General features: G+C 46.2%; 4 protein-coding genes across 11 annotated transcripts; 2 read left to right on the top strand and 2 right to left on the bottom strand.

Annotated features, from left to right (window-relative positions):
- The first annotated feature begins 81925 nt into the window (after positions 1–81925).
- Positions 81926–90645, top strand: CIMIP1 (ciliary microtubule inner protein 1). Of its 2 annotated transcripts, none has more exons than XM_084887233.1 (4): positions 81926–82056; positions 85204–85285; positions 87209–87310; positions 90270–90645. In XM_084887233.1, the coding sequence occupies exons 1-4, from the start codon at positions 81989–81991 to the stop codon at positions 90429–90431; spliced, it is 414 nt and encodes a 137-aa protein (XP_084743359.1). In that variant the 5' UTR covers positions 81926–81988; the 3' UTR covers positions 90432–90645. The 2 variants fall into 2 exon arrangements, with proteins under 2 accessions (XP_084743359.1, XP_084743360.1); XM_084887234.1 differs by lacking the exon at positions 90270–90645 and adding an exon at positions 89370–90102 and having other exon boundaries at positions 81930–82056.
- Positions 90646–133534: 42889 nt separating this feature from the next.
- Positions 133535–141897, bottom strand: ANKRD60 (ankyrin repeat domain 60). The gene is made up of 4 exons (XM_084888967.1): positions 141798–141897; positions 137377–137507; positions 135857–136022; positions 133535–133907 (listed from the first exon to the last, which is right to left on the bottom strand). The coding sequence occupies exons 1-4, from the start codon at positions 141880–141882 to the stop codon at positions 133672–133674; spliced, it is 618 nt and encodes a 205-aa protein (XP_084745093.1). The 5' UTR covers positions 141883–141897; the 3' UTR covers positions 133535–133671.
- A 1919-nt stretch (positions 141898–143816) lies between these two features.
- LOC311624261 (serine/threonine-protein phosphatase 4 regulatory subunit 1-like) lies at positions 143817–227712 on the bottom strand. Of its 7 annotated transcripts, none has more exons than XM_084887246.1 (20): positions 227691–227712; positions 227507–227551; positions 202361–202493; positions 190561–190667; positions 189170–189312; positions 177787–177933; positions 167176–167283; positions 166336–166401; positions 163843–164001; positions 163160–163341; positions 161669–162111; positions 159319–159512; positions 156230–156325; positions 155194–155379; positions 154835–154996; positions 153871–153971; positions 151570–151690; positions 150648–150782; positions 146158–146299; positions 143817–145542 (listed from the first exon to the last, which is right to left on the bottom strand). In XM_084887246.1, the coding sequence occupies exons 1-20, from the start codon at positions 227695–227697 to the stop codon at positions 145385–145387; spliced, it is 2835 nt and encodes a 944-aa protein (XP_084743372.1). In that variant the 5' UTR covers positions 227698–227712; the 3' UTR covers positions 143817–145384. The 7 variants fall into 7 exon arrangements, with proteins under 7 accessions (XP_084743372.1, XP_084743378.1, XP_084743375.1 ...); XM_084887252.1 differs by having other exon boundaries at positions 161669–161823; XM_084887249.1 differs by lacking the exon at positions 166336–166401.
- Positions 227713–227863: 151 nt separating this feature from the next.
- On the top strand, positions 227864–282702 carry RAB22A (RAB22A, member RAS oncogene family). Its single transcript, XM_084887277.1, has 7 exons — positions 227864–228168; positions 228994–229073; positions 260121–260202; positions 269066–269137; positions 269225–269331; positions 269900–270009; positions 275829–282702. The coding sequence occupies exons 1-7, from the start codon at positions 228133–228135 to the stop codon at positions 275924–275926; spliced, it is 585 nt and encodes a 194-aa protein (XP_084743403.1). The 5' UTR covers positions 227864–228132; the 3' UTR covers positions 275927–282702.
- The last annotated feature ends 5656 nt before the right edge of the window (positions 282703–288358 follow it).

Raw genomic sequence — 288358 nt, 5'->3', positions numbered from 1 at the left:
CTGGTGGGGGACATGCCTGTGGGGATCCGCCCGCTGTGGAAGAAGCCGCTCATCCCGGTCAAGCAGAGTGGTTGTGGACCCGCCCTCTGAGCAGCTGCCCTGCTCTGGGAGCGCACTGACCACCAGGGGGTAGCTCCTACATTCAGCGTCTGCCCCTGGTGATCAGTGCACGTCATAGCAACTGGTCAAGTGGTCGTTCTGGTCATTCCACCATTCAGTCACTGGGCTTTTATTAGATAGGATTATCATGGAGACAGTAAAACTTCATTGCTAAAGTTTTAGTTACTAAGTCTGATGAAACTGGTTCAGCCCAGATCCACCTCTTACTAATCTTAGGTACGTCTCTCAGCCCATCTGAGCCTCAGTTTGCTCATCCATAAAGTGGGAACATTATCCAACTACCGCTCAGAGTTGCTGGGAATGAAATGGACTCACAAATAGATACTCAACAAGTATAGGCTATTTTTATTGGTAAAGTCAGGGTGTTGGATAAATGGCCAGCAGCCTCTTTGAGGACTCCTCTCTGAAGTTTTACCTCTTCTCTGGCCACCCTCCCTCCGCAGTGGACTGTCACAGGCCCACCTCTGTGGTTGATAGAGACTTTTATCTCTCACCCAAGGCCCGTGCCCTTCTCCTCCTGTTTAAATACCAAGGACAGTGCAGACCTGGAAGCCAAGTGCTTTTTAACTTGAAATCGTGTCTTGAAGGAAATGATTGTCTCTCCAATATACCCACTGGCGTCACCGGTAATGACCCTGAACCACGTTACCCACGCTGAGTGCCTTCCACTGGAGGTCAGGTTAATGAGCTTGCCACTATTAACTACCCCACGAGGCACTGACCCTGCCGTTCCACACACAGCCAGGAGGCAGTGCCTCACCCATCTGTTCCTGGACTTTCCTCCTCTTACAGCTCTACTCTCTGCTACGTCCCACATTGGCCAAAACTTCAGGTTCCCCAAGGGACAAAAGCACGTCACCTGCACTTTCTGAGCTTGCCTGAGTGGCTGTGAGTGGCATAGATATCTTCCCAGTTTCATAGACATTGTACCCAGGAGTGCCCTTCAGCTGGGATCTGAGGCTTCACAGAATGGCTGGGACATGGGAGCCACAGCAGGGAGGGACGGTGCTCCTGAGGGTCCTCTTCTGGATGAAAAGCTGGTGGTGGGCTCTCTTTGCCCCTCCATGACCTTCACACCCCATAAGCACCCACTTTTGCTGAGGAATAAATCATGGTGCCGGGGAGTGACATGGTCCACTCAAGTTTTCACAGCAAGCAAGTGCTGGAAGGGGACTTGAACCCATCTATGTGATGGGATGTGTTCTTTCCCCAGCACAGGTCTGGCCACACTCAGCTCGTACAAATGCTTGAGGACCATGGCAGAGCCAAACCCTGGGGTATTACCCATGCAGCTTCTTTAATGCCTACATGGCAGTCAAGGTTCTGTAAAATCCCAATGCCATCCGAGTTGATGGTCTAATGACCTAATGGTACACCCAATCACCAATCAGGCATTCTTATTTTTGCTGATCAGAGCTCCATATTAATCTTCTTACATAAACCACTTTATATTTATTCTCTAGAACTGCTGGTTTCCAATAAGTGAAAGTGGAGTAAAAACCTAAAGAACATTTGCAGAGATTCTGAATGTAGAATCCTTCATTTCCCGTGAACTTTTTAATCCTTGCAGTAGCCTCTCCAATACCTAATTCTTCAGCAAAACTTTTAGCATCTTATATTTATCAAGTTTTTCCAAAACATTTAATGTATTTTTCATAAAAACAATTATTCCTTTTCTTTTCACACTCATAGGTCTTCATTTTCTATCTTAATTCAATTGAAGTATGAAATTAAAATTACAAGTGTAACTGGCATAAACAGATTCTGGAACAAATCTATCTGATTCGGTAACCAACTTATTAGATGGGGGCAGAAGTAAGGAGAGCTCCTGGGTGTGGCTGACCATGCTCAGACATCCGGGAGTGCTTCAGGCATCCGTAAGATGCTCACAGTGACAGTGGAGAGGAACAGACAGCCCAGTGCCTTGGTGATGTACAGACAGGTACAGACAGTGTTTACCCTGTTTCCCCAAAAATAAGACAGTGTCTTATATTAATTTTTTCTCCCAAAGTTGCGCTAGGTCTTATTTTCAGGGGATGTCTTATCTTTCTATGCACTAGGTCTTATTTTCGGAGGATGTCTTATTTTTGAGGAAACACAGTAGCTCTAGTATCTTGACAGTGATAATAGGAGCAGAGACAGCAGCAGTAATTTCTACATATTTACTGTGACTTCCATGTCTGTCCTCACAACACTTTGGAGGTATCATATTTGCAGTCTACAGATTAGCTATTGCATCAGAAGTCAATTTGACCAGGAAACTTTTCTGAAAAATATTAACTCCTACCCTAAGTCTTCTTAGAGAAGTGCCTAGCAACCTGAAGCACTGGGTTGGAGGTGCCTCTTCTGGCCTTTTTGTGACCTTCCCACCTAAATGCTAGTGGGGAGGGGCAGGAGAAGAAGAGGGCATGTTGCTGAGACTTACTCCGTTCAGTGGCCAATGGTAGACTTGATGGTGTCATTCATACAAGGAGGTACCTGATGGACAGAAATGAATCTTTTTTGTTGGTTTGTTTTTCTTTTGCTATTTATGCTTTTGGTGCCCTAAGAAACCATTGCCTAGTGTAAGGTCATGAATAGTTTACACCTATGTACTCTTCTAAGAGTTTTGTAGTTTTAGCTCTTACACTAAGGCCTAGGGTCTATTTTTGCACATAGTATAGGATAGAGGTCAACTTCTTACTTTTGCATGTAGAAAGTGAAGTTGACTTGATCAAAGTCACCTAGCTTCTAATTAAAAGAGCTGCGATTTCACCTCTATCTCTGATTCCAAATCCTGCTTATTTTGCCATTGAGTCGGGTTGGGTTAAAATGGGTTAGGCGGTGATAGGTCAAACTGGGCTGAGTGATGTTGGATCAAGCTTGGTGGGATTGGACTGAGCTGAGTTGAACTGAGTTGGTTTGAGTTCAGTAGGGTTAGATTGGGTTGGGTTGAGTTGTTGGGTTGTGCATGTTGCGTTGGGTTGGGCTGGGCTAGATTGGGTTGAGCTGGGGTGGGTTAGGTTACATTAGGCTGAATTGGCATGGGGTGCATTACCTAACTCAGAGTCACACCTTTGCTGGGTACTCTTGTTATTATAAGAAAGACATAAAACATCTCCTCTGTGGACTTTCAGCTCCTTAAGGGCAGAAACACTAATGAATACAAAAGAAACAAACCAGAATCAGGGCATGACTGATGGTTACATTATGGTGGAATTAGCAAGGTAGTCACACTTCTCTCCTGGCAAGCCCACAGGCTATACAGCACCCCTATGGTGTGGTTGATGGGGAGAAAGCACCTCTGTCACACTGTTCAGAAGAGCTGGATCTAAATATCCTCCTGGTCATGGTCACAGAAGTCCTAGTACCAATCCTCTCTTTGCAAATCACACACCAGGTAAGCTCGGCAAATGTTAGTAGAGAGAATGACCTTTGATTGAGCACCCGCTATGTGCAAGAGGCTATTCATGCCGAAACCAGTTTGGCTCAGCGGTAGAGTGTAGGTCTGCGGACTGAAAGGTCCCGGGTTCGATTCTGGTCAAGGACATGTACATTGGTTGCAGGCACATCCCCGGTAGGGGGTGTGCAAGAGGCAGCTGGTCGATGTTCCTCTCTCATCGATGTTTCTAGCTCTCTATCTCTCTCCCTTCCTCTCTGTAAAAAATCAATAAAATATATTTTTTTTAAAAAAAAGAGAGAGGCTATTCATATACCCTCGCTATCTCAAAACTCCACATCAACTTCCTTCAGAAAATATAACCGTAACTGTTCTTGCCCAAAGGAACTGAGGCTGTGTGACTCATGTAGGTGCATGCAGCCCTTGGCTGGCTGGAGCGATGACCACTATTATTTAAGGCAGGAAACACCGTGGAATCTGGGGGGGAAAAAAAAAAAAAAAAAAAAAAAAAAAGGGCACAGAGCAGTAGAGGATGTTCTTGACCTACTCCTTCTCAAATATTATGTTCTGTACAAAAATATCCTTCAAAGTCATGGCCAAACCCCCATGGCTGGGAATACACTCCCTATGGAGGAAAAATACCCTCAGACAATACACGGCATTGTGAAATGCAGCCTGCTACAGACAGGTGTGTGGCATAAGCATAGTTAACCATCCATGGCCAAATCTGAGAGGCACGGAGCTGGGTGTCCACTGCACAATGCCTTCAATGTTTTTGTGCTTTTGAAAAGTTTTATAATAAGATGTTGGGGGAGGGAAGGCAGCCTGCCCCAGGCCTCCAGGAGAGAGTGGGTTAAAGCATCATCTCCTTGTATTTCTTTTAGTTTCTTAGAACCTTTTGCTCATAACCTCACAGTTGATAAATGTTTGGACAATTATTGCTGTCAGGTGCACAAACAAAGCCCCCACACAGCAGTGGATTGTTCCACAGATGGAAATGTCTGCGGATTAGATTATTTTTTGAACCTGGGGCGAGGAGGCTGCGAGGGGGGTGTGTGTAGATAAAGGATGTCTGAGTCTAGGCTGGAACAATCACTTGAGAAGATCTGGCTTTTCAGCGACTTCCCCTGGAGCCGCCTTTGTTTACCAGGACACAGGTTAACTCTTTCCAAACCAAAGGCTTCTTGGCAGTGGGCACAATAGCCCTGATCTTTTGTGTTGCTGTTTTTTTGTTTATGTGTTTTGTTTTGTTTTGTTTTTCAATTGAAATGGTTGACCCACACCAAAGACCCACTCCAACCTAGCTCTGGGACCTTAACATGCAACAATGGAGAGCTCAGGGTGAGGGCTCAGCCTCTGGTCAGACTGCCTGGGTTTGCATCGCTAGCTTAGCGACTGGCCTCTCTGTGCCTCAATTTCCTCATCTGTAAAATGGGAAATGCCACTGTTTGGTTGTTGGAGGATTAATAGAGGCGTTACCCACAAAGACCTGAGAATGGCTGAGGCCAGCGCATAGTCAATAACAAATCATGATTCCCCAATATTAGTAATTGCTGGGTGACCTTTCTGAGCCTCTGTTTCCTTATCTATAAAGTACAATGAGATTATGCTTATGTTACTGTGATGATAACTGGGCCCCCTTCTAGGGCTGCTCTTAAGGGGAAAATGACATTGCTGGTGCAGGGAAATTGCTTAATAGAATGTCCTGGCTCCAGAAAGGATTGCTACTTAAAGGGCTTCATTGAAGATGTATAATGGGACAGTTGTCCTTGCCTCTGTGACAGGAAAGCCACGCTTGAGGCCGATGATGCGAGCACCACGGTGAAACGTGTTAAGAGAAAGTGCTGCAGGAAGAAGCCAGCCTGTCTGCTTCTCACGTGCCTAGGCCTTGTTAGGCTCCCAGACGGCCGTGACCTCAATACGGTATGTGTGCCATCAGCGGGCCTGACCCCCCTGCTTGTGACCGTGCCTCACTGGGATGACCTACATTTCCACAGTGGCGGCCAGAGCAGACATTCCAGGGTAATTAACACACACACACACACACACACACACACACACAGCCAGGCCCAGCCTGACAGTGGCTGGCACGCTTGCTCACTGTCTAGACAGAGCTGGGAGCTGAATGGCCCCCTGCCGTGGGAGGTGGCAGCTTGGGACTGCAGCTGGGGCAGCCCATGGCTCCTCCCCACCACGTCCCTTCTAGGGAAAGTGTCCTGAGGAATCATCAGCCAAGACAGTCAAGGTCCAGCTGCAAGAAAGCTCAAAGCACTGTTGCTTATAATCATGCAAAACAGAATGACCTCCTGGACAGGAGCGCGTTAGACACAGACAGGACAGTCTTAAGCAGGAGCTGGAGGCAGCACTGACATGGTCTGACAGCATGTGGTGGCTGCCAGAAAATATTAAGTTTAAAAACAAAAACAAAAAACGGATTCAGGGATGTCAACTGTTTCCTTAACCATGCACCAGAGACCGGTGCTGCCCACAGGCCGCTAGGGCCCAAGCACTCGTCCATGCACAGTTGGCATGCCAATGAAATAAGTGCTGCCACCTGCATCCCAGTGCCGGCGCTGCGTTCCCCGGACCACTGGTCATGCGAGAACCGTCTTCCTGACTTTGCTCACCGGCACCACCGTTACTTAGAACCATTCTTTAAATTGATGCAACCTTTGCACAAAAGCAAATGTGTTATTAAGTAAAGCCTGATCACAACTGTGGGTAAACAACAACAGAAGGGGACTGTGAAGATAAACACCTCATTATTAAAAATGTCAAAATTGCTTCCGTACCACTGTGAGGCCTGTGCCCAGAGCTGGCCAAACACTGCCTTCCATCAACCATCTCGTTGGCAAGCTGAAGACCCACGTGCAGAAGGCATGGTTTCCTCAGATCATTGGGAGCCAGGAACCCGGGATTCTAATTCCAACTCTGCTTCACCTGCACCTGGCCTGATTCTGATTGTCCCGCCCCAAGCAGAACCCTGGGAGGATGGCAGGCTTGTCTCCATGGAGACAGGAGCTGCCCACCTCCGGGGGCTCCGGACTCATCCTGCGCCCCCAGGCACCTGGCTTCCGGCAAAGGTCCCACTCTGCCCTGCCCCCACCCCCCTCTGGGACACGCGCTGCGTGTTTCTCAAATGCTATAAGTAGAACACCAACATGAGCTTCATATGAACTTACATTTCATTTCATGGGCTCAGTTTCACAGTCAATTGATTCCATTTTAAAGGTCCCATCACTCTCTGTCACCCTCTCTTTTTCTTTATTGGATGGCTCTGGTGATTTGCTGGCACCAATAGGGATTCTGAGTTTAGTTTTTTAATCGTGTGTAAACTTGTGGCTTGTCTGGTCTTCTTTGTCCATCTTTTCCATTCTGATCACGCTGGCCAAGGCTGGACAGACATAAGGAACAGGCCTGGCAGGAAATGGGAGCCAGAGTGGCACTTCCGGACCCAGGGCAGATGCCTGGGCTACGCGAGGAGAGAACCCCTCCCCTCTTGCAAGGCTCTTCTTTCTCTGGGAGGTTGGACATGTGACCCAAGCTGACCAATCGGAATAGACCATACCCTGGAACAGCATGAAAGGTCAAGGAGCAGTCACATGATCCACGCAGGACCAATCAGAGTCCTCGGGAATGAAAAGAATAGGGTAGGAGTTCGTATCCTCTTGGGGTTTGCTGGCTGTAGGGTGATGGGAGCCCCAAATTGCTGGAGGCCATCCTGCCCAATGAAGAAGCCAACTAGAAACAAGCAAAACCCAGAGACCCCACAGGAGAGTGAAGCTGTTGTCAGATGAGCCCCTAGAAACCCCTGTGCCTGAAGGCCACCAAACTGCCCAACTTGGAAGGCACACGTTAGCAAATGTCCCGTTATTTTATATTTTATTTTTTGTTAAACTAGTATGTTTCCTTCCTTATTCAAGTCACAGCCCAGGAACATCCCTGTGGATGTCCTGAGGACCTGTTTCCCTTCCCCTTTCTGCCCTGCCTTGCCTGGGCGTAGACTAGATGGTAAAGGTGACAGGGGCAGAGGAGCCCTGATGGGACAGTTGGTCCTTTAAGACTCAGATCAGGCATCGCCTCCTCCAGGAAGCCCTCCCTGGGGCCCTAGCATTCCCATCTCTGCCACCCGCAGCCTTCTGTGCAGACAGCACGTGGTAAAGAGCTGGACTGGACTCTTAGACATCCCCAGGGAGAACCTAGCTGTCTCTCACCTGCTGAGTGACCTTGAGCAAGGGGTAGCCTCTGTTCTTTGGTCTCATCATCGGTACCTGCAGCACAGGTGTGCTGTGAGCTCGCCCAGTGAGTCCATGTGGCTGACCGAGACCGTGGTGCCCAGACCCGTACGTGGTGCCCAGCCACCATTTTCACGGTCTCTATTGGCCTTTCTGCCTTTTACTTGTTTGCCTCAACCCCCTGCTTTTCTCGTCCCTTTTATTTAAATACCTCTGCTCCCTGGGGCCTCGTGGAGTGGGCATGAAAGGGTGTTGGCAGACCAGTGCGTGCCGCCCAAAGTAGCAGGCAAGCCCACGACGTCTGCCCTTCCTCTCCCTGTCAGGAAAGCTCTGATTAGGTTGGTTCTGGTTCTTGCCTTGTTAATAGGATCAGTGCGTGACAGGGAGGGCGCAGAAGTAGAGACAGCAGAGAGGGGCGGGGGTGGAGAGCACCCAGTGGGTGTGGAGGGGAGATGGGAGGTTCTCTCACAGCTTGGGATTGCCTGGGAGTCTCAGCAGACACCCCACCCGCCGCCAGGCTCTCTGACCTGCCGGTGTGGCGGGCCCAGCACCAGGCTGAGGCCTCTGGGACAGAGGGTGTTACAGCTTCCACGTGTGATAAGAATGGGGGCTCCTTGCCTGCGCCTAAGAGATTTCAGCCAGGATTGAAATTGCTTTCAATTATCTCTGACCCTCAGCCGATGGTCTATTCGATGTGACCTGGCTCTCAGACAGGGTACCACGACGACCTGGCTTTATCTGGCACCAGTGAACGAAGGCGGAGGAGGCTCCGCTCCCAACACTCCCACCGGCATCACAGACCAACGCGGCGAGGGGGGCAGGCTGCTCCGGCCCGGGCCCACAGGGAAGCAGGCTCCTCCCGGCAGACCGTGCCGGTTTGGTGCCGTTTCCTCTTGCCGAGAGGACCTAGTACAGGCGACAGGGGCTCCGTGGCTGCCAAGGCTCACGTGGAGAGATTAGGCGCGATGGCCAAAGTCTTGACTAGCAGCAGGCAGCCAGCTAGACAGATGGCCAGACAGATGATTCCACAGGAACTGCCTTGCCGGAGACCCTCCGAGATGCTGTCTGAAACCAAGCCAGTCATCGGAGCTGCCGAAGGCGCCTTCCTTCCTCCTTCTCTCCCGGTTCCTCTCCTCTTCTCTCTCCCGCCTCTTCTTCAGGACAGAGACCCGGAGTGTCACACGGTCGTCTCAGGGAGAAGCTCCAGGGCTGGAGGCCATGGTGGGAAATGTTGCCCTTCATCTACCCACCCCTCGGGGTTCCACTGTCCAGCCTCTCCTCTGGGGGGCCACATAGGCCCCTCCTTTGTAGCAGCAGCTTGGATCCCCGGATGGTCCTCCACCCCAGAGGCTCTCACAGTCCCCACACAGCAACCTCTCCTGGAGGGTGTGTTACAGGGCACGCCACGGGGGAGGCCACGGGTGGTGGGGGGGAGACCCACCGGGGAGGCCCAGAGTAAGGCCCCAGGTTCTTACCTCTGGTCCCAGGACTGCGTCTGAGAACTGCTACCTAAAGCTCTGCCCCCCTACTCTGAGCCTCGCGGTGCTGTTAGAAAGGCAGGCTGCGGCCCTGCCCTGGGCGCTCCAAATCGCGTCAAGGGGAACAGGGAGTGCCGTGGGTCTTGTAACGGGATGGTCCCTGGTGGCTCTGATTTCAGGCTTCAATGTCCTCGGCGGCCCCGGTACCCGCAGCTCTAGCTCCTCTGCACTGGGGACGGCCTCCCGCCTCTCGCCCCTCCGGGAGGAGAGATGGCTTCCCAGAGCAGTCCGCCATGTCTTGAGACTTGCCTCCAGCGGAAGCGAAGGTCAGGGCTCACCTCAGGAGACAATGGATGGATCAGGTCATGCCAACCAGTCACAGTGGCAATGAAGGCTGATGGCTGGCCAAGCCTGGTCACATGGCACCCCTGGAGAGGGGACAGAGCTGGGCCCCGGCACACACAAGGAGTGCAAGGGAAGGCTGGGTCCTGATGGCAGCTGGGAGTTTTCAGCCAGAAGAAAAGGCACGTAGGAGGTGGTGGGTAGCCCGGGAAGACCACATGACCTGCCCAGTTCCGGAAGGCGATTTCTGCCTGTTCTCCCAACTTCTCAAACACAAGGTGCCCCACTTCGTCTCCATCCCCATTGCCCCACTCAGGGCAGCCTTGCTCACACTAGGAAGGGGCCCCTCACCCACCTCATGGCTCCAGGCTCCCCGCACACCCTCCTCCACAGCCGAGGTCTTTGAACAGACATGGCAGTTGAGGGGTCTACTATTTGGGGAGATTCGATCCACATACACACTACCTTAGAGTAGTTAGGAATAGAGACGTGGCACCTGGCTCTCCCACAGATTAGCAAATTACGCTTTGTGCCTCTATTTCTCATCTGTATAATGGGTATAATATGGGGACCTTTCTTAGAGGGTTATTGGGAAGATTAAGTGAAATGATATAGACAAAGTCCTCATAAATGTGAGCTGTAATCAAAACATCTCTAGCTTGTCCACTTCGCTCCATTGCACTGCCTCCACTTGTCTGAGCCTCCATCTCCGCCGCCCTCCACCCCGCCCCAGGCAATGCCCCAGCCTCCGATGCTGGCCTCGCCTCCGCCTTGCCTTCTGACCCGTACTCCACAGAGCAGCCGCCATGCTACTGCTGCACAGACTACAGGATGCCTGGCCGAATGCGAATTTCAAGTTAAAAACAATAATTTTCTGCATAAGTACATCCCATGCAATATTTGGGACACACTATGCTAAAAAAATTTATGCATTGTTTATTTGAAACTGAAAATTAAAAGCACACCCTGTATTTTGGTTTGCTAAACCTGGCAGCCCTAAACCAAGGAGACTTTTGTAAAGCAGACAATAGACTGTTTGCTTCTTGCTTAAAACCTTCAGTGGTTTTTCATTACAATTAGAATAGAACCACGCTGGCCTGCCTGACACTGCTCTGACTGCATGTGTGACTGTTATTAATTGTTTGAGCAGCATCCGGGGCCAGGCAGCACCCCTATGGGGTCCCCCAAGCCAGCCCCTCACAGGGGTTCCATCATCATTTGTGGAGCTGGATCCTCAGGAGGGAGCTCGGTCCTGCTGACACCTAGATGGCAGACTTCCGGCCTCCAGGAAAATGAGAAGCTGCATTGCTATTGTTTTAAGCCACACGTGTGTGGGGATTTGAATGTCAGTCTTGGAAACCAGCACGAGGTTTCAGAGTCCTCGGCTGAGATCTGCAGCAGGAGCAGCTGTCGCCCTGGTCCCTGGGGCAGGATGTTGGAGTCAAGGCAGTGACAGAGGCAGAGGGAAAGTGGGGCGACAGAGATGTTTCAATTATAATAAAGACCAGCACTCTGCTTCCTCCCCTCCCCCAGCACCACGTCCTAACAGCCGTGTGCACATCGTATTCAATCCTGAGTTAAACCTGGTGTTGGTTATCTTCACTGTCTCTGTTTTGTAACAATGGGACCAAAGGAACAGAGAGGTTAACCAACATGCCTACGATTACACAGTTAGAAGCGTCGGGGCACGGATTCCAGCCAGGTGCTGTGATCACAGTCACAGCAATGGCACTTGCTGGCTTGGAGATGGGTGGGTGATGAGGGAGGAAAGGGAATGAGTGGCTCTTCATTAATTACTAATTAATAAGGAAGGACCTGTGGGTGGCACTGATTACAGAGAGTCGGGGCCTGGGACGCAGGCAGGTCGGAGCCTGTGGGAGGCTTTGAGGTGGGGAACCCGTCTGTCTCCAGGAGGAAATGGCCATTTTGCTCCCGGGAAGCCCAACGGGAGCAGAAGACTCCACAGCTCAGGGTCCTCCCTTCCCGCCACGCCCAGGGCCCAGAACACGAGCCCCTGCACTCCTGGGCATGATGGGAAGGCCAGCACAGGCCTCCACTGACCCGTTGGCACCATGAAGCCCGTTTTCGGAAAGTGGGTTTTGGCCACGTGTCGCGGTGCCAGTTTTCTCAGCGTGAGGTTGGATCCCTTCTACTCCCAGACCGGGCTGTGCTTTGCTGGAAAGCCAGGGCGTTCTTGTCCCAGCGCCCTGCAAATGCTGGTCTCCAGACCCACGTGGAGAAAAGAGCTCCACTCTTTGAAATAATACTAGGGTTCCCATGCCGACTGATGAACGGTTGGGCACCTCGGCCACCCTGTCCTCAACCAGCTTGGTTCGTGACTAGAAAACTTTGGGCTGAGCACAGGAATTTTGTGGGTGAAGTTCATCTTCCTCGTTTGGAAACGTTCAAGGCTCTGCTCTGACAGATGAAGCTGGTGCACCGGAAGCACTAAGGAACCAAGGCCTGGTTTTATTACACTAGAGGGCCTGGCCGGCGATTGGGGCCCATCAGGGCTGATTGGGGCAGGCCAGCCTGGGGGAGGGACTGTTGGAGGTGCCCTGCAAGGGGCAGACGCTCCTGCATTGAGTGTCTGCCCCCTGGTGGTCCATGTGTCGTCACAGTGATTGATCCACCAGTCGTTTGGTCAACTGGTCCTAATGATTGCTTAGGCTTTTATATATATGGACTAGAGGCCTTATGAACAAAATTCGTGGAAGAGTAGGCCCTCAGAGTCTCAGCTGCCTCAGCCCTTGCAGCCCCATCTTCATTCGGAAGGTCATCCGAAAGGTTGTCAGGAAGGACATCTGGACCTTCGTTCCAATGTTCAGCCGTTCGGTTGATTTGCCTATTACACTTTTATTACTATAGATTGACTGCTGTCACCAAGCACATCAGCTGTAGGTTCTAGCCCTGAAAACAGCATCTGTTCATCAAGTGGAAGCAGCGCTTTCTGGGGTAATTGAGCTGAGCTGAAGAAGGAAGAGGAAATGTCTCAGACCCTGTTTGGGGTGGGGGGGTGGGGGGATTCCCATCTTTTCACAGAAATAGGGCTGCCAAGAGTGGCTGCCACTCAGTAACCATCCGGTGAGAATCCAACAACAGAGCCGGCACTCGGCACAGACTGGGCGCCAAATACACCGAGTTCTGTGCACATCCCAGAGGAGTGTGGAAGGTGCTAGAAGGTGGGAAGGAGGAAAGGAGAGGGGAGGGGGGTGGGGAAGGGGCAGGGAAGGGCGGGTTGAGGAGGGGAGGGTTGGGGAGGGGAGCGGAGGGCCCCTCTCTCAGAAAGCGCTTCCTCCGGTCGTACCACCAACAAGGATTTTGGAGCTGCGCTTCCAAGGCCGTTACTGCTCGGAGTGAACGCTAACTTCTCTTGCAGCTTGCTCCCTGAGCACTGGTTGGGCACTCACCCCCAGCACAGAGAGGCACCGTGACCCTAAGGAAAAGGGACTCAGGCCAGGGGCTGCGGCCCTCGGGAGGCCTTGGGCCGCCCACCCCAGCCCCATGGACAATGTCAGCAGAGCAGACAAATCCTGGGAGCCGCCTGGTGGACAGGTCAGGTGGGAGGAGAGGGCAGGAGGTTTTGGTGGCCGGAAGAGGGTCTCGCACCTGTGGGGGTGGGGCGGGCACCCCGGTGTGGATGTGCTGTGGCCACAGGCCAAGCCAGCCTGCACCTGAAGCTCCCACAGACGGAGAGGACGGAGCTGTGCCCAGCAGGGGCCTGCGCTCTGGGGCTCTCCGGCGGAGGGACAATGGAGGCATTCTTGCCACTTCCCCGTCCCCGCGACTGTCCCAGTTATTCATCAAGGACGCTGGCCTGTCCAGCCCAGAACACTGCGTGCTTGTCCCCTGATTAACTGGCAGATATTCTCAGACCGCGGTCCTGTGGGAGGGGCCATGAGTTCATCTCTTGGCCATTCAGACAGCCAACCAGCCTGGAGGGCAGAAGACGGGTCCATGGGAGGGCATGCCGGGTGGTCGCCTCCAGAGACCACCCCCAGAGGGACACAAACTCCTCTCCCCCGGGGGTGCCACCGAGTCAGATGGGAGAGGGCAGCTCTTTGTCTTCCTGGGGCAAGACTGACCTTGGGGCCCACGGGTGTGGGCAGCTGCCTGCCGCCCCGGCCGGGCTGGCTGTGTCTCCACGGCAATGGGGCTTCCTCCAGAACAAGCTGTGCTTTCTGTGAAATAATGTTGCGTCTCTCCCGTGATTGAACCCCGAGAGCTCCCCACTGCGCTCAGAATAAACCAAGGCTCCTTACGCAGCCCTCGGGACTGGACCCCCAACTCTCCCCCCGACCTGCCCCCACCCTGGCTCACTGTGCTTTCCTCGGACCCAGGGCACACTGGCCCGTTCTCCCTCGGGCCTTTCCCTGGACAGGTCTCTGCCCTCTGGGTGGCTGGTGCTCACCACGGTACCCCTGACACCTGGAACAGTGTGTGCCCACAGGGGGGTAGGGGACACCCTAGTGCCAGCACACGGCTGGGCACACAGAGGTGCTCAGGAATGCGGGAGGGCGGGGCTACGGAGAAGGGGAAAGGTGGAGGGAATTGCAGCAGGACTGAGGCTTTGAGACAGAGGAGGAAGTGAGTGACACGGTAAGGTGCCTCCTAGGCTCCCTTTGGGGGCTGCCAGCTTCCCTGTGGCTCGTCACCTCTACCCGCCCCCCCCCCCCCCCACACACACACACACACACTCCAAAGGCATTCCAGAGAGGGGGCTCCACTGCGCTGAGTGGGAGGCACTGCACCCCGGAGCCTCGGGCAGGATCCCCTGAACCTCACGTTCACCTCTCCTTCCTGCTCCAGGATCAGTGTCCTCCCACGGGACCAACAGGGAGGCCTCCGCCCGAGCCACGGCAGGAAGGCCACCAGCAGGCCCGTGACGATGGCTGATGCCCGTGCCCCTTTCCTCGGAAAGGTACTCGGCGCCATCGGTGGGATTTTCCCAAGGACGACAGGTGACAGAACCGCAGCTGACGGCCACGCGCGGAGGGGGACGCAGGACCTTCGGGGGAGAAGGCGGTGGCCCCGGGAGAAGGCTCCCCGGAGAGCCCACACGTCCGTTTTCCCATCGGCCGATCTGAAACAAACGCGCAGGGCGTTCCCTGAGGAACGTCCTTTTGTTCGGCCCACGGGCGGAAAGCGAGGGGGAGTGGCGGGTGGCCTTCAGCTCCAAGACTGTGGGAAGCCCGTGGACACGCCAGACAGTAACGTGAGTGTCAGGGGAGGCTGCCTGTCCGTGGCCATCGGAGACCTCCCTGGAACTCAGGCTGCCTGAGCGACGCCCTGCCCAGAGCCACGTGGGGACACAGCCTTCACGGAGACTGACGCCACGGCCACGTGGACGAGGAGCCCGTTAGAGACCCAGCGATGGACAGAGGCCACCACAGCTCATCCCTCACGCGGTGTCTGCGGTGTCCGCCTCCCTGGCCAGCGTAACCTGAATTCCATCCCCGGAGAAAGGTCTGAGGCTTGTTCGCTCCGCAAGCCCCTCGGAAGGCTCAGAGTCCCTTCCCAGTGCCCGGCACCAGCCTGCCCCGCCCTGCGCCCGGAGCAGCTCATTGTGCCCAGCTCTGCCCTCCGCCCCCGCCCCTTCCACTCTCAGCTTGCAGGGCCATTAAGCTGTTGACTGGCGGCCACAACAAGAGCTTCAGTCAGGAACTTGGCAGCCTCCAGGCTTGAACCCCAAACAAAGGGGACGGATGCCAGGGCCCTGGGAAGAGGAGGGTGGGCCAGGACGCCTGCGTGGTCTGCCTCTAAAGCCCCACTCGTCTCATCAGCTCTGCACTTGAGCTGCAGGAAGTTCACGGCCCGTCCATCAGCCCCGTGTAACAAGTAACCATTAATGGCGTATTTCTGAGAGCCGCCAGGGCTCGGGCCCCTGCCCACATCAGCCTGCTGGTCGGGCGGGGGTCACTCTGCAAAGAAAGGCCACTGTTGGGGATGCCAAAGAGCTGCCACCCCCATGCCGAGCCTTGGCACTCAGCAGCCCTCGTTGGGCAGGAAAACCACTGGCAGGTCCTGGCTGGCGTGGGCAGGCCGTTGTCTGCCTCTGAGGCCATAATGGGGGCATGAAGGAGGTCACCCAGGCACCAAGCCTGGGACGGGTCAAGAGCAGTCCCGAAACAATAGCTGCCGTTGAGGATGCCGAGTGCCAGGCTGGCTCACGTGGTCGCTCAGTCCTGCACATAAAGCAGTGCTGCCTGGGCTGCGCTGGGATCCAGGTCAGAGCCAGCAGGGGGCGACTGAGTGGCATTCCCACATTGGCCGCAACTCCTGCCCCTACACCTCTGGCTTCTTCCAGATCCTCAGTGAGAGCTGTCAACTGAAACCCAGCCCTGAGCATGCCCTGGAGCTCCATATCCTTCAGTGGCTGCCCGTGCTCTGGGGGAGAAAGTTCAACATGTGAATTTGGGGGGACACAGGTATTGAGGCCACAGTGCTAATGTTAAACCACCTACTGGCTGTGCTGCAGGGTCCTCAGACTCTGAGGGCACAAGAGTCACCAGCCTGCCCTAACCGGTTTGGCTCACTGGATAGAGCATCGGCCTGCAGGTTCAATGCCAGTACTTTGGTTGTGGGCACATGCCTGGTGGGGGGTGTGCAAGAGGCAGCTGATTGATTTTTTTTTTTCTTTCTCTCATTGATGTTTCTGACTCTCTATTCCTCTCCCTTCCTCTCTGTAAAAAATCAATAAAATATATTTAAAAAATAAAAAGAGTCACCAGCCTGGGGACCTCTGAGGATGCAGATGGCTGGGCCCTCCCTCTGCTGGGATTCAGGAGGCCTGGGTGGGAGCCCTCCAATCACCCCAATTAATGCGAGCGGTCCACGCAGCCTACTTTGAAAACCACTGTCGAGGGTGTCGGAGCTTCAGTTCTAGTGCACCTCTAGCTGTCGTTTCCTTGAACTCAAAAGCACTCAGCAACATGTGAAGAGCCGCATAAATAAAAAGGTTCGGTGTCAGCGCCTCCCAGACACTGTTACTATTCACCCATGGATGACTAACATCCCGAAAGGTGAGAACAGCTCTGTATTCTAGGTTGGGAAGCTGAGGCTCAGAAAGGGACCGTTCCTGGCCCAGGACCACACACATGCAATACCAGAACTGGAACCTGAGTCCACAATGCATACCCACAATGCAACGCATACCCCCCAAGGTGCTCATACCCCCAACACATCAGGTCTCTTCTGGTTCATGACCCCTGTGGGTCCAGAGCAAAGGTCAAGTCAGGGCGGGCCACCAGAAATGGGACTCCGGATTCCTCTGGGCCCAGGTGGGCTGTGGACATGAACTGTGCTGACTGTGGGCAAGGGGCACATCTCGACCTCAGAGTCCTTGTCTATGAAATAGGAGCCAATATCACGCCACAGTCCGTGGGGCTGTCTGAGGGATGCAGCCTGTGTGCTCAGTAAGCTGCACTCCTCAGGATGGTGTCTGATGTGCTGTCCACCCCGACATCTGTGGGCGTCGAGAGGCCTGAGCGAGGTGGCGGTACTGATGCAGATGTGGGGCCTCCTAAGCTTTTAAAAGGCTATTGGAAACATTTTGAAATTAACTAGCAAGATAAATTTATTTCCAGTTAATTTGCAAGTCACCCAATTATTAGTTTTCAATCTGGTAGTTTTTACAACCCACCCTCTGCTCATCCTATGACTTCTAATTTTATCCAGGGCTTCTTAATTTCCCCATTGTACAATTCTGTGAATGTTATTATGTGGCTGTGCGAAGTGTTACTGAATATGTCTGGAATGAAAGTCACTTGGCAAACAAAAATGAAGTTGACACGTATCGCATCTAAATCTCCAGTCGGGGCTGAAGGGGACGGGGGAGAAGCATGCGTAGATGAACTTGGGTCTGGGCTTGGAAAAACCTCTCTCGTTCTGCCTGGCTGGCCAGGACGACATTACTAAAAGGAATCTCCCGGGAAGGAAAACAGTGCTGCGACGTTTATGATGTAAATTGAAAATGAAAAGATAACATGAGAGCCGAGTCCTGGCATCTGCTCTGCTCCTCCAGGGGCTGCTGCTGGTGGAGAGGCTGTGGCCGAGCCAGCCCTGTTGTCCAGAGAGAGTTGGGGCGGAGGATAGCAGCTGATGGATTTGAAAACAAGCAGGGGTGCCCCTAATTAAAGGCACACACCGCTTGGTGTCAACTCTTTGGGCCAGGGCAGCCACATGTGTTTGGGAAGGGTTTGCTCACGTCTCTCCACTGGGATATCCAGGCAGCTGCTAGGCCAGATGGTGCCCTTGTGCAAAGCTGAAAACATGTTCCCTTAGAGCAGTGTTTCCCAAAGTGTGGTACGCGTACCCCCAGGGGTATGGGAAGAGTTTGGTGGGGGTACTCATTGCACCGGAGTTTGGTGGGGATATGCACTGCACCGTGCTTAGCTGCGCCTAATTCTACGTTCTCATGAGTACGAGGGGTACTCAGCGTTACGGAAATTATAGAAGGGGTGCACATATGTCAAAAGTTTGGGAAACACTGCCTTAGAAGGAGGCTACTACCCAAAGCGTTCAGCTGAAAGAGGGGCGCCGAGGCTGGACGTTCACTCTCTGCTCAGCCCGATGGAGGCAGAGAGAAGCCCATCGTGTGTGCCCTGACCCCATCCAAGGAAGGACTGCCTCGCCATGGGACCATCCTCTGAGGTCACACCTTCCCTGGGCTGCTGGCATCGGACACAGGGAGCTGGCTCCTCGGGCTCAAGGCAAGGCGCTGTGCCGAGCATGCCTGCTGGCTGAGCACTGACTGCGTGGAATCCTCCCTCTGCCCAGCCCTGCGTCCCCCACCTCTGACTTACCCCAACAGGTGGACCCAGCATCCGTGTGAGGAGATCACAGCACATGCTCAGTAAACAGCGGTCATTGTGATGGTGGCTGTGGTGTCCGTCCCCAACATCTGTGGGCAAGGAGAGGTCCTACCAAGGCAGCATTACTGATGCAGGTGTGGGATTCCTTTAAGTTTTTCAAGTACTTAATTGGCAACCAATGACCAGTGCTGGTGAGGATGGGGAGGAAAGGGAGCCCTCGTGCACTGCTGGTGGGAATGCAGACTGGTGCAGCCGCTGTGGAGAACAGTGTGGAGTTTCCTCAAAAAACTGAAAATGGAACTGCCATTTGACCCAGTGATCCCACTTCTAGGAATATATCCCAAGAAAACAGAAACACCAATCAGAAAGGATATATACACCCCTATGTTCATATCAGCTCCATTCACAATAGGTAAAATTTGGAAACAGCCTAAGTGCCCATCAGCAGATGAGTGAATTAAAAAACTGGTACATCTACACCACGCATGTCAAATTCATGGCCCATAGGCTGCATGCAGTTCACAAGAAATATTTCTGCGGTTCAGCCAATATAACGGTATGTAAGAAACATTTTAATAAAAATGTCATTACTTAATTTGTACAATATCCTGTTATACATAATTATTATTAACCAAGTACAACATTTGCTAATGACTGATTACTCTAATAGTGTTGCATTCATTTCCCTTCTATGCCCTACGCGCAGGCGCACCACTTCTCTCCACTAATACTAGCAGAGAATATTTTAGCAGCTGATTGCCATGTCTTGGACTGACTCATTTGGTGTGCACAACAGGAAATATTTCACTTTTAGAGAACAAGAAAAATAGGTTTATTTACATGACGCTTATTAATTTGTGCAGTTATTCAGTGTCTGGTAAGTTAATGTTCAAGAAAAAATATTAATTTTTATTAAAATGTTCTATTATTTTATGTTAACAATTACTCATTTATTTCAGCCCTTTGTATTCAGCATGTCTCTATCAAAATAAATCTACGTTTTTATGAAAATTGAAGCTTTTGTTTTTTTGTGGCCCACATAAACTTAAACCTTGTTTATTTGGCCCATGTTAGCCTTTGAGTTTGACATGCTTGATCTGCACAATGGAATACTATGCTGCTGTGAAAAGGGAAGAACTCTTACCATTCACAACAGCATGGGTGGACCTGGAGAGCATTATGCTAAGCGAAATAAGCCAGCCAGAGAAAGATAAATATCATGTGATCTCACTCATTTGTGGAATATAATGAACAACATAAACTGATGAACAAAAACAGATCCAGAGACAGAGAAGCATCTTTCAGACCGTCAAACCTCAGAGGGAAGGCAGGGGGTGAGGGGGTAAGAGATCAACCAAAGGACTTGTACCCATGCATATGACATGACCAATGGACACAGACAGTAGGGGGTTGGGAGCATGGGCTGGCGGACAGGAGCGGGCGGGAAGAGGTATATGGGGAAAAAAGGAAACATAGGTAAAACTTCCAACAATAAGGAATTTTACAAAATAAAGTAGTTAATTGGCAGGGCCTGGCATTGCAGGATGGGCCCTGCCCTCGGCCCAGTTGGGGAAACACATGTTGATGAAGGAATGGAGGACATACACTAAAATGGAGGCTGGGATCTCTGACTACCAGGGAGCTGCCCCAGCCCAGGGGAGCAGGAGGGGAGCAGGGCTGGGGATCAGGGCTGGAAGGGGCCCTGGTGGGGATGAAATCTGAGGGGTTGGTGGGGCTGTCAATAGCAGGGGCCAGCACAGGCCGGGGGGGGGGGGGGACAGGGCAGGGGCAGAGAGAAGAAGGGGGGACAAAATTCAGCAGGACTGGACCACACAGGGCCTGGCAGGCAGAAGTAGGAGTTGGCCTTTATCCTAAGACTGATGTGCTTAAACCTGGGCCCACCTGATCAGATTTGCCCTGTAAAGGTCGCTCAGGCTGCTGGGAGGGGGAAGGCCGCTTGAGGCTGGGAGGGGACTGGAGTGTCTGGGCAACAAGGAACCACAGTCCTTCCTGTGGGGAACAGCATGTGTCAGGTGTGCCGCTGAGGGCGGGGTGCAGAGGGCTGCACGGTGTCACACGGCTGTCGTGGTGGCCTCTGGCTGACGTGGCCGCCCGCTGTATGCCCTGCCCACCGAGGGAGAGTGGGGGTCAGCCCCGGGGCCTCACAGGTCAGCTCAACACTGACCTCCTGCCTACAGGCCACCTGCCCAGAGGGACTCCGAGCTAGAGTTTGGGAGCTCAGAGTCAAAGCCGTGCGTGTCATCAACTTTCCCAGGCCCATGGGATTTCAGGGGTGAGGTGGTGGTGGTGGGGGTAGGCAGCAGTGAAGCCGTGTAGGTGAAGGAAGAGGCGTGACTCCGTCATGGCAGTTCTGGATCCTTATTGGACAGTCATAACTCGGACGGCCAGGGAGCAGGGCAGGGCGGGGAGCGCCCTGCAGAAGTCACAGGTCCTAAGCCGGAGGGACTGGGTGGGCTTTGTTCCATCTGGAACATGACAAGCATCGCCAACACGGAAGGTGACCACAGCGTTGTCAATTGTGGGGAATGTTGACCAAGTTGCATGTGAAAACAAGAGGCGACCTACGCTGGCCCCTCTTCCGGGCCCACCGGTCCACACGACCATCCGAATGGACTGTTAGGCTGCCCATCAGCAGGAGGGAAAGGACGTCCCAGGAGGTACAGATGGACTTGGCCTCATAGCTGGTGTTTCTCCCACATCCGGGCTGTGGTGCCCCCCGAAGCACTTGCTACCCTGAGGGGCCTGGGCAGAGTTTGTGCAGGCGTGTGCAGGCGAACTCTGAGCAGCAGTGGGTGCTGGGCATGGGACCGACATTGCTGCTGGTAAGAAGGCGCCATGTGCACGGAGCAGTCCCATTTCCCAAGTGCGGGCTCCTCGCACCCTCAGGAAGGGGGACAGAGATCTTAGATAATGACGTGCACAGACACACTCTTCCTGTTCCCTCTGTTGAGTCCCCCGAGGCCTGGGCACAGGTGTCAGACAGACGGCCAAACCCGAGAGAAGGAAAGCTCCAGGGGACATAGTGCCACAGTCAGTCCCTGCCAGGGCGCAGGGGGCAGGGTGGGTCCGAAGGGCAGACATCCTCCTGGCGGTTCCTTCTTGCCCCCCCACCCCCCACTCCGAGATGGAGGGAGTGACTACAACCAACAGGAACAATGGAAATAACAGAGGAGCCGGTGGGAGCAGTGTCCCTCCGGTGGTGATGTGATGGGTGCCAGGTATTGATGCTTTGAGGAGACAAAGGCAGACAAGCTCACTTCACATTTTAGCACTTGCTTATGAAACAGCAGAGGCCAGGCAGGGGGACCAGCGGGGGATGGATGGGCATCTGGCATCAATTGGGACTCGGCCTGAATAATGAATGCATCAGGGCCTGGAGGGAGGGTAACAGAGCCTGGAGAGCTGGCCTCCCACAGATCAGACTCCCCCGGGATGCGCCTGCCAGGTGTCTGCAACAGGAAACAAAGTGGGGGAATGTCCCTGAGTCTTGAAGGCGGGTCCCAGGCTGAGTGATGGGGGTCAGGCTCAGGCTTCCTCAGGGGCCCTAGGCCATCGTGGATGAGTCAAAGGCTGCCTCCTGGGCTTTGCACCCGGTAAGAGAGGCACAGGACCCGGGGGCCAGGGCTTTGCAAGCTGAAAGCAGGAAGTAGTGTGAGCAGCCGGGCCTCCATCCTCTCTGCTTTCTAACTTCCTCCAGCGTTTGCTAAAGTACCGATTTGATGGCAGGTGACTGGCTGGGAAACAGGACACGGTTCTAAATAAGGCCACTGTGCCGCTGCCCCACACCCAGGAGAAGGGCTCCCCAAATCCTTCTCACTGTACGTCGGTCCAGCACCTCCTCTGTGCCCCTCACGGGGTTGGCTGCAGATCAAGCCCATTTGGCAGAAGAGAAAAGGGAGACCAAGCATAGCTGTGCTCTGTCGCTAGAGCTGGGACCGCTTTGTTCCACCCTGTGTCCAGTGCTGGCCACATGCCTCCTGGCCCTCAGTGCAGCTCCCCGGGAAAGGGTTAGGTCCCCCAGTAGGAGATGAACTCCTGGCTCATTGCTGTGTCTCAGTCATAACCTGGCACAGTCCCGGGCACCACTGAATGATGGTGCGGAATCTAGAACTAGAGACCCGGTGCACAAAATTCATTCATGGGTGGGGGGTCTCCTCAACCCAGCCTGCACCCTCTCCAATCCGGGACCCCTCAGGGGATCAGGCCTAAACTGGCAGTCAGATATCCCTCTCACAATCCTAAACCTCTGGCTTCTCATTGCTCATCTGCCTGCCTGCCTGCCTGCCTACCTGCCTGGTCACCCCCAACTGCCCCCTCCTTGCTGGCCTGGTCACTTCTAACTGCCGACCTACTAGCCTGGTCACACCTTACTGCCCCCCCCCTTGACAGCCTGATTGCCCCCAACTGCACCCACCACTGGCCTGGTTGCCTATTACAGCCCTTCCCCCCGCCCCCCCCGCTGGCCTGGTTGCCCCCAACTCCCCCCTCGCTAGCCTGGTCACAGCCCCTTTTCCCCCTCTGGCCTGGTCACCCCACGCAGACTTCTGTTCAGTTGTTTGGTCGTCCCTCACTAACCCTTCTGCCGACCTAGTCATAGGCAGCCATCTTGTGAGGGTGTGAGGGTCAATTTGCATATTACCTCTTTATTCTATAGGATAGTTTAAACACCCTAAAAAATGTCCCTGTGCTCCATCTATTAATCCCTATCCCCTCCCCATGAACCTCTGGCAACCACTAATCTTTGCTATCTTTATAGTTTTGCTTTTTCCCAAATGTTATATAGTTGGAATCATACAGTATGTAGCCTTTTCACATTGGCTTCCTCAACCAGAAATCTTGATTTGGTCTACTTCCCAGGACATAACCAGGAATTAGTTCTACTACTTCTTCTCTTGCCAATTGGCTAACACATGGTCACATGCCCACTCACAGCTGCAAAGTCTTCTGGGAAATGTAGTCTTATTCTGGGTGGCCATGTAACCAGCTAGCATTCTGGCAATGACAGAAGGACAAGATATGTGTGCGGATGCAGTGAGGGTTGGTGGTAGGGCAAGTGACTGTCCCTGACACAACCTGCTCTGAGTGATTGAATAATGAGGATTAATTAGGATGCAGTTGGTTTACAGACTGATTCAGAGGAAACTCTGCCCAGGCCAAGAAAATTGAAAAGAGTAATTGGTTTATAGCCAAGCCATTAGTAGAAAGAATATGATTGAACTGACTTTCCTGCTGAAAATATGCTTTAAGTAGTTAGATTGATCTCAAAGTTAGAATAACAATAGAAATAATAATGTCATCATGTGTTTCTTATGTGTCAGTCCTCAAAAGAACTCTAGGAGGAAAGTACTATTATTATTCCGTGTTTCAGAGGAGGAAACTGAGGTTCAGAGAGCTTAAAAGACTTGTTTAAGGCCACTCTGCCATGTAGGTGGCACAATCACATTCAAACCCAGCACCAGCTGTTGGCAAAGCCTGTGTTCTTGGCTTCCTCACAAGGATCCCAATCAGCAGGCCAGCCTAGTGATTCCAGGATTGGATTCCAACACCACAGTGAAGGTCGGCATTCTCCCAGAGGTGCCTGGCTCAATCCTGACAGCCATGCACCCATATCCATGCAGGTTCTGCACTTGTGACTCTGCATTCACTCATTTTCTGGGGAAAAAAATTTTTTTAAGGTGAAACAAGCAAAAAATAACAACCAAAGTGATGATGATGATGATGATGATGATGATGATGATGATGGTGTTACTTCTATATCTTTGTAACTCTCCATGTGGTGCTCAGACCTCTGGGTCAGACTTCTTGAACAAGAAGCCCAGGCTCCCAGTGCATATTGCAGTCCATCTTTTGCAGAGCAGAAGTTTATTATTGTAATGCTGTCTAGCCAATTGATTTTTCCTTTTATGTGTTGTGCCTTTGGTGTTGTCTCCAAAAAGTCATCATTTCCCTCAAGGCCACTTAGGTTTTCTCCAATGTTATGTTCTAAGCGATCTATAGTTTTTTAGACCTAAACATTTGTGTTTAGCTCTGTGACCCAATTTGAGTTAATTTTTATAACAGGTATATGGTCTGTGTGTAGATTTTTTTGTTGTTGTTGCATGTGGATGTCTCCTTGTTCCAGCACCATTTGTTGAAGAGCTTATTTTTGCTCTATAGTATTACTTTAGCTGTTTTGTCAAAGACCAGCTGACTATACTTATGGAAAGTCTATTCCTGGGCTTTCTAGTCTGATCCAATTTTCTGTTCTTTCACCAATACCACACTGCCTTAATTACTGTAGCTTTATAGTGGGTCTTAAAGTCAGGTAGTGTCAGTCCTTCAACTTTGTTCTTCTCCTTCAGTATTGTGTTGGCTACTCTGGGTCTTTTGCCTCTCCATATAAACTTTAGATATAAAATATCCATAAAATAACTTGCTGGTATCTTGATTCGGATTGCATTGAACCTATGGATCAAGTTGGCAAGAACTGATTATCTTGACAATATTGAGTTTTCCTAACCATCAACATGCAATATCTCTCATTTAATTTTTTATCAGAGTTTTGTAGTTTTCTTTATATAGATCTTGTACCTATTTTGTTAAATTTATACCTAAGTATTTCCCTTTGAGGGTCCAAATATAAATTGTATTGTGTTGTAATGTTAAATTCTACTTGTTTATTTCTGGTAGATGGGAAAGGTATTGACTTTTGTGTATTTTTTTAAAAATATATTTTATTGAGTTTTTACAGAAAGGAAGGGAGAGGGATAGACAGCTAGAAACAACGATCAACTGCCTCCTGCACACCCGCCACTGGGGATGCACCCGCAACCAAAGCACATGTCTTTGACCGGAATCGAACCCAGGACCCCTCAGTCCGCAGGCGGACGCTTCATCCACTGAGCCAAACAGGCCTCGGCGACTTTTGTGTATTGATCTTGTGTCCAGCAATCTTGCTATAATCACTATTAATTCCAAAAATTTTTAATCAATTTTCTCAGATTTTCTACTTAGGCAATCATGTCATTTATGATAAAGATAGGGTATTTTCTTCTTTCCCAATCTGTATATCTTTTATTTCATTTTCCTGTCTTATTGCATTAGCTAGGACTCCTAATCTTTGATACTTAAAAAAAAAGCTTTCTAAATTCTATATCCAATTCTATGCTTGTTTAATTGAAAATTTTATACTTTTTGAAAAATATTTTTTAGTGTTTTCCTCATATTCTAACAAATTTTTTGTAACTGACATAATAATTTTTTAAAATCTATCTAAAAATGCTGTTCTTTTACTGTGCAATAACTCACGTCTTTTTATAGCTGGCTACTGTTACAAGTACAGATCCTAGTAAAAAATCATTTTAAAGATTTTATTGGACATTTAATTTTGATTCTAATTGTCTTATTTGATTGATTATTTTTCAACCATTGGGAGACTATTTCTTATCAAATTTATTATGACTTTGATAGAAGTGTCAGTTACTATTCATTCTATTATCTTTCACCCAAGACACACACAAAAAAAAACTCTTTTTGTTCTTTTTCTGCTAATTGTAACTACCTTTCACCATGGAAATGGTGATGCTTTTGGTTTTCTTTATGATTCTGCATATCTACTTGATTTTGCACAGTAGAATTCCTCCACTTTAAATTTTAAAATGTGTCTATATTTATTTTTAAACTACAAAAATAACTTAATTATATTAAAATAATAAATATTTCCATTTAGCCAGGACCGGTTTGGCTCAGTGGATAGAGCGTCGGCCTGCGGACTGAAAGGTCCCGGGTTCGATTCCGGGCAAGGGCATGTACCTTGGTTGTGGGCACATCCCCGGTAGGGGGTGTGCAGGAGGCAGCTGATCGATGATTCTCTCTCATCGATGTTTCTAGCTCTCTATCCCTCTCTCTTCCTCTCTGTAAAAAAATCAATAAAATATATTTAAAATATATATATATATATATATATATATATATATATATATATATATTTCCATTTAAATACATAGATATTTAAATTGATAACTTGTACCATCTGTATACAATATTCAAATAAACTCATTACAATGTTGCATTAGTGCATAGAGGTATAGTCATCCTTACTGGGTCACACCATTGATACCAATGAGATGGGTGATATGTTTATGAGTAATAGTAGAAAGAGCACACTTGTCCAATACAGCAAGTGTATAAGCAATACAATAACAAACTTCTGCTCTGCAAAAGAAGGATGCAGTGTGGTGGCCAGAATAATGGTGCCCCCGATGTGTTCACGTTCGGAACCCTGGAACCTATCAACTTGTCACCTTGCATGGCAAAAGGGAACTAAGGTTGCAGACCCAGTGAAGGTTACTAATCAGCTGACCTTGAGATGAGATGATTCCAGGTGATAGGGTGGGCCCAACGAAGTTATAACAGCCCTTACAAGGGGAGGACCTTTTTTGGCTGTGGTCAGAGGGAGCTATGACAAAGGAAGAACAGCTGGAGGGATTCAACATCACTGCCTTGGAAGAAGGGGAAGACGGAGCCAGAAATGTGGGCACTCCTGGAAGCTGGAAAAGGCAGGGGAACGGATTCTCCCCTGGACTCTTGGAGGATCCCAGCTCAGCTGACACCGTGATGTTTGCCCAGCGACATGTCAGACTCCTGACTCCCAGGGCTCTGAGATAAAAAGGTTGTATTGTCTGAAGCTGAACAGCCTCTGGTAATTTATCATGAACTAAGTAACACAGTAGTTCTATCAGGGAACGAAAACAGTAGTTCAACCAAATGATAAGTCTTACTGAAGAGTATTTTACAATTCCGTTCTAATGTTAAAGTGTATTAAACGCAAATAAAATAAATCCAGTCCCCCGGCTGCACCATGCACATTCCAGTGCTCCGTAACCACATGTTCCTAATGGCTCGGGGACCAGACAGTCTGGGTCTGGCTCACTTCCCCCTTCGTGGTTGGAAGTTGTGAGCCTGGAGCCTTGGGGCAGGGGCGGGCAGGCCAGATTCCCCGTTGCTGGTAAACTCTTGGGGCCATCTGACCTGTGTCTTGACCGCACAAGTTTTGAAAATGTGATTTAAATTTCAAGTTCTGCATCAGGATTGTTTTTCAAGGTCCCTGTATGTGGAAACGATGTGCTGGCCGGAGAGGGCAGGAGAGCATTAAGAGAAGATGACATCTTTATTTGTTGAGAACTCAGACACAAGATACAGCTTGTGGTTGCTGACGAAGCATTTGATCCCAGGATTTCCCACGGACTCTTCCAGGGCAGACTCCGCTCCCAGCAGGATGCCAGGAAGGGCCAGTGGACCACATTATTTATCGATTGGTGTTGATTTCCATCTCTTCTCAGGGCGTAACTGGCTAGAAATGAACCCCGTCTCCAGCCCCCAGAGTGCGAGCTCCAGCCTGGGGTGGAGTTTGGGGGAGGTTCTGAGTTGAGACAGCTGCAGACCTCATAAAAACAAGGATTGCCAAAATGAGCAAAGAGAAGCTTCAGGACAGGGGAGAGGGAATGAGTCAGTCCCAGCTGTGGGGCTTGTTCCATGGTTTCTGTGATCAAAGAAAACACCCAAGGGCCTCCCTCACAGCCTGCCCTTGAGGGGATGGGGTCAAGGTTAGGGAGGGGCGGGGATGGACAAGGGCTCTTGGAAGTTTGTGGAAGAAACATGACTCCAGTGAGCTTTTTGAAGTTTTTCCCCAGAAAGAGCTCAGCATCAAGGCAATATTTTCCTTCTTCTCCCTTTCCCTCCCCTCTGTCCCCTCCCTCTTCTCCCCTCTGCTCCCCATCTTCCCTCTCTCTGCTTTTCTCTCCTTCTTTCATCTTTCCCCATTTCCACTCCCTCCCTCTCTCTTGTCTTTCTGACCCTGGCCTTTGCCACACGGTAAAATGGTACCAAACTTAACGGGAGGAGTAACTCCACTCACTTCCTTCTACTTTCTGCTTAAATGTTAACTTGTCTATTTTCACCACTAAGTAGCATATGCTTATTAAAAACACCTGAGGAATTAAGTAAAGCATAAAGAAAAGTCACTCGATATTGTTCTTATTAGAAAAAATGCTATGAAAAGTATGGTAAAGTATGATGTATTTCTTTGAAGTTTTGTGTGTGTGTGTGTGTGTGTGTGTGTGTGTGTGTGAGAGAGAGAGAGAGAGAGAGAGAGAGAGAGAGAGAGAGAGAGAGAGAGAGAGAGATTGGCTACAAAGATGGAAGTTTGAGGGTAGTTTTATATCCCCTTTTCAGCCTGTGAGATTGTATCTTAGGCAATCCCTCACGTTAATAGGAGTTTTTCAAAAACTATATTGCTAATGGCTGGGTAGTTTTCTATCGATGGGCATACATACTATCTTTTACTTGTTTATATGTTTCTAGTTTTTTCCCCACAGAGGTTGCTAATTGTCTAACCAAAATCCATCTTCATTCTTCTTTAATGAAAGAACACTGATTTTTATCATGAGTGGCAATGTGCTTATGTAAAAGACTACATTTCTCACAAACAGCAGTGTAGTGGTGGCCAGAGAGAATGGGATGGGGAGTGAAGGAGGTTAATATATGGTGATGGGAGAATATTTGGCCTTTGGGTGGTGGGCACACAGTGCAATATACAGATCTTGTAGCATAGAAGCCCACTTCTGAAACTTATATGATCATATTAACCAAAGTCACACCAATAAACATAATAAAAGTAAAAATAATCTACACTAGTAAAAGAGAAAGATGAAAATTGACCATACCTTCGCAATACCCACCAGCCAATCAGGAGTGAGTATGCAAATTAACCCAACAAAGATGTAGGGTTAATTTGCATAAGTAGTGCTGAACTGCTAGGGGCAGGGCCGAACACTTGCGACATTGCCGTGGTGATGACACAGGTGTTCTGCACCACTCCAGCAGCTCTGGGCCTCTGGGCAGCGTGGGAAGGTGAAAAAGTAGGCTGGATCCAAGGCAGAAAGGTGGCTCTAGCTGGAGTGAAGGAGGTGCCAGCAGCCAGGGGAAGGAAGGCCCATTCTTTCACAAATCTTCGTGCATCTAGTAATAAATAAAAGACTACATTTCCCAACCTCTGCAGCCAGGGGTTGCCATTGAGATAAAATCAATTTGTTCTCCTGGGAACACACAGTTTGAGGGCCTTTCCTTCCCCTGCGTGGATTGCAGATGATGTGGCTGGAGCCCGAGCAGCCATCTTGGGCATAAGAGGGCCTTGAGGAAGGAAGCTGTGCACTGAGGACAGGGGACTGGGCACCTGGATCCCAGAAACCTTCAGGCAGTCACCAACCCAGCCCTGGATCATCTCCCTCAGGATTTCTTTCATGTGAAGGAGAAATAAACTCCTGTATCACTAGTATCTGAATGTGATTCCTATAAGAGATTAATTCATTCTATATTCAAACACAATGGTAGTTTATAGAATGACTTCTACGTACCAGTGATCAATGATATGAAGACATACCAGTGAACAAAACTGAAGAGTCCCTGCCTCACAGAGCTGACATCTAGTGGGGAGAGACTATTTTCCAAATAGTAAACAAGTGAAGTATGAGGTATGTTGGGCCATACACTAAGGAGAAAAAATAAAGGAGGGCCAGGGCATGTGTTATGTTTTGGGGCTTGAGGTGATGTTGAAATTCTGGGTAACTCAGGGCAAGTCAAGATAATATAACTACGCTCTCCCCCAAAGAAGTCAAAATGGCATCTTTTTTTTCATCATGAGGCACTTCTCACATTTTTTAATGCTTAGAAATTAGTGGCTATGGGGTTTGTAGAAGAACTGGTGACTAGGCTCTCCTTACGAGGACTGTCTGGGGTGTTAAGAGAACTGAGCTTCTTCCTGTAGCTGGTGGAAGAAACAGCTTAAGCAGGCTGAATGGAACAAGGGAGCATCAGGACTCACAAAATTAAGATATTCAGGGGTGGTCCAGGCACAGCTGAATCCAGGCATTCAGAGATGCCGCCAGGAACCTGTCCTCCCATTTTCCTGTCCAGCTTCCCTCAGTGTTGGCACTACCCCCAGCCCCTCACACTGCCCACCTCGAGAGGGAGGTTGGGCTCTTGCTGTTGCAGATCGAGGTTCCAGCAGCCAGGGTGCCTATTTCGCAGGAGTTTCATCAAACATCCCAGGGCTCACTCTCATTGGATGGGGTGGGGTCACATGCCCATTCCTGAACAAATCCCTGGCCCACTTGACTCAGACCAGTGATTGGCGGGACTTGTGTCACAGGGCTCTTTTGAAGCTGGAAGGCTGGGCTGGGAGTGCTTGCTTGTGAGCAAAACCCAGGAGTTCTTCCTGGAGGAGGGGAGGGAGGGCACTGAGCAGACACTTCCCTTGGCCTCGTGCTTCACCCTCAGGGCTCCGTGGGCCTTGGGAAAAGTCAAATCCATTTCTTCTTCAGCTTTCCTTTTGCCTACTGATTTTCTCCTGTCTTACAAATGAACAACCAAATGCATCAAGACCATAAATTATAAACAAGCTGTTCAAATGAGGCAAGTGATGGCAATAAGTAAAATCTAATTAAGCAATTTGAAATCTAAGTGATATTGTTATTAAAGTGGCGTGTTAACAAAGCGTTTGATCAGCTCTCTAATCTGTTATGTGCGTCGGAGGAGGCGAGCTCCATGCTGATTGACAGAGAGATCCTTTCATTCTGTAAGAAGAGAGAGAGGAATTTGGTCAAGGGAGGGGATTCAGGAGGAGGTTCCGCCCTTGGTAACTGCCCTCCTGGCCCTGCGGACCTGCCCCTCCCACAGCCATCCATAGCCCCTGGGCTGGAGAATTGGGGAGTGCCACTTTAACAACTATGACCACCTGTTTGGGAAGGTCTCCTGGCCGGCCCCCTCAGAGCTTAGCTCATTGTTCTCATTTGAGCTGTTTATCCCTCTGGCACTGAAGCGCCTACCTAAAGAGAGCTTCTTGTGAAGAGGCACCTGGGCCTGACTGGAGGGTCACCAGCAGCCAGGCGTGGATGAGACAGGTGGGAGTGCCCATCTAGGGGGAGGGGGTGCACTGCTGGGTTTCTATAGGTTGGGGCTGTTGGGTAATTACACATTAGGAATTACATTTTGGCAGAGGAGGAGGGCTGAGCAGCATGCCCTAGGCCTCGGGGCAGAAGGTGATGGGCCCCAGTGAGACCCCAGGCTGGCCGGGTCCACAGTCCAGGGTGGTCAGCACCAGACCAATCCCTGCCAGGCTGTCCTGAGATGGATGAGAGACTGGGGCACACCAGAGGGACTTAACCCCACCCCCAGGTCAAATGTGAGGTCATGTCTCTCCAAAGGGCACTGTGTCTCCACTCAGCACATGTGATCCAGCTGGGCCTCAGCCCTATGAGTGTGGTGAAGGACAGACCCAGGAAGGAAGGAAGGAAGGAAGGAAGGAAGGAAGGAAGGAAGGAAGGAAGGAAGGAAGGAAGGAAGGAAGGAAGGAAGGAAGGAAGGAAGGAAAGGAGGGAGGAAGGGAAGAAGAGAGGGAGGGAGGGAGGGAGGGAGGGAGGGAGGGAGGGAGGGAGGGAGGAAGGAAGGAAGGAAGGAAGGAAGGAAGGAAGGAAGGAAGGAAGGAAGGGAGAGAGGGAGGGAAGAAGAGAGGGAGGGAGGGAGGGAGGGAGGAAAGAAGGAAGGAAAGAAAGGGGTCCTGAAAAACTCAGAAATCTGTCCATCTTGCTGCCCACCCACCCCCTAACCTCCTCTGACTCCTCCTGCCGAGTGGTTCCCTTCCTTCCCAGCTAGGCAAAGACATCTTCCCTTCTTCCCTTCGTCTCAGTCTCTGAACCACCCAGCGTGGCCTGGGCCCGAGCAGCGGCACGGGAGGTATGGAGACGAAAGGGCTGCCTCCCGGGGCATAAGGCGCAGGGGACCTGGCAAACGTTTGTCCCATGATGGGCACTGTCCCCGAAGGTCTTCCATTTCCAGCCGCCATGCCCAGGACCCCTGAAACACAGGCCCAGCACCATGGGAGCACTCCCTGGGAGGCCTCGTGCTGAAGGCGCCCTCTGAAGGAAGCAGTTCATTCATTCCTGTGCATTCATTGATTCACTGGGTGCTTTCTGAGCTCCTCCCAGACCGAGAGGAGGAGTCGCAGAACTGCATGCCCCCTGGTGCTCCCTGCCCAGGCAGCCTGAGGCTCCAGCCCGCCCGCTATTCGAGTGGCAAGGTCCCCGTAAGAGGGATGGTCACTCCCACCTTCCTGGGAAGGGCAGGACTCGGGCACTGGGGTCACAGCCCTCAGGCCCCAGTGGCACATCTATATTTTAATTAATTTATATAATGTTTGTGCCCCTGCCTAGCACCTAAAGGAGGGAGGCCTCACAGTAAAAGGCACAGAAACAGCAACACCCTGAACAAGCAGAGAAGTCAGGAGACAGATGAACCTGGTTGACCATAAACCTGACTCCCATCTGTCTCCTGACTTCTAGGCAGAGGATGCCGGGGGGGAGGGCCAGGCTGCCCTGGGCCAGTTCCCAATCCCTCCGCGCTGCTGGGAGCCTGGCTGCCAAGGACACAGTGATCGCCTTCATGGGAGAGGCAGCAGGGCCGTGCTTAAAAGGATGCCTGCGCGTTGGAGGGCGGGAAATGGCGTGGAGTGAGCCAGACAGAGCAGTCACCCAGGGGCTGTGCCCTGTGAGGTGCCACAGGCCTCCCGGGGCCACTGGGAAAGGCCCCGGTCCAGCAGGGGTCCGGGCCGTGGTGCTGAGCGTGCGGCCGTGTCACGGTGTGCTGGCTGCTGGGGCAGCGATGGCTCCTCTGGGAGAACCTCTCCCCCCAGGTCAGGGGCAGCGCGGCCCTGGAGCATGGGGTGGGCCTGCCCAGCGCCCAGCGCCCACTCCTGCTATTTTGTCTTGAGCGCCGATTGGCCTGCGCTCTGGGACGGAAGGACTGCAGAGCATCAGGAGGCAAGGAGACCAGCCCTGGGACCTTCAGTGAGGGTGCGGGGAAGAGGGGCCGGAGGAGGAGGGAGCTGGAGGGGGCATCTGTGTTTCAGAGAAAGCAGACAGCTGCTCTGAAATCACTGAAACCTTTACATTTTCACCACAAGCCCATCAGTCAGGGGCCGCTGCCAAGGAATATTACTAATTTTCTCCTTCTGAATGGCAGCAACCTGTTTCAGCGGATTTGTCCCTGAACAGTGCAGACCAGCAGGCCCTGCTCATCGAGTCCCAGCCCCAGAGACATGAAACCTCACAGGCCCGGTCCACCCTGGCTCACGCTGGCACTCAGAAAGAGACATGTCCGTGCTCCCAATCCATGCCACCTGCCATCCCTGTGGATAACGGCCAGGCGGGCCAGTCTGCCTGCCGGGGCCCGGTCAGCCTGAGGATGCTCTGGGGAAGGGCGGCCTCTTGATCCAGAGCCGCCTCACTGGCCTGGAACGAAGTTGGTGCTTTTTCTAATGGAACTGACTCCCAGGGTCCCTGTGTGCAGACGCACTGGCTCCCAGGAGAAGCACTGCTGAGCAGTGACATCACAGCCAAGCTCACACTCGGCAAGTTCAAATGCAGCCTGGCCTCCCCGAACCACTCAGACAGCGAGCTCCCGGGCTTTCAGCCCCCAGGGAGGTGGCAGGGACACAGAGAAGGCTGAGGACCAGCCCCTGGTCACCTCGCCCCTACCCACCGCCCGCCCGCCCCCTCCCCTCCCCCCCATTCTCCTGATGGAGAGACCAGGACAGTAAGAGGCTTAGGAAGTCCCTGTGGTTTCAGGTTCCAGAGCCCCCGAAAGGTCCTCAGTGTGCAAGGAGCAGAGGCTGACCACCAAGGGGATGCATGAGAAGGATTGGGGCTCCCCCTCCGGGCAAAGCACTGCACTGGACTTAGTCCCCGTTCCACAGGCCTGGATGGAGAGTCCGGTTGGGCCAGCAAGGGGCAGGTAGACATCCTGTCCGTAAGCTGAAACCAAGGGGTGGGGACTCGGAGACTCCCACAGGTGTGGCGGGTAGGGGCGGCGGCAGTCCTCTGAGAGCAGCAGCACCTCCTGGGCTACTCCAGTCCAACACCCCAGAGTCAGCCCCGCATGTGGGCTCCGCCTCCCTCGGGGCTGGCTGGAAGGTTGGCTCCAGCTGGCTCGCCCTCTGTTTTTCTGTGTACCTAAACCTGCTCTGAAACAATTAAGCCTTCACTTTTAAAAATCAAACTTTTGAATCCCTACACCTCTCAAAGGAGACTTTCAGCTAGAAATGAGGAAGTAGGATTCTATGACACCGATGATGCTTCACTATAGTCAATCAAAGTTCAGATTTCCTGGAACTATAAAACAAGACAGATGTTTTTCTTAATAATCAGTCCCATTGTGTGACGCACCTAAAATATTGGCATTCGGTTTTTTGGAGTAGACTCTGCAAATTGTCATGGAAACGGCAGCTGAAACCATTTCGTATTGACCAACAAATGCTGTGAAGCCCACCAGTGTATAGACGTGCTGAGGGACCACGGGGATCTCAGGATCCTCTGCCCTTTGCTCTTTGGTTGAGTCCTGAAAGGGTTTTACAAAGATTCTGTGGTATTAACTCCAGCTCAGGATTTCTAAGACTCCGAAGATATACTTGCCAAATACTCAATAATCGAAGACAGGAAAATGGGAGTTTTGCTTCAAGTTTCCTCACTGTCATCACCCAACTTACAAAAGCGCTAAAGTGGCAGTTCCAAGGGGCGGGGGTGGGGGGCAGTGTCATCAGTGACCTAGCTGGACAGGTGCGAGAATTGATGTGGAAACTGAAGCCTTTCCTAACACAATCAGTAACAAAGACTTCATGTTTTTCCGACATGAATCAAAATGCAGAAGATGTTCGCGCGATTGGCAGCTGTCAGCATTTTGTAACAATTTACATAAATTGTTTTCTAAACCTGGAAAACACTGTGTAGGACAGTCTGGAGCTAGCTGCCTCCCGCATCGGTGCCGCCTCCATAGCGCTCATGCTCATAACACTGAGCAAGGGAACAGTTTAAAACTGGTACATGCGTGCCCTGGCTGGTTTTGCTCAGTGGATAGAGCATTAGCCTGAGGACTGAAGCGTCCCAGGGTGGATTCCAGTCGAGGGCACGTGTCTGGGTTGCGGGCTCATCCCCAGTAGGGGATGTGCAACGGGGAGCTGATCAATGATTCTCTTTCATCATTGATGTTTCTATCTCTCTCTTCCTCTCTGAAATCAATATATATATATATATATATATATATATATATTTTATTTTATTTTATTTTTTTTTTTTAAATCACATCTGAAAAAGATACACTGGGTTTGCCCATGGGATGTAAACATTAAAGAAAAATGACTCGTGCACAATTCAGTTATTAGAGAACTATCAGGATGTTTGGGACAACTTAGATGCGGGGATCTACTTTTCCAACAGAAAACTTTACAGACCAGTTCTTTCTGATGAAAACCCAGCAGCTAAATTGACACATGCTGCAAGTATACAGCACACACGCTAGATTGAAAAGATTTAAAACACAGAGGCATGTAAAATATCTCATCAATCACCTTTATATTTATTACGTGTTGAAATGACAATTTGGGGGTATAGGAGATATATTTTAATTTCTTTTCATCTGTTTCTAATATTTTACCAGAAAATGTAAAACTGCACATGTGGCCCTCGTTATTTTCCCACTGACGCAACAGCTGAACTTTCTTTCCGGAGAAGCCAGCGGACGGTCCCAAAATGTCCTGTCCCTTTGGCTCCCGGTTTCAAATTACGGGCCTAAGTCCATTATAACAAAGGTTGCCAAATGGTGGCTAACCCCAGTCAGCACAATTGATTTGGTCCATGTCATGTATCAAAAGAAAATAAAAGAAAAGAAAAGAAAAGGAAAGGAAAGGAAAGGAAAGGAAAGGAAAGGAAAGAAAAGAAAAGAAAAGAAAAGAAAAGAAAAGAAAAGAAAAGAAAAGCAAAGAAAAGAAAAAGGAAGGTTACACTTACACACAAGCATTTGGTTCTTGGCCTTCTTTGAAAAGCCAGGTCAGTCTGAGCCCATATTTCCAAGGGGTGGTACCTGGAGCTGAACCTGGGCAAGCAGCCTCCCCAAGCAGCCTGTCCATTTGTGAGACAATTTATTGAAGTTGGCCAGCCTCAATAAATTGGGAAGATTTTGCTCGTTTTTAATGGTCTGATAAAGTTTAAATATAATTGCCTCTTCTAACCTTGAACCCACGTAATGTCAAAATCATTTAAAGTATGTAGTATGATAGATCTTTGACAAATTTTAAAATTTCTTCTATTATTGTTTTAAATTTCTTCTATAGTTTTTCTACATGGGATTCTTTTTTTTTTTTAAGGCTTCTTGAGTCAACTTTCCATATTTCTATTATTCAAGAAAGTCATCTAGCATTTCACTAGATTTTTAGATATTCTCTTACTAGTGGCCCAGTGCATGAAATTCATGCAAGAGCAGCCCTTCCTTCACCTGGCTGCCAGCACCAGCTTCCCTCTGGCACCCAGGACCCAGGCTTCCCTTGCAGCCCTGGCTTTATCTGGAAGGTTGTCCAGAAGAACATCCAGTCTAATTAGCATATTACGCTTTTATTATTACAGATTAGTGGCCCAGTGCATGAAATTCATGCATAGGGGTGGGGTTCCCTCAGCCCAGCCTGTACCCTCTTCAATCGGGGACCTGTTGGGGATGTCTGACTCTGCTGGTTTAGGCCAGATCACAGGGATCAAGATCAAGCCTAAACCAGTGGTCAGATATCCCTCTCGAAATCTGGGACCTCTGGCTTCTAACCACTCACCTGCCTGCTTGCTTGATCACCCATAACTGCCTCCTGCCTCCTGCCTGCCTGATTGCCTGATTGCCCCTAACCTCTCTGCCTGCCTGCCTGCCTGCCTGCCTGATCACCACTAACTGCCTCTGCCTGCCTGCCTGATTGACCCTAACTGCCCTCCCCTGAGTGCCTGGTTGTCCTAACTGCCCTCCCCTGCCGGCCTGATCTCGCCCCCAATTGCCCTCCCCTGCTGGCCTGATCACCCCTAACTGCTCTCTCCTGCCAGCCTGATCTTACAACTCAACTGCCCTCCCCTGATGACCTGGTTGCCCCCAACTGCCCTCCCCTGCTGGCCTGATCCCCCCCTCCCCCCCCTCCTCCCCCCTCCCCCGTCAATGGCACTCCCTGCTGGCCTGATCTCACCCCCAACTGCCCTCCCCTGCCAGCCTTATCTCACCTCCAACTGCCCTCCCCTGCCTCCAACTGCCCTCCCCTGCCAGCCTGATTGTCCCTAACGACCTCTGCCTTGGCCCCCACCACCATGGCTTTGTCTGGAAGAAAGTCAGACATCTGGAAGATAGCCAGTCAAGCTGGTCTAATTAGCATATTACCCTTTTAGTAGTATAGATATATTATATAGGATAGGATTGCTTAAATGGGGGGGGGGGGAGCCTTTTTTATCATGAGGAGATGCTCTTGGCAGACAGAAATACATAATCCTGATATCTGAACTGATAGCCAGCCATATGCACTACACTACCAAACTGGTCATTAAAAAATTGAACCACTTTCTTACAACTTACACCCAATAGTTATTGCCCTTTAAATCCCTTCTCAGGATTGCCCCCACCTTAGGTTCTGATTGGTTGGTTTCAATGCCAGTCAGCATCAAAAGTTCCACCTGCTGGGCAGCCATTGGCTCCTCACACTTCACACAGACTTGGTTCTGATTGGTCAGTTTCTATGCCAGTCAGTCTCAAAAGCTCTGCCTCCTAGGCAGCCATCAGCTCCTCACACTACACCCAGATTTGATTCTGATTGGTTGGTTTCTATGCCAGTCAGCATCTCCAGGCCTATCAACAGGCCTGATCCGAGGGGCGGGCCTGATCAGCAACCCTAGCAGAGGCCCAAGAGAAAGAAAGGTGCAGCTACTGGCTAGGCCTGGAGCAAAAGAGAGATGCAAGTGCTGATCAACAGCTGCCACAAAAGCTATGGATCAAACCCTGCTTCTCTCTTCCGGCTTGATCTGCAGCCCCCACAGTAGTGGCAGTCAGTGCTGGGTCACCACGGCAACCTGGCACTGACTTCCAATTGGTTGAGCCTTTGGTTGTTTTGGATGTTACAGACCCTGGGTTTTTACATATTAGGATAATTCAGGTGTGGGTCTGAGTTCCCCAAACTCATGAACCCAGGTGACCTGGCTCCTCCTCTCTCCCTCTGCTCCCACCTCACTAGCCTTCTCCATCTTCCTGCAACACAATAGGACTTCTTCCCACCCATCTTCCTGCTTGCTGTTCCCTTTTACTGGACCATCTTTGTGGGACTGATAACTCACCCCCATCCCCAACTCCCCATCTCAGCCAGACCCACCAGCCCCACCCCCAGCACCTGCCCCACCCAATCTGGCTCATGTAGCCCCGCCCACCTCAGCAAGCTTCATCAGCCTGTCTCATTTTCTTCCCAGCCACCTTGGCTAGCTGCAGTTGTCTTGTGCATTAATCTGATTTTGTCTGCTCGTCCCCTCCCTTCCCTCAACTAGAACATATGGCCTTTAGGGGTGGAGGTTCCTCACACCTGCTTTCCCGGGCCCAGAGTAGAGCTTGGGACATAGTACATGCCCAATAAATGCTTGACCCTTCCATGATTCTTCAAGTGTAGAGAAATATAAAAAAAAATCATCTGGTATAGGATTGTAAACTTCAGCACAAAACGAGCTACATTATGTCATTTAAACTTGTCCTATGCCATATTTGGGTCATATTTATATTTCAAAGAATGCATTGTTTATCTGAAATGCAAACTTAATGGAGCATCCTGTACTTTTTCTGGCACTCCTAATCTAATAGGACTATCATTTTATGCTAAGGCAGTCAGTTCCAAACCCGGCTGGGAAGCATCCTAGAAATATCGACCCAGGGCTGCACCCAGACATTGATCGGGCCCTGGGCTGGGCGCAGCTGCTCATGGTTCTGACAGCCCTCAGGTCTGGGGGGCGTGGTCTGCTAGGCTGGTCCCCCAGCTCTGAGCAGCGGGGAGCTCACTGCTGCCCTGGGAGCTCTGACTTTTGGGGGAAACTGCCCCTGTTCTCACTTCTCTGGATAAAGGGAAAGCAGCCCACTCCTCCCTCCAGGCCCAACACTGCTCCACACAGTCGCCTTGGCTCCAGGCAATGACAGAAAGGGGGTGAGGGCAGAGACAGAGACTAGAGGAGGCTCCATCCCGAGACAAGGTCCCTAACTCATTAGGTCCCTGGAGAGGGTCTGCCAGGCAAAAAAGGAAGGGCCCCCACCCTCTCCACCCCAGCATCAGATGCCCTCCTCTAGCAGCAGGGTGGGGGCAAGAGAATCCCTCCCCTCCACCCTCCCCTTGGTAACGGAAAGCCACACCCAGCACTTAGCAGTCCTGTGGGATTAAGGGGGAAGAAGAGGGAGAGAGGGCAGAGGGCAGGCCATTTTCCTCCCTCCAGTCTGGTAGACAAACACAATGAGGCACCTAGCTCTCCCATGGATGGGGCAGAAGACCACCTAGGCCCTGTGGGGGCTCTGGGAATCAGGGTTGTTCTCTTAGGAGAAAGTCAGAAGAGGCCATGGAGAAGCTGGCATCTGAGCGAGTGGCAGGGTCATCACAACAAGGTGCTCCCCACAACAAGCAAATCAAGGAAACAGCCAGTCCCACAGCAGGAGCCCGAGTCAGTGGGAAGGGCATCAGGCAGGAGGCAGTCCCCACTCTAGGCTGCCTGAGTCTAAGAACTGAAGTCCTCCCCCTTCGCCTGGAGCCCCTCAGTCCTGCAGAACCAAGACTGTGGCCACCCTCCCTCATGACTGGTCTCAGAGTCAGGTCAGTAAGTGGGAACAGAGAGGGAGAACAGTGAGACTTCACCAGCATGCGCTCTGGGGCCAGGTTGCCTGTGAACAAAGCCCAGCTGAATCAGGTCCAAGCCGTGAGATCCAGGACAAACCAGCTGGTAGCTCAGCCTCAGTTTCTTCACCAGCAAAATGGGTGTGAGAATGTTCTGATCTCAGAGAATTGCTTCTGGAATCAACTGACTTAATAATATGAGGCATTTAGAATAGTGACTGGCCCATGGCAAGTGACACATTGGCTATTTTATTACACAACTAGAGGCCTGGTGAATGAGATTTATGCACTTGGGCGGCGGAGGGGGGGTGGTCCCTCAGCCCGACCTGCACCCTCTCACAGAACAGGAGTTGTCGCTAGGACATCCTCAGCGCTGCCTTGGAGGTGGGAGAGGCTCCCCACCACCGCCGCTGTGCTCACCAGCTATGAGCCCAGCTTGTGGCTGAGCAGCACGCTCCCTGTGGGAGTGCATTAACCACCAGGGAGCAGCTCCTGCATTGAATGTCTGCCCCCTGGTGGTCAGTGCATGTCATAGTGACCGGTCATTCGGCCTTTAGGTCAATTTGCATATTAGCCTTTTTTATATAGGATTAAGTCTTTATTTAAATAGTCACCTGAATGGCCAGCACTGTCATTTTGACTGTATGAAGATTAAAGGACATTTGAAGTCATTTGAACTCATTGGGTTCAAAAAGGGCATCTGCTACTGCGCTGCTTAGAGACACACCCGAAATCAACTCCCCAAAACTAAAATATAAGGAGCTATACAAAGATGCACATATATAAATGGAAATTACATATCTCTCTCTCTCTCCAAAGCAGCAACCACAAAAAGGACTGTTGGGAATACTAAGCAATAGAATGCAAGGCATGACAGAGGTTGATTTTGTATATAGATAGATAGATAGATAGATAGATAGATAGATATATCTATATAGATATATAGATATATATAGATAGATATATATATATAGTCCCCAAAATGTATACACACACTTGGAATAATTACCGTGTTTCCCCGAAAATAAGACATCCTCCAAAAATAAGACCTACTTACAGGTTTCCCTCTGAGTGAAATAGAAGGCATCCCCCGAAAATAAGGCCCCCCTAGGCTAAACATGAGAGATTTGGTCCACTGATTCTGAAAGAAATTCACCAGGAAATTCAGGAATTGGATTGTTATAATGATGTTCCAGAAGATGATGACATGATTGTCTTTGAATAAATGAGTAAATTCTTGATACTGTAGGATTCACAGTTTGTCTGGTTTGTGTTGACAACTACCGTAATACCGTACCGTATACAGGTAATAAATTTCCTATATTTTCATTTAACAATAAACGTGTACCGTATTCTTCTTCATGGAAAAATAAGACATCCCCTGTAAATAAGACCTAGCACATCTTTGGGAGCAAAAATTAATATAAGACACTGTCTTATTTTCGGGGAAACAGGGTATAAAGGCAGGAGGCAGTGTTTATTAAAATACATTTTACTTTCAAAATTGTGCTATCAGCTGTTAAGGTGTGTGTACATTCTGGGGGCAACCTGTATAAAGCCCACAGTGATGATGAGAAGCCATGAAGCTTTATGCATCACGTAACACGTAACACAGCACTAACATACAGGGAGCCAACAGATTTGAGAGGCCATTGAGCTTCCATTGTCTTCCTACAGAGAACCTACCTGGTGCCTCAGGGCCTCTGCTGGACACTTTCCGCCTCACAACACTGTTGGTCAGGGTGTGTCGTTAACTACCTAACGCCCCTCCCCCACTCACTAGCCGCCAAGCCCTGGGGGTCTCAGACAATGTCTGTCACCTTGATTTTCAGTTGCTTCAAGGCTCAGCCTAATAAATACACATTCAATTCTGCATCCCCAAGAGAGCACACATTTTTCTCAAATGTTCATGGATGCCTATAAAAATCTGTTGTGTGCAGTTGGCCAAAAGAAACTGTAATACATTTCAAGATGCAGAACTGTACTGACTGTCTCTGACCCTATAGCTAAAGAAAAAGCAAACAAAAATTCAACCTGCCAGCAATGAACATTCATGTTGTAAAATGACCCCAATCAAAGAAGAAATCAAAACTGAAATTAGGAGTTATTTATAAAATATGAAGAGCAAAAATTTCACATAAAAATGTATGGGACCCAGCCAAGTCTACACACAAAGAAAAAAACTGAGAAGTTGAAATGTTTTCACATTTGAATAAGAAATAACTACAGTAAGTGAAGAAAGCAGTAACAGCAAGGTACTAAAAGAAGAACAAAATACAGTAGGTCCTCGTGTTACATTGGAGATCCATTCCTTAAGCGTGATATAACGTGAGTTTTGATTTTCGCCATCAGTCGGAACCCACCTACATAAGCACCTACGTCACTCACATGGAGCACACACACAGCAGTGAAACAGTAAAAAAATTAAAAGAAAGATAACAATTCCTGACCTTTACTTGTGGTAAGTAAATAATAAAAAACATAAAGCACATATGTACATACGTCGAAATGACGGAACTTTATTTTTTTTATAAATAAATGGGAGATGGCGATGTAACCACAAAAGCACGTACATCGAATCCAATGTAACCGAGGATGCCTGTAAACTGGAGGAGAGTAGGAGGGGGGAATTAATAAAGATAAAATAAAAAGTAAGAAATTAGGAAACAAAACAAAACCATTTATAAACATATTTCAGAATATGTTCTTTGAAAGGCAAATAAACCTGCATATGGAAAATTTAACATACAGACATGTAAATATAGCCTTTTCACACTTGGTGTCATTTAAAAAAAAAAAAAACTTTAAAATCTTTAGGAGTAAACTAAGGAATAACTGCGAAATCTATAGGAAGAAAACCACAACTTCTTACTAAAGAACATTCAATAAGACCTAAATACATAGAGAGTGAAGCAGCACTCGGGGAAGAAGATTTAATATCTGCAACCCTGCCCGCCCTTCTGAATTAATAACTAAATTTAATATAATTCCAATCACAAAGAGGTTTAGGAGTCAAAGAGAGGCAGGTTTTGACAAATGGGCATAAAATTTTTCTAGAAAAACAAGGGGAGTTTTGAAAAAGAAAATAGTGAGGGAAGCTGGTGAATGAATGGAGGGCACGGGAGTGGGGACGGAGGCGGCAGCAGACAGGGGCTCATGGTGTCCGTCCCCTCACACTCTGTCCCTCACTCACCCTCCCAGGCGCCCTCGGCCAGTCCAGCCCCAGCCAGGACTCCCACACACGCTTTCGCCTCCCACAGCCCTTCGCCAGGGGCCGGCCTCTTCCCTGCCCGCATCGCACTTGGAATTATCCCAAAGACTTGACCTTTGGAACAGATGTCTAAGTCTTCACTCAAGGTATAACTTGTGCTATGGGCCAAAGAGGAGAAAGAGAATGATTAACCTAAGTTGGGGCAGACCCAAAGTAGTAAAAGGTGGTATGACCCTCGCAAAATCAACCAACTTAAGGAACAAACGTAAACACCGGGACATTGCTCAAGGCATTGGCATCAATGCAAATGAGGAGGCGGGTGGTACCCCCAGAACATCACGCCGTGTGCTCACCAGAAGGCGTGCCCATTGGCCCGATGTAGGAATCCAGGGTGCTTGGAGGGAAAAGAAACGTGCTGGTGTCCAGCTCTGGAGAAAAGAGATATTTCCTCCCATCGGGCCCTGCAGGAGTCCCGGTCTGAGCTCCTTGGCCAGAGCCTGCCGCAGTGGGTGAGGGCCTGGAGTCACCAATGGGGTTAGCCCGGGGACTGCCATCCATGCAGATGGGAGTTGCCAACCTCGCCCGGGCCTCAGGGACCTTAGAGAGATTCAGGTGAGTCTGGGGCAGACACGCACACAGGTGTGAATTAAGGGAGGAAACGCCCAGCACTTCCCCCAGGAGAGAAGTGCACGCTGCGACCTCAGGCCTTGGGACCGGGCGTCTTTCCCCTGGCATTCCCTGAAGAGAACAGTTTGGGCAACGCTGCTCCAATGACCCATCTAATGCTGTTCCAATGAACCCCTCAATGCTGCTCCAATGACCCCCCTCAATGTTCCAATGAACCCCTCAATGCTGCTCCAATGACCCCCCTCAATGTTCCAATGGCCCCCTCAATGCTCCAATGACCCACCTCAATACTGTTCCAATGACCCCCCTCAATGTTCCAATGACCCACCTCACGGCGGGGGTCCTACTATGGAGGCAGCCCCTGCCCACATTCCTCACCTGGGCAGCCCACGTGGACAGTGGCAGGGCCCACCTGGGAGGCCCCGTCTCCTGCCTGGCCAGGGAAGCAGCAGCCGCCCTCCCCACCAAGGATGTTCACAGACCCCCTGCCAATGCTACGGCCGCTCAAGAGCAGCGCTGGCACTGCCAGGCGTGAAGCTATTCTTCAGGCCCCACGGGGCTGTTTCTGAGCCCGAGGCGGAAGCACAGCACCCAGCTGGGGCTGCATCTGGACAGGGACAAACGGTTCTCACCCCCAGAAGGTGGCAGAGGACACCTCAACCTGCTGCCAAAACCTGGCTGTGAGGGACTCCATCTGAATTCGTTAGCTGGGGGTTCCATCCACTGGCATTCAGATGAGCAGGATTTCGCCGGAACAAAGCTAATGCTCAGGGAGCCGTGCACGCGGGTCTTTGGGACAGGAGTCAGCAAGAACAGGGCCTCACATGGGCCTCCCTCAGGGCAGGGCACTTGGCCTGTGTGGGGGCAAATCTGTGTTCCCGCCAGTTTGTTGCCCATAAGAAAATAAGCCCATTTGGTTCCCCATGGAATTACTCTAGTGACCAACACAGATTCGCTCAACGAATCAATTTGTGGAAGAAAGGGAGAGAGGGAGGAAGGGAGGGAGGGAGGGAGGGAGGGAGGGAGGGAGGGAGCGGAGGGAAGGAATCAGGGAGGGCACTTACAGACGCATGCTTGCTGAGCCACACAGGCAGCCTCCCCACACCAGGTCACCTGCATGCCCCCCACAGCCCTGCTGTGGCTGGATGGGGATCCTGCTTCCTCTCATCTTCCTGAGAATAACCTTGGGCCAGCTGGCTTCCTGGCTTCCTCCTAAGAAGGTGCGTCTAGCAGCAGCTGGTAGAGCAATGAGCAAGCCTCCCGGGAGCCAGGTGCCCTGAGCAACTTCCTGAGCCGCCATTCTCCGCCCACGAGCTGGCATGTGGCCACCGCTGGTGCCCTCCTCACAGTCACGATGGAGGAGTAACCAATCATTCATTCTGAAGCACCAAAAAAAAAAGGGGGGGGGATTAACAGTGCACCTGCCCTGGAGGGGACCGCCGATGGAGGGGCACCCGCTGACCGGAAAGGCTGTCACACAGACTGGCCGCCCAGGTGCAGAGGCAGGGGCTGCCTCCCTCCAAAGAGCCCTGGACCGTGGACAGCACGTCTGCTTCTGCTCGTCCATTTTCCCTCCGGTGAGACTCCTGGTCTCCCTGGTGGGAGGGTGACTCACCCCCACCTGTGCAGGTGAATCTTATGTGTCCACTTGAGTGGGCCAGGGGGTGCCCAGAGGCGGTCATCTGATCTGGGCCTGTCCGAGGGGATGTTTCTGGATGGGACTTGCCTTTGAGTCCTCAGACCGCATGGAGCAGATGGCCCTCCCAGGTGGGCAGTGCCCATCTGTCAGGGGCTTGAATAGAACAGAAGCATGGAGAGAGGTGGAGCTGTTCTCGCCAGCTGTTTGGGAGGGTGTAGAGCTTCCTCTGCCCTCGGTGCTCCTGCTCTCTGACTTCAGACAGACCGGAATCTACACCAGCGGCTCCCTGGCTCCCAGGCCTTCCAGTACAGCCTGGCTCTCCTGGGTGCCCAGATGGCACAAGGCACTTCATGGGCCCTCTCAGCCAGAGCCAACGCCTTGTGATACATCTCTTTACATTCTATACCACTATGTCCTGGGCCCTACACAGAGACGCTCTGTAAACATCTGGGCGGTATGCAAATATCTCCAGAAACCACTTTTTGTCACATGAAGAGAGCTTGTGGCCATGTACCCTGCACTCCCGGAGCTCCCTTTCCTATCGTCACTGCTCCCCATTCCCTCTCCGCCCCCAGGGTCAGCCTTGGTCAGGAAGGTGCAGCTTCTGCCCATGCAGAAGGGCTGCGTTAACATCCTTTAGAGATAAAGGAGGATGGCGTTTTCTTAGAATTTCCCCAGTGTTTTTTGCCACCATCTGTCCTTTTTTCTCTTGCTTTTAATCCGGAGAGAAAAGCGGCCACGTTAGGAGACTTAGAGCCCAAGCTGGACCCCGGGTACGATTTCAAAGCAAGCATCAGCCCTCAGCCTCCTTTGGGCTGGAAACGGAAGCATCTAACTCTCCAAGACAAGCCCCCAAGGCGGCAGGGTCCCTCTGCTAAGAAAAATGACAGATGACTGATTGTACTCTGAGTGCCGGACACACTGAGGGCCCGGACTGGCCAGGCATCTGGGTGTTACCGCAGGAAGGTTATGATTCTGGCAGAAGCAGGCTGAGGGCTTGATTGACGTAAAATCCCTAGGAGGAGAGGGGAAATGGTTCCTAAGCTTTACCCCCAGCTGCCTTTTTTTCTGACCCTTCTCCCATGAAAGTAAAATAGACCCTAGGATCTGAGATGGGGGTTGACGTTTACAATGACCCCCTAAGAGATTAATGTCTCAGGAGCGAAAAGTCCAGGCAGAGATTTCTTCTTCTAGGGTTGGGTAAGTCCAAGTTAAGAAACAAAACACGGTCTGTTGCAAACTCAGATGCCACGGCAGGTAGGGCTGTGATGTCACAGTCAGTGCTGGACAGAATGGGGACAATGATGGGGAGCCGGGGAGCCCAGGCCCCACCTCACATGGCGTTCTCCACGCAGCTCCACACAATGTAGCTCTGTGGGAACCCAGCCCAGCACAGCCAGAGGTCAAATACCTATATTTTAAACTCAAGCCCCCCAATCACGAGACCGATCCACTTATTATTTTAAGAAGCCATGGGCAGGTGCCTGGCCCAGGGGGTCTCAGGCTGAATTCTGCCCTCAGGCCGGATGTTCAACAGAAGAGCTTGATCCAGGAGATGAGGCGTGTGTCCAGAGGGATGATGGCGCTGTTGTGAGTGTGGTTCCTTCTGTTTCTGGTTAATTCCAGGTGGCAAGCCAGAGCTCCCCGACTTGTGGGAAATATCTATTTGAACAAACACTAGAGTGACCAACTCTTCCTCCTTTGTCTGGGATTTTCACATGGAAATTCCTGCACCCCACGGACCACTTGAATCCCAGGAAAACTAGACTAGTTGGTCACCCTAACAAAGAGATTGGGGCGGGGGGCGGGGGGTGTTGTGAGCACATGGCTGTGTCAACTGGGGGCTCGTTAGCTTGAAAAGGAAGTAGACCCTTTGGGGAATAGCAGTGCCAGCAATGCGGACCCTGCCACTCAGACTCAGGGTCAAACATCGCTTCTTCTGACCTTCACCTGCGGAACCTCAGCTGAGCAAAGCTGTGCCTTCAGACAGAGCCTGCCTACCTCCCAGGCTTCTACAAAGATTCCTGTGAGAGCCTGGGTCCCTGAGTGACAGCTGGAGCAGCCTCCGCCTTCCCATTTCCCCCTCCGATCCCCCCTATACTCCCCACACCCCACACCCCCCGCCACTGGGCTGTGCCACAATGAGGACAAATACGGATTATGTGAGATTTGTGGGTGGTTTGTCCCGGCATTTGGCCCCCTCAGCTGACACACCACAGGACCCTCCCTTCCTGGCCAGCAGCACCTGCACAGGGTGAATGCCCTACCCCAGTGAGACCCACCAATTTCCTCCTGAGGCGTTTGGGTTTGGTGCTCAGGGGCCTAAATGGTCTCTCCTGGCTGCTTGAAGGTTAATGTGAGCAGGAGCCATGGGCTGGCCAGGTGCTCAGGGGCAAGGAGAAAGTTGGTGTTAGGGGGCTGAGTTGTATCTTCCCACCCGCACCCCCCCATCCCCTAAATTTATAAACTGAAATCCTGACCTGCAGTATCTCCCAGTGTGGCTGTGTCGGAGAGGGTCTTACAGAGGGGATTCAGACAGAAGAGGTCATTAGGGCCGGCCCTGGCCCAATATGACCAGTGTCCTTAGCAGAAGAGGACATAGCATATACCCAAGAGGAGAGAACATGTGGACACAGGGAGAAGGTGGCCATCTCCTCACCAAGAAGGGAGGCCTCAGGAGGAGCCAACCCCGCTGACCCCTGGGTCCAGAACGTCTAGCCTCCAGAAGTGAGAGAAAATTGATGTGTCTGGCTACAGCCTCCCAGCCTGTGGTCCTTTCTTGGTGGCCCGTGCTGACTATTATTAGTGGTCAGCTGGGGAGAGGAGCATGAAGGTCGCAGAGATGGGAGTCATGTCCTGAGAGAGAGGGGAGCTCCCTGCCTAGGGGAGCCTCTGGTTCCTGGTTCTGAGCTTTCAGAGGATCTGACTCTACTTGCTATTGTTCAGAACTTAGGAATAACAAACGCCCCTCTCCTGCGAAAACGAGTCACGTGAGTTTCTGTTACCTGCAACTAAACAAAGCCAGAACCACAGGGCTTGGTCTCATGGTTCCAACCGTCACCAGAGGCCTTATTCCTATGAATGTCCTCAGCCCTCCAGAGAAGGGAAACTTAATTCAAAACAACTTTATGATAGAATAGGGGCCTTCTAAAAGTGTCCACATCTACCACACAAAACCTATGACTAGGCTACCTTATTCGGCCCAAGGGTCTTGGAGACGTGATTAAGGTAAGGATCTTGAGATGGCGGGGTTATCCTGAATTGTTCTGATTATCCAGCTAAGCCCAATGGACATGATCACAAAGGTATTCTAAGAGAAGGAGGGAGAAAGAAGAGTCTGAGAGGGAGGGACTGGAAGATGCCGGGATACAGGCTTTAAAGATGGAAAAAGGGCCCGCGAGCCGATGGCCACAGGCACCTTAGCAGCTAGAAAGCCAGGACACAGAATGTCCCTGGAGCTGCCTGGGCAGCTCTGCCCACATCTTGACTGTGACCTCCACACTGTAGTCATCTTACTGTCTGAAGCCACTAAGTTTGGATTGATTCATTAGCGCGGAAACAGAAATTAACACAACGTTGAATCGTGTATTCTTCATAAGTTGCGGCCCTAAACTTGCTTAATTCTTATTTCTTGCCCCTAAATAAAGTATTCATACTGAAGATGGGCCAAAGAACGCACCCAAGTCTGGAATTCTGGTTGAATCCTAATAAAAAGTAATTAACAGAAAGAACAAAGCCTCACTATCAGGTGGGTCTTCAAAAGCGAATTCCCCATCCTCTCTCTGCTGTCCCGCACTCTGATGGTTCATTTGATGGAGCGCGTGGTGAGCAAAGCATTAGGGATGTTGGAGAAAAGCAGCGGCTCTGCCTTGACGGTCCCACCCGCTCTAAGGCTGTCCAGGACACCCACTGCAGCAGGAGCAGAACACATCAAGGGACCCTGGGCCTGAGCCTCTCCTCCCAGCCCCACCTCCACTTTAAGTGACGTTGTGGCTAGCGGCCTGGAGTGCTGGGAGATGTGGTTTGGCCAACGTGGGTGCTATGGGTGCAGCCACAAACCCTCAGACTGGAAAAAGCAGACAGCTGCGCCCGGCAGCTCACGTGCCTGCTCCATCTGCTCCGTCACTAAAATGGGGCTTGGCAGAGGCTGCAGAGAACACATTTTCTCTCCTAGGAATGAGGAAGAGTGAACTTTCCTGCCTTCCTCATAAGTCCCTGCCATCTTTTTCATGTGCAACGTGCCCCGTACAAAGGCGGAAACTGCTACACAGGCCGGGGGGCTGAGACTAAGTTCTCTTCCAATTATATGAGATGTTAAATTCTAGTTCACCAGCCCTGGTGGCTTACCTGTCATTCCACAGTACAAGGTCCTCACGCTCTGAGGCTCGGCCATCTGCCTCTCTTGCTCACACATGTCCAGGGGTCACACCCCACGTGGTGGGCTCCAGTCATTCAGAGAAAGCCCACTGGCTGGGAAGAGAGGTGTGATGCATGCGGCCCTGAGGTCACCAGGAAAAGAGGGACTGAGTCTATGGAATCTGAAAAACGGGGGTGTCCCAGCTTCGGAATCCAGAGAAAAGCCTTTATATCCATCCTTTTAATGTGATAGAGAAACTGTTCCAGGCTTCAGATCCCAATACCAACCATATTCCTAGCTCAACTGCACTCTGCCCCGAAGTGGAACTGACTGGAGCCATTCAGACAGCTCCAACACCCAACTCCGCCACTCAGTAAGAAAGTGACTGAGCTTCTGGCTGCTCATCTGTTCAATGGGCATAGCGAGAGGAGTACCTCCTTAGACTGGCGGAGAGAAGTGAGGGAGGCACTGCATGCCAAGGGCTCAGAATGCTGCCTGTCTCTGAATACTTCCTGTTGTCAGCATCATTATTTCTCATTGACCGTTACATTAGATACTTTCTAAGCTACATGCCCCCAGCAAGTGCAGCCTCTGCCCTCATTCTGAGCCTGCATTTGTCTGAGGGGCATCGGGCAGACTTCAGTCCTGTGCCAATCATGCCTGATCCTGTTCTTGTACACAGTTGACCTAAATATCAATTTTTACATTTTAAAAAATATATTTTAATTCATTTCAGAGAGGAAGGGAGAGAGATAGGAACATCAATGATGAGAGAGAATCCTTGCCGCTTTTGCACACCCCACTCTGGAGATGGAGCCCACAACCTGAGCATGTGCCTTTGACCAAAATCAAAACAAGAACACCACATTCTGCAGGCCCATGTTCTAGACACTGCGCCAAACAGAACACCCTTCCTTGAGAACAGAGACCTTCTTGCTGGCATAGAGTCTGGACCTCAGAAAGGTTGGGCTTTTGCGTTAACTTGTGACCCCCGTCCTCATTCACAGGGCCCAAGGCCTTATCCACTTGACCACTTCCAGCTGTTGACCTGGCCAAAACCCATTCTTCACATCACCACTTCCAACTGATCACCTGCCCTCACCCACTTGTTTATGTCACTGCTACCTGCTATTCACCTGTCTCTACCCACCATTTTTCTCCTGATTACCTCACCAAATCGTGCTGTTACCTTGGCCCCTCCCCATCGTTGAAATGACCACTTCCAGCTGTTCACCTGAGCCATACAACTTGTTGACATGACCAATTTCAGCTATTCCACTAAGTCTTTCGCATTGTTCCAGAAACCCTGCCCCCTCGTTCATCTGACCAATGAGAGGCACTGGCCAGGCTGCATCACTCCTCACCCAGAGGGGTGACTTCCTAATCTCTGGAAGTGGTGTCAGGTGCCTCAAACACCGACAGCAGATCTCCTTCTGCTCACAGGCTTCCTACCCAGGAGCGAGGTTCACAACAATGGGGAGACCAGCCCCCATTTAAGACAGCCATGGGTTTCCAAGAGCCCAGGGACCCCCATGATCCCCCATCGTGAGGCATCGCACAATGGAGTGTCCTGCGACCCTGACAGCCCCTCTATGGGCTTTGAAATCGGGGAGAGAGCTGTGTAAAGTCCCCGAAAACACTTTCCATTCTGGGAGTTCTGTCATGTCCCTCCAGAGTTACTTACTGGTCGCTGGGCCTTGAGGGCCGGCTTTGTGCCTCATTGATGGGGAACTTTCTTCCTTGAAAACACGCACCATCTTGCTGGCATCCAGTCTTGACCACATGAAGGTGGGGCTTTTGTGCGCGCTTGTGACCCCCGTCCTCATTCACAGGGCCCCGTGGCCTTATCCACTTGAGCACTTTCAGCTGTTGACCTGGCCCAAACTCTTTATTCACAGGACCACTTTCAGGTGGACCACCTGGGCCCCCCACCTTGTTTCTGTCACAGCTACCAGGCTTTCACCTGTGCCTACCCACCAGCCTTTCTCCTACTTCACCAATTCCAGCTGTTCCCCTGCCCCTCCCACTCCTTGACTTGACCACTTTCAGTTGTTCACCTGGGTCCTGGCCTCCATGTTGCTGAAGCCCCGCCCCCTGTTTAATCTGACCAATGAGAGGCACCGGCCAGGCTCCATCTCTCCTCACCCAGAGGGGTGATTGCCTAATCTCTGGAAGTGGTGTCAGGTGCCTCAAACCCCCCACAGCAGATCACCTTTGCTCACAGGTGGCTTCCTACCCAGGGGCGAGGTCCACAACAATGGGGAGACCAGCCCCCCTTTAAGGCAGCCATGGGTTTCCAAGATCCCAGGGACCCCATCATCCCCTACCGTGGGGCATCGCACAAAGGAGTGTCGGTCATCCCTCACACCCAGTCTATGGGCTTTGGAATCGGGGAGGGAGCTGTGTAAAGTCCCCGAAAACACTTTCCATTCTGGGAATACTGTCCTACTCCCTCCAGAGTTACTTACGGGTCGCTGGGCCCTCAGGGCCGGCTTTGTGCCTCATTGATGGGGAACGCCCTTCCTTGAGGACATGCACCTTCTTGCTGGCATCCAGTCTGGACCACAGGAAGCTGGGGGTTTTTTGAGCGCCATTGTGACCCCCGTCCTCATTCACAGGGTCCTGTGGCCTTATCCACTTGACCACTTCCAGTTTTTAACCTGGCCCAAACCCTTTGTTCAGGGGACCGCTTTCGGGCAGACCACCTAGCCCCACCCCCTTTTTTCTATCAAGGTTCCAGACCTTTCCCCTGTTTCTACCAACCAGCCTTTCTCCTGCTTACTTCACCACTTCCGGCTGTTCCCCTATCCCCTCCCCCTGGTTGACTTGACCACTTTCAGCTGTTCACCTGGGCCCTGGCCTCCATTTTGTGGAAGCCCCGCCCCCTCGTTCATCTGACCAATGGGAGGCACCAGCTAGGCTGCATCGCTCCTTATCCAGGGGGTGACTTCCTAATCTCTGGAAGTGGTGTCAGGTGCCCCAAACACCCCAGAGCAGATCACCTTCTGCTCACAGGTGGATTCCTACCCAGGGGCGAGGTCCACAACAATGGGGAGACCAGCCCCCCTTTAAGACAGCCGAGGCCTCTAAGAGCCCAGGGACCCCCATCATCCCCCACCATAGGGCATCGCCCAATGGAGTGTCCTTCTACCCTCACAGACCCCTCTAGGCGCTTTGAAATCGGGGAGAGAGCTGTGTAAAGTCCCCGAAAACACTTTCCATTCTGGGAGTACTGTCCTGCCCCCTCCAGTGTTACTTACGAGTAGCCGGGACCTGAGGGCCGGCTTTGTGCCTCATTCATGGGGAGCGCCCTTCCTTGAGGACAAGGACTTTCTCACTGGCATCCAGTCTGGACCACAGGAAGGTGGGGCTTTTGCGTGCCCTTGTGACCCCCGTCCTCTTTCACAGGGCCACGTGACCTTATCCACTTGAGCACTTTCAGCTGTTGACCTGGCCCAAACCCTTTGTTCACAGGACGTTTTTGGACAAACCACCTTGCCCTGGCCCCTTGTTTACCGTGTTTTCCAGCATATAAGACAACCGCCTAGTTTTACAGTTAAAACATAGGTTTAGGCCTATATTCGCTGTATAAGACTACCCCCCACTTCCGAGGCAATACCAGTTCTTTTTTTAATAGACCGCCTCTCTGACTCTGGCCAATCTGAGCAGGCTTTTTACTAGAACACAGTGTAGCTTCGGGTACAGAACATGTACACTACACAGTGTAGCTTCGGGTACAGAACATGTACACTACACAGTGTAGCTTCGGGTACAGAACATGTACACTACACAGTGTAGCTTCGGGTACAGAACATGTACACTGTGTTCTAGTAAAAAGCCTGCTCAGATTGGCCAGAGTCAGAGAGGCGGTCTATTAAAAAAAGAACTGGTGTTGCCTCGGAAGTGGGGGGTAGTCTTATACAGCGAATATAGGCCTAAACCTATGTTTTAACTGTAAAACTAGGGGGTTGTCTTATATGCTGGAAAATATGGTAAGTCACGCTCCCAGCCTTTCCCCTGTGCCGACCCACCAGCCTTCCTCCTGCTTACGTCACCACTTCTGGCTGTTCCCCTGGTGCCTCCCCCTCGTTGACTTGACCACTTTCAGCTGTTCACCTGGGCCCTGGCCATCATGTTGCTGAAGCCCCGCCCCCTCGTTCATCTGACCAATGGGAGTTTCCAGCCAGGCTGCATCACTCCTCACCCAGAGGGGTGACTTCCTAATCTCTGGAAGTGCTGTCAGGTGCTTCAAACCCCCCACCCAAATCACTTTCTGCTCACAGATGGCTTCCTACCCAGGGGCGAGGTCCACAGCAATGGGGAGACCAGCCCCCCACTAAGACAGCTGTGGGCCTCCAAGAGCCCAGGGACCCCCATCATCCCCCATCCTAGGGCATCGCCCAATGGAGTGTCCTGCGACCCTCACAGCCTCCTCTATGCACTTTGAAATCGGGGAGAGAGCTGTGTAAAGTCCCCAAAAACACTTTCCATTCTGGGAGTGAGAGGGCATGGCGGGGTGAGGATGAGCTCCCAACTCCACTGCGGGGCAGGGTGGAGTTATCCCTAGCCCTCATCCAACCAATCAGGGTTAGCCAAAGCAGTGACCTCACCACTGACCAGAGTAAAACCCCTGGACTCGGCGAAACATATGGGGGCTCGTCCAGGATCCCCAGCCAGGACCATGAGGGACCCCGATCCGGAGAGCCTGACTGGCCGCAGTAGGTGTGTGTGTGCTCTGGAGGGACATAAAACCTCTCATGGAATTGGTGCCCGAATACGCCTGGTGAATGCACCATGAAGGCCACGGGCAGGAGGTCAGAAGATGTTCTGACCTCCCGGGAGGGCCCTAGAGGGAACCTCATGTGGGGAGAGGAATTGAAGCCTCTCCCAGGACGAGGTGAGTGGCGTGAGCCATTGCCTCACCTGCGGGAACCTTTCCCAGGTCTGAGTTTGGTATCTGCGGGCGACATGGTGCCCCAGGATGGAGCCGGCGAAGTGTGGCCGGCGTGGCAGTGCGGGGCCCCCTGGCGGCGTTGGGTCAGAGTGGGGGCTCCCTCGGGGCTCAGTCTGCGCGTCGGAGCGTGGCTGGGCAGTGGTGGTCTCGCTCGGGGAGCAGGCACCTGGGTTAATTTGCTGGCTGCCTGGAGAAGGGGAGGCGGAGCCGGGAAGCCACTGGGGGCAACCCGCACTTCCTCCTCGTGGGGCCGCCTGAGTAGCGTGGCTGGGGCGGCGGCGGCAGCAGCCTCGCTCCTGGGGCCTGGGCCCGGGGGAAGGGCGGGGGGGGGGGGGGCTCGGTACAGGAGAAGAGCTCAAGGGCGAATCTCTGTGCTCAGTAAAGGGAAAAGGCCAGTTCAAAACGAGTGCGCATAGTTTTGGGCTGTGCTTAAAACTCTTTTCTGGGTACAGAATAAGTTTTAAAAATGGTGGAGATTAACTGGGAGATAAATTAAAACTGGTTTCCCAAGTCATTGTAAGCAGCTTTTGATTGACCTATGAACAAAATTTATTTTTTCTGACATTGTCTTAAATCTTAGTAAACTGCCTCTGGTGCGGAGAGGTTTAGGGGAGGCCGGAGAGCGCAAGACTATTAGCTCTCCTGCAAAGAGATTATTCAGTGCTTTGTTTGAACTTCAGAAAAAAATTTGAGATCTGAAAAAATGTGTGACCAGATCTGTTGCTGAAACTTTACCCTAAGTAAGCAGGATGTATTAGAAATGTAATGTTATTAATCTAAAAAATGCCAAATATATTTGACTTGCCAGCTTTAAAAGTTCAAAGTATAAATTGAATTAGGAAAAGTTAATTGCAGTAACTAAATGCCTAGAATATGGCAGGCTAAACTGTATAACATGTGTTAAGAATAAGCAGTAATGATCAAAGATCTCAAGGATTGATTTATTCTCATTTGTCAGATGAGGAATCTATATGATGCTTGAGCCCTATCCAGGTTGTTTCATACAGACCTAAGTAAATTTGTTGGGAATTTATAGTGTGCCTCTTGTGAAGAAGTAGGCCAAGTCATATATTTTTCTCTTAATGTAGAAAAATTGATAGCCATATTAATTTGTTTTGTTTTGCTTTTCTCATATGCCATTGATGTTATCATTTGTAATCACATTGTAAGCTTGAATTTGGGCTTGTATTTTGTACATTCGGTTATTCAAACTTTGGGAATCATTTTTGGTTTCAGTGATGTGTGTCTACTTTATAGATTTAAGTAAACTTCTTTACAAAGGTTTATAATTTATTTAGAATTGTGTTAAAACAATTATTTGTATGATTTAACCCCCCGAGACTGCTTGGACAATTTTCACCGATATAGTAGTCAAGGGGAGCAGAAGGGGGCTTAGAAATGCAGATAAATCTGTATCTATAGGAAAAATGTGGCATTTTAAATTTCAAGCGGCTGGAGGCCTGGGAACAGGTACTGGTCCTGCTCCCTCCTCCCTTGCCTTTTCTTTAAAATTTGAGGCATGGTTATATATTTTTGGAAGATAAGATTTTTATAAAAGTTATAAAGAGAATGTCCTGACAGGTTAGCTAGGAGAGGCAAGCCTGTTAGTTTCCTGATGGGCATTGGGGCAGTCTATTTAGTCTTGAGAGAGCCAATAGGACCCATACATCAGCCCAGGAAGCCACCGGACAAACTGCCTGTTTTCCTTGGACATCAAGAAGGACTGTGGTCCTCAGAAGGAACACGTACTGGGGGAATGCAGCTGTTGAACTGGTCCAAAGTGGAACAACGGGCCTTTGAGGAGCAACAGAAGGCTCTCATCTCAGCAGCTGCCATAGCCTCGCCAGATGTCGCGAAGCCTTTCCACCTCTACGTGAGTGAGGTAAGAGGCATTGCCAAAGGGGTTCTCACTCAGACTCTAGCTCCCTGGAAGAGACCTGTTGCCTATCTGTCTAAGAGACTGGACCCTTTGGCAGCAGGGTGGCCAGCGTGCTTCCAGGCAGTGGCCATCACAGCATTGCTGGTGAAGGAGGCAGATAAGCAGACTCTGGGCCAGGAGCTAACCTGGATGGGCCAGCCTTTTCTCCTGGACCAGTCCTGTGTCTGGTTTCACAAGACTGTGACCATCAACCCTGCCAGCCTGCTTCCAGATGATGATGAAGGAACCCATTCATGACTGCACAGAGGTAACAGACAACAAGGTACTGTTCACGGATGGGAGCAGTTACATTCAGGATGGGACCTGATATGCAGGGGCAGTGGTAGTCACCCTGGACCAAACCATTTGGGCACAGTTCCAGAACTTTTGGCCTTAATCCAGGCCCTTTGATGGAGACACTGTGCCATCCACAGAGAAAAGAGGGTTACCAACTGCAGTCGGAAGGAATCGGCTGATCAGAAGCAAGCCCCTAACAAACCAGATGATTGGTGGACCCTCCAGATGACAAGACTGTTGGTCCCAGAGGCTCTAGATCAGAGTGCCCAGTGACACCAGGTTATCCACTTAAGTGTCACCAAAACTTCTGAACTTCTGTGAGGCAGAGTTGCTAGAAGTACTATCTGTGCACAGAAAAATGCTAAGCAAGGTAAGGGGGTCCCCCTGGGAATTCGGGTCCCAGGGAACTTCCCCAGGAGAGCATTGGTAGGTGGATTTCAGAAATTAAACCACCAGCATTAAGGTCTAGTTTCTGTAGACACTTTAGATTAGGTTGAAATATACCCCACTAAGACAGAAACTGCCTCTATAGTAGTCAAGAGATTACTCCAGGAGATTATACCTAGATTCAGGCTGCCAGTATCAGATAACAGCCCCACCTTGGTAGCTAAGGTATCTCAGAGTATAGCTCTAGCCTTAGGACAGGTAAGTGAGACTCTGGAAAAAGGGGTTTAACTAAATGTGTCCTAGAATCGGTGAAAATTGGACCAACCCCCTATCCTTTGCCCTCTTGAGGGCCAGGTGTACCCCTTACTGGGACAAGTTTCCCCTTTTTTGGGAGGGGATCATGTATGGTAACCATTCCCTTGCTCAAGTCCTTTCAGGCTCTGCAGTTTGCTTGTTCCAGATGCACTGCCAGTGCCCACCGCAGACCCTGTAGCCCAGGAACTCAATGTGAGTAAAGAAATTCACTGCCCAAGGACTCAAAGGGACGCTGCACTGTTATCCTGAGCATGCCCACTGCTGTTGAAGTAGATGGCACCCAGACCTGACTACATGACTCCCAGCTCCTGCATGGCCTGGATCCTGGCAACTACAGGCCAGGAGAAGAACTAATGCCTGCAGGAGGGGAACTGGACTTCAGTGAGGACAATACTGATGGGAACTGTGGTACTAAAGGTCTTGGTAACTGTATTTGTTGTTTATGCTGAAAGGAAGTAGGCTGAGTCAATGATTTGGGTAGGCACATTAGACAAGCTGGTAATGAGAGGGCAGGGTGGGGCGAGGATGAGCTCCCAACTCCACTGCGGGGCAGGGCAGAGTTATCCCTAGCCCTCACCCAACCAATCAGGGTTAGCCGAGGCAGTGACCTCACCACTGACCGGAGTAAAACCCCTGGACTGGGCGAAATTCTCTCTCTCTTCCACCATGCTGCCAGCATGAGTGGGACAGAGCCCATGCTAGCATGGAAAAGGCTCTTTTGTTTATTGCATCAGACTCGGCTCCCTGATGGTCCTTGGGGATCACGAAGTCTGGGCATAACAGGAGTACTGGCCTGCCCCCTCCAGAGTTACTTACGGGTCTCCGGGCCCTGAGGGCTGGCTTTGTGCCTCATTCATGGGGAAGGCCCTTCTCGCTGGCATCCAGTCTGGACCCCAGGCATGTGGGGTTTTTTCCAGCCCTTCTGACCACCGTCCTCATTTACAGGCCCGCGGGGCCTTATCCACTTGACCACTTCCAGCTGTTGACCTGGCCCAAATCCTTGTTCACAGGACCGCTTTCGGGCAGACCACCTGGCCCCGCCCCCTTGTTTCTGTCATGGCTCCCAGCCTTTCATTTGTGGCTACCTGCCATCCTTTCTCCTGCTTAAGTCACCACTTCAGGCTGTTCCCCTGGCGCCTCCCCCTTGTTGACTTGACCACTTTCAGCTGTTCACCTGGGCCCTGGCCGCCATGTTGCCGAGCCCCGCCCCCTCATTCATCTGACCAATGGGAGACTCCGTCCAGGCTGCATCACTCCTCACCCAGAGTGGTGACTTTCTAATCTTTGGCATGGTGTTACATCCAGGACTATTTTTACATTTTTAATGGCCTGGTGAAAATCAAATGATGAATATTATTTTGTGATGGTTGGAAATGCAATGCAATTCACATTTCAAGTTTTATTGAAACACCACTCATATGTATTCTATAAGCTTTGTATTAGATCAGCAAAGCTGAGAAAATTGCCACAGAGACTTGTGACTCATAAAGCCAAAAGGTTTTCCTATGGATCCCTTACAGAGAGACTCTCATTCAAGGAACTCAAACCATGATCTTTGAAAGTCTTCACCCACTCCCACAGTTGATGTTTAAAAACCCCAAGACCTTACCCACCAGGATGGAACTGAGCAGCAAATAGGAAGATAGACATTTTATTCATTCAATTACATCTCAGAAAAGACTGCATGGGGGTTAGGCGTCTGGCTTCCTGGGAGGGGCCCTGGCCTTACAGCCATGTTTAAAACCCAGCTCTGTCACCCGCAGACTGTGAGACTTTAAACTGGTGGCTAATGCACTAAGTTCTCCACTGTACATTGGGGAGCCAATCCCTCTAAAACAGGACTGTCATGACCAATGAAATAAATGGCACTCCACTGCAGGGGAGCAGGTATTCTCCTGGGGCATGGAATGTTTTGCCCTCTCCTTCTGTCTCTGTGGTCTGTCAAAAAAGAAAGGGGGGTGGGGGAGAATCATTCTAGGACAGTTGTCTGCAAACTGCAGCTCGCGAGCCGAGGTTTGCCACTCTGTTGACTAATGAGTTTGCCGACCACTGACCTAAACTCTCGATTCCAATAATTACAGGCTGTTGTTGTTCCTTGTGATTAAGCCCCTATCCCAGTGGTTGGCAAACTCATTAGTCAACAGAGCAGCAAACAGTGCTGTTTTCGGACCACTGTTCTTGGATATGAACTATACCACACAGTCTCAGTTCAAACATGTGAACAGCTCATAAGGTGTTACTCCCACCCAACAGCAACAGCAAGAATGACAAAGCTGAGCAAACAGAAAATCAATACGTTCCTTGGGTCCATGAGGGAACTGATTTCCAGGAGAGACAGCAGCTCTACCACTCTGGAATACAGGTGCATCCGGAGTCATGGCTGAGCTGGCTTGCCTGCAGCAGAAATTCCTGGGGCCACAGCTGGAGGACCAGTTCAGTGCTCATCTTCATGAACTGTGAAAGGCTGAGTCTGAGACTCCTGGGGGATTCAGTCTTGGGGGAGGATGTAGCCACGGTTCCAAGGGCTTTTTCTCCAGGAGCTCAGCGGGTTCTTATGGTAAAGATTCCAGAGCGCTCTTCCAGGCTCTGACAGAAGGAAGGAAGGAATAATCCTCTTGAAATGCACTCAGAGCCTCTCCGTGACAAAGGTCAGCTCCAGGGGGAGGGGGGCGGGGGAGTAGGGAGAAAGGCATTGCTCTCATGTCAAACCCCTCCAGCCTTCTTGTCTCAACTAAGAATGAGGTTATGGGTGCAAACACTTGTGAAGGTCACAGGCCAGGCACATGGCCCACTAACCCACAGACTTAATCTTAAAGTTAGAGAACACTCCTCATTCCCTACTCCTTACCAGCATGCCAGCAGGACTCCAGTACAAGAGCTGGGTTATAGCTGAAAACTAAGACATAGGACCCCTCTAAGGAGGAAGATTTAGAGTAGTTCAAAGTGAAGAAGGGATTAAAAACCAAGGACACTAGAAGAATTTGAAGCCTTTGGCACCTATGGCACAGCAAACATGAAACACAACCAAACTCTGAACCAGAGGAACATAAATCCTCATGCTGTGGGCCTATTTGCCTCAAAAGCCGTTACTCAATACAACATGTCTGGCTTCGGACAAAAGTTACAAGGTACATCAAAGGGGGTGGTGGGTGGGGATACTGTCTGAAGAGACAAAGCAAGCATCAGAACCAGATTCAGATATGACACAGATGTTGAAATCATCAGACAGGGAATTTAAAATAACTATGGTTAATATATTAAGAACACTATTGGAAAAAGTAAATAATATGCAATACAGTTGGGTGATGTAACCAGAGAAATAAATATTCTAAGAAATAATCAAAAGGAAATGGTAGAGATCAAAACCACTTCAACAGAAATAAAGGGGTGCCTTTGATGGGCTCATCAGCAAACTGGACACAGCTGAGGGGGGAATTAGTGCACCTGATGACATATAAATAGAAACTTTCCAGACTGAAATGGAAAGAGAAAAATAAGAATGATAAAAACAGGGCAGAACACCCAAGAAGTGTGGGAAATTTCCAAAAGATGTAACATATATGTAATTAGAATGCCAGAATGAGAAGAAAGAGAACGGAGACCAACATTTAAAGAAATAATGGCTGAGAACGTCCCAAAACTAATAACAGATATCAAAGTTTAGATCCAGGAAGCTCAGAAAAATACCAAAAAGCTACATCAGGACATACCACATACAAACTGCACAAAACCAAAGATAAAGAGAACATTTTAAATGCAGCCAGAGGGGGTTGGGAAAACCTTACCTCTGGAACAGGATAATAATTACAGCTGACTTCTCAATCAAAAACCATGCAGGTAAGACGAGTATAGCGAAATATTTAAAATGTTGAGTTAGAAAGAAAGTCCCAATGTAGAATTCTATGTCCAGATAAACTATTTTTTTAAATTGAAAGAAATAAAAAGCTTTCTGTGGGCAAAACAGGGCCACATACTAAGCCTGACCAGCCCAGGGGAGGCCTGAGTGGCAGCCTTATAGACTCAGACTTCAAGTAACCACAGAGGATGGTCTGAAATCAAAGCTTTTTAACTAAAAGCAGTTTACGATGGGTAGCCATGTCCTAGGCCAGAATCTTCTCTGGCAAAGGTCAATCTTTACCCTAACTGAGCCTGTCTATTGTCTTTTTGTATCTGCAATAACATATCTTTGAAATGTCAAAGTAATTTTCCTTTTTTCCAGACCTCTGCAGAGACCACAAATCCCCTCATTGTTGTTGAATTAATTGTTGACTGCTAACTATCCTCCACCCCCCAATGTAAAATAAGTATGTGTCTATCATTTTGCTTTTTATCCAATCCCAGACATTTCCCCACTTTGCTTTCTTCCTCCTCCCTAATCTATCACCAATGGATTTCATGTAACCCACTTACATCTCTTCTTTTGATTGTAATGTATAAAAGAAGGCACAAAACTGCCATTCTCCAGAGCATTCTCTCAATCTGTTGAGATTTTTGCTTCCGGCAATTGTCGACACTTTGACTCAAATAAACTCACAAAATTTCTTCACAGGTTTGAATGTTCCTTACATTGACATTTCTCAGATAAACAAAAACTAAGAGAATGTGTTACTAGCAAACAAGGTCTGCAAGAAATGTTGAAAAGATTTTTTTTTTAAGCAGAAGGAAAACTATAAAGGTCAGTAACTAGGATCTATATTTTTTTTTAAGAAAAAAGCTTCAGAGAAGACCAATGAAAATACTATCTTATATTTTTCTTATGCATATTTAATCTAAAAGATAACTATTTAAAGTTATAATAGTTTCTTAGACTACTCAGACTGCCATAACAAAAAGCATAGACTGGGGGCTTAGCCAACAAGCATTTATTTTCTCAGAGTTTTGGAAGCTGGGCATTTCCAGATCAAGTTTCCAACCAATTTGATTTCAGGTGAGGGTCCTCTTCCTGACTTGCAGACAGTCATTTTGTCCTCGTGTGGCTTTTCCCTCACACATTTGTATGGAGAGGGAGAAATTATAAGGTGTTTGTTGTTTCAGTTTTGTTTTGAAGTTGTTGTTTTTTTGTTTTGTTTTGTGTTGTTTGGGGTGTTTTTTTTTTGTTGTTGTTGTTGTTGTTTTGCTTCTCTTTTTATAACAACTCTAATCCTGTAGTATCAGAGCCCACCCATACAACCTGTACAAAATTGTTCAGATGTGAGATGGTACAGGAAACAAATGTGTTTAAATATTTTTATAAATATGTTTAAATAATTAAAAGAAAATATGGTCTAAATGACTGACAAAATAGGAAATCTCAATAGCAAAATGAAAATTATAAAAAAAAAAAGAGAACAAAATGGAAATCCCAGAACTGAAAACTGTAATGACTAAAATTTCAAACTCCCTATGGTACTTAACACTAATTGAATGTGGCAGATGAGTTCATAAACTTGAAGATCAATAGAAATGATCTAATCTGAAGAACAGATAGTGGATTGAAGAAAATGAACAGCACCTCAGGATCTGTGGGAAAATATCAGACAGTTTAACATAGTGTCTTGGGTGTCCCCAAAAGATAAGAAAATGAGACTGGAGCAGAAAATATAGTTGAATAAATAATGACTAAAAATTTCCCAAATTTGAATGAAAACATAGACTTATAGATCCAAGAAGCTCTAAAAACTCTAAACAAGACTAATATAAAGAGTAATTGGAATTCTTCACTTTGGTCCATCATATTTAAATGGCTGAAAACCAAAGGCAAAAAGAAAAAATTTGAAAGTAGACAGAGAAAAAAAGATACTTTATGTAGAGATTAAGGATAAAAATTACTCCTGACATCTCATTTGTGAACAATGGAAGCTAGAGAACAATGGAATGACATCCTTAAAGTGCTGAAAGAACACCTCTCAGAACTGTCTGCCCAAGGATCCACCTGGAGACTTATTTCATCATCAACTCCCATTCCCCACTGCTTGAGGCTCTTCACTGGGGTGTTAACTCCTCAGCACTCTCAGACTGAATGTATGCTTGATAAGCAGGTCCCCACCAGTGGTGGTAGCATGAAAGCATCTCTAGGGCAAGGACATTAATTAAAGCTACATGGCACATCTTGCAAATAGATGCTACAGTGGTGAGGCTTGTCAGAGCTTTCATGGAACTGACAGCAGACAGCTGAAAATATAGAGGAAACAAGAGGTCATAGGTTAGGGCACTGAGGACATCTGCTAGTCTATGTACCAGGCACTGTTGTAAGAACCTGACATAGAGTATTTCAGTTCATCCAAACCGCAATTCACCAAAGTTGGTCCTACTTTACAGAGGTGGAAGCTAAGGCAAAGACTGGTCTAATCAGATGCCAAGATGTTATAGCTGATGTTAGAGCTGGACTTGAACCCAAGCCTCTCTGGCATTCAAGCTTTCAGACACTATCCCACATTACCTCTTGAGACGTATTTTACACAGTCATTGTGACACAGATATACATAATATACTCAGACCTACACACACACCTCCAAAGACACAGGATACGCACACACACACAGACGTTTAACTGCATGTGTATTGCAGTTACACTGCCCATATTTGCACACATTAACACACACACACATGCACACACACTCACAGAGTCAGGGACACATGCATGCACACAAACTATACATGCATGCAGCAAAAAATAATTCATTAGGGAAACACTCCAGCTTTGTCCTGGTTCTGAAAACAATGTCATTGGGCTCACCTCAGGTGGCAAATGAGGGCTGCTCCTCCCACAGGCAGAAGACCTGTACAAGATTCCTCCCTGCTTGCTGTGGTTAGCTAATCACCACCAAGGATGTTATTTATTCCCCCCAAATGACACCCCCTCACACAGACCTCTCCTTTGTCTCACTCAGCTCTGGCAAGCTGCCCACCTCCGTTCTCAGCCCTCACATGGGCTTTCCTGAAATCTCTACCTCTGCTCTGTCACCAGCAAAGTCGGAACAGAATTCATTATTCTAAACCCCAGTGTTTCAGCCGTGCACTGGCAGCTGGGCGGGCGGGCAAGGAGTGCCTCGCTGCTGGCTCTGTTGTTTCCCAGAACTTGATCGCAGCCTCAGAGGGGCAGCTGCTCCACCCTGTTGTGTCCAAGGGATGTGACTGCTTCCCCACAAGCCAGGTCTGAGTCCCCCCAACCCCCACATTGCCAGTATCCAATCCAGCAGATTCAGGGGAAGCATGGTGAGTTTAAAAACGCAGCTCTTCCTTTCGAGCCCTCTCAGAACTCAGGTTTGCACTTTGGAGCTGTTAATGAGGATCTCATGCAACCAGAAGTTCCTGCGTTTTTCTGCTGAGCTCACAGGGGCTCGGGTGCTGACTTAGATCGCCATGGCACTTGGACCGCAGCCCTTAGAGACAACCCAACTTTTCCCCATCCCCTCATCCAGCCTCCCTCCCTCCCCAGGACTCACGTGACCACTCTCTGTGCCCAGCAGCAGAGGGCCTGCCCTCCTTGGGTTTCCGCCAGCACTCATTACCTGGCCACATTCTCCAAAGGCTCCTCCGGCCCTCACCTGAGACTCACTGGTCTCCATGACCACACCCTTCCCTTCCCACCCATCCGGGCACCGGGAAGATCTCTCCTTTCCCCCCACTTCGTAATCCAGTCCCTGGATTTGTAAGCCAATTGTCTAAAGGCTCGTGCAGCAAATAGAAATCTACGGCCACAAACAAACACTGGGAAACTAAATATTTGGGTACCTTTTTACAATTTGTTTTAAAGCAAAATAAATCTCCCTTTATTTTTGGAGATTGGTCCATCTCCCAAAATAATTGGACCACCTCCCTCCTCCGGGACGGCCTGGAGTTGAGAGGGCCGGAAAGCGGGTCAGGGTACACCACTCACTCGCTATGGGGTCGAAGGCAAGTAGCTTGCCCTCTCTGAGCTGGTGCCCTGGTGCGTGTAGGGGGGAGGGTTGCAGGCGGCACGCACGGACACACCCAAGTTAACGGGTTACACCTTTGCTATCCAAGACGGTATAAACAGGACCCATTAGCACAACTAATTGCAACAGAAAGCCAGAGTATTTTCATGTTTCTGTTCCTCAGCTTGTGTCTTCTCTGGGTTTCCTCCCTTTCAACAACTTCCTTCCCAGAAGCCACTTGTGTCATCAGTGGTGGCAGCATCCCAGCTAAGGCGTGGCCGCCCCAGGCTCTGGGGCCCCACGGAGCCCCATTTCACAGCAGAGCCAAGTGGGGTGAGGCCCAGCCAGGAGCGCACACCGGCCCTCAGCTGCCGTGTAACAATGAACTGAGGCCTGGAGGGGCTTGGAAGCCTCCAGGAGGCAGGAAGACTGAGTGGAAAACTATAAAACACTCTTTTTGTGGAAATAAAGATGTAACAAAAAGTCAGGCTTCAGGACTTTTCCAAACATTTCTGAATGCTTTTCAAACTTCCTTCCTCTATGGTTTCATAGCAAGAAATCAAACCCTTCTGGGCACCTCAAATAGAGAGAGTGGGAGGGTGCGTGGGCACTAAGTTCACCCTGCAGCCCCCACCCAGTGGCCCAGTGATCTTTCTGCTGATTGCTTTGAACGTGCCTCAGAGGGGAGCTTGTGTGAGAAAGTAGAACTTCAGATGGGTTTTGTAGTTCTTATCCCTCTAGCGAATTCTTTTCTAATTTTCATTCCTTCCCAGCAAATGGCAACGATCTTATTCCCCCTCTTTGCCTCGGCAGAGTTAGCGCCTCACGGTTCTGGGCGAGTCCCCCACAGCAGCCTCACGGAGACCAGGACAGCCTGCGCCTTCGCTGCAGTGACGGCCAGCCCTCGCAGCAGACACTGAATCCTGGGGTGCAAACTGCGTCTCCGCTCTCTTTCCTCCTGCCATGGTGCCAGGCAGGGAGCTAGCTGCCCGCCCCAGAGAAGTCGGCCTTTGTGGAGAGCAGCTAGGAACACAGATGTTAACAAATAGCGACACAGAAACGCGTAATTACAGGGTGTGAGGCACCCCACGGGGCCGTGGCCCCCCCGGAAACACTGCCTTCTCTCTGGAATTCTTGGGGAGCACACATGGAAGACCAAGAGGAAGCACTGCTTTTTGAAATACCCTGTTTGTAACAAAACCTGCTCCTCCCCCCCCCCCACCCCCCACCCCTCCAGCCAACGCTGGGCTCGCAGCTGCCTTGCTCACAGCGCGCCCTGGTCCCCAGACCAGCCCTGTCCGCTCAGGACGCCCCCAGAAGAGCTTCTTTGAGCCAGATTGCCTCCAGAAGTTCATCTTAAAACTGAGTCTCTGAGCTCCCTGCCATCAGACAGTGCCTCCTGGGGTCACCAAGGTGGTGCCTTCCCCATCAGCTTGTCAAAAAGACAACCTTCCCGTGTCTGGAAGAGAAGTGCCGAGATGAAAAAAAAAAAAAAAAAAAAAGATGGAACCGAAAAAATCTCAACGTCAGATACTCTGCTCTCCTCTGACTCGCAGGAACAAACAATACCTTTCCCAGCTGTGGCTGGCAACCACTCTGAAGACTTCACCAAATTACTATTCCTTCCTGTATTAGAAAGGAAGGAAGGAAGGAAGGAAGGAAGGAAGGAAGGAAGGAAGGAAGGAAGGAAGGAAGGAAGGAGAAGGAAGGAAGGAAGGAGAAAGAAGGAAGGAAGGAAAGAAAGGGAAAGGAAAGGAAAGGAAAGGAAAGGAAAGGAAAGGAAAGGAAAGGAAAGGAAAGGAAAGGAAAGGAAAGGAAAGGAAAGGAAAGGAAAGGAAAGGAAAGCGTGTTTAGTTGTCTTTGGCTACAACCCAGACCTCCGAATATTCCAGTGCATCTCAAAGTACTGCGCTGACAAGTTCAAGTCTTAGAAAAGCTGCCTGGGGGGATTGGAAAAGGCAGCGGGAGAGCCAGGCACGGTCCCCTCCCCTGAGCCTCCCAGGAGGACATGGCCGTTTAAGGTAAACATGGTCTTCAGAAGACCAGAGACTCGGTTGCAAACTGTGCTGACCTCAAGGAGCGCTGCCTTCTCCCCATCCAGAGCCATGGAACCAGCAGTCCTTGGAGGGACACATGTCAAAGGGACGGTCACAGGGTGATGTTGGCGGGGCCAGGGTGCCGCACAGCTCACGGTGCACTTGGTTCCTCCGCCATCACTCCCTCTGACCCAGCCTGGGATTCTCTGTGAGGGGCCGCCAGAGACCAGCCCCCATTCTGCCACCGCCCTTCCTAATTCGGAGAGGGGCGGCTGCAATATCCAACTGGGATTTAATTCCATCAGCTCCTGTGACTTTTATAACCACCTTTTCAGATGGCACATACTGCTGGTTTTCCATTTGTGGTAATGATTTAAAGTTTCCGTTTTAAATAAATTTGTATGTTTAAAAGCGTACATATTTAGCCAAAACCAGTTTGGCTCAGTGGTAGAGCATCGGTCTGCGGACTGAAAGGTCCCAGGTTCGATTCCGGTCAAGGGCATGTACATTGTTGCAGGCACATCCCCGATAGGGGGTGTGCAAGAGGCGGCTGGTCGATGTTTCTCTCTCATCGACGTTTCTAGCTCTCTATCTCTCTACCTTCCTCTCTGTAAAAATCAATAAAATATATTTTTTTTTAAATTTAAAAAAATATAAAAATAAAAAATAAAAGCGTACATATTTAGCAGAGATAGAGTAGGTGGGAAGCAAATGACAGGCTTGGGAAGGAGCACAATCAATAAAGGTAAAATCCAGCTCAGCTTCCCATCACTGTGGTTCAACAGGAAATGGAAATGAATTCCTTTTGCGATGCAATGGAGGAGGAAGACCCTCCAGAGAGAAATGTGCCAAACCGTTAATAGTGCTTCCCTGGGGAAGGGGTGTGGGGCCGGGGAAAGACATTCACTTTTTACTTTCAACACATCCAGATTATTTGAATTTTTGTGTTGCATAGAAGTTAACCCTCTGTCCGACATCTTGGTTACAAATATTCCCCTCATATTGATTATGTGTGTAATATGTTTGGCATGCAACCTATTTGAATTTCCTAGAGTCAAAAAATCTGTCAGTTGGTTGAGCATCATCTCATGCACCAAAAGATTCAGTTCAATTCCTGGTCAGGACACATGCCCAGGTGTCAGGTTTGATCCCCAGTTGGGGTGTGTATGGGAGGCAGTTGATTAGAATCTCTCTATCTCTTCTTTTCTTCTCTCTCTAAAATCAATAAAAAACATTTTTAATCTATCTTTTTATTTATTGTTTCTGGGTCTCCAGTCTTAGTTGGGATGCCTCCCAGCCCCTAGACTGTGTCTAGAGTATCATAAATTTCTTGCAATGCTATTACTGTTATTGTATTGCTTGTAAGCCTTTAGTCCTTCTAGAATTGACTTCTGCGTATGGTGGGCAAGGGGTCCCATTTTCATTTCCCCTATTTGTCCAGGCCCCACCCCGCACTGACCATCTCCGTGGCTTTCTCTGCAGACACCTCCTGAGAACCAGGGCTTGCTGCTTCCCGCCCACATCAGCGGGGTTACAGGTCTTTAGAGCACAGACTGTGTCTGGAGGGGACAGCCCAGCACCCGCCTCGTTTGTCACATTCCCTAGCTTTCCTGGGGCACTTACTCTTCTCTTTGAGCACCATTTTTATGTAATGCCTAAATACTTTTCAAAATAAAATTTATTTTGTGTTCCCCCAATTAATTCCTTAAGAAAGTGGCTGAGGATACTTGGGTGTGGACCCTGGTCCCCTGGGAAACTTGACTTCCCTGCACAGAGAAGCCAAGGGGCTGGCAGGATGGAGCCCTGAGTCTGGCCCCAAGGCCCCCTCAGGTAAGGAGCAGTCTGCAGGTCTGGGACTGCAAAGGGAGAACTTCCCACCATCCTCCTGACAATGGACATCTGGCTGGAACTGCATGGGAAAGGTGCAGGAATAAGTGGGAAAGTGGGAATAAGCAGTTCTGGCTGCAGAGAACCTGCAGCAGAGCACTCTCTCGCTCTCTCCCTCCTTACCTCCCTCGCCACAACTTCTCTCTCTTTCTCTTTCTCAAATCAATAAAAGTATCCTTGGGTGAGAATAAATCCAATGAGAGTTGCTCTTTCTAGATTATTTTGCCTCAAATCTAATATCTGTTCACCCCGTTGTTGATAAAAGGATGTAGAACCCTTAAACACTCAGCTCAGGGAGGTCACCATCTTCTCCCCTTGCATTTGTGGAAACTCAAAGTCCTCATGAAAGGACACAAAAAAGGAATCGGAAGACCTGGGCTGCTTCTCCTTTCTTTTTTTTTCTTTTTTTCTTTTTTTTTTTTTTTTTTAATATATATTTTATTGATTTTTCTTACAGAGAGGAAAGGAGAGAGATAGAGAGCTAGATACATCGATGAGAGAGAAACATCGACCAGCTGCCTCTTGCACACCCCCTACCGGGTATGTGCCCTCAACCAATGTACATGCCCTTCACCGGAATCAAACCTCGGACCTTTCAGTCTGCAGATCGACGCTCTACCTCTGAGCCAAACCGGTTTTGGCTGCTTCTCCTTTCTTGATTTTCAAAAAGTTTGGTGTCCCAGGGACTTGACCAACCCCGCCCCCTCTCCCTGGTATTTTGCACAGAATTCTGGGATCCAAATACAACTTTAAGAATAATATCTTTTTTGACATCCCCCAAGAAAAAAATGTGCTGGTTTCTTCCCTCTAAATGGATTTGGATGGGATAACATCTGTGTTGAGAATATTGTGAATATGTTAAAGTGACAGGCAGTCTCTAAGGCACTTCACTCATTAATGTTCTGTGCATAAAATTAAAACTTGAAATATATTTTTAAATCCATTTTGAATCATTTAAGCAATTCTCCCGCAAAGAAACTATTGTGCTGAAATAATATATTTGGAGCGAGAAGTATGAAAGCTATTAAAATGTCTTAGACCCCCTGCCTTTCACGGGGAAAAAGAAGGGAGGAAAAATGTTCTCTCTCTTTGATTTGAAAATCTGCTCTGTATAAAATATACCAAAAAAAAAAAAAAAAAAAAAAAAAAAAAAAAGCTTCTTTGAAATGACAGAGTTTGACTTAAACCAAGGAGCCAAAGAACTCAAGTGGGGTGTTAGTGTGCAAGGCTGAGCTGAGCCTGCACGGCTCGGTGGGGGTGGGGGTGGGGGAGGGGATGGGGGTGGGAGGGCCCAGCAAGGGTGTGCACTGTCCAGGCCTGCAGCGCTCACCTCTGGGAGCTTGAAACCCTACCAGAGGGAGGAGAAGCACCGTGCACAGACAGTGTTGGCTGCTCCTGCCCTGTCTCCCTTCGGCGCCCACTGATCGCCCCGCTGGTCTTTGGAGCCTGGACATGAGTGCGAGCCAAGAACGGCTGACTGACATCCTCTCACCATGGTTCACTGATGCACAGTCTTTGAGTGCCGACCACTGTCCTGGACTCTGAAAGATCCTTGGGGAGCAGAACTCAGCATTGCAAGTTCACTAGGAAAGCACGCAGTAAGATAAGGGATGTGATGCCACCGAAGGGCGGGGCGGGACCTGGCCTGGCGGTCCTCCTGGAGGAAGAGACAGCAGAGGGTGTCCGAAGGAAAGAGGACGAAGCCAAGTCCTCCCACCAGATCCCATGTGGAGGTGCTAACCCCACCCGGCTCAGCGGAAGGCTCCTCCCCGGGCTTCCCGTGAGTGGCTGTTATCAGAGACCACATCCTGCACAGCAGAGTCCAAGGTCCTTTGGGCCCATGCCCTTCGCTGGAGAGGAGGCCATGGGCACACAGTCACCAGGAGACAGGGACCCACCACAAGCAGAGGGGCCCCCAGGTCAGCGGGACACCCTGTGATCCCAGAGGACTCGAGGGCAGTCTTGAAGGGCGAGGAATATGTGATGGGAAGACCCAGTTTCGGTAGGAGTCCAGAAAAGAGCCAGAGGCGGATGGAGCCCCCAGACTGGACAGGGAGGGGGCCTCCCAATTTAACCACATGGCAGAGCCACCCCGACACACCTAATGGCATCCTTGAACCCAGGCTCCCACAATCACCCCACAACTGACTCACCAGCAAAACGTTTTCTGTCTTGGACCAAAAAAAAAAAAATGCGCGGCTTCCTTCTTTTTCCTGAAGGAGGAGCAATGAGCAGGGAGCAGCGTGATGAGACCTCAGGTAAGAGATAAAGTGGAAAGGAGAGCAGAGTTACAGGCAAGTGAAGGCCAGACCAGTGCACATCTGTAATCGGACCCACTGCGCCGGGCAGAGCCACAGGGTTATTTTGGTTTAATTAGTCCAGATGTTGTTGCCGTGGTAGCCACTCCGCAATCCCTGGTCCGCAGGTTCAGTTTATGGCCTTGTCGGCAGGTGTGGCCAGGGGCTAGGGCGTAGCCCCTGCCACACCTCAGCGAGATGCTGAGTCACCTGTGGTGTCTGTTTCCCTAGCCCCTGGCCACACCTCAGCGAGATGCTGAGTCACCTGTGATGTCTGTTTCCACCCCCACGTCCCCTGAGCCCCACACCTTGGCAGGGGACACTTCCCAGGTTTCCTTGACTATGTGTCCATGAGCCAACCAGGTGTTAGAGTGGACACACGGACCCAGCCTGTCAATCAGCTCATTTCATCTGCGTTGCATGGTAATCCCACCAGAGATGGGCACACAACCCCGCAGTCCAGTCAGAGAGAATCCGGACCCTCATGCAGGAGCGATGGGGAAAGCAAGACCCACCTCCCAGCCCGCAGCCTGGAGCTGCTGGAGGCCATCCCCAGAGAGAACCCACCGCAGAGAGACCAGCAGGGACACGCACAGAGCCAGGAGGTGGAGGAGGTCAGTCAGGACGGCGTTGCTCAAACTCCTGGCTACAGGCTTAGCTGAGGCCTCCAAACTCTTCAAATACAGGAGCTGAGCAATTCCCTTTCTTATCTGAGAGCTGAGCTGAATATCTAACACTTTCAAGTAAATCTGGTTAATCCAATCTCCCAATTTCTCCCGTATCCCACCATTTCTAACTCTTCCTCCAAATGCCAATTCTCTGGCCCAAGACTCGTCAGCACTTCTCCAGGATCTCTAACAACCTCCCAATGGGCCCTCGGCCTCCAGTCTGCTTCACAGTCCATTCTCCGGCCCCAGCCACCTGAACACAGGCCCCAGCAACCCGAATGCAAACCTTTAGTCAACAAGAGAAATTTCAGACCAACATGTGAGCCAGAGCTGAGGGCCAGACCTGTAAGCAAAATCTCAAATGCTTCAAGGAATAGCAGTTTAGTAATTTACTTTGATACACTAAAATCAAAGGAGAAGATGTAACAAAGGTACATGAATCCCATTGGTGGTAGATTAAGGGGGTGGGAGAAAGCAAAGCAAGGACTGGATAAAAAGGAATGGGTGGAAAATACCATGGAGAGATACACGTTTCTCTTACATCGGGGGTACTGGAGAGACAGCATTGCACATGCAGTTTGCAGAGGTCTGCGGGGAGAGATGACAATGAGGGTGGACGTTGGGTCGTCTCGCCTGGTCCCGGTGATTGTCTCTGGGGTGTGGAGGAGAGATTGGGCTGACGTTTTAAGTAGGTTATCCTAGACACACAAGAGCAATGGAGGGAGTTTGCTCAAGGTAAAGATAACTCCATCGCCAGGACGTGATTTCCCATCATCCCCTGCTCCCATAGGCATTTTTAGGCTCAGAACACGCCACGTGGTTACTGTCAGTTCCTGAGCTTGTCAGGCTGCCAGGTATGCGTTCACATGCTCAAAGGCTCCCCAGCTAGGACAAGCCCAAGCCGATCGCATGATATTCGGGGTTCTCACAGCTGTCAATGGGGCTGTGGGGATCTTCAGCATTGAGCTTCCCTTCCTCCCTGGAAGCTCCAATGCCCTCTCACCCAGCAAGACCCGCAGCCTCCTCGTGAGCCTGGGAAACCCTCCACAGCCAGCAGGGTCACGGGACAAAAAACATTTCAGGGGCTCGTCCTCAGCTCTGCCCTCCCTGCTGCTCGCTCTCTCTGGCAGTCACAGGAAATAAACTCAAGGACAGGGGCCTGACTGTGGATAGCGCCATGACAGTCTCCCAGGTCCCTCTCTGAATGCAGCTCTTAAGCCTCTCCTGTGGTTAAAAAGACAGCCCAGGGCTGGGAGCAGCAGCTGCCTGCTCACTGACCAGCTTTAAAGGACCAGGCAGGTGTGTAGCTCCGCAATAATCACAGTGCCAGCAAATCTCTGAAAAAGCAGATATTCCCAACCTAGCCTTCTGGGTGTCACAGAGCCCTCAGCTTTCATTTAAAATCCATTCCACACGAAGTTCTCTGGAAGTGAACAACAGGAGCCTCAAAGAGACGTCTCCCCAGACACCGGATGAAGGATGCTGAAAGAGACCAATCCGCACCATCAGGTTGCCTTTTAGATCAGATATTCCTAGCACCACTGGGCCCTGCCCCGGCCATGACAGTAGAAGGCCTCTCTTAGACTCAGGTCTGGGACCACGTCTCCTAGTAGCTCAGGTAGCCATTCATGCCCTGGGTGAGGCTTCGAGCCACAGAACAGCTAATAGCCTGCACTCAACCGAACAATATCTGCTGAGGGCCTCCTATGTACCAGGCAGTGGCCAGTGGCTGGGTCTGGGTGCAAGAATGAGACAGACCCTAGATCACCCCTCCCACCCACACTTAACAGGTTCTTAATTCCCAGCTAATACTCACCTGCAGACTGTTTTGCTTGAGCCTTGGGAGGACAGAAAAGAGCAATGCTATTCACTTCCTTTATAATCATTAGGATCGCTTCAAGAGTCACATGGGAAAGGACACATTCCTGATTCTTATCCATCTAAGAGGCCTAAGGGGATTCTTGTGATTGGCCACGTTGATTGCTACGCACATTGGATCTTGGCTTTCTGTCTTTATAGCTGTAAGACCATGAACAAGTGGCTTCACGTCTCTGATTCTGGGTTTGCCTCTGCAAAATAAGAATGACCATCCTTTGTGCATCCTGGGGCTATTGTGCTTGGTCAATGCAGTGATGCTTGGGAAGTACTTATTATATAGTAAGTGCTTAATAAACTTCAGGCATCATCATCATCATCATCATCAGATTGACAAAAAGAGAGATCTTCTTATCCCAGCCTGAAGTCTCTGTAAAATCCCAGGAAAGGACTCTGATTGGCCCTGCTTGAGTCACATGTCCTTCTGTGGAACCAATCACTGCAGCCAGGAGAATGAAGTCTAGTGATTGGCCAGGTTTGGGCTGGAAGGGGGAGGGGGAGACAGTAAAACTAGCTGCTATCCAGAACTACTTTAAGCATCAAAGGGGATGATCTGAAAAAGATTTCAAGAATACAGTCTTCCTTCTCTCTCTCAGGAAGTCTTGGCCCTGAGTTCCTTGATGCCCCCAGCCAAACCTGGAAATTGATGATGAGGATATCAGAGAATGTCCTTAGAGGGGCAGTGGACACTAGGGGGTGGGCAGTAATGCTGTCTCCTGCGATGATGGCCTCCTTGCCTCACTTGTCGCCTTCTGTGACCATCCTGCCAAGAGAGCTCCCTGACCCCACCCCATCCTTTATATGTTTTTATAACACTCGCCCCCACCCGAAAATCTCCTGGTTTGTTTGTTTACTGGACTGGATGGGTCCTAAGGTTAGAACCAGTTCTGTCTCGGCCCTGCTGGCCCTGCACAAGGCCCAGCACACACCATTCCACCTTAGGCCTCACAATAGAGGATGGCAGAGGCTAGCCTAGTGCCACTGGGCGAGTAAGGAAGGGAACAGAGCTCAGAAACCAGCCCTTCCGCCCCCGCCTGTGATCCAGCCTTCCCTGCATCCCCAGGGCTGCTGAAGGCACTAGCTCTGGAATAATAAGAGATCATCTTCACGCTCACCTTCGGTATGTGTGGCTTAAAACTACACTTAAACACTTCCATAGTGACATCTCTGGCATCAGGTACATGCATTTCTGACCCGCCTATTCTCCAGCTCTGGGCTCCGAGGCGGATTCAAACTGAAAGCTCAGGACACCCTCTGCTTCTCAGGGATCTACTTCCTCAAACACTCAAGGCTGGCGAGGGCTGGTCACACCTGGAGGTCATGGTAGCTGACATCCAAACTGACTTCTCTTTTCCCACAGACAATATGCTTTTCAGATTCCCCAAGAACTGGCTCAAGACAGGCTGGAAAGGAAGGAGTGAGGGGCAGAGAGAGTGGACAAGCTGTACCCGAAACTGGGAGGGGGCCTCTCATTGGGCCAGTATTGATCAGGAGGCCAAGAGGAGAACAGACTCCCCAGGCCTCCGCCTGCTGTGGGAGGGACTCCTCCTTCCTTCAGGGACGCCCAGAGCTGAAGTTACTTGTCCCCCCAGGCACTGCAGGGTACACTCTTTGTGAAGAGAAAGGAGAGTTCTTTCGCCGTGACTGAGACATATTGGCTGTGGGAAGACTGGGGCTTCTGAGCTCCTGACGCTGGAGGTTGGTGAAGCCATCGAGCATTCCCTGGCGATTGGCACTCGGCGCTCCAGCCTCCGCAAAGTGACAACCGCCAACCCAGCTGTGGAAAAGCGCGCTGGCTGGCGGGCGTGCTCAGGCACAATGCATGCTGTGCGTGGTTAAAAAAAAGTCACAGAATAAAAAAGAAACTGTTTAGCTTCAAAACTAAAAGGCAGCAGTTGGCTCCCGCCATTTAAATGTTTTATAAAGCAACAGCAAGAAGAAAAATGAAACTGTCCCAGAACACTGAGAGAGGGCCAAAAATATTCTTCTACGGGAACATGGCGCACCCTCTAGAGCTGTAAATATTGTCTTCGCTCCCCACGGCCAATCAGCAAGTAGGGCCTTCCCTCAGAGCGCCCTGTTTGAGAGCCATGCCCAATGACACTTAGAAAATCAAAGTGTTAGGTGAAGAAATTGCATCTGGATTCCATATATCATGGGGAGGAGGTTTCAACCCCTAGAACCAGGAGAGAAGGTGAAGGAGATAGATAATCAAAGAGAAAACAGGTCACTAGAAATTAAAACAGAGAATTTTATGTGCACAAATGAGCAGGGAAGATGCACCAGTGAAGACAGTCCCTGAGGGTAGGGAGTCGGATGAGAGGCAGGCTGCCCAGTTGAATGGGATAGGTAAGCCACAAACAATTTCTTATGTATAGAGAGTGTAGTGTGAGCGTGCTCCCAGAAGTTCAAGTTTAACTGGATCTCCTGTGTTTCTACTTGTTGAATCTGGCAGCACTACTGCTGGAAGGTTCTGGCGGTTGTGCTAATTCAGGGTTGATAGCCACCCAGCAGGATGGCGAGTCCTTTCTGTGCACAATTGGGTGAAGCAAGCCGGTGCCCGTTGGTCAGCAAGGCGTCTCCAGCGAGCTCGGGGAGCTGGCGTCTGAGGGGCTCTCCCTGGCCTGGGTCTTCTGTCGCCCTCAGCCACCTGAAACCACAGCAGGTCCTGATGTCACTCACAGTGTCACTAGGAGGAGAAACTTTGCCTCGTGCAGACATCACCTTGAGAAAGCCAGACCTAAGCTCCTTCCCCTAAACCAGTCGCTGCTTAGATTCCACACCCACCCCCAAGCTCCAGCCGCTTGGAAATCCAGAGGGAAAAGGGCATCCTCATGCGCGAAGAAAGGGAGGAAGGGAGGATACGTGGACCCTGTCTTCCTGCAGGGCCCGCCCTCCAAGCCTAGGGTTTACATAAAATGGGGGCTTTGGGGTTTGGTTCAGATCCTCTTTCTTCCCCCTGCTGTTTGAGACCATTTCCCTTCTGCAAAAGGCTCATGAATGAATCCCTCCTCCATGACATGAGAATGTGAAGAAGCAACCAGCCGGGCCAGGTGAACACTGGCACCATGACAGAGCAGTCCCTGGCCATGTGGCTGTGATTTCTCTCTTACTTTTCGAGAAAGAAGAAATCCACCTTCCAGCCAACCCACCAGCCAGCCACCGCCTGGTCTTCAAAGCACAGGTTCTTTCCAAGCCCCATTTCCATCCCCCACTGTCTTGGGCTGGGAGCCCCAGAGCCAGGACAACCAGCACGCTGTCCCCCCGGTGATGCTCCCTTTATTCGAGAGCACCAACCTTCCAGGCACTGCGAGGAGCCCTTTACACTCGCTCCTTGCAGTCTCCTAGGGTCCCTGTAAGCTCATTTTTCAGATGAGGACACTGGGCTCAACAGGCTAGCCAACCCACCCAAGGTCATTGAGCTGGCATTCAGCAGAGCCAGGACTCCCCCCCCATGCCCAAGTCCAAAGCCTGTGCACTCTACCCATCTCCCATCCTGGATTGCACCCACCCCCACCCCCAGGGTGCCCCATGTCTGAGGCAAATGGGCAGAACTAGCAAACCCTTATTCACCCTTCAAAACCCAGCTCACTCATCACCTTCTCTGCACTTTTCTGCCTTACCTGAGGCTCGCTCTGAATCACATTCATCTGCCACAATTACATATATCAGGCTGCATTATCACCGGCTTGCATTCACATCCCTGTCCCCGCCTGCCTGACCTCCTGGGAGGTATGGTACTTCTTTTCCATTTCTGCACCGGCTTTGCTCTCCAGGAGCTCAATGCTGCACTGGCCTCTTTAGTGTTTTTCAAACAGCCTAGGCTGGTTCCACCTCAAGGCCTTTGCTCTGCCCTTCTCTCCTCATGGAAAACTCTTCTAATTCCTTGGCAAGGGTTCCTCCCTCTGTGCTCAAATGTTCCCTCCTCAGAAAGGTCTTTATTAAAATAGGCCTTTAAATAGTTCTTTCCAGGAGATTAAAAATGGCGGCAGAGTAAGTAGATGCTGTACAGACATGCTCTCAGGAACAAACTGGAATTACAACTAAAATACAGAAGAACTTCGTGAATAATCAACAGAAGACTCACAGGAGAGAAACCTGATACTGAAAGTGGAGACCTCATAGAGACTGGTGGGAGTGCGGGAGGTGCAAAAGGGCTGGCCATGTGCCCACAGACAGCAACTGTAGCTCCAGAGAGATATCTCAGGCATAGTGGAGGTGCCACTGAGAACTCAGGAGTCTAATCTGCATGTTCGACCCCCCAGTAGAGAGCACCACAACTGAGAAGGGTAGCCACATCACATCTGGCTGAGAAACGCAGTGGGGTTGCTATCTGCCAGGGAGAGCCAGGTAGAAACACAGACACCCTCTTAAAGGAACAATGCACAAAATTCTCTGTGGAGCCACCCACCTTGTGTTCCAACAGAGGGAGGGTGGAGTGGACTAGAGCTGTGAAGCAGAAGCCAGGACTGGGGACTCGGGGTGTTAGAGCTCAGAAGGCAAACACCACCGGTTTCCAGTGGTGACTGGTTCCCTCACAAAGCAGACATTTGCCTTGCCTGAGGGGAAGACAGTTGACCCACCCTATTAGAAAACACCTTGCCCTGAGGCCACTTAGGAGACTAAAATTAACAACTAGCCTCCAACAGAAGCAACTGCTCCACCATGTTGGAGAAAAAAAAAAAAAAAAAAGCTCTGAGGACAATTGACAGGATGCAATACAAGTCAGAATCCAATCAGTCCTTAGGCAGAGGCCGTCTTTGGAGGCTTTGAGTCTTTCCCTGATCTAATAAGTCAAAAACAGCATGTGACACTCTCCTGCCCTAGAGATTGAGAGGCATAGAGGATCTACCTAATACATATTCAAAAAAAAAGACAGCCAAAATGAGGAAACACAGAAACAACCCCCAAATGAAAGAATAAGAGAATTCTCTAGAAAAAAAAGATAAATGAAGCAGAGATAGAAATTTATCTGAAACAGAGTTCAGAGAAATTATGGTAAAGATACTCAAGAGCATAAAAAAGAATCTAGTAGCTATGAAAAAAAAAGTCAGAAATAAAAAATGACATAACACAAAGAACGCATTAGAAGGAATACACATCAGATTAGAGGAAGCTGATGATTGAATCAGTGAATTAGAAGACAGGGTTGAAAAAAATCACTCAACCAGAGAACCAAAAAGAAAGAACAATTTAATAAAACAGGAAGAAGCTTAAGGGAGCTGTGGGACAGCATGAAATGTAATGTAACAATATTAGAATAGCAGGTGTGCCAGAAGAGGCAGGAAGGGAGAAAGGGGTAAGAGAACATGTTTGAAGAAAACTTTCTTAACCTGGTAAGGGGAAAACTCACAGAAGTTCAGGAGGCACAGAAAACCCCAAGCAAGAAGAACCCAAACAGGCCCACACCCAATCACTTCATAGTTAAAATGTGGAAAATTAAAGACTAAGAGAGAATCTTAAAGGCAACAAGAGAAAAGCAAACTGTTACCTACAAAGGAGCTCCCATTAGACTGATACCTGATTTCTCATCAGAAACTCTAGAGTCTAGAGGAGAATGGCATGAAGTATTCAAGGTAATAGAGAGCAGGGATCTGAAACCAACATTACTATATCTAGCAAAACAATGATTCAAAATAGAATGTCAAATAAAGAGCTTCCAGACCAAAAAAAAAAAAGAAAGAAAAAGAAAGGCTAAAGGAGTACTTCACCACCAAGAAATGCCAAAAGGACTGCTGTAATGAGAAGAAATAGAGATAGAAACCTGGGCATGCAGAATTAAAATGGCAATAAATAAGTGCCTGTCAATAATAACCCAAAATGTAAATGGATTAAATACTCTAACCAAAAGTCATGTGGTAGCTGAATGGATACAAAAACATGATCCAATTATATGCTATCTATAAGACACCCACCTTAGAACAAAAGACACACACGGGATGAGAGGGAAGGGATGGGGGAAAAAACTTTCATGCAAATGGAAAAGAGAAAAAAGATGGAGAAGATTCCTGAGGGAGGCTCAGACGCTGCCTTCCCGCTTGATGGATCCTCCTCTCTTCCCAGCCAGCCATTCACTAGTCCCAGTTCTTCCAGGACATCGTCCCTCCTGCTGTAGAGATGGCAACTTCAGAGAAAAGGCCAGGGGAAAACCCCTGCACACCCGTCCACCCTGTGGCAATCCAGCCCAGCCTGAGACTTGCCAACGACTGAGCCTGGTGTGTAACCCACTCACTATGAACCCACTGGGCTCCATTCCTGCCTCTGCCTGCCCCCTCACTATTTTGGCTGAGTGGGCAGTTGGGAACACCCCAGTCAGCCGCTCCAACAGCCAAGAACAGCATCACGTACCTTGGGTTTAGAGAACATAGTTATGAGAGTAAAACGCATCCCAAACACCCTGTAAAGGAACACGTCTGTGGGTAAGGGAGGAGGTGGGAGAAACAGAACGAGGGAGACACCCCAAGGAGAACCACGGATGCCCAATTGGAAGATGAAAACCTCCACGTCCCGGCAGAACGGCCTTGGGAATTGAGGGGAGGTGGCCCACAGACCAGTGGAGCCTGCTGCCTCTGCTTTCAGTCCCACGAGACTCTGGACACCTGCAGGTCTCATTGGCGGCTCAGGCAGAACCATGTTCCCCAAACCCCCGCCATCGATCCACATACTGTTGAATCTTAGACCCATTCTCCAGTGCCAGGCCTATGACACCGTGGTAGGTGGAAGCCTTGAGGGTCCACGAGTCAGTCCGCTAACACCAGTGAGCACCCTAATGACAAGGGGTCGTTGTGGGTGGGCATGAGAGAGAGTGTGCGGTGCAGGGTCTGGGGGAGACATGACCTGCGGATTCTGTTTGGGGATTGTTATAGAGTGGATGGGGACAGACATGCACACACGTTCTCCAGAGGCGGTGCAGTGATAGTCATAGTCGTGGTGGCCACTCAACTCCAATTCCGGCAGCAGTGGAAGGGAAACGAATGGAAGTGAACATCTGCCGGCCCCGCACAGCGATGTGGACAAACCCCCAACATGACTTGGGGCCCAGGCAGGCGGGCCCAAAGTTCGCCAAGTGGCCAAACAAAGCTCTGCCCTCGGCAAGGGGGTGGGCTGGAATGACCCATTCCCTAGTCCAGGCGTGGCTGCAGGGGTTCGTTCCCTGAGAGAAGTGACTGAGCCTGGTACCCAGGCATGGTAGATTTACCGGAGTGCACGCTTGGCATCATAGGTCTGAATTGTAAAGGAGACGGGGGTTGGATCTTGGTGTTTCCTCAGGGCTTTCCGCAGAGAACCAGGGCGGACCTCTGACACAGGTCCAGGCAGGTGGGCAGGAGGGGGGCGAAGAAGAGCACAGAGGCTGGCGGAGGCCAGCAGAGGGCTCTCAGAGGGTGAAAGCCCCAGGACCCCACCTCCGCCACGTGTGGCTCCGCCTCCGCGTCTCGCGTTTCTCGGCAACCGGTTGCCTGGACGACGCAAGACGCTGAGCCCGACCAGCAGCGTGCAGGCAACCTAGACCCCAGCCAGAGCCATGTCGCAGAAACCGATGAGCATCGCGGAGGCCGAGCGCATGAACCTTGTGGCCCAGGACAAGATCTGGTAATGTCGGGGATCCGGTAACGGGTGGGCTGGGCCCTTCCCGCCTGGAGTGTGCACATCTGGCGGCCTCAGTTCCCCAGTTTCCGCCCTGCCTTGGAGGTGGTCAGGGGCCTTGAGAAAAGAGGGCAGTAATAGGGACATATGGTGGACCAAAGGGCCTTTCATTCTCTGCCTTCACTTAGGCTCACCACAAAGGTCTAAAAGATCGGGCTCCACAGCCATGCAAAGCCTTGGTGCTTATTTTTAAGATGTGTTCTTATTTTTAAGATTTACCAAATTTTTAAAAAGGGGAACAAAACAAAAATCTCCTATTTGTTCATTTTGAATGAGAAATACATACACACTTTATGTTCTCGCTTGCTTTTCCTGGCATTTTAAGTAATCAGAGATTTTAATTTAAAGACTAGATCCATTTTCTATCAGATTTATATTCAGCAGACATGTGTAATGGTTGTTTTTACTTGGCATTCTCTTCGACTGCTAAGCATTATCCCATCTCCTTGAAGTGTTAACTCGTATGGGAAGTTACCAGTGTAGAGGCCAGTAAGTAAACTTTAGTAACAACAAACCATAAATGTTTGCCTCTTAAACTTCAGTTATCCTGTTTGTCCTCAATATGACTTTTACCATTATTAACCTATAACAGTCACTAATATTTTTCTTTAAACTGACTTCGTTTCATTTGATACATTTATTTTTATAAGAAACTTTGCATCACTCTTGAAAATGGAAAGCCAACATTATTTGGCATAAAATACACAGCTGCCTACTATGACTGTATTGCTGTTCATCTCTTCCTTTAATTCCTCCAGAAGTTTATTTATATATTTAGTTGCACTTAAATTAGGAGCATGTATATTTACCAATGTTATATAATCTTGTTGGATTGATATCGTTAGTATTATGTAGTGACCTTTATTGTTTTTTGTTATGGCCTTCATTTTGAAGTCTATTTTGTCAGATATGACTATTGCTACCCTGGTTTTTTTGTTTCCATTTGCATAGAAAAAAAATTTTCATCCCTTCACTCTCATCCTGTGTGTGTCTTTTGTTCTGAGGTGAGTCTCTTGTAGACAGCATATATTTGGGTCATGTTTTCTTATTTATTCCCCTACCCCTATGTCTTTTGACTAGAGCATTTAGTCCATTTACATTTAATTATTATTAATAGGTACTTATTTATTGCCATTTCAATTCTTTTTTTAAATCTATTTTATTGATTTTTTACAGAGAGGAAGGGAGAGGGATAGAAAGCTAGAAACATCGATGAGAGAGAAACATCAACCAGCTGCCTCCTGCACACCTCCTACTGGGGATGTGCCCACAACCAATGTACATGCCCTTGACCGGAATGGAACCTGGGATCTTTCAGTCCACAGACCAATGCTCTATTCACTGAGCCAAACCGGTATCAGCCATTTTAATTCTTTATGTCTCTGTTTTTCTTTCTATTCTTCTTATTACAACAGTCCCTTTAGTTCCTACAGTGCTGGTTTGGTGGTGATAAACTCCTTTAGCCTTTTTTTTTTTTCTGTCTGGGAAGCTCTTTATTTCACCATCTATTTTGAATTATAGTCTTGCTAGATATAGTAATCTTGGTTTCAGATCCTTACTTTTCATTACCCTGAATATTTCATGCCATTCCCTTCTGGCCTATACAATTTTTCATACAAAATCAGCTGACCACCTTATGGGAGCTCCTTTGTAGGTAACAGTTTGCTTTTCTCTTGCTGCCCTTAAGATTCTCTCTTTGTCTTTAATTTATGGCATTTTAATTATGTGTCTGGGCATGGGCCTGTTTGGGTTCTTCTTACTTGGGACTCTCTGTGCCTCTTGAACTTGCATGAGTTTTTCTTTTACGAGGAAACATGAGCCTCAGAAACACCACTGGGTGGGTGAGAGGTTTTCCAACAGGGTGGGGCAATTTCTTACCCTGTCCCCCAAGAAAAAGCTGCCTGGATGGTAAAGGTCTGCCCCCCAAAAAATGTTCTCTGCAGTATGAGGGAATAGACAAAATAGACTTAAATATGAAGGCCATAACAAAAAACAATAAAGGTCTCTACATAATATAATACTACTACAGGAATCCATAGTAGCTGCCTTCTGAGCTCTAACCCCAGAGCCCTCAACTCTGGATGCTCCTCACACCGCTCTAATCCACTCTCTCCTCCCTCTGCTAGAGCCCAGGGTGAGTGGCTGCACATGAAATTCTGTGATTGGTACTTTAAGAGGGTGCCAGCTGTCTCTCCTTGGCAGACAGCAACCCCCTGCTTTTCACAGCCAGATGTGATGTGGGCACCTTTCTCAGTTCTGGTGTTCTGGGCTGTGGAGTCCAGCTTGGGATTTAGACCCAAGAGTTCTCAGTGGAACCCCCAACAGCTGAGATATCTTAGAGAACTTCGATTCTGTCTGTTGGAGCCTGGCCAGCCCTTTTGCACTTTCAAATTTCCTACCAGTCTATGGGGACTCCATTTTCCATCCTTGGTTATCAAGGTTCACTTCATCTAGTCTTCAGTTGATTATTCAGGATGGTTTTTCTGTATTTTAGTTGAAATTCCAATTTGGTCCTAGGATAGTGTCAATATAGCTTCCACTTAATCCGCCACCATTTTGTACTGTCAACTCAGCTTCTTCATGTGAAGTAAAAGCAGGATGGGACCAGTGAGGCAGCTGAGGTGTGATGTTTAAGGAGGGTTCAAGCTCAAGGTCACGTAAGTGCTGGCTGTGCCCTTGCAGGAACTTGGGAGTGGGTGCCTCCTTACATTTTGCACCCCAGGTGCCTCCCTCACCCCATCCCAGTCATTGCCCTGAGAATGGAGGTACTTACTATGAACTTCCTTAATGATTTAACACATGCTCATCACTGTGGGTCACAAGGCCTCCAAAATAAGTACCCAGGTGGCCCCTGAGGCTATCAGCCCCTTTCCTGTCTGCACCCATTGTGCCATCCAGCCAGCCTCTCTGGCTCTCCAGGCAAGGGTCTTCCTCACGGTCCTGTGAGGGTCTCAGTGACGGGATCCCTCCTGGCACAGAACCTCATTCTGTGCCTGCACATTGATAAATGTGAAATTCCCCCCTGGACCTTTTGGGATTGGCAACTTTAACCTCTCTGAATAGTGTCCAGCTCTTAGGAACTTTCTTTTTTAGGAGATACCGCCTGAAGGCTGAGAGCGAAGCACAGCAAAACTGGGCCCAGAACTGGGGATTTTTAACAACCCCTCTCGAGGAGGTAAATATACATTTTATAAGTCCAGAGGTAATAGAATTGATCATTTCCAAGAATAACTTGTTATGAAGTATAGGATTTGCAAGAATAAAATTAAAGAGCTTGTGGTAGGCAAAGACTGCCACCTCTGAGACCTGAAGGGTCCTTCCCTTCCTGAATTTATCGAGCGCTTACCATGTGCCAGGCAGGTCCTAGGTGCTGCCTCCGAAACAGTGCATTCACCCGCACAACCACCCCTGTGCAGACAGTTGCTTGTTTATGCCCCTTTTACAAATTTGGAAGCTGAGCATAAAGAAGTGCTAAGTGACACAGCTAATAAAGAGGAGCATCGAGGGAGAAGCTGAGGTCCGGCAGGCACCACTTGGCCTCAGACTTGCCATCCGTGAAATGGGGTCATTGTCCTCACGTGCCCTGACGGAATGAGATGGTGAGGCAGAGTTAACAGGTGGGATTATAGGGAAAATGTCTCGGTGTGTCCTAAACAAGACAAGGAACAAACTGGAAGAGGGCCGGGCACAATAATTAATAGGAACTGGTAGGGATTCCAGCAAAGAGCCACTGTCCCTGTCCAGACTCAGTCACCGTCCTCCCAAAGGAGTGCTACCATGCAGAGAGGCCAACTGCCCATCCAGCTGTTCAAGTCCAGAAATCCAGATGTTTAAATAAAACCTTCTAAGTCCGGAATAGTGGCTTAGATTTACAAAACACCACGCAGGCCCACAAACTGCTCCGTGAGGTGTGGGCTCCGGGAGGTGGGGCCACCAGTCTGCACCCTGTTGAGCCCTCTCCAGCTCTGGCACGAGGAAGCACATGTCTTTGGAGGGTCGCCGAACCAAATAAGCGCCACCTAACTAGGAAGGATCCCGAGTCAAGGTGGCGTCAGCCCCATTTGAACTTGTCCCATCCCACTAGCTTTGGAATTATGCCATTCTTCATGAGCTTGTTGAATGCTTAAGAGTATTGTACAATTTGAAATTTTATGCATAAAATGAGGTTTTTTTGTTATTATTAATCCTTGCCAGAGGATACTTTTCCATTGATTTTCTTCTTTTAGAGAGAGTGGAAGAGGGAAAGACAGAGAGAAACATCGATGTGAGAGAAACACATCAATTGGTTGCCTCCTGCACGAGCCCGGACCAGGGCTCAGGCCAGGGAGGAGCCTGCAACCAAGATACATGTCCTTGACCAGAATCGAACCCGGGACCCTTTGGTCCACAGGCTGACACTCCATCCACTGAGCCAAACCAGCTAGGGCAAAAATGAGTTCTTATTAATGTAATATGTATTAAAAAGAGCCTATATTAATATTATTTATATGTAATTTAAATTTGGATTCTTGAAGAGTTCAAAATTACTTTAAAAATTAAATGGGGGTCCTGCCCAGTGTGGCTCAGTGGTTGGAACGTTGACTTGAGCACCAAAGGATCTCGGGTTTAATTCCCGGTCAAGAGCACGTACCTGGGTTGCAGGTTGGAGCATGTGAGGGAGGCAACCAGTCAATGTATCTCTCTAATCAATGTTCCTCTCTCTTTTTCTCTTCTCCTCCCTCCCTCCCTCCCTCCCATTCTCCCTGAAAAATCAATAGAAAAAATATCCTCTAGTGAAGATTAACAACAACAAAAATTAATAGGAGGAATGGGTGGCTCTTCTCTGATATTTTAAAGGTTGGTCCTGAACCTGATAGGCATTTTGTAATTGGAGCCCATAATCCTTATAGTCCCCTCAAATTGTGCTCAGGAATATAGATTAGCAGACTGCAGGGCGAGCCGTGCACAGCCGCTGACTGCCTGCAGGGCCCGCTGCCCCTTTCTAGCTGCAATGGGGACGAGCTTTGTCATCTGTAAAACGCGGGGTTCTAGGGGCCGACCGAGAGGACACGTCCACCGTCTCAGTCTGGGGTTTCCTGTCTCTGGGATTGTGTTTCAGTTGATCGAGTGTGAAGAGGAAACCCCCACCCCAAAACCCAAGATCCGGCTGCCCCCGAGGTTCCACATCCGGGCGGTGACCCCCGTGGAGAAATATATCAAGGTTTGCAATGTTTTTAAATACTTGCTTCCCTGAGGGAGAAATTGGCACCACTGGAGCATGAGTTTGGTGCAGGGCCACAAAGCCAGCTGCCAAGGGCCAGAACTTAGCAGCTCCTGGCAGGTGGGGAGTGCCTTCTGCATGCCCCCACCACACCCTCTACACGTCCTCTACACGTCCTCTCCTCGCTCTCTCCACGCCCCCTCCACCCCCTCTTCACCCCCCTCTCCACGCCCTCTCTACGCCCTCTCCACCCCTCTCTCCACCCCTCTCTCCACCCCTCTCCACCCCCTCTCCACACCCTCTCCACACCCTCTCCACCCCTCTCTCCACCCCCTCTTCACCCCCCTCTCCACGCCCTCTCTACGCCCTCTCCACCCCTCTCTCCACCCCTCTCCACGCCCTCTCCACGCCATCTCCACGCCCTCTCCACACCCTCTCCACACCCTCCACAACCCTTCACACCCTCTCCACACCCCTCCACACCCTCTCCACACCCCTCCACACCCCTCCACACCCCTTCACACCCTCTCCACACCCCTTCACGCCCTCTCCACACCCCCTCTCCATCCCTCTCCACACCCCCTCTCCACGCCCTCTCCACCCCCCTCTCCATCCCTCTCCACACCCTCTCCACGCCCACACATCAGGTTGCTGTCTCTGCACTCTGAGAGCCTCTGCATTCCGCTCTGAAGAGGCAGAGGGGAGCCAAGAAATGAGCGGCTCCATCCCACACTTTGAGGGAGCGCAGGGAAGCAGGGCAGGAAAGGCTGGGCTCTGGAGTCAGGTCACTCAGCCATTCACCTCCTGGTGGTCCTAGGCAAGTGGCCTGGCCTCTCTGTGTCTCTATTTCCTCCTTGCACAATGGGGGCTCGTGAAAGCACCTTCTTCAGGGATGCTGTCAGGCCCAGAGGAGGATGCTGGGAAGGACTAAGGCCTGTGCCCAGCACTTTCAGAAAGTACTAGTGACCGTAGCTGTGAGGAGGGCCAGGTGCTTGGTTGGGCAAACAGTGATGAACTAAAAGGCAAGACTCTAGCTCACACATGTGGGTTGGGGTCATGTTATACATTGTGCTAGATGCCATGGCAGAAATAGGCAGGTGATGTTGGGGGATACAGAGGGTATGGTATCTGTGGAACTGAGGACTGAAGAATGACAAGGAGCCAGCCCAGGAAAAAGCATCCCCCGGGCAAAGGGAACAGCATGGACGGAAGCCCTGAGGCACAACAAAGGTTGAAATGTTTCAGGAGCAGCAAGGGATGTTGGTGTGGCGGGAGCTTGGTGAGCTGGGTGGGTAGGGGTGGGGCAGGAAAGGGTGTGAGTGGACAGGTGGTACCAGAGGAAGCAGTCAGGATTTGCACCCAATCTGAGTGGAAAGCAGGGCGGTGAGCTCACTCTGGTTGCTGGTGAGTGCCAGGACAGACCATCCCAGAGGGAGAAGAACTGAGGGTGTTCCCACCGAGGCCAGTCAGCCCTGGAGGCGGGTCAGAGACGAGAAATTGCTCAGCTCCATAGGTCCCTGGACCTCTTGTCATGGGCCCATTATTCTCGTCTTGGGTTCTGCCCTCTGCTCAGCTGCAGAGAAAGCAGCTCTGGGTCATGATGGGAAGAAATGAAAACTCAGGGTGAAGGCGGCCACTCGGTAGACAATGGCAACATGGCCCTTCACAGAGAATGAACCAGCCTGTTCTCCCAGGAGGCCCTTGTGAAGGTGCTGTTTTCATTTCTTTGCCAATCTGGTGGTGAAAGGTGGCCTCCTGGATGGTTTTTGGTATTGTTTTTTTTATTTGTTTTTCATTATTAATCCTCACCCGAGGATATTTTTCCATTGATTTTTTTTTTTTTTTTTTTTTTTTTTTTTTTTTTGAGAGAGAGAGCAAAAGGGAGGGGGAGAGGCAGAGAGAAAGAAACATTGATGAGAGAGAGACACATCAATTGGTTGCCTCCCTCACGGCCCTCCAGCCTGGGCCAGGGATGGAGCCTGCAACCGAGGTAGGTTTTCAGTTGTGTTTCTCTTACCCGTTGGAGGGAGGCTTGAAGGCAAGTCTGCATGTTTCCAAGGGCCCATCTGGGACAGCTCCTCAGTACTCGCACCGACCGCCCTGGACCCAGCCCACCCCAGTCATTTGGGCACACCCCGCTGGCTGCAGGAGACTGTGTCCCTCTGGCATGTATGGATGACCCTCCCTGCTGTGGCCTCTCAGGAGATTAACTTTAATACTTCACCAAGAACATATGTTAAGGACCTTCCTCCACCAGTGGCCGCTGGCCCAGCAGCGCCGCCCCTCCCGCCACGCCTCGCCAAGATGCCGTAGCCAAGCGTGAACTCATAACCACAGCATATTAAACCTCTCCATCTCAGTGCTTCTGCTGGAACACATTTCTCACTGTTTCCTCCGCTCAGATCACCCGGGAGAGCAGGCCAGACGATGGCTTCACAGGGAGAGGGGACTGCCTAAACATTTACCCGCATGTCCCCAAACTCAAGTCTGTCCAGGGCAGTGACAAATGAAACGGTGTGGGGGGTTTCCTTTCGGATTTTAATTAAGTTCAATTACTTTTCATTCCAGTGGTGTGTGTGTGTGTGTGTGTGTGTGTGTGTGTGTGTGTATTCACATCATAAACCCTTCTAATCAAAGCCGGAAGGTTTATACCTACCCAAAACCCATCTGGCAGTATCGTCATAGATTTTATGAAGGGCGGGGTTTGATATTTCTGCACCTCACTCTTCCCGCTGTGTGCTCTTTCATCAAATAAAAAGCATGCGCTGGCGGCCATGAGTCAAACCAGCTGCAAAAGCGTGTTTGGTGGCATGACTGCGGCGCTGCACCGGGCTGGGCCTCAGCCTCCCAGGCCCGGGCCCTGCCTGCCATCCTCCCACACCGGGCCTCCCGGGTCCCGGGCCTCCGTGGGCCTCCTCCAGCCACGGCCCAGGTGACCGACCCTGTGTCTCCCTCCCAGGTCCTTCCCTCGCCCCCGGTTCCAAAGACGACCCAAGGCTTCATCGGCTGGCGGTCCGGGGTGCCGGGCCTGAACAAGTGCCTGGAGTACGGAGCGGAGAGCAAAAGCTGCTTGGGCACGTTTGCCAACGAGCTGGGCTGGCCCAAGCAGGGCATCCACTGAGTCCCACCGGGACGGCCGCGGGGCAGCGCAGGGGGACCCCAGGCTCCGGCCCTCGCCCAGGAGAGAAAGCCCCCTCCAAGTCTGCTTGTGGGATGTTGCAAAGAACACAGAATGGCCCTCTGGTATTGTCAATCCATCAATGCCGCCCTTCTGGAGCATTCTCCTAACACTCCTCCTTGGCCACCGCAATAAATAAGGCAGCATTGGTTCTCTGAACTTCCTGTGGATGCCTTGGGAATGTGAAGGTATGGCTTTTGGAAATAACGTGAGTTGATGTTGAAGAGTTTGTCCAGGCCCTTTAATGCTGCTTCCAGTCCGTCACTCGGCTGTCTGTAATGAGACTGTGGACTGGGCGCTCCAGCCTGTCCTCAGGAGGGATGACTCTCCTGTCCCAGGAGATCCGCAATGTCAACAGCCCCTGGGGGGTTGGGGGGAGCAGAGGCTTCTAGAACAGGAGGTTCCCCATGGGGTCTGCGTGAAACTCCCTGCTTACCTGTGCCCACCACCCCATTGCAACCCAGCGGCTGGGCTGGCCCATCAGCTGCTCTCCTCCCCCTCTTGGGCAGTGGGCTCAACCCCTTGGTCCCTGCCTGGCTGAGCTCAGGTCCTACAAATGGGGGGTGGGGGTGCGTCCAGCTGGTGGAAGGGCCCTCCCGCCCCAGAGGAGGAGTGTGCGTGTGCCGGCAGCCTGGGAAGCCGGTTTGTGTTTGTCTCTGAGGAGCAGAGGGTGGGGCTCCTTCGTACCCGCACCCACCGCCCTGCACTCAGCCCACCCTGGTCATTTGGGCCGCACCCCAGGCTCCTGACAGAGCGGCAGGGCCCCGCCAGCGGCCTCTGTTGAGAATCGAGTGGACAACACTCGAAGATTCAATCACCCCGGACGGCTTCCAGCTTGGCATTTAATCTATGGAAATCAGCCTCTGTGTGGGTGTTTAAAGGGGATAAATGTCGCCACGCGCTGTCAAATCCCGCACCCCCAGGGTGGAGACGGGGCTGGCGGTCCCCGTGCACCATGGGAACATCATCACAGCGATGGGCCTCCAGTGGGCTCGGGATGAGTGGCCTCTGAAACTACAAACATAGCTCGGCCCGGACTCAGAACGGATTCCGTCACAAGCACGGCGCAGCCCAAGACAGATTAGAAACTCCCAGGTTGAGTGATAAGAAAATCATCACATGATCCAATAAAACCATTGGGAGACACAAGCTTCACACACTCAGACACACCTGGGGATAACCTGTGAGGTCAGATGTGAGAATTTAGGAAGTTGTAGATTTTTAAAAGCATGTCACCTATATATTACAAAACCCTTCTGGCAAAGTTTGGGACAGCCAGCCCCACAAAAGTAAACCCATTGAGGTTTTTTGTAGCAAAACGTTCAAATATTCACACTGAATGGAATCAAGACTCTGAGGAGCCCTTGTCCAGTTCGGGTCAGGTTTATCACCACACGGGTGTGGATGTGCAGGCCCTCCCCTGAGTGGGGGTGGATCCATGTCTGTTCCACAGAGAGGGTGGCAAAGGTGACAGGAGGCCACCGCCCAGACTAGGTTACAAAGATTGTGACTTCCATCTTGAAGCTTCTCCCCCCTCGCCCGCCCCTTCCCTCCTCCCACCCTCCCTGACAAAGCCAGCTGCTGTGTCCCCAGATACTCTATGGAGATGCCCACTCGACAAAGAAGGAAGGAAGGAAAACCACTTCCAGCAGCTCATGAGGGCCTAAGTGGGGCCTTCATCCAGCAGCTGGCAAGCCCAACCTCCCCAGCAAGCCACACCCACCAGCAAGCCACACCCCCAGCAAGCCACACCCACCAGCAAGCCCCACCCATCAGCAAGCTCAACCCCCCAGCAGGCTCAACCCCACCCACAGCAAGATCCTTCCCAGTGGAGCCTCCTGATGGCCACAACCTGTGAGGGACCCTGGCCCAGAGCCCCCAGCTCCAAGGCACCTGGATTCCTGACCCCCAGAAGCTGCGAGGTCACAGAGAGGTTTAGGCCATTAGTTTGGGGGGAATTTGTTACTCAGCAATATATAACCAATCCAGGTTATTTCTAAAGTGACCCACCGATGGTCATCACTTTCAGGAGAGCCTAGAGGCCCCTCCACAAGCTCTGAAGGGTTCGAGGTTTGGGACATTCCCCGGAGCCGGCCCCGCTGCCTCAGAAGGAACAGAGCCCTTTTCCAGCAAAACACCCTCAGGAAGCTCTGCCTTCCCATCGCAGAAGCCGGGCCAGAATTCCAGGTCGGCACCTAGAAACAAAGAGGCTTTTCCAAGTCAGAGGCAACAGCAGTTCCTGGAGATCAGTGAGAACCGCTATCCCAAAGGCACTGGCGCAGGCAGGAGACAAGGTGGGCATTTATGAGAAAGGGAAGGGAGGGAGGGACAAGTCCATCCACAGCAGGAAGACGTTGCTTTTGGTGCAGAAAAGGCAACACAGCACTGCTGATCCTCAATAATGTGTTCACCCTCAGCCTGGAAGTCACAGTATCTACTTTCTTGTTATCTTTGCAAACAGTGCTTTCCGGGCACGGCTGCATTCGGCCAAGCCCACAGGTGGTTTTCACTTGGCAAGCGTGTGAGGCACCAGATGTGCAAGGCAGGCCCTCTGGGATGGCAGCTCCGTTTTTTATTTTTATTTTTCCCCAGGTGACACATCATTTTAAGTTTGGGGGACAAAGCTAGAGAAAAGAATCACAATCCCTCTGACCCACAATCCCAGTTTAAAGCTGTCCTCAGAGGTCCACCAAGGACGGGGCATCACCCCTGAGCTGGGGGAGAGGGGAGGCATCAGGCAAGTGGACCCGGAGAAGAGCAGGGGTGTAGTGGGCTGACCCGCGTTCAAATCCAGACGCTCCCCTTTCCAACCTTCCAACCCTGCAACCTTGGGCCAGCGGCTGGACCCCTCCCACTCCCACGCCCTCAGCTGTGAGGGGGACACACCCAGCCTCCCAGGGTGGGTGAGGATAAACAGCCTGGGATGGGAAGGGCTTGCCGGAGGACACTGTTAGTCCAGCCCTGGCAGCAGGGAGCAGACTCCTGGTAAACAGGGTGAAGATAAAACAAGATGCTGGTGATAAAATGTCAGGTCAACTGTCCATCCCAGCCAACGGGTTCAGCCAAGGTGGCTGGGCTGCTTTTATTGCCATTTTTGTTGTTGTTAATGATAGTTGTTAATGATTCCACCTCCATAAAGTCAGGCTGTCCTCGGCTTTTCGATGAGGGCTACAACATTTCTTCAGCACCTGCCATGCGTAAGAGCCGGCTGTCACTCAAGAGAAAGCTGTGTGCTCCTTCAAAAATGCATACATCGCCTGGCTGCTTTTGCTCAGTGATTAGAGCGCCAGCCCTAACATTGAAGTGAAAGGGTCTCAGGTCCAATTCCCGGTGAAGGACATGTACCTGGGTTGCAGGTTCAACCCCCAGACCCAGCCAGTGCAGAAGCAGGAGGCAACCAATCGATGGGTATCTCACACATCGATGTCCCTCCTCCTCTCTTTTCCTCTCCCCCCCCCCTTTTCCTCTCTCTCTCGCTCTTTCTTTCCCTCTCCCTCTCTTCCCCTTTCACTCTCTTTAGAAATCAATGGGGAAATATTCTCAGGTGAAGATTAACAAAACAAAAACAAAAAAACAAAAAAACTGCACACATCAATTAAACTCCTTCCATATCCCATTTAAAAAATAAACCTTAAGCTCTTTCTGGAGCCACTCATTAGAACTTAAAAAATGAAACCAAAATCAATGCAGAAAAAGTATTTGACAAAATCCAACACCCTTTCTTGATAAAAACTCTCAACAAGGTGGGAATAGAAGGATCATACCTCAACATAATAAAAGCTATATATGATAAACTCACAGCTAATATCATTCTCATTGGGCAAAAACTAAAACCATTTCCCCTAAGAAGAGGAACAAGACAGGGATGCCCACTCTCATTACTCCTGTTTGACATAGTACTGGAAGTACTAGCCATTGCAATTAGACAAGAAGAAATAAAAGGCATCCAAATTGGAAAAGAAGTAAAGCTGTCCTTATTTGCAGAAGACATGATATTGTACATAAAAAAACCAAAAGACTCCATCAGAAAGCTATTAGACTTAATAAATGAATTTGGCAATGTATCAATAGCATGATACAAAATTAACGCCAAGAAATCTATGGCATTTCTATGCACCAATAGTGAACTTACAGAAAGAGAGACTAAAAAAGCAGCCCCATTTACTATCTCACCAAAAAATTAAGATTCCTAGGAATAAACTTAACTAAGGAGGTAAAAGACCTATATGCAGAAAACTACACAACCCTGAAAAAAGAGATAGAGGAAGACATAAACAGACGGAAGAACATACCATGTTCATGTAATGGTAGAATCAACATCATTAAAATGTCCATACTACCCAAAGCAATCTAGAGATTCAATGCACTCCCCATTAAAATACCAAAGGCATATTTCAAAGACCTAGAAAGAACTCTCCAAAAATTAATCTGGAAAAAAAAAATCCCAAATAGCCACAGCAATCCTGGGAAAGAAGAATATAGTAGGAGGGATCTCAGTACCAGATTTCAAGCTGTATTACAAAATCACTGTTCTCAAAACAGCCTGGTGCTGGCACAAGAACAGAAATATAGACCAATGAAATAGAGAATCCATATATCAACCCAAACCACTATTAATTAATTAATATTGGACAAAAGAAGCATGAACATACAATGGAGTCAAGACAATCTCTTCAATAATTGATATTGGGAAAATTGGACAGGTACAAGCAAAAGAAATGAAACTAGATCACCAACTTACACCATACACAAAAATAAACTTAAAATTAACACAGAACTTAAACTTAAGACGGGAAACCATGAAACTAGTAGAGGAATCCACAGACAGCAAAATCTCAGACATATGCCAAAAGAAATTCTTCACTGATACTGCTCCTAGGACAATTAAATTTAAGAGAAAATAAACAAATGAGACTACATCAAAATAAAAAGCTTTTGCACAGCAAAAGAAACCATCAACAAAACAACAAGGAACCCCACTGTATGTGAAAACATATTTGCAAATGTTATCACTGATAAAGGTTTAATCTCCAACAGCTACAGGCAACTTATACAACTTAATAAAAGGAAGATAAATGATCCAATAAAAAAAAATGGGCAATGGACCTAAACAGAATCTTTTCTAAAGAAGACAGAAGGCCAAGAGGCACATGAAAATATGCTCAAAGTCACTAATTATCTGAGAGATGCAAATCAAAACGACAAAGCCGTATCATCTCACACCTGTCAGAATGGCTATTATCAACAAATCAACCAACAAGTGTTGGCGAGGATGCGGAGAAAAAGGAACCTTAGTGCACTGCTAGTGGGAATGCAGACTGGTGCAACCACTGTGGAGAACAGTATGGAGTTTCCTCAAAAAACTAAAAATGAAACTCCCATTTGACCCAGTAATTCCATTCCTAGGAATATATCCTAAGAAACTAGAAACAGCAATCAGAAAGGATATATGTACCCCTATGTTCATAGAGACACAATTTACAATAGCTAGGATTTGGAAACAGCCTAGATGCCCATCAGCAGATGATTGGATCAAAAAAACTATGGTACATCTACACAATGGAATACTATGCTGCCATAAAAAAGAGGGAATTCTTACTATTTTCAGCAACCTGGATGGAATTGGAGAACATTATGCTGAGTGAAATAAGCCAGTCAATGAAAGAAAAAATACCACATGATCTCACTCATTTGTAGATAATAAAGAATATTATAAACTGATGAACCAAATGATAGATACAGAGGCAGGATAGCATCAAACAGACCTGCAAATTACAGTGGGAAGGTTAGGGAGAGGTAGGGGAGATAAGAGATCAACCAAAGAACTTCTATGCATGTATATAAGCATAATCAATGGATGCAAAATACTGCGGGGTGAGGGCATGTATGGGGGTACGTTGGGGTGGAGAGGGCAATGGTACAATATGTACACATATAATACTTTAATTTTTAAAAAACGGAAAAATAAAAATAAATAAATAAATTTTGTAAAAAGCCAATTGGAAAATATCCTCAGGTGAGGATTAACAAACAAACAACAACAAAAAAAACACACCACAAACCAACAACAACAACAAAAAGGAATGGAGCCCAGAATAACCCTGAGGTCTGCACTTGCTGAGTGGAATTGTACTCCTAGGAGGCGGCCTGACTGGCGTTAGTGTCCCGAGGTGATCACGTGGTTAAAATCCAGTGTCTGCGTGGGTGCTGCTGATTCTGATGAGACTGAATGCGAATGACGACTGGGGTAAGCGGCAGCCCGGGACCCAGGCGCCCAGAGGAGCTGGCATCCTGGAGAAATCAGGCAGGTGTGCAAGAACTATTGTCTGAGTGTGGTGCGTGGTGTGTCTGCCTGTGCAGGAAGTTCTCTTTTAATTGGGAATAAATTTTGCTTCTTGATGTGTGACTATAACATTCCTGCCAGGACACGTGGAAGGTTGGCCGGGGAGCTCTGGGAGAGGAGCAGCCACCCTAGCTGCTCAGAGAGCACCTGTGCCAGGACCCCAAACCCCTCCCAGCCCGGGCTCCGCTCCCTCCCGGCAGAACCCGTGACTTAGAGGAGAAATCACTGCCCTGACGATGGCGTGTGTCGGGGGCCCAACATGATCACATGGGCCCGCAAAGTGGACAGTGTTCTGGAGGCAGAGGCCGGCAGGGCATGAAGCATGAAGAAATCCCTTGTCCTTGATGCTTTGACGAGGGAGGAGGCCGTGCGACAAGGAGGGTAGCTGCCTCCAGAAGCTGAAAGCAACTCCTGGGCCACAGCCAGCCCGGAAAGGGGCCCAGTGTGACGGGCACATGCACAGGGTGCCACCGAAGCCAGAGGCAGCCAGCAGGGGATCCCCCCAGAGGCGCCAGACAGGAGCTCCGGCCAGCCAGCACCTCGGCCTTGGCCTTGTTTTAGAGTAAACTAGTGCTTCTGACTGCTTTTCTGACACTGCCATTCAGATGTCTAAAAGGCATTTCAGCTTGACATTCAAAAATGAAACCTTTATTTCAGCGTCGCCTCCCACACTGGCCAGTGAGTCCGTGGAAGTCATCAACGACGGCCAGGGGACACCGGGGCGAACACTTTCATGGAGGCGATGGTGCTGGCAGGGTGTGGTCTGTGATGGGTGCTGGGGTGTGGTCAGTGCGTGCCGCCTGGAGATGCCCCCGAAGGTGACACATGTCACTTCTCTTCACATCTCCTTGCCCAGAGCAAGGCCCAGCATGGCCAACTCCAAGGGGGCACAGCATCTTCATTAGCACTAGCAATGTCTACCACAGGGACTGGCGGCTGCTGCCATGCTTAGTTTTAATTTTACAAGTAAGAAGCATTTAAAATAGATCACCACCACCTCCATCTACTGACTCAGGTGGCCACATCTGGTCTGTGCCCCTTTTTGTCAATAAAGTTTTAGTGTCACAGAGGCAGAGCCTGCAGCTCCCACAAAGCTGAAATATTTACTATCCGGCCTTTAAAGAAAGAATTGCCCAGCCTTGGACCACACCAGTTACCAACGCCACTATCTCGTAAAAAGAGCAATTTAATGCTGAGAACATAGAGGAGGTGGTTTCTCAGAAGAGAGGCCCATCCTAAAACCAGACCTGATGAAGATGCAGCTTCATCTTCCTCCATTCTCTGCGGAGAGGAAACCTCATTGAGACCTGCCCAGGGACACAGAAGCTGGATCCCTGGCTGGAGTTACAAACTCAGAGGCTGGGGATGAGGGTGAAGAGGGCCTGGTTGGGCCCAGGTGGACCACGAACTCAGTCCCGCCTGAGGGCAGGGCCAGGCTGCAAAGCCATGGCTGGCGTGGGTTCCTACTGCATGGCCCCTTTTATATGAAACCAGAGGGAGGAGGGGTCCTCAGCCCGGATTGCGAGAGGGCGCAGGCCAGGCCGAGGGACCTCCCTGGTTCACAATCTGGACCAAGGAGGGACTCGGGAGGTTGGCCAGGCAATGGGGAGGGACCATGGGAGGACTCCAGGGCATATCCAGCCCATCTTTCTCAGTCCTAATTGGCCAGACCCCAATAGCAAGCTAACCTACCAGCCAGAGCAGCCCACAGGTGCATGTCATAGTGATTGGTTGACTGTCTGCCCCCTGGTGGTCAATGCATATTGTAGCAAAAGGTTGAGTGGCCTTAGCATAGGGGTGTCGAACTCAATCAGAGAAGGGGCCAAAATCTAAAATCCAGCCTAAATTGTGGGCCGAATGGTTTACTGAACAGTCATAAACTGACAATGTTAACCAGAAATGTGAATTTAAAATGAGTGGAACAATCTTTTCCTTAACAGTGCTGTTAACCAACTCACATGCTATCAAGCAAAACAGTAATATTGGTATCAAGCAAAACAGTAATATTGGAATGTACCTAAAATGCTCATTGTTTTGTTTTCTGGCTAGATGTCTGACACCGTTTTCCCTGGATCAATGAGTCAATGTTCGGTTTCATTTCTTGGGCTGTAGCAACCCGCAAAACAGCATGGAGGTTGTCATCGGTAATGCGTGATCTGTGCTTGTTTTTGTTCAGATTCATTATTGAAAACATCTGTTCACAAAGATAGGTGCTCCCGAACATGGATAGAATACGGGCAGCATGAAGTTGGAGCTCTGGCATTGAGTCAGGGGGCAGTAGAAGGTAGAAGTCCTCAATTTCAACATCCTGAAACCTTGATTTCAGGCCACTGTCAGACTGAAGCTCGATTATCTCCATCTGAAGGTGATGGGGCACATTGTTGACATCAACTGTAAAAGGATTGGCAAAGATGTCAAAGCCTGAGTGCTGTGTTCTAAAGTCAGAGAAGCGCCGCTCAAATTCACTTAGTAAACGGCTAACTTTGGTAGCCAGCCGACTGCAAGGAAAAGTACCAGAAATAGTGGTTGAGATACTCAAACAAACGGGAAAGTGGGCAAGATTGTCCTGTTCCAGTTGGGACTTCCATAGTTGAAGTTTACGCTGGAATGCTGTGATCATGTCAGACATCTTCGTGATGACTTGTTTGTGTCCCTGCAGCTTCAGATTCAGTTGGGCAAGATGCTCGCATATGTCACACATCATAGCAAAATCACATAGCCAGGCGGGATCCATCAGTTCAGGCAAGGGCTTTCCTTTACTTTCCATGAAAAGAGCAATTTGTTCTCTGAGCTCAAAAAATCTTTTGAGGACTGCGCTCTTGCTCAGCCATCTTACTTCTGTGTGGTATGGCACATCTCCATCTCCATGCTCTGCACCCACCTCCTGTAAAAACTGCTGGAACTGGCGATGATTCAGGCCACGTGCCCGTATAAAGTTAATAGTTTTAATGACTGTGGTCATTATGTCATTCATGTCCAGAACTTTTCCACACATAGCCTCTTGGTGGATAATGCAATGATAAGTAATCAAGGGTGTGTGGCAGTGACTTTTTTGCATTCTTTCCTTCATTAGTCCAACCAAGCCTTTCTTTTCTCCGCACATTGAAGGTGCGCCATCGGTAGTTAGCCCCACCAACTTTTCCCAGGGTAATTTAAAATTATTTATAGATTTCTCCACAGCCTCAAATATATCTCTACCAGTCGTTGTCCCATGCATGGCAGCTACATCCAAAAGTTCCTCAGTGACAGAGAGGTCGGTCTTCGTAGCACGTATAAAGATGGACAGCTGCGCTGTATCAGTGTTGTCTGTGCTTTCATCGATAGCAAGTGAAAAAGCGAGATAACTGCATGCCTGTTCGGCCAGCTGTGATGATAGATTTCCTGAGAGTTCTTGAACTCTATCTGCAATGGTGTTTCTTGACAAACTGACATTTTGAAAACTCTGTATCTGGTCTGGGCATACTTGCTCACACACTTTTAGCATGCATTGCTTCAAAAAGGCACCCTCTGAAAAACACCTTGAAGTACGGGCAATTTCTTCAGCCACTATAAAGCTTGCTTTCACTGCAGCATCATTTTTCGCTGTAGCCTTTGTAAACATTTGCTGCTGTGATTGTAGTTTGCCTTTTAGTTCTTTAACAATTTTATGCTTTTCTTCCAAAGTATATTTGCCATACTTAACATTATGTTTGGTGTCAAAATGACGACGTATATTGTACTCTTTCATCACCGACATTGTCTCATAACACAATATACACACTGGTTTGCCCTCTCTAAGCACAAACATGTATTCATTTTCCCATTTGTCATTAAATTGTCTGCCTTCACCGTCAACTTTTCTTTTCCTGGACATTTTGGGATCAATATTGGCAGTAAAAGATGTAGTTTATTGGAAATCTGCATTAGAAGGAAAAAGTTGAAAACTGCACAGGGATAGCTTGATTTGGCAGATGGAGTGGAGAAAAAAAAAGTCAGTCAATAAATGCCTGGCTGGGTACAGATAGCAGATTCTGTTGCTATTTTTATGCCTGCACTTTATGCCAGGAACTGGCAGCTTCTGCTGTGTATTTTTTATGCCCGCACACTCACTCTCTCCTCTGCTCTGCCACCCGCACAACCACATCGGATGCCGGACTATAGGTCACGCCTCCTGAATCTCGCGTGACTTGTTATCTATGTACATGCATAATAGATAGCAAGTACGGCGGCCGGCGAGGCGGCCGGCGAGATCACAAGCCTCCTATGTCACCGTCATTGGAGGAACGCAGCGGAGTGCAGTGATGACAGCGCGGTGCGGGCCACATTGCAAGGCCTGGTGGGCCGGATTTGGCCCGCGGGCCTTGTGTTTGACATGTGTGCCTTAGCATATCATTAGCATATTTCACTTTGATTGGTTGAACAGATGACTGAACAACTGGACACTTAGCATATTAGGCTTTTATTACATAGGATTAGAGGCCTGGTGCACAAATTCATGCATGGGTTGGGGTCCTCGGCCTGGCCAGCTATTGGGGCCGATCGGGGAAGCCAGTTGGCCAGGAAGAGGGTCCTTGGGAGGTTGGCTGGCTGGCTTTCCCCCCAATCCAGGCCAAATGAGGGGGCCAGCTGGCCAGCAGGGAGGGACCGAGGGAGGATGGCTGGCCTGGGGAAGTGATGGGAGAGGTTAGCTGGTGGGAGGAGGGACTGTGGGAGGTTGCCCAGCCAGGGGGACGGACTGCAGGAGGTTGGCTGGCTGCGGGGAGAGACCACAGGAGGTGGGCAGGCCGGCCATGGGAGGTTGGCTATGGGAGTGTACTGACCACCAGGGGTCAGCTCCTGCATTGAGCATCTGCCCCCTGGTGGTTAGTGTGCATCATAGTAACCAGTCGACTGGTTGTTCAGTCATTTGGTCATTTGGTCACTTAGGCTTTTATATATAGACTAGAGGCCCAGTGCATGAAATTCATGCACTGGGAGGAGGGTCCCTCAGCCCAGCTGCACCCTCTCCAATCTGGCACTCCATGGGGGATGTCTGGTTTAGGCCTGTAAGACATCCCTCTCACAATCTGGGACTGCTGGCTCCCAACACTCGCCTGCCTGCCAGCCTGATCACCCCCTAACTGCTCCTCTGCCAGCCTGATCGATGCCTAACTGCTGCCCTGCCAGCCCAATTGCCCCCAACTGCCCTCCCCTGCAGGCCTGGTCCCCCCCTCCCCAGTTGCCCTTCCCTACAGGCTTTGTCCACCCCAACTGCCCTTCCCTGCAGGCCTGAATCCCCACAACTGTTCTCCCCTGTAGGCCTGGTTACCCACAATTGCCCTCCCCTGCTGGCCATCTTGTGGTGGCTATCTTGTGTTCACAATGGGGTGGCCATATTGTATGTTGGAGTGATGGTCAATTTGCATATTTCCTCTTTATTATATAGGCTACTCTGGAGATATTAATCCATAGAGATGGAAATTGGCAGATTTGTTGTTACTGGGGACTGGAGGGCAGGAGTGGGAGTGCGTGCTGACAGGTATCTTTCCCGTGGGGGTGACGGAGATGTCCTGGGCTTAGTGGAGGTGAGGACTACATGACATGGGTGGATGCACTACATGCACTGAGCTGGACACTTAGCCATGGCTCTTTGTACATGATATGAATTTCACCTCCATAAAAGAATGACTGGAAGCTTTTAAGCTGTCGTTTCTGGGTTTCATCTGTGAAACTATAATTTCATGTATTTTTTAACTTCTGACATATATATTGAAAGATGTATTCCTCACGCCCGAGGTGACGGCGGGCTGTGATTGGCCCTGAGCTGCATTCCCCATGGGGAGCACGGGATCGCGGTGGCCATCTGGGCTATCGCTGCTGCCACCATCACCACCCAGTGGGCCTGTGGGCAGAATCTTTCCTGGCCCCAGGAACACTGCTCGGGTGGGATCAGATATGAAAATAAACCACGGAATGTGGGCCAAAGACGCCAGACAGAAAAGGGAAGGTGCTGCATGACTCCTTCCCTATAAAGTGCAGATGCACACAAACGGGTGTGCGCGGGGAGAAGGCAGGGTGGTGCGGTCACTGTGGGGTGGGGACTGGGCACACGGAGGTGGGGGGCACGTTCTATTTGAACCCAGATGACAGTGCCATGGGGATGTTCAGGATGTGGAGTGCATGGAGCTGGACACTCCTGGTGTGTGCACGTTCCTGTGTCATGTTCTACTTCACTTTTAGAAACGTTTAAAAATAAATAATAAATGCATAAACCCACCGGATACTTTCATTTCCTGCCAAACCTTTCCAACGCAGTCCCTGGCCTCGGCTTCAGGTTGCCAGCTGCCAGATGGGTGAGCCTGGGGCTCCAAACCTCCGGCTGCTAGGATGCCCAGGTGGCAGTTAAAGAAACTGAACACACAGGAGGTGAATTGCAAATGCTCATTCCAGTTTCTTCCTTGTGCAAACAGAAAGCGCCCTCTCCCCTCGAGACCAGCATCTCACGCAGGTGTGGGTGGCCTCTGTTGCTCCGGCCCGCCCGGCCCAGGCAGCTGAGGGCCCATGGAGACATCCGAGCCTGGGAGGGAGCGGGGGGATGGGTGTCACCAGCTCAGGCCATGGAGCTCAGGCTCGGGATCAGGAGGACATGGGATGGCAGAAGCAGCAGCTGTCTGCTTTGGGGGGGAAGAATCCAAACGTACCGGTTTGTTACCCAGGCCTTGGAGAAGCTGCACCCACTCCCCTCCTCAGGCTCACAGACACCCAGGAGGGGCTGTGAAAGGCCCCAGACATGGCCCAGAGGGTCTTCCAGGCCCCCTGTTACCCCCATCCTCCGCCTCCAGCCAGGCCCAGCAGCCAGGCCCTCCACAAGGGTCCAGCAGTGTCAGCTCTGAAGTCTCCTTTTCTTGGTGTTTGCCAGTGTCTGTGGCAAGCAGCAGATATAAGTGAATAGCCCTGTCCCTTCCCATTGATACGGAAGAGGTCAAGCTCACAGTGGGCACAGAGCACAAGCAGGCCCACCTCCAGCGTCCCCGGGGAGTGAACAGGGAAAAGGGGGTGAGAGAGACAAGGGAGGGAAACATGCAAAGAATGGGAGGCAGACAGACAGACAGACAGAGAGAAGAGGGAGGGAGTACAGAGGGATCTGGCTTTTTTTCTTCCTTCCCTTCCTGTTCATTCTCTGCATTCCCAGGAAAGACACAGCTCGGCAGACACAGCTGCCCTGGGACGCCCATGGGTCTCTGCACACACAGGTCCCATCCTCCAGTACCAGCCACCCCTCACCAAGAAGGGACCACAGATCAGTGACACTCGCTGTCCGGTTTAGCATTTGCCCCAGACAGGAGCAGCCGCTTTAGTCACCTGTCCTGTTCCCGTCAGCAGCCGGGCTGGCCTGGATCAAGCCTAAAGTGACCAGATTTTAACATTGGTAAAGCGGGACACCATTGACCTGAGGTGGGGGGTAGGGGGGTGTTATTGATTAAAAATTTGGTCTATATGGAGCTACAAAAATTTTCATAGAACGCAAAAATAGTATTGTAATATATATTTTTAAATTTCAACATAAGTACAATTTACAAATATAATAAATAAATAAAAATTATGTATAGTCGTGTCACTTTCAAGGCTGGTGACTTTTTCCGCCACTATAAAATATAAATAATATGAGTACTGTCTGTTAAATTCAAGAAAAGTTAAGTATTTATGAAATAAATAAATTACTTATCTAAATTATCTGAATAGCTGATTTGTAATGACATCACTTGTTTATCTAGCTTACTAGCATGCAGTATGATGTGTATCATCTGAGAGACAGTTACAAAACCTTTTCGTTGTTGCCAATCCCAAAAAATGCCATTGTTCATTAAGTCCAAACAATGGTGGCCAAATTCTAACAACTGATCAACAATGTGAACTTTGATAAGCAGTTCTCGATAATTATTTCTCAACAATTATTTGTTATTATTAAAGTTTAACATTATAAAATTAACAAAAATAATATAAAACTCATATCCTGGCTAAATAGCCACATGGCCTCCAAAAACCATATATTTCTTTCCCGTTCTCCCTCCGTTCCCTAGCTTGTCGTGCATTCTTTCCAAAAATCGGGACTGTTTTAAAACGCTGGGGGACGCGGGACAAATTGTTAAAAATCAGAACTGTCCCGCCAGAAGCAGGATGTCTGGTCGCCTTAATCAAGCCCCTCCACCACTTACGGTGTGATGGGGACACCCTCCCGTGCACCTGCGGAGTGGCGGTGAGAGCCACAGCAGGCCACCCGTGGGCTCGGGACCCTCCTCATGCAGCAGGGAAAGCCAGGAGCCTGCCCAGCGCGGGGCCCTGAGTGTCAGCGACATCGTCCCTGGTGCCCCTGCCTCGGGAACCTGTCTAAGGCAGGGTCCCCGAAAGCAGGGCCTTGCACAGGCCTCTCCTGGAAGGAGCCTCCCAGTGAAGCAGCTGGCCTTGCATACAGGGCTGGGAGCACCTCCTCCCGGGGCCCCCCTGCGGCTGAGGCTGGGCCTGGGGGAGGAGCGGCTGCAGGGGCTGTCCTGTGATTTCTCAGTGAACCTCGGAGTAGCCGGTGGGGGAGGAGAACCCAGAGGCCCGCACTGCTGTGGTCTCCTTCCCCAGGGCCTGAGCTCCGGCTCCGCTAGTGCAGGAGGGCCGCCTCCCGCAAGACCGTCTTCTGTGGCCCCAATAGCAGGGAACTCCTGGCCCCGGGGGTGAGGACAGAGGCCTGAGCCCCTCCCACTGCTCCCACCGAGGCCAGGCACAGAAGCGATGCCAGGAGGAGGGGGGGCTGTCCTGCGGGGGCAGGGGGATCTGGGAGGTGGGCTCAGGCCTGGGATGGCTTTGCAGGCCAGACAGATGAGGGGGTGGAGGGAGGTGACAAAGGGGGGCCCCTCGCCAGGCGGGTGGCAGTGATGGCTGGCTTTTCTGTGGGTGTCTGGCTGGTGACCTTTCGGGGGAATGGATTCAGAAGTGACTGCTATTTGCCGAGGCCAAGTTCAGAGACTTAATGTCAGGCACCCCGCTGTCACCCGGGAGCTGGGCGTGCACCCATAGGACTCAGCTCGCTGAGACCTGCAGGCCCACGCCCCGAGGAGAGCCCCCTGAGCTGCCTGCGGGGTGGCGACATTAACGTGTGGCTGTTCTTGCTGGGCGTTTTCTTCCTCCCCTTCCCAGAGGCAGGAGGAAATGGTGCCACTGTGAGGTCCAATAAGGTAAACCACAGAGCCCTTCACAGCGCACCTGGCATGCAGTCGGTGCTTAATAAACAACACCGAGAACTTCTGCTGAGGGATGGGGCCGTCCAGGAAGTGTGACTGGAGGCCAAGCACCACCCTGGGCCCCTGAGGCTCACCCCCACCTGGAAGGGGCAGAGAGACAGCTGCCAAAGCCCCTCAGGCCGTCTCACCTGCAGGGCGAGGGGCTGCGGACACTGAGGCCTGGTGACTGCGGGCGCCCTGGACAGTTCAGCTGCCGGGGTCCCTGCCAGAGGGTTCCGGGAGGGGCCTTAAAGACACCTCGTACTCAGGAGGCCCCCTCCCACTCTCACTGCACAGAACCGCAGGCCTGCTCCTCAGACAGCGCCGACCTGCACAGAGCAGGTCCAACAAGCCCTTGCCCAGCAGACAGCACGACCAAGGGGACTGTAACAGCCTGGCACAGAGGAGCCAGCCGTGCGTGTTTTACATAGGGAGCGTGTGAACTTCTCTCAGGGAAAATCTGAGAAAATGCTGCTCACCAACACACAGCTTTCCTCCCTCCCCAGAGGGGACTGTGACCAAGGAATTACAGAGCAGACCTGCTGGTGCCAGGTGGTGGGCTGCTCACAAACACACAGAAAAGGAGGAGGGGAGGAGGAGGAGGAGGAGGAGTGGGGGGGGGGGAGGAGGAGGAAGGGAAGAACAGAGAGAGGGAGAGAGGGAGGGAGGAAGAGAGAGAGAAGAGAAAGGAAGGAAAGGAAGGAAGGAAGGAAGGAAGGGAGGGAGGGAGGAAGGGAGGGAGGGAGGGAGGGAGGGAGGGAGGGAGGGAGGGAGGGAAGGAGGGTGGGTGGGAGGGAAGGAGGAATGCCGATGGCTCTGCGCCCTCTTCGCTCTGGTCCTTCTCTCACACCGCTGTGACGGCTCTACGGATCGATAGGAAGGGGAAGCGGGTCAGAGAGGGGGTGTCTCTTACTCCAAGTGGCCCAGGTGGGAAGCAGTCCTAGGGAGGGAGGGAGGGAGGGAGGGAGGGAGGGAGGGAGGGAGGGAGAGAGAGAGAGAGAGAGAGAGAGAGAGAGAGAGAGAGAGAGAGAGAGAGAGAGAGAGAGAGAGACAGAGAGAGACAGAGAGACAGAAAGAAAGAAAGAAAGAAAGAAAGAAAGAAAGAAAGAAAGAAAGAAAGAAAGAAAGAAAGAAAGAAAGAAAGAAAGAAAGAAAGAAAGAAAGAAAGAAAGAAAGAAAGAAAGAAAGAAAGAAAGAAAGAAAGAAAGAAAGAAAGAAAGAAAGAAAGAAAGAAAGAAAGAAAGAAAGAAAGAAAGGCCCCCAGCTTGCAGGCTGAGAATGAATGTGCCCACGCCGCCCCCTTCTGGGCAGATGTGGAGTTGCACGAGCAGAGGTGCGGCCCGCGGGGACTTGAATGCCCATGATGGCCATTGGCGGGTCCCTGCGGAGGCAGGTGCTGCGCCGGGGCTCCCCCTGCTCCCCTATCAGCACTGGGGTCTCACAGGGGCTACCTCGCTCCTTAAAGAGAAGACAGGGCTGCCAGGCTGGGAGCTGAAGGGGGTGGATCCTGACTAAGGACCGCCCCAGACCAGAAAGGACCAGACGCAGAGAGGCCTCAGGCCTGCCCCAGCGCTGGCGGCCCCAGGAAGTGCCCAAACCGTTCCTTTCATACTAACTGGCCCCTGAGACCTGCTCCCCCAAGGGCAGCAGTGGGGTGAATGGGGGTGCAAAATTTGAGAGTCAAAGAAAACAGTGTTCAAAATAAATGTTTTTAAAATTAGGAATCGGTGCAAACACGATGAATAAACACCCACAATGTAAATGAAAACAGCCTCCGTATTGCTGATTTTCCCTTCGCCCAGAGCTCTAATGGGGCTATCCGTCTTTATTTAAAGCTTTGATATTCTGTTTATCACGGATGTTTTAGATTAATTTGGATGTTTTAAAATTGCATTGAACTATCATTTATCTCGATTACTACGTGTTTCTGGCATCCCCTTAAATTTTGTGCCCTTCTGTGGCCCTCCCCCCAGTCTCTTCCGGCCCTTGTCATCCTCTCCTGGGACTGCTTCCCACCTGGGCCACTTGGAGTAAGAGACACCCCCTCTCTGACCCGCTTCCCCTTCCGATCGATCCGTAGAGCCGGCACAGCGGTGTGTGGGAGAGGACCAGAGCAAAGAGGGCGCGGAGCCATCGGCATCTCTGTAAAAGGCAGGTGGCCGCCTTTGTTTTCACAGCACGGGACTCGGAGCCCTGCCCAGGTTTGGAAGCTCACAGAGAACTCAAAGCTTCTCCCCGCAGAGTCCCCCTTCACAGGGGAGCCGGAGCCCCCAGACCTGCCTGCCACCCGCTCCTCCTTCACCCACTTTGACTCTTTGACCAGCCTCTTCAAGATGCTTTAGCTCTCACCCTCTCTGTGGGGAAACTGAGGCTGAGAGCGTGTGGACCTGGAGCTCACCCAGAAAGGCCCATGCCGCTTCCACTGCTCTGAAGCACCAGGAGTCTTCCCTGCACCCTGCCCCTCCCCCACCTCAAAGGTGAAATCTCCAGTTTCACGGACTTTCCCAGACCCAGCTGGAGGGGTGGTGGCCTGCAGGATGAGGAAGGGGCTCGAGTCCCCATTGCTCTCAGGGGCTCAGAGCTTGGAGGGTGGGGAGCCATCACCCCAGCATACACACCCCAGCACATGCACCTCACACAGGACCAGGGCCGGGCCAGCATCCTGCTGGGGAGAGAAATCAGTCCCCCACTGCAGACACTCGGTTCCCTGTGCTCTCCTGAGCTGCCCTCTGCTCTGCGGAGGAAAACCTGTTCAGGAAAGGAGGAGTTTCTCATATCCTCAGTTGCCCCAAAATATTTTACCTTGAACAACAAAGCTATATTTGAGGAAGACATATCTTAAAATGGGGTCTCAATAAATGCTCCTTTGGTACCTTGATGTTCAATAAGGAAGGAGAGAAACCCAGGACTAATTTGGTCCTTATCCAGAAAGTGTCTCCACGGGGATGGATTATTGGTCCTCGTTGTCAACGAATCACTGGGCGGAATTCTAAGATGGACGTGGCCCGGCCCCCTGCACTATGCCTGTGCGGTCTCTTCCCTGGAAGGTGGAAAGGACCTGTGACTTGCTTCTAACCTACAGGACAAGCAAAGGGGAGAGGCTCCTGCTGGTTTGATTATGTTATACTAGAGGCCCAGTGCACGAAATTTGTGCACAGAGGGGGGTGTCCCTCAGCCCAGCCTGCACCCTCTCTAATCTGGGGCCCCTCGAAGGATGCCCAACTGTCCATTTAAGCCTGATCCTGGTGGGATCGGGCCTAAACGGGCAGTCAGACGTCCCTCTCACAATCCAGGACTGCTGGCTCCCAACTACTTGCCTGCCTACCTTCCTTATTGCCCCTACCTGCTTCTTCCTGCCAGCCTGATCACCCTCTAACCACTTCCCTGCCAGCCTGATTGATGCCTAACTGCTCCCCTGCCAGCCTCTTTGCCCCTAACTGCCCTCCCATTCAGGCCTGGTCACCCCTAACTGTCCTCCTCTGCAGGCCTGGTCACCCCTAACTGCCCTCCCCTGCAGGCCTGGTCCCCCCCAACTGCTCTCTCCTGCAGGCCTGGGTCCTGCCCAACTGCCCTCCCCTGTTGGCTTGACTGCCCCCAACTGCCCTCCCTTGCAGGCCTGGTGCCTCCCAACTGCCCTCCCCTGCTGGCCATCTTGTGGTGGCCATCTTGTGTCCACATAGGGGCAGGATCTTTGACCACATGTGGGCAGCCATCTTGTGTGTTGGAGTGATGGTCAATCTGCATATTACTCTTTTATTAGATAGGATACTGGCCTGGTGCATGGGTGGGGGCCAGCTGGTTTGCCCTGAAGGGTGTCCCAGATCAGGGTGAGGGTTCCCATGGAGCATGGGGTGGCCTGGGTGAGGAGCCTGTGGTAGTTTGCAGGCCAGCCATGCCCCCTGGCAACCCAAGCAGAGGCCCTGATATCTGGAATTTATTTACCTTCTACAATTGAAACTTTGTAGTCTGGAGCAGAGCCAAGCCTCCTGCTCGCTCTGTGCTACAGCCATTTCAAAATTTGTTTACCTTCTATAATTGAAACTTTGTAGCCTTGAGTGGAGGCTTAGGCCAGTAAGGGCAGGAAGAAAGCTTGGCTTCTTTCATTGCCAGAGAAATCCAAGCCTTCCTCCTGCTCTCTGTGGCCGGTAGCCATCTTGGTTGGGTTTATTTGCATACTTGCTCTGATTGGCTGGTGGATGTGGCTGGTGGGCGTGGCTGGTGGGTGTAGCAGAAGTATGGTCAATTTGCATATTACTCTTGTATTAGATAGGATGGTGCAGGTGAATGGCCTTGCAGGTGTGATTAAAGGCCCTGATCAGTTGACTTTATTCAAAAGGAAGAGTACCGGTAACTTTTAAAAGACAATTTAGAGGTAAAAGACGCTCTCTCTCTCCCTTTCTCTACCCCTCTCTTCCCCTCCCTTCTTCTCTTTCCCTCCCTCCCTTCTCTCTCTCCCTCTTCTCTCCTCCCCTCCCCTCTCCTCCCTTTCCCTCTTTTCCCATTCTTTTTTTCTTTTCCTTCCTCCCTCCCTTCCCCTCACCCCTTCTCAGCCTTGTGAGATTTGAGAAACCAGCTAAGCTGTACCCAGACCTTTGACCAAAGAACCATAAGATAAATGGCTGTGTTTTAAGCCATTACTTGTGTGCTAATGTGTTCCACAGCACTAGAAAACTAGCATCATGTGTCTATTAAGATCCCTTTAAATGCTTGAAGTGAGTGGTGGAACTGTGAGGATGACCAGCTCACCCCACGGTATACAGGAGAACGCCTGCCCATCACATGTGGGCCTCACGGAGGGAACGTGAAAAGTTTGTGCCTCAGGCAGCTCATGGTGAAGGTTGGACCGCAGAAGGCCTGGTAATGACCAGAACACTGGGCAGACCCAAGGGGAGAGTTGGCAGGAAGTAGATTCCTCAGATGTGAAAGAGGGAGCCAGCTGTGTGAATTAAGTGCTTTAAACACGGCTGGCTAGTTACAGAAGCGTTACAAGTGGGCATTTAACCATGTCATCTACCTCTTGGCCAGCATGCTCTCTTTTTTGGATCTTCTTGGGAAAGTGAGGTGAATCCCCTTCTGTTCTGAGACACCTTATATTCAGGCAGCTGTGGTATTTGCTGTCAGTGAATTCATGCCTGTCTGTTTGGAATAGAGGAACCAGGATACAAATAACCACATTGGACCCAAAGACCGTCCTTTTCAGACCACCCCAGGCAAACAGAAATTTCCCCAGGAATGCACAGGCGACAGGGACATGGAGGTGGCCAACACCCCTCCACTGGGACTGCAGGTGGCCACAGGCCATGGCTGGCCCTCCTTTGCCCTCACGAACTTGCCGCTTTAGGTGCTAAAAGTCACACCTCTTCCCAAGTCCTACCTGAAGCTCTCTCACCTCCAGAGATAACAACTTAGCTTTCAGCACAATTTCAGTTGTGTTAATGGAAAAAAAATATCCTGTACTAGGTAGGCTTTTAATGACCAGCCATACATTTCTCATTTCCAGCCCCGGGGGGAATGGATCTTGTCCATTTACTGTCCCCGGTGATATTTGGGGTAATGTGTCTCCAGGTACCTAATTCCCAGAACATAATGGCAGAGGAAACCCATTTGGGGCCACATTTTGAGTTAATGATATCTACTCAGTGCACAGGCAGCTAAAAGCTAAAATGCAGTGGCTAGAAAATTACTGTCAAATTCTACTTTTTTTTTTTTTTACCTTAATTTTGTTTTGTTTTAAATTCCATGTATCAGAAGAGTTGTGAAAGTTCACAGAGTTAGATAAAAGGCCACACTAAAGTTTGGTTTTCAAACTAGGCCAATGTAGGAAAAGAAAGAAATGTTGCCTTTTCTTAATTATAGAATAATTTAATAAATAAAAAAATGTATTCTTTCTGCTCAACACTCCTTCAGGAAACCATTTCCCACACCCATGTGTCCATTTGTCTATAATTATGTGTCAATCATAGTAGCCTACCTATAACACATGTCCTGGGATGGGCCATGAACCAGGCCAGCCAATAAGAAGACTACATTCTACTGGGCATGTGACCCAGACAGACCAACCAGGGGCTTTCTTGAGATTTGATTCTAGAAAAGAGTTTCTCCTTCAAAGAGTTTGACCAGAGGCAGCACACTCGGAGGTCCCAGATCTGTCTCTTGCTTCAACAGTGTTTGGATGGCACAGACCCAGAGACGCCCATTCTGCCAGCCTCTCCTGCATCTCATCCAGTCACCACCTTCAGAACCACCTCTGAGACCAGCCAACACACCGATGTGTATTTTCTACCTTTACTCCTCATTGCTGAATGACCATGAGCTCCCAAATTCGTCACAATGATTCCCCCGAGGTGGAGGCTGTGGTCCATCGCCTGGCCAGCCTGCAGCTGAGGGCCTCCCACACCTCCTCTCTCTGGGTTCTGTTTTGACCGCGACCATGTGGCTCTGGAGGGTGTGGGCCGCTTCTTCCGAGAGCTGGCGGAGAAGAAGCACGAGCGCGAGGAGCATCTCTTGAAGTTGCAAAACAAGCAAGGCGGCCGCAGTCTCCTCCAGGACGTGCAGAAACCTTCCCAGGATGACTGGGCCAAAGCTCAGGACTCCATGGCAGCTGCCCTGGCCTTGGAGAAGAGCCTGAAGCAGGCCCTTTGGGAGCTGCAGGCCCTGGCTTCTACCCATTCAGACCCTCAGCTCTGTGACTTCCTGGAGAACCACTTCCTGGATGAGGAGGTGAAAGTGATCTAGGAGATGGGCGACACCTGACTAACCTCCACAGGCTGGCTGCCCCCAGGCTGGGCTGGGCGAGTATCTCCTCAAAGGCTCACCCTCAAGCACAACTAGGAGCCTTTGGAGCCCAGAAACCTTTCAGATCCCTCCCCCCTCCCCCTTCCCCACCCCTGCCTTCCCCTGGTATCTCTGGCTTTTGCCTGAGCCTCTTCCCAAAATTACTAGCCATTCTTTTAACCACCCTGGAGCCCTCTCCCCTGCATCGGACCAAATGAAACAATAAAGCTTTTTACAGCAAAAAAACAAAAGAGAGTTTGACCAGAAAGAACACATGAGCTGAAGCTTCCTGGCATCATTGTCTCCTGACTGATTTAAAAGAGAGTAACACAAATACATAAGAAAAAAAACTGAGAGCAGAGTTGACAAATAATGGCCCAGAGAGTTGGTCACTAGCAGGGGTGACTGTGCCACGTAGGAAAAATCAGGGTCTTCAGGGACCCACCCCAGAAAGGGGGCCTCGGGGCCCCTCCCAGAGATGACCCAGGAGATTTGACAACTCCTGACCTCCCTGCTTTTGTCTCAGGACCTTTCTTTATTTTTTTTTAAATATATATTTTATTGATTTTTTTACAGAGAGGAAGAGAGAGGGATAGAGAGTTAGAAACATCGATCAGCTGCCTCCTGCACATCCCCTATCAGGGATGTGCCCGCAACCAAGGTACATGCCCCTGACCGGAATCAAACCTGGGACCCTTCAGTCCGCAGACCGACGCTCCATCCACTGAGCCAAACCGGTTTTGGCAGGACCTTTCTTTTTTAATCTAGGGGCCTCGTGGAGGCTGCGCTGGGAGGAAGAACATTGCCAGTCTTCTCTCCAGAGAGAAACCTCTGCTTCCTCCTGAACAGGGACCAGCACTGTCCTTTCTGCCCAACAGCCAGAGCTCCAGGCACCGGGTCGGAGCTCCTCGCCGCTCCCCAGGCATGGACCACGGTGGGTCTCCCAGGAAGACACATTGGAGGCATCAGACCTACTGTTTGCTCCCCACTGTGGCTTAAAAGTTCCCCCGCCATCTGGGATCACACATGGAAAACCTTCCAGAGAAGGTCTGCTTCCAAAGGAGACAGCACCTGCAGCCGCAGGGGTCTGACCAGCTTGGAAGACAGAGGCCCAGCCAGCACCCCATGTCTCGGCCAACGACATTGGGCCTCCTGCTCACCCAGAGCAGCTACCTGGCACCCAGGTGGGAATGTCTCTCTCCCACATGCCCCCACCGAGGCCTGCTGGGCCTGCTGAAAGGAAGCTGCTCTCTGGCCACATGCCTGCCCCCCTATTCCAGCCACACTGCAGTCTCTCCAGTGGTCATAAATACAGACATATGTGCACACAATCAACATACAACAGGTAAAACACATGCACACATAGGCAAGCACACGGTGCACACACAGACACAGTATGCACATGGACATGCATGCACACACACAAAGACATGTATGCAATTATAGCATGCATGAGTGCACACAGACACACATGTGCACAGACATCCAGATATGCATGTGTGTAACACAAGCACATGCATGCACACTGGTACACACGCATGCATGCACAGCAAGGATACATGGGGGAGGAGGTGCTGTGTGTGAGAGGAAAGCAGTGAGAGATGCAGATTCAGGGGAGAGACACTATGGCCACTGACATTTGGGCGTCCCCACTGCTCCCTTGGTGGGTGAGGGGCTGGAGCAGACCAGGTGCAACCTCTCAGGATGAACTGGACAAACAGCCCAGCTCCTCCCTGAGCCGCTGGGCCTCCGAAGGTCTCCCTGTAAAGAGGGGAGGTGTCAGCCCCACCTTGTAGGTGCGGGCAGCCCATGAAGCATGGGACGTAACATTTTAGCACAGCTCCCGGCACGAGCAAGGAGCAGCAGAGAGCTAGAGGCCTAGTGATTAGTAACCAGGAACCCTGAGTCAGACAGAGAACGGGCGAGCCGTGTGCTGCCTCCCTAGAAGCTCTGAAGACGCTGGGACCAGTCAGCACCCCTGGGGACCCCTGGCAGGAGGCTGGGGCGGGTTCTTCCCCGGCAGGCAGCCTGGAGATGGTGGCCGCTGTGGCCGTGCCCAGGGACACCAGCAGAGGGCAGTGACGTTCAACAGATAGCCCATCAGGACAGCCTGGAATTCCCCAGAAATGCCAGCCTGGAGAAGGGCGGGCTTTCCGGAGCAGCAGGTAGCCAGGGCGGGTCTCTGCAGTCTGAGCCACCACCACCACCACCACCACCACCACCACCACCACCACAGCCCCATCTGCACCCAGGGTGGTTAGGGCTGGGAAGTGCAGGCCCCACATGCCTCAGAGGCCAGGCCTAGGCACCACACTGAACGGGTCACCTGCCCGCTCCCCCACCCCGGCCTGCCTGCTGTCCATCCCGCTGGTGTCATCAGCCCTACAGCTCACCCATCACAAGCATGGACCCCCGCCTCCCCCCACCTCTCCCTGTGGGGCCAGCTGCCCCTGGAGGACAAGCGGCCTGCACGCGTCCACATTGCTTCTTCCTGCCACGGACACAGCGTCATGACTTGGCTCCCAGGTTTGCCGATGGCTGGTTTGTGGAGACATCCCCTTTCTCTTGAACTCCGCAGCCTATTGGTTAATATTGCCAATGCCTTAAAAATACAGCTTCATGGACTATCATTCACAGGCCGTAAAGATCACCCTCGGAAAGCATACGATGCCGTGGCTTTGGTATTTGGGGAGATGGCCCTACTGACACCAGGCTCACCTTCGAACACGCCCATCACCCCCAGCAGCAGCTGCCCAGGCGCCAGCACCTCCCAGCCCAGCCCCGGGCAGGGGGCCCTGCCCCCTCGGACTAACCCAAGCAGCACAGTGCTGTTTGTGTCAGGCTCTTGTCCCTTTGCGTCAGGTTTCTGAGGTCCCGCCTTAAGCTGCCCCAGGAAGACACAGAGCCAAGCTCAGGAGCCTGTCCCTGCCCTCCTGCAGCGGCCCTCGGGGAGGGGGACCGGAGGAGGATGTGCACATGCTAAGGAATGTGCGGGGCTGGCAGGAGGTGAGGAGCAGGCTGGGAGAGCAGTGATGAGGCTACAGACAGGAGGTAAGCGGGAAGCCAGAGGAGAAAAGGCAGGAAGAGCACCCAGGTAGAGGGAACAGCGTGTGCGAAGGCCTCGGGCAAGAGGAAAATGGAAGATGGCCGGTGCCTGAGACTCCGAGGAAAGAAACATGGCCCAGTAGGGAATCCCCAAGAAGTTGGTGGGGCCTTGAAACCTTCTGTCGGCAGTTTTGCCTTTATTCAAAGAGCAATGGGGAGCCGCTGAAAGTTTGAAACAAGGAGAGATGCCATCCCAGTTATGTGTGAACGATCATGCTGAAGGCAGGTGGAGAATGAGGGCCGCAGGGAGCTAGGAGGGGACGCTGCAGAGCTGGTGGCAGGCCTGAGGGAGGAGGGGTGGGAAGACTTGCCAGGGACCCTGGAGGCAGGTTGGATGTGGGGGTGAGAGAGGAAGGGGGAACGGGCTCCATTCTGAGGCAGCAGCCACGACACGCCCAGGGCTGGGCACCATCAGTGTTCGGCACAATTTGGAGCCAGAGCAGCCAGTGGCTTTCAGACCCCAACCTCACGGCCTAACACTGCGGCTACGGCCTTGCTCAGCTGCTCAGCAGCAGCGTCAGCATCATAGCGCCTGGCCAGCGGCTGCTGCCTGGAGACTTCATAACCCCAGCAAACTGGTGCTGCCATGAGGTTCTGTCCGCTCCCACTCCCTAAACTGAAACGTCTTCTAACCAGGCCCTGTGCTGGCTTCAATTTCCAACGGATTTGTCCACCCAACTTATCTCTAGGGCTCAATTCAGTCAGGACTGGCCTGAAGCAGCCTGCAGACCAGCTCTGACTTCTGCGTGCAGGTGCCCCCTGGTGATTGGCGATGCCTCCCATGCTCCCACTCCCCCACCCCCACCTTGAAGCTGACGGCTCTGCCTCACCACAGGGCAAACCAGCATCGGCATCCAAGCAACAAGCCCAGGACTGCCAGGCCCTCTGGATGCCACCGGCTCTCTCCCCTCCCTCCCCTGGGGCCTGCTGTCCTTTGTCCCCACGGCCCTGGGCTGGCTGTGACCTCAGAACTCCCTGGGAAAGAAAGGTTTCACAGACCACGAGGTTTGGGCATTGACCCCAAGGCGTGGGCTCTGGGCGGAGGGGCGGTGCGTGGCCTGTGTGAATGGGTCTGACTGCACTGAGACCAGGGTCCCAGGGTCCCAGAAAATCCTTATCTTTCACTCAGGACATAGAAAAACAGGATGTTAGGATTTCTTGTTCCCAAGGATTTAACAAAACGTTTGCTAAAAAAGAAAATAGGAAAAGATGCCAGAAAGATTTTTTTCCCCCCTTTCAAACAGAGGGTCATGGGGTCTGGAAGCAAATGTAAGAGGTCAAGGTCTTCCCTCTTGAACTTGCTCTGGCAAAAGTTCAATAGAATCAACATCCTCTGTTCCAATTCCAAACCTCCAGGAGGAGGCCAGCAGGCGGGCGGGCTCAGCCGATAGCTTTCTCAGCGTAAATCACAGCAGGTCATGGCAGCAGTTATTAAAACACTCCATTGCTTCCCTTCTCCGTGCTTTTCGCTTCCCCCTCTCTTTGAGCCAACTGAGAAATGCCTTCATGTGGGGAGGAGAAAGGCCTAAACCAGTGGTCAGCAAACTCGTTAGTCAACAGAGCCAAATATCAATAGTACAACAACTGAAATTTCTTTTGAGAGCCACATTTTTTAAACTTAAACTTCTTCTAACGCCACTTCTTCAAAATAGACTCGCCCAGGCCATGGTATTTTGTGGAAGAGCCACACTCAAGGGGCCAAAGAGCCGCATGTGGCTCGAGAGCTGTAGTTTGCCGACCAAGGGCCTAACCTATTAATCTAGTACTAAATGCCTTCAGGGACCCAGCGAGTCCAGGAATAGGGGGCAGGGCTGGGTGGGAGAGGCGATAGGGAGTGGCAGGGTTTATGGCAAACTCTGGAAGGGGCAGCTGCTATCCCTCCCAGCCCATCTTTGCCTGGGAAGGGCAACTCCAGACCCCAGGGCTCCTGGCCTTGCCCAGGACTCTTGTGACGCCCGAAATAGGCACAAGCATCCTGTGCCATCAGGTGGTGTTGAGGAGCAGTTGTCTTGGGACCCCTGGTATCTGATCAGCGATGACAACACCATGCCCCAGCGGGGCAGACTTCATAAGACTGACCAAAGCTCCGTTGACCACCAGCCCAAAGGAATGGCGCTCCGAGTCTTAAATGAAATTTGCTTTGAAAATTTCAAATTTTTTCAAAAATTTGCCTTCTTCTCTTTCCCGCTCAACTCCTCTCCAGCTGTGGGAACCAAGCCATTGATTGTCCTCTGAGAAGGAAGGCTGCTCCCAGAAGAGAGGAGAACCAGCAACAGTCCTTGGCTTTGGGGTGTCAAAGATCTCATCCTTCAAGGAAGGGAGGGGACCAAGGGGTGCAGTGCTGGGAGCAGGTCTGATGGCCGGGAGAGCCTCCTAGAAAACTTGCCCACAGAAGGGTCACAAGTTCAATTCTGGTCAAGAGCACATACCTGGGTGCTTAACTACAACAAGACCGTGCAAATAGCCCACAAAGGGGTGCACCTCAGGTGACTGGGGATGCTAGATACTGGGCCCTATAAGACACCAACCACACAAGGCCACTCTATCAACTAAAGGATACTTGGCAGCTATCCACTATATACAATAGAAACAAACACAGGGAAACAACCAAAATGTGGAGACAAAGAAACAAGTCAAAAATGAAAGAAATGGATGAAAGCAAAATACTGGGTATAGAGTTCAAAACCACGGTTATAAGGTTACTCAAGAATCTTCTAGAAACCTCCAAGAAATTTAGTGAGACCCTTAAGGACCTGAAAAAGGACCAATCAGAAATTAAGCATACACTGACTGAAATAAAGAATAATATACAGAGGTCCAATAGCTGACTAGAGAATCCCAAGAATCAAGTCAAAGATTTTAAATACAAAGAAGCAAAAAACACCCGACTGGAAAAGCAAAAAGAAAAAATAATCCAAAAATATGAAGATAGTGTAAAGAGCTTACGAGACAACTTCAAGCATAGCAATATCCGAATTATGGGGGTGCCAGAAGAAGGATGAGAGAAAGATACTGAAAACCTATTTGAAGAAATAATGACAGAAAACTTCCCCTACCTGGTGAAAGAAATAGACTTACAAGTCCAGGAAGCACACAGAACCCCAAACAAAAGAAATCCAAAGAGGATCACACCAAGACACATCATAATTAAAATGCCAGGGGCAAAAGACAAAGAGAGAATCTTAAAAGCTGCAAGAGAAAAACAGTTACAAAACAGGGCCTTGCTGATACTGCAAAGGTTTAGCAGTCAGCATCATAGAGTGGAGTCTGAGGGTCAGGCAGGACCACCTGTCTCAGCAGAGGCCAGCTGCCCAGCCCTGATGCCCAGGCATGCCACAGATAAGATAAATGAAACTGCTTCTCCGTGTCACCCAGCTGGAAGGCTGGCACCACACCCTGCTGAAAACTTATTTGAAGAGGTCCAGCGCGGAGGGTCCTGAGGAAGCTGCTGCTTTTGTATGACAGTGACGGGACCTCGGGAAGGGCAGCAGCGCCCAGACTTTAATGTGCATGCGACCCGTGGGGTCCGGTTAAAATGCAGGAGCTGACTCTGCGGTGAGAGATTTGTGTTTCTAACAAACCCCCGAATGTTGCTTGTTCTGTCTACTCTAAGTAGTAAGTTTCTAGAAGGTGCAAGGGAAGACCTAGAATGCAGGGGCAGAATCTCAGTGGTTCGTCCACAGGCCTGAGGGCTGGCCCAGAGGCCAGGGCCAGCCTATCGCAGGCCCCGCCGTGTGCTCCACCTTGGAGGTGAGGTTAGCTGGGGAAGCACAGGCATCGCCATGTCACAGTGTAGCCCCATGTTCTCACACCGGATTGTGGGGATGACTGCACACATTCTAAAATTTACTAAAATATCGTTGAATTGTACACATAAGCAGTTTGAATTTAGGGTTATGTAAGTTATATCACAAAAGGCCTGTTTTTTAATGTGTCACACCCCGTAGCCAAATTTGAGATTATCTGAGTATTAATAGTAATGATAATTAGTAGTAGTAGAAGTAGTTGGTTGAAACACACTGAATATATAAATATTCCAGCATCCAGACTGATTAAGAATAGAGCCTTTTCCTTGCCCTTCAGCTGGAACTGCCTTTCAGAAAATGAAAACATTCCCAGAAGAAAGAGTAAAGGTTTTTTCGTTTTGTTTTGTTTTTATACAGGAGAATGCCAGCAAATGAAATTTTCTGTCAGTGAGAAAATCACTGCTTTACAGCCCCAGGAAATAATTGGCTCCGAAGGGAGTATCACCTTAAGAAAGAGTGGATGGGGATAAAACCGCGTGACCACATGAGATATGACTTCACAGCCTCTAGGATGGCGCTGATCAAAGGCAGACAATGGTGGGGGAGTCAGAAGGCTCTCCCGCTGCTGTAGGGCTGCAGGCTGGGGCAGCCCCTGTGGAAGACTGTCTGGCAGTTCTCCAAATGATTGTATGCAGAGTTCCTTATGACCCAGCAATTCCGCTCCTTGGTATATACCCAAGAGAACTGAAAACCTATGGCACACAAAAACTTGTGCACAAATGTTCACAGCAGCATTATTCATAAAAGCAAAAAAAGAGGGGGGAGGTAAACATCAAAAGATGAATGGATAAATATCCATGCAGAGGAATATTCTTCAGCCATAAAAAGGAATGAAGTACTGACTCATGCTACAGCATGGATGGACATGGAAAACGTGATGCTGAGTGAGGAAGTCAGACACAAGGATTCACAAATTGTATGATTCTATTGATATGAAATGTCCAGAACCCTCAGAGACAGAAAGATGAGTAGATGTTAGGGGCCGAGCAGGGTAGGCGGGATGAGGAGTGTCTGGTTAATGAGTAGTATGGGGATTCCCTAGAGAGTGACGGGAATATTTTGGAATTAGACAGAGGTGATGGTTACACAACTCTGTGAGTGTGCTTAAAACCACTGCATTGTACATCTAAGTGGTGAATTATATGGTACGTGAATTACACCTTGCTAAAGCTACCTTTTAAAATCCTTACCTAAGGATATATTCTTATTGACTTTTGGAGAAGAAGGGGGGAGAGAGAGAGAGAGAGAAAGAGAGGAGAGAGACATTAACGTGAGAATCATTGATCAGTTGCCTTCCATACTCACCCCAATTGGGGATGTAACCCAAAACCTAGGTATGTGCCCTGACTGCAACCTTTTGGTGTACAGGATGACACTCCAACCAATGGAGCCACCGGGCCAGGACTCAATCAAGCTACTTTTTAAAATATATATATATTTTATTGATTTTTACAGAGAGGAAGGGAGAGGAATAGAGAGTTGGAAACATCGGTGAGAGAGAAACATTGATCAGCTGCCTCCTGCACACCCCCTACTGGGGGATGTGTCCACAACCAAGGTACATGTCCTTAACCGGAATCAAACCTGGGACCCTTCAGTCTGAAGGCCAACGCTCTATCAACTGAGCCAAAACAGTTAAGGCAAACCTATTTTTAGAAAAGTCAGATGGAAGCACAATTACTATGTGATTCCACTTACATGAAGCACCTATAGTAGTCAATTTCCTAGAGATGGGAAGGAGAACGGAGGGCGCCTGGGCTGGTGGAGGAGGGGCTGGGGAGCTCCTGTTCAATGGGGGCAGAGTTTCCATTCAGAAGATGAAAACTCTGGAGATGGAAGTGGTAATGGCTGCACTTAATGCCACCGAACTGTCCACTGAAAACAGTTGAAATCGTACATTTCATGTAATGCTTGCTTTACCATAATAAAAAAAGGTAGCTGGGAAACAGTATTCATAGGGTGTGAAAGGGCCAACCCACATCGCTGGCTAGTCCAGGGGAGGACACATAGCTTCCCCCTAAGGAGGCTGCTGTCAGTACTAACCCAGGCTTGCCCCATACGTCGCACAATGGGGCTGCCAGGCAAGCTTGGTGTCATACACCAAGTCACTCACCTCATGATCTGGCCAAACAGTCAACCTAAATCTGAGCCCACCTGGCAGGGTCCCACATCCAGTTCACCGGAAGTCAAGGGACAGGGGAGCAAGTTGAAAGACAGCACGTGGCTCTAGGATCTTCCATAGGACCCTGGGCTATCTTTTCGGGGTAGGGGGAGAGGAGAGAGGAGAGGGATGCTGCTCTACGTTAAAAGAGATTCCAGGCCTGGCTGGTGTGACTCAGTGGTTAGAGCATCGGCTTGCTCACCAAGGGGTTGCATGTCCGATCCCTGGCCCTGAACCCAGATTGGGGCCCATTCAGGAAGCAAACAATCAATGTGTCTCTCTCACATAATGTCTCTCTCTCTTCCCCTTCCTCCCTTCCCCCCACTCTCTCTAAAAAGCAATGGGAAAATATCTTTGGGTGAGGAGTAACACAAGAAGAGGGAGAGAGACTTGAGCTGTTACAACCAAATGCAGCGACTAAAGGGGAGGGAGTCGAGTGTGCAGTCGCTAGCTCTAACACACATTCGGGCACCTGGGAAACGTGAATTCTGATGGGCTGCGCGGGGCTGTGACCAGCGGGAAAGTGGCCCAAAGGTGTCTGCGCCCTCAGGTGCAGCCTGCGAAGGTGCTCCCTTCGGTGCAAACGTGACTTCTCAGTGGATTCCGGATCCTGAGGTGGGAGATCCTGTGAGAGGGAAGCAGGAGGGCCCGGCGGGTCAGAGAGGTGCTGGCTGTGAAGGCCAGAAAAGGTGGCCGTGAGCCAGGGAATGGGGCGCCTCTAAATGCCAGAAAAGGCAGGAAAACAACTCCTCCTACAGCCTCCAGGAGGGATAGCCCTGCCACCACCTGGGCTTCAGTCTGAGACCCATTCTGGGCTCTGACTCCAGGACCGTGGGAAGATAAACCTGTGATTTGAAGCACTGAGCCTGTGCTCATTTTTTTAAGCAGCCATAGTTAGCTAACACAGATGCTACCTGGAAATTATTGTTCACTAGAGGCCTGGTGCACAAAATTTGTGCCTAGGGGAGTGCCCCTCAGCACAGCCTGCACCCTCTCCAATCTGGGACCCCTGGACTGCTGGCTCCCAACCGCTCACCTGCCTCTGCCTGATTACTCCTAACCTCTTCTGCCTGCCAGCCTGATCACCCCTAACTACTCCCCTGCCAACCTGATCGACACCTAAATGCTCCCCAGCCGGCCCGATTGGCCTTAACTGCCCTCCCCTGCAGGCCTGGTCCCCCCCACAACTGCCCTCCCCTGCTGACCTGGTCTCCTCCAACTGCCCTCCTCTGCTAGCCTGGTCACCCCTAACTGCCCTCAACTGCCCTCCCCTCAGGCCATCTTGTGGTGGCCATCTTGTGTCCACATGGAGGCAGCCATCTTTGACCACATGGGGGCAGCCATCTTGTGTGTTGGAGTGACAGTCAATTTGATTATTACTCCTTTATTAGATAGGATTGGTTAGGGTGCTGTAGCTAGTGGAGAACGCCTCTGTTCTGAGAAGAGGCAGACTCAAAAGTTTGGGGGGAGACGTGTCCATGATGAGGAAGTGGCTATGGCAAAAGTCAGCAACTATGGCCCTGCTTGTTCTGTCTTTCCTACGTGCTTAAACTTTTCTACAATACACAGCTTTTTAAAGTCTCAAGTAGAAAAGATTTCAAAAGATTTTAGGAATCTGGGTCTGGGAGGTGGGCAGGTGGGTCCCTCAGAGGCAGCCCTGCACCTGGGGACTCGCAGGCCGCCCCACCCCCAGCTGGCCCTGCCCCTGTGCCTTGTGGTCCCCCCACCCCCCTCTCTGTGGGCTCCTTCCCAGGACAGAGACACACTCCCATCTGAGGAAGGACAGCCCCCCTGGCACCATGGAGCCAGACTCCCCGAGGGGCTGTCGCACCTGCAGGCTCTATCCTTCCAGGCTCTTCAAAGCCCCAGGAGGACACCGGTCCCCAACAGGCCCTGCCATTGGCCTTTTCAAGGATAGTCATGTGGCCAACTCGAATTGTCTCCTCTACCTTCAGCTGGCCTCACCTGTCAGCAGCTTTAACTCTGTCGGAGCGCCTCCACTCTTCCTTCTCAGCTGGCCCCTCCACCTGGGCTCCAAATACAGGCCCCCTGGAGCTCTGTGCTGGCCGCCTCCTCTGTTCTGTCCAGAGCCCCCTCCTCTTAGCTCCGCCCACTTGCTGACAACCTTAGAGCCACATGCCAGCCAAGCCCCTCCCCTGTGAGCCCCAGCCACTCACAGCCCCGGAGGGGGGGGGGGGGGGGGGTTCAGACATCATCGCTGGAGTCGCTGGGATGGTGGCCTCAAAAAATATGTCCATCTGGACCCTGTGCGTGTGGTCTCGTTTGGAAAACGTGTCGTTGCAGATGTGGTTACAGACCTCAAAATGAGATCCTGGATTAGGGTGGCCCTCAATCCAGGGACAAGTCCTGCTTATGAAAGAGAGAAGGAGAAACAGACATAGGCACACGGGAAAAAGCCGAGTGAAGATGGAAAAGGATTGGGGGTGTGGCCACAAGCCAAGGACGCCTGAGCCACCAGGAGTTGGGAGAGGCGGGCAGGATTCTCCCCGGTTGCCTTGGGAGGGAGCATGGCCCAGCAAACACCTTCTTCAAGACGTCTGGCCTCCAGGACTGTGACAGCCACCAAGTTTTCGGCAATTGTTTGCAGCCACAGGAAACGCTTAAATTTCAACCTCAGCAAGGATCAGGGGGACAGCCTGTTTGACGTTCTAAGAACATGAATTTCAGCTGAAGTCCACATCTAAGAACTAGACATGTCCCCCATCTTCCAAAGAGAGGCACTTACATCAGGTGACAGCTCTACTTGCTAAGACTGAGCCAAAGCCACTTCTGAGACCCACCCCCACCCCCACAAAAAAAAAAATAGCCAACCACTGTTTTCTAGGAGGTCAGAAAGCATGTGGGGAGCGGAGGTCTCTTTGGAGAGAGGTGTACCCACCGCAGGGAGCTCTGGGCACTCCCCACTGTGCCCTGCTTTACCAAGCAGCTGCTTCCAGAGTGTGTTCTTGGGAGCAGCCCGTGCTTCAAGACTCCCATGGAATAAGGACAAGGACTGTTTTCCATAGACCACGTGGACACAGGGAAGGCAGGCAGGGGCAGATGCAGTCTTAAAGACTACCCCATCCCCTCCCCAAGCATTGCCTGCCCCGCGACACACAGAGGCCGGGGCAAACAGCCATGGGCAGCCAAAGGGAGGAGGAGGCTGGTCATAGGAAGTCAGTGGGGAACCACCTGTGTGAGGGTCCCAAGTGGGGGTCTCCACCACTCTCTCATGGCCTGGGCAGCCTGGCCAAGGGCCTACGACAGCTGTGGAGAGTAACAGGCAGCCCCCTAACTCCCCTCTGCATCTCACCACCCCCAAAGCACCAGAAACAGCTGGGCAAGTGAAGGGACGTGGGGGACAGTGACAAAGGCACCAGGGTCCCACAGCCTCTAGCAAACCAGTCGGCCCTGAGCTGGAGAGGGGGCTACAGGGGAAGGGCGATCGCAGTTTCCTTTTGGATCAGGCTGGCCTTTCTGAGATTTGCAAAAGGCAGCAGTTGATTAACAGCAGTGAATGGCCAAAGGGTCTGGTGACTCCCCCAGACAGGGAGGGGGGCCAACGGGGTGGACGGGCAGCCGGAAACCTGAGCCCCAGTTGGAGTAGCCCAGAACCTGGGGTGCTTCCTAGCACAAGTGCTCAATTACCGTATTTGGGGGACACAGAAGTGGGAGCAGGGCAGACCCCCGCCTCATTGCTGTCACCTGTGTCTGATTCAAGTTCAATGCTCCAAGCTTCATAATCCAGACCCATCGCTTTTCAAAGGAAGTGACATTGGCTCACCTGGGTCCTTACAAGAAGCAAATGAGACACTTGATAGCACTGGCAAAACCAGATCAAACACTTTTTTTTATTATTTAAATAGAATTCTTAAACCATGTGTCAGATAAACAAGGCATAAAATGAAGAGTGCACCAAAAAATGTGTACACACTTGGAGTGATTATAAAGCCAGTGTTTATTAATGTACAATTTGTTTTCAAAATGTAAAAGAATCTACAGAAGTGAATAATTTTTTGCCAATGCGCGTTTTCACACCGATGGCCATTCTGGCCCAGGCGCTGCTGACAATGCGAAGCAAGGGGATCGCAAACAGCAGGAATCACTCCGTTCGGTATCTGTGTGCCCTCTTCGTCCACTGTTGCCGGTTTTGAATCATAAACTTTATCTTTTATGTGTCCCCCATAAAAAAAATAGTCCAGTGGCACTTTAGGATAGATTTTCTTTGTTCAAAGTTTAGTCTGGCTTCACCCGTTAGTTCAAATCAGTTGGATCTAAAAAGGAGTGAAAATTAAGTGAGGTATCAGCTGTTAAAAGTGTGTATTTTGGGACGCCCTATATGCTGCAGTTTGCTGAAAGGTGGGGCTAAATCCTGACGTTCTTGGAAGTTGCCATTCAGTAGAAACAGTAATCATTCTAAATCTCAGCCCTTCTCCGAGTGCCATTGCTTATATTTCACTCAAGGAAAATAACGGAGAGAATCTTGAGTTTCAAAACACCAAAGTTAGCAAAATTCTGTCTCGCTTTTCTTGCTGCATCCCCTCCTGAGTGATAGAGCCATTAATTAAAACGTTCGGGAGGGCTGCAGGGAAGGCCCTAGCCGTTTCCTCCCTTCAGGGGCTACACTAAATGGAATTTGACCTCAAGCTGGCTGGCTCTCCTCCTCACCCTAAGACCGTGAGCCCCTGCAGAAGGAATCTTTGAATTGAAAGATAGTATTCATTTCTGAAATCTTACACTATTAACTTTATGTGAAAATACTATCCACAAAAAGTTAGATATTTTTTAAAACGCTGTAGTCTACAAAGATCAAAAGAGCATAAAAGGACCAAGACTGCAAAGTCCTCCGGGGTAGAATGGTCTAAATGGGAGGGGGAAATTAATAAATGCAGCGGGTCTGCAATTTGTACCTGTGGGACAGGATGTACCCAAGTCCCATTCAAGTTTCTGGGGCGAGAGTTGATTCGTGGTCTCCAGGCGACACCTGGTGGCCGCTTTTCCTGGCACCTGAATCCGCCGGTGCAGCGCCACCTAGCAGGAGCCTCCGAGCCGCCTGGGAGGCTTGGGGGGGGCTTGTGGGAGGGTGTCCTTCTGAATGGAAGCCTGAGGGTGGAAGAAATTGTTTGGGACCCCTCGGGCCTGTCCTGACAGTCGCAGGGGCTCTGGAAGGAACAGAGGAGGTGTCGGTGGGATTCCATTACCTGCTCCTCCATCCTTCCTCTGCATTGCCTGCTGATGCCAGCCGCCTGGCCTGCCTGGCTAGGCTCTGGGTGAGCAGCTCCACAGTGCTGTGACAACGATTACCAGTATTTTCTGTGCTTTATGCGCAGGGAAAGGGGCCTTAGAGACTAGGTAACTAATGTCGCAGCACCAGGAAGTCCTCCCAGGCAAGCTGGCCCACTCCTGGAGAAGGAGAGTGGTCTGTACTCAGGCAAGTTTAATACTGTCAGGCGCTCGTTGAAACCATGGCCTGAGGTCAGGCATGCTTACTGCCCCATTCAGCTGCTGTGTGGCTCTGGGCAAGCTGCTGACTTCTCTGGGCCTCTGTTTTCTCAGTGAAAAAATGGACGTGGCCTAGAACATGCTCGGTGCCACTCTGCAGCAGCAGCCCGGGAGGCGCTTAGAAACCTCATGCTCTGCCTGCGACTGACAAACCCAGGGCCTCTGGGAAGTGAAGCGCAGTCTCCTGTGTTAAACAGTCCCTCCCTGTGTGCTCACGGCGCAAAACCTCCAACTGCGAGGCGCAGCAGAGGCAGAAGGAGAGAATGCGTGTACAGCATCTAGCTGGGACCCGTGCTCCGTGAAAGACTGTGTCTCAGACTTTGGAGAGCTCACGAGGGGCCTCTCTTGCCCTCTTTGCCCTTTTTGTATATTCCAATTACAAATGTAAGACATGATGTTAAACATGGCATCACCTAGGACTGAACAGGTCCTCTCCTCGGTATATATCCAAAAGACTGACAACAGGGACCCAGACACATGCTTCCATACCCACACTCACAGCAGCAGCATTCACATAGTCAGAGGTGGAGGCAATGCAGGTGTGCCCGGCGGGGGAGCGGATAAACAGCGGAATGTTGTCCCGCCATGAGAAGAGTTATGTGCTGACATCTGCACAGCACGATGAACCAGCACACGTTATGCTAAGAAGCCAGATACGAAAGGATAGACATGGCAGGACTGGATGGCTATGAAATATCACCCATGGGCAGACCCACGGAGACAGAAAGTAGATTAGTGGCTGTCTAGGATTAAGGGGGACAGAGGGCCCAGGGTTTCTTTTTGGGGGATAAGAATGTTCTGGAACTAAACAGTAGTGGTGGTTATACAACATTGTGAATGTGCTAAATGCCATTAATGGCACATTTATATTATATGGGTGGGTATTTTACAATAATAGTAATAATAATAATAATAATAATAATAATAATAATAATAAGGCACTAGTGGTGACCAACCATTCTAGCAACCTCCCACCCTGAAGTCGGCACTGCTAAGGATTTGAAAATCTCTGACATGATTCTGGTTTTACTTCCAATAACCTTCAGTGCATATCTATTAGGTTTGCCTCCATTTTAAAACTGTAACTAAATGGGCTCGCACACATTTCCTGGGCATCTTGCTGTTTTTCACTTGCTGACACATCATGGCCGCCCCGATGGCCGCCGCCTGGCCAAAACACAAAGCAAGCCTTTGTTTAATGGCTGCAGCCCGGCGCCTCGCCCGCCGCGGAGGACTCTGCCGCAGCGGCAGCAGCTGTGTGCACATCCGCGCCTTTGTCTCCGCGGCGGCTGCACAAAGGAATCCTATTGTGGGGCGGTGGTCCAGAAAGGCCCCCTCCGTGCGGGACAGAGCCCATTGCCAGGCACCTGGGTTATCAGATTTTATCCCTTTCCCGATGGCGCGGGGACAGTGCGCACGACCCCGTAGGTAGGTGACATTGCAAGGGTTTATTTTTTTGGTCTGACAACCGGCGAGCTTTGTCTCCCGGTGCTGTGTCCAGGTTCGCCAGCGTCAGGCAGGGGGAGCTACAGACCTTTCCAGGATGCGGTGAGAGCTGAGAACAAAAAGAACTGCGCCACAGGCCTGTTTTGCAGACCGTTTCAGGGGCCCGGGCGGGGGCGCCTGTCTGAGAGCCCCCGCCGCCCAGCCCTGCTCCCAGCTCTGGCTCTGACGCAGACTGCGGCATCGGTGATTTTCCATGAACACAGACACCGTGTTTTCTAAATGTTAACAGGTTTCTCTGCAGAGGCAGAGCCCAGGGCCTGGAATGTTCCTCCGGCCTGAGATCTTTTTGTCCCCTCTCCTGCAGAACTGACTCTGGCGTTTGAGGTTCAAATGGGCTTTCTAGACGTTGCGAGGAAAAAAAATTTTTTAAAAATCAGCAAGTTTCAGGGACATTATTTATCCCCCACGTTGGGAATTATCTGTTCTGGATGGCGGCGCTTATTGTATCATGTTTGCTGAGGATGGATGAGGCGCTCTGGGAACCGGGAGACTATCGATTCCCAGCGAGTAAACACTGTAAGCAAATTAGGTGGCGGGAGTGATAATAATAATAAGAGCAATCAATGCCTGCTGCGCATCAGGCGCCTGCTCTGTGCCAGGCGTTGGATCCCTCCAGCAGTGACAGGGGCAGGTTTAGGGCCCACTGTCACCAACGAGGAAACTGAGGCCCAGAGCCACGCAGCTGCTGGCAAAGGAAGATTATAAATGGATCTAGCAGCTCACAAGGCCCGGCCCTCCCAGGACGTTGGGCGGTGGCGGGGGTGGGGGGAACCACACCATCCGGGCTTCAGGTCCGGAGGGCACCGTTCACCTTGGTTGTCTTATTTCACCAGCACAACCAGGTTGGCATGGAGATGATGGTCCTGTGATAGACAAAGAAGCTGAGGTCCTTGTAGGTGGCCATTTGCCCAAAGTCACACACTGGTGAGGAGTGAAGAAAGGAATAGCTTCTGGCCCACAAATATACTGAACACAAGGCAATGGTACTAACTCACAGCAAAACACAGCTGCCTGCGGTTGGCTCCATTTGTGTGTTTTTAAAAGGGAGGCTGGCGAGGGCCTAGGATAGCAGTTCCACATGGAGACTGTCTTCTGTTGGAAGCAAAGGGATTGGGGGCAGTTTGAAAAGGAGAGGACTTTCTCACCCGAGGTTTCAGTGTCACTTAGGAGTGTCAGGAGCCACCTAAGCCCACTGAGATGCCATGGGAAGCCCTGGAGACCATGCTTCATGGAGGGCCCAGGTCTGGGGCAGAGGGCAGAGCCCACGCTCAGCTGACACCTCGGGAGGAGTCTTTGGAGAGAGATGGCAACATGCTGAAGACCTGCTAGAACTGGGCTGGCCCAAGGTCCAGAGGGGCAGCCAAGGCACCCGCATCCGAGGCCTGAAGGATGCTGAAGATCAGGCCAATAGACAGGATGCAGAATAAGACTCAGGGTCTTGTTTAGCTGCCCCTGAGACTGTGTGTGTGTGTGTGTGAGAGAGAGAGAGAGAGAGAGAGAGAGAGAGAGAGAGAGAGAGAGAGAGAGAGAGAGGGAGGGAGGGAGGGAGGGAGGGAGGGAGGGAGGGAGAGAGAGAGAGAGAACCAGAGGCTTGATGGCCTGGGTCAGCCAAACCGGACCTGGGAAAGATGTTCCAAGCTCCCTCTGAACCACAGCTGGTGTCACCTCTTTCTCATTTACACTGACCTCGGGAGGACTGGGGGCGACTTATAACAACACGTACAAGAAGAGGGACTGGTTACAATGCACTCGGGGGGAGAGTGGGTATTTGCTCCAGGAGGCGCCTAATCTTGGCTCTGAGCATCCTGGCAGCCAAGGCGAGTAGAAACACAGCTGTTATCTGCTTCTAGTGAGTGGTTCACCTCTCCAGAAGGGCTCCCTAGTTCCAGTTACTGTTTTCCAGGCTGACATAGGCACACTGGTGAGCAGTGTCCCTGGTGGCAGAGCAATGTCCCCGAGGAAGCCTCATTCATGGGCCACCAAGAGCTCCAAGGACACTCCATGGCATTTTCCTGGGGGTGCTGACCTCAAAGTGTCAGGTCATCAGTTTTGTGGTGATCGGAACTTCAGAGAGTCCAAGAAAAGCACCAAATGGTTCTCCTATCTTCCCTCTCTCTCAAACATCAATAATTTAGCCTTTGACTTCAGCAAGGTCACCCCACCAAGCTCTCAGATGATAACAACTAGCACCTGTTGAGCATGTTCTAGTCCCTCGGCCTTCTCAATACCCTTATGGACCAGGCACCATGACTGCCCTCCATCCTCTAACCACAGGGCAAAGCCTGCAAGATGTGATCTGGGCCCTAGCCAGTGTGGCTCAGTAGATACAGCATCGGCCTGTGGACTGAAAGGTCCCAGATTTGATTCCGGTCAAGGCCATGTACCTGGGTTGTGAGCACATCCCCAGTGGGAGGTGTGCAGGAGGAAGCTGATCAATGTTTCTCTCTCATTGATGTTTCTAAATCTCTATCCCTCTCTCTTCCTCTCTGTAGAAAGTCAATAAAATATATTTTTTTAAAATAAAAGATGTGATCTGGGGTCCACACTGACCCCAAACACTGCATCCCCACACTAGTCCCCCAGTTTCTTGCTCTAGTCTAGTGACTGGGAGCCCAGGCTCACAGGAAGTACAAGACAAAGAGAAGGGGCTGGATTTTATACCCAGAAGACTGGCCCCGCTCCTTTCCCAGAGGAAGCCCACTCTCTCCTCAAGAGAGTGAGGCCCTCCTGGCCCCTGCAAACCACCGCTGTTTCACTGCCACACACCATCCCCAATGCCTTAACCAGATTCTAAAAAAATATGAGATGCCCCAACCCCAAATGTGTTTTTCTGTTGTTGTTGGCGTCAAAGAATGACCCAAAAAACACCTTTAAAAAATGTTTAATGAAATATCTGCCAATGTAACATGACTGTGATCAATTGCAAATCAACTCTTCTATGGGGTGGACATCTTTTATTGGATCTGTGATGAGGCTTGTTTGAATATGAGAGAGGAGTTGAGATTTCCTCAAATGAAGAGTCCCCGGGATCTTCGGGCATGCTCAAATGACCCTGCCACAGACTGAGCGAAATGTCACCACAGAGACCTTGGAATCTGCCCAATTTCTGGCCAAGAGTTTAATTGAATTGGGGCCGCAGGAAGACAGAGTGCTTGCCTCCAAAGTTCTGAGGACAAGTGTCAGGCACTTGGCTCTCCTAAAACAAAGACAATAGAGCAAAGCTCCAGGCAAACATGACTTTGAGTAATGCCACTTGTGAAGTTAAAGGGTGCTCAAGTCCCGCCCCCACCCCACCCCCAACACACCTCATTAGCTAAATGAATTGACCCGCTCAGTGGGGTTATTTAATATCTGCCTATGACTTTGGAGAAAGCCTGCCAAAAACAAGATCTTGGTTTTGACATAGTTGACGCTAAACTCTATTTTTTTCCTGGCTATTATTTGTCAAACAGATCGCTGAGCTGGGCACAGCCCCGACTGCGGAGGGTAGGGCCCCATCAACACAGCTCTTCCTCCTTGCTCTGACAGCAGGAAACATGGCCGTTAATTCAAAAGCTGAACCCAGGTATTGGGACCTATGTCAGAAGGAAGGGCACCAGCATTCCATGCCATCTCCATCCCTTTAAAAACACAACTTATGCGCCCGAGAGGGGTTCCGGAAGCTGCAGCAGAATATAGAGCATTAGGGAGACATCCAAGACGGGACCCTGGGCCGCCCGCCCTGTGGCTTCAGAGCCAACGATTGTCCCAATGAGAGTCAAGTAGTTTGGACCCACGTTCCTCTGTGAAATGAGTTAGTTTCACAATGGAGGGCAGTCTTATGGGCGTGCCTCAAATCTTCTTTTGTACCATATCACAATCCTTAAAAAGTTCAAGCCAACACTCAAAACCAAAACTTATATCAAAAAACTCAGATTTCCAGCTCTAGACAGCTTGGAAAGAGCTGGCTGCCTCTGACCCCCGTTTCCATTGGAGCTGAGCCATGGCGCCTTCAGACAGGGGAAAGCTGGAGGGAGGTGGTGCTTGGGCCACTGGCGATGGGACACAGGAAAGGTGCTGGCTCCTCCTGGAGGCTCATCGTCGTCCTCCACACCACCACCTCCACACTCACCGCCAACTCGTTGCCTTTCAACACATCAGGCACCCTCGGGAGAACGTGTTTGGAGAACCAAGCTCTCCCCAGACCCCACCCCACCCCGGATCAAGCCTCAGACCCCTCAGGGATGGCTCAGGGAAACTTCTGGAACATTACTAGCCGTGGGAGCCTTTGGAGCTGTGAGCTTTGCAAATGGAAGCTCACTGCACGCGGCCTCCTGACATCTGCCGACACGCACCGCGCAGTTCCGGCAGGGCCGCTCTCCTGATGGCGGGGACGCCGGCACCGGTGCATTAGGCGACCTCCGGGCGCGGGACGAGGTAATTGGCTCTCATCACCCTGAGTGGCGTTATCAGGCACCACGCGCAAACAGCTTAAAATTAAAGGCTGGCATGGAGCCTATTAGGGCCGTAATGGGTTACAAAATGAACGCGGCTCACCTATTTCTATCAGCTCCCTCCGCGGGTCATCTGCAACCAAGACAGATAATTTACTATCTGATTCAGATTAATTGCCATGTTTTCCTGCCTTCCTGCTCACCAAGGGTCACCGTGGATCCGAGCGCTTCAGAAGTCGCCCGGCTTGGCTTTGACCAGCAAACATCTCAGCGGGAGCTCAGCCGTGTTCCTCTCCGGGGAGACTCTCCTCTCTGCGAAGCCTCGCTCAGGTCTTGAGGCCCTTTGCCCCCTCCTTTGGCTGCTGGGACAGGAGCATCTGCTGCTCATCCTGCCTGTGGTCCAGCTGGTGGGTGATGTCCTTGGGGGTCACCCCCTTGGCATCCTTGGCATAGGCAGAGGCCCCGTGCTGGAGCAGGAGGCTGATACAGTCCGACTGGCCCGTGAGTGCAGCCACGTGCAGAGGCGTCCTGCCCATGGGGGACCGGCCGAGACAGTTGGCTCCTGTGAAATAAGAAAGCTGGCTGAGGGAGGTGTGTTCAGGAAGAGAAGCATGGAGGGGCTGAGGCTGGGAAAGGAATGTTAGGAAAATTAACAGCTGCTCCCACGCTCAGTACCAGGTCTACGCGAGGGGACAATGCCTCCCCCAGCACCCGGCACCACCTCACCCCCAGGCTCTCCCCCATCGCAGCCGGTGGTCTTTCAAAAAGCCAGTCACCCTCCTCCCATCCCGCACTGGCATCCACTGCCCTTGGGGTAATAATGTTCTCGGTCTTTACTGCTCCATCTTCCCTCCCCTCCCCCTTCTCACTCAAGCAACACCCCCACAATGTTCTTCCTCCCCACCCTGCATGCCCCGATCAAACCAGCCTCCCAGCTTCATCCCTTAAGTATACCCTGCTCCCCCATCCTGCCCCAGGCCCTTTGCATGTGCTGTGACCTTTGGAGCCCTTCCTTCATCAGCACCCCGAGCGCCTCTGTGTAAGCTTGGTGGATATGCTGTGCACACCGACCATGGAATTAATTGCTTGTAATCATGTCCCTTCATAAACTCCATGAGGGCAGAAAGCACAGTGGTTATGTTTTCCTCCCCAGCACCTAGCGTGATGCCTGGGGAAGACAGGCGCCCAGGCCGTGACGGATGAGAGGCGGCCTGACTCATAGGCACACCTGGCTCTGGTCGCATCCCTCACTGCCTCCTGCAGGTGGATGGGCTAATGACAGGTGTCCAATGTGCACTTGTTGAGTGGAACCAAATTCTGGGTAACAAATGTCATGGCACAGAAAACCAGGCACTTCAATTCCATGGGACTGACACTTGGGGAGCCCATTTCTGTGAGCAATGGCTGGCTGGTGAGGCACAGGGTCCATTAAACAGGTCCTCCTAGCGCCCGGCCCGGGCCAGGCCGCCTCTTCCCAACAGCTGTCTGCAAAGGACAGAAGACGTCGCGAGGCCGGCTGTAATTTTTTAACTGGTGCTTTCAAATACATCACAGTTCCATCAGAGGGAAAATGACATTTTATGAGCTTAAAGGATGCTGGGCTGTGAAAAGCCCATATTTCATCTCACAACAGGCGGAGTGCAGGAGGCAGGGGCGGGGGGTACAGTCTGGAAGCTCCCTCCATCAGGACGCCGCTGGTCATCCTACCCGCAGGTCCGAGCTGTGCCCGCCCTGCCTGCCGGAGGCGGGAGAGAGCAGGCTGAGTGGGGAGAGGTGGGGCCAAGGCTGCAGGCGGGAAAGAAAGGGTCTGATTTGGGGGTGTTGACAGCGGAGACCCTTGGACGAGGCTCTCTTCTGAGCTCCCAACCATTGGCCAAGGACGCTGCCTGCCACGCGCTTCCTTTTCCCTGGAAGCGTGGGCGGGCCTGGCTGGGCCTGGCCGCAACCACTGTGCATTGTTCTTTGATGGGCGACACCTCAGTCTGTGGGCCTCTTTCCTCAGACACATCCCACATCCAGGGAGATGGCGCCCACTCTCACAGAATCTCATGGGAGGCCCTTAATTCAGGGACAATGCGGGCTAAGGCTGGAGGTGGGGAGGGAGAGGAGGAAAGAGTGTTTGGGGTGATTATCTCAAGGCTCGGAGGGAAGGGCCGCCAACCAGCAGGAGAAGGGTGCCAGCGTGGGGCCCCCAGTCCATGTCAGAAACCCCACTCAGCTGGGGTGCAAACCACACAGGCATTGGGGGGTGCCCCGGGGTGTCGGGTTGGACATGGAGCCAGGACGCCCCTTCGGCTGCTCTCCTGCAGCAGAAAGAATTCCCTGGAGGCCTGGCCAGGGAGGGCACCGGCCCCTGGCTACCGTGTCCTGAGGCACCTCAGACAGGGACCTTGATGGCTGGTTAACAAGACCTGCACAAAGGAAGCCGCTGCTGAAGGGACCGAGGAGAAACCTTTCTGTCCTCCCTCCTCACCAAGGACTAGCTCTTGAACATCCTCGCCTCACAATTACCTTGTTCCAGAAGATACTGCACCGCCTCCACGTGGCCTCTGTGCGAGGCGACGTACAAGGCCACGAAGGCCCTCTGAGCCACCCACTTCTTCCGCTGCTTCTCTCCCAGGTAGAGCAGAGTGGCTGTTCGGTACGGAGAGTCCTCGCTCACGCCCAGGCAGGAGAGCTGGCGAGAACGGAGGGGCGTGAGCGTGGGGCGGCTGGGCAGGGCCCTCCCCCGGGTAGGTCTGCTCAAAAGCCCAGTGAAGGCCACCGTGGGGCCAGGGGGGCGAACCCTATCGGGGAGGCTGGAAAACAGCCGGGGATGGGGGGACTACACAAGCCCAGGAAATTGGAACGTGCCATCAGGCAGGCTCGGAAGCTGGAAATGCTTCCTGTCAATGCTTGAAGCCAGGTTTTTCCGGGTGCCCAGAGGAAGGTGGTCGTGGCCAGTGAGGAAGACCCAGCCAGCACAGAGGGGCTCCCCTCGGTGAACAAGCTTCCCCCAAGACGTGCTCATTCCGACCTTGCGATCTATTCCGGGCCCATTGGGTCCGCTAGCTTGGGAGCACTCTGAACTCGGCTCTCTCTCGGGGAGGAAGAACCGGAACACTATCACCTCGGGGTGCACGGAGGGGGCTCTCCCTGATGGCGGTGTCTGGCGTGGGGTGGCGGGGAGGAGGGTGCTGGCTCAGACAAAAGGGAGTCACCCGAGCCCAGAATCAGAGCCAGAATGTCCAGGCACCGGAGAGGCCTGGGAGACAGAGGAGCGAGGGTGGACCTGGCCGTGGCCCCTCCCCACACCCTCCTCTGAGACGTGCACCCACCCAGGGGTGCTGCAGTGCTGTCCCTGCCTCCCCCAAACCCGCTCACCCTTCCTCGACCTAATCCCAACACCCCTCCGCACCCAGCCTCCCAGCCCGTTCCCAGCCGGAGTGAATTCCGTCTCCTTGCACACAGCTCAGCCCTATTTGATGAGCTGCTTTTCTAGAAAGCACACACACTTGCCCCCTGGGTCTGAGTGATTGGTCTTCACCATTGGGTGGACAAGCTGGTTTCCATCTACTTCCCCCCCACCGCCCACCCCAGAGCCCAGCACATGGCTTGGCAAACAGTAGGCGCCTGCTGTGTACCGGAGAAAGGCAGACCCCGCCAGGACGGTGCCCCTGCCCGTGTTCCGGGCCGAGAATCTCCAGGGCACCCGGGCGCTGCACTGGCGGTTATATTAGGTTTCCGACTTCACCAAATACACACGTGAACAGAGAGCACATTGCCCAGATTCTTTTGGGGGGCATGAGTGGATTATATGTCAAAAGTGAGTGAACACAGTGAAATCGCAAACCCAATGAGGGAGGGAAACACTGGAACCTGGATTTGAACATTAGGACATAAGTCCTTGTTATCTTTTCTCCCTGCGCTGAAATTTCTCCTCAAATATTTACATTAAAGTCTGGGAATCCCCACCTGCCACACACACACACACACACCATTTACAACTGCTTCCTGAGGTGTAATACCCATGTAAAGAATCATGAGAACACCTTACTGCTATCCCCTTCCACCGCTGCCTGAACCAGGTCCGCCCATCCATCATAACGCCAGACATGTAATGAAATAATTCCACCGGGAACGACATCGTGAAACCTCAGGGTAGTGTCATCCATCAAAATTCCTGCGGAGAATCAGTTTTTCTTTTAAAAAAAAAAAAAAAAAGAAATGGGTATTCCAGATAAACTACTACGTTAGTTTAGTTAGGAGGTGATCTGACCTTGGCTATCACAGGTACCTTCAGAGCCGTGAGCACGCATCTCCCGTGATGGCGCCACACAAGCGGCCGTGGCCGTTCCTGCTCTCAGAACACGAATGTGGCTCCGCTCAGAGAGAAGCCAACCAGCCACCTCCAAACCCAAAATCCAAGGCAACTGTTTACCAAATTCTGCCATTATAACTCATCATGTTGCGAAGAACAAGAGTCGCTAGAGTCTTTTCATGAGGCAAACTCTACAGAGTGAAAACTTGAAGTACCGAGGTTGTCCTCTGTGTGTAGCACAGCTCGGCGTGGTCATACAAGTCAAGCCAAAACCCTCTGGCGAGCGTTGTCTTCGTTGGGTAAGAGGTAGCAATGGCACACGTCTGCTGGATCTGTGCTTTCCCCATAAGCAATGCCACAGGTTAGTCTCCTCTCTGCTTGGGCTGGGTTGTCACTTATTCCAGGTGGAATTCACCAGTGTTTTTTGGGTTTAATGGTTGATTACTACATACCTGAAAGAAGTACCTACATTCTGTTTTGTTTTGTTTTGTTTTTAGTTATCACCCAGGGATATGTTTTTATTGATTTGAGAGAGAAAGGGAGAGAGAAAAGGGGGGGGTGGATTGATGGGAGAGAGAAACATCAATCGATTGCCTTCCGTGTCCATATGTCCAGCCTGGGTGTCAAACCCCCACCCTAGGTATGTGCCTAGACCAGGAATTGAACCTGAAACCTTTTGGTGTATGGGACAACTCTCCAACCAATTGCGCCGCCCGGCCAGGGCAGAAGTGCCCACATTAAGTAATCTTCATGGCAAGCGAGGCCTGTCACCTCCCATAAGCAAACTCAGGCCCCCAGGGCATGGCAAAGCCGGGACTCCAACCAGACCTGCCGTCGCTGGGCGCCCTCGCTCTGGGCTCCGCTGGCATCTCTGCTTCCCAGCCACTCTGGATGGTGGATGTAAACAGGAAGTGGTGGCTGGCAAATCTGCTAATTAGGGTCTTGTTTGTGGTTCCAGCACAGAGGATAATCAGTAATTAGACTAAGCAAGACAACCTGTCTTCCCATCAACCTTGAAGAAATTAAGTAAAGCTGTGTTTCCCTGCGAACGACAAGTGTGCGAGTCACACATGCTGAGCAGCTCCTCGGGAAGAAATCGGAGCACATTCTTCCTTGCGGCAGGAGCGACTCCAGCTTACACAAACACTAATTATCACCTGCTTAAATAAATTATTAGAGCTGACGACAGACCTGTCAGGGCGACCCTCGTCTGCGGATTTGCTCACCCCTTTCAGATTTGTGTCTCACAAGGTTTTCACACCCATTAGCTCATTTGACCCCCCCTTGCGACCTCTGAGGTGGGCACAGAGGCTTCGGCTCATTACATATAGGCAGGAGCCCTCGAGTCATCCGTCGAGTGGTCCCACCTTCTCTCTCTCCCGTGGGCCATCCACAGTAAGGACCACAGCCCAGAGAGAGGTCAAGCTTCTAACACTCCCTAAGTGCTGGTTGAGGGACAGGATTGTGACATCAGCGCTAAGTCACAATCCTGTGACTTCGCTTTCTTGAATTTACTGCTCAGCATAGCTCATCAGCAGAAATAAATTCACCGGAGCGGGCCAGACATTCGTAGTTCAGGAGACATAATTTTCGAATTACTTGTTTTGGAACTCTGAGTCCTTCAGGAGTTCACCTCATTTTTAACATGTTAAATGCAGATGGGGTCTGAGATCTATTTCCCTTGGAATAAAGCCTCAGAAATGCCCCAAAGTTTCTGCCCAGAACTGTCCTCAGACACCCGATACACAGGAAGGGGCCTCGGCTCCCACAGACGCTTCTCCGAGTCTCTCTGTCTAGGAAGGGACATGGCATCGAGACTTCTCTGGGTGAGAGGACTCAGCGTGCAGATGAGAAGCTGCCCCAGAGTGCTTGCGGGAGCACCGAGCTGCTTGGGACCTGTCTGCACCATCCTGGCCTCTGCGGCATCACTGCTGTGTGTCTGCAGGAGCCCGCTCACATCCCTGTGCCGCAGCCAGAGCTCTCCATCTCTTCCTTTAAGTGTTTTTGCGTTGATGTCCACGGGTGGTGGATAACGGAGGCTGGGGGCTTTGATCCTCTCATCCAAGTATCGTAGGGATCGGGATAGGCCAGCCAGGTCCTCTGGCTGACGGGAGGAGATTGATGGCGAGGGTGTTTACCCTCCACTCGGTGCCTCTCGCATGGATGTGTCCGGACAGGAAGCTCGGGGGTCCCAGTTTAGCCGCAGTGAGTTCGGGTGCTGGGTTGATTCCTGTGGAGCTAGCTCTGAGCCCCTAATGTGGACAAAGTACACAGCTTGAGATCGGGATTCGGATACGAACTGGGTTAGTGCCAGTGCTCGGGGTTCAAATGTGGATAGGGTTTGCTTCGAGATCCGGGGTTCTGATGAAGGCAAGGTTTACTTTCTATTTTGGGAAGGATCAGTTCTGGGATGTGAAGACCTTATGTCTGTAAGACTTGTTCTAAGATTTGGGGGTTCTGATGTAGCCCTGGGTAGTGTGGCAACTGGGAGTGAGGAATTGAACAGGTTCTTCCCTGAAATTTGGGGGTCTGACTCAGGCAGGATTTGATCTAGAATTTGGGGTTCTGATGTAGGTTAGGTTGGCTAAGGGATTCGAGTTTCAAATACTAGTACTAGCGGAGTTGGCTTTAAGATTTGGGGTCCTCATATGTGAGGTTTGCTTTGAACTTCAGCTTCCTTACATGGATGAGGTTGGCTTAAATTGGAGTGCTGATATAGACATGGTTCCCATGGAGAGTTGGGGTGCAGATGTGGGTAGGTTTGACTTTATTTTTGGGGTGCTATTGTGGGCAGAGTTTGTCTCATGCTTTAGAGCACTTATGGGACACTTTGCTTGAGGTTGGAGTTCTGGTGTATTCGGTCATGGTGAACTTGGGATTTGGCTTTCAGGTGTGGGCAGTTGGCTTTGAATTTGGGGTCCAGATGTGGGAAGTTTGTTTTGCCGTCTGGCATCCTTACAAACACAGTAATGGCTGGTGGGTTGAGGTTCAGATGCACAAATGGTTGATTAGAGATTAGGGGCTCAGAATTAGGCATGTCTGCTCTGATTTAGGGTCGTGATCTGGGTAAAGTCTGTTGCAGGCGAGGGCAGGTTAGGGACTTTGAAGTTCAAACATGGGCATGGTTTGCCTACAGATATGGGTTCTCAAGGGGCAGAGTTTGTCTCAGGCTTCAGTGCTCATCAGTGAACACTGTCAGTGGAGGATTCGGGGTTCTGATGGTCACTTGGATAGTCTGGAATCTGGCAGTCTTGGCCAAGTTTCTTGGTTTTGGTTCCCAACATGGGCGGGGCTTGTTCTGAGCTTTAGAGTCCTTGTGTAGACTCAATTGCCAAAGGATTCCAGGTTCTAAGGCAATCATGGTTACCAAGAACATTTGGGGTTCAGTCTTGAGCAGGTCTGTTCTGGATTTGGGGTAGAGGTGAACAGAGGCTGTTTCACTCTTTAGCGTCCTTACATAAACAGTTTCCTAAGGATTTGGGGTTCTGAGGCATTTGGGCTTAGCCTAGAGAGTTGGGGCTGTCTTGAACAGGTTTGTTCTGGGTTTGGGGACAGGTTTGTTTTGGCGTTTGGTGTCCTTGTGTGGACGTGGCTGGCTGGAGGACTGGGGATTCTTATGTCCATGTGCCCAGCACAAGGACTTGGGAGTTTGCTTTGAGTTTGGGGTCCTACTGTGAGCAGGTCTGTCCTGGTTATGGGGTTCCACTGAGGACAGGCTCTTTTAGGGCTTCAGTCTTGTGTGGACACTTGGCCTTGGGACTTGGGTCCCTGATGAAGACTTGGGGAGCGTGAGGGTCTGAGCTGCTGGGGACCCTGCTGTGGCAGAAGGTATGGGATTGGCTCCTGCCATGGGCATGGTTTGCTTTGGGATTGGAACCCTAAGAGTCAGGGCGGTTCATGGCATGGGGTGGTCCTGCGGACAAGGTTTGTCTTGAGATTTGAGGTCTAGTGTGGATCTGTCTAGGATCGGGAGAACCCTGTTGGCCAGGGACTGCTTTTCCATCTGAGGATCCCAGGAGGTTGGGTGTGTTATGACACCTGGGGGTCCTCATCGGGCTGCTTCCCCTTAGCGTCAGGACGTTCAGAGGAGATTGGGCACCCGGGTCCAGGGAATAAATAGCAAGGCTAGGGGAGGGGTTGAGAAGGCACCACCTTGGTCCAGGTACTGGAGTAGCTGGAGGTTCAAGGGGATGCCGGCTGCCAGATCCAGCTCCTCCTTGAGCTCCTGCACCGTCATGTCGCCATGGCAGTGTGTCACGGTGAACATCTCCCCGGTCTCCTCCAGCAGCACCCGTATGACAAAGCGGTATGGGGCCAAGTCCAGTGCCATGCTCGCCGCCCGCGAGCCGTGGCTGCGACCCCGGACGCGGGCTTTCGATGAGTGACGCCGCCCCCGGCCCACGGAGCCCATCCTCCTCCCGCCCCGCTGGCCCAGGGCAGGGTCAGGGCGAAGGGCGCTCCCCTGCGGCTTTGCCGTCCGCGCTCCCCCCGCGCCCTCGGTGGCCCGCTGCATGCCCGCCGCCGCCGCCCCGTCCCCAAGTGCGTCCCCGCGTGCGTCATCCGCTGAGCTCAGCGGCCGCGCGTCATCGCCGCCCGCGCCCTCCCGCGCCCTCCGTGGGCCCGAGCCCCGCAGTAAACACAGGCGGCTCACGTGGACGTGACGCTCTTCCCTACGACAATGGGGGGCTTCACTGACATCAATAGACATCGCCCCGCCCCCGCCCCCAGCTCCCACCAGGTCCCCAACTCCACCGCCAAGCTGCCAGGCTGCTCTGGATGTCACTCCTTTAACCTGGAAAGCCAGGCAGCTTCCCACCGCTGCTGGGAGCCGTGATCTCTTCTCATCTCCCTGTAAAATACAATCTTTGCTAATTGGGGACCAACTACCTGGAGGAATTATGCTGAACAAGGCCCTAAATCAAGCTTCAGGCGGTCTTTAGTCCTGCTTAAAAACCGTATTTCTAGCATAAATAATGATTAAAAAAAACATTGCAGAAATATGCCTCATTTCAGCAGATTTGGGGGAGCGCGAGTAGGGGAGTAGTTGGCCACTCTGGAGTGGGAGACAGACAGACCTTCATGAGTTCTCAAAGCTGCATCAAACCCATCAATTCTGAAGACGCTCTGGAATTATTAGAGTGAGAAAGGGGCTGATAAAAACAAAGGGCAAGGTCCCGTGGCAAAGGCTCTATTGTCAGAATAGCTTTCAAGGGGGCTCCATCTTGTGAAACCATCTTGTGCTTTTCCATTAATTCACCAGAGGCGGCCCAACATTCAAGTAAATAGGAAGCTCACTTGTGATGGTCAAATCCCAAGCACTCAGCCCCTGGGCCCATGGACAGTTAATACACAAAGAGCTAGAGTGATGGGTGCCTTAGCCAGTTTGCTCAGTGGATAGAGTGTCAGCCTGGTCCCAGGTTTGAGTCCTATCAAGGAGACATACCTGGTTGCAGGTGCCTCCCTTGTCCAGACCATGGTCTGGGTTCATGCAGGAGGCAACCAATCTATGTGTTTCTCTCACATTGATGTTTCTCTCTGTCTTTCCCTCTCTCTCCCACTCTCCCTAAAAATCAATGGAGAAATATCCTCAAGTGAGGATTAACAACAACAAAAAAGCTAGAGTGATGGGGAAAAAAACAGGATGCACAGGAACCAGATCATAGTGAAAGCTCAGTGGTTATAAAAATAAAATTAAGAAGAATAAAATATAAGCTATAAGTGTACTTTTTGCAGAAAAATTAGTTACACAGAGAAAATCTTTGCCTTGGAAAGACACTCACATAATAGAAAAATTTTAACATATAAATTGACACATTAAAGGCTAGATTATTTACAGAGTCTCTAGAATGTCTACCAGCATGTTTGATTCAGCATGGGAATTCCACACATCACAACACAAACAGAAGCTAATCTTTTTTCCTTAATGGAAAATTAAGCTCTGCTCAGAATACAAGATTCCACTTGAATAATTCTATACTGGCTTCTATATCAACAGATTTGAACAACGTGGCAATCTCAATTTCTAGGCAATAAAAAAAAATCGCTTGTTATTGAAGCAAAACATTACCTCCATCTACTTACTGTAGGCAAAATTGAACACAAAATGAATCGAAGGTTTCTTGGTGTTTTTTTTTTTTTCTTAATATGTAGTCTCCGATTTATTAATCCACTTTTTAAATTTCTTTATTGATTAAGGTATTACATGTGTCCTTATCCCTCCGTTACCCCCCATCCCTCCACTCATGCCCTGACCCCCGTGTTGTCTGTGTTCATTGGTTAGGCTTATATTATTAACCCACTTTTTGCTGAAGTTGCCAAAACGAAACCCTGGTCACACTTTGAGATTCCCACGATTGAATCCTGTTTTCTTTGGTGCCAGAAATGTCCCCCTTTCTGTTCAAAGCAGCAGCACCATAGAATTGGAGGGAGGGGAGAGGATCCTGGACACCTGGGAATTCAATATGTGGCTCCAGATATTTTACTTAAAACAAGAAAAGACAGACAAAAAAAGCTCCAAGGGAAGCGTGACACAGCGAACGTGCCCTTGGCAGCTGCCCCTTCCCTCCCTTAAGCTCACCTTTGAGAAGATACACACGGAAACACAAGTAACATGAGCATACAGAATTTAATGTTTATAGAACTTTGAATTACTGATAAAACTATTTAAATTCTAGAGCATCTTTCTTGGTTCAAATTGTAAAAGCATGAAATCTAAGTTCTGTATACTTAGATCAATTTGAAGAGTTCATAATTTATTTTTTTAATTTATCTTTATTGTTGAAAGTACCAGAGTATCATAATTTAATACCCCAAACCACTGGCATTTGTGGGCAAGTATTATGGACTGATCAGAACTGGTTTCCTATATATATATTTTTTTGTTTTGTTAAGATTCTAAAGCATTAAGTATAAAGGCAATGTCCATGCATCTCAATGACCAATTTTCCTCTTGAGTTCTTAAGCATATGATACTATATTCATCTAAAAATGAATTTTTTCTGCAACATGCCTCTATCAATGACCAACACATAACTTTATGGCTACAATCCTGCAAGAAGGGGAGGGGGTGAGAAAAAGTTCTAGAGTTTATAACAAACATACAACATTAGAAAGATTGCCATAAATCATTCTTCAGTAGACTTCTTTAACTATCACATTTTTTCAAAAGTAAACAAATTGGGCTATATTTGCCACAACTCAAAGTGGAGCATAAATTTAAATGATGTATTTGTTTTGTTCACTGATAGGAGGCTAATATTACATTAATATCTTTTCTTCCTGTCAAGCATTATTTACATATGTACAGATAAAAATAAAATACCATAAACTACATTTTATAGGAAAGCATAAGGCAGCCAAATGTGCAAGTCTTTAAAGACTGAAAAACTTCTAATAAACTACTTTATTTAGGGAGGCTTTAAATAATATAGTCTATAATAGAGAAAACAAACTGCTTATGAGTAACCTGAGGCTATGGCGGCCCCCACACTCACTTAACCACCTGGTTCTAGGAACTTTCAGACTCTGGATCTGAAAGGTGAAAATAACCTGATCAGGTAGGTGGGACGCAGAAGCATGGCACAGGCCGGTCCCAGGTGCAGTCCCGTGACTGCATGTGGGAAAGGGGTCATTTGACTATGTGATGTCAGAGTTTTCAGAAGCTTCCCTCCTTCAGCAGGTCTGATTACATAAGAGATGTGCCCCAAGTACAGAGGAGCGATTGTGAGCCATTCCAGAGCTCAATTCTGTTCCCCCAACATGGTAGTGTCCATAAGATTCCCCCGCTTTGGCTTCAGGGTGGCAAAAAAGGAGACATCTGGGTCCCGATCTGACTGCAAAACTAAGATGGTCTCTTCAACAACTTCAAGATGAGGGTGGCCAGCATTTCTAAAGTATGCTAGAGAGAGAAACCATGAGTTCGAATCACGTGTGCTATGAATTGTATTCTAAAACATCTTCTACTTTGGGGGTTCTTAAACCAAAACTCAGGACAATACATTATTTTTCAAAGAATTATCATATAAATAAGTCCTTTAAAATGATATTTACAAAATTATAACTAAAAAACTTTCACTATTATCTTTTCTTCCCTCCAATAGAAGTGAACTATCCAAGGTCCCTACCTTATACTAAGTCCTGTTGAGGTGAAAATAACTGACTGGGTTGAGCAATTCATTTTTTCTTACTGATTACAAAACCAGACCATTAAAACCTACTTGTAGTTCAGATTTAAATTTGCTAACTTTCATAATATTTATATCATAAAAAATTTGTAGTTTCCTTCCTTTCTGGAAGATATGTAATATTTTGCATTTTAGCATGTTGATTAAATGTATATGTTGATTTCCTCAGTCCTTTTATGAGTAACATAAAATATACATGAAAGTGAAGTTATTATATAATAAACTGGAAGTGTGCTATCACATGACTTGCCACGATTTCCTAGAGAGGAAGCCTCATTGCTAACTGATAAAGTTTAAGATGTGTAAGCTCAGAAAGCTGGTGCACATACCCTTGTCCAAGAGTGTCTGCCTCAGCGCTTTGGCGAGCATCACCCTGACATTGGGCACAGGGTCTGAGGCAAGGCTTAGAAGGCTGGGGAGTAAGTGTTCAACAAACTGGTCCACAGGGATACACTCCTCACTCACCACTGCCTGTGATGAAAAGACAAAGAACTGACATTTCAATGGTGATCAGCACGGTTCTCCTCAAAACACCCACTTCTGTAACCCCAAAGAAGCAGTTTCAGAACCTGTGGGTTTGAGGGGCATATGTGTCTTAATTTAAAACTCTCAACCACTGATGGGGTCAGAAACACAGTTAACATTTGTAACTCCTCACCAAGCACTGAGGTACAAGTGGAGAAAGCAGAGGCTTTGAGTCAGACAGATCGAGGTTCAAAACCTTGCTAGGCCATTTACTGCCTTTGTGACCTTGCTTCACCTTCCTGAGCCTCCATTTTCTCATCTGTACAATGGCAAGGTGGTGGGGATGGCGCTCATTCTTTTTTTTTTTTTTTCTCCATTTTTTAAATTAAGGTATTACATGTGTACATATCTTACCATTGCCCCCTCCCACTGCCATACATGCCCTCCCTCCCCAGAGTTTTGCATCCATTGGTTATGCTTATATGCATGCATACATGTCCTTCGGTTGATCTCTTATCTCCCCCATATCTCCCTACTCTCCCTGCTGTAATTTGACAGTCTGTTTATTTCTTTACTATCTCTGTATCTATCTTTTTGTTCATCAGTTTATAATGTTCCTTATTGTCCATAAATGAGATCATGTGGTGTTTTTCTTTCATTGACTGACTTATTTCACTCAGCATAATGCTCTCCAATTCCATCCAGGTTGCTACAAATGATGAGAATTCCTTCTTTTTTATGGCAGCATAGTATTCCATTGTGTAGATATACCATAGTTTTTGGATCCAATCATCTGCTGATGGGCATCTAGGCTGTTTCCAAATCCTAGCTATTGTAGATTGTGCTGCTATGAACATAGGGGTGCATATATCCTTTCTGATTGGTGTTTCTAGTTTCTTGGGATATATTCCTAGGAGTGAGATTACTGGGTCAAATGGGAGTTCCATTTTCAGTTTTTTAAGGAAACTCCATATTGTTCTCCACAGTGGTTGCACCAATCTGCATTCCCACCAGCAGTGCACGAGGGTTCCTTTTTCTCCTCAACCTCACCAACACTTGTTGTTTGTTGATTTGTTGATGTTAGCCATTCTGACAGGTGTGAGATGGTACCGCATTGTTGTTTTGATTTGCATCTCTCAGATAATTAGTGACTTTGAGCATGTTTTCATGTGCCTCTTGGCCTTCCGTCTGTCTTCTTTTGAAAATATTTTATTTAGGTCCATTGCCCATTTTTTTAATTGGATCGGATGGCGCTCATTCCTACATAGGCTAGCATAGTGACCAGTAAGGGTGGAGAATCCTCACCTCCGTCACTCCCTGAAACCCAAGCTCTGAGGGCAGGGGCCACACTTGTCAGTGCCAACCAGCCCACTGACCCCATCCAGTGCCCAGCTTCTGGAAACAACTAATAAGGCTCCTATATCACCACCAGCATCTGCTCGTTGCTTCTCCATTGAAGAAGTCCTACGGCGTTCGCACGTTTAATTCTCACAGCCAGTCCTGGGAGTCAGAATCAGCCTAGGTTTACAGGTGAGGAAATTCTGGTCCAATGTGGTAGTGACCAGCTAGCGGCAGCAGGATAGATTCCAAACCGGGTGTGTGGAATCTGTAAATCTGACTCCTACAGCTCTTCCCACTACTGGGAACTGCAGGAGCTACCACGTACTGCGTGTCCTTCAGGTGCCGGCACGTGCATGGAGACTCAGAAGCATCGGCTCATTAAAGCCTCAGGACCACACCAGGAGGCAGGCACCGACCGCTGCTCCATTTCACAGGTGCAAAGGTGGTGCAGAGAGGCTGCCTGACCCAAGGCTCCCAACTGGTAGTTTGGCTCTAAATCGCCCTCAACCTCCAGGCAGTGCTCTCTCCCTGGGACTACACTTTAGTAATAATCAGCATGACCCTTAGCAGGGAGTCTTGGCTGCGCCTTTTCCTTATACTGGTGTAACTGTGGGTTTTCTAAATCTTTAATGATGAATTTAGTGAAAGTGCAAAAAAAATTGTTCTTAAAAAAATTATTTTGACATCTTTTACTTTTGTTTCATCGTGTAGTTTCTAAATCTGCAATGAGTCTATGTATATAAAAGGCTAATACTAGGTGCCCGTCAGCAGATGATTGGATCCAAAAACTATGGTACGTCTACATAATGGAATACTATGCTGTCATAAAAAAGAAGGAATTCTCATTATTTGTAGCAACCTGGATGGAATTGGAGAGCATTACGCTGAGTGAAATAAGTCAGTCAATGAAAGAAAAACACCACATGATCTCACTCATTTATGGATAATAAGGAACATAATAAACTGATGAACAAAAAGATAGATACAGAGATAGTAAAGAAACAAACAGACTGTCAAATTACAGCAGGGAGAGTAGGGAGATATGGGGAAGATAAGAGATCAACCGAAGGACTTGTATGAATGCATATAAGCATAACCAATGGATGCAAAACTTTGGGGAGGGAGGACATGTATGGGAGTGGTGGGGATTGGTAAGGTATGTACACATATAATATCTTAAAAAAAAATGAAAAAGAAAAAAGGCTAATAATATACTAAGTGTCCCTCCACCCATCTGACTGGTTGCTATGACGCACACTGACCACCAGGGGCAGAGGCTCAACACAGGAGCCGCCGAGCTGCAGTGCGTTGGCAGCAATGGTTCTTGGATAATGCACCCCAAAACCAGATAGGAAGGAGCCCGATTCCTCGCAGGGCTGCGTGACTCCACCTTCGGCCGTGGGTTATGTTGTTGCTGGGGCACTGGAGGCCCTGGATCTGGTTCACTGCACTCTTGCATTTATGTTTCACACCTTGTACAACAGCAACTTTGCAGAGCACCCTCTTGCACTCCAGGACGCCTCGGGGGATGTCGGAGAGCAGGTTTCAGCATGATCCCCACAGGCCAGGCCAGGATGAGGGACCCCTTGGCCGGAGAGACCCCACTGACCCTGCAGACACCAGGGAGGGACCACAGGAGGTTGGCTCCAGGACATGTCTAGCCCATTCCCACCCACCAGCCACCTTCTAATTAATTTCCTTTCAATGTGCACAAATCCATGTACCAGGTCACTAGTTTAAAGATAAAAGCAGCCAAAACCAATTTGGCTCAGTGTATAGAGCGTCGGCCTGCAGACTGAAGGATTCCAGGTTCAATTCCAGTCAAGGGCATGTACCTTGGTTGCGGGCACATTCCCGGTGGGGGGGGTGCAGAAGGTAGCTGGTCAATGTTTCTCTCTCTCATCAATGTTTCTAGCTCTCTATCCCTCTCCCTTCCTCTCTATAAAAAAATCAATAAAATATATTTTAAAAAATAATAAAATAAAAGCAAAAACATCTCATTCACCCTTTCTCCAAAAATGATTTGCAGTACTAACTTCTTTACAAGCCTATGAATTTGGCACTTCTCAAAGTGATGGCCAAAGTGCCCCAATGACGCCCCTCCAGCCCAACAAGGGCCCTGGTGAGTCCTTCAGTGGGAGAGGTCAGGAGGGCAAGAAGGGGGGCTTTGGAGTCTGAGGTCAGGTGGAGTCCAATCATGGCTTTCCTGTACTGCTGACAAAGCTGGGTGGCGAGTTCCAAGATTCATTACACTAGTCCTTCTGCCTTCATATGTGCTCGAAAACATGCATAATGGTTAAGACTTTGAAAATAACACGCTAGCATAAAACACTTCCTGTGTGATCTTGAGTGAGTTACTTAACCTCTCTGGGCTTCAACTGTTTCATCTAAAAGTCTCTCTGAAATGGATGTGCCAAGTTCAACACACAGTAGATCTTATTCCTGAGGATTAGACCCTTGGCACACACAGGCAGCCACCTCCTCAGCCAAACGTGAAGCACACCCTCTTGTCCAAGATGCTAAGTAGAGAGGGTGATTTGAGGAGCTGGACAGGCTGCCATGAACTTCACTTAAACAATATTAAATAGTCTCTGCCCTAACCTGCTGCTCTGTCCTTCACTATCCCCCCTTCCCTCCAAGGCAGCTGGCTACAGTGAGAGTCAGAGATGCACACAGCCCTGGACTGGACATGACAGGAGCGGGGCTCTGGGTCTGGCCCTCACCTCACAATGGAAGGTTCTGGGAGGACAGGAGCTTGTTTACTCTCTGTCTTCAGCCTCAAGATCATGCCTGGCACATAGTAGGTGCTCAAACAATATCTACAGGACAAGTGCATGTACAGGTTGGGAAACCCTGAGTCACTCTGCCTGACAGGGCTGGTTCCAATCTGCTGTGAGATAAGGGGGTTTGGTCCACTGATCCTCAATTTCAGGCCTGGGTTCTTCATCTGGGGCACCTGATATCAACACATGGCAACTGTGTGCCAGGCTAGATTCCCCCAGGCCAGGCTCACCTGGCAAATGAAAGCAAAAGCTTGCCTTCCAACCCACTTTGAACAGTGCCGGAACCTTAGGATGAGTTCAGCGATGAAATTTACCCCCAAAGCACTTTCACTGTTTGAATAGAACTTCTGCAGAATTGCCACAACCTGTGAAAAAAATGAGAAGAGCAAATGTAAAATGTTGCCATCTATTTGAATTATGAATACCACTTTATATGGAAACTAGACATTTTTATGTACCCTTCCATCTTTAAAATAAATTTATAAGTATGGGAGAAAGTAATTTTTGTTATGGTAATCATTAGAACACAGAGGAAAAAAGGTGTTTAAATATATAGAAATACATAGACACAAACACACATAAAGCCCTTCATTAAAATAAAATTTAATAAGGAATTGGAACTAAAAAAATACATTATTACTCTTAAGATTCCAAACCTGAGAAAATGTCCCCTTGCATAATAGCTAAATCATTATCTTTCAGAACATATTATTTTTATAAAATTTTAATACCATTAGAATATCTTAGTAAATCAATAATATTTTCAAATGAGATTCTCTCCTTTTCCCTCAGTCTTCAGCTGGTATAAACCCATATCAAATAGGATCTACTTTGTTCACTAACTACTTTTCTATAAAATCATGCTGTAGACTAAACCCAACCTGGGTTTAACAGAAACATTAAGCCACTATTTAAAGGGTTTCATTTATAAAATGATTTACCCACAATTTCCATCCCTGATACAGCTTAACAAAAAGGCTACCTTACAAACTGGTAAAACTATCATACAATTCCTAATTCCAAAATAAAGGCTGGTTTCATAGGTAAACTGACAAATTAAGCCCAGAAAAAAAATAAAGGAGCTAAAAATGGGAGAAACATAAATATTCATATTTCCAAAAATCATAAACAGAAAGAGCCATGATTCCTTACTAGTCTGAAGGAGATCCACCGCACTTCGGAAACCTTATCTGCACATAGCTTTAAGGCAATATGCATTAAATAATCATAAACCTCATTGGGGTTATACAGTTCCAAAATCAGTATCAGCTGCCTGAAATTGAAAAGAAAAATAAATTGTTTTGGGAGGCAAAAAAACCATCTTACTTCATTCTCTTTACTCTTATTTCATCTTATAGATTTAAAAAAACAAAAAACAAAAAGCTAAAAAACAAAAAAAAACCCCAGCTAGGCTGGGAGGAGGGGCAATGAAGACCGAGGAAGGCTTCCAGTCAAGGAAATGCCGAAAGCAGAGCTCTGAGTGAAATGGCCACACAAAGGAAAGTGGGGGAAAAAAATATGAATTTTTCATTTCATACACACAAACAAATCAAATAAAAAGGACATAAATTAAACTTGGTAAAACAGGGGTTGAGAAATTTATGAATAGGGATTTACCATTTCAATTTTAGGTTATCAGTTGGAAAGCACATAAAATTTTAAAAATCAGATAACCTAAAAATAGCCAGAACACTGAAATTCCCAAAGATCAACAGACGAAGGAACACTGATGAGATTTCCCTGCCTCCGCCGTGCTCCTGGAGCTGCACATTAAATTGCTGTTTCTGCCGGCCGGCGGCGGCTCTGCAGAGCTTTTCAAACGCCGCCGTCCCCGCTTGGAGAGAAATAACAGCGATTTACTCCGAGGGGGAATTCATCCTGCGGCTGGCGGGGAAATCAGCTACAGAGCCCTCACTGCTTTATACATGGGGATGGGGAGAAGGCTATGAAAATAAATGACATTATTTCCACACTGGCAACAAAAGGAAATGAAAAAGAGATTGAAGGAAGTTAGAAGCAGAAGCTAGGAGTGCGGGTGAATATTTTCATATAAAAAAGCACTGTTTTCAGGGAAATGATACCAGTATCACAGGCACAGGAGCACAGAATTCTTATCAGTGGCTTTGGCTTCAATAACCAAGGACGATATGGGAGAGCGCTCAGAGATAATGCTGCCTGCCGCGCTAGCCTGCCTGGCCGTGCTAGCCGAGCACACCACACCTCAGCTCCATCCCCAAACCGGTCTTGTCCGGGTCCAGGTCCCTTGGCCCCGGATACCCAGCCCCGGAAGGCAGGTAGCCCATCCCGGGTCTCCTGACCTCGTCCCGTTCCCGGGAAGCACGTCAGTCCGTCCCCATCCCCAGCTGCGCCCCTTTCCGCCCCCCACCCAGTCCCCAGCCCCAGCCTCAGCCCTGGAAAGCCGGTCAGCTCATCCCCAGACAGACCTGGCCGAGTTTCCACACACTGCCGCTAGGGGGCACAATGTTTTCATGGAAAACTTGGGCCTATTTTTCTCTTTGTTCTCTTAGAATATATGCTGGGAACATAGCATAATGACTAAAACCTCAATCGCTCAAATTAAGCATAATGATTAAAGATCACAGCAAAGAGAAAATCTTTTAGTTTGCCCCCGGCATCGGCCAAATCATATCCTGAATAGCTGCAAAAGCTTGATGGATTTCTACAGGGAAGATAATTATTTGAGAGATTTCTAGTTGAGAGGAAGGAAAATGAAAACTAAAGATACTGAAATAAATCTTGACAAGGTGAAAACTAAAACCCAAACAGCCACCACCACAAACAAATCCACTCGATACTGTGGAAATCACATTATGCACCTCGGGAAGGAGAATTATTTAAAGTGATGCTTTCACTCTATTAGAATCGCTAAAACCTTTCCCTTTCCCTTCACCGGCGCAGACAGAATTAAATAACCCCTTCACACACAAAATGAGGTACAGATCTGAGCCACCTTGGGGGACGGTTTTATTTAATAATCGTCTCATCTGTGCTAGACCTTTTCATATCTCTCACTGCAGCGTCATGTTCTTTGGAAGCTGAAGTGCCTAAACCACACTGTGCCCTGCAGAGAAGGCTACACTCAGAATGTTCAAGAAAGCGCTGGCAAAAAAACTGCTCCGATTAATAGAAAAATACTGGAGAGTGGGTGATTCATCTTTTATTTGGTTCGAATAAATTGCTTTATAGAACAGCAGAACACTTTAATTCCAAAGTGACTCGGGCCCTGTCTTCATCTGAAAATGAATGTCTCCCCGGAGACAGAGGTATTTGTAACTTAGAGCTTTGGAGTTTGGTTTATCCCTTAATAAAAACATAATCTCTTTATCCCAAAGAACACCATTACTGCTAGTTTAGAAATCAATTACAAGGTAGGAAAATGAAGACTTATTCCATCTAATTGCCTTCTCATAGCCCCACACAGGTTTTACTTACTCTGCTAGTTCATATCGAAACCTCCAATTCCTGCTGTTATCGGTCACTACAAATTCTTGAAGCTGATAAAGATATTCTCTCCTCTTGTCTTCATGAAGCAACTATTTTTTAAAAATGTATATATAAATAAAAATATATAATTCCTCACCATGAGCCCACACATACTGTTGCATTTTACTTCAGATTATATGTTTGTCACCTGCAAGAACTGTGCCTTCCCCTGCTGCCTGGACCACCCAGTGGGGCTGTGTGGACGCTGCTGTGAACAGGCGCCATGCAGCCCTGAGTGCCTCCAGCCTTCTCCCTGGACTCCTGAGAGACCTGGGTGCCCCCAGGACCCCTAGCTCTTCCTCCTGCTTGGCTATGTCGCTATCAAGCCCTGTCTGTGTGTATTCATGAGGTAGCACCATGGCTGCTCCCCGGGAGTGGGCCCTGCTCGTTGGCTCCTGTGCCACAGGAAAACCTAAGCTGGGCACCAAAGCCCTTCCAGGCAGCTCAGCTCGGGGATGCGTGCACTTCGTTTCTCTGTGTCATTTTTAAATTCTTATTCTTGCACTCACCATTCCTTTGAATGATGAGTGCAAGAATAAGAACAAAGAATATAAAGCAGGGAAGCAGCAACATCTTGCAGAAAAGCCCTGCATGCAGAGTGAGCTGGATTCCAGTGGCTCAGAGCTGGGCAGACCCCCACTGACTCAGGGAGCACGCTGGCCTACCTGTCCACAGCCCTGCAGAATTAGACCTCGGAGGTGGAGGGAGATAGGAGGAGAGGCATAACAACACCTCCCATCACCAGAAGAGCACCCACTCTAAGATTCTGAATGGTATGTTTGCACTGGAAAACACAGACACCTGTGTGTGGTGGGTGTTTTTTTCCCCTCTGATACTCTCTACACATGCAGGGTTTAAAAAACTGTTTTGAAGAGGGGAGGTTTGTTTTTGTTTTTTTAATCCTTCTTCCTACCTTTAGGAAATCATACAGGTGTTTAAGAACTCCTATTCGTACTTCATCCAGGTCTTTTAAAAATCCATTGAAGATGGGTACCAGGTCAGCAGCCGTTAACTGGTCCCCGAGAATCACAGCCAGCTCATGGATGGAGAAGGCCAGGGTCCTACGTACCTTCCACTGGGTGTACAGCAGACAGAAACCAGGAAAACAAGCACAGCGCCATGTTACCAAAAGGTGAGGGCTATTTCTGGAGTAACACTGAGGCTGCCAGGTGCTGGCCACCTAAAGCTTTCTCTCCTCAGAGACCAGTGAACGTGGCAGTCTCGACCTCGTGAATTCAGGCCGTGAGCCCAGCTGCAGCTTCTGACTCTTACCTTCACGTCGGAAGCAAGTGTTGCATATGTATCCTTCAGGCAGTGCCAATTCTGCCTGCCCAGCGTGAGCGCCACCCCTGGGAGGCTGTATGCACAGTGCTTGGCTATGTCACTATCAACAGTCTGGGCTCGAGTTGGGTCGGTCATCGACACATACTCATCCAATAGGGGCTGAGGAATAATATCCTAGGAAACAGGAGAGAAAGGAAACATCATGCTTGCTGGAAAGAAAGAGAAGACACAAAAAGCAAGGAGTTTGGAACTTGGAGGTAAAAACAGAAAATCAGAAAATGCAAGAGGCCTTCCTGAAGCTTCAAGCTGGCGAGCTTCTTGTTCCTCCAGTTTACTACTTGGACTGAAGCTAAAACAATGTCCACACTCACCTTTTCTAAACTCATCCAATGTTTGATGTCATAAGGAACAGTCTAGAATGTTGGTTTGTCTGGTGCACACAGCTCTTGAGAATGGAAACTATCTTTTCTTATAACTGCCCCAGCACATAAGGCCTGAGCCCTACACTCGATCATTCCTAATTCTGTCCAACTGATGGAATGCTGCCTTCATGAGGCAGCACCCCCTTACTTTTATCTCCGTAAGAGGAATGGGATGCAAAAATTAAAAGCATTGAAGAGACTCACATAGCACAAGAAGGCAATCCACAAAACTGAGCAAAGCCCAGCACAGTTCGATAAAAAAATTTTTTTAAAAAGCCATCAAAAACTTTTCACACACAAAAGAAACAAATTGACTTGTATAAACAGCCATTAAATATTTGTGTAGAGATGTCAAAATTTTTCTTATGTTTGATTTAAAATAGTATTTAAAATACTATTCTAGATAACTCAAGATTTTAAACACTACTTTGGAGTTTACTATTTTTTTTATGTTAGAGAGGAAATATTAGCACTACAGATTGTAAAGTAAGATATGTCATGAATATTGATGGAAGGAAAATATTTGCTTCCAGTGCCTATTCTTAAATTTAACTCCCAGAGAAATGTAAAGTTTTAAGCTGCTTTCTTTTCAAGGAACAAACCTGAAGTTTAGATTTATTCTCCTCAAGTGGGACGGGGTCATGCCTCTGCTGGATCCCCAGATGGTCACGGGTTCCAGGGCAGGGCTCGCCTGGATCCTGCAAAAGGGTCGGGGCATGTTACCAACTGGCTCCGCCGAGGAAGCTGCCCTATCGAGCTCTCTCTCCTGGTGTTAACAAAATACAATTGCATAGTTCCATATGATGTAGGGTAGGCCAGTGTGGCTTGGTAGTAGAGTGTTGACCTATGAATCAGTCAAGGCACATGCCTGGGTTGTGGACTCAATCCCCAGTAGGGGGCGTGCAGGAGGCAGCCAATCAATGATTCTCTCTCATCATTGATGTTTCTATCTCTTTCTCCGTCTCCCTTCTTCTCTGAAATCAACAAGAATATGTTTTAAAAAACCAAAACTGCTTGAGGCCCTTACAGAAGATGGGCTAACGCTGGCATGTACCAACAAATGGAGACTGTGTTTACCATTCTTCAAGCCCCAGGACCTCCAGTGTGGTTAACCACAGCTCTTAAGTAACAATTGCACATTTAAGTCATGGACCACTCCTGAAAGCAGAGCGAGGTTTTCAAGAAATGGAGAAGCACACATCCAGCACTGCCCAGGAACTGGAGAGTGCATCGGTACTGAGCACGATAGAGGATGGAGAGGCACTGGCAGACTCCTTTAATCTGAGTGAAAATAAGTGACTGATGAGGAGCGTGTACTCGGAGAACTGATCTGAATGTTCACATGTACAAACACTTTTCATATTTGCTGGTGAACCCTTATATTAGGTTAACAATTAAGATGTGCAAGACGTTCAACGGTGACATATTGGTCTCTGATCATTGACTAACGTTAACTGAGATGGGCCTGACCTTCTGCTCTAACCATAGCATGGGTTCCCTACTTGCATGAAAATGTCACACTGCCTGCCAGCTTAATAGGTTTTGACAAATCAGTTCAATATATGATCCAGGAGAGTCGATTAATACACCGATAGACGCTTTGTTGGCTGAGACACGCTACCAGAACCTTCAATCCCCAAGGTCTCCACTGAAATGTACTGCTTATTTAATAAAGGGCGTGATAAAACAGAAACGCTTTGGTCTGATAACCTAAGACCTCAATTTCTCCAACTTAATAAATTCACATAGATTAATAAATAATAAATCATCTTTCTTCTTTCAGGAATTAATTTTACTCCAAAGTCCTCATTTGGAATTATAAGTACGGCACGTATTTCAGGAGCCCAGCTTCGGTTTCTGTAACCACCACAAGTCCAGGCAGCCCCCAGGGTACTGAGAGGTCACTGCCCCAGAAAACCGCCTCGCAGTTAAGTGACAAGCCAGAAAAAGGAGGCCCCTCCTCCCACTGGGCATTTCGGGACTAAGTTGGTGAGCCAAGATGGCAGAGTGGACACAGGGAATGGGGTCAAGTTTTGCAGCTGAAGTGCCAGCCCCGAGCCTCAGCTCCTCTCCAGTTCAATGTGAAAGAACACAGCCCTTACTGCTTAAGGCTTTTTTAGTTTTTCCATTCCTTTTCCTTCTTTTACAGCTGGAAACATCCTGACTGATCCCACTGGAACCTAAGAGTCAAGCTGCAAATTCAAGACCCCTGATGTCCCACACCACAAACGAAGAACCAAAGACAGGGGCCCTTTGAAACCTCCTCACAAAAGGGCTAAGATGGAGGAATCAATGCCTGTTTTGTTTTGTTTTGTTTTGTTAATCCTCACCTAAGGATATTTTCCCCATTGCTTTTTCAGAGAGTAGAAGGGAGAGTGGGAGGGAGGAAGGGGCGGTGAGGGAAGGAGGAAGAGAAAAACATTGATGTGAGAGAGACACATCAACTGGTTGCCTTCCCCACATACCCTGACTGGGCAGGAAGTGAACCCACAACCCTTGACCGGGACCAGAAACTGAACCTGAGACCCTTCAGTGTGGGGCCAACACTCTGACAACTGAGCAACACCCACCAGGGTGAGGAGCTGGTTCCTTTTTTGTTTGCTCACTTCCATATATGACAGGGAAGCCTGAGGACTGTCACCGTCCCACCAAGGTAAACGTGGCCACACCTTCCTATCTAACTAACACGTCTGATTTCAACAAGGGTAACATGAGTTTTCTTGCCTGTTTTTCTAAACAAACCAGCAAAATAGGATATCACCTTATTTCTTAATATCAAGAGTAACCTTAACAAACTCTTAAACATTTTATATTTAGGCTATTTAAATTTTACTGAGCAGGCCTAGCAGGTAAGGGAGATAATACATTAGTTGAATTGCTAAAACCATGTTACAAACTGTGTGAAATGAGAAACAACTGGTATTCTGGCCTCTGGCCTCCATTAAGGCACATGAAAATGAGAAGGTGCTGACATGCCCATGACCATGGGCATCCTCCCTAATTTTAGTTCTTTAGTCTCACCTGACCGGTGAAGGAGCCCAGCTCTAGGTGGTCCAAGAGCAAGTTTAGTGGGAATTAGGGAGGCACTGGAGCCTCCCACCAAAAGCAGGTAGGAAGCTTCTGGAGAGATGAAACTAAGAAACAAGGCACTGGCCCAGGATGGGAGTCGTCTCTGGGGGCTGGTTTCAGACTACAGGGAAGGGAGGTGGGGTCTGTGGGCTTGCCCAAACCTCTCCCGAAGACATAGCATGCTAGTGCCACTGCAGGAGGGACCGTGTGTTGAGAGGGTGCCTCTAAGGTGAGGGCTGGAGGCCGTGATCAAATTCTAAGGCCTCTGTCAACTTCAACCTGGAGGGGCTGTAGGAATTCACTTTCAATTCCTACTCAAAGATCTAACCCCGTGGGCAGTGAAACGGAGTGGTGATCTGGTCAACCCCTCCCCCAAGAAGCAGGTCTCATCATCTTTGGAGAAGAGGGAAGGTCCTTTTGGTCCCCCACCTTGTCTCTGTGGAGGAGAGTCAGGGTTATCAATCACCCAATTGATTGGTTGTCTAGTTATCCAAAAGATGATCTTAAGAATAAAATTAAACCTGCCATTTATCATCTCCACCAGGACCTACTAATAAGAGAAACAGCAGCTTTGAGATTTCTGTCACATCCTCAGTGGCTGAGGGAGAGGCCAGAGACTTACTGTGCTTGGTAATATCCTGGCCACGGAGGGCTCACTCTGCAGGGACGCGGCCGACGGAGCCGGCCAGCTGTCAGAGGCCGGATAGGGATCTGAAAGGGACATTGCACTCAGATTGTCTGCCAGCGGGCGTTCGGGCTCACTCACAGAGTCCAGCTGTGCGGCTCTCAGTGCAGCTGATAGCACCTGAACTTGAGCTGCAAGGAGAGAAGTTTCGAGAATTTCAATAACTTTATCTGATCTGTGGATGTGGGCACAGTGCACATGCACTCACTCTCCCCACATCTGTCCCTACAGTAACCATGCTCTGGGGTCCCAGAATGAGCACTCAGTCAGGCTGTGATGTTTACCACCATTAACCTTAACGACTCCAACTAAACGTCAGCCACGCACGCAGCATCAAATCTGAACCTGAAGTGCCTCAACTGGGAAATCAGAGCTTGATTCCATCATCTTTCACAGGAAGTCAATACAATGTTACCAAACGCGATGTCTGAGAGGCCCACTGACTCAGGGAGGAGGGTTCTGCACCCTCATTCATAAAGCAGGGTGGCTGCCATCTCCGCCACACAAACACGGCTGCACACAAGGGCACACACATGCAGGAATCAACCCAGCTAAGTGCACACATGTAAGTCATGGTCCTGTTCACCCTGCTCGGCTCATGCTTTCTGTCCACAGCATGACTGTTTGAGACGCCCATAACAGTTTAGATGACATATCTACATATTTTTCCATAAACACAAATGTTTCCATGTCACAAACCTCCAAACATGCACACACAAGACTTCCTGCATTCTGTTTCCTACTGATTAAATTCAACAGACCCCAAGATTCATTAAAATGCTTAGAGTATGTAGCTGGCTCCCTGCTGTGCCCAGAACAAGGACCCACCTCCTCAGTGCCACCCACCAGGGCCTCCCCATGGCCTGAGCAACATCTCCAATTACAAATACCTAAGGTGCCACTTATTTCTGAATCTTTGGGGGTCACAGATCCTTCTGAGCACTAAAGCAGCATGTGGGTCCTTTTTATAAAGAATTTAAGTATGCCTGAATATGGAATATTTTACAAAATAATTTCAGGGACCTGAAAGAACCTATGAGACTCATCACTCAACTTCTCTGTACAGTGGATTCGTAACTGTCCTTTATTTTATTTTATTTTATTTTAAAATATATCTTATTGATTTTTTACAGAGAGAGATCAATGAGAGAGAAACATTGATCAGCTGCCTCCTGCACACCCCCTCCTGGGGATGTGCCCGCAACCAAGGTACATGCTCTTGACCGAAATCAAACCTGGGACCCTGCAGTCCGCAGGCCGACGCTCTGTCCACTGAGCCAAACCGGCTAGGGCCCTCGCCGTCCTTTAAAGCCCTTGTCAAATGTCAATTGCTCTGCAAGGTCTCCTCCCAGACATTCCTTCTGTCCCCAAGAATAATCAGCTTCCTGCCCTAACCTCTGGGCCCAGCCCCTGCCATAGCTGTGGAGGGAAGCTGTTTACAGCCCCTTCCACCTGACCACGAGGGCCTCAAGTCCTCAGTGCTGCCCAGCACCCAGCCAGGTCCCAGCATGGAGTTTAATGCAGTTTTAGAAATACGGTTTCCAAAAGCAGACCTCTGTCTACGGTTATTAGAAGTGATATGTAACATGTGCTCATTCCTTTAGCAAACACTGACTTAATTTCCTTTATAAATTTAAAGACAAAGAATAATCACAGGGCTAACTGGATTTTCACATTTCCTTTCCTGAAAGCGTCACAAATCTTTGCCCAGCAACAGCAGCAAGTGTTGTTTTTTTCCAATTTCCCCAACTCAGGAAGAATACAAATATAGCAATGTTTCAAGAAAGAAGAGGCGTGATAATGGATATGGATTGCAGGGCCTGGCTCCCTGATCTGACGCTCAGTGGGAGTACTAGTCATAAAATGAAAAATACCCCAAAGAAGAAGCTGTCCTTTTCCTTGCTGAGACAGAACCTCAAAGTTTAGCTAAGGACTGAGTTAATGCTCCAAGAGGAGCAGCAGCCATAGCTGTTCATAACCAGAAGGCATTATAACACAGCAAAGGATGTCAAAATGGCCGAGGAGCTAATAAAATTCCCACTGCTACAGATACACCCGAGACCCCTCACTTCCATTAAAACTGACGTCAGACCTGCACGCTGCTCGCCAGGAGACAGGACCCCTGCGGCTATCTGCAGGGAGATGCTGAGGTTCTAGCTGTGGTGAGATGTGTGTACAATGTCACCAAAGATAAGTACATGAACAGATGCAGCAAGACACAGGCCCGTGTGACACACACCCCAGAAACACCCCATCCATCTCCCCTTTCCCTGTGGATAACACTAACTTTGAACATCTGGATTGTTCATCATGTGCTCCTGTAAACTGTCGAGGACTTTCTGAATCTCGCTCCTGGCCACAGAGCTGCTGCACACGGGCTCAGATCTGCAGCAGCCTTCTTCCTGCGGCACAGCCGCACTCAGAAACAACTCCAAGTCCTGGCTGATGTCTGGGAGAGGAGTTCGCCAATAAAGGAAATCACTGAATGCGTCCTCAGGACTCCCGGGGCAGGCCCAGGGACCAGGTGCAGGACGACCACTGATGGGGAGGTTGTTGCTATCTGGGAGCTTTGAGCAGGCACTGGTCACCTCTGCTTCAGCCAGGCTGGAGTCTTCCATTGGGTTTTCCATTGGGCCATCACAGGAGCTCTTGACGTGCAGGAAACCACTGGAGCCCCCTGATGGGCCTCCCATGGGTGGATGTGCCTCTATCTGCCCTGGCTGTGTTGAACTGGGTTAAATTGAGGGAGTCAGACTTTTAGGACCAAGTAATGGATTGGAAGTAAAGTAGGCAAACACAGGCCCACATGCTCACAAGCCTGGTCCTCCTCCTGACCTGGCCGCCCAGCATGCTGTGTCTCCCAGAAGATAGCAGTGTCACGAGAGGATGAGAGGTCCAAGCAGTTCCCTCTGCCCCACTGGAAGAGTGATGTACACTGAACACGCCACACGCAGGTGCAGCCAATCCCTCCACTACACGTATACACCGGTGGTGAAGAGCCCAGCTTCTGCTGGCACACCTTCAGGAGCAAGACCTACACTCACTGCTTCTCAGGACCTCCACCAGGAGGCAGGCATGAGAAAACGAAAGGGGCCAAAGTGGGCAAGTGCTGGCTGGTGGCTAACCACTGGAAAGTCTTGATGAGGAAGCCTGCCCCAGGCCTACAGCAGGGACTCCTTGAGTCTTGGTGGAGGTGGGTGATCGATCTCACAAAGGATGGGTACTGGGATGTGATCTACCTACTCTCACACTCCACGTAATGTTACCAATGGAGAGACGCCTGTTTCTACCTCCAATGGTTTGTTAGTATGCACCCACCATCCTTAGAGAAAATGTATTTAACAAATCCAAGATCAATCACTAGAATTTACTAGAAAAACAGTGTAGGGTCTACTGTTAGTGAGTCAGGAATCTCACCGTTATGGGCATGTAATATTCTATGGCACAAAAATACATTTTTCCCATGTACATTATCCAAAGAACTTCATTAATCAAAAAGTAAGAGAAAATTTTCTTTATAGGTTATTTAATCACTGCTCTCAATGAATATTTCATCTAAATTTAGGAGACACAGTAGCTTCATTATTTATAACCCAGTAGTCATGTTTCAAAACCATTATTGCAATTACTTTTTCCTTCTTTACATAATTAAAGCTCTAATATTCCGTCTTGCCCAGAAGGTCACTGTTACTGAAACTCCAGAGGAGATAATTGCTAGAATTTTAGGTGGATGCTTGAGGTGAAGCGGGATCCTAGTAATTATTGGGTTGGAGCTTACCAGGCTGAGGTGGCGTCAACACAGTGGGCACTGGCTGACCTGCATGTGAAGTTGGACCCCGCACTCTGAGCTGATGACCTGACGCTCAGAGTGCCATCCTCTCGAATATAGAGGCCAGCCTTGGAGGGGTTTGCAAAGGTGGAGATGAAGGGGCCCAGGGACTGAAAGGCAGCCTGGCGCACCTGAAACCAGAGAGAACAGCGCATGAATGTGGCACTCGCGAGGTCTGACCTCAGGCTGAGTGGGGGCAGATCACCTGGCCACTCACTGTCTGCCAAAGCATGTCTGAGAGGATTTCCCTAAATTCCAAATAAACAATTTTCAACAGAAAATAAGGAAAATTTTGGCACTATCATGTAGCACTCTGCACAGTTTTTAACCTTTCAGGCAATTAATCCCACATCAAATAATTCTGGACTTTATAAAGCATCTGAACAGACCTTCTTAATCATTGCAGCACAGTTAAGATCAGAACAGAAGTAACAATTCACAGTTCTGATCTTTCCCTTCTCAGTTCTCATTTCTATGGGATTTGTTCAATATAAATGTGACAGTGGGAGCACCTTCTTAACGCCATCAAAACTTGTGAGATTTTTAGGTGCCCTAAGCCTCCCAAGATCTAACTATGATAATCAGTGACTGAAAAGTTACCAGTCCAGATGCCAAGAGGAGGCCATGCTTACCCATCGACAGGAGTCGCTGACCAGGCGGATGAAGAGAGGGGACAGCTGGGCTCTGCGCATCTCGGGGGACGTGTTGTGGGACACCGCCATGAAGCACTCCGCGCAGGCCTTTCGCATCCCCCACACATTATCTGAGCAGAGCTCATAGAACTTGGGGATCTACCAAAGCAAATAAAATCATGCTACTCAAATCCGGTTACCCGGAGAGCCTGTTTTATTGATGCAGCTAAGGCATATCCATAAATTAATGACAAAAAAATGAAATATATACTAAACTAATTTGAAACCAATAGAAATTATGACAAGCAGAATAAAGCAACATTTCCTTTACCTCTTAATTCCAGTAAAGGACTTGTTAAATTGAACAAGGTAACGCAGGGAAAAACCCCTGAAGGCAGAACAACTGATTTTCAATATGTGATTATAGAGAAATACTGGAAACAACTTGGAAATTCAGTGGCTATCACAACAAGCTCAGCCATCCAGGCACATGGTCTCTGATTGAGGTTAGTGATAGAAGATAAATTGTTAAAAACTGTCCATAGACATGCAAACTTTATCTCTCTGGATGTGACCAGTTTGTACAGTCACTTCAGGGTTCCAGGGTCTGGCCACGTATATAGCACTTTAACTTCTCCATGAAACCACGTGTCATATCTAACTGGTTCCCTCATCAATAAATAAGTTTAATAAAACCACTGACATATCTTCATTTTATATATGTATGAAGGTCATGATTATATCCTCTTTTAAAATTTTGCCTTTAAAAATAAAGCTTTGGCCGAAGCCGGTGTAGCTCAGTGGATAGAGCCTCGACCTGAGGACTGAAAGGTCCCAGGTTCGATTCCGGTCAAGGGCATGTACCTTGGTTGCAGGCACATCCCCGGTAGGGGGTGTGCAAGAGGCAGCTGATCGATGATTCTCTCTCATCGATGTTTCTAGCTCTCTATCCTTCTCTCTTCCTCTCTGTAAAAAATCAATAAAATATATTTTAAAAAAATAAAAAATAAAAATAAAGCTTTGGTCTACGGCCATACTATCCTGACCATGCCAATCTTGTCTAAAAATATGATTTGTTTTTAATATCTTAACATAAAATAATCAGCAAAAAGCTCTACAAATGGGCATAAGCGAGTACAGAAATATCTGCCTATAGAAAGATGATTATGATGCTTCACTCAGACACATTAAGTAAAGGGTAACACTCCCTGTATACTCAAAGCAATAGCCCACTAAGAATTATTTTGGGATCAGAACTATGTTGACACGGCTTATACTTTTTTTAACATGTGTTGTTATTTATTTTAGAGAGAGAGGAAGGGAGAGGGACAGCGAGAGAAACATTGATGTGAGAAACACTGATTCGTTGCCTTCCATACATACCCCAACCAAAGACCAAACCCACAACCTGGGACTGTGTCCTGATCTCCCAGGGGAATTGAATGTATTGGATGACACTCAACCAACTGTGCCACACTGGCCAGAGAGACATGGCTTATACTTCAAATAAAATAAAATGAGCTTCTGCACTTAAATTTACAAGTCAATTTAAAGATTATACTTTCTGAGGTAAAATTCTAACCTTTAGGTAGTACATCCTGTCAAATACAGAGGCAAGCATGTGCTGAGCAGCGTTCTCCAGGAGCCAGGGCCTAGGCAGGCACCTGGAGGCAAGAAGGGCGAACGTGATAGGGTAAAGATCCGGAATCAGCCAGACCAGAATGGGTGTGGAGGGACACACATGTCCTCTGAACTAACTGTCCTGAGGGTGCTGAAAAGGGAGGAATGAACTCTCTCTGACAGGGGGAGAACAGGGTGAGTCTAAGACAGAAAGCACCTGACTGAGACATATGCATATTCAAGGTGGGTCTGCCATCTGCTGTGGGAGCAGGGTCCCACCAGGTAGGAACAATGCTCGAAGAGGGGCAGTAACAAGCAGAAGAGTCACTGGCTGGCTTATGAAGTGGCACTTTACCCCACTGTGTCTCAGAACAGTGAGGGAATTTATAAACAACATGAACCCCTGGGCCCACCCCCTTCCAACCTCCCCATGACTCAGATGCATAGCCCGGGGAAGCCGCATCCAGGCTGGAGCAATGTTCAGATCTGAGGAAGGTGACTGGAGGGAAGGCAGGAAAGCTACTTGTAAAGGGACCTGAGAGGCCAAGAAGGGTCTGGATGTTACAAGAAACAGTCCCCTGGGTTTGGAAGCCTAGGAGTGAGGTAGTATAGCGATATTCTAGAAAGAGCAGGGAGGAAGAACAGAAGAGGCCCGCAGGAAGGAGGACAGGGGTGCTTCTACTCTGTTCCACAGACTAGCTGCCTCATTCTTATGAAAAACATTAGCTTCAGAAGTCAAGAAATTTGAAATTGATGAATGCAAAATTAAGCTGCCGTTCCAAAGAAAAAGACTCACAGACACAAAACTACGATGGATTTTAAAGGTGCCTTAACATGTGCATCAGCAATTACAATTGGCAAAACTTCACGTACCAAAAATTTCTCAGTGGCTTCTTGTCCAACGGCGTGACAAATATCCCCAAAATTTGTAGCACATACCTTAAAAAAGGCAAAAGGCATACCCATTACTCTCATCTTCTTTTGTTTTAACAAACTGCGCAGACTAACAAGCAGGGACCTTGAGAACAATTACTCCTCTAGTGAGGCAGCTAACAAGCACTCACTAAGCCCATCGCCCACACAGCACCACCCAGGTGCCTCCGATGCATTGGAAACTGAAGATTTACAATAGAGTACCAAATTCTAGCACTTTCTGGCTCCTAATTGATCTCAATACATAATGTATTTGGTTAGGAGAGAGCAAAAGAGACCCTTCATATCTTCCGCATGGTACAATAAATAAGACCAAATGAGACGACTTCTTGTTGATGAGTCATGAGGAGAGACCAGAGGGAAGATGAGGCTGTTCAGGGAGGGTAGCATTGGCCTTCAAAAGGAAGGATTTGACAACCAAGTGACAAGCGATGAAAAGGGAAGAGGGCGGGGTAGGATAGGAGTTGGAAGTAGGGCAAGTCACCTAAGAAAATGAAAGGCTCTGCTCATCTAGGCACAAGCATTGAGTCACAGTCAGCAAGGTCCCCTGGCTCCTGAGAACAGGCATACTCAGACACAATCTCACCCCCAGAGCGCTCTGCATTCCCTACTTGCAGTAAAAACTGGCAACGCTGTTAGATGTTTTCCTCACACAGTTCACACTGGCCATATTTTCCTTCCAGACCTTGTCTTCTGAGGAAGTTCAGAAACTTTATGGGCATGGATTTTGAATTTTTTAACGTTTTGAATTTTTCAAGTTTTGAAACTATATGTGCTCACCTTCCGAACTTGAAAGAGCTTCCCATCACCACATAATTCACAGAATCGAGGGAGCAGCAGGCGTTCCACTGTGCTCTTGCTCAGCACTGAAGCCAGTTTGCAGATGATCTATAAAAAGGAAGAAAATCAGTCACTTGAAATACCAAAGCTTATGTGTTGCACATCAGTTCTTAGGTTCCAAAAGCTAATATTCAAAATATTACCAAAATACTCAAGAAGTAAAAATGGAAAACACCTTCTTTTGAGTTCCGTCACGTTCTCTGATTAATAAAAGGCCAAATAACTTTCAAGTTTTACTCAGATAAGCATTTGTCTGAAGCTCAAAGGTTATCATTAGAGGGATCCACTGTGTTCCCAACACAAAAGTGAACAATTTATGTGCAATAACTCGTTTTACCTTCCCCAAATCTTATGACAGGTATTACTTATCCTCATTTTTCCAAATGAGGAAATTAACACTCAAAGAGGTTAAGTAATGTGACCAAAACCAGAGTGGGGAGGGGGGACATGTAGAAGGAGCTGGACACAGTACAAAAAGTGACCTGAGGCATTGGAGAGGGATCAGATGTTGATGGAAACAAAGGAGAGCAGACCCTGAGAGAAGGGAACTAAACTGGATAAACTGTGCATTGCTGGTGCTGTTTTGCCTGGGCATTCTCATTCTGCGTGGCAATGCAGAGTAACTGGACCTCAAGCAAAAGCTATAGTATAACTGGTTTAAGAAGTCAGAGACTGAAGTTGCCAAAGCAGCTGACACATGAGGTTAGAGATCCTGGGAAGAAGGAATGAGAGAACTAAGAAAGGGAAAGCCCCCCAAATCTGTGATTAAATCCTACTCTAATCTGTGCAGGCACAGGGGAGATGGTCAGATCCACAAAGAAAAGCAGTAGCCTGAAGGCAAAAGGAACAAAGTAGTTTCAGCTGCTGATAGCTGCAGAGGAAACAGAATCTAAACTGTTTGCTAAAATAAAGTTAACATTCTTCAGAGAAAAATAACAAAATCCAGATTTCTACAATGTCACATCAAGAACATACTACATGAGAAGAAATGGGGAAATGTGACCCATATTCAAGATAGATATCAGTTAGTAGAAACAAACCCAACAAGGACCAGATATTAGAACGAGCTGACATGAAAGGACTTTAAAACAGCTATTGTAAAAACACACAAGGACTAAAATGAAAACAGGGCCATAATGAATGAAAAGATAGTAAAATTAATCAAAGAAATGAAAACTAGAAAAAAAAATCAAGACTCTGGTAATAACACAGTAGGTTGGTCAGACATAAAACTCTTGCAGATAACAATTACAGAATCATAAAGAAACACATAAAAAAAACAACCATTGGAGAGCAACCAAAAGGCAGAAAATGAGGGGAGGCTACCATTTAAAGGTGAACTGCAATGGGAAAGATGTGCAAGCAAGTTCTTTGGCTGACTACTAAACTACACATGTAGTTCCCAGAGGAACCAGCAAAAAAGCAGCAGCAAGAAACTGAGCAAACTGAACAGAGAGTTTAGTGCTGCTCAAAGGAGACAGCTGGGAGTTGGAGATCAGACAAGATAACTGCACACTACATAAAAACCACCTTGGAGAAATAAAGCGGAATCCAGAGCCTCTGTAGTATAGCATGTATACTGTTTAGTGTTCAATTAAAAATAACCACCTATGTATTGACAGCAAAAAATGATACATAACTTTTTTAAAGCACTTAATGGGAATTTTACCTTATCAACATCAAGATGACTCAAGTGTTTCAACCACCAGGTAAGGATTTAAAAGGAACTACTATTATAAATATGTTTAACGCATAAAAGAAATACACATGCCCAAGGAAGAAAATATAGGGAATCTCTGTATCACAGAGAATTAGAAACTATAAAAAAGGTCAAAATGGAAATTCTAGAGCTGGAAAGCACAACAACTGAAATAAAAAAAACTGCAGATGAAAAAAAAGATTCACTGAACTTAAAGATAGGTTGATAAAAATGATGAAATCTGAACATCAGCGAGAAAAATGATAGGAGAGAAAAAAGAGACCCACAGAAACCTGTGAGCTGATAGCAAGCACCCCAACTTTGTGTAATTTAAGCCCCAAACTGAAAGGACAACAACAACAAAAGGCACAGAAAAATGTACTTGAAAAAACAATTATCAAAAACGTCCCAAATTAGGTGAAGGCATCAATGAACACATTCAAGGAGTTCAATAAACACAAAATAGGATAAGCATTCTCTTTGCAAACAAGAGAGAGAGATAGAGAGATAGAGAGATAGAGAGATAGAGAGACAGAGACAGAGACAGAGAGAGAGAGAGAGAGAGAGAGAGAGAGAGAGAGAGAGAAATCTCAAGAGCAACCAGAGAAAAAGGACACTTTATATGTAGGAGACAGTGTGGATGAGAGCTGACTTCCCTAGAAAACAACAGAATATCTGTAAAGTACTGCAAGAAAAAAACACACCTATTAGCCCAGAATTCTATATCCAGTACAACTACTGTTCAAAAATGAAGGCAAAATTAAGTATTTTCTGGTAAAAACAAAGATTTATTATCATCAGTCTAACAACCTTAAAAAAGTACTCAAGGAAGTTCTTTAAGCTGAAGGGAAATAACACCAGATGGAAACTCAGGTCCAAAAAAGGAAGAAAGAGCCCCCCAAAATGATAAAAATGTGAGGATAAAAGGCTATACATTTTTCTCTTTTTGTAATTTCTTCAAAAGATATAATTGTTTAAATCAGAAATTATAATACCATGCTATCAGGTTCATAATGTAATATGTATGTTATAGTATACATGAAAAAGAAAAACAACACAGAGAGGAAAGAAAGTGGCTGGAACTAAATTATTACAATGTACTATATTTTTAAAAAAATCTCCAACAGAGAAATTAAAACACAGTACTAAAAAGATACTCTACTCCAAAAGAAGACAGGAAAGAATTAACAGAGGGACAAAAATAGATGAGACAAATGGAAAAAAAATAACAAAATGGCAAAATTAAATCCAAATATAATGAATAATTACATTAAACATAAGTGGGCTAAACACTGCAATTAAAAGACGGAAACTGTCAAACTTAGATATAAAAACAAGCTCCAAATATATGCTAATGAAAGCAGGAACACTTTAAATGTAAAACATTTCAGGTTGGGAGCAAAAAAGAATATAAACGTACAATGGCAAATAGTAAGCCTAAGAATGATGGAGTGGTGATAGTAATATCACTGTAGACTACAAGATACTGATTACTATCAGAGATTTTTTAAAAGCATCCCTTAATTAAAAGGTCAGTATACCATAAAAATAAAAACATTTAATGTGTAGCTTTACATGGAAAAGGTAGACTTAAAATTACTGTATCCTCCTTAGGAAGCTAGAAAAATGCTGACAAATTGAACTCATGTAATTAGAAGAAAGGAAATAATAAATAGCAGAAATCAATTAAAAAGAAAATAACCAATAAAGAAAATGACAAAGCCAAAAACTGGTTCTTTGAGAATATTAATAAAATTGATAAGCCCCTAGCAAGATGATCAAGAAAAAAAAATTGAAAGAAAACACAAATTATCAATATCATAAATGAAAGGAATAACACTACAGATCTTGCAGGCATTAGAGAGATAAGGAAATATTGTAAACAACTTTACCCCAATAAACTTAACAACTTAAATAAAATTAAATTCCCTAAGATATACAACTTTCACAATGACACGAATGTAATAACAAATCTCAACAGCCCCACATAAAGAACTGAGTCTATTATCAAAACCATCTCACAAAGGTTTTACCCATGAATTCTAACAAATATTTAAGGGGAAAACAACACCAATCTTAAACAATATCTTTCAGGAAATAGGAGAACAGAAATACTTCCCAACTCAATTTTTGAGGCCAAAATAACCCTGATTCTAAACCCGACAAAACATAATAGAAAAAGAAAATTGCCTACAATAGTCCTCTTGAATATAGATGTGAAAATCCTCAAAAAAATGTTAGCAAATAATGGAGAAGGGAACACTCTTCATGGTAGAATGTCAACTAGAACCATCGCTGGGTGCTAGTACTAGGGGGTGAAGGTTGATAAAAAGCATACTTACATAGCTTCAAAGTAACTCTCATTATTTCTAGAGTGCAAAGTAGTACATGGGAGAAACTTGGCAGACACCACCTCTAACTACTAAGTCATCAGAGTTAATATAATCAAAATCGGGACAAATGGAAGTCTTGGGCCTCCTGATGTTACACATGAGTACACATCGCTTCCATGATATCCTGCCAGAAAGGCAGACCCTGGATCTACTCATGAAGAAACATCAGACAAACTCAAATTGGGAGATATTCTACCATATAACTGGCCTGTACTCTCCCAACTGGTTAACATTATATAGAATTATGTTCCAGATTAAAGGAGACCAAAGAAACTCGACAATTCAGTGCACTGTGGGATCCTGCACTGGATCCTGGACAAATGACATCTTAACATGAACTGTCTTGATTTTGATCAATGCACTATGGTTGTAAAAGAGAGAATGTTCTTGTTTTTAGGAATATGCACTGAAGTATTTAGGAGGAAAGGGGTACAATGTCTCCAATTTACTCTCAAATGGCTCGGAAAAATATATACACCTATGTAAGTATGCATCTACGCGTGTGTATTGTGGGTGTATGTGTGTAAAGAGAGAGAGAAAACAAATGGCGCTAAATATAAACCATGGAAAAGGTGGATAATTGGTATACAGGAGTTCATTCTGGCAACTTTTCTACCAGTTTGCAAACAAAATAAAAACGACCTCCCCCAAAAAACTTTTAAGAAATCTTCCATTCCCCCAAGGCCCACAAGAAGGGGAAGAAGGGAGGAAGCAGGGCAGGGGGTGGAGGACTTTTTGTCCACACTTGCCAGCCCCCTGGATTGGCAGCCCACTGGGATCTGCACCCAGCAGACAAGAGGGGAAGGTGGAGAAGGGGGAACTGTCTCCACAACACAAATGAGGAAAAGACTGTGACTTTCCAAATCAGAGGACACATGTCTCATCTGATGCAAGGCAGAGCTGCCGAACACCAGACTTCTGTATCCAGGGTAACAGGCAACTAAAGGGGGCCCAGTATGTCTCTCCCCCCTGCCCACCTACCCCGCCCACATGACCTATTACTACCTGTACAAAGCCAATCCTGAATCATTAAAAGTCAGCACAATGAGTGACCAGAAATGATAGTCCTGTGGCCTTGGGAACCACTTGTATGGAATGACGATCTTTACTTAGTTGCTTGGAGCCAACTATTCTTTACAGCACATACCCACAACATTCTTTTTAAGTAAATGCGCAAATAAAAATGAGCTTAAAAATAGGAATGATGACAAAAAATGAGGAAGCTTTAATGTGAAAACGTGTTGGGAGAGAAAAATAGGCTTCTGACAATTAGTTATAATCTCAGAATGCTAATGGCCTTCTTGCAAGCACGAGGAATTATAATTGGTCTCTGGTGGCCTGTTTGTGCTGTCTAGATGTAATTACAGGATACAGTGCTTCCAGTTTATACCGATCCATTCATTTAAAAACATTTACTGCCTGGCTGGTGTGGCTCAGTGGTTGAGTGTCAACCTCTGAATCAAGGTTCAATATCCGGTCAGGGCACATGCCTGGTTTGGGCTCGATCCCCAGTGTGGGGCGTGCAGAAGGCAGCCAATCAATGTTTCTCTCTCATCATTGACCTTTCGATTTCTTCCTCTCCCTTCTTCTCTGAAATCAATTTTTTTTAATTTACTTAGTTTAGACTCTGGGCCCAGCATTGTGCTGGGTGCTGATGGTGGAAAGACACCTGTGTTTAAGAAGTTCACCATTTGGACGGGGAAATAAACAAACAAAGAAAGTTCACAATTCAGCTGCTGGATGGGAGAAGACAGATATGAAGCCAGCCTTCCAAACATTTAAAGGGGCATCACAACCATGTTCTGATAAAGCTAAAAAGACTTCGCAAGACAAAAATGCATGCATGTGCGAGAAGCCAGGATGTAAGAAACATGCCATTTGTTCTGCACAACTCAAGAATGCCCAGGAGGCATCTAGTTGGCTGCTCCGATTTTCCTAATCACATATGCACTGGGGTTGCTGGCATCAGAACCCAGAGTGCAATTTCCAATGAGAATGAAAAGTCTAATGGATAGAAGCACACCTGTCTATGGAGGCCTGACATTTCCTGGGAGCAAACAGCACTTCCTGTAAAACAGCACTGCCCTGAGAGTGTGTTTATGTACAAGGACACAGCATCACTCACGCCATATGGTGCAAAGAGAGCCCTAAAACACAAGGCAGCAGAGCAGTCCCATTTGCTTCTCCTCCCACACGTCACCTCTTCACAAGCACACCTCAGTGCCCAGTGTTTGGCTTTGTACTCACAGAGCAGCTAACTGAGAACCCTGTCTACCTTGGGGGCTCTGTGAATAACACATGGTCTTCTTTTCCTGGAAGAATGAAATATATTCTCCATCCAAATGTCCAAAGACTGAACACACGTTCCTAGCTCAAAGAAAGAGTGCCAAATGTGCTCCACAACTCTGGGTGTCCGAGGAGCGAGCCCCTCTCCAAGACTCCTGGACCTCGGGGCTCCAGGAAAGGAAGACAGAACAGCTTCTGAATGTGACCAAAGCAGGCATGGGCCAGACAAGACCCAGACCACCTTACATCAGGGTGGCATGGGGAACAAAGTGCAGCGCCGCCCCCGCCGCCCTTCCCTCCGTTTCCCCCCTCCCCCCCTCCGCCCCGGCAAAATACTCGAATCACAGATGTGCCTGGCCTGCCAAGGGCTCAACACCACTTTTGTTCTCTGCAGCCACATCTGAATACTTAGGCATTCAAATAATGATATCAGCAACTCAGTTGGAATGAAAAATACAATTTATGTGAACTAATTTGTTCTGCAAGTGATTTGTGGAGATAGCTTTTTGAAGGCTTGTTATATTTTCTAAATATTTTCACCACGGAAAAAAAGAACAATATTGCTGACAAGAATGGAATGGTTGGAAACAAAACAAAATAAAACTCATGCAAAAATGCCTTTAGCATTATTTTTCATGGTATTATCAGTCTTTAGGGATAATATATTTGGTTGTCAGTCGTAACCTTGGAAATGTGCCTAACCAACTTTCAAACAAAAAAGAAGATTGAGTTGGCAAAGTTCACTACTCAACTGCCAAATACTCCAACTAATGGTATTATCCAGGTTCGTTCCCCACAACAAATTTAATTTCTTAGAGAGAAACTTGAAATTTATAAGGGAACCCTGGAGAATTTGAATTTTAATAATCAATTATTCTTCAGCCTGATCCATCTTATAAACATATGGGATATGCAAAATATTAAATTAGTTTAAAAAGCCAGACCTCTAACTCAGAGTTGAGGAAAACTTTTACATAAATGAAGAATAACTGCCAGATGTTCTGATGCTCTAATACAATTTTTTTGCTCCACGGTGTACAATGCTTCCACACTTGGACAAAGAGAATTCCTTTCTCTCACGTCATTCTGTTACAAACAAGAAAACAGCTGCCTCCTATACCTTACTGCTCTCCTAACTGAGGCTTATGACGTTACCACCTTGGATAGGATGTTTCCTAAAATGCTGGAGCTGTTTACTTCTAGGACACAAATAGAAAGGCCATGCTGGGCAGCACCTCCTGCAGTGGTCAAGGGGCAGCAGTGGGGACAGCAGCTAAGAAAACACAATGGCCTTGGGTGACCTTCCCTTGGGGAGTCTTGGTCTCAGCCAATCCATGACCACTGGTATTGACTGTTCAATAGTCTGTGTTTGAACAAGGGTTCCAGAGGCCAACAGAAAGCCCCTTTTGGACAATCACTTCACAATACATACAGAATCCTACAAACCCAAGAACACTACAAAATTAACTGTTAAAAGCAGAAGAAATTTAGTTTAGACTAGTCCTTTATTTGTATGCCTTTAACTGGTATCAGCACAAATACTTAACATAGGGGGAGAAACCAAGATGGCAGCATAGGTAAACACCTAAACTGCTGCCTCACACAACAATTTCAAAACTACAACTAAAAGACAAAACGACATCATCCAGAACCACAGGAAGACTGGCTGAGTGGAAATTCTACAACTAGAAGGAAAGAGAAAAGCACACTGAGACTCAGAGGAGCTGCAGAAGGCAGAGGTACAGCGCACGCACACAAGCAAATGAGTACGCGGCTGGCTTTCTCAACCGGGAGGGAGACAAAAGCTCCCAACCACTCTGAACTCCAGTTCCAGGTGAGACTCTGGGGACCCAGACTCATTTGGGGAGAAATTGGACTGTCTGGCAGCGGGCGAAACTCAGGGCGGCTTTCTCTCAGAGGTGATTACAGCGATTACCACGGGACACTGAGGCCCGGGGGGCCTCTTAATGCAGGGCTGACAAGAAGCCAGCTTAGCCCTGAGACTCTACCCCATCCAAGCTGAGTACAGAGGCTTTTGTAAGTCTTGTCTCATGAGGGTGTCTCCAGCACAGAAGTTCTCCCAGCACAGACACAGATAATTCTCACAGCTAATTTTCCTGGAGATCAATTCCTCCCAGTGATACCAACAACAAACAAGACTTAACTATAATAAGACTATGCACACAGCCCAGAAAGGGGTCCACCAAGAGTGTCCATCTCAAGTAACAGGGGAGGCTGAGCCACTGGGCCCCGTAGGACACCTAGCACACAAAGCCATTCTATCAACGCAGGGAAGCAGCCAAAATGTGGAGACAAAAAAACAGGTCACAAATGAAAGAAATGGAGGAAAGCAAATGGCTGGATATTGAGTTCAAAACCACAGTTATAAGGTTTCTCAAGAATTTTCTAGAAAAGACCGATAAATTTAACAAGACCCTTGAAGATATGAAAAAGGACCAACTAGAAATTAAGCATACACTTACTGAAATAAAAAATAATATACAGAGATCCAACAGCAGACTAGAGCAGGGGTCTTCAAACTACGGCCCGCGGGCCACATGCGGCCCGCAGAGGAGTCTGATCCGGCCCGCCAGGTTTTTTGGGCAGTGAGCGCAGCCGAGGTGTTACAGTAGGAATTAGTAGTTCATATAGTCCGGCCCTCCAGCTCTCTGAGGGACCGTGATCTGGCCCCCACTTTAAAAAGTTTGAGGACCCCTGGACTAGAGGATCGCAAGAATCAAGTCAAAGATTCAAAATACAAAGAAGCAAAAAACATCCAACCAGAAAAGCAAAAGAAAAAAGAATCCAAAAAGTTAAAGATAGTGTAAGAAGCTTTTGGGACAACTTCAAGCATACCAACATCAGAATTATGAGTGTGCCAGAAGAAGAGAGAGAGCAAGACACTGAAAATCTATTTGAAGACATAATGACCAAAAACTTTCTCCACCTGGTGAAAGAAATAGACTTACAAGTTCAGAAAGCACAGAGAATCCCAAACAAAAGGAATCCAAAGAGGACCACACCAAAACATATCATAATTAAAATGCCAAGAGCAAAGACAAAGAGAGAATCTTAAAAGCAGCAAGAGAAAAACAGTTAGTTACCTACAAGGAAGCACCCATACAATTGTCAGTTGATTTCTCAACAGAAACTATGCAGGTCATATGGGAGTGGCAAGAAATATTCAAAGTGATGAGTAGCAAGAACTTACAACCAAGATTACTCTACCGAGAAAAACTATCATTCAGAATTGAACATCAGTTAAAGAGCTTCACAGATAAGAAAAAGCTAAAGGAGTTCATCTCCACCTAACCAGTATTATATGAAATGCTGAAAGGTATTCTATAAAAAGAGGAAAAAGAAGGTAAAGATAAAAATTATGAACAACAAGTATGTATGTATCAACAAGTGAATCTAAAAATCAAGTGAATAAAAAATCTGATGAACAGAATAAACTGGTGAATATAATAGAATCGGGGTCATAGAAAGAGAGTGGACTGACAATGCTCGGTGGTGGGGGAAGGGATGTGGGGGAGTGCGGGAAGAGACTGGACAAAAATCGTATACCTATGGATGAAGACATTGGGAGGGAGGGCAGAGGGTGGGGTGAGAACTGGTTGGAGGGGAGCTATTGGGGGAGGGGGGGAGGAACAGTTGTAATAATATGAATAAAGATTAAAAAAAAAACTTAACACAGTATTTCCCAAACTGCATTCTTCAGAGTGCCTCTTTCTTACCTAGTGACATGCCCACTTTAGTCTTGCCTAATCAATAAAATAGTCATACATGCCTATTAGGATTTAATTGTCCTGGTAGCACCTAAAATCATCTCCCATATCACACCAGGTCCCTTACTTTGGAAAACCAGGTCCATGATCCAAGCAGGTTTAAGGATTCATCTACCCATCTCAGCATCCTGCCCAGCAGAAAGTGAAGCCAGCTGCCCCAGTTCTGCCCAAATCACTGACATTCCATGCTTTGCCTTATTAAAGTAATTGGTGACATGGTCACTTTCAAATACCATGAATTTTCTCTGAGCAAGGCCGAACCACCAGCTACCTTGTCTATGAGAATAGGGCTGGCCAACAGTGAACACATGGGACACTTCAAATCACATGCCCAGCCACCGGACAGCCACCAGGCATGGGTCTGTTGTTCCCCAGACAGACTTACGTTCATGGCTTCGGCTTTGCATTCATCGTCACTGCCTGGGGCAGAGAGCGCCAGCAGGATTGGACACACTTTGTTTTCAATATCGTGCTGGAAAATCAGATCCTGCTCCAGAAGAATCAAGAGCACTTCCTGGCTTGACTTTCTAACCTAGAAGAGGAAAAAGGCAAAGGGGAATCACAGAGTGAGCCCAAATGCTCTCAGGATGAAGACCAAGCTTTCTCAGCAGAGTACCCAGCTGGCCCTGCCTCCCCTCCACCATGGTTCTGGAACCTTCAGGCATACTTCCTTCCTAAGGCCTTAGAACATGCATTCCCTTTAATAGACTAGCTCCTGCCATTTGATGCTCTCAGGCCAATATCCTTCTCCTGAACCCCATCAGGTCAGACCCCATCTGTACCCTAACAGTACCCTACACTTTCCTCTCATGACTCATGTTTCAGATCTACACTCATATAGATGCGCGCAAGTGCATGTGCACACTCACATGCATGCACACACACAAATACACACATTTTTCTGGATGATGACACAATGCCGTCTGTCTTTCCCACACAGACATGGCTGGGTGCCATGTATAACTTGTCCTCTGTCCTCCTGTACACCCTCAGGACCTGGCAACAGGTTGATGACATGGAGTACAGCCTCCCACTACTTTGCAAAACACCAGGACACCACGCCTGGGTGTGAATCATGTCAGTTGCAACAGGAGGCAGGGCTCAGAGTGGGCCTGTGTGCAGGACAGGATCAGGAAGACTGTGCAGAGAAGAGAAAGGCAGAAGGCTGTACTGCATAGTGGGCCTGGGGTGAGCAAGCACAGGAATTCAGAGGGAACCTAGGATGCTGGGAGAGATGACATTTTTGGGGAAATGAAAGCAGAGGAAATTCCAATCGATAGAGTCAGTCACTGAATATGCTGTTCCAGGCCTATGTTGAGGTAAGAGAACAGCGATGGGACCCGGAGTATAAAGAGTCACACATGAGGAGCATAGAGCAGTTACAGAGAGCCAACCTCTGAGACCAAAGCCACAGCATTAACTTTCTGAACAGGTGACAGGATGAAAAAGTATTTTGGAAGATCTTTCCGGCGCTGTGTACCGAGGAAATTGGAGACAATGACAGACTGAGGGCAGAGAGGTCAGCGAGGAAGTGATTGCAGCAATTGTGTTGGGGGAAACGAACAGAGAAAAGGCAATATCACCAGGCAAGGTGACGGGACTGCATGTCCAACTAGAGACAGCGATGCCCCCAATAACTCTGAGGTGTCGAGCACTTGGTGAGTGTCTATGCCAGGAGCAGAGAACAGAGAGGACCACAGAGCAGAGGAGTCAGACGTGTCAGCTGCCTCCCTGCGGGACACAATCCCAGGTTATGGCTTGTAAGGGCAGCTGGGAGGGCACACCGGACAGCGAGGAGGAGCTATGAGTGGACATGGAGCCAGATGGCAAAGGCAGTTCGAAGCCTGCTAAGGGTGAAGGGTGGCCCCAAAAAGTTATATCCACGCTAATCCTTGCAATGTCTGTATGGGACCTTATTTGGAGAAAAAGTCTTTGCAGATGTGATTAAGTTCAGGATCTTGAGGTCATCCAGGATTATTGGGGTGGGCCCTAAATGCACCACAAGGGTCCTTACAAGGGAAAGGTAAGAGGAGAAGACCTGCACACTGCCATTACTAGCTGGGCATCTGGGTAAGGAATTACCGGTACCTCCTCAGGGCCTTGCTCTGGCCTCTGTCATAGTGGACAGTAACAGTGAATGACCGAACAAGCAGAAGGGCTCAGACCAGGGTTCAGGTGAGTGTGCCCCAAATGAGTGCTGGCTAGGATCCCTAAGAGACAGTGTCAGAGTCCAGAGAGGGAAGAGTCAGGACGATCCCAGCCCAGGAGGAACAGAGTCCATGTCCTGGTCACTTTTTACCACGGTCAGGCAGGGCCATGAAATGCCAGGTGGGCATCCAAGAAAGGGGTCTTCAAAAACCCAAGTGCCTAACAGTGACAAATGGTACAAACGAAGCAAGCCTAGGAAAAAGAAATGTAATTCCATAACACAGTTAAAAATGAATGACCAAGAGCTTTCGATCAATGTGGATAGATCTTAAACATGGAGAAATATCAACCAGCAAATGGCAGAATAGAGATGAAGCCTGATGCCACTTAGGTAAGGCTTTAAAGCACCCCAAACAAGGCACTGTCTCACTCAGGGCCGCTTACACAGCAGGGTGACCCTAAAATCCCCAGGAGGAAGGGTCACCCTGAGCTCAGGATGGCAGTTCTACTGAAGGGGCGGGAGGGAGACGAGTGGGAGCCAGGGGGGCAAAAAGCAGTCTTAACTATATCTGTCACCTATAAACACAAAGGTGGGAAGCAAAATTGCAAAATGTTAATACTTGTTGAATAAGAGCAGTGGTTATATGGGTGTTTATTTTTTTTAATATATTTTATTGATTTTTTTACAGAGAGGAAGGGAGAGAGATAGAGAGCTAGAAACGTAGATGAGAGAGAAAGATGGACCAGCTGCCTCTTGCACACCCCCTACCGGGGATGTGCCCGCAACCAATGTACATGCCCTTGACCGGAATCGAACCCGGGACCTTTCAGTCCTCAGGCTGACGCTCTATCCATTGAGCCAAACTGGTTTCGGCTATATGGGTGTTTATTACACACCTCTCCTGTGATTAAAATATTTCATGATATTTTAGAAAATGAAACTATTTTTAAAAAAATCAAAAACACTGGATTTCACAATGAGATGAGTTGAGTCCGTGGCTTTGGGGAGCATCTGCAGTGCAGTAGCTGAGGCCTGACTGTGAGCCCATTCAAGGGTAGAGGCTGCTGAGGCTCTTCGTTTGAGAAGCTTGCAGTAGGGAAAGCAGTAATAGGGTATCCAAGGTCAAGGCCAGGGGATGAAAAGATGAGGGAGACTTAGGCATGATTATAATCAAATGAGCCCTAGCCAGTTTGGCTCAGTGGATAGACTGAAGGGTCCCGGGTTTAATTCCAGTCAAGGGCACACGCCCAGGTTGTGGGCTCGATTCCCAGGAGGGGGTGGGCAGGGAGCAGCCGATCAATGATTCTCTCACATCATTGATGTCTCTATCTCTCCCTTTCCCTTCCTCTCTCTGAAATCAATAAATATATATTTTAAAAATATATATTTATTGATTTTTTACAGAGAAGAAGGGAGAGAAAAAGAGAGCTAGAAACGTCGATGAGAGAGAAACATCGACCAGCTGCCTCTTGCACACCCCCTACTGGGGATGTGCCCGCAACCAATGTGCATGCCCTTGACCGGAATCGAACTCGGGACCTTTCAGTCCTCAAACCGACGCTCTACCACTGAGCCAAACGGGTTTTGGCTACATATATATTTTAAAAAACAATAATAATCAGAAGGAAAAAGCCAATGAGAGGGCCTGGGAAAATAAGCAAGCTTATGAGACAGAAGGGGGAAGCAAAGAGGAAATGAAGACATCAGACTTAAGTAGGGAATGGGACATCCATTCCCCCGAGATATAAGGCAAGAAGCGCATGACAGCTGAAGAAATGTGGAGTATTTACAGCTGATTCAGTTCCACAATTCTTTACAGAAAACATCTATAGGTAGCAGACCCTAAGCTAGGCCCCAGAGTTAAGTAAGACCTAGCTGTACAGTCAGGGGCTCAGAGTCTAAAACGGGAGAGAAAGTATCGGTTACAATACCCATGGAATCTGGGCAATCCTAAAACACACAACATGTGAGACTAGTGAGATTGACGCAAAATCCTAGGTTCCTCCTCTAACTCGCTGCTCCCCAACACACGCAACCACACCTCTGTACCGCAAGTTCCTCATCTCTACAGCAAGGATGAATTAACAAGGGTGCCAATACTTCACATGGAGTTTGGAAAAGTAAACAAGAATCCTGGCTAATCCTGGAGCATGCTGTGTGACAAAGGGAGTCCAGCAATGGGAGCTGTTAAATAGCAGCAGTCAAGGTGCTAATATTGATAATATGCCCGATTTTGTTAATTTCATGCCTTACACGGAGTCACTGCATGTTCAATGGCCATGAAAGATACCTGAGGATGAACAGAGAGACAAGTTGGCCTGAGATCTGATGCTGGATGGGACCTGGAATACCACTCCCACATGTAAAAAAAAAAAAGTGCATCTTTGCTGAAGTGAGAATCCTAACTCATCAGGGACCCTCAGGCACTCCCAGCGGCCCACACTGTGGCCATCTGGAAGGGCCAGCCTCTGTGAAAGTGAGGCAGAGACTGGTGAGAGTAGGAGGGGAGGGGCATTCGGGAGGATCAAGAGGAATGAAGGGACTGGTAGGTGCCTGTGGCATCAGTGGCAGGATGGGAACAGGTGAGCCATGAAGGAGTGTGAGCTGTGCCCAGGGCTGAAGAGTCCGAGGCATGTTCAGTGAGATGATTTCATCACATTTCTGTCTAAAGAATACAGAAATGGAGAAGAGGGGATATCCTTCTCCTCTCTTTATTCCCAGTACGAAGCCTCACACTTTGCTCTCAGAACCTGTCTGAAGAAATGAATGAATGGAAGAAACCATCAGATGAGACCTGTGTGGGGCAAATGTAAGCACCTAGAGAAGAAAATGCAAAACTAATCAAAATACTGATGTTAGGAGAGTAGAAATACAGAGAGGTTTTTTCTTTTTTCTTTGAAACTACATTCAATCCTGTCAGACTGTTCAACATTTAAAAGTATTTACTCCTTTTAAAAGGCTTGGCTCAAGGAAGAAATACAAGTCCATTTTGTAGAATTTCTTGAAAATAACAATAATGAAAACTTAGCATATCATAAAAAATTATAAATACATTTAGCCTTTGTGGAAATCCACTCCCAAATAGAAATGATATAAGGCTATTTGTTGCAATAATTTTAAAGTGGCAAAAAAAGTAGAGATAACCCAAATGTCTACTGATAAACAATGCTGCATGTGCTCAGTGGAGTGCTACGCAGCCAGAGCAAAGGAATAAGGAGGCTTTCCCTGGACTGCTATGTGCTGGCCCCCAGGACACACTAGACAGTGGGGAAAGCAAAGAATAGAGCAGCAAACACAGCAGCCACCTTGCATCTGAGAAGAGGAACAAGAAGGGGCAGAAGACAAGGACAACTGTGAATTTGCTTAGTTACGTGTGTATGTGTGTGAGTGTGTTTATAAAGGTAAGAATAAACCAAAACCTATTCAAAATGATTTAGCAGGCACTTCTAAAAAACCTGCAGGGGCTGAAGAAACAGGCAAGGAGATCAGAATAGAAATCAGGTTTCTCTGAATATATTGACTCTGTGTTACAGCTTTTCCTGTGGAATCACGTAAAAATATTTTAACTAATTATAAGTCTAAATTAAATCAAAATGTAAATGCTAAAGCAATTCCTACAAATAAAAAAATGAAAACAAATGAGCCTAAATGCATATCAAGCTATCAGATTCACCACGAGAAGGGTTGATGCAAATGACTTGAAAATGTAGTACTGCTCACATGAATGTGTGTCTCCAGGGCAGATGGCCTGAGAACAAGTAAATCTTAAATTACAACCAGTAATTCTACCATAGGCTTAATAATAACACCAGCAGTTTCCTTCTGGATACACACATACATATATGTTAATACCATTAGGAAGCAAGATTCGTACTGTGTAAAAAATAATATATACACACATATAATCAAATAAGTAAAAACTCTATAAACCTAGAGTTTTTGCTTACATTTACAGTTTGAATTGGAAATATCAATATAGCTTTAGGAGGAATTTTCATTTTTTAAGAAAATCAATTGCTCTGTCACTAGAAGCAATGAATAATCTCATAGCAATGAGCATCCCAGTATCCACACTCTGGCTTCCTATTATCATATTCCTCTTTTATGGGGGGTGCGGGATATAGTATTGTTATGAGTTTCACAAAACTAGAATTATAACTGTATATCTTTTCATTTGCATTGTTATAGAAATTCAAGACAATACCATTACTCTTCGCCCCCCCACCCCATCTCCTGTCTTCCTTTAAGTTGGACAGTCTGTTCAATGCTTCTATGACTCTAGGTCTATTTTTTGTTCATCAGTTTATGTTGTCCACAAATGAGTGAGATCATGTGATATTTATCTTTCTCTGACTGGCTTATTTCACTTAGCATAATGCTCTCCAGGTCCACCCATGCTGTTGCAAATAGTAAGAGTTCCTTTGTTTTTACAGCAGCATAGTATTCCATTGTGCAGATGTACCACTGGTTTTTAATTCACTCATCTGCTGATGGGCACTTAGGCTGTATCCAAATCTTAGCTATTGTAAATTATACTGCTATGAGCATAGGGGTGCATATATACCTTCTGATTGGTGTTTCTGATTTCTTGGGATATATTACTAGAGGTGGGATTACTGAATCAAATGGGAGTTCCCTTTTTAATTTTTTGAAGAAACTCCACACTGTTCTCCACAGTGGCTGCACCAGTCTGCCAGTGCACAAGGGTTCCTTTTTCTCCACAGTGGCTGCACCAGTCTGCCAGTGCACAAGGGTTCCCACCAGCAGTGCACAAGGGTTCCTTTTTCTCTACATCCTCTCCAGCACTTGTCATTTGTTGATTTGTTAATGATAGTCATTCTGACAGGTTTGAGATGGTACCCCATTGTCGTTTTGATTTGCATCTTCCAGATGATTAGTGACTTTGAGCATATTTTCATGTCTCTTGCCTTCTGTATGTCTTTCAAAAAGTGTCTATTTAAGTCCTTTGTCCATTTTTTTGATTGGGTTGTTTATCTTCCTTTTGTTAAATTATATGAGTTCCCTATAAATTTTGGAGATTAAACCCTTATCAGATATAACATTGGTAAATATGTTCTCCCATGCAGTGGGTTTTCTTGTAATTCTGTTGGTTTCTTTTGCTGTGCAGAAGCTTTTTATTTTGATATAAAATTTATTTATTTTGTCCTTAATTTCCATTGTCCTAGGAGATGTATCAATAAAGATATTGCTATGACATATGTCTAATATTTTGCTGCCTATGGATTCTTCTAAGGTTTTTATGGTTTCCCGTCTTATGTTTAAGTCCTTTATCCATTTTGAGTTTATTCTTGTGTATGGTGTAAGTTGGTGATCTAGTTTCATTTTTTTTTTTTTTTTTTTTTTTTTGCATGCACCTGTCCAATTTTCCCACACCATTTACTGTCTTGACTCCACTGTATGCTCTTGCCTCCTTTGTCAAATATTAATTGAGCATAATGGCTTGGGTTGATTTCTGGGTTCCCTGTTCTGTTCCACTGGCCTATATGACTGTTTTCGTGCCAGTAACAGGCTGTTTTGAGAACAGTGGCTTTGTAATATAGCTTGGTATCTGGTATTGTGATCCCTCTAACTTTGTTTGTCTTTTTTTAAATAAATCTTTATTGTTCGTATTATTACAAATGTTTTGCTTTTTTCCCCCTCTCCATTGCTCCCCTCCACCAGGTTCCCATCCCACCCTCTGCCCTTTCCCCACCCCCCATTGTCCTCATCCATAGGTGCACAGTTTTTTTTTCAGTCTCTTTCCACACCCCCCTCTCCCCTTTTCCCCAATTGTCAGTTCACTCCCCTTCCATACCTCTGATTCCATTATATTCAACAGTTAATACTGTTCATTGGGTGTTTTTGTTGTTTTTTTTTAATTTTCTTGGTTTTTAGATTCACTTGTTGATAGTTATGTATTTGTTGTTCATAGTTTTTATCTTTATTTCCTTTCTCTTCTAAAAGAACACCCTTCAGCAATTCATATAATTCTGATTTGGCTGTGATGAACTCCTTTAGCTTTTTTTTATTAGTGAAGCTCTTTATCTGGCCTTTGATTCTGAGTGATAGCTTTGCTGGGTAGATTATTTTTGGCTATAGGTTCTTGCTATTCATCACCTTGAATATTTCTTGCCATTCCCGTCTGGCCTGCATGGTTTCTGTTGAGAAATCAGCAATCGTATAGGTGCTCCTTTATGGGTAGCTTCCTGCTTTGCTCTTGCTGCTTTTAATATTCTCTCTTTGTCTTTTGCTCTTGGAATTTTAATTATGATTTGTCTTGGTGTGGTCTTCTTTGAATTCTTTTTGTTTGGTGTTCTGTGCGCTTCCTGGACTTGTAAGTCTAATTCTTTCACCAGGTGGGGGAAGTTTTTTGTCACTATTTCTTTCAGTATGTTGTCGAGATCTTGCTCTCTCTCATCTTCTGGGACCCCCATAATTCTGATGTTGGTTCGCTTGAAGTTGTCCCAGATGTTTCTTACATTATCTTCAACTTTCTGGATTCTCGTCTTCTTGCTTCTGCGGAGGAGTGTCTTCTGGCTCTTTATGTTCCAAATCTTTGACTTGATTCTTGTGACCTTCCATTCTGTTTTTAGGATGCTGTATAATATTTTTTATTTCAGACAATGTATTCTTTATTTCTTGTTGATCCCTTATTATTTCTTGTTGATCCCTTATTATTTCTAGTTGATCCCTTTTCATATCCTCATAGGTCTTATCGACCTTTTCTAGGAAATTATTGAAAAACCTTACAAGCATGGTTTTGAACTCTATATCCAGTCGCTTTTTGTCCTCCATTTCTTTCGTTTGTGATCTATTTCCTCGTCTCGGCATTTTCGCAGCTTCCCTGAGTTGGTAGCCTTAAAAGCCTCTGTGCTCAGCTTGGATGGGGCGGAGTTTCAGGGTGGAACCTACAGCCTTGGCTTCCGTCAGCCACGCCCTATGCGGCTCCTGAGTCTCAGTGTTCCCCAGGGTCCTTCAGTACTCCTTGCAAGCACCTATGAGAGTAAGGTGCCCTCGAGTTTCGCCTGCTACCAAACAGTCTAGGCTCTCCCCCAATGAGCCCAGATCTGGGGTTCAGTTCAGTTGGAAGTGGGATTGGAGGTGGGGCTCAGTACAGTCCAGAGCTTTTGTCTCCTTCCCGCTAGGGCAATCCCGCGGCACAGCCAACCGTCTGTTCTCTGCGCGCAATGTGCGCACCTCCAGGGGCTCTGCCTTTCGCTGCTCCCCTGAGATTCTGCCTTACAGCCCAGATTCCCTCTGTATGTGCCTGGGTCCCCAGGGTCTGGCCTAGAACTGGGGTTCAGCGCTGTCGGGTCTGGGGTTCAGCACAGTCCAGAGCTTTTGTCTCCTTCCTGCTAGGGAACGCCAGCCAGGCACTCAGCCTCCCCCTCCTCTCTGGCTCTGTCCTTCTGCGCACGCAGCGTGTCTCCATACTTTAGGCTTTTACAGCTCCTCTGATTTTCCTTCTGGTTTTCTCTTTCCTTCTCGTTGTAGAATTTCCAGTCAGTCGACTTTCCTGTAGTTCTGGGTAATGTCCATTTGTATTTTAGTTGTATTTTATTGAAATTGTTGTGTACAGCTGCGGTTAGGTGTTTACCTGTGCAGCCATCTTGGATCCTCTCTCTGTTAGTCTTTCTCAGGATTGCTGTGGCTATTCAGGGTCTTTTTTTTATTCTATATGAACTTTGGAGAGTTTTTTCTAGGTCTGTGAAACTTGCCGTTGGTATTTTAATGGTGATTGCACTGAATTTATAGATTGCTTTGGGTAGGATGGACATTTTAATTATGTTGATTCTACTAATCCATGAACACGGTATGTTCTTCCATTTGCTTACATCCTCTTTTATCTCTTTTTACCAACATCCTATAGTTTTCTGAGTACAGGTCTTTTATCTCCTTAATTAAGTTTATTCCTAGATATCTTAATTTTTTTGTTGCAATGGTAAATGGGATTTACAATTTTCCTCTTAAAGGAACCAGGGCATCTTGGAGAAATGGCCAGTTGCAGGTAAAAGTCTACTGGGTCACATCAAGAAGATTCAGGGGTCAACTTATAGAGTTCCCACTCGTCAAACTTAGGATAATTTGTCTGGCCAGCATGGCTCAGTGGTTGAGTGTCAATCTATGAGCCAGGAAGTCATGGTTCAATTCCTGGTCTGGGAGCATGCCTGGCTTGATCCCCAGTGGGGGGCATGCAGGAGGCAACCAATCAATGATTCTTTCTTATCACTGATGTTTATATCTCTCTCCCCCTCTCCCTTCCTCTTTGAAATCAATGAAAACATATTATTTAAAAAAAAAAAAAAAGAAAGAAAACTAGGATGATTTGATCGTCAAAAAGAATGGCTGCAATGGAGAGAAACATCTAAAATGCAAAAATTAACAGGCTCATGACAATACTCAAACAAATTTTTAAAACGTAATTGGTAATCTGTGTAGATTATTAGGACACCAACTAATTGTTCTAGAAACTGATAAAGGGGGAAATAAAGCATGTATACTGTCTTCCCTGGACAAACTGATTTTCAGGGATACCAAAAAGCTGAGGGAGAAATTCTTTATAGAAAAATCTCAGCTATGAAATGAAGAAGAAATGATGGGATTTGAGCATCGCAAGTTTACAGCCTCAAATGAATCCTGGATGTGGCAATGATCACCCATGGCTGCTCCTGGTTGATGGGGATTTCATAATGAACAGGGAAGGCTGACAACACCTGCACCCAGCAACCACACAGCTCTCTGCTCCCTGACTTGATGCCGGCGAAAATACAGCAGCATCCAGAACATATGCTCCCTGTACGATACAGATGTCTGACAGAGCCTCTAAATTGCCCACAGTGTGGGAAATACTGAGAATGGAGGAACATCTCGAACAACTCGATGAGGACAAGATCAGCCAGATCCCAAGTGCGGGAAATCTGACAGGACTAATGGCCCAGTTTCTCCAACAAATAAATAGCAGAGGAAAAAAGGGAGGGAGACCTTTATAAATGAAGAGAGATTGAAAGGCATGTCAACTAAATCCAAGTATGAACTTGTGTGTCGTCTGATTTGAACAGATTATCTGCAAAACCAGATTTATGAGAAAACTGGGGAAATTTGAACAATGACTAGATAACAGATGATATTAAGAAACTACTGATAATTTTTACACTTGTGATAATGGCACTGTCATTATGTTTTTAAAGTGTCCATATTTCTCAGAGTGTAATACTAAAGCATTCATAGCTGAAATGATACAGTGTCTGGGAAGTGCTTTTATCTGGGTTGGATTTATGTTGGTAAGTGAAATGAAAAAAGACTGGTCAAATGCTAATGATAGTGAAGCTGGAGAACAGCACATGAGCATTCATTTTAATATTCTCTCCACTGCTATGAGTGTTTGAAAATTTCCATAATAAAAAGGTAAAAAAAAAAAAAGGAAAAGAAAAAAGAAAAGCATCTAATAATAATAATAATAGGTGTTGTCTATCTTCCTAGATGATTAGAGGAACAGGGCACAAACATCTTTTGTGCCCAAATCACCTAACTATAAGAAGCTGCTTTCTGAATGATGAAGATCAGTTAAGTAAGACTAGAGAATTTGCTACAGAGATCTTAAGGTTACAATTTTTCATACCTGATTGTTTTGATCGGTGAGGTACCGCACTACAATAGGTATGAGATATTCGGAGAACACTGTTGAAAAATTTGACCTGTTTTCTTGTAAAAAAATGGCAATAGGAGGAATCTGTTCCATCAGCTCAGTCCGCACTATGGGCTCTGCAGCAATAAAAAAACAACAAAGAAAAGAATTATATAAGACTATGCCAAGCATCTTATTTAGTACATACTGATAGTTTCTAGCTTTTCTTACTAAAATACTTTATCAAAAAAAATTAGACAAATGCAGTTTAAAAATCATTTCCCATTCAGAGTATTTATGCTACAGACAGGCTTAAAAAGCTAATAAGCTATATGGCAATATAAAAACATAAAAAGAAGAGAGAATGACAACTCTATTATAACAGCCATATATAAATCGAGGAGGGTGCAAAAAGTCTGCATGCTGGGCCAGCGTCCAAAAGCCATTACAACTAATGGCATATATGCCAGACCTATGGGTTGTGCTTATTTAAATTCCAGCCAGAATGTATACATTATAAATAATTCTTTCATAAATGCACTCCCCCACAATCCACGCATCCCAATTATTTCGAAGGCAAAGCATTAAACAAAAGAGCAGCTTGCGCGCCAATATACCACATTAAATTTAACACAAATATATAATTGCTTCAGTGCTGTAAATGGTGACTCATTTATAAAGAGAATCCATTTAACAACTCAAAACATCCACTTGGGTCTTTTTAAAAGCATTGTGTCATAGTCTTATGAATATTTTAAACTAATATGGGAACTATATGGAAAGCTTATTTTTCCATTTTCAGTTAAAATGATCAAAACCTAAAGCAAATCTAAGATTTCTGAAACTTCCTGAAGCTGTTCACCAGTCATTATAAATGGGGGGTGTAGTTGTCAGTACTGGCAAACCCACTACTCAGTCATCTGACTCATCTGTTCGAGGTGAGGGTTATATCTCAGTGTCTACCGTACAGCAGTGTGCTTTTCTTCCATGATAGCAATCGTGGAAGTAGAAAGAGAAAGAAAAATCAAGATTAGTCTCCAAAGATTAGAGGTGAGGGAAAGTAATGACTGGATTGTTGTAATCCTTCTTTCAATTGACTATTTCTTAGCAACCAATAGTCTGGCAGAACTTGCAAAATACAAAAGGCCTAACTGCCAGGGCAAAGAGCATTCATAGCCGTTAGTCATTCTCATTTTCTGAAAAATAAGGATCATCTGATGCCAAACAAGGCACCCATTCTTTATGGCAAAATCCATTCTTGGGTAGACATAGCTTTAAATGTATTGATTAACAAGCAGAGTTTTTTACGTTAGCTATCACTGGTTATAAACAATGTCTTGGAAATCAGCAAGTAAAACCTGAAAGTATATGCTCCTTGTACAAACCTGCATCTTCTGACAATCTGACCACAATTGCCATGACCGTTAAGAAGTCTTCTTCATCATTACCAAAGTCCCTGAAGATATCAAGTAGCCCTCTGGCAATAATCTGACTGTAGAGACAAGAAATGATACAACAGTTACAAGGACAACACTGACTGCTAGGGCGCAGGCTACGGGCAGAACATACAACCAGAGGGGAGGAAGTTTCCAGGAACATCCAAAGTTGGTCATTCCAATGTGGGTCAATAGCCTCTAGGGACCGGCTGTGTCTTCTAATCTGGTGGTCACTGAAGGTTTAAACTGTCCACTTGGAACAAAGGAAACCCTCTACTTCTCTTCTGAGTGATTCTTCAGACCTAGACAGACTTGGAAGACAGGCCCCATGACATGGGAAGGAATTAAATGGCCAATAAATGCAGAAGGAAGAGCTCAAAGAGACATTGATGGCTACCTCTGTTTGAAATGCTCTCTACCCACTAGGTGCCAGCAGCATCCTCACCCCATAATGTGACAACCAAAAAGGTCTCCAAGACAGTGGAGCAAAATCACCTCTGGTTGAGAACCAGCACATTAGAGGGCACTGGGCAAACGCTACAAGGAAACTCTCTGCACTACCCTGCAGATCTTCTGAAAATATTTCTCAAAACTAAGGTAAAAGACATAACAAATCACAAAGACAAAAAAAAAAAAAAAGCCACAATGAGGTAACACTACAGCCACTACAAGAACTCAGAGAGTACCTGGTACTGGTACTAGATATAAAGATATAAAGCAACAGGAACATACTGACATTGTCAGAGAGAATGCAAAACAGCACATGTGATCTGGAAAACAATTTGACAGTTTCTCAAAAAGTTAAACATACATTTATTATTCTCTTGGGTATTTATTTACCCAAATGAAATGAAAAAGTATGTCCACACAAAAACTTGTACACAAATGTCCGTATTAGCATTTTTTTATAATAGCCACACAATGGAAAGCTCCCAATGCTTGTCAACAAGGGCTATCCACACAATAGACTATGACTCAACGATAAAAAGGTCTGAACTGCTGGTAACCAAAGGCACAAATATCAAATGCATTTTGCTAAATAAGAAAAAAGCAGCCACACAGAAAAGACTGCATATCACATGATTTCATATATATGAAATTCTAAAAACCTTAGCTTCCAAAAACAAGTCAGCAGTTGCCTGGGCCAATGGTGGTGAGGAAGGAAGGGGCTGACCACAAAGGGGCAAACAAGGAAACAAGAGGCGATGGAAATGTTCAAACTTGACCACGGTGATGGCTGCATGACTGTGTACATTTACCCAAACTCATCTCACTGGATGCTTTAAGTGGGTGAATTTTATTGCACGAAAAACAGGTCTCAAAAATGCTATTTTATACAAAGACATGGAGGAGGGAACATTCGGTGCAATCAGCAGTGGCTTATGGTGACCTGGAGGGTTCAGTGAGCTAAAAGAGGGACTGGCAAATAGAAAGGGCCCCTACTTGCCTATCTCTGTCCTCTGACTACCTGACAATCCAGGAACAACAAACATCACTTCCGGTTGTTCATCTGGAGAACTAGCTACAGTCAAAAACCCACATTGACTTTTAGTAAAAGGCTAGAAATGTGGAATTCAAAGAGGCAGTCTTGGCCTGCATACTACAGGAAGAAATCCATCAACTCCAGCCTGCCCGTAGAGAGACTTATACCACCCCTGGGATGAAAGGTCGAGATCTGGCAGCCAGGAGGTTTGGGAAAGTCAAAACAGATACTATAAAGTCCCTGATTACATTTCACTGGACCACATTCATGTCAGCCTCCCCTGGGAAATTAAGCAACCAAGATCCCCAATCTGCTTCTAGGCCATAGCACAGATAGACAGATCTGCATCCAGCCTCAGTGGTCACAGGGGACCTGCCCTCTTAAGGAAGCGAGGAAAGAGTGAGGGAGAGGCCTGAACAGGAACAAATCTACCACAGTGACTACAGATGGAAGGGAGCTAAAGACACAAAGCAATTGTTGCTTTGGGCACTAATGCTTTGGAAAATCTGGCTTCTTTATGTTGCCATGACCTGGAGAGGTTAGAGTAAGAGGAGCAGAGTCCAGAAGCATCAGCCTCAATACTTCCCCTGTAAGCAATGCTAATGAGATGAGAGCAGAGAGGACAACCTTGCATGCCTCACAAGTCTCATGAAGAGTAAATGAGATTATGCGTGGGAAGCTCATAGCACGGTACTAAGCACATGAAAAGCCCCCGAGGGTGTCAGCCATCAGTATTACAATATAAGCAAAGAATTACAATCAAAATGTCTATCAAAAAAAGGAAGCTTAAATGAATTATGATATATCTATGCACTGACATACTATACAACCATTTTTATTTATTTATTTTTATTATTGTTTTCAATTCTCACTTGAGGACATGCTTAGAGAGAGGGATAGAGAGAAATATCGATGTGAGAAAATCAGTTGCCTCACACACATGCCCCAACTGGGAGATCAAACCCATAACCCAGGCATGTGCTCTGACAGGGAATCGAACCAGCAACCTTTCAGTGCATGGAACATTGCTCAACCAACTGAGGCACTCCAACTGGACTATACAACCATTTTTAAAGGTGCCATGGATATGCACTGAGTTAAACAGATGCCAGGCTACAATAAATGGAAAGGCAAGGTAAAGAACTTTACATATGGTATGAGTTCGTTTCTTTTTTTTTTTTTTTTTTTATATTTTTATTGATTTTGTACAGAGAGGAAGGGAGAGAGATAGAGAGCTAGAAACATTGATGAGAGAGAGTCATCGATCAGCTGCCTCTTGCACACCCCCTACTGGGGATATGCCCGCAACCAAGGTACATGCCCTTGACCGGAATCGAACCCGGGATCTTTTAGTCCCCAAGCCGACGCTCTGTCCATTGAGCCAAACCGGTCTCGGCTGAGTTCGTTTCTTAACACAAATTATATTTATGTATACATGTGCAAAACATGTACACATAAAGACACACATACACATATATACATACATATATATACACATCTATACATTCATATATGAAGAATACACACTGAACTGTTGCCAGTCATTACCTAAGACTAGTGAGGAGAGGGGACTCTCACTATTGAACACCTAAAACTGCAAAATGTTTCAACAAGTAAGTATTATTTTCATGGATTTTTTTAAACTATAAAGAAGGAGGATGGCTTAACTTTACATGGCAATGTTCCCTGGAAATGTAACCATGGAAGTAAGCCTTCCAGTCTTTGTCCCTTCTTTCCCTCACCTACTCACGCAATTACCTTCTGGCTCCAGACTCAGGGCAATAAGCTTGGGGTTCAGAGACAAGAAGGTTCCAGGTCCTGCCTGAAGAAGCTCACAGTTGAGGCCCATAATTAGACCAGAACACCAAGGATGATGAACAGTGACAAGGTCCTTATGACAGAGAAGAACAAGGAGGGGAGCTGGAAAGACGAGATTGAGAATGAGCAGGGGTAGGGCTTCCAGAGAGACAAGGAAGGGTGAGGACATGGGGTCCAAATGTCCAACACCTCAGACTAAGACTTCAAGATAAGTGTGGTTATCCCCAGCTGGTTTTGCTCAGTGGTTAGAGCATTGGCCCATGGACTGAAGGGTCTGGGTTTGATTCCAGTCAAGGGCACATACCTCAGTTGCAGGCTCATGTGAGAGACAACCAATCGATGTCTCTCTCACACCAATGTTTCTCTGTCTCACACCATCCCTTCCACTCTCTAAAAATCAATGGAAAAATATGCTCGGGTGAGGACTAACAACAAAAAAAAAGGTAATATGGTAATATAAAAAATTATTTTTAATTTTGTGAGGATTAATATGTGGTTAATACGCTGAAGGTCTACTGTTAGGCTTAGACATGCTTGGATAATTAAGGAATACAGGAACTCTGTACTTTCTACTAAATTTTTCTATAAACCTAAAATTGCTCACAAAATAAGTCTATTAAAGAGAGAGAGAAAAAAAAAGAAAGTGAAATGAAGACTTTTTCAGACAAACATAAGCTGTGAGAATTCACTGCCAGCAGCCTTGTACTAATAGGAACTGTTAAAGAAAGTTCTAGAGGCAAAAGGATACCTGATGGGAATGGGTATTTTACAAAAAGATATAAAAAGTATGAAAATGGTAAAAATAATGGCAAAGATAAAAAACATTTTTTTTCTCATTTTAACTGACTTCCTAAAGCAAATATAGCACAAGGTATTGTAGGGTTTATGACATGTGTAGAAATAAACTGCAGGAAAACAACAGCAAAAAAGATGGAGAGAGGAAGCAGAAATATACTGCTATAAGGTTCGTATACTGTTTCTTGCACTATATGCAAAGTGGCATAATTTTATCTGAACATATGTTGTGAGAAGTTAAAGAAGTATATTATAGGCTGCTGGCATGGCTCCATGATTGAACATCAGCTTGTGAACCAGGAGGTCATGATTTGATTCCTGGTCAGGGCATATGCCTTGGTTGCAGGCTCACTCCCCAGTGTGGGACCTGCAGGAGACAACCGATCAATGATCCTCTCTCATAATTGATGTTTATATTTCTCCCTCTCCCTTTCTCTCTGAAATCAATAAAAAAAATATATTTTTAAAAGAAGTATATTTTAACTCCTAAAACAATCAATAATATTTTTAGAAGAGGTATAACTAATAAGCCAATCATGGAGATCAACTGGAATTATTTTTGAAAATTAGTTATTCTTAAAAAAGTAGAAAAAGAGGAAAATACCAAGAAGAATACAGTGAGACAAATAGAAAACAAATGCAAGATGATGATGATGTATTTAAATCAAGCCATATCAACAGTAACATCAAGTGTAAATGATCTAAACATTCAAACTAAAAGGCAGAAATTATTAAATTGGATTTTTTTAAAAGCAACACCCAGCCAACTACAATAATCACACTTTAAGTACAAGGCGTAGATAGGTTAAAAATTAGTGGGCAGAAATGCACCATACAGACACTAAACCAAGCTGGAGTGTATATATTAGTATCAGAAAAAGGAATATTACCAAGGATAAAAAGGGACATTGCACAGTGATAAAGAGAGCAATCTATTCAAGAAAACAAAGCAATACTCAATGTGTATACATTCAATAACAAAGCTTCAAAATACATAAAGTAGAAACTGTGAGAATAGAAAGAAAAATAGATATATCCATAATCATAGGTGCAGATTCCAACAATCCTCTCAGTGGTTGACAGAACATAAATAAAAAGATAGAAGATATAAACAGTTTTCAACCAGATTGGCCAAATGGATATTTTTATAAAATATTCCACCCAAAAACATTGGGATGCACATTCTTTCTAAGTGCACATGGAACACTGACCAAATTAGAGCAGATGGAACCATAAAATAAATCTCAACAAATTTTCCCTGGTTAGTTTTTCTCAGTGGTTTGAGCATCAGAAGAGTCATGGGTTCGATTCCCAGTCAAGGGTACATACCTCAGTTGCAGGCTTGATCCCCAGCCCCATCGGGACATGTGCAGGAGGCAACCAATTAATGTGTCTCTCTCACACCAATGTTTCTCTCTCTATCTCTCTCTCCTTTTCTCTTTCCTTTTCTTTCTTCTTCCCCCCCCCCCTCTCTTCCCCTCCTCTTGCCCTCTCCTCCATTCTCCCTTAAAAAAAAAAAAAAATCAATGGGAAAAAATATCAAGTGAGGATTAAAAACAAAACAAAACAAACAAACAAACAAAAAAAACCACAACAACTTTAAAAAGAGAAATAATACAAAGTATGTTCTCTGATAAAAAATAAAAAAATAAAAAGACTTAAACTAAGAATCAAATAACAGAAAAATATTTGGAAACCCCTCAAATATTTAGAAATTAAACAACACTTGTAAATAACTCACTGGTTTAAGAAAAAAATCATTATGGACACTTAAAATGCTTTATACTGAAAGCATTTTTCAGAAAAGTAATGAAATATGACACATCAGAACTTAAAGATAAAAATAACATAATACTTAAGTACTTATATTTAATAGCAATCTTACAATGTAAAATGCAGGTGTTACAAAAGAAAGGCAAAAAAAAAAAAAATAAAGAGTTAAGCATCCCTCACAAGAAGAAAAAAGAACAGCAATTAAACTGCCCCCCAAAAAAAATCTTCAAGGAAGAAAATGATATAGATTAGAGCAGAAATTACTTAACTAGAAAATAAATGTATTGTACAATTGAGAATATCAAAGCCAAAACTTGATGCTCTGAAATAACTAATAAAATTAATAAGCCTCTGATAAGAATTATCTAGGGGAAAAATAGGAAAGGCAACAATAAGCAATAAGAGGTTGGGAAATGGGGCCATACTACAGATATCATGGACAATGGAGAGAAAATTACCACTTCCCAACACATAATGAAATCACAGACCTAGCAGTGATTATTTGAGACCACTAACATCATTAGAGGAAGGCCGGTAAGGAATTTATAATGAAAGCATCCAACACCTGCGCCCACGGCTCAATGGTAACATCTCTGAAAGTGGGGCAGAGACATTGCTTCCTGGTGTTCTGTAATAAGTACATAAAACAACATATGAAGTAGTGTTTACAAACAAAATTTGATGGAGAAGAAAATAAGCCAGTGAGAGAAAGACAAGTACCAGAGGATTTCACTCATATGTGGAATCTAATGAACAAAATGAACAACCAAAATAGAGACAGACTCATAGAGAGGAGGCAGACAGCTGTCGAAGGGCGAGGGGTGGAGGGCTGTGTGTGGGTGGTGGAGGGACTGAACACAAAAAGAAAAAAAAGAGAAAAAGCCATGGACACAGACAACAGTGGTGTGATTGCCCCGGGGGGGTGGGGGGGAGCACTGAGGAAGGTGGAGGAGGGTATAGAGGGGGTAAATGGTGATGGATAAAGAGTTGACTTGGGGTGGTGAACATACAATACAGTGTACAGATGATATGTTGTAGAACTGTGCACCTGAACACTGTATAATTGTGTTAACCAGTGTCACCCTAATAAATTCAACAAAAAGAAAAAAATATAAATTTAAAAATTAAATAAATAAGAAAAACAAGATTTGAAGCAGAATCTAATCAAATCTCCAAAAGTAATTTTCAGTTTACAGAAAACAAAGGGACATGTTAAATTACACCGTGAGAATAATGACCACCAAATCCAAACTGGAAAACTCTACAAGACTAATGACCCCTTCAATAAATAAATGATGTAGGGAGAAGATGAGAGGAATAACCAGTTAGAGATTTAAAGAGATTTAAGATCAAAAGGAGAAAACTGTAAAAAAACAAAACAAAAACACTTCAGAGACACATCGACCTAATGAAATGTGTGGACCTTATTTGGATCATGATACAAACCAACCATAAAAAGACAGTTTGAGACATCCAGGGAAAACTGGCATGGACTGATGGGCTAGACGGCATTACTGCTAATTTGGCTGAGTGTGATAATAACACTGCAATTAGGTTTAAGTCTCACTGGATAGAATGATATATAATGTCTCCGATTTCCTTTACAATACACCAGCATAACTGCACAAAACTTCTACAGAGAAAATGGTCACCTTTTATTAGGGTTTTAAGAAAACCTAAATAAATGTAAAAATATAACGTTTATGGATTGGAAGTCTACATATTGTTAAGAGAGCAACGGTCTCCAAATTACCTACAAGTTCTATACAAACCCAATCAAAATCCTAGATGTTTTGTTTTGTTTTGTTTTGTTTTATGAGCATCTGATGAGCTTATTTTGAAACATATGGAAATGCAAAGGCTTGGGAATAACAAGTCATGCCCTGGCCAGTGTGGCTCAGTTAGCTGTAGCTTCATCCCATGTACTGAAAGGTTGCTGGTTCGATTCCCAGTCAGGGCGAATCCCAGTTGGGTTTCAGGCTCAATCCCCAGCAACGGCATGCAGGAGGCAGCTGATCAATGTTTCTCTCCCAAAATGATGTTTCTCTCTTCCACCCTCTCTAAAATCAATGAAAAACTTTAAAAAAAATAACAAGTCACATCAAAGAAGAAAAACAAGATGGAAAGTCTTACTCAATCAAATATCTAGACTTACTACAAAAAGAAAGTAACCAAGATGATATGGTGTTGGCTGAGGAGAGACAGACCACTAGAAGAGGACTCAGTCAGACAAAGACTGTCATGAACAGGTACTGGATTATAAGAGGAGGCACCCTAGAACACTGGGGAAAGAATGTGTTTTTGATAAGCGGTATTGTGACAATTACAAAAATGAAGCTGGACACCACTTATACACACTAAACAAAAATTAAAATCAGATAGATTATAGGCATAAATGTGAAAGAATAAAAAATAAAGTCTTTGGAGCAATATAAAAAATATGTTTAAGATATTGGGGTGAAGGAAGACATTTTTTGAAAGCTTCAAAATGTACTAAGGGTCAAGAAAAATGTGGATAAATGTAACTATATGGAAATGAATAGCTCTGGTTACTAAAAGGACAGCACAAGGAGAGCTGAAACTCAAGCTACAGGGTGACGGAAGGTTTGAAATCTAGAATACACAAAGAATCTGTACAAATCGACAGGAAAAAGACAGACAATCTGTCTACCCACCCCCAACAAAAAATTTTAAAAGGCATTTCACAAAAAAGAAAAACAAAGAAATACAGAAGTCCAGCAAACATATGAAAAGGTGTTCAAACTTCTAAGTAAGGAAAACATAAATTAAAATCACAATGTGATATTGTTATATATACACAACCACACTGCCAGATTAGCTAAAAATTTTAAAGCTGGCATTACCAACTGGCAGATAAATTGTGGGACAAAGGTAGGACTGTAAGCTGATGCACCCACTTTGGGAAACTGGCATTGTCACTAAAGTAGGTTAGGGTGCTTGCTCATCACACAGTTCTCTCCTGGGTATACAGAAATGCCTACAATGTGCACCCAGACACAAAACTGTTCATAATAGTGAGAAAACAACAGTAGATGGAAAAATGTCAGAACACTGTTGTATAAGAAGCAACTCAAACTATATGCAAAACCACAAAGTAACATATCCTACAGGATTTCATATATGTCAAGTTCAGAAACAATAAATAAAATTATATCATCTGAAGGTATATATTTAGGTGCTAAAAGTGAAAGAAAATTAAGGATGTGATGAAGATAAAAGTTAGATGGGGTACTGCTGGGCAGGAAAAAGTGATGGTCAGGAATGGGGGACAGACTTTAAGGATGACTTGAGTAATGGCTACATAGGTACTTGCTTCATAAAAATGCCTTGGACTTTACATGTATATTTTATCCAATTATCTCTGTGTCATATTTCACAATAACAGAAGTCCTATAGAAAATTAAAGAAGAGAGATTAAAAAAGAAAAATCATCTGATAATCTCAATCGATGTGAAAGAAGCATTATATAAAATTCAGACTTCATTGAAGATTTTTAAAACTCTCAGTAAGTTTATTCTATAAAGTAAATTACCTGTACTCTTCGCATATGTCAACTGTATCTTAAAAGGCAAACAAAGACTGAAAAACTATTAGAGATTCAAGGAGTCTAAAGAAACACAAAAGTTAAATGCAATATGTGGTGCTGGATTGGATTTTGGATCTAAAACCCAAACAGATATATATATCTCCCAACCAGTGTGGCTAAATGGATGAGTGTTGATCTATGAACCAGAAGGTCATGACTCAATTCCTGGTCAAGGCACATGCCTGGGTTGTGGGCTCAATCCCCAGTAGGAGGTGTGCAGGAGGCAGTTGGTCAATGATTCCCTCTCATCATTGATGTTTCTATCCCTCTTCTTTTCCCTTCCTCTCTGAAATCAATAAAAAATATTTTTGATATATTTTATTGATTTTTTTACAGAGAGGAAGGGAGAGAGAGAGTTAGAAACATCGATGCGTCTTTGATCAGTTGCCTCTTGCACACCCCCTACTGGGGATGTTCCCGCAACCAAGGTACATGCCCTTGACTGGAATCAAACCTGGGACTGACGCTCTATCCACTGAGCCAAGCCAGTTTTTGCTAAAAAATATTTCTTAAATCTGATATAAAGGACACTATTAGGACAACTGGAAAATTTTTATTGAAATCTTTATATTAGACAATAGTATTGGGTCAAAGTTAAATTTCCTCATTTTTATCATTGTACTATGATTACAAGTGAATGGTGAATGTCCTTGTTCTTAGAAAAATGCACAATGAAATATTTAGAGGAAAGACAACATGGTATCTACAACTTACTCTCAAAATAAAAAGTAAAACTATAGAGAGAATAAAAAATCAAATGTGGCAAAATGTTAACAATTGATGAATCTAAGTAAAAGATATACAATAACTGTTTCTATTCTTGAAACTTTTCTGTGTGAAATTATTTCTAAAAGTCTAAAAATAACCTCTTAGCCCTGGCCAGTGTGGCTCAGTTGGTTGGAGCATTGTCCCATGCACAGAAAGGTCACGGGTTTGATTCCCAGTCAGGGCACATTCCTGGGTGGGGGGTTCGATCCCCAATCCAGGCGCATGTAGAACAAGGGGGGAGGACTTACTCTACCTGACACCTTTAAGACAAAGGTGGAAATGAAGAGCTCAGATAGCAGGTAGCATTTTCAATAAATGGCACTGGGTCCACTGGATACCACATGAAAGGAAATATGCTACCTCGCATTATTCACAAACACAGAAAGCAATTCCAGGTGGACCATCAATCCAAATGTGGAAGGTAAAACAAATAAAACTTCGAGAAAGCAATATAAGAAAATATCTTGGTGGCCTTGGGGGAGGCAAATGTTTCTTATACATGACATGAAAAGCACTAACCATAAAAGAAAAAATGGATAGATCGTGAACTACATTTAAATTAAGAATTGCTCATCAAAAGACGCCATTCAGAGTACCATCATTTTCCGATCTGCAAAATTGGGATAATAACCGGACTCATTCAGTAGCAATTGCTGCGAGCCTGTGATGATTTAATAGATGTAAAGACATAGAATATAATTTTTTAAAGTTAGAGTGAATGGAAGGTAAGGAAAGAGACTCTGAGTGGCATCCCGTCTTTACAGAAGAATGATGTCCTCAGGGGAAGATACGAAGGAAGGCGGCAGGAAGAGAATTCTAGAAGGAGAGACATGCAATTGTCTGTAAGTGGAAGGAAAGGGTGAGTGTAATGGGTAGGAAGGAAGATGCAGACAGAGGTACATCTGAGGGAGGGAATGGACAAAAAGAGAGGCACTCTCCCTGCAACAGGAGGGAAGAATGCTTTCAGATACAGATTGGGGCAGATTGGAAATTAAAAGACATGCCTGAGTTTCTGCTTTCTTTGTGAAATAAGAGTCAAGGTCATCTGCTGAGAGTAGGAGGCATAATCTGAGTCTGGAGTAGATTCCAGTCAGCACCACAAGGGATGACATCAGATGAGGCAGGACAAGCTGCAGGAAAGTCCCTGAAGCACAGCGCAGTCAATAGGACAAGCCAGCAAGACTCCAAGGGGTGTGTCCCAGTCTCCCATGCACTCTACCTCTCCCAGTACTGCACATGGGAGAGAAGCCCAGTTACAATCCTCATTATCTAAACACCATGAAATTTCACCCACACTCCCTTCCTGACTTACCAGGTGGTCAGTAAAACAATAGTGAGAATAATGGAAAAGCCTAATATAAATGAACCCCAACATCCTGGAGGCAGCCCATAGGCCACCTCATCCATGAGTCCCCACTAAACTGTTACTGAGAAGTGACCACCAGTGTCAGCCTAACCCAGACACAACAAGGGGTGTGAACATGCAAAGAACAGGCGGAGCTTACCGGTTGAAGACATTATCGCTGAAAGCATACTTCTCCAGGCGAGTGAGGGGAGGCAGGTTTTCCTGGCCCGGGATGTCCAAGAAGGCTGTCACCCTCATGCTGTCACAGTCTGGGCCATAATCTTCAAATCCATCTGAAGGAGAACAGGGAAAAAATACACTCCTAAGTGTGCACCGACGGTGACAGGTCACACCTGGGCAGAGGTATGGCCTTGCGGCACTTCCACCGCCCTTTCCAGCTGAAGCCTGAGGACTGCAAAGCTGACCATCATCTAAAAGAAAGGGAGGTTCATCATCCAGGAGAAGGGGAGAGACCAGAGTCATAAAGAAAACAGAATGCCCTTCTAGGTCTACTGGTCCCACGCCCTGGTCACCTCTCCTTGCGGATGGGGCACCTCTCTACCAGGGAACTCAGATGCAAGTGACCAAAGCTCACTTATGAAAATGACCATGGAGTTCTGTGCAAACAGGTTTAAAATTGTCAAAAGAAAAACAAGTTTGAGCCCATAAGCAACAATCTTACAGGAAGCATGCCCATGTCTTGTCTTGTCTTACATGTGCCTGTCATACAGCTTCATCCACTCCATAACTCAATGCCCATGGACCCACACCCCTGGCTTGACAACACCCAACCAGACTCTCCACGTGGATGTCTGCAAGCTCCTCTGACTCCCTCTAGCCAACAATGAGCACTAGTCACACAGACTCTTTCTCCTCCTTCATCCCCTGCTAAAAGCAGGCACCTCATTCCATCCAATGGAGTGGGGTGGCTGAGCCCAGGGACACTGAATTGGATCGAACCCCCTACCTACTACTACCAGCTGTGTGACCAGAGGAAGTGACTTAACCTCTCTACGCATCCAAGTTGTCCTATGGAGGCTGGCTATAAAACCTCACCCTCACTCCAACAGGATGTTGGGAAAATGAGTTCATGTGGGAAAACAGTTGTGGGAAGCGGCCTTCAGTTATGAAGGGAGTAGGAGGAGAGGTTGTCACTCTTGAAAAATCAAAACTACAAGCCTGCCCTGACTAATGTTTCTCAGTGGTTAGCGTGTCGATCTGCACACCAAAGGGTCAAGGATTTAATTCCTGGTCAAGGACAAAGGCCTGTGTTTCAGGTTTGCTCTTCATGGGGTGCGTGTGGGAGGCAACCAGGCAATATGTCTCTCCCATCAATGTTTCTCTCTCTCTTTCCCTTCCCCCAACTTCCCTTCCACTCTCTCTGAAAAAGCAATGAAAAAAATATCCTCAGGTGAGGATTTAAAACAACAACAACAAAAACCTACAGGCCTGCATGACCTATGACTGTAGAGTCCAAATTTACACCACCTGCAAAGAGCAGGAGCCACACTGAGCTACCGGGAAGGTCACTGTCCAGATTTACTCCAATTTTGGCATCCTAGCAAGCAAATGAAAGAATCTGTTCTAAAGAGACTGTAACAATCCAATAAGCATGAAATTTCATGAAATAATCCTGCTGAAGATAAATAGGCAATAAAATTTTTCAAACTATACATTGTTCCAAACCATCAAGAAGAGGAAGAGTTAGCAGACACAACAAATGAGAATTTGCACCTCAAGATTAAAAATATTAGAAAAGCCGGAAATGGATTATCAGTAGGATAAAAAAACAGATATCATAATGTCCTAGCCCAGTGGTCAGCAAACTCATTAGTCAACAGAGCCAAATATCAACAGTACAGCGATTGAAATTTCTTTTGAGAACCAAATTTTTTAAACTTAAACTTTTTCTAATGCCACTTCTTCAAAACAGACTCACCCAGGCCGAAGTATTTTGTGGAAGAGCCACACTCAAGGGGTCAAAGAGTCACATGTGGCTCGCAAGCCGCAGTTTGCCAACCATGGTCCTAGCCAGTTTGGTTCAGTAATCAGAACATCAGCCTGAGGGCTGAAGGATCCTGGGTTCAATGCCCAGTCAAGGGCATGTACCTCAGTTTGCTCCATCCCAGCTCTGATCAGGGTGCATGTAGGAGACAACCAATCCATCTGTCTCTTTCACATCAATGTTTCTCTCTGTGTGTCTCTCCTCCTCACCTTCCACTCTCTCTTAAAAAAAAAAAAAAAAAAAAAAAGGAAAAATACCTTCGGGTGAGGATTTTAAAAATATCCTATATAATGAAAGGCTAATATGCAAATTGTCCCCTCAGGAGTTCAACCTACCAGGAGTTCGACTGCCTACTATGATGTACACTGACCATCAGGGGATGGCACAAAATGAAGGAAGGCCCTGACCAGCAGCCAGCAGCCAGGGGAAGGAAGGCCCCAGCTGGCAGCCGGAAGGCCCCAATCGACCCTGATCACCGACCAGGCCTGGGGACCCAACCCATGCATGAATTTTGTGCACTGGGCCTCTAGTATATCTATATATCTATATATCTATATATATATCTATATCTATATATAAAACCCTAACATGCAAATAGAATGAGTGGCAGAACAACTGAACAACTGAAAAGTCACTATGACATGTGCCGACCACCAGCGGGCACATGCAGAACATGGCAGGTTTTGGCCTTGGCGAGATGGTGGAGCAGGTGAGACCAAGGTGCCAGTTGCTGTCATTAGTGCAAGCCTCTGGTGGTTACTGAAAATTCTTTGCTCCCAAGCACCGCAGTCGTGTCCAGCACTCACACCAACTGCTGGGGCTGCCACTGCCACCCACTGCCAGCACCAGGGGCCAGTTCTGATTGTTCGATGGCGCCAGTTCTGATTGTTCAGCGCCGTCAGCGGGTGCAAGCGGTGCCATCAATGTGTGGGAGTGGCGGCAGCAGGAGCTGGGCTGCTGGCAGACAGGGGACCTGGAAACCGCAGAGGGAGGGACCAGGTGGGGGCTCAGAGGATGAGCAGAGACATGCCCCTGTGCCCACTGCAGCCTCGCAGCCCACAGTTCCTTTCAAGGTGCCCAAATTTGTGCACTGGGCTCCTAGCATATAATAAAATAAAATAAAAAGGAGAGTGTGGGGATGGGAAGAACAAGTACGTTTGAGAAAGAACCACGTAGAAAAGAAAAATAGAAACAATTTGATAAAAAAAAAAATTTCAGTAGCTGCTTAAACTGCAGTTTAGACACAGTTCAAGAGGGAGTTGGTGAGCTGGAAGACTGATCCGACAAATCACCCAGAACAATAGACAGAGAAATAAAGAGTTGGAAAATACCCAGCAACAATTAAGGCACATAAAAATGAAGTGCTGCCAGAACCGGTTTTGCTCAGTGGATAGAGCATCGGCCTCTGAACTGAAAGGTCCCAGGTACGATTCCGGTCCCATCCCCAGTGTGCAGAAGGCAACTGGTCGATGTTTCTGACTTTCTGTCCCTCTCCCTTCCTCTCTGTAAAAAATCAATAAAATATATTTTTTTAAAAAGAAAGAAAAGAAAAATGAAGTGCTAAGGTCTAAAATCCAATAAAAATCCAATGGAAATTATAGAAGGAGGGATTAGTGAAAACAGGAAGAGGCAATACTTAGAAATTATGGGTAAGAGTGTCAGAATGGAAAAAAGTATGAATATCCAATTTGAAGAATTACAAATCCTAAACTGAATGATTAATAATAAATTAATGCTTAGATTGTAGAATACCAATGGCAAAAATATAAGCATCTAAAGGAAACAGAAAAATTAAAGGTTATATCCCAGTTCTCTCACTTACAAAATGTTAGAGGTAAACATATAATCAGTAGGAGTGTGGGATCTTGAGTCAAAATACCTGATTATGAAAACAAGCTCTGTTTCTTATAAGGTATGTCAACTCTGGATAAATATTTCATCTCTGATTTTGTTGTCTCACCCTAAAGTTGAATGCCTACCTGAGATGATTGTTGTAGTGTAGGTTAAATGACATCGGACAGAACAGTCACACAGACATAGTTACATAAGCACTCTGAAAACATCAGTTGCAAGTATTATAATTAAATTATTGATATTGTTTATGTTTCTATCTCCAGTGTTCAGAGCAATCACAACAACTATCGGGTCTAGTAATAATTAATGTCGTTTTTAAACATTCGTTTAAAATTTTGCTTGGCGTTGACTTGTATTGACATAACCTTCAAACACGTGGTATCTACAGAACGTGTGAAGTGCAATTAACAAGTTTTGCTTGAAAAAGTTTGTGTTTGGTTTGGTTTTTGTTGCAAAACTAGGGCTAAGAAGATGTCGGATGAAGAGCATATTCGGCACTGCATGCTTTACGAGTTCCAATTAGGAAGAAAAGCAAGTGAGGCTGCAAAAAACATCTGTAGTGCTCTTGGTCAAGATGCAGTTAGCGCCAGAAAATGCCAGCGTTGGTTTGAGAAATTTCGCGAGGGAAATTTTTCGTTAGATGACAAGAGTGGTCGAGGCCGTGTGTCCAATTTTGATCAAGAAGCTCTTCAAGCTCTTTTGGTGCAAAATCCTCAAATTACCCAACAAGAGCTTGCGACAACTTTAAATTGTTCACAAAAAACAATTTCCAACCAATTGCGTGCACTTGGCAAAGTCCAAAAGTTTGGAAAATGGGTTCCTCATGAGTTGACCGACAACAACCATAATCAAAGAGTCACAATTTGCAGTTCGCTCCTCTCTCGTCAAAACCGTTTGCCGTTTTTAGAGCAAATTGTTACCGGAGGTGAAGAATGGGTGCTATATGTTAATTTGAAAAGGCGGCCTCAATGGTTGGACAAAAATGAGGCTCTGCAGCCCACGCCAAAACCTGACTTGCATGCGAAAAAAGTGATGTTGTGTGTTTGGTGGAATTTTAAAGGAATTCTTCATTATGAACTTTTACCATCTAACCAAACCATTACAAGTGCAGTGTATAGTGCCCAATTGGAAAGGTTAGCCCAAGCTTTAAGAGAAAAAGAACCCGCGCTGATTAATCGGAAGGGCGTAATTCTTCACCACGGTAACGCACGACCGCATACTGCAAGAATCACTGCTGAAAAACTGCGCCAGTTGGAATGGGAAGTTCTCCCTCAACCTGCATATTCTCCTGATATTGCCCCTTCCGATTACCATTTGTTTCGTTCTTTGCAAAACTTTCTTCTTGGAAAAAAATTTAATAATGAAGAATGCCTCAAAAATGCATTGACCGAATTTTTTGCATCAAAATCACAAGAATTTTACAACAGAGGGATTAAAATGCTTCCTGAGCGTTGGGCACAAGTAGTAGAAAACAACGGCAACTATATTGTTGATTAAATTTTGTTGTATTGTTTAAATAAATTCGATTTTAAAAAAGTATTAGAAAACGACATTAATTATTACTAGACCTAATAGAAAGTGTGCATGTGTGGGTAAGGGGAAGAAGGGGGACCTCCTGGAAAGAAAAACATCAGTGAGGAGACACCTCTACATTAACTCAATCCAGACTCTGTCTTGACTCTTAATCATGCATTTGTGTGGAATTCTCCACGGCATAGGTAAGGCTAAAAGAACTGGACTGAGATTTGGGAGACTATCCCCTATAGGAGAGACAGAGGTTAACAATTTAACCTCAATCAATTTAAGTACCTATTCAAACAAAACAAAAAATATCAAAACTCTTTGAAGGCATACTGCAGAGTTCAGAGAGTTTATAGCACATAATATTCACAATATCCAGGTTACAATCCAACCTTACTCAAAAAACAAAAAACAAAAAACAAAAACACACAGAAAAACATGAACCAGCTAATATAGAAAAAAAAAATCAAAACAGATTGAACCTAAAAGAATCTAACTGTTGTAATTTCAGGCAAGGATTTTAAAACAACTATCTCTCCCTTCCTCTCTGTAAAAAATAAATAAATAAATAAATAAATAAATATATATATTTTTTTAAATAATAAAGCAACTATTATAAAATGCTTATGCATATAAAGGAAAAATATGCCTAAAATGAATGAAAACATAAGGAATTTCAGAAAAAAATATGTTAACTATAAAAAGACACCAAATAAAAATTCTAAAATGGAAATATCTGAAACTCAAAAATTCATTGCATGGGCATATCATACCAGAGATGATAAAATAAAGCCCCCAAATTCTCCAAATAAATGTACATAATCAAGGATCTGAGCAAATCCCAGGAAGATAATCACACAGAAAACCACACATAGAAACATCCTAGTCAAACTGCTAATAACCGAAGATGATAATCTTGAAAGCAACAGAAGAAAACAATCATTACATACAAGGAACAATGATTCGCATGATCTCTGACCTCTCATCAGAAACACTGGAGGCAGAAGACCTTCTAAACACATCTTTAAAGGACTGAAAGAAAAAACTGTCAATCCACAACCTCATATTCAGTGAAAGATCCTTACAAAATTAAGATGAAATAAAACACTATCAATTAAAAAAAAGAACAAAAACAAAAATCCTAAATTGTTTTTATTTAAAAAAATTTTAATATGTTTTTATTGATTTTTTAGAGAGAGAGGAAGAAAAAAAGAGAAATAGAAACATTGATGAGAGAAATATCAACATTGATCGGTTGCCTCCTGCACACCCTCCAACATGGAGCCTATAACCCAGGCATGTCCCCTGACTGGGTCTGAACCAGTGACCTCTTTGTGTATGGTTCGATGCTCAACCACCAAGCTACACTGGTTGGGTACTTTTTACATTTTTTATTTATCTATTTATTTTTATTGAGGTAACACTGGCTAATAACACTATATAAATTTCAAGAATTTATTTTTAGCCGAAACCGGTTTGGCTCAATGGATAGAGCGTCGGCTTGGGGACTGAAGGGTCCCGGGTTCGATTCCGGTCGGGGGCATGTACCTTGGTTGCGGGCATATCTCCAGTGGGGGGTGTGCAAGGAGGCAGCTGATCGATGACTCTCTCTCATCGATGTTTCTAACTCTCTGTCTCTCTCCCTTCCTCTCTGTACAAAATCAATAAAATATATTTAAAAAAAAAAAAAAAGAATTTATTTTTAGCATACCCTTTAAACACAGGCAGCCAATGTAATCTACAGAAAAGCTAAAAGCAGTTCTGCAGAATGAAAAGGAATGACAATTTGGAAGTGTTATTTTCAAATCATATCGAGAGCATTGGAAATGGCAAATATGTGGGTAAATTTTTTAAAATATTTTTTCTCATAATTTCCTCAAAACATATATGATGCTTAAAGCAATACAAAGCAGAAATTGTGGAATTTAAACCTTGCAGATATACTATATAATAAAAGGTATAACACAAAATAGGAGGAGGAATAATTGGAACAGTTGTCAGGTTTCAACGTTTTACATAAAGTGGCGCATTATTAACTCTAAGCAGACTGTTTTTATCTCTGCAGCTAAACTCGGAGGCCTTTAAACCCTGGGACTGTGTCAGATAAGCCTGGAACACAGCAGACACTTAATAAATACTGGTTTCTATAGAAATCAGTCTCCTGAGACTTTGATTACCGGGATTCAATTCATGAGAGTCTAGCAGCCCCTGAGAAAGCTGAGAAAATCTAGTTTCCACAAAAATGAGGTGAAGCAAGTAGCCTAAAGCTGCCTGCAGCTGCACCCACGTGAATTATAAAGCAGCCGAGACATTAATTCATTCAGTTCTGCTTGCAAAAATGAGAGATCTTAGCTTCAGAAAAGAGAGAAGGCAGATCAAAGACTATAACTGCTAAAATAAAATAATGAATTCTAACATTCAATATAAAGTACATGACTTATTCAAAAATATCCAATCATCCTAATGAATATAGTAGAATTAAATTTTGGTAATTTATATTACGTACAGAAGGAGGGGCAGAGAAAGGAAAGAGATGTAAAATTCATCTGAAATAGTAAGAAATCTGAGTTATGGGGATTTGTTTTATTCTAAGAAATGGAATGGCAGCTTTAATCCTCTCCAGAACAAAGAGAACCAGCCTCCGTGCTATCACTGATGGGGCCGCACACTCTTAGACTGCTCAGCCGCCAGCCAGCCAGGCTGCAAATCTACAGCCTGTCACCTGGCCTCCGAGGATGGACAGCTTGGGACAGCACATCCCCACGTGTGACACATGGAAGGTCCATTCAATGCCACTAAATCACACAGTGGGAAAATTATCCCTGGTTCACTCTGATTAAATCAGAGGAAGCTGCTCTTGGCACTGGCGTATGAGCACTTCCCGGACGCTGGTGAATCTCCTTCTAACACAAAGCAGGTCTCAGGTTTGCAATCTTTGCAGGCAACTGTGGTCAGTCTAGATTTTAATTGTGTTATTTTATTTTTGTCTTTTTATTTTGGTGAAATTTCATATCAAACAACTGACATAAGTCTTGTAAAATGTGTTTAAATTAAAAAATTATCTGACATAAAGAAAAACATAGGTGGTATATAAAGCAGAAATTGGAGAAGCAGGACACAAATGACTGGCTTCTGAAAAACACTGCATTCACGGAATCCAAGAAAAACATTCCCATCAATAACATCATGTTCATATGCGAATGGCAGTGCCTTTTATTCCAAGTACTGAAAATCAACTTGTTTTTTTAATATACAGGCAGTCATTTTCTTTTGTGTGACTCACCATCCTGGCCCCTTTCAAAATGAAAAAATCCTACATGAGTCCACATTCATAGGATTATCTATAATATTATTACTATTTACCTGGAAACAATGTACTGGATTTTTTGTACTATAAATAAAAGGGCCAGAGTTTACTAAAATGGATATGCAGGAGATATTTGGGTTTGCTGGCCACCAAATGAGTGACCAGAGCCAGCATTATCTTCAAGGCAATTTTGAAGGCATTCTGACCAAGTACCAAAATTAACAACCTCTTCCCATGGTGTTTTAATGTTTTCTTTTTATAAAGTCTTTAAAAACAAACTAATTTCATCAACAGCTGATTAACTATATAATAATACTAAAGGTCAATGCACAATATTAGTGCACGGGTAGGGTCCCTAAGTCTGGCCATCTATCAGGTGGATCAGGGTCCCCGTCTTCCGGCCTCCTCCTTCCCTAGCTCCCTCAGAGCCCTGCAGCCTGGTGGTCATGTTCCACCAACTTCCACTCCACCCCTTGGTGGTCAGCGCATATCAAAGGGAGAGATCAAACTCCTGGTCTGCTAGTTGAACTCCTGAGGGGACAATTTGCATATTAGCCATTTATTACAATATATAGAATTATATAGGATAGCAAGATTTTCAGCCTCAGCACTTATTGAAGTGATCATTCTCTGTGTGGGGCTGTACACTGTAGAGTGTTCACCTCACTAGATGCCAAGAACACCCATGCTTTCCCCAAGTTATGACCATCAAAAATGTCTCCATGCCCTAGATGCTTTGGCTCAGTGGATAGAGCGCCGGCTCACAGACAGAAGGGTCCTGGGTTCAATTCTGGCCAAGCATACATATCTCGATTGCTGGCTCCATACCCAGACCTGATCATGGGGCCATGCAGGATGCTACCAATTGATGTCTCTCTCACATTGATGTTTCTCTCTCTGAGTCGCTCCTCTTCCTTCCACTCTCTCTAAAAACCAATGGAAAAATATCCACAGGTGAGAATTAACAACATCAACAAAAGTGTCTACAGACATTGCCCTGTGTCCCTAACTGAGAAGTGCTGTTAGAAAGACATACCAAGTGTTAAAATCTAGCCCTACACACTTGCCTGAGCAGCCCCTGGTGAGTGATGGTCCCACAGAGAGAGAGGTTTCAGGTCGGGAGTAATGACCTGACCGACCTTTGCCACTCTGACCTCAGCACCCATTCTTCCTTTAGCCCGTCACACCCTTTACTTTGGCCATGAGGCGCATTGTTACCTCCCAAACGATTCAGTCACTTCCTTGGCTAAGGGCTGTTGCCCTGTCTGGGGTCTCCTTCTGCCTAGAATTCTCCTCCCCAAGACATCCTCTCTGATAACCTCCTTCTCCTCTTTAGAATCTTTGCCCATTCATTCTCTCAGGGGGTCCTCTCTGACCACCTTATTTTGAAACTGCAAGCCTCCCACCTACACACCCCCACCTTACCCTGATTTACATCCTATTTTTCCAGAGAACTCATCACCTTCTAACACACAGAATGTTTACTTCCCATGTTCACTGTTTACCAGCTGGTCCACTCTCCCACCTCTGCCCCTGCACCTTCTTGTGATTTGTTTAAAATACAAAAGACAAAAAAGAAACATTGACCATGACTGCCTTTATGTGCTTTCCATGCTGTGACCAACTTGTGAGAAAAGCTGCTTTCTAAGTTTTTGCCCCATGTTAAGTTCATTGGCAAGTTTATACAGGACATCACTAACCTTTACCAAAAATGATTAGTAATTTAAAGTCAGCAGAGACCATCAGAAGGGCTTGCAAGAACTAGCAGTTTGATTCACAGGGTGGGCGGCCTCTCCATCACACCTTATGCTCAGCACCCTGTGCCCTGCCTACACCGCATGTTTCCCTGGGCCGTATGACCCATATCCCAGCGACTCTGTTACATCACACTCAGCAGCTTTGGCTGCCACCTGCCCTCCGGGGGACAGTCCAAGTTTAGAAACCCAGCTAACCAGCTAAGAGATATGCAGCTCACCTCCTCTTTCCAACCAAAACTAGGTGGTCCTGGAGCAGCAGTCTTGAGCTCACGCAACCAAAGACAAGACTGAAACCTCTTCAATAAGGTCCTGATCAGTTTGCAAAGAATAACAGTGTCTAGCCAAAACCGGTTTGGCTCAGCAGTAGAGCATTGGTCTGCGGACTGAAAGGTCCCAGGTTCGATTCCGGTCAAGGGCATGTACGTTGGTTGCGGGCACATCCCCGGTAGGGGGTGTGCAAGAGGCAGCTGGTCGATGTTTCTCTCTCATCGACGTTTCTAACTCTCCATCTCTCTCCCTTCCTCTCTGTAAAAAAATCAATAAAATATATTAAAAAAAAAAAAAAAGAATAACAGAGTCTAGCATCCTTTGACCCTGATGTTAGGTAACCAAGGGGGGGAAAGGCTCTTCCCTGATTAACAATCTCACCAGAAAAACGATTTCTGGAACTTACAACTCAAGGAAAACAAGGATTTACTCTCCTCGTGCTTACTAGTCATTCAAGGCTTACCTTCTGAAAATAATGAACACTGTCAGTATATTCATCATTTAAAGCAGACTTGGCATAAAATAAACTGCCTGAGGATGCTCTAGTGAAAACACATAATGGGCCCAGGAGCACCTGCCTATGTATTAGTGGTTTTCACAAAACTCTTACCTGTTTTAAAACACTAAGTACGAATTAATGTTTTAAGTACAATGCAAAGTGAATGTGTTTACAGGTTCAAAGTACAGCCGATACAATATAGTAAAAAGAAAGAAAATAAATTGTATAGGTCATTTTGCATCAAGAAGAGGATCAAGGATCTAGGACAAAAATAGAAAGATTATAAAGAGCAAACCCACCTCAAATATACTATCTTCTGCATGGCTAACGTCATGTGACAACAGTAAACTGTAATTCAATATTCAACAGAGGACTAGTGATCAGAGATGAAAATGGCATGGTCCCCCGACTCCAAAAACTCCCAAGGGAACACGATTGTCATACACATAACAACGCACAATTCTCCAAAGCAAGAGCCAAGGATGAAGGTGTAAATAAACTGGGGAGGTAACCAGGCCCGCTAGGAAAAGGGAGAAGGAGATGGGAGATGCTTCGCTGGAAGTGACATTTGAGTTAGGTTTGGAAAATCAAGTAGGAATCTTGATCTTGGAAAGAAAGAGGATCTGGGCCAGGGACAAAGAACATTCCAGACAAAGGAGAAAACAGGGTGGAGGAAAGTGCACTGAGCATCCCCTTCCTTCCAGGAAGACAGAGATTTCCCATGGAGCCACCAAGCCCTGACTGAGCAGCCTCGCTAGAACTGGTTTTATTAAGTCAAAAGGTGAGAAAAAATAAACACAGTAAAGCATACCCAGTGAGATGCCTTTATTGGCCCAGATGTGAACAGAGGTAGAGACGGAGGCAGAATGTTACAGCGAGTCTAACCCGGCAAGCATTTTCATTAAGAATCCCTTCTCCAGGCATACCCAATATTTACGATTCTCCATTCAACATGTCACCCTGTCACTATAACTCTAGGTGAGATATGCCACCTTGGGCCAGCCCAATTATCCATTCGATCCAATATCTGTCTCTGACACGGCACTGGGGGACATTGGCTGGAAAGACATGATAGATGTGGCCCACTCTGACCGTCTTAAAATGTTAGGGGATTAGTGGCTCACCATCAAGAAGGAGGTTATTTAGTCTACTTGCCAAATTTGTACTTAAAAACAACAACAGAGGAATGTATTAATGTAGAACTTACATAATTGATCATTTCTTGGAGCTTCTCATTAGCTACTCCTCAATGAACAACAACCCGGTCTCTGCACGTAAATGATTGGGGGGAACGGGAGTAAACCATTCATTAATATGTTATTTAAAGTGGTCTCATTGTTCTTGCTAACAGGCTTATAAATCCAAATGCAGATTCCTAAGTTGGGACTACTTCTAACAGAGTAGACCAACCTGATCCATCTGAAAGATGAAGAACACCCCCGATTCTTTGCTGTCTTTGGGGGGAAACTGAGGCCAGCACAGTGCAGGTCCTTGTTGACTTAACTAAATTTCAATAGCAAGTTGCACAAGGCAAACTTTCTCCACAGAAATGCTATTCTCTAACAAGGCCCAGGCTGATTTATCAGCTCTTGTATAAGCAAATCCGGCCAATGCATAACGCTTCATATTGCAAATCTTTGAGGGCCACCGATGGTTATTACCAGCACAGCACAATAGCTGGCTGGAAAGACCAACTTAATTCATGAGCAGCCGTCCTTTCTACACCGTGCATACATGGAAATTCCTCTTTGATTTGTAGCTTTAATCACAGCTTCCAAAGCCTGTCATTATTTATGAGTCTGACTTTTACACTGACGGTCAATGGGAAACACTTACACCGGCTACCTGGTAGAAAAGAACTCTGCAGTCCAGGCACATCATGTGCTCCATTTTGATACTGCACACCTGTTTTCCTGCCAACTCACCGGCTGGGAACAGAGTTGGGGAGACTGGAGTGCTAGAGTCTACATTGTACTAATGAGTGAAACAATCTATACTAATAAAAGGGTAATATGCTAATTAGACTAGGAGATCTTCCAGGAGACATTTTTTTTTACATTCTTCCAGTCAAAGCCATGGTGGTGGGGCCGAGGCAGAGGCAGAGGCAGGGGCGATCAGGCCCAGGAGGGGAGGGCAGTTGGGTTGATCAGGCTGGCAAGGGGGCAGTTGGAGGCAAGCAAGCCAGCCGTGGGGGCGGCTGGGGGTGAGCAGGCCAGCAGGGAGGGACAATTGGGACTAGCAGGCCGGCAGTGGAGGGCAGTTGGGGCAAACAGGCAGGCAGGGGGCGGGGGGCAGTTGGGGGCAAAGGAGCTGGTAGAGGGGGGCTGTTGGGGGCGATCAGGCTGGCGGGGGGGGCAGTTGGGGATGAGCAGGCTAGTGGGGGTGGGGGCATTTGGGGGTGAGGAGGCTGGCTAGGGGGGTAGTGGGGACAAGCAGGCCAGCACGCAGAGTGGTTAGGGGTGATCAGGCAGGCAGGCAGATGAGCAGTTAGGAGCCAGTGGTCCCAGATTGTGAGAGGGATTCCAGATTGAAGAGAGTGCAGGCTAGGCTGAGGGACAATCTACCCCCGCATCCTCTCCCCCACATGAATTTCATGCACCTGTCCACTAGTATTACTTAAAAATGCAGCAATTCTCTAGGCTGCCTTGAGACAGACTAGAAAAGAAAAAACGGTTATAAAAGAAAACAACCTATATGTGCATGTGGGTCTCTACCTTCAGACTGTTCAATATATTTAAAACTATCAAGTAATGCTGACCAGCATGAAGTCACCTCTCTACTGACCCCTTCACCAAACTGCCGGGAAGGTGGCCTTCATCCTCCTGGAAAGCAGCAAGTCCCACTCCTGTGCTACACCCCACACTCCGCACTCATCCGCCTCCTTTCTGCTCTCTGCCATCTTTCCCTTTTCACTAACTCCTTCCCCACAGTTCAGTCATGCTCTCCCATGCCTTGATTTTAAAAATCAATATGGGGGGGGGGGGGGGGGGGCGTGGGTGTGAAGTTTAACATTCATACAGAAAATAGTATAAATAATGAATTTTCACAAACTAAACACATCGAGTAACCAGCATTCAGTTCAAGAAAACTGCTAGCAGCATTTTCTAAAACCCCTCATGCTCCCTCCACCCACTTCACCTCGGGAATGACCACTCTTCTGTCTCTTTACCAACTAGATTAGCTTTGCTTGTCTTGTCCTTTGTATCCACAAAATCATGTAGTTTGTACCCTTCTCTGTCTGGTTTCTTTCACTCATGGTTATGTTGGTGAATTTCATCCACATTCTCACCTACAGTTGTAGATCACTCGTTCTTACAACTGCCTAGTTTTCCACTGTGTAAACACAACCACAATTTATAACCCATTGTACTCACGATGGACATTTGGGTGGGTTTTAGCCTTTGACTATTAAGAATAGTGCTCCCATAACCATATCTTTTTGAGAGCGTATGTCATGTATTGTTGGAGATATAACCGGGAATGGAATTGTTGGGCCGTTCAAATCCTTCTTTTCTTTTCTAACATTTTCAGAGTAGATAGAAATAATGCACATGTGTTCTGGGCTCTTCTACCCAGGAAGAAAAGCAACTGACCTCAACCCTTCCAGCCCCTCCAGCCACTGATTCTTGAAAAGCTGCACCCCCTGTCAGGCTGTCAGCTCCCAAGAGCAGTGGTAGGTTTTGTACCACTGCCTGGATTACTTCCTAGAACAGAAATCCCAGCAAAACATCCCTGGATGCCCTACTGCCTCTCAGGTCAAATCTAAGCCTTGTGGCTGATCAGGCATTCTTCCCTGTACGCCCTCTACCCCTCCTCCCAGTCTCATCCCATTCTTCCCTTCGGAGACACCCCTTGTTCCCCAGTGCCTGACCTTCTCACTGTGACTCTACCTCTCTCTGTCTGAAATGTCCATCACCCACTCAAAAGGCACCCCCTTCCTACTCCAGGCAGATGGAGTCACTATTTTCTTAACGCCCAACTCTCTGTCTCTCTCCTGATAGACTGGCGCTGCATTATCTCTGCACAGGCACCTCCCCTCCAGGAAAGAGCAACTCTAAGGTGGAACCCAAGGCTGCTTCCTACTTCTACCCCCAGTGCCCTCCACAGGCTGGCACCTTGGAGGACATGGAGAAACATTTGTTACATGGATGACTCACTTCCCACATGGAAAGCAACCACCTGCCCTCATCTCTTTTTTTCCCCCCACCAGGGTTAAGACTAAGTGTGTTTTAAAGGTCAAAACCACTTTCTCTTTCACTAGCTGGGTTTTGTTGCAGATTTTCTGTTTAAAATATCTTAATTTGTGATGTAGAAAGCCATTTAAATTCTTTTTAAACAGAGATCAGTTCAGGGAATCTGATCATCTGTTTGCCTCACAGGAAATGGAAAATGCAGACAACAAAAGTGAAATGCATTGCGATTTCTCAGAAGGGAAGCAAAAGCTGATTCTGCTTCCACTGCTCTGACTCTTTTGTTCCTTGCCACCCTTATCCTGCTGGGAGAAAACAAGTAATGTTTTTATTCTCAGCACAGCAACAGAAAAAATGAGACGCGAAATCTGAGCAACTGGTCAAAGGTTACTCAACAAAGCAGAGGTTGCGATAGCAAAAAGCTCAGCTCTGCAAACTAAATCTGGTAGGAAAGACAGCCGATTAGGTTGGCTCAGCTAATTGACAGACTTATGGGCTCTGATAGAATGAAATCAGCTTGATTTAAAACAGGGGTTGGCAAACTACACCCTGTGGGCCAAATCCAGCCCACGGCTTATGTTTGTAAATAAAGTTTTATTAGGAAACAGCCATGCCCATTTGTTTATGTTCTGTCAGTGGGTACCTCCAGGCTGTCACATAAGAACTTCTGGCTCAAAAAGCCTAAAATATTTACTATCTCAATCTTTACAGAAAAAAAGAAAAGAAAAAAAAAAGTTTGCCCATCTTTGATTTAGAAAATATTAATAGTTTGATGTCTAGATTTTGTTCTCTTTCCCAAGATTAACATATTCAAGTTCCTGTTCCTGTTCAAACTATTTCACTTAATGGGAGGTCTTTCTTTCTTTCTTTCTTTCTTTTTTTAATTAACTATCTTGATTCAAGTTTACAGGAGAAAAAAAGTTCAGTGGTTTGATTTTAGGCTCAAATTAGTATAGTTTCTCTGCTTTGGGGGCACGCAGCTTGATTGTGGTCCTTAAGCAGAACTTACTCATAACCTGGAACAAAGTGGGCAGCTGCAATGCAACTCTTTTTGCTCTAGAAGATGTCTTTTATTCCAGCTCGAACATATACTGCTCCTTCCAGCACTAAGATTGAAAGAGTCTATCTTTATTCCTCTGACTTTTCTCACCAAAAGGTCCAATATCATTTGTTCACACCTACTTCCAACTTTTTTCACAGGGAGCTCTTAAAAACTAAACATTTGAAAAGAAATACAGTGTTCCCCTAATACTAACATATTCTATAAGTCTGTCTTTTGAAGCTGAATGCATCCAATAATAATTGCAGCCAATTTCAGAATTGCAATCTAGGTTTCCAACTCTCTGTGCAGATTTTAAAACTTTGTATTATGGAAAAATTTTTAAAAACCTTATATTATGGAAACTTTCAAATGTATGCAAAAATAAAACAGTATAATAAACCCCCTTATACCCAACAATCAGCTTGAGTATCGATATTCTACTATTTTTCCCATTATCCTTCTTCCCAACTCTTTGCTTGTTTTTTGTTTGTTGCAGTATTTGAAAACAGACCTCACACATCTAATCATTTCATCCATAAATATTTGTTTCTGTTTGATATGACCCTTCTCCTTTGAACAAATCTGTGACACCACTATTATATCCAACAAAATTAATAATAATTCTTAACATAATCTAATACCCAGTCCAAATTCAGTTCTCCCCAACTGTCTCAATAACATCTTTTTATAACTGGTTTGTTCAACAAGGGATCCAAATTTAACCACAAACTATATTTTGTTGCTAGGTTTCTTTATATCTATAATGGGTTCCCCTCAATTTTTTTTCACCTACTACTGGCATATACTAAATTCTAACTGGCCAAGTAAACCTTACCAAGAGTAATTCTTCGTCAGCCTCCACATGATTGTGAGCACACCCAGACATTCACACGCCCGTACGCCTCGTAGGCACGGGTTCACACAGCTCCACTTTCCATATGCACACCACCAGCGGGACCAATACACCAGGCCATCCATACACACTACTCTCAAGAGAAGGAAGTTAGATTGCTTCAGCAACCTAATTCTCTAAAATTAAATCTTTTCTATGTTGCAATGGCCCGAAGACTCAGAATGATTTAAAGGAACAAGGCATCCATTCATTATGGCTTCTTTTTTAAGTTACCCAAATTTAATCAAGAATCACAAAGTAAATCAGACAAGCCTTCTAATCTGTTACTGTCACCGGTAACAACACTAATTGAACACCTAGATCATGCAGAACATTGGGTTATAAAAAGGATGATCTGTATCCCTGCCCAAAGCCACATGTGGCCAAAATGGAATGGTTATTGCATCATTTAGATAAACATGCCCAAGGATGACAAGAGGCATATAATAACCCAAACCAACACCCATGCCCCTGCCATCAGGTTAACACTATTTGTGAGGTCTGGGTGATGGAATAAGATGAACAAGAGTCAGGACAGAGACTGATGGCTAGTTCTATCATGTATGTATTGTGCCACATGGGATAAGTTACTTAAGCTCTCTGACTCTCAGTTTCATCATCACCTACCTCACTGAGTACCAGCTGTTCACTCTGAACCAGAAAATCGTATATGGAAGTCTAGCAAAAATGATTATTAAAATAATAATAACATCACTGAATATAATACTCATTATGCCAGGCACTGGGCTGAAATGTTTTATGTGTACTATCTCATCTAATCCTCACATCAGTCCTATGAGTCATATCCCTATTCTCATGTTATTTTCCAGATGAAGAAACTCAACAAAGTGAGTGATCTGCCCAAGCTGACGCAGCTAAGGGAAGGAAGTGGGTCACAGGGCCTCAGGATTCCTGCTGTCAACCATGGCAGCATAATGTCTCCCAAATACCAAAACAATAAAGTGTAAAGTGGGACCCAGGGCAGCATAAATTATTGGGGGAGAGAGGGTCAGGCTCGCATTTTATGGCTATTAAAGCAATTATTGTACATTGTTAGGTCATAAGGTACAGCATCCCACAACCCAAACTCCTGCTCAAATAGGAAGCCCCAGGAGGCTCCCAGAATTACCCTACTCAAGGCCAGGGTATGTTCAGAGCCATAATGGTAGTTCCCTTCCTAACTGGGGCAAATCTTCAGCTGCTTGCTAAAGAGTATTTAAGGTAATTTTTAATACATGTCTCTAAAACCCAAAATTTGTTGAAATAGGACCAAAGTAAAATCATAATAATTTTTCCTATATAATCTCTGACTTACTTTTTATATGGCTATTGTATACAAAAAAGACTGAAGAAAGCTAGCCGCCAGGAAAGAGCGCCAATTGCCTGCAGCCACCATGCTTTGAGAAGCTCACCCAGCTAAGTGGAAAAGGCACTGGAGGACTGAGGACCTGGGCAACAGTCCCAGCAAACCTCTGGCCCACAGCCATGGCAGTGAAGCCAATTTGAACCTTTATACCTCCTCAGATCTCACCCGGGCAACACCCTGAACTGTAAGAAATAATAAAATGCTGTTGGTTTAAGCCACCATGTTTTGGGGTGGTTTGGTAGATAACTAAACAGCCAGAAATCCACTTTTCCAGCCAGAACGAATATCACATCTGAGTAAGAGGTACCTTCACAATAGTAGCTCACTGTGGTTTATCAATAGAAATGCTACATTCCTTCCATTCAAGGATGCCCATCCACTGAAACATTCAGCCCAGTAAACCCAGTGCCTACACTGTGCCTCACTCGGTCAACAGTGTTAAATGATATAAACCACCATAGTAATGGCAGTAATAAGGGCAACTAATATTTACCAAGTATACTTACTTACAAGGCTTCATACTAAACTTTTTATTAATTTAACCTTCACAAAAGCCTTTATGGATCACTAATATGACCATCTATAAAATGGGCATATTAGTGATCACTTTCTGGCCATTTGACTCCAAAGTTGTGCTCCTAACCATCACTTTCAGTGCTCCTTTGAGTACTATTCTACTTTTCAAAAACTGCCTCCTGGAGAAACCAAGATGGCGGCATAAGTAAACACCTAATCTGCTGCCTCGCACAACAATTTCAAAACTACAACTAAAAGACAGAATGGACATCATCCAGAACCACAGGAAAGCTGGCTGAGTGGAAATTCTTCAACTAGAAGGAAAGAGAAAAGCTCACGGAGAATCAGAGGAGCTGCAAAGGGCTGAGGTACAGAGACACACATGCGGAGAGCAAGGGCAGCTGAGTGCCTGGCTGGCTTTGTCTGGCGGAAAGGAAAAGGAAGCTCCCGACTGCACCGAACCCCAGTTCCGACTGTACTGAACCCGTCCCAGGCGAGACCCTGTGGACCCAGGCTAATACTGGGAGAGTCTGGACAGTCAGGTAGAAAGGCACATGGAGACTCGGGGGAGCCTTGGAGGGTAGGGGTCTGGAGGCATGTGCACACAAGTGAGTGCAGAGAGGGCTGACTGTTGAGGTTGCCGCTGGTTTTCCCTAGCAGGAGGGAGTTAGAAGCTCCTCACTGCACTGAACCCCAGTTCTGACTGCACTGAACCCCAGTTCCGGACAAGCTCCTGGGGACCCAGGCTCTTACGGGGAGAATCTGGCCTGTCAGGCAGAAACTCAGGGGAGCTGAGAAAGGCAGAGGCTTGGAGGTGTGCGCACAAGTGCGCACAGAAAGGACTGACTGCTGACTGTGCTGCTGGCTTTCTCGAGCTGGAGGGACCTAGAAGCTCCCTACTGTGTTGAATTCGAGTTTTGGGCAAGAATTTGGGAATTCAGATTCATTGGTGGAGAAACTGGACTGTCTGGCGGTGGGCGAAACTCAGAGACAGCTTTCTCTCAGAGATGCTTGCAGCAATTACCACAGGACACTGAGACCCAGGGGCCACATGAAGCCAAGACTGTCTGCTCAGCCCTGAGATTCTGCCCCATCCAAGCTGAGCAAGGAGCCTTTTGCAAATTTGCAAGTCTTGTCTCAGAAGGGTGTCTCCAGCACAGAAGTTCTCTAGGCATAGACACAGCTGATCCTCACAGCCACCTGGCCTAGAGGTCAAATTCCTCCAGTGATAACAACAAAAATCAAGACTTAACTACAACAAGGCTGTACACATAGTCCACAAAGGGGTGCACCAAGAGTATCCACCTCTGGTAACTGGGGAAGCCAGCCCACAGTGACATATAGGACACCTAGTACACAAAGCTACCCTACCAACTCAGGGAAGCAGTAAAAATGCAGAGACAAAGAAACAGATCACAAACAAAAGAAATGGAGGGAAACAAACGACTGGATATAGAGTTTAAAACCACGGTTATAAGATTACTCAAGAATTTCCTAGAGCTGAAACCGGTTTGGCTCAGTGGATAGAGCGTCGGCCTGCAGACTGAAAGGTCCCAGGTTCGATTCCGGTCAAGGGCATGTACCTGGTTGCGGGCAATGTATCTCTCTTATCGAGGTTTCTAACTCTCTATCCCTCTCAAATTCCTCTCTGTGTAAAATCAATAAAAATATATTTAAAAAACAACAACAACAAAAAAAAAGAATTTCCTAGAAAAGACCAATAAATTTAGCGATACCCTCAAGGATATGAAAAGGACCAACTAGAAATTAAACATACACTGACTGAAATAAAAATATTATACAGAGACCCAACAGCAGATTAGAGGAACGTGATAGTCAAGTCAAAGATTTGAAATACAAAGAAGCAAAAAAACACTCAACCAGAAAAACAAAACAAAAAAAGATTCCAAAAATTTGAAGTTAGTATAAGAAGCCTCTGAGACAACTTCAAGCATACCAACATCAGAATTATGGGGGTGCCAAAAGAAGAGAGAGAGCAAGATACTGAAAACCTTTTTGAAGAAATAATGACTGAAAACTTCCCCCACTTGCTGAAAGAAATAGACTTACAAGTTCAGGAAGCCCACAGAACCCCAAACAAAAGGAATCCTGAGGACCACATCAAGCCACATCATAATTAAAATGCCAAGAGCAAAAAACAAAAAGAGAATCTTAAAAGCAGCAATAGAAAAAGTTAATTACCTACAAGGGAGCACCCATGATTGTCAGCTGATTTCTCAACAGAAACTATGCAGACCAGATGAGAGTGGCAAGAAATATTCAAAGTGATGAGTAACAAGAACCTACAACCAAGATTACTTTACCCAGAAAAGCTATCATTCGGAATTGAAGGGCAGATAAAGAGCTTCACAGATAAGAAAAAGCTAAAGGAGTTCATCACCGCCTAACCAATATTATATGAAATGCTGAAAGATATTCTTTAAGAAGAGGAAGAAGAAGAAAAAAGTAAAGATAAAAATTATGAACAAATACATATCTATCAATAAGTGAATCTAAAAATAAAGTGAATTAAAAATCTGATGAACAGAATAAACTGGTGAGTATAATAGAATCAGGGTCATAGAAAGAGAGTGGACTGATAATTCTCAGGAGGAAAAGGGAGTGGGGGGTGCAGGAAGAGACTGAAAATTATACACCTATGGATGAGGATAGTTGGAGGGGAGGTAAGGCACAGGGTGGGGTGGGAACTGGTGGAGGGGAGCTACGGGGGGAGGGGGGGAGAGAAGGAGAAACAATTGTAATAATCTAAACAATAAAGATTTATTAAATTTAAAAAAAGATACTAATCCATTAAAAAAAAAAAATTCCCATCCACTTGCCTAAACAATTTAAACTATAAACACCAATTCCTATTATTAGGAAACGTGGAGGCCAGCATTACCCTAATTCCAAAATCATATAAAGACACCACAAAGATATAAAATTACAGGCCAATATCTCTGATGAACATAGATGCTAAAATCCTCAACAAAACATTAGGAAATCTCATCCAGCAATATATTACAAAGATCATACACCATGACCAAGTGGGATTTATTCCAGGGATGCAAGACCACTACAGCATTCACAAATCAATAAACATGATACATCACATAAGCAAAATGAAAGACAAAAATCACATGATTATATCAATAAATGCAGAGAAAGCACTTGACAAAATCTAACACCCATTTTTGATAAAAATTCTCAGCAAACTGGGAATAGAGGGAGCATATCTCAACATAATAAAGGCCATATATGACAAACCTACAGCCAACATCAGACTCAATGGGTAAAAACTAAGAACAGGAATAAGACAGATATATCTGCTTTCACCATTTTTTAAATTAAGGTATTACATATGTATTCTTGTCCCCCATTGCCCTTCCCCACCCTCATCCCCATTCATGCCCTCACCTCCCTAGTGTCTGTGTCCATTGGTTAGGCTTATATGCATGCATATAAGAAGTCCTTTGGTTGATCTTTCTTTCTTACCACCGCCCTCCCCTATCTTCCCTCTGAGGTTTGATGATCTGATCGATGCTTCTCTATCTCTGAATCTGTTCTTGTTCAGTTTATGTTGTCCATTATATTCCACAAATGAGTAAGATCATGTGATATTTATCTTTCTCTGACTCGCTTATTTCACTTAGCATAATGCTCTCCAGTTCCATCCATGCTGTTGCAAATGGTAAGAATTCCTTCTTTTTAACCACAGTGTAGAATTCCATTGTGTAGATGTACCACAGTTTTTTAATTCACTCATCTGCTTATGGGCACTTACACTTTTATTCAACATAGCACTGGAAGTCCTAGCCACGGAGATCAGACAAAACAAAAAAATAAAAGGCATCCAAATTGGAAAGGAGAAAATAAAAGTCTCATTATTTGTAGATGGCATGATATTGTACATAAAAAACCCTAAAGACTCCAACTAGATTTAATAAATGGATTTGGAAATGTAGCAGGATACAAAATCAACACCTAATAATCGAATACTTTTTAAAATATCAATAATGAATTCTCAGAAAGAGAAACTAAATAAGCAATCCCATTTACCATTGAAACAAAAAATTAAAATACTTAGGAATAAAGTTAGCCAAGCAGGCAAAAGACCTGTACTTGGAAAACCACAGGACATTGAAAAAAGAGACAGAAGATATAAACAAGTAGAAGAATATACCATGTTCATGGATTCGTAGAATCTCCATCATTAAAATGTCCATACTATCCAAGGTAATCTACGATTCAATGCAATCCCTATTAAAATACCAAAAGCATATTTCACAGATCTAGAACAAATACTGCAAAAATTTATATGGAACCAAAAGACCCTGAATAGCTGCAGCAATCTTGAGAATGAAGAACAAAGTTGGAGGAATTACAATACCAGATTTCCAAGTATACTACAAAGCCATCGTAATCAAAACAGCCTGGTACTGGCACAAGAACAAGCATATAGAGCAACAGAAACCATAAATCAACCCAAGCCATTATACTCAATTAATAATATTTGACAAAGGAGGCAAGAGCATACAAAGAAATCAAGCACCAATCAGAAAGAAGGTATGCACCCCTATGTTCATAGCAGCACAATTTACAATAGCTAACTTCTGGAAACAGCCCAAGTGCCCATCAGTAGATGAGTGAATAAAAACCTCTGGTACCCCTATACCATGGAATACTGTGCAGCAGTAACAAAGAAGAATCTCTTACCCTTTGAGACAGCATGGAGGGTCCTGGAGAGTATCATGCTGAGTGAAATAAGGCAGTCAGAGAAAGGCAAGTATCACATGACCTCCCTCATGTGGAATCTAAGTAACAAAATAAACTGATGAGCGGAGTGGATCCAGAGACATGGAAGCATGGAACAGAGTGTGAAATCTCTCAGAGGGAAGGCAGGGGAGGGTGGGAGGCAATCAACCAAGGACTTTGTGTGAATATATACATGGCCCATGGACAAGACAATGGGGTGGTGATGGTCTGAGGTGGGGGCAGGGTAGGCTGGAGCGGGCAAATGGGGAAAAAAGGGACATAAGTAATACTTTCAACAACAAGAAATTATTAAAAATAATATTAACAATATTAAAACTAATATTAACAATATTAAAAATAATATTAACAACTATAGTAATGGCAGCTGATATTTACCAAGGGTTACTTACAAGGCTTCACAGTAAGCCTTTTTATTAATTTAACCTTTACAAAAAAGCCTTTTTGGATCACTAATATGCTCATTTTATAGATGAGGCCACTGAGGCTCGGAGTGGAACAGGATTTCACCCTCTAACCATCTGACTCCAGAAGCCATGCTCCTAATCTTTAAACACCAACGCTTTGGAGATGGAAAAGGGAAGAGCAGAGGGTGACTTCCATTAAAGTTAGCTGTTTGGATGATTGGCACAGGCCCCCTTCACAGGCCGGAATTAGTGAACTTGATGTTTACCAGCGTGCTCTCCCCCTGGACAGGGAGCTGCCTGACCCGAGTTCACCTGTGTAGGCCCAGAACAAGTCTGTGCTCAAGAACCGTTTGATGAATGGAAAGGGGAGCTTCCTTCGCCACCAAGGTGAACTTGCACGTCCAGGATGATCTCTCCCCCAGCCATCAGTCCTCACAGGGATGCGAAAGGAAATGAGGTGACAGATAGGGGCAGGAGAAGGAGACGCACCCCAAACAAACGTCGGCGCCAGTGATCAACAGAGCGGGGCTGGTGCCCAGGACCCCTAAGAAATCCCACGCTGAGAGCGGGATCCCCGCCCCCAACTCCCAGGCACTCTGAGAAGTCCCCAAGAGGACGTGGGGACCCTGGGGAGCCCCTCCTGCCGCGGCAGCTGCCCCAGGAGATGGAGGAGGAGGAGAAAGTGACAGGAAGTTAGAAGTTGCCCAACAACCAAACTCTTACCCGGGAGGGGAAGGCTCCCCATCCTCGGCCGCCCCGCCCCGTGAGGAGGGGCCGCCACCAGCGGGTCAAGACAGTGGGGGGGGGGGGGGGGGTCCAGCTCCTAGGGTCCCAACCAAAAGGGTCCGTCCTGTGCGCCCCGAACTCTGAGAGACGTGGCCAGGGCGGGGGCGCCCCAACTGTTACTTACAGTCGTCTAAGTCATCCTGCAAGTCCACAAAGTACAGGGGGATCTCTGGAAGCCAAGAGACACGGAGTTACGAGGGAGCTGCCCCTGCGGGCTCCGCGGCGGGCAGGGTCCCGGGCCCCGCCGGGCGGGCGCCGCTGAGGAGGAAGGGGTCGCCCGGACACCCCCACAGCTCGACCCCACTTACCCGCCATCTTGGGATGGGCTTGGAGGCGTGGTCCGCGGCGGGGGCGGGGCCAGCTCTCCCGGCCACGCCCACTATCCCCGGCCACGCCCCCGGCCCGCACCTCCCACGAGCCTAGCGGCGCCGGACGGCCCCGCCCTCGCGGTTAAGGTGGCTGCCGAGGTGGGCGGGGAGGTCAGGTGACCCGGCCGGCGTCCCAAGATGGCGGCGGCGGCGGCGCCCGGGAGGCCTAGGCACCGTCCCGGCTGCTGAAGCGAGTTTCGCGCGGCTGGCGGCGGACGGACCGGGGTCGAGAGCCGGCGAACGGGCGGCCGCCGCGTCAGCACGCCCGGCGGCCGGGGCTGGGCCGAGCGGCGGCGGCGGCGCAGGGGAATGCTCTTGCGGGCCCCGGCCTGTCCCTCCTCAACTTAGGGCGGCGGCGGGCCCGCGCCCCGGCTCCGGGGCCATGGCGCTGAGAGAGCTCAAAGTGTGTCTGCTGGGGGTGAGTGGCGGCGGGCCGGCCGGGAGGGCCGCGGGAGGCCGGGCGGGCCGGGGACCGGGCGTGCCCGCGTCCTGCCCGCCCTGCCTTCAGCCTCCGCGCGGGACACCGCCCTCCAGCCCGGGACCCTCCCTGCACCCCTCCTGCCGGCAGGAGGGACCCTCCAGTCCCTGCAGGAGCCCGAGGTCTCTTCCCGCCCCCAAAGGGCGGAGAGCCCTCCCTGTCCCCCCTTGTCAAATAGTTTCCTACTCAGGTACTAAAGTTGGCCAAGTCCCCTAAAGTCAAACAGCAGCCGCTCCTTGGGTCCTACCAGCAGCATGAGCAGCCTTCCCTGTCCGCTCGGTGTGTTTGAACTTGTGGACTGGCCCTGACACTTCTCACACTCACTTTGCTGCGGGACCTTCAAGTCAGGACCGCTTCCTGTCCCGTAGGGTTGGCGGGGCCACTGGCAGGCGCGCGGTTGCCCTCCTGCGCTCCACCAAAGCGTTCCCCAAACCAGCCTTTCCCCTCGCCGTCCAGGATGACCCAAAAGTAATGCAAGAGTTGCCCCTTTACTTTCTACAATTAAAAAGCAAGTGAGTTTGTCGCTGTTCACAAGAAGCAGAAACTTTGGGTCTTTCGAAAGGTCGCAAAGTCTTAAAAACTGCAAAACCCCTCTCATTACTCCCACTGAATCTTTATTGAACACACACCCCCACCCCCCTTTGTGTCGCTTAACTTCTAAAATTTATCCAAGATGAGTTTCCTGAAATCCTGAACTTTCAACACAAGGTAGTTTTCAGGTTTGCAAGCAGATGAACCATACTCACTCATCGCATTCTCTTTCAGGACACAGGTGTGGGTAAATCAAGTATTGTATGGCGGTTCGTGGAAGACAGTTTTGACCCGAACATCAACCCAACTATAGGGTAAGAGATGAAGTTTATTGAATTAACATCTCACCACGTGTGTCGAAAGTCCTTTCAAATAAAGAGTGTGCTCCAGGGACAGGCCTCTCCATTGTACATGCTAGCAGACTCAGCGACGTTGGTTTCATCATCTCTGGAAGGTCTTGGAAAAGATACAGTGAGGATTGCTGTGTTTAAAGAAAGTTATCTTTTGATTAGTGAGGAGTGGAAACTTCAAAATGAAAGTATGAATTAAAGTTTAGCATATGCATAGAACATATGATCTATATCTCAACAGCAGTGGATCTATTCCACCTTGAAATATGGCAGGCGGAAATGGGTGTGGATACTGATGCTATCTTTTCAGGCATGTCAACCAAAGATATTTAGATGATTTTCATATTTCCTGACAAGTAGAATGGGACCCAAACCCTACCCATGAATTCTTGCTCTGGTAGTATTAATGAATTGATAAATGTATGTTGACATGTAAGATTTTTTTTTTTAGGGTATCTGGTTCTTTGGATAAGTGACATTGACTAGCGATTGGTGTTTGACTTAGAGAAAACCTCAGGGTATTCAAATATCGTACTATTTATACTTTATGAGTTGTGTTTTATAGGTTTTAGTACTATGTTAGGCTTGGGAAATTAAAGAGCTGTTAGGTTATTTTTACTGCAAACCCCCAATCAAATGGTTTCTTCCATTTAAAGAGAAAGGCTATTCTGCCTGGTAGAGAAATGTTTTACTACATGTATATACATATATGGAAGCCTGGAGATGAAATCGCCACCAACTTTCCGAAATTCAAATGCCTTTCAGTATCCTCCAAAAAAAAGAACTGTTTACAGCATGTTTGTGGCATGACCTCATTGTCCTCAGGTCCTGCCTGTTGCTACCTGCACGGGACAGTGAAAGGACAGGAAGTGATAGCAAGGAGTGCTGATGACTCAATGAGTGACACACCTGTTACCTAGTCAGAGCTGCAGACACAGCTCTGGAGGAGCCAAGAGCTCCCTCAAAGGAGAGAAAAATGAAGGGTGTGTTTCCAGCAGTTGTGCAGCTCGAAGCCCTGTCCTGGGCATCCGCTCCTCTCTGTTTGCAGCCCTCCCAGTCTGACGCATGTGGGGTTCCTAACCTCCTCAATCCCCACTCCTCAACTCACCATGTGCTCCTGGCTCACATTTCACAGGAAAAGGGAATACTGCACAAGGCTTTCCCCTTATTTCCTTCCACCTTTCCTTGTTTCCTCAGCCTCAGGAAGTATCTTCCTCCTTCATGACCAGCTGCCCACACACCTGAGCCCCGAAGTCGTCCACTTCATCAGTTCTCCCCTTTCTTCCCCAGCCCTGCTTTCTCATAGCATGCAAACATGCTCTGTGAAGAGAGTACCAGTACCCAAGTCTAATGCTCAAATTGTGGGCTCTTGAAAGAGAAGTTACTACTTCCTCAACTGCTGCTCACTCCTCAAACCACTGTTATCTCAATTCCACCTCCGCATTCCACTAAAACCACATTCCCTGAGAACCTTTTTCCTGTCTAACTACCATAACTAATGGCTTTTTTTTTTTTTTTCTTTATTCGTTCACTAAGTGCCTACTATAGGCCAGATGCTAAAATGGCTGCTGATGACTGAGACCTGGGATCAGCAAACCATGGTCCTTTGGCCCACCTCCTGTTTTTGTAAATAAAGCTTTATCGAAACAGTCACACCCATTTATTCACATACTGTCTCCATTGCTTTGGGTCTTCAGTGGCAGAGCTGAATAGTCGTGACTAAGACCCTATGATCCAAAAAGCTGAAAATATGTACTGTTTTCCCCTTTTCAGAAAAAGTTTACCAGCTCCTGATGTAGATAAACTTGGTTCTTGCATTCATGGGCCTGACCTACAAGTAGGAGAAACGTAGCCTGAAACTTGTGTTCTGGAAGTGATTAATTTGACCACTTTCTGTGCTACAAAAATGTGTGGAATGAGTCAGTGTATAAGGGGCCTAACCTTATAGGCTTAAGGAATGACTGATTTCTTAGTGGAACAGTGAAGGTATTGAACACTTGGCAATACTGATATTTAAATATTGAAAAAATGAGTGGATTATACGTCAATAGAAAGTTTAAGGAGAAATAGTTTTGAACAGCAGAAGGTAACGAGGTAGTATTGAGAGTGGTGGGTAGCATAGGGGAGGGCATGTTGGAGGGGTCGCCAGGAGGCTGGTGAGGCAGCAGGGTCTGGGCCCTGGAGATCTGGGGAGGCTCCCACATCACAGGATGTCTTAGAATTAAAACTCCCCTGTCTTTCCTAGTTCCCTTCCTGTGTCACCCCTGCCTCTCCTCCCACTTATTTCATACATAGTGGTCTTCCCCAAGTTGTGTCCTCCCATTCCCTTCCACAGCTCAGCTCCACTATGTAGTTAGACTCAAAGTTAACTTCTCCAGCCTTTCTCCTTAGGACCTGGTCCCCTGCAGAACTTGATACTCCTCCTCGGGTCCTTCATCCCTCACTCCCATATTCATGGTCTTCCCTAATGGGCCAAATGGGGGGAAGAGCATGGCCCTGAAGAACCATCCTTCCTGGACTTAGATCGGGGCCTCAGCCTTGTGCCAGCTGGGAAAACTTCTGGACAACAGACTGAGCCTCCCTATTGGGGATTGGGAGGTGATAGACATGCCTGCCGCAGGGGTGGTTGGGAGAATTTGGTGACATGCTGGATGTGCACAGGAAGTGTACAGAGAGTATTGGTGGTTGGTGGTAGTACTATGATCAGATGCCATTTGTCACCACACCGTTCTCCATCCACACATTCTACTTCCCCAGCCTGTATGTGCTTCCTCTGTCCAGTCACCCTCTCCTCCCCATCCCACAGCTGGAAGCCCTCATCCTGCCCTGTTTGGACAGTGGTGCAGCCTGCTCTTCCCACTTCAGCCAGTTCTCACTGCTTTTGTCTGAGCCTCTTTAAAAACAAGTCTGATTTTCCCTGCTCAAGACCATGGCAAGACCCAGCCTCATCTCATTTGCTTCCTTCTTGCTCTTCCTGCTCACTTCTCCCTACTCCTCGTGCACACAAACACACCAAATAAATACCCTTTCCCACACATGAACTTGGCATACACAGTTCTCCCTGGATGGGGGAGCTTTTCTCGTCTTTGTCCCCTTGGTAAGTGCCTGTTGATTTGTTAAGATTCAAGCTGCTGTTAGCTCCTCTACAAGTTGCAAACTCCAATGCCAACAGGGGCCTAGCAAGAATGTAAATGAGGAAGATGGCCCAGATGGAAGAACTTGAGGATCTCAGGTGTGAAATGCCTCAATTTTCTGCCTTCCCTGCACCCTACTCCCTTTTTCTTCTTACCTCTATAGCCACTTTCCTTCATCTCCTCTGGTTCCTCATCCTGTGAGTCCTCCCTTTTTATATATGATTCCCAGGTAGACCCTCCCTGATTTCAAATTCTTGCTTGATGATCTAATTCATTTTGTGGCTTTTGGTTGCATCCTTAGCAGAGATTTTCAAAGCCAAGGCTTTTTTTCAGTTGTATACATGCCTATGCTTTGGCCCCTCCCCCCACAATACACATGTACTAGGTAAGACTGGCCCAATAAAATCACCTTGGTAATGAATTGCGGTCACTAATGGGGGGAGCATATTGTGTTCTTCAAGTGTACTGGGATGGAAAACCAGTTGAGTATTATCAAAGATTTGACTTCTTCCTTTGCAATCTATATGCCTTTTATTTCTTTTACTTGTCTTACTCCATTAGCTGGGACCTCTACTACTTTGTTTTGGAGTGGTAGGAAAAGTCAGCCTTACCTTTTTCCCAGTCTTGTCGGGGAAAAGTATTCAGTTTTTTATCAGTAAGTAGGATGGCTAGACTGCATATTTTTAATAGGTACCCACACTATCAGGTGGTGAATTTTCTTATCTGCCCCTAAAACAATGAGATTTTTTTATTATGAATTGTGTTGAATTACATCTTTTGAATTGTTTTATGCTTTTTCTTTTTTAGTTTAAAATAGTGAATTAAAATAATGCTGAAATATTAAACCAATGTAATGTTCCTAGGATAAATGTTACTTGATTATTATTATAATTTTAATACATTATTGGACTTGATTTACTCAAATTTTGCTAAGGATTTTTGCCTCCATGTTTATGATGGATGTTGATCTGCAGTTTTCTGTAATATCTTTCTCTAGATTTGGTATATCTGGGCATCATGAAAGAAGAGGGAAGTGTTTCCCTCTCTTCTCCTCTTTTGGGAGAGTTTGTGTAGAATTGGTATTATTTCTCCCTTAAAGGAGAAATGAAGCCATCTGGGCAAGGAGTTTCTTTGTCAGAAAATTACAGATTCAGTTTCCTTACTAGATATAGGCCTGTTTATTTCTTCCTGAGTATCCTTTGGTAGTTTATGTCTTTCAAGGAATTGGTCCTTTGTGTCTATGTTTGTTTGTTTTTAAAATATATTTTTATTTGTTTCAGAGAGGAAGGGAGATGGAGATAAAGATGAAACATCAATAATGAGAGAGAATCATTGATCAGCTGCCTCCTGCATGCCCCGCTATGGGGATTGAGCCCACAACCAGGGCATGGGCCCTGAACTGGAGTTGTATTGTGATCTCCTGGTTCATAGGTTGAAGCTCAACCACTGAGCCAGTCTTGCTATGTATTTTTAATTTATTAGAATAAAGCTGCTTATAATATTCCTTTATTATCCTTTTAATATCTTTAGGATCTGTTCAGTTTTAATTCTCTTCTCAAAGAAACAGTTCTTTTATTAATATTTCTATTTCATTGATTTTCTTATTTTATTTTGACGGGGTTTTTTCCCCCTTCCTTCACTTAACTTTGTCTCAATTTGTTCTTTTTTTAGCTTTTTTTTTTAGTTAGAAATTTAGAATATTAATTTTTAAGGTATATTTAGAACTACTATAAATTTCCCTGTAAGTCTGGTTTAAGTGAATTCCACAGATTTTTATATGTTGTGTTTTTATTTTAATTTAGTTCAAAGTATTAATTTTCCTTGTGACTTATTTGACATGTTGGTTTTTTAGAAATGTGTTTTCTAACTTCCAATAATTCAGGGATTTTCCAGAAATTTTTAAATTATTGGTTTATATTTTAAATCAAACCTTTTACATTTGATATTTGTTTTATGGTCTGGAATGTGGTTTTTGTGATGTCCCATGTGTACTGGAAAAGAATGTGTTCTGCTGATGTTGTGTAGCGTGTTCTGTTAATGTTGAATAAGTCATCTTGGTTGATGGCATTTGTTGGTGTCTTTTGTAGCCTTACTGAAACCTTCTCATTTGCAATGAAAGATGTGTTTAGTGGCTGAGTTGGTTGAGCGTCATCCTATCCACTGAAGAGTTGCCGGTTGGATTCCATTCAGGGCACATACCTGGATTGTGGGTTTGATCCCCAGTCAGGGAGTGTGGGGAAGGCAATTGATGGATGTTTCTCACCCCGCCCCTCTTCTCTCTAAGCATTTCCTCTATTGAGGATTAAAAAATAGGGGTGTTTGAAATTCAACCCTAATTGAGGATTTGCCTGTTTCTCTCTTGGTTTAATACATTTTTTGTTTATATATTTTGAAGCTCTTATTATTGAGTGTATATACATGTAGCATTGTTGCTTTTCACCATCATAAATATCTTTCTTATTTCCTAGAAACTGTCCTGGTTCTGAATTCTGATTTGCCGCATGTTAATACAGGCTTTTCAGCTCTCTGTTGATTAGTGGTTGTGTGCCTTTTCCATCCACTTACATTTACCCTATTTATATTAATATATTTAAGGTGGGTTTCTTACAGACAGCATTATGGATCCTGCTTTTATATAATCTGACAGTCTCTGCCTTTTAATTGGAGTGGTCAGAAGACCTTCGCTATTCAATACAGTTGTGGATTGGCACATAGCTTTATTGAAACTTAAGTTAAAATTTAGTATGCATTCCTAAGTCACACCCTCTTCCTTTTAGTCCTCATTGTAGAAAGCTCTGTTGTAGAGTACTAGTTTACATCACTTTTGTTTATTTTAACTATTAATATATTTTATTATAGTTTAAGTCTGTCATCTTACTATATTTTTGTTTGCTCCATGTTAATGATTCCATTTTGTCTTCACTATTGGCTTATTAGCTCCACCTCTTTGTTTTATTATTTTAGTGATTGTGCTAGAATGTATAATAGAGTTCTTTATCAGTCTACTTTTAAGTAATACACAATTTTGCATGTAGCATTAAGTGCCTTATAAGAGTATACAGTACTTTCATTTCCCTTTTCTTGTCCTTTGTGCTATTATTATCATGTTTTATTTCTGCATCTTATAAAGTCCACAATACACTTTAAATTTTTTTTTAAATTCTCACCTGAAGATATGTGTATTGATTTGTGTGTGTGTGAGAGAGAGAAATATCAATGTGAGAGAGAAACATCAGTCAGTTGCCTTCTGTATGTAACCCAACCCAGGATAGAATCCAAAACCTAGGTATGTGCCTTGACCAGGAATTGAACCCAAAATCTTTTTGGTGTACTGGAAGATGCTCCAATCTGCCATCAGGCTGGGCCCCATGCACTTTTTATTCCTTAATGATATATATATTGGTTTCAGAGAGGAAGGGAGAGGGAAAGAGCTATAGAAACAGTGACCTCCTGGTTCATAGGTCAAAGCTCAACCCCTGAGCCACCATGGCTTGGATAGTCAGTGATCTTTTAAAAAGACTACTATAAATAAATAAATAAATAAATAAATAAAATAAAAAGACTACTAGTCTTTTTATCTTTGTACATCTATCACTGTCATCATTTCTTAATTTCTGTATCTTTGTAATAAGTCCTGATGTTCAGTAATGTAAGTCTTTTGTGTTATTTTTCAAGAATGTCTCACCCTGATCAGTGTGGCTAGGTGATTCAAGCATCAGCTTGTGCACTGGAGGATCTTGGGTTTGATTCCCTGTCAAGGGCATGTATCTGGGTTGCAGGTTTGATCCACAGCCCAAAATAGGGTGGTGTGGATAGCAACTCTCTTTCTCTTTCCTCTTTCCCTCTCCCATCCCTCCCTCCTTCCCTTCCATTCTCTAAAAATCAATGGAAACATATCCTCAGGTGAGGATTTAAAAACAAAAATGTCTTGACTATTTCTAACCTGTATCATTTCCATATATGCATTAAAAATCATCCGGTCTGTTTTCACTCACATACCAACCACTCATCCCCACTGTATTTTTTAATATACAATATATTTTTCTTTATTTCAGAAAGGAAGGGAGAGGGAGAGAAACATCAGTGGTGAGAGAGAATCATTGATTGGTTGCCTTCTGCAAGCCCCACACTGGGGATCAAGCCCCCAACCCAGGCGTGTGCCCTGACTGGGAATTGAACCATGACCTCCTGGTTCATAGGTTGACGCTCAACCACTGAGCCATGCTGGCTGTATGCCACTGTAAATTTTGACTGGCATTCATTGAATTTAGATTGGTTTGGAAATAAGTGACATCTTTATGATATTGAATCTTCCAATGCCAGCAAACTGTGGCTCATGAGCCACATGCGGCTCTTTGGCCCTTTGAGTGTGGCTCTTCCACAAAATACACAGCCTGGGCAAGTCTATTTTGAAGAAGTGGCGTTAGAAGAAGTTTAGGTTTAAAAATTTTGGCTCTCAAAAGAAATTCCAATCTTTGTACTGCTGATATTTGACTCTGTTGACTAATGAGTTTGCCGACCACTGTTCTAATGCATGAACATAGATTATGCTTCATTATTTTCTCTTGGTATTTCTTCTGCTTCTCAGTGTAGTGTATTTGCACATCTTTCATTAGGCTTACTCCAAGGGATTTGAAGTTTTAATATAGTTTAATGCTGTTAATGTGCTAAATAGTATTGCTGTGAAATATCTTTATTTCTTATCCTTAAACTTTTTACTTCTTACTTTATTGAATCAGGTATGATCTCCAGTGCAATGTTGAATAGAAGTGGTGGTACTGGGTATTTTCATTTTATTTTACTCCAGGAGGGAAAGCTTTCACGATCATACTAGTAAATATGCTTCTTGTGGGTTTTTGTACATACCTCTTACCACATTACATATGTGTCTGTCTTTTTATCATTTGCGGGGATTTTTTTTACATGAATAATGGTTTTATCGAAAGATTTTTCTAACCTATTGGGTTGAACACATGCTAATGTTACATTGTGAATTTTCATGGAATAAATCCAGTGAGATCATGATAGTATTCTTTTTACATATCATTTTGGCTTTAGTTTCCTATCACTTTTTTAAGATTTTTGTGTATATAAGTGAGATTGTTATAGAAATATTCCTTTCTGTAATGTACATGCCAGATTTGATATCAAGGTTATGCTGGCCTTATAACACCTGTTGGGAAACTCTTTCTGTGGAAGAGTCTGTATAAAATAGCTCTTATATCTTCCTTAAATAATTAGAAAAATTCATCAGTGATGCCATCTGAGCTATGAGATGTCTTAATCTAACAGAGTTTAAATAGTCAATTTCTTTAATAGCTCTAAGATTACTCATTCAGATTTCTTGTATTGGTTTTGATTGTGGGTTTTGTTTTTGTTTCTTTAGGAATTGACTTTTTCACAGACTTTTTCCAATTTATTGGCATAAAAACGTTGAGTTTCTATACTGATAGCCCTTTTATTATATATTTCTGGCATTAGTTTTGCCTTTGATCAAGTCTAGAGTATGTCTGCTCTCTATTTCATTAATGTTTACTCTGATTTACTGTTTCTGTCCTGTTTAATGTGCTGTGTTTTTTTCTAACTTATATGCATAATTATCTCACTGATTTTTAGTCTTTATTATTTTCAGTTGTACTCCTTATATTTTAAAACCTTAACCATGTTTTTTGCTAAATCCAATAAGTTCTTATATATTATAATTTCATTATGATTCAAAATAATTTTCAATTTCTTTTTAAAAATTTGTCTTTCTTATTGAAAGTGTTTCAAATGTCCCCTTCCCTCTCCCAGTTCTTTGCCATACTATTGTCTGTGTCCATGGAATATGCATATATACATATAAGTTCTTTGGTTAATCTCTTCCTCTCCCCCAACCCCCCAACAGAATTATCAGTCTGTTGCATGCTTCCATGTCTCTTAATCTATTTTATTTATCAGTTTATTTTGTTCATTAGATTCCACATATAAATGAGATAATGTGATATTTGTCTTTCTCTGACTGGCTTATTTCACTTAGCATAATAATCTCCAGGTCCCTCCATGTTCTCTCAAGGGTAAGAGATCCTTTTTTAGTGCTTCATAGTATTCCAGAGTAAATGTACTACAGGTTTTTAATCCACTCATCTATTGATGGACACTTGGGTTATTTCCAGATTATAGCTATTGTAAATTGTGCTGCTATGAACATAGGGATACATATATTCTTTCTGATTGGTATTTCAAGGTTCTTAGAATATATTACTAGAAGTAGGAACACTGGGTCAAATAGCAGTTACATTTTTAATTTTTTGAGGAAACTCCATACTGTTTTTCCATAATGGCTGCACCAGTCTGCATTTCCTCCAGCAGTGTAATAAGGTTTCTTTTTCTCCACATCCTAGTCAGCACTTATTGTTGGTTGATCTATTGATGGTAGCCATTCTGGCAGGTGAGAGATGGTACCTCAGTGTGTTTTTAATTTGCATCTCTCTGATGATTAGTGACACTGAGCATTTTTTTGTACGTCTCTTGGCCATTTGTATGTCCTCTTTAGAGAAGTGTTTATCCTAGGACTCAGCGGTCGACAACTTTTTGGAACTCACAGACAACCAGTGATCTCCACTGGTTGGCGACTGCTGATCTAAGTCTTGGCCCACTTTTTAATTGGATCATTTGTCTTTCTTTTGTTTAGTTGTATGAGCACTTTATGTGTGTGTTTTTTTTAATTAACTCCGTATCAGTGTATCATTGGCAAATACGTTCTCCCATACAGTGGGTTCCCTTTTCGTTTTGATGCTGGCTTCTTTTCTGCAGAAGCTTTTTATTTTGATGTAGTTCCATTTGTTTATTTTTTTTCCTTTATTTCTCTTAGTGGTCGGCAGAGTGTGGCTCTTCCACAAAATACCACAGCCTGGGCGAGTCTATTTTGAAGAAGTGGTGTTAGAAAAAGTTTTACAAATTTGGCTTTCAAAAGAAATTTCAACTGTTGTACTGTTGATATTTGGCTCTGTTGACTAATGAGTTTGCCGACCACTATTATGCGATGTTATCAGTGAAAATTCTGCTACATGAGCTGATAATTTGCTGCTTATATTTTCTTCTTGAATTTTTATAGTTTCATGACTTACATTTAATTATTTTATTTACTTGAGTTTATTCTTGTGTATGGTGTAATTTGATGGTCTAGTTTCATTCTTTTGAGGGTATCTGTCCAATTTTCCCAACACTATTTATTGAAGAGACTGTTTTGACTCTATTGTACGCTCTTGCCTCCTTTGTCAAATATTAATTGAACGTAATGGCTTGGGACAGTTTTGGGGTTCTCTGTTCTGTTTTATTGATATATGTGGCTGTTCTTGTACATTTTGATTGCAGAGGCTTTGCAGTATAGCTTGATACCTGGTATTATGATTTCTCCAACTTTGTTCTTGTTTCTCAAGATTGTTGCAGCTATTCGGGGTCTTTTTTTGGTTCCATATAAATTGTTGGAGTATTTGTTCTAGATCTGTGAAGTATCTATCTAGGTCCTTGGCCAACATGGTATTTCCTATGCCGTTGGTATTTCATTAGGGATTGCATTGAATCTATAGATTCCTTTGGGTAATTTGGACATTTTAATGATGTTAATTTTACCAATCCATGAATACAGTATATTCTTCCACTTGTTTATACTTTCTGTCTCATTGTAAAACGTTCTGTAGTTTTCTGAATACAGGTCATTTACCTCCTTGGTTAAGTTTATTTCTAAGTATCTCAATTTTTGTTGTTGTTGTTATTACAGTGGTAAATGTGATTGTTTTTTGTTTGTTTCTCTTTCTGAGAGTTCATTATTGGTGTATAAAAATACCATCAATTTCTGGGTGCTAATGTTGTATCCTGCTACATTGCCAAATTCATTTATTAAATCTAGTAGTTTTTTAGTGGAGTCTTTAGGATTTTCTATGTACAATATCATGTCATCTGCGAATAATGAGAGTTTTACTTCCTTCTTTCCAATTTGGATGTCTTTTATTTTTTCTTCTTGTTTGATCAATGCAGCTAGGACTTCCAGTACTGTGCTGAATAAAAGTGGTGAAAGTGGACATTCCTGTCTTGTTCCTATTCTTAAAGTTTTTGCCCATTGAGTGTGATGTTGGCTATAGGTTTGTTATATATGGTCTTTATTGTATTTTCCAGTTTCTAATATTATTTCATCTTTGATCCAGATGTCAAAGATTTTTGATGTGTGTTGCTCAATTTCCAAACTTAGGAAAATTTTCTGGTTAACTTTGTTAATAATTATTGGCATAATACATTGAAGTAAGAGAACATAGTTGATATTATTTAAATCCTTTAAAATCTCATAGAATTTTCTGTGTTGATTTTGGCAAATGTTCCATATATGTTTGAAAAGATTGTGCACCCTACAACCATTAGATGCTGTGTCCTATGAATGGAATTAGGTCAGGTTTATTAATCATTTTATTTATTTTTCCTGTTTGATCTTGATCACTAGAGATTAATAAATCAGAATGTGAAATTTTACAGAATGTACTAGTTTGTGTTTGATTTCTTCTCCATAAAACAATGTTTTGTAGTTTCAGCTGTACTGTTGCATTGTAGCATAGGCCTTTTTAAAAAATTGGTGAGTATATTATCTTATATGAATAGATAATAATTGGTTTATCCATTCTCCTGGTTATAGACATGTAGGTCGTTTTTAGCTTTCGGCTGTTACGAATATCAATAGTGTGAAAACTTATTTTACAACTCTTTTTGTAGACATAGGCATTCATTTCCTTTGAATAAATAGGAATAGAATTTCCAGTTCATGTATAAATAACTTAACCTGTTAACTGGGAAATTCCCTTTTTAATTATGCAACATATAACGGGCGCATCAGTACGTCACGCCTGGAGGATGTAATTTCATATTATTATTTTTTTATTTATACTTAAAATAAATGAAAAGACTATGAAATATATATTTTTTCGTTTATTTATAAATAAAGCAGAAAGGAAAATACAAAATTACAAACAAATAGAAAAGAATACCAACAAAAAAATGGAAACATCGAATTAAAAAATTATAAATTTTACAAACAATTATAAAAATTACAAAAATATATATATATTTTATTTTGATACACAATAAAAAATATAAAAAAGTTAACAATTACAGAACAATAAACAAAAGCACACAAATAAAATAGAAATATTGAGTTTAAAAAATTAAAATATAGATGTAAAAATTCAAAACTCAACTTCCGAGTTATATATTTTAAAACAATTGTTGATACATAGTGCTACCTTACAATCTAGACACCAGTATGTAGGTTCTTTCCTAACACCTTTTTTGTAGCAAATTCGGCATTTCCTGGATTTAGTTTTTCCTATATCGCTTTTCATTTGTTCTGGAAAATGCCTTTCAACTAAGCGTGATGGTTTAGATCAGTGTTTCCCAAACTTCTCTCATGATGAGAATCACCTGGTGGAGTTGTTAAAACAGATTCCTGAATCCCAACTAAGAAGTGCTAAACTAGAATTTTTGGGAACATATAGGTAAAATTGTATACTTAACTAGTGCTCTAAGACAGATTTTATATACAGAGCACTAAGTTAGGTATGCAATTTTACCTATATATTCTCAAAAATTCTAGTTTAGCACTTCTTAGTTGGGATTCAGGAATCTGTGTTTTAACAACTCCACCAGGTGATTCTCATCATGAGAGAAGTTTGGGAAACACTGGTTTAGATGTAGAGCTGCTTGTTGATGTCTTTGGGTGGGTTTTCACTATGTTGTTATCTACCAGTTTCTCTACATACTCTATCAAAAAGCGTAATCGATCCAAATGACCTTCATCTTTTTTGTATATAATATATGCATTGAAGCAGCATATATCAATTAACTGTAGAAAAATTTTCTTATAAATTTTTTTTACCCTATTATGGGCAGCCGTGTAGGCCACCATAACTCCATCTCCCAAATCTATGCCGCCCATATTCTTGTTATAATCGAGGACAACATTCAGTTTTTCTTGCCTTCTTCCTCTCTTTTCAATCATTGTCTTTTCGTCATTATGAATAGAACTGAGCATCAATATGTCTTTTTTATCCTTCCATTTTAAAACCATGTTTGTCTTTGAATCTTACTATATGTTCATTTTTCTGTAATTTTTTTTGTTTTTATTTCACTGGGGATTCCGACTCTGTTTATCCTCATTGTTCCAACAATGTCCGTATTGTTTTGACACAAGAGTTCAGCCAAATGAATTGACGTATAGAAATTATCTAAGTAAATCCTATACCCTTTATTCAGTAAGTCATGTGTTAACTCCAAAACAATTCTTGTTGAACACGTCTACCACTCTCACTAGCGAAATTATACTGATTCCCTCCCTGTCTTAAATTTATGTCCAGACATGTATGGATGACTAATACCTTTGTTGTTTGGAAATATGCGTCCCGCCCATTTCAGGGCGCAACATATATTTCAAGGACGTATTCATATGTCCTACCCGTACCCGATATTGTTTACGTTTGACATATTTATACGTCCCGCTTGGTTAACAGGTTAAGTTGTCAAACAATTGTCCAAAGTGGTGGTCTTCTTTTATCCTCCCTCAGCAATGTATAGAATTCCAGTCATTCTATAGCCTTACTATTATGTGTCTTTTTCACGTGAGTTATCCTTGTGGGTGAAAAATGGTATTCCATTGGGCTTTTAATCTGTATTTCCCAGATGGGTAATAACATTAAACATCTTTGGGTCTTTTTGTCATTCACATAGCTTTTATGAAGTCACTATTTAAGTCTTTTGTCTATTTTTATTTGTGTTTTTTTTGTTTTTTGTTTTTGTCTTATTACAGATTTGTTTAAATTCTTTATATATTACAAATACAACTCTTCTACTAGATATATTTATTGCAAATATTTTCACAAGTATATTTATTGCAAATGTTTTCTTACATTCCATGGTTTGCCTTTTCATTTTTTAAATGATGTCTTCTGTTGAAGAGGACATTCATTTTAATGAAGCCTATGTTGTCAATTTTGTCTTTTTCTGGTTTATACCTTTTGGTCCTCTCTAAGTAAGCTCTGCCTACAATAAGGTCTTAAATATATTCTCCTATGTGTTTCTCAAGTTATTAGCTTTGCATTTAGTTCTTTGAGCCATCTACATTAATTTTTCTGTATTGTGGTTTCTACTCAGTGGCCTGGCATCATCCTTAGCACATAGGTAAGAGTATCTTTATTATCCGGCTGCTTTTAAGATCTGCTCTTTATCTTTTGTTTTCACAATTTACTGTAGTATCTACATGCAGTAGAAGGTCAATATACTTTGGGTTCACTGAGTTTCTTGGGTCAGAAATTCTATTATTTGGGGCATTGTCAGCTATTATTTCTTGAAATAGTTTGCCTACCCAATTCTCTTACTTCACCTATGGGATTCTAATTTCACACATCTATCTATCTATATAAATATATATATATATATATATATATATATATATATATATATATATATATATATATATGTAACATGCTAAGTGCCCAACCATTTGACCAGTAGCCATTGATGTGTACTGACCACCAGGGAGCAGACACTCAATGCACAGGCATGGAAACATGGAGGAGACTGCTGAATCTCAGGGGGGAGGGTGAAAGGGGAGGGAAAGAAGAGATTAACCAAAGATCTTATATGCATACTAGAGGCCCAGATTCGCACACCAGTGGGGTCCCTTGGCCTGGCCTGCAGGGATCGAGCCAAATCTGAGCACCAGGCCTCCGACATCCCCCAAGGATCTCGGATTGCAAGAGGGCACAGGCCAAGCTGTGCACTGGGCCTCTGGTGTTAAATAAATTGTTATATAAGTCACTGTGTGTTTTCCCCCATCTTTTTCTTTCAGTTCTTAAGATCACATTATTTCTATATGATCTGTCTTTAAGTTCGGTTCTCCCTTCTACTGTCTACTGTACATCTAGTATATCTTTTTCCTTCAGATATTGTCCTTAATTCTAGAATTTACATTTGGCTCTTTTTTATATTTTACATGTTTAGGTTTCCCTTCTGTTCACTCAATATGGCTCTTTTGCTTTGAGCCTTAATTATATTTACTAGTATAATAGGCACTTTTAAAGTACAATTCTGCTAATGCCAACATCTGGATTAGCTCAGGATCTGTTGCTACTTACTTTTTTTTTTTTTCTCTTGACCTTAGGTCACATTATATTTGCATATCTAGTAATTTTTTTATATATAGCATTCACTACAGGAGATATGTTACAGAGGTTTTAGATTATTTTATCTTCTGCTGAGGAGTGTTGCATTTTGTTTAGTAGAAGGTCAAATTATAGGCTAGTCATTATGAAGTTGTGGAAGCTTTTATACTTGCTTTTACACTTTGTTAGGATGGTTCTTTTGGAATGTTGCCTTTAGCCTTATTCCTGGGATCATGTCTTTACTTAATAAGGTATGGCCTATTTGGATTTTCAGTCAGGGTGTTCACTGGGCCTCCGAAACTTGGCAGAATTTAAACTCCCAACTCTTCTTTTCTTACAGTCAGCAGTAGCTAACTCTCTGTTCAGCTTCCTTCTTTTTTTTTTTTTTTTTTTTTAATATATTTTATTGATTTTTTACAGATAGAGGAAGAGAGAGGGATAGAGAGTTAGAAACATCGATGAGAGAGAATCATTGATCAGCTGCCCCTACTGAGGATGTGCCCGCAACCAACGTATCGGAATCGAACCTGGGACCTTTCAGTCCGCAGGCCAACGCTCTATCCACTGAGCCAAACCAGTTTGGGCTCAGCTTTTTTTTTTTTTTTTTTTTTTTTTTTAATTTTTTTTTTATTGATTTCAGCAAGGAAGGGAGAGGGAGAGAGAGAAACATCAGTGATGAGAGAGAATCAATGATTGTCTACCTCTTGCAGGCAACCTCAGTGAGAATCAAGCCACAACCCAGGCATGTCCCCTTTCTGGAATCAAACCGTGACTTCCAGGTTCATATGTTAACACTTAACCACTGAATCATGCTAGTTGCGCTCTGTTCAGCTTTTGTTAGCCTTTCAGCTGTTGCTGTCCTTGAAGGCTCCCCTATTGTATGTGTGGTTTAAGAGTCAGTTGTGGATTTGAGAGGAATTGTTGTATAGATTTGCAGCTCCTTCCTCCGCAGCATCTTCCTTTCTAGGACCTTTCTTCTTCATTTCCAACCACACTAATAGCCCTGACCCTTGTCCTCCAGCCTGTAGCACTGACAAGTCTCTGAGGGCTATTTCAGTACAAGCTGCCAACCACCATTACTGGACTCCTAACTCCTAACTTTTACTTTTAATCTGAGTATTTAATAATTTCACCATTAATATAATTGGCAATGTATTTATGTTTAAACCTATAATTTTACACTTGGTTTTTTTTTTTTTGTGTGTGTGTGTGTGTGTGTGTTTTTATTGTTTGAAGCATTACAAATAATAGTACATATGTCTCCTTTTTTCCCCCTTGACCTCCCCCTATCACTTGGCTTTTTAATTACCCTGTCTGTTCTATGTCCTTTGGATTGAACTTTGTATTTAATGCCATATTTTCCCCTTTGTTTATCTTGGTTACATTCTTTTATTATTCTTCAAGTGTTTACTCTAGAAATTACCTTTAGCATCCTTGACTTATTCAAGTCTAATATAAGGTATTACTTTTATCATGTTCCAGCAATGCGAGGATCTCAAATCCAATTTCTCTGCTTCCTGCCTTTTATGCTCCGATAGCGTATTTTAATTTTGTAACTTAGACCTCATAGGACATTTATTATTGGTATACAGTCAACAGTCCTGTCAATTTCCTCCACATGTTTAATCTTTCCCTTGCTTTATATTCTGCCTGCATCTCTGACTTTTCATCTGGGATTATTTGCTCCGTTCTGAAGAACACTATTTTGTATTTCTTTTAATATACTCTTCTAGTGCTCGGTTATCTGTTTGAAAATGTCTTAATATTATCTTTTCTTAATTGAGCTTTTATTTACATATAATAAAAGATGTAGTTCAATGAATTTTTAGCTTGTACTTGTTTTAAGTATTGTCAAGATAAAGAACATTTCCATTATCGCTGAAAGCTCCTTTCCTAGTATATCTACTCTCACCTCACCAACATACCCCCCTTTCTGTGATTTTAAACTTGATATAAATGGAGTCATATGTTGTCATTTATGCTGCTTTCTTTTACTCAAAATATTGTTTTTCAGATTCATTAATGTTTTGATTTCTGAGCAGTATTGCATTGTATTAATATACCATGATTTCTTTATCCAGTCTCCTATTAATGGACATTTAAATGGAGTCCGGTTTTGAACTGTAATGAATAATGCTGCTATGAGTATTTGTATATAGTTCTTTTTGTAGACATACATGTTACTCTTGTGTACATATACCTGAGAGTGAAATTTCTGGTTAATGTTTATTATTTATCATTGTGTAACAGTACCTTAAAACAGAATGAACATGTATTATATCACCGTTTTGAAGATTCAGAAATTCAGTTTATAGCTGGGTTAAGGCTCTTAAGTGTCTTCACAACATGGGAACTGTCTTTCTCTTAATGAGTTATCCACCAGAGTCCGAGATATAAGCCCCAATGTCTTTATGACCTTATCTGTCCTTTCCTAATAGCCTATTGATTTCAGCATCAGCTCCATTCACCGTGGGAGGATCCGGAGGGCCATCTTGTGCTGGCTACCACAGGCAGTGTAAAGGCATATTTAACTCTGTAAGAAACTGCTCTTTTCCAGAGTGGTTTCATATTCTTTTTCGTTCCCACCAGCAATAGATGAAAGGGCCATTTGCTCCATATCTTCACCAGCAGTTATTTTTAATTTTAGCTATTTTGGCAGGCCATAATCATTTCCCAGGTCTATTTTCATTGGTTAGAGAATTCTTTGTTTTCAGTTATTGTCTTTCAGAACTTTGAAAAAAAATATATCCAATTTTCTTCTGGCTTCATCTGTTTTTATTGAAGTCAGTGTCAGTTGTGTTGCTGTCTTGATAATGTGTCATTTTTTCCTCTGAGTGCCTTCAGGATTTCTTCTCTTTGAGTTTCAGCATTTTTTGACATACGTGGGTGAAGTTTCCATTGGATTTATCCTGTTGGGCTCATAGTATTCTTTGTATCTGTGGTTTGATATTTTTCAAGTTGGAAAATTTTCAAGTTATCTCATCAATATTGCTTTTGCTCCATATTCTCTTCTCACATTCTCAGAATACTGGTACTTGTAGTTTTTGTTTGTGTGGTACTTGTAGTACTGGTTTGTGTGGGGGTTTTTTTTTTTCTGTCTCTTATACACTTTACTGTATTTTCCATAATTTTCCCCCATGCTTCAGTCTAGGTATTTTCTTTTAGTCCTTCATTCATTTCTTTAATCTTTTTTTTCTAACTAATTCTAATATGATTGTAAATCTATCCATTAAGTTCTTGATTCCAGTTATTACCAATAGGTTTTGTTTACTTTTTATTTAAAAATAAAATGTTAGGTTTATTTTTTATTTTCTTAAACTGGTTAGGCATAGTTGTTTTAAAGTCCACTTTTAATGACAATTACAGAGTGGAAAGTTGATGATTACTGGATTTGGATAATGGATTCTACTTTTGTGTATAAATGAAACATTTCCTAATAAAGTTAAAAGGAGAGCTGTCTGATAAACATTCCCTGGAGCACCTGCATTTCTCTTCATTGTCTTTTAGCTTGATTGTTAGTAATACTGACTTGTCTCCTTGTGTGCATAGTTTATGTTTTATTGCATTCTAAATATTGTTTAGTGAAGCACTATAAATAATTTGCGGCTCTAATTCAGAGTCAGCAAACCTGCAACCCAGGAGCCAAATCCAGCCATGCCAATTTATTTACTTACTGTCTATGGCTGTTTTCAATGCTACAGCAGCAAAGATGACAGAGACCTTGGCATGCAGACCTACAGATATTTACTGTGTGGCCCTTCGCAGAAAATGTTCTCCAATGCCTGTTCTACATGTTTTCCTCCAGACATGCAAATCCAACCCTACCACTAACTTGTGATACTTGGGAGTAAAAATCTAAACTGTCTTTTCTAGTTTAGATCTGTGTCCACCCCAGTAGTCTAACACCTCCCACTGCCTTTACCCCAAACCTGTGTTTACAATCTTTGTACCTTTTGTTGTTGTTGTTTTGTTTTTAACTTAGGGAATTGGCTAGACTTTCCAGTACAGTGTAGAAAAAGAAGTGTTAAGAATGGACATCAAGCCGGGACTGGTTTAGCTCAATGGATAGAGCGTCGGCTTGGGGACTGAAGGGACCCGGGTTCGATTCCGGTCAAGGGCATGTACCTTGGTTGCGGGCATATCCCCAGTAGGGGGTGTGCAAGAGGCAACTGATCGATGACTCTCTCTCATCGATGTTTCTAACTCTCTATCTCTCTCCCTTCCTCTCTGTACAAAATCAATAAAATATATTAAAAAAAAAAAAAAAAAAAAAAAGAATGGACATCAAAAAACAAACAAAAAAAATAATTAAAATACAGTCCTTAAAAAACAAGGACGGCCACACCTTGTTCTTAGGTAATTACTAAAATTAAATAATAACAACCAAAATGTTTATGAGAATGTGGATTTAGATGTTTATACATTTCTTTTGGGAGTATAAAATATTGGACTTCTTTGGAGGACCCCTCATATTAAGTCAAGCATACATTTATCCTATAACCCAGCAATTCTACCCTTAGTTATTTGCCCAAGAGAAATGAAAATGCATGTTTACAAGAAGACTTGTGAAAAAGTGTTTACTACAGCCTTATGCATAATAAACAAAAACTTAAAAGCCACCCAAATATTTTTCAACACAAGAATGGGCAGTCTTGCCGAAACCTGTTTGACTCAGTGGTAGAGAGTCAGTCGGCGGACTGAAGGGTCCCGGGTTCGATTCCTGTCAAGAGCATGTACCTTGGTTGCGAGCACATCCCCAATAGAGGCAGCCGATCAATGATTCTCTCTCATTGATGTTTCTAGCTCTCTATCCCTCTCTCTTCCTCTCTGTAAAAAAATCAATAATATATATATATATATATATATTTATATATATATAAAGAAAAAGAGCCGGGACCGGTTTGGCTCAATGGATAGAGCGTCGGCTTGGGGACTGAAGGGTCCCGGATTCGATTCCGGTCAAGGGCATGTACCTTGGTTGCGGGCATATCCCCAGTAGGGGGTGTGCAAGAGGCAGCGGATTGATGACTCTCTCTCATCGATGTTTCTAACTCTCTATCTCTCTCCCTTCCTCTCTGTACAAAATCAATAAAATATATTTTTTTTTAAAAAAAGGAAAAAAAGAATGAGCAGTCTTGGCCTGTGTGTCTCAGTGGTTGGGCATTGTCCCTTGCACCAGGAGGTTACCAGTTTGATTCCAGGTCATGGCATATGCCAGGCTGTGAGTTTAATCCCCAGTAGGGGGATGCAGGAGGCAGCCTATCAATGTTGTGCTCTCACATCCATGTTTCTCTCTCCTTGTCCCTTCCTCTCTCTCTAAAGATCAATAAACTATTTTTTAAAAAATTTTAATAGACAAAATGTGATATAGTCATACAATAGAATACCATACCACAGTAAGAGAGAATTAACAACCAAATACAGCAGTGGGCAAAAATAGGTATACAGTTGTGAATATGTGAAACAGTTTATTCTTGTATTATTTACTCATTATTGTATTATTTCCCATATAAACAACTGTAAACCTACTGATGTCCACCCCTGTATAGATGAATTTCAAAAATATTGTTCAGTGGAAAAAGCTAGACACAATCGAGTGTATAGTTTGTGGTTCCACATGCATGAAATCCAAAGACAATCAGAACTGACCCATGATGTAGAAGTCAAAAAGGGCTCGCCAGAATAATTGGAATGGACACAAGGGGACTTCTGAGACTGTGGAAATATTCTTTATCTTCTTTTGGCCAGTAGTTACACAAGAATATGAAATGTCAAATTTATTGAACTGAAAACCTCCACTAAGCACTTTATTTTATGTTAGTCATACTTCAGTAAATATATGCAGTGTTTTTAAAGCCCTGTGTTATAAACCCTGAAATTATTCCTGGTTTTCAAATGAGAGAACTGAGGCAAAGAGAGGTTAATTGACTTGTCTAGTGATATGCAGTTGGTGGCAAAACTAATAAGCAAAGTTGAACAGTCTGACTTAAAAGTCTGCACCCTCAGCCAGTATACTGCTCTTGTCTTATACACTGGGGCTTAACAAGTGTAATTCTAGGACTTACAGATAAACTCACATAGTGTTCAAACCACAAGGTTAATAATTGTACAGAGTTAATAATTGCAGTATTGTTGATAATAAAGAGGTGATATGTTAATTGACCATCACTCCAACACACAATATGTCAGCCCCCATGTGGTCAAAAATGGCCACCTTCATGTGGACACAAGATGGCTGCCACAAGATGGCCAGCAGGGGAGGGCAGTTGGGAGTGACCAGGCCTGCAAGGGAAGGCAGTTTTGGGTGATCAGGCCTGCAGGGGAAAGCAATTAGGGATGACGGGATGTCAGAGGAGGGCAGTTGGGGGTGACCAGGCCTGCAGGAGAGGACAATTGGGAGGGAGGGGCCCAGGCCTGCAGGGGAGGGCAGTTGAGAGAGACCAGGCCTACAGGGGAGGGCAGTTGGGGGTGACTGGGCCAACAGGGGAGGGCAGTTAGAGGTGACTAGGCTGGCAGAGGAGGGTAGTTAGGGGTGACCAGGCTGGCAGGGGAGGGCAGTTAGAGGCAATTGGGCTAGCAGGGGATGGCAGTTAGGGGTGACCAGGCCTGCAGGGAAGGATAGTTAGGGGCGATCAGGCCAACAGGGGAGGGCAGTTAGGGGTGACCAGGCCAGCAGGGGAGGGCAGTTAGGGGTGACCAGGCCAGCAGGGGAGGGCAGTTAGGGGCAACTAGGCTGACAAAGGAGGGAAGTTAGGGGTGACCGGGTCAGCAGGGGAGGGCAGTTGGGAGTGACCAGGCCTGCTGGGGAAGGCAGTTGAAGGGGACCAGGTCAGCAAGGTAGGGCAGTTAGGGGAAATCAGGCTGGCAGGGGAGTGGTTAGGAGGTAATCAGGCTGGCAGTCAGGTGAGCAATTGGGAGCCAGCAGTCCTGGATTGTGAGAGGGATGTCCCAGATTAGAGAGGATGCAGGCTGGGCTGAAGGATACCACCCCCCAACCCCTGTGCATGAATTTCGTGCACCAGGCCTTTAGTAATGTGATAAAGAAAAAAACAGCTTAAGAAATTTTATATATTTATGTTGATCTCAGTATAATATAGAGTAAAAAAATTAAAATATGTAGTAAATATGTGTTAAAAAATAAAGGAGAGAATGCAGGGGAAACCGTATATACATGTGTTGGTATAAACCTGAAGTATTTTTGAAAGGAGACATAAGCTGAAAAGATCCGTTTCCAAGGTGAGGAATTGAATGGCTGGGAGAAAGGGGCAGGAGGGGGACACTTCAGTATATATCCATTTTGTACATTTTGGGTAATGAAGCATGTTAATGTATTACCTATTCAAAAAATTAATGAATATAATTATAATTTGGAAGTAACTGAAATAGCTCATCACACACACAGTTGCCTGAGCTGACAGCAGCCTGCCTCAGACTTTCAGAACTCTCCCTCCCCTTATACCAGTCAATACCTGATGCTTGTGTGTACCAGCCTCTGTGTTCCTTCTTGCTCTTCAAACCTACCCCATCTTTCTCCCTTTTCCTTCTTTCCTTTTCTGTCCAGTTCCTGCCAGCTGTCCTGGCTCTCACCGTCCTTAGTATCCCCCAATTTTTGCCTATTTTCACTTCCACCCCATAATGTCCATAAAAATACAGATCCATCTCCTTGGTGAACAGGTTGCTAAGGCCTAGTATCTAGCGGAAAGGCCCCAACAGCCTGCTTCGAGAACTCACCTCTGAAACAGGTGTGATACCATCAACCCTTCCTTCCCCCTCACTTTTATTTCCCCCCCTCACTTTTAGTTGTCTTTCCATATCATCACTGTGAGATGACTTTAGATAGTGCACAGATGAACATTTAAATTTTCATTGCTAAGTATTTTATTGTCTACTAGGAAAAATAAAACTAGTCCGTGAAACCTATGGGTTTTTTAATTTTACCAATGTTATCATTTAGACCAGGCTGTTTTTAAATAGGGTGATTTTTTACAATATTCAGTAGTAAATGATTCAGATGGAGCACAGATACAGTAGGGATGGTACCCGTGGAGCCCTGGCCTTTGGGGAGATACTAACTTACTGGGAAGTGTACACGACCATCAGTGCTAGAGTACAGTGGCTTGCTGCCCTTCATCCACTATTTGTTCCTGGCTGCCTGGAGACATAACTGCACTCATTACCCCATCCCACCCCTGTCTTGTCCCATCTGATCCCTCCTTAACTTCTGGGTTTAGCTCAAACTTGACCTCTTCTCTGAAATCCTTCCTAGTATATTAGTTTCCTAGTGCTGCTGTAACAGATTTTGGCAAACTTAATGGCTCACAGGAACACAGATTTATTATTTTACTAGAGGCCCAGTGCACAGATGCGTGCATCAGTGGGGTCCCTTGGCGTGGCCTGTGGGGGTTGGACGGAAACCGATAGTGCAACACTGCCTGCCACTCCTGCCTGCAGCTCCTGCTTATCCCGGCCCCACTGAACCTGCTGTGGGCTTGCTCCAGTCATTCCCGACCAGGAGAGGCTCACTGGCCGCAGCAGCGCTCCTGCTGTGGGAGCACACTGACCACCAGGGGGCAACTCCTGCATCTGCCCCCTGGTGGTCAATGCACATCATAGCAACTGGTTGACCCACTGTTCGGTTGTTCGGTCGCTTAGGCTTTTATATATATAGCTTAGAAGCCTGGTGCATGAAATTCATGCACTGGGATGGGGGGGGGGGGGGGCGGGGAAATCCCTAAGCCTGGTCTGTGTTCTCTCGCAGTCCAGGACCTCTTAGAGATTGTTGACTGCCAGCAGTCAGACATCCCTGCTGTAGTCTGGGGCTCTTGTAGCCTGGGACCCTTTGCTCCTTACTGCCTGCTTGCAGCAGAGGCAGGAGAGGCTCCTGCCACTGCACTCGCCAGCTGTGAACCCAGCTTCTAACTGAGTGGGCTCCCCCGTTGGGTCAGCTCTGCCCCTGGTGGTCAGTATGCATCATAGCGACCAGTCATTCCACTGTTCCGTCTATTTGCATATTACGGTTTTATTAGCTACTAGAGCCCCAGTGCATGAAATTCGTGCATACGGGGGTTCCCTCAGCCCCAGCCTGCACCCTTACCAATCAAAGACCCCTCAGGGGATGTCTGACCGGCCCTGGGATTGGGCCTAAACTGCCTGTCGGACATCCCTCTCACAATCCTGGACTTCTGGCTTCTAATCACTCACCTGCCTACTGGCCTGGTCACCCCTAACTACCTCCCCTGCTGGCCTGGTCACCCCTAACTGCCCCTTCCCTGTGGGCCTGGTCACCCCGTACTGTCCCCCCTGCTGGTCTGGTCACCCCCAACTGCCCACCCACCCTGCTGGCCTAGTGTCTCCTCACTGCCCCCTCCCACCAGCCTAATTGCCCCCAACTGCCCCACCTGCTGGCCTGGTTGCCTCCATCTACCCCCATTGCTGGCTTGGTTGCTCCTCATGAGCCCCCAACAGCCTGGTCACCCCACACAGCCTGCTGTTCAGGCAATCAGGCCAGCCGGCAGGGGAGCAGTTAGGAGGCGATCAGGCTGGCAAGCAGAGACACTTAGGGGTGATCAGGCAGGCAGGCAGAGTGGTTAGAGGAGATCAGGCAGGCCAGCAGGGGAGCAGTTAGGGGACAGATCAGGACATCAAGCAGAGGCAATTAGGGGGCAACCAGGGGGTGATTAGGCTGGCAGGCAGAGGCAGTTAGGGGCATCAGCCAGGCAGGCAGGCACGTGATTAGGAGCCAGTGGTCCTGGATTGCAAAGAGGGATGTCTGACTGCCAGTTTAGGTCGCATCCTGCATGGGGCCTAAACCAGCAGTCAGAAATCCCTCAAGGGATCCCAGATTGGAGATGGTGCAGGCTGGGCTGAGGGGACCACCTCCTCTCTCCCAGCCCATGCACAAATTTCGTGCACTGGGCCTCTAGCATAGGATAATAGTGGAAGTCAGAAGTCTGAAACCAGTTTCACTGGCTTAAAGTCAAGATGTTGACAGAGCTGGTTCCTTCCAGAGGCTCTGAGGGGAGAGTTTGTTTCCTTTTTTAGCTTCTGGTGGCTCCCTTAGCTGGTGGGCTTCATCCTTCTTCAGGGCACATCATTGCAGTCTCCTTTTCTATCTTCCATTCCCTTCTCCCAGGCTCCAACTGCCTCTGGTCCCTCTTATAAGGACCTTTGTGATTACATTGGGCCCACTGGATAAATCGGGCTCCTTACCCATCGAAAGATTCTTAGTCTAATAGCACCTGTGAGCTTCCTTTTGCCACAGAAGGTAATGTAGCCATAGGTTCTTGGATCGGGGTATGAAAGTCTTTGGAGGAAGAGCCATTATTGAGCCTCTGTACCTGGCATGTAGAACTGTCTGGTTCTTCATTTTATATTTGGGAATGGAAGGGAATGGAAGATGGAAGAGGAGACTGCAATGGTGTGCCCTGAAGAAGGATGAAAGGACCACCAGCTAAGCATGAAAGGATCAGAGTGAGACTTTAACCCTTAGATCTTGTTAGCTTAAGAGATGGTAGAGTTTAAAGGAAGGGTTAAAAATATGCATGACTATGGAACCCACATTAAGTAACTGAATTTACGAATCCTCATAAGACTTCTGGCTTTTTGAAGCCATCTTACATGACAGATATGCCTTTATATTCAGCTAATTCTCACTGAGCACCTGGTAAATTCCGGGCGCCATCCTAAGTTCTCCTGAAGGCCCCTTGGTGTGTTCATTAAAGGAACTACTAGATTTCATGTACCTTTTGTCTCCATCCTGGTGTATTCAGTAGTATTTCTATCAGTGTATATAACCTAGAGATCTAGGCATTGTTTGCATGAGATTTAGAGTTGTTTAGTTTCAATCTTTTGTTCATTTTTAAATGTGCTGAGTTGTTCATCCTTAAAAGGCACCATATGTCATTTTGAGGATGACAGCATCCCATGTGCCACTCCAAGAAAAGGGCTTGCAGTCGGGAGAGGTCCTAGAATGTTAAAGAGGGCAGGGCACACCTTGTTCTGAGAGAGCCAAGCAAGCCCACTGTAGTCAAAGAAAAGAAATTTTAAAACATTTCATGGCAGGTATTTTCATTGGGAACACGTACTGTGACCAGAGATCATGACTGCTTGGTGTGCATGAAAGTTATATTTTGAGAATGTCATGAAAAATGGAGAAGTCTATGAAAGGCACTCTAGCTTTAGGAAATAATGCTAGTAGGGATTTTAGATTAAAGAGGTAATAAGATCTGCCTAGGCAGAGTGAAGAGCGATGGTTGAATAGTGAAAAATAAGGTTATCAGACAAGTAAATGGCAGGCTTGAAAATAAAAATGTATCATTGGAATGGCAGGAAGCCATTGCCCGTTTTTCAGAAAGCAAGATATGGAAGTTATCATACCCTCCCCATCATTTAACTTGAATAGTAAAAGAGTGATCCTAGAGTTCAAGTGACAGTGGGAGGGAAAAATTATAGTAGTCTCACTTAGAGATTAGGGTCCAATTTATGAACTTATATCAGGGATTGAGGTTCAAGTGTAGATTAAATATAAAATGAAGAACCAGACAATTCTACAAAATTGGATGCAAGTAACAAAGGACATAAACTGTTGTTGCAGACCAGTTTCAGTTCTGTGGAAGGCAGACCACATGTACTGATTGAGAACTTGGAATTTGGGACTTTTGTGGGGGTGAGGTGGAAAAATGTAAGCGCTGTCTTTATCACGTTCAGTATGAGGTGGTGATTAGAGTTTAATGGTATAGCTAAGCTAAATTCAATCAGATTTAGAATAGTGCTGTCCTCAGCAGATAAAAATGTGAGGCTATGGAAGGGAATTAAGTGAGTCATTCTGCCCCAGGGCTAAGCCCAGAGCTCCCTAGGGACCATTTGGAAGAAATGACTGGGCAACACCCTATCTCATTATGTGACCCTGCACCAGGCTTTACCACTACATAGACAAACTGAATCCGTATGTTCAGGATGAAATGGTTTCTACAGGTAAGACAGGCCAAGATTTCAGACTCTCAGAAATCAACAGAGATGCCAATTGCTATTAAGGAGGCTTTGGTGGAGCTCAGAGGTGGCAAAGTGAGGGCGGTGTGGTCATCTCACCATAGCCACCTGAGCTGGATCCTAGAGGTGAGACTCAATTCTACACATGAGCCACCAGCAAAGAGACCCCATCTACTAGCACCACTGCTTCCTTAGCAAAATCCAAGAGTGATGGAAGGCGATGGAAGGACTGGTAGTTCTTCACTGTTGCTCCTGGGTTTTGCCTGTTGCCTGCTATAGGGGATAGAACTGGTGGTTCAGCAGGCAGGAAAGACTTCCCTGTGCATAATCAGCCCTGGCCTAGAGGTCACACAGCCAGCTGCAGTTAGAGGCTGCCTTCACCTCCGATCTCAGCTCTGCCTGCACTTCATAGGCAGTGCTCCAAGAAGGGGGTAGCCAGAACATCTTAGAGTTGTGAGAGTAAAAACAGCAACACGACAAATACTCTGTCAGAACTCTATAGATAGCATGGAGGAGAGAGATGAGAAAGAAGTATAGCAAGGTCCCTGCTCTCATGGAGCTTACATTTCTCCTGGATGAGTGAAAGCTTGAGCAAATAAATTGAAAAAAATAATACATAAGTAAGCTGATCAAACAGGGTAGTAGTGCCCAGAAGACAAAAGGGGATGTGTGTTGCAGAGTGAAGTTGGAGTGGGAAGCTGCCTCCTTTGGGTGGACCACACAGCTTTCTGTGATCTTTGGCAATTGACCTGAGACATAAAGAATGAGGAGCATCTTGCCACAGAACTGGTGGAAACGCATTAAGGAAAAGTCTCTGTGAAGACAGAAACAGGAACAGTTAGAAGGATTTTAGACTGTGAAGAGGCAGCTAATTTATGACTGCAGTGGCCGTGGCAGGATGTGCTGGGATCATGATCTAGGGGAAGGGTGATGGGTGAATTAAAGAAAGGACATGTTGGATTCAGCTACAGTCAGAAAAGGAAATCACAGTCAGTGTGAATGGAAATTGGTTTTTTCTTAAGTTGGGAGGGTTGACTGGGGAACTTTTTAGAGGATTTGGGGTTTCTAACCTCTGTTTTCTCTGCAAAGGCAGAAAGGAAATGTTGTCCTGAAAAAGAAGGGTAGTAAAAAGTGGTAGAGTAGAGAGTTAGAAAGCAGTCATAAGAATGTGGAATAATTGCTGTATGGGATGAAGGCCTAAGAGGTGGCCTAGCAGAAACAGGCTCATCTCACACTGGCCCACACAGCTTTGTGACTTTCCTCAAGCAAGACAGCCATCCCCACACTGGGTGGAAGAAGCCAGTGGAGAGGCTAGTCTGGGTGGTTGAGACAGGACAGACAAGATTCCTAAAGAACTGGCAGAGTGGGTAAATGATGCTGATGATCAAAGGACAAGAAGCCAATGATGTAGATCCGAGAAGACCCAAGTAGAGAGCTTTGGACACAAGAAGACCTTGGTGTAGATAGGAAAGGTGTGTTGAGGTGACCATGGGAGGAGCTGGAAGGATGGCCTGGGGTCAGTGACAGGAAATTGGATATAATCCTTTCAGATACTTTCATTATGTGATAGCTGCCATTCTGTCTTTCCCCTGAGTAATGAATATGCACTTCCATTGATGGGGAAATGGTTGGCAGGTAGGTTGAACTTAAGTGAATTTTGACCATGTAATGAAACGTTTCCTTTTAATTGTTATATATACCTTTCTCAGCCTTTTGTCTACTGCAAGTATATTTCTTCTCTTGTTCTTTGCACAACCATAATGGATGTGTTGGATGCCTGGGCTCGGTTAATAGGCCTCTTTTGGACACCCGTTGTCACTCTTAAATGGAACACCACAGCCATAATTGATGGAGAGTTGAGTTGTAAGCTTTTAGGACTAATTGTAAAATCTAAACTAAAATGTTTCCTGGAGCTGCTCTTAAATAATAATAATAATACTACCTGTGTAGGTATAGTGCTTTACAACATACAGAGCACTTTCATGACATCATATCATTTAATTTTTATAATAAACGAGTGATTGAATGCTTAGATCTCTCCTGAATGAGAAATCATGCTGCACATCCTGATTTAATCATGGTGAGTTGCCAAAAGTTCTCAAAACAATAACCATTTATTGAGCACCTTCTATGCATAAAGCACTTTACTAAGGATACCTAGGGGTACATTTTCAGTAAATAAATATCTAGTACCTATCCAAATATGTGATTTTGCTTTCTAACTTCCTTTCTTTCCTCATCACAGTCACTGTTTGGGAGGCTGCTTGCTAGGCCATAATTTATATAAACATTGCCAGGAATTCAATTGTAGCAGAATTTAAGTTTTTTAAAACTAAGGATTCTGATACTTAGCTGAGCTCAGTGATTCTTCAGAGAACCATTCTATCGATTTCATCTCGTACTGTCTTAAAGTTTATGTAGCTATTACACGAATCTCAGACGTATTTCAAACATCCATTGTATTTGGAAGTGCTTGAGTGGGGTGTTCAGTTCCAACAGTATAGCAGGGCCCTTGGCCCCAGGGGCTTGTATCCAGAAGAAAAGAAGAAATCATCTCTGGGGTCTTCGATGTATTGAGCCTGGGGGACAGAGGACTCCTAAGAGGGAACTATCTGGGTGCATAGGTGTAGAAGATAGTATTAGAGCCAGGCCCAGCCCAGAGCAGGACTAAACCTATGTTCAAGAGCCCCTGGAGCAGTGGTTCTCACCCTTTCTAATGCCGCGACCCTTTAACACAGTTCCTCATGTTCCTTCTTAGGTGACCCTGCTAGCAGTTCTCAACCTGTGAGCTTCGACCCACAGGTTGAGAACCGCTGCTGTAGAGCCCAAGACCATCGGAAAACACAGATATTTACATTAAGATTCATTAACAGTAGCAAAATTACAGTTATGAAGTAGCAACGAAAATAATTTCATGGTTGGGGGTCATCATGACATGAGGAACTGTATTAAATGGTCACGGCATTAGAAAGGGTGAGAACCACTGCCCTAGGGTGTCCAAGCATGTGCTCTGGGCCACCGTGGCACCTCAGAGATTCTCCAAAAGGTACGAGACACCCCCCTCCAAATAATTTCATAGGCCCTGGGCAGAATGGTCCCTCAGAATGAGTGGTATGGCCTGCACACCATCCTTTCCCATTGAGGACTGGGTCAGGCGCTGATGTGGTCCATTAGGTCAGCTGAGGGGCTGTTTTGCTACTGAAACAGAGGTGATCACCAGGGTGTGGCTTCTCCAGCCATCTTCCTGCTCCTTGTCTGATATCTTACACTGGCTCTTATTTAGCTGTATATATGGCCATCTGCTTTGGGAATGGGAAAGCACAAATTCACAAGGCCCAATATTTTTAATAGAGTACTAGTTTTCTATTATGGAAAGTTCTTCGATGTTACCATCTTTTAAAATAATAATTTCTGTATTTTACAAGGGAGAGTATTGTCTGGATTACCAAATTATACAAAGCTTAGGCAGTCACAAGCCAAAGCACGCTTTCTTTTTTGTGTTGGGCAGATGTGCGTAATGCTTTATTTTGACACAGACTATGCAGCCAGTATCTGCTCATCTCATAAATACTCCAGAGGGGACCACAATGAGGACAGAGTGTGGAGCAGGAGCCTGGGCGTTAAAAAGTCTTAAGTGATGTTTCCAACTGGGGCTGGCAACATGCTTTAAATAATTGTATTCTGATCATTTAGGTCTCTCTTTATAGGGCATCCTTTATGACCAAGACTGTCCAGTACCAAAATGAGCTACATAAATTCCTAATCTGGGATACAGCTGGACAAGAACGAGTAAGTCACCCTTTAATTTACTATGTGTTTTTCTGAGGCCCAAATAAAGCTCCAACTAAACCATTGATGTGCCTGTCATTTTCACATTACCCACTCTCTTCTGTGTGCCTGAGATACATTTATTCCTGTTTGCGTAAGACAGCCTTTTTCTTTCCAATTAGAATCACAAAGTCCATTGATGGAGAAAGTGGTAATGGGTACTGAGGGCATTTTTATACTTTTTAGTGTCTTAAAGTAAATGCTGACTAACGGGCTTGATAAAATCCCGCTTAGAGCATTGTGTGTAATTTGGGGCTCTGTCCTCCCACAAAGATAGAAGAGAATTAGTGGTAGAAAGGGAGAGCTAAGCACATCTCATTTATAGCTGCCTTTTAAAAGCTAAAGAAGGAACTTACTGCGTATAAAGTTTGAGATTAAGTGAAATGGATGAGCTAACACAGTGCTTTGTAATAGATACTTAATAAGTGCCTGATGATAAAATTGTCCAAGATGGTTATCTGCTTAAGGAAGAGCCTGAACCAAATGTAGGAACTGGGTTGAGACATCACAGTGCAGAGGGGAGATGGGGTGGAGCCCACCCAAGTCATACAGGAGTGGGAAGGTGGTGGGAGAACACACACCTGCCTGCTGCCTTATTTTACTCTGGGCCCTAAGTCTAATTTCCCTGTCGAGGGATGTCTGGCAGCCACCCCATTATTTACCTGCTGTTTAATTTTGTTTTCAAACAGTAGTATCAGATAGAACATCTGATGGATGCACAGTGCTATCTTAAGCTCTTAAAAGTATTCCAGAAGTAATTGGAAGAAATAGTCTGTCATCACAGTCTTATCTAAGACAGCAGAGATACTGTGTGTGGCATAAAACCTGACAGAATCATCACAAACAAACAAAGGAAACAAAACAGCCCTTACTGTTGTCCTGGACATAGACACCATGCATCTGTACAGATCTAATGACCTAAGTTTATCTGTTACCTTGCTTCTGTTTTAATCCTGAATGTCATACCCTGTGTCAATTGCTCATCTGATATCCAGCTCCTAGACTCTCCCATGCCTTGTACTCTGTATCTGCATGGAGTATTAGGACAGCTAGGCCTTTGCTAGCCATCACTCTTCCGTCCTTCCCAAGTGTTGCTTCCACAGAGCCTTCCTTAGCATATCTGTAGGCACAGTTGTGGTGTGTGTTCCATTAACCAAAAACTCAGGTGGCTCTTCATACTGATAACATATGTACCTTTTCACTGAATCCCAAGTTTCAATTTACCCCTCCCATATATTTGATGATACAGCAACATCCTCATTATAAAGAATCAGGCTATGATATAGAGTCCATGATGCTTTGAGTCAGTATACACAGTGATATGGAGCATCTCTTTTTTTCTAGACCACAAAAAAAAAGAAAGAAAGAAAAAGAATTAGTAGTGTTTATACCTCCCTTGCTGCTGCCATAATAGCAGAAACCTATTAAGATGTTCTTTGTTTTTTTGTTTTTGTTAATGCTCACCTGAGGATGTTTTTCCATTGATTTTTAGAGAGAGTGGAAGGGAAGGAGGTAGGGAGGCAGATAGATAGATAGATATAGGACACATTGATTGGTTGCCTTCCATACATGCCCTAACTGGAGTCTAGGATTGAACCTGCAATCCAGGTTCATGCTCTTGACCAGGAATCAAACCTGTGGCCCTTAAGTCCACAGGCCGACAATCCAACCACTGAGCCAAACTGGCCAGGACTTACGTTTTGTAATTAGCTAATTTGCCTGCCTTTTCTTTCCCCCACTTCCCATTGATTCTGCACCAGGAATAGTTGCTCTGAGATATAAGGCTGCCTCACCCCTACCTGAAGCTCCATGTCTTAGCCAGGAGCTTGCCCAGGGAATGTAAATGAGGCAGCAGGCAGAAGTCAAGAGAACTGGCTGGTAGGACCTAGACCCCATTGGGAGACTTGAGAGGAGGTCCAGCTTATGGTTGCCAAGCCACTGCATTTCAGAAAAGTTAAACATGTAACAGTGAATCACAAATTGTTTAAAGTACTGTGAGGATCGTCCAGGACATTATCCGTGAGCTTGTTCTGATGCCACTTTGGGCAAGGCCTCCAAGTCCCTGACTATGCCAGCCTTGGCCAGAGTTTCCATTTGTACCTCCTCTGACCAATTATCCTCTAGGACCCAACCAATGTACCCTATAATTTCATACCCTCACCCCCATGAACTATTGTTTCCTCTGCTTTGAACACCCTCTCCCACCTTAACCTAGAAAACTTGCCTCTCGTGTCACCTCAGGGGAGGGTGGATTTTCCTTACTGTCCTGTTGTTCTCAGATAAGTACCCACAATGCTGTATACCCACGTTGCCCAAACTTCCATCGTCCCCCTCACATTTGCTCCAAATAGATCTCAAGTCGTTCATTTCTCTCCATCTCCACTGCCAGCACCATGCTCTCAGCCACCTTTAGCTCTCAGTCAGGTATTCCTCCCTGCTCTCTCTCTTTCCCACCCCCACCACACTGTATCACTGCTCACAGGACTCGGGAGTCTTTTGGAAGCATATATCAGACCTATTATGCTCTTGCTTAATACTTTTCACTCTCTTCCTGCAGCCCCCCTCCCATAGCCAGCCTAGGAACAGTGGCCTACAAAACCTGGCATGGCCTTCTCTGCCTTCTCTCTTCACCCATCCTCCTCTCACCCACTGAGTTGCAGCCCACTGGTCTCCATTCAGTTCCTCAGACTCTGCCCACCATGCCTTTACACACACAGAGTCTTCTGCAGGAACTTCCTCTCTCCTCCACTGGATGCCTCGTCAGCTCTCCTTACTAACCTTTTTGTTTCAAGTTAATTGTTATGCCCTCAGACCCCACAGCTAATAGGGCCCCAGTTCATTCTCCATCAGTGTCCTTGATTTATTTTCCTTAGAACCTAAGTTGTAAATAGATATCTGTCCTCTCACCTTTAGTGGCATCTCTCCCCCAGACTGTAAGCTTGGGAGAGCTGGGACCTTTGTCTCGCTCCCTCGCTGCTATATTCCCACTGCTCGAATAGTGCCTGACCTAGAGCTGATGTGCAGATACTAGTCACCAGTCATGAGAGAAACACTTCAGCACTTCTCTTTGTAGTCTGAAGAGTCATTGATTGCCCTTATCCATGGCATTGTACCTGTTTCCTTACTTGTTTATCTTCTGTTTTCTGTAGTAACGAGATTCATTGTGGAACCAAAGTCATCGTAAAATAAAAACCCTTTGGGTGAACCCCATTTTGACCCTTGCGACTGTCTGTTAGTTTGATGGTCCAGTTGCAGTGGACTGCCAAGTGATTCATTAAGTCAGTGGAAGAGATTCTGGAGAACTTCACAGGTGTTGTGCAAAGCAGTGATGGTCGGATCTTCTTAAATGAAGTGATGATGATACAAGTGCTTCAGAAGATAATGATTTGTATGTAGAAGAGTTGAGAGCCCTAAGGAAAACTGGTGAAGTCCTAAAATAGTTTTGTAAAAGTTATCCTTTTTAAGTTGGACTAGGAGAACCGAGATGAAATGGAAGCTGTCACCTGGTACCAGCAGGCGGTTTCACCAGAAGAACCAGTCAGACTACCAGTCAGCTTGGCTTCAGTGTTCATTCAGCAAACTAGCTTCAGGGTGTAGTAACAAACCTAAGTTTTTTTCCAAATGTCAGATTAAATGACATTTGTTTTTATAACTTAAAATTTATTTTCTCAAGACGGAGCCTGCCAGACCTTTTTGTCCCTATTTTCTCTCCTTAATGACTTCATTTTAGGTGACATATTTTCAGTCATTCTTCACTAACAAGGTTCCGTACAGTATTCTGGGGGCTGTGCACCAAGCATCACAAACACGTATCATAAATACGCCATAAGTGTCACAACATTTCAAATACTTGTTGCCTGTGATCATATAAAGGAAAGCTGCTTAACCAAAGTCCAATAGACACTGCATCCAGTCCTTGAAGGTTTATGCTCCTGAATCCTCACATGCTACTCGGACAACTCTTTCCAGAGGTGGCACCAGGAAGGCTCACTTATTGTCACAGTAGTCATGGAAGGAACTGCTTTGGGGTTTTAAATCAGGAACAAGTGCAGTCGCTTAGTATCATCGAGAGCTAAAGTCAATACTAGCCTATGGGCTGTCTTGCTAGCTGCTTGTTTCTATAAATAAAGAGATTTACAGAAACAAGTAAATAAAGTTTTATTGAACATAGCCACTCGCCAAAACCGGTTTGGCTCAGCGGTAGAGCGTCGGTCTGCGGACTACAAGGTCCCGGGTTCGATTCCAGTCAAGGGCATGTACCTTGGTTGCAGGCACATCCCCGGTAGGGGGTGTGCAAGAGGCAGCTGGTCGATGTTTCTCTCTCATTGACGTTTCTAGCTCTCTATCTTTCTCCCTTCCTCTCTGTAAAAAATCAATAAAATATATTTTTAAAAAAAAAAAAAAAAAGAACATAGCCACTCACCTATTTGTTTACATATTGTCCTCGACTCCTTTCACTCTTCAGTAGTTCAGTTAGGAAGTTATAACAAAGATCAAGTGATCCTGAAATATTTAATAACTGGCCCTTTCCAGAAAAAGTTTGCTGAGCCCTTATCTGGACCCAGATTTGGAGCAGAGATGTGCGGACATCCTTTGAGTCTCTATTTAAGCTGCCACCTTCCTTTACACAAAAGAACGTGAAAAAGTTTCATTGTCAGTAATGGCGGAGTGGCTTGTACTAGAGTCACCCTCCCACAGAAAACAGTTCTATGGAAACTGGACAGCACATTAAACATCATCTATCAGAAGGACTGCCAGATGCAGCTAGAGATTTCCCTGAGGGAGACCCACATTTTTACAGTTCTTCCCTGGAGGGCACTCCCCACTCCATGTGGTTCAGGGTAGCTAGGACTCAAATAGAAAGCCTGTCTGTCTATCTTGTGGTAGTTGAGGACAGACTTAAAAGCTGCGAGAGCAACCGAGAAAAGAAAAGGCAAATCCCAGAAAAGGGGGACCCAACCAGGAGGGAAGCCCTAAAATCCTCTTATAAATTCCCATCAAGCCTTTGCCTACCCCAATTCTGAATGCACAGGGAAGACATCAAGGCCCCCAACAGAAGGCACAGCTAGAAAGGCGACAAGACTGAGCAGAGGTTGGGCTGCTGCTCGTCCGTCACAGGAAACAACGCGTTTGGGGTTTGAGTCCAGTCCTGCCGTGTTGGAGGGATTGGTAAACACCGTGGGCTTCCATTGAAACCTCAGAAGGATCAGGCCTCGGAAGCAGACACCATGTCCGAGGACTAAAGACAGACCCAGACAGACTTACCCTAACCACCGGCAAAACCAATCTCACGATGAGTAGTCAGCAATTTCACACTCCTCGGAGAAGGTAAAGATAGTTTAAGTTGTTCAAAGATTTAAGGAAAAGTAGTCTTATCTACTTTGTACAGACGGGGAAGCTTGCACAGAATGGAAACTAATAACCAAATGGAAATAGTAAAACTGAAAACTGTAACATAGAAAATGAAAAATCTGCTGGATGAGTGACAAAAATGAGCCAATCAGAAGAACAGGGGGAGAGTGGGAAAATAATGAGCATAATCTCACTACCATAGGGACAAATCCTCACAGTCTAACGTTTGTGTAACTGAGACCCAGGATTGGGGAGGCAGGGGACAGAAAAAAGGATATTTCAAGAAATAATGGCTGAAAACTTTCCAAATCTGGTGAAACACATTAACTCACAAATCCAAGCAGTTCAGCATATCCATTAGTACAAAGAAAACTACCTTGAGGTAAATCATAGTCAAACTGCTGAAAACCAGAGTTAAAGAGGAAAAGCTTGTGAAAGCAGGCAGAGATAATAAACACGTTACGTACAGGGGGACAGTATGAGTGATGGCTAACATCCCACAGAAACAGGCTAGGAGACTGTGGAACAGCATCTCTAAAATGCTGAAAGCAAAACAGTCATCCTGCCAAATTATCTTTCAAATCCAGTAATGACAGTTTTAGAGTAAACGCTGGGAGGCTGCCGCAGCAGCCCCAGAGGGTGTCCGGCCGACGGGCGACACAAAGTGGCAACTCGGACCCACAGAAAGCAGTATATAAAAACCCCTTTTCTCCACCGATTTAAAGGCTGCTGGCTATTTACTGCAAACACTACAACAGTGGATTGTATAGTTTGTAGTGTATGTAGATTGAAAATACTGGTATTTGACAACAGCACATAGGACAATGGGATAAAAAGAATGAGACTCTTGCAAGGTTCTGGTATTTTCCATGGGGTATTACATTTTTAAACTCTAAATTAACTGTGGGGTTGTGTGGGGAATGTATATTGCAATTATACGAGCAACCACATAAAAAGTAATACAAGAAGGTATAGGTAAAAAGCCAGTAGACAGATTATTAAAATTAAATACTAAAAATATTCAGTTAGCCAAAACCGGTTTGGCTCAGTGGTAGAGTGTCAGTCTGCGGACTGAAAGGTCCCAGGATAGATTCCGGTCAAGGGCACGTACATTGGTGGGGGGTGTGCAGGAGGCAGCTGGTCGATGTTTCTCTCTCATCGACGTTTCTGGCTCTCTGTCTCTCTCCCTTCCTCTCTGTAAAAAAATCAATAAAATATATTAAAAAATATTCAGTTAATGCAAAAGAAGAAGGTAAAGGAAGAACAGGATTTTTGAAATGGAACAAATATAAAACAAATAGCAAAATGGTGACATAATATCAGTAAGACCAAATATATCACTAAGTACATGAAATATAAAGGAACTGAACATTTCACTTAAAAGGCACAGGTTATCAGCATGGTTGAAAAGCAGGATCAGCTATGTGCTGGCTGGCCTTAAATACTAACAGAGAGAGATTGAAATAAAAGAATGGAAAAGGATAGTCCATGCCAGTCATAAGCAAAAGAAAACCATTGTGCTTATTTCAATATCAATGGCGTAGATTTGAAGACAAGGGTTATTGTCAAGGTTAAAGAGGTGCATCAGGGAACTTGCTGTGTTAGAAATGTTTACTATCTTGGTGGGATGTTTACGTGGGTGCATTCACATGTTATTTTATCAAAACTTAAGATCTTTTATCAAACCTAAGATCTTTGTACTTTTCTATATAAATTTTACCTTCCAAATTTGAAGGTAAAAACAACCACCACCTTGTAAAAACGTTGCGGTGTGGTACATCAGAAATGAAAGCTACCACCATCCCTTTGTCTTGCCTGTACACTCCTGCTCTCCTGGGAAGTCAGCCATCTTCCCCACCCAGGAATGCAGTTCCCTCTAGGTAGCATGTTCTTGCTCCTAACCTGTATTTTTTGTGAGTGTTTTTTCTCTGTAAAACAACATACTTTATTGGGAGTTATCAGGCTTCTGTCCAGAGGCAGGGGCCTTTCTCCTAGAGACCAGTGAAACTTCTATGACATTGGGTTGGGGTCTGGCTTTAGTTTGGTATCACCCCATACTTAACAGTTCTTCCTGTGTTTTCACCAATGCTGGCTTTTCTACAATATGCAGACGCTAGGCCCCAGAGAGAAAACCATGTAAACAGGCTACCTTCCCTTCCCTCATGGAGTTTACAGTCAAAATTTCGCTTTCTTTTGTAAAACTCAAATGAATGTGGAAGTTTAAAAGCCAGAGTCAAGCTCATTAGGTGAGAAGTTGCAGACTGTCACCCTGTATGTGAGTTGTGCTGTGCAGCAGATGTTCACCTCTGCGGACAGTTCCTACCCGAGGTGGGCTAGCCCCCGGAACAGAGCAGTGGGAGGACAGTGGGAGCCCATGCTATGTCAGATCCGGTTTCAAATGTGAGGTGTAAGACAAAGTTCAATTACAGGTAAAATCTCTTTAAATTTTGGCGTCAGTCACTGAGTGAGATGCTTAAACCAGCATATCCAAACGACCAGAGAGCCCAGGTGACTGGGCAGAGAGCTTCAGCATAATGTCTCACACTGATTGAGAGACATGGCCAGCTACTCAGCCTAGCCCTTTAAATTGTTCTTCCACTCCTCCCTTCCTTTCCATTTCCTTCCCTTCCCTATTATTCCTTCTCCTTTCCTTCCTTCCCTTTCATTCCTCTCCTCCTTCCTTCCCTTCCCTTCCCCATCATTCCTCCCCTCCTTTCTTCCCTGTTATTTCTCTCTCCTCCTTCCTTCCTTTCCCTGTCATTTCTGTCCTCCTTCCTTCCCTTCCCTTCCCCATCATTCCTCCCCTTATTTCTTTCCTGTTATTTCTCTCTCCTCCTTCCTTTCCTTTCCTGTTGTGTGCAGGCTGGCGGGAGGGGGGGGGGGGGGTGATGAGTGGGAGGGAGCTTTGTATGCAGAGTTAAATTCATGTAAATGAAATTAGATGCTTACCCGCATTTGGGAATTGCCACCTGCATGGAATTAGTCAGAAATGGAGTCATAGACTCACCCCAGTATGGAGAGTCGATGTGTCCTCATTTCTGGGGTACCATCAGCATTCATATGACAGGTCTTCTTCATGACACCCCAGTGCAGCCGCTTCTCTGGAGAGCTATTTACAGCATGATTTTTATCTCCTTGATGGTTTGAGGAGCCGAAGTTTAAAGGACTATTGAACAAGTGAATTTGGGAACTATAACATTGAGTTCAATTAAAAAGCCTTTTTAGCTGAAACAATTGTTTATAGCACTATATTTAATTCCTATAAAACTGTATTCTGAACTATCTTCTGAGAGACATTTCAGTGTTACATTAGAGTTGTTGCCTTTGGTAATCACTGCCTCATTTGCTTTAAAGCATCATGTCATCTTGGGCTTAGAAGAAAGATTACCTTTTGTGTAGGGATAATGGGTTTAAAAGTCTAGTAAAAAACATTAACCAGTTTTCCCAATTTTGTTGTTCTTTTTCTCTGCAGTTCCGTGCCTTAGCGCCCATGTACTATCGAGGGTCGGCTGCAGCTATAATTGTTTATGATATCACAAAAGAAGTAAGGCCTGTATTGTGTTCTCCAGACTGCTTTGAAAACCCTCTGGGTTGCTTAGCTCTCCAGTTGCTTTCCTCTTGTGTGTTTCAGGAGACCTTTTCAACACTAAAGAATTGGGTAAAGGAGCTTCGACAGCACGGCCCACCTAATATTGTAGTTGCCATTGCAGGAAATAAGTGTGATCTTATCGATGTGAGGTAAGTTATTAGAACAGGAGATTACAATGCTGATCATGTGTTCCTTTTCTCACCAAGCAATATCCAGTTCAAGAATCTTGCTTTTACTTTATCTCTGACGTTGAAAAATCCCTTTTCGTTGTGTGGCTGGAGTCCTGAAGTTTCAAAGTAAAATTAAGAGTTCAGGCATTTGGAGCCAATTAGGTTATATATGTAGACAGGTAAGTAATTTATTTAACATTGGTTGCATCAGGCTTGACATTATCTGAGCTTAGCTCCCATGAAATAGTATACTGGAACGGGAAAAGCAGGTTTTCAGGAAAGCACATTTGCTAGAAGTTTCTGTGGGCCACATCTATAATTCCCAACACAGGGCCGTCACTTTGGTGAGTGGGGAGAGAAACCACGGCCATTCTCTGTGATCATTCCACTGCATGCGTTGCTAGCAATGCATTTTTGTTTTGTTTAACCACAGACCCAAGCCATTCGTGGCATCCTTTGTCATCATCAGCCTGCTGAATTACTGGTAGGTGGGATAACATGAAGCTCGGATGGGTCACATTTCTGATTTGCAATCGTTGCCTTTCAGAGAAGTCATGGAGAGAGATGCTAAGGATTACGCCGACTCCATCCATGCGATTTTTGTAGAGACCAGTGCAAAAAATGCGATAAACATCAATGAACTCTTTATAGAAATTAGTGAGTATCTCTGTGCTGTATGGCTTTTTCCTGTGCAGGGCAACTTCAAACAGAATTGTCTTTCTGGGTGGAATTGCTTCCTCACCTCTGGTGTGGTTCTCGGTGGAATGAGAGTCGAGAGGGTACGAGTGGCAGCGGTTCTCTGTGTCATGTAATTGCTGGAGAGCTGCTGCCTGACGCCTGACCCTTTATTAAGATGGCTGCTGCTAATAAATAATGCACGGGGCCTGGAGGGCCTGGAAACATGCTCTCCCCTTTCTCTCTGTGTGTTCTAATGAGTCGTCCACAGTCATTGAGAATGAATAGAATAAATAAGGGGACAGAAAATGCATATGGAATTCCACTGTGAGGAAACCCTCAAAAATTAATACTAGATGAGTAAAAGGTAAGACCTGTTTTCCTCTCCCTCCCCCTATCTAGTGTTAATATGATGACACTAGCTGGAGAGGCTGCTGCATACCTTTGGGACCCTCTACAGATTGTGTCTATGTTTATTCATTTCATTCAAGCTCATCAAAATGTTTATTGAGAGCTGTTCCGGGCTCAGGGGAGGCCGTGGAGAACGAGACAGGCGCGGCCCCTGCGCCGCTGGAGCGTAGACTGCCCTGCAGGGCAGACAGTGAGCACAGTAATAGTGAGATCCTCTCAGATGATAAGCATGGGTAGCAAGACAGTAATATAGGATGAAATGAAAGAGTGCCTGCAGGTGGTCAGGAAAGGCCTTTTCTGAGCAGGTGATGTTGGAGCTGTGACAGAGCAGGCCGTGCCAGGACCTGAAATCACGTTAACTGAGCATATCAGACTCCAGCTGGAGAGCGGGGACGGCCATCGGGCTCCAGGAGCTTGCTCATTAAGACCCTTTGTCTAGCCAAAACCGGTTTGGCTCAGTGAATAGAGCGTCGGCCTGCAGACTGAAAGGTCCCGGGTTCGATTCCGGTCAAGGTCATGTACCTTGATTGCGAGCACATCCCCAGTAGGGGGTGTGCAAGAGGCAGCTGGTCGATGTTTCTCTCGCATCGACATTTCTAACTCTCTGTCTCTCAATTCCTCTCTGTAAAATCAATAAAATATATTTTTTTTAAAAAACAAACCCTTGATGTCTAGTGAGATAGGAGATTGCTGAGGCTGGAAGACTCAGTGCCCACCAAGACCACCAGTGATGGCCCACCGGTGGAGCAGGCCCAGGGCGAGTACTGGGACTCAGATCGCAGAAAGCCTCCCAGCTGGTGGGGGACCCAACGCCAACAATGTGGCCACACCAGAGTGTAAGCCTCTGGTCGCCCAATTGCTTGGGTTGCTTTTGTTTTCATTTTTAATTTTTGATGTTTTTAGTTCAGAGAACCAGAAATATGAATTTTATGTAACATGTTCCACTGCTGAGATTTGGCCACTAACTTAAATGTGTGTAGAGTACTGTACAGACCTACCAGCCCATCTATGGCAGAGAAGGCCCGTGGGCTGCTGGTTTGCAACCTCTAGTACAGTTCCTTCGAGTCAACATTAAAAACTGGCCCGTTTGGCTCAGTGGATAGAGCGTCAGTCTGCGGACTCAAGAGTCCCAGGTTCAATTCTGGTCAAGGGCATATACCTTGGTTGTGGGCACATCCCTGGCAGGGGGTGTGCAAGAGGCAGCTGATTGATGTTTCTCTCTCATCGATGTTTCTGGCTCTCTAACTCTCTCCCTTCCTTTCTATAAAAAGTCAATAAAATATATATTTTTAAAAATTCATGATGTGCCCTGACCAGTTATCTCAGTGGTTAGAGCATCAGTCCACAGACCAAAGGGTCTCAGGTTCGATTCCCAGTCAAGGGCATGTACCTTGGTTGCAGGTTTGATCCGCAGCCTAGGTGAGGGCGAGTGGGGGAGGTAACCAGTCAGTGTGTCTCTCTTGCATCAGTGTTTCTTTCTCTCCCTCTTCCACTCTGTCGGAAGACCAATGGAAAAATTTCCTAAGGTGAGAATTAAAAAAAAAAAAAAAAGTAGTGATGATTATTGTCTTCATGGAATGTAAATAGCAGGTACCCAAAGGCATTCATTTTTTTAAATATATTTTTATTGATTTTCAACGAGGAAGAGAGAGATAGAAACATCAGTGATGAGAGAGAATCATTTATTGGCTGCCTCCTGTACACCCCTCACTGGGGATCGAGCCCACAACCCAGGCATGTGCCTTTGACTGGAATCAAACCTGAGACCCCATAGTCCATAGGCTGATGCTCTATCCACTGTGTCAAACCAGTTAGGGCCCCAAAGGTATTTATATATATATATATATATATATATATATATATATATATATATATATATATATTTTATTGATTTTTTTTTTTTTTTTTTTTTTTTTTTCTGAGAAGAAAGGAGAGGGATAGAGAGTCAGAAACATCAATCCGCTGCCTGCTGCACACCTCCCACTGGGGATGTGCCTGCAACCAAGATACTTGCCCTTGACTGGAGTCAAACCTGGGACCTTTCTGTCTGCAGGCCAACATTCTATCCACTGAGCCAAACCAGTCAGGGCCCCAAAGGCATTCTTAAAAGCAACATGAGGCCAATCAGGAATTTTTCACAATTCAGGCCAAAAAAATCTAAGTATGGTGTCAGACGTGTATTAAAATTACTACTTTTTCTTTAATTATTTTTTTGTTAATCCTCACCCAAGGATGTTTTTTCCATTGATTTTTAGAGAGAGTGGAAGGCAGGAAGAGAAGGAGAAACACCAATATGAGAGAGACACATCAATTGGTTGCCTCCTGCACACATCCTGACTGGGGGCGGGGATCAAACCCCAGACCCTTCAGTGCGAAGGCCAGTGCTCTAACCATTAAGTCATACTGTGTAGGACTGAAATTATTACTATTTTCAAGTATTCTTTTTAACAGTATTTGAAACAGGGAGGCAGTGAATTATACCAAAAATGAAAATCCTTAAATAAAAACAAGCATGTATATACCCACCTTAACATGAAAAATAAAAAATATATGTTCAGAAAGATTGGAAAAACTGAGAGATGTAAATTGAGGTTAATGTTTACTGGGTGTTATAAAGTTGTGTTAGCACAGTAGCTGGCTACTTGCTTCTTCCTGAAGTGTAAGTGCTCACATCAGATGTATAGCGCTCAAGGAATTTTCATAAGCAAAATATACTGACATCTGCACCCAGAGTGAGGTCCAGGGGCACCCCCCAAGGGAACCATCGTCCTGACTACTGACTCTTCAGATCTGTTTTGCCTCGTTTCATACTTTGTTTTTTAAAACATACTATAATATATTTACTCTTGTGTCTGGCTTCCTTATCTCTCTTAGGTTCATCCATATCATTACATGATCCATTCTTGTTCCCATGGTGCATCCGTCAGCCTCAGAGTCAGAGCAGGGAGGATGCCCACAGTGGTTATCCATCCTGTTGATAGGCATCTGAGTGGTCGTTTCCAATGTAGAGCTATTACAAATGGTACTGCTGGAGCATTCTCTTCCCGCCCGCTATCTACACAATAGGCACACATTTCGATAGGTGTATTTTATACCAGGAGAAGAATAACTGAGTCCCGCGTATGCATGTGTTCACTGAACGTGTACTTGCTGACCTGACACCAGGGGCATGGGAGTACTCTCCATCCCTGGTGGGCAGCTAGTGATTTGTATTTCATTGACAGTTAATGAAGTTGAGCACCTTTCCAGGTTTTTATTTACATTTACATACTCTCAGAATGCCCTCCTTTGTGAAATTTTGTGTTTTTCTGTTCAGTTGCCTGCCTTTTCCTGAGTGTTTATGGTTGACTAGGGAGTGAGTCCACTGGTGATCATGTGTCTTGGACAAATCTGCTCCGTCCATGTCTGAATGTCTGAATCCACTCCTTTGATGAACTGGAGTTTTTAACCTTAATAGATGCCCATTGGTCCTTGTTTTCCTTTATGGTTGACACTTTCTGGCTCTGGTTTGAGAAGTCACTGCCTATTCCCAGGTCAGGAAGATGCCCTCCTCTGCCTCCTTCTAAGCATGTTTCAGAGGTGACTGTTGTCACAGCTGTACTTCCAGGACCCATTTAATGAGAAATGTGTGATGACCAGAAACATCAGTAAAGGTTGTGAATAGTTTATTCACAGTAGCATGTACAGGCACTTGAAAAGTAGGGGTAGGACATACTGGGGGATACCTTCCAGTCATATGGGCACATGCTGGGTGCCACCCACCTGATCTGCAGGCTGCTCAACGTGCTGGAGGCTCCAGGCATGGCAACCAAGGACACAGGAGCTGGCAGATTCCATCTCAGCTTGTCCATGCCCAAAATGCATGCACCCAGTTCATCTCATGTCTTCAGAATATTTCAGTGCCAGGAACTGTGCTAATGACCCTGGAAACAAAGATGGACAAACAGAATTTCCCATTTGAAGGGCTGAGGGTCTAATTTGAGGGAGCTCTTTGCATAAACAAATATATGACACGTGCCTCCAAAGTCCTGATGGATTTCAATGCCCAAGATGTTGGAGAGTTAGGAAGCGGGAGGTGTCAAGAAAGCCTGTATAGAAGCAGCCTGAGTTATCAGTGAGGTGGGTGGATGGATGGGTGATTTCAGGTTTCCCTTAAAATTGACATTATGCTTCATGGAGCAGTAAAGTGAAACCTGTTCATTCTCATTCATGGTTGGTAGCAGAACAACATGACACAGCCTCTTCAGAGAACAATTTGGCAGCATCTGTCAAAATTTAAATTGCAAGTCCTTTCTGCATCTGGGCGAGGTAGGCGGCTACAGGGAATTTGTCAGGGTCAATACCCAGAAGTAGAATAGCGTGACCTGGCTCTTCCACTCTGTTAGTTTATCCAACACATGCACTCAGGTTCACAAAGATATTCTGGCATCATTGTTAGTAGCATCAGAATATTGTAAACAAACTAAATATCCATCAACAAGGGAGCACTTTAATTACAGTACATCCATAATCCACTGCAGTGTCGCCGAGCTATCACCTAGAAGATGGCAGCTCTCCAGGCAGTGTGCTGGGACAGTCCCAGGATACACCTTGAAGATAGCAAGGTGAGAGCCTTGCACTCTGGTTGCTCCTGTCCCAGTTTAGGAATGGGGACAGGTTAAGATGTGTGTGTTGCCGAAACCGGTTTGGCTCAGTGGATGGAGCGTCGGCCTGCGGACTGAAGGGTCCAGTGTTCGATTCCGGTCAAGGGCATGTACCTTGGTTGCGGGCACATCCCAGGTGGGGGATGTGCAGGAGGCAGCTGGTTGATGATTCTCTCTCATCGATGTTTCTAACTCTCTATCCCTCTCTCTTCCTCTCTGTAAAAAAATCAATAAAATATATTAAAAAAAAAAAAAAAAAAAAAAAAGATGTGTGTGTTGTGTGTTTCTGTCCACACCTAATACTGGACAGAGGGATGGATCTGTTCTTAATTTTTTTTTTTTTTTTTTTTTTTTTTTTTTTTACCATGTGCATGTATTACCTACTAAATGCCATGTGATATCCTTGCTTGGACCCTGAAACAGAAACAGAACATTAATGGAAAACCGGTGGCATCCACAAAAAGTGGAGTTCAGCTACTAGTGATGTGCCAATGTTGAATTTTTCAGTTCAACAAATGTCTTGTAGCAGCATAAGATAGTAACCTTAGGGAAAACTGGGTGAGGCATATCAACAACTCTGTATATTATCTTTGCAACTTTTCTCTAAATCTAAAATCATCACAAAATTAAAAATGTATTAAACTTATTTTAATGAAAACTGTCAAGTTATATCTACAAAATTATGTCAGAATGAGCAGATTTAGAACATTAAGGTTCATTCTCTTCCCTCCTGTCCTCTTGGTTTAGGTCGAAGAATTCCATCCACTGACACCAACCCGCCATGTGGCGGGAAGGGCTTCAAACTCCGGAGACAGCCTTCAGAGCCCAGGCGAAGCTGCTGTTGACTCAGCCTCAGCCTCAGCCTCAGCGGTGAAGTAGGTGGTCCTGAAAGCTAACAGGAGGGCTGGGCCCTGCTGCCAGGCTTCGCCTAGCTGGTCTGGGGTCTTCGTGCAAAAGAGTCGCAGAAATTGACCAGTCTGTTTCCTCTTCGAAGACTAGCAGTGCTGTTTCAGTCTTCGGACTTTTGTTATGTAAAGACTCTGGGGGACAAAGGGACTCCATCACTGGCTTTTGACCTGTTGAAAAAGAACATGTAATTGTATGGATGGTAGGATCCAATTGTTGCTTCGTTTTGTAATCAAGATTTTATGTAACATTTGTAAAGGGAAATGAGCACTTTCATCATTCTGGAGGGAAAGAAGACCTCGTGGAGATTAATTTCCTTGGTTTCACATTACCACTGTTCTGGGGAGTTGTATAATTTAAAATGTGGTAGCATATCGTTAAGTGGAGGGATGGCGATTATTATCTGAAGGTAAAATGGGTTATTTATCGGACTGATGGAAATGATTGCATCCATCTCCAGAGCACTTTCCATTGCATACATTAGCCCAGGATACATTCAGTAAGTTCACAACAATAGCCTCTGTTTTGCATTCTGACCCTGTCCTGTATGTGTCACCAAACTCATTACTGGCACCTTCTGTAATAAGCTCTAAGGATCAGGGGTGGTGGTGGAGAAGCTGACTGGAGTAAATCAAATTGCATATGTTTAAACTGACTAACTGGTTTAAAAAGAAGGAAAAGAAAGTAGTGTAAATACTGTCAATTTTTTATTTAACCCAAATATTTTGGTGGGGGGAACAATTATCTGTTGGTTAGCCTATGTAAAGTTGTAGTCCATATTTATGAGACCATTGCTTTAAAAAAGTATAAATTATGTAAATATGGTAATAAATTCTGTGTTTCATTCCATTTAATTTCAACCCCATTTTCAGCCTGTCCACAGGAGACTCTTCAAAGCACATTTATGTTGTACGAAAGCATAGAGCCTTAGTTTATAGTTTTTAAAGATTTCCCTGCCTTTCCTTCCATCCCCCTTCCGGTGCCCATCTGGAAATCATAACATAGACATATGCCACTTGGATAAGCCTGACTAGCCTTCCTAGCCCTGGGGTAGAAAATTAAGCTCTAAGCTCGGGTCATTTACCTGGTCTTGGTAATAAGTCACTTTTCACTTTTAACTTCGGCCTCGGACCAACTGTTTGAAGAGAGCTTTCCTTGTTAACAATTTAGCTTATCTTTCCGGTTCCCTTTTCCCCCCTGCCTCTGTTAGTGGTTAACACTCTTTTCCCTCAGGGAGCCTAATGAGGTTTTTAATATAATCTAAAAATAAAGCACTGAAGTGAAGTTGGTGAAAATTTGTCCCTGCTCTAATTTGGCACCCTTCCAACCTGAGTATTGTAAGGGAAGGAAATTTACAAGATTATATGGGAAATGAAACAGCTTGAATTTCAAACTAAATTGTGTTTTCAGAGCTCTCCTTAAACTGAACAGTCAAAACTTTTAAAAATAATTGTTATTTCTTTGTGCACCCCACTTGATATGGGTAGATTTTAATGAGAAAATTATAACTCAGATGAAGTACAAAACGATTCCCTTCTCCCTGGTGAATATCTCAAGCATTTGAAATTGCTTGTTTTTTATTAAAATCCAATAGAAGGAATGTAGTTAGTGAAAATTCTAACATCGTTTTGTTTAAAATACATGTAGACTCTATAGCCACTCTCATCTCTCTCCCAGCCCCCCCAGCCTCCGCCCCAGCATCTTGCTTTCAGAGAAAACAAATGATTGTAAGGACTGGGCTCTTTGGGCTGAAGGTGGCTTCACTTTATTTCATATACTAGTGCATCCAGGTGGAGGAGGTACTTGGCCACTGCCCTGGTCCATCCCTAGCATCCCCACTCTGGGCCTCTGTCTCCATGACAAGAAAATAAAAACAAAAGTTGCTTGGCTCCTTCCCGAAGAGACGGTGATTGTGTGGCCCCTTATTTCCTATTTTACCAAAAAAATGGTGCAAATCTGTGACCTTCACAATATTTCCACCAAACCTGTCAGTTAATGTTTACGATTTCATGGTGTCTGGGTGCACAGGGTAAAACAAAGTGCTTGCTTGCTTCACCTTACTGGTGAAGCGAATAAATGCCTCTGATCCTGTTTTGACCTTGACTGTCTTCAGCCCCAAACGGGTCCATCCTTGGTAGCCCTGCAGCGAGTACTCTACCATTTCTCAGACACCTTCCAGCACGTAGAGATTCTCTCTGACGGTAGCCACATATTTTATCCACAGAATGAAGGGCGTACGGCATGTGCAGCACTAGACACTATTCTTCACGCGTTTCTGGGCCTCTCCTCCCCTCATTGCCATCAGTCATCTCAGAAATTGACATCGCATCATTCTTGTGCAGTACCTTTTTAATCGTTAACAACAGCAACAGATTGCTCTCTCAGATCCACAAGTCACACACAATGAAATAGAGAAAGGGGTTTTCATTTATTTTGTTTGCTTATGAAATGCAAAGATGAATATTAAAGGCAGAAGCAGTGTTTCATTTTGAACACACTTTGGATGTTAACCTGACTGAGCAATGATCTGATACACATTTCACATATTCTTTGTTCTTATTTCTTAAGAGAGAAGGCCAGATTTCAAAGGAATTGAGGTCTAATCCATCCATAAAAATCTTTTAGTTCCCTTATGACACAAGGGCATCTTTAAAAAAAAACAAAAAAAAAAACTTTAGGGACTGAAAAGAGAAAAATCATTAATTAGCTGCAAGTGTATATTGATTCCTCTCAGAAAAATTGAAATAAGCTCTTCGCAGGTGTCTAATCCTAGTCACCATTGGTCTCCAGAAGTCTCCTTCCACATAAGTGTTTTTCTGATCCTCTGATAACTAATTAACTATCATTTGGTGATTAAGAGAACAAAGTAAGAGTATGATCAAGTGTTCTTCATTTCAATTTCTCTTTAAGAAGTGATTGGGGAGAAGTACCTGGATGCAGGCCCTTCAAGTTCCAAATGAACCCTCCATCACCTGCTCCTCAGCCACAGGCAGAACACGTTCCACATATAGCAACAGGAAGGTTTTCTTCCTTCAGAATAACACACTTCTTTGCTGCCATGTAGGATTATGTTTGAAGTGCCTGCCTCCCCCAATTTAGAAGGGTCAGGTCCTTTGTCTGAGAAGCTTGATGTCTTCTAAGAGGGCTGCAGTCCTCCTTGAGGTCATCAATTGTCATTCTTTTTAAATATATAAAGAAAATCGCGCTTAATTTCTCTGCTTCTCTTTAAGTCTTGTATTTATTTCTCTGCAGTCCTCAAGAAGGAAAAAATGTTCTAGGAGGCCTTCTAAATTGAACGGGGAGCTACAGCAATGAAAACATCCGTTAGAGACCCGTTCCCTGGCTCCCCTGGGGACATGGAACCAGAGGGCCTGCACCTTTCAAGCTGTGTCAGCAAGGGCAGGTCTGATGGGGATGGGGAGGGCTAATGGGCAGGGCGGCCTCAGAGCTTGGAAAGGTATTCATGGTCATGGGCATCTGTTGCAGTCTGAGAATGAATGGCAAAAGAGGTTGTATTCCTTCTTATAATAAGCATTTTTCACTCGTTTCAAAACTGAAAACATCCACAGCCCCTTGGTGTGTAAGATAGAGGCTCAGAGTATATTATGAGCACAACAGATGTCTTCGCAGGAACCTGCATAGCTAATGAGAAAATCCTTTCCTTCTGGGAAAACGTTGCTGGAAGTCCCTTAACTCTGACCTACTTTAGAACATTGTGTGGAAACGACAGCACCCAGACTCAGGCTGTCTCCCCTCTCCAAACTTACTTGGCTGTAAATATTCCTCATAACCCTCTAGGAAAAACTAAAAGACAGGGATGAGGCTGGTAGTGTAACCCTGTCAGCAATCTTGGTTATTTACATTTGTCTTAGAAGGACTAGCAGCATGATGACTTCTGCTAATTAGTCACTCCAAGAGGTGGTCTACCTTTTGACAGTTCATATTTTTTAAAGGAAGAAATGGAATGTACCTTTAAGGATACCTGATTTCGATTAGCATGGCCCATCAACAATTTTAAAATGATGCAAGGTAAGGTATAGGAAAAAAGTAAATAGTCCAAGCAATGATTCATCCAGGAGATGGACCTTATACTGTGTAGTGTTAGAAGAGAGAGGGGGGGCGGGACTCAGCCCAGAATTGAAGCAAACAGCCTTTGCCAGTTTCTCTCGATAGCAGAGTTACTGGTCTTGACTTCCAGTAATAGAAATCCAGGCAATTTGATTATCTGATTTGCAGGAAACATTAATGGAATGCTGGGGCATTTGTTCTGTTCTTTGTGCAAATGAAATTCTAAAAAAATATTAGGAGAGTGTTACATTTCTCAGTAGCCTCCACTTTTTCAATCCAAGAGAATGTTAAGTGAGAGATCTGTGGTGATGAAGTTTCATTAGACGTAATGAAGAAAGTGAAAAAATAGAACCAAAAATGTCCATATTTCTCAGTTTGTCCTTCAGAATTCTTTTCTTAGCATATAGGAAAATGATTTACTTCCCAAATCAAGGACTCCTACTAGCATAGATCAACTTTAATTTGAGGGTCTGTACCATCAGGAATAACTAATATCTGTGTTCTTTCTTTACAGAGTATAATCAATTGTAGATATGCTAGAATACTTGGGTCTTCCAAACAAAAGGATTCAGAAGTTTAATGAAAAGAAAAGCCTTTCATCTTTTCTTTTTATTACATCGAACATTTGAGATAGTAATATTAGAATGTGTCATTAGTAGATACTGAATTAAAATCATGGAGCCTTAAATTTAACAAGAAAATGTTTTCATTTATTGCCAGTTCATTTTCAGATCTGCATGGTGCCCAGTGCCTCATCAAATCGCTTCATAATTGAAACAAACAAAATTCAGGACAGCCTTCCATGAACAGGAATTCAAGTGCCAAGAATTCAGCCAATTAATGGCAAATCCTAAGACAGCAATGATTTTTTTTTTAAATTGCCTCCTTTAATTGGCAGTTTTAAATGGCAAACCTTAATGTTCTTAATCATGCAGCAGAAATAAAACATGCCAGTCTTCATACCACGTCTTAATGTAGGAACTTTTCAGTACTTCTGGAAGCAAATTATTTAATATCAGTGCTCGTTTAGAGAGAGTCCTTTTTAAAGTAGCGTTCCACACGTAGGGCCATTTATCTTTACTCAGAACTGAAATTGTTCCCCAAAGCCACGTCCTGTTGTAGAAATAGCCGGGAGCGTGGGGCGGCCCGCATGGACAGGCAGCACACCCCTCCTTGAAGCACGGTCTGCACACAGCAGCGGTGACTTCACAATGGGGCTTCATCTTAATCTCGTTTGTCCTTTATGAATATTTTCATTAAATTTACCCTGGACTAATCAGGTTTACTCCCCGAGAAATTTGAAAAGCAGGGCTTGAATTTGTGTACCTCCTTTTACTTTATGTATGAGGTTATGACATAATTGATGAAACTTTTCCTTAATATGGATCATACCCATGATGTCAGAGTGACCGGTCGATTCAGTGCAGGAAAAATTATCGGTAGCTGGCCAGTCAGAACAGCTGATTGGTAGCTCTGTTTTTAAACCATTTGTCGTGGTGTGTGGACAGAGCTTTATTGCTCTGGAAAAGATTTTCCTTTTCACTCTCCTCCAGCTCCGTCTTTCTATCATCTCGCTTTATGAGTCACTCACGTAGTTGTCAATCATGCCTCTGACCTTCTTGAGAATTGATGTCTTGCCCTCTCTGTGATCGAAGCGAAATTCTTACCTTATTTCTCTTCTCATTTTGCAGTGGGCTGTCCCTTAAAGTCACAGGGCACCATCCACCTCCTTAGTGCATGCGACAGTCCTGTGCTACCTCCCACAGCACTGTAGGGCTTGCTCTCCATGTCCAACAAACGAGAGACGAGATACAACCAGTGCTGTCAGAAAACAAGGCTAATTTTAGGTGGGAGAGAAGCAGTGGGCAGCACTCACTTAAGTGGCTACATGACCTGAGTGACAAAATGTTTTCTAGCTCTGGTGATGAGATAGTGTGAGTGTCAGAACTTCGCTTACTGTGTAATAGAGTATTTGTCAACGGCTGTGACAATCCAAGTCCAATCTTGAAGGGAAGCAGATATGGAGTGTGGAAGTGAGCCTAGACATTAAATCTTTTAAAAGCTAAGCCCTCGTACCAGCAATTCTTATTTCTCCTAAGAATGTCATGCCTTTTTAAGACCTGATGCAAGGAGTAAGATACTTGTGCCTTTTATAATAACATCTAATTTGGAAAAAATAAAATGAATTGCTTCCAGTTTAGGCTGCTTGATAGCACTATAAACAGCCCAGATGTATAGCCGTGGCTTCCCTGCATGACGCATTGCTTGATCACCTGTGATCAACTATTGTAATGGTGGCTTGCCAAGCTTATATGGATGTTTAGAGACTTTATTTTTGCAGTCTTAACCTTGGGCTGGACCTGAGTCTATAGGTAAACTATATGATATCTGTGCTGTTTGTAGATGCTGACACAAGGAAACTAGATCTTTGGGTTTTTGTTGTAAGATTTTTCTGTTTTTACTTAGCCAGTGATAGATGGTTTGCAGATGGTGGTTGATTTGGCATACTTTTTAACTATATTGTTTTAGCTTGAGTATCATATCATCAACTTTTATAGAGGATAACATGCTAAATCACAACAAAATTTGTTGTATTGTAAGAAGGTTGTAAACATTTTCTTAATAAAATGCTATGTTTATAAATATATGCGTTTGCCTTTCAAATGGTTTCTCTTTGTAATAGTATACATCACACATTTTTCTTAACCCAATATTCTGAAGTCCCTTTAAAATTATGTTTGAAAACCGAAGTAGCAGAACTCTGATAGTTCTGGCGTGTGGTGAGCAGCAAGCTAAGCGTATGCACTGATTTAGCCACCCAGCGTCCTGCATCTTGGTATACAACCCCTGTCCCCCTCCAGGTCCTTGCCTGCTTCCATAGTTACATGGGGCTGGGTGCTGGCAGCCTGCAGAGTCAGAGGAAATTCTGTTTCCCTTCCAGGTAAGCAACAGTGAGGTGCCTTGCTTGGTTCTTGGGAGAAAAGCTTTAGGCCATCATCTGTTATTGGGGGATTTCATCAAAGGAGCCAGTGGATTTACATCCTGGTGTTGACTTGAACCCTGAAATCCCCTAGGGCCACTCACTGCCTGCAGAGGTACAGCACACACTCGTGTTCTCTGAGATCCCTCTTACAGAGGAGCACATCTCTATATTTTGTGGTTGTGTTGAGAGACCCAGAGAGGACTTGAGACAGACAGGCGTGGGTTTGAGTCTCAGCCTAGCCCCTTTCTAGACTGTGCAGTTCTAGACAAAAACCTTGGCTTCTCAGAGTTTCCTTACCTGTATCTGTAAAGTGGGAAGATAAGAAGAGAGCATACCCCTTGCAGTAGCATACTTTGGCAAGATACCTATATAACCGGCATGTTAGCATAGCTTGGATAAAGAGGAAGCACTTACATATTATTAGTTTTAAAAAGCTATCTCCCTGCTAACTCACAGTTGATTCAGTTAAAATAACAATTTGTTATGAGTTTGGTATTTTACTTGTTTTTTGCAATTTTTGAATTATAACATGTACAGAAAATGCTATACATCTTGTTCCACCTCAATACATTTTTATATCCACACAACCACCCCTCATATCGAAAAATGGAACAACAACATCCCAGAAGCCCTTTTCTGTGTCCCCTTCCCATCACTATCCTGTTTTCTTACACCACAGTTTAGTTTTGCAGTTTTGCTTAGTTTTTTTTGTTTTTGTTTTTTTTAATATATCTTATTGGTTTTGTACAGAGAGGAAGGGAGAGAGACAGAGAGTCAGAAACATCGATGAGAGAGAGTCATTGATCAACTGCCTCTTGCACACCCCCTACTGGAGATATGCCCGCAACCACGGTACATGCCTCTGACCGGAATCGAACCCGGGACCCTTCAGTTCCCAAGCTGACCCTCTATCCATTCAGCCAAACCGGTCCCGGCGAGTTTTGCTTAGTTTTGAACTTGACATAGTCACTGTATGGAACCATAGGATATGTACACTAGGGTTGGGTTTCATTCAACATGGCATATAGTATTTGTGCTCATTCTCACTGCTATTTAGTATTCCACTAATAGCCATTCTAAGTTGATAGGCATGGCATTATCTCCAGATTTTTGCTGTTATGAATGTGCCACAACGAACATTCTTTGGCGCCCAAATATAGATTTCTATTGGACATATACCTGAGAGTGGCATTACTGGGTCATAGGAGAGCACTGTATGTGTAGGTTGGTTGGTTGGTTTTTGCTTTAGTAGATAACAGTTTTCTAAAGTGGCATAGCAATATAACAAGATGACCAGTTGCTTGACATCCTTACCAACACCTGGTACTCCATTTCAGCCATGTTGGCAAGTATATCTTCTTCTCCTCCCCCACCCCGCCCCCTAATTTAGAAATTTTTATTTATTGATATTTTTTTTGCAATGGTATTTTTAGTGGGATTTTAATTTTTCTATTATATTAGATGGATGTTCTTCTGCAGGGCTTTTAAATTTGCCTGAAAGGGAGTATATTTCTTAGTACCTCGCTTCTGTTGTTGCATATAGTACCACACCCATAGCGGGAGCATGTGTGGGGGAGAGAGGAGATGGAGGAGGAGGGTGCAGGGCTGGCACAGAGCCACGGCCCTCAGCCCTCCATCTGCCTACTTGATCAGCTAGGTCAGAGAAAACTATAAACAAAGTTGAAAGGTGAACCAAACACTGGGGAAAACGTTTTTGCTCCATTGATAGCAGAATAGGTTCCTGTCTTCAGTCTACTAAGAATGTCTACAAAGCAAAAAGAATAGCCTTCAAAAGGAAAATAAAAAGACCCATTACATAAAAAGGCAATTCCTGAAAAAGAAAATGCAGTAAATTAGTAAATAAAAGAGTCCAAAGCGCATGAATGACCATCCAAGCAGCAATGAACTCGCCTTTGGCCTGTTGGTGACCGTGAAGGAGAGGAACCTTCACCTAAAACTCCCTTGCCGAGGGTGGGTGGGTGGAGCACTTCCGCTTTGGACAGGACCCTCCCCTTCATCCACAGCCACAATCATCAGGCCTAGAGTTGTAAACAAGCTGCCTGGATGGGCACCGGCAGTACATCTTTGTTTATAACTTTTGGAAAAGGAACCTAAACAGCTGCAAACACATTTACATGGCAGGCCGTGCCCAGTACACAGCTAAACGAGAGAAGGAGGCCACACTTCAGAGCGTGTGCAGAGTGCGACTCCATTTACACGGGCCAACAATGCACCTGCACGGCGCACGCCTTCTAAATGCTAGCGGTGCTTTCTCTGAGGAGAAAGGCTTGAGTGACATAACTACCACCGCTTTTCATGTTCTGTTTTATATGTATTTCTATACTTCTAAATTTCATTTTCATATTTGACACATATTTTTTCAAGCTATCCTAAATCCTCTTGGAAGGGGGAGTATAAGTAAGTTCAGGGTCTCCAAAAAAATGTGGATACACGTGGGATGATTGTAAAGTCAGCATTTATTAACATACAATTTATTTTCAATTTAAAAGAATACAGAAATGAATAATTCTTTTGTCAATGCCCATTTTCAAACGATGACTGTTTTGGTCCAGGCACTGCTGATAATGCGAAGCAATGGAACTGCAAACATCAAGAATAATTTTGTTTGGTATTTATGTCCCCTCAATTCATCAACTGTTGCCAGTTTTGTACCGTAAACTTTATCTTTTATGTATTCCCATAAAATAAAATAAAAAGTCTAGTGGCACTTTAGGATAAATTTTCTTTGTCCAAAGCTTAGTCTGGCTTCACCCATTATTTCAAATCAGTTAAACCTGAAAAGGAGTGAAAATTAAGTGAGTTATCAGCTATTAAAGTATGTATACATTTTGGGGGGCACCCTATGTATGTTAGAAAGGAGAATATTAACCTATAGTCAAAATAACACTATGGTAAAAGCCAGTCTAATTTATAGATCCTAAGAAACAGAATGACTTTATGCCCAAAGGAAGGAACAAATGAGCACAAACGGATATTTTAAATGCACACATGAAACAACTTTGCTTTATTTTTCTTCAAGTCACTGTCTGCTTGCCTTAGAGCAGTGTTTCCCAAACTTCTCTCATGACGAGAATCACCTGGTGGAGTTGTCAAAATACAGATTCCTGAATCCCAACTAAGAAGTGCTAAACTAGAGCTTAGCTTAGAGCACTAGTTAAGTATACAATTTTACCTATATATTCCCAAAAATCCTAGTTTAGCACTTCTTAGTTGGGATTCAGGAATCTGTATTTTGACAACTCCACCAGGTGATTCTCATCATGAGAGAAGTTTGGGAAACACTGCCTTAAAGCATATAAGCCATGGACCCAGGTTTCTAAGCAACCTTAATTTTATGGCAGATTTTTTTTTTTCCCATTTGGGACTTAAGAACAAGATTTGCATTAAGATGGTAAAATATGAAATAAAATGCAGAGTCTTTGATAATGTTTAGTTGTTCAGCTTGCAATAAGACTAGCTGAAAATACGATCTCTATGGGAAATGTTGGTTGGTCAGCCTTCTAGAATGTACCCATCACGGGTATGAAAGCACCCCTTTTGGAGGCCACTGCTGGAGGTTGCAAGACGGAGAAGCAGGACAACAGACAGCTTGTCAGAATGCATCACTTTGTTAAATATGAATTTCACTGGATCATTTCAATTTTTTATTTTCAGCACAACCTTTGAACATATTCCAAGAAACAACATAAGAATGCAAAGGCCACTTTTTAAGGAATTTGTGTAAAGTTGATACAACCACAGATATCACTGTTAGAGGGGTGGAAAGCGGGACAATCGGAGAGTCAGAATTCTCTGTGTTTAATATTCAGTGTGAATGTTCCCTGCAGGCTTCTATTAAATAAACGATGTGGACAATTTTGTGGGAAAGCTAAAAGGCTCCAGTCTATTAGAGAAAGGGCATTTTCTAGAAGAAAAGTGGCATGTTATGGATAATGGAAATGCAAGGTTAATGCACAGTGTGTGCACAGAAGCCTCGCTGTGATATACCATCATTAACATTAGCATTTCAATCAGCTGCTCCAGCCATGGGGTCAGGCCATGTCTTCTTTGCATAGAAATGAGAACACATCATAGTGTTTTGTTGTTTTCAAAATGGAAAAAAAAAATCCATCACAAAATGACAAATAGACATTATGGCAATGGCAGAGGGGAGGATGAGGGAGCGGGGGGGACTTTGTCAACAACCGGGCCCTGGGATCATAAAATAACCCACCAGAAATATAATGCTGGAATTTATTTTTACATTTCATATTTCCAATGAGATAGCCCCGTGTTAGAGAAGCAGGATCCCTGTGGGGTTGTTCTTAGGTTTCTTCTCCCCAAACTAGCCTCCCAAATGCAATAGGAGATGGGAGCATGGTGGCCAAGGGGCAGTTTTTATAAATGGCCTGCTGATGACATGGGGATGCTGGAAAGACAGCAAGCTTGAAGCCAGCCGTTTAGAGTACAGCAAGGGGAGGTGCTGATGGTGGGTATCAGGTTACCCCTCCCTCCCACAGCCAGCCTGGCCTCTGGGCGAAGAAGAGTCCTGAGGCCAGCGGGAAAGGGTCTGTGGCCTGAAAGGGACTGAGATGGAGGGCAGGTTCCGGTAACCCAGAAATCTTCAAGAGCGCGTTTCAGGAAGTGAACTTACATTATGATTACTTGGGGTAGTCTCTGAAATGATGACTCGGGGCTCATTTCTCAAAGGGCGGCCAGAAGACATGTCGTTTGCTGACTCGGTGGCTCTGCTCAACCTTTGGCTGCCTCCTCTACGAGTGGGGGTGTGATTTTAGTTGCTAAATGATAATGTGCAGATTTTACGGGGCTGCTGCGAATAGCTGATGGAGACAAGTAGAGAAGCTGTAGAAATCAATATTGTTAATTACGCCAATAATAAACACTTAAATCCCATGATTAGCCCTAGCATCCAACTGCCTCACAACCACGTACACCTGAGGGCCCACTGTTTTCCCCATAGGTCCGTGAGGGATTTCTTTATTATTTCTCTATCACAGCATCAAAGCATAAAAGTTTGCCTTTATTTTCCATAACGCTGTAGCTTGAAAAACACACCCATACATGCCCGTGATGACCCACAAAATACAAAATGAAGAGAAGACAAATTACTTAAATTGCCAAGTCAAATGAGGAGACAAAAGGTTCCTTGTAGCTCTGGCTGCAGGAAAGTCACAGGGTCAGAGGGTTTGAGCAGGGAGGAGAGGGGAGGACAGGACAGCTGCAGAGGCTGAGCGCCACCAGAGATGAGTGTCGCCCCCTCCATTCCAGGTGCCAACTGGGGGAAGCTGATCGATCATTT

This window comes from Pipistrellus hanaki (genome assembly GCF_964339955.1).
Source record: "Pipistrellus hanaki genome assembly, chromosome: 6".
Lineage (NCBI taxonomy): Eukaryota > Metazoa > Chordata > Mammalia > Chiroptera > Vespertilionidae > Pipistrellus > Pipistrellus hanaki.
Note: the sequence above shows the minus strand (reverse complement) of the source record. Positions and strands in the feature narration are given on the sequence as shown.

Coding starts and splice junctions, on each gene's coding strand:
- LOC311624261 (XM_084887246.1), bottom strand. Junction 162,112..163,159: donor GTTGACGCCACCTCAGCCTG/GTAAGCTCCAAC, acceptor AATTTAACCCAG/TTCAACACAGCCAGGGCAGA. Junction 146,300..150,647: donor CTTTTGCTTTCATTTGCCAG/GTGAGCCTGGCC, acceptor TTTTCATCACAG/GCAGTGGTGAGTGAGGAGTG.
- CIMIP1 (XM_084887233.1), top strand. CDS start 81,989: ATGTCGCAGAAACCGATGAGCATCGCGGAGGCCGAGCGCATGAACCTT. Junction 82,057..85,203: donor GTGGCCCAGGACAAGATCTG/GTAATGTCGGGG, acceptor TTTCTTTTTTAG/GAGATACCGCCTGAAGGCTG. Junction 87,311..90,269: donor CCGTGGAGAAATATATCAAG/GTTTGCAATGTT, acceptor TCTCCCTCCCAG/GTCCTTCCCTCGCCCCCGGT.
- RAB22A (XM_084887277.1), top strand. CDS start 228,133: ATGGCGCTGAGAGAGCTCAAAGTGTGTCTGCTGGGG. Junction 228,169..228,993: donor TCAAAGTGTGTCTGCTGGGG/GTGAGTGGCGGC, acceptor ATTCTCTTTCAG/GACACAGGTGTGGGTAAATC. Junction 260,203..269,065: donor ATACAGCTGGACAAGAACGA/GTAAGTCACCCT, acceptor TTTTCTCTGCAG/TTCCGTGCCTTAGCGCCCAT.
- ANKRD60 (XM_084888967.1), bottom strand. CDS start 141,882: ATGACGGTGCAGGAGCTCAAGGAGGAGCTGGATCTGGCAGCCGGCATC. Junction 137,508..141,797: donor ACTCCAGTACCTGGACCAAG/GTGGTGCCTTCT, acceptor GATTCTCCGCAG/GAATTTTGATGGATGACACT. Junction 133,908..135,856: donor GCAGTATCTTCTGGAACAAG/GTAATTGTGAGG, acceptor CTTATTTCACAG/GAGCCAACTGTCTCGGCCGG.